The following is a 243793-nucleotide window of genomic DNA, read 5'->3' on the forward strand; positions in this document are numbered from 1 at the left end:
GGAATCTCTTTGTCTGACCAACATGTTATTGCATTTGTTACATTGATAGCTAGGAAGGCCATTTTGTTGTAGTGGCAGGATACATCGGCTCCCATTTTGTCACAATGGTTCTCTCAAGTGATGCTATGTCTTAGTTTGGAGAAAATTAAAAGTCGAACTTTTGAACCTGTGTTTGATTTTGAGAAAAGATGGAGTTCATTTGCTCGTTACTATCATTTGAGTTAATTGATAGATTTCCTCCACAATCTAATTGTAAATCTTTGGTATTTTTTTTCTTGCTGGCGGTTTGATGTTTATCTTTAGAAGCTTTTTGTATGACTCACGGCTCCGGGGTTGAACACCTAATGGGTTTTTCTTTTTCACTTTTTCTTGCTTAGTAGGGTTTTTTTCTGTCACCAAAATTTTTTCAATCTCTGAAACGATGTTTTTTTTCTTGAGACATTGTAAGTGTTGCCTACTTTGATGTACTCTTGTTAATTTTGGATAATAATAATAAAAGGATTTGAAAAGAAGAAAGAAGAAAAGTTTGGAGAAGTAATGGTTGGGAGGGGGATGAAGGAGTATTGTCCAGGTTTGGTTCAATGGGACTGGGCAGAATAACTTCAGTATGGACCCAATGCACCGAAGTGCCTGTTTCTGTGCTCGAGTGCTCTATGCCTCTATTACTCTATTAACTTTTTGAGATACTAACTGTGTGTGCTGGAGTAAATCCACTGGCTTATCTCATTACTGGAGGCATTGTTCTGACTTTCCTAGTACTCAGGGAGGGTCAGGGGCTTCAGACAACAGACAAAAATATGTCCATCAGCAAAGAGTCTGTCCCCCCCAACCACCCCCTAGGCCTTCACCTGAACAGCTATGATGAATAATGCACATGCAAGTATGAGGTTTTTTAGTGAGCTATGTGACTTTCTGCAGGAAGACACTTGATCAGGTCTACTCTCATTGTGTTCAAGGTTATGTTGATTTTCAAATATCTTGCCACACTATTTTTCTAAGCAGCCATTACAGTTTTCTGCCGTGCTTGCCAATCTGCTGTTACTGCCAAGGAGGTCATTCAGGCACAATCAGCAAAGGAAATACTTCATTTGCCTTAGTCTCATTGAGGAACAGGTGGCGTTTTAGACAGTGGGATTTTTCGGCTTTCTGTAAATGCAGAGAAACATTGGCCACATCGATATGCCTGAAAACTTTCCATAAAGAATCTAGACCTTTTCATCAATGGGACAGGCCTTGGTTCCATCAAAATTCAGTGTTTAGATCAGCACAGGTGTCCTGAAGGAAAACCTGCTTAATTAATTAAAATAGTGAAAACGTGAGCAACACACACACAATGCTGGAGGAACTCAGCAGGCCAGGCAGCATCTATGAAAAAAGTACAGTCGGCATTTTGGGCCAAAACTCTTGTTTGTAATAAAAAATATGGTAGCTTTCTCATAATATTGATTTTTAGGTAAGTGTTGACGTGTGGCCAAGTGGTTAAGGCGTTCATCTAGTGATTTGAATCTCGCTAGTTTGAGCCTTGGCTGAGGCAGCGTGTGTGTCCTTGAGCAAGGCACTGAACCACACATTGCTCTGTGACGACACTGGTGCCAAGCTGTATGGGTCTTAATGCCCTTCCCTTGGACAACATTGGTGGTGTGGAGCAGGGAGACTTGCAGCATGGGCAACTGCTAGTCTTCCATACAACCTTGCCTAGGCCTGCGCCCTGGAAACTTTCCAAGACACAAATCCACGGTCTCATGAGACTAACGATGCCTATAAAATTAAAGGTACTAAATAGACAATAGACAATAGGTGCAGGAGTAGGCCATTCGGCCCTTTGAGCCAACACCACCATTCACTGTGATCATGGCTGATCATCCACAATCAGTATCCAGTTCCTGCCTTATCCCCATAACCTTTGATTCCGCTATCTTTAAGAGTATCCATCTCTTTCTTGAAAGCATCCAGAGACTTGGCCTCCACAGCCTTCTGGGGCAGAGCATTCCATATATCCACCACTCTCTGGGTGAAAAAGTTTTTCCTCAACTCCATTCTAAAAGGCCTACCCCTTATTCTTAAACTGTGGCCTCTGGTTCCGGACTCACCCATCAGCGGGAACATGCTTCCTGCCTCCAGCGTGTCCAATCCCTTAATAATCTTATATGTTTCAATAAGATCCCCTCTCAGCCTTCTAAATTCCAGAGTATACAAGCCCAGTCGCTCCAATCTTTCAACATATGACAGTCCTGCCATCCCGGGAATTAACCTTGTGAACCTACGCTGCACTCCCTCAATAGCAAGAATGTCCTTCCTCAAATTTGGAGACCAAAACTGCACACAGTACTCCAGGTGTGGTCTCACCAGTGCCCTGTACAGCTGCAGAAGGACCTCTTTGCTCTTATACTCAATTCCCCTTGTTATGAAGGCCAACATGCCATTAGCTTTCTTCACTGCCTGCTGTACTTGCATGCCTGCTTTCTGTGACTATGTACAAGAACACCTAGATCTCGTTGTGCTTCCCCTTTTCTGAACTTGACTCCATTTAGATAATAATCTGCCTTCCCGTTCTTACCACCAAAGTGGATAACCTCACATTTATCCACATTAAACTGCATCTGCCATGCATCTGCCCACTCACCCAGCCTGTCCAAGTCACCCTGCATTCTCATAACATCCTCCTCACATTTCACACTGCCACCCAGCTTTGTGTCATCGGCAAATTTTCTAATGTTACTTCTAATTCCCTCATCTAAATCATTAATATATATTGTAAACAGCTGCGGTCCCAGCACCGAACCCTGCGGTACCCCACTGGTCACTGCCTGCCATTCCGAAAGGGACCCGTTAATCGCTACTCTTTGTTTTCTGTCAGCCAGCCAATTTTCAATCCATGTCGGTACTCTGCCCCCAATACCATATGCCCTAATTTTGCCCACTAATCTCCTATGTGGGAGTTTATCAAAGACTTTCTGAAAGTCCAGGTACACTACATCCACTGGCTCTCCCTTGTCCATTTTCATAGTTACATCCTCAAAAAATTCCAGAAGATGAGTCAAGCACGATTTTCCCTTCGTAAATCCATGCTGACTCGGACCGATCCTGTTACTGCTATCCAGATGTGTCGTAATTTCATCTTTTATAATAGACTCCAGCATCTTTCCCACCACTGACATCAGGCTAACCGGTCTATAATTCCCTGTTTTCTCTCCTCCTCCCTTCTTGAAGAGAGGGACAACATTAGCCACCCTCCAATCCACAGGAACTGATCCTGAATCTATAGAACACTGGAAAATGATTACCAATGTGTCGACGATTTCTAAAGCCACCTCTAAGTACCCTGGGATGCAGACCATCAGGTCCTGGGGACTTATCAGCCTTCAGACCCAACAGCCTATCCAACACCATTTCCTGCCTAATATAAATTTCCTTCAATTCATCCATTACCCTAGGTCTTTTGGCCACTATTACATCTGGGAGATTGTTTGCGCCTTCCCTAGTGAAGACAGATCCAAAGTACCTGTTCAACTCGTCTGCCATTTCCTTGTTCCCCATAATAAATTCATCCGCTTCTGTCTTCAAGGGCCCAATTTGGGTCTTAACTATTTTTTTCCTTTTCACATACCTAAAGAAGCTTTTACTATCCTCCTTTATATTCTCAGCTAGTTTACCTTCGTACCTCATTTCTTCTCCACGTATTGCCTTTTTAGTTACCTTTTGTTGCTCTTTAAAAGTTTCCCAATCCTCCGGCTTCCCACTCGTCTTTGATATGTTATACTTCTTCAGTCAAGCCTTTCAGTAAGAGGACAAAAATCTTCTCCCAAGTCAAGCGTTTGTGCTTTATACATTATTCTTCCCTCTTTAAATCCACTATCAAAAGTCACAGGTTGCCTTCTTTCAACAGTACAGATTTGGTGGGCTTTCCATTTGCTGATCAGTTTTCTCAGTTTGCCCCATTTCATTCAGCTCTATCAACTGATCATTACTGGAAGTAACAGGAAAGTCCTACATTGTAGGTTAATTCAGCAGGGCCATAATAAAGAGCCGCATATCAGAGAGAAGAACAGAGTCATAATTATGATGCAATATTTTTACTAGTATTTGGAAGAGCAAATAGCACATTTCAGTCGTTCATAGCACCTATCATATGCTTGTCCTACACTTATCAGTGCAAGCAGAAATTGATAACGTTAAAGTGAGCTATACAGGACATCTGAAACTGGAGTGAATAGAACAGCAATTCATTAAGGACTATATATAAAAAAAACAATGACAGGTCTAGGGAGGAAGTGTAACTTGCCAGTGATAAATTGGGTTAAGAAAATGAAATTGAGAGAAGACAAAAAATACTAAATTAAAGCACCTAAAGGACACAGGGCAAGGCAGTCAAAACCATTTCATATCCATTTATCTGTCAGTACCTCCAGTTGAACACTGTATTTTCGTTTGTTTCCCCCTAGGTGTCATTTTGTGTTTTCATATTGCTAGGTGGCTCTTGTTTCTTTTCATGCCCCATGTGCTCCTGTCCCCACCCCTGCTCTACTCCAGCCCCTGTATCATTGATTACTCCATCCCTCACCTGTTTCCCATTATTGCCTGTATTGCTGCCACCTGTGTCTCTTTGTGCTCCACCCATCATCTGCCTCTCTGTTTATTGTTCAGTGTATTTTAGTCCTGTGTTTTCACCTGGGTTTTGCCAGATTATACCAGTGAGTTTTCCTGATTCTGATTTTTGGATTTCTCTGGATGTTTAGATCTCTGCATGAACTTTGCTGACTTTGTTTGCACCTCTGGATTTGTTACTCAATAAATATCACAGTGTGCACAGTACTTGGTCCATGATTGAGTCCCTGCTCCAGTGCCCTGACATTATCACCAAGTCATATACATTCATGACATGGAAATATTTTCCACTTTCTTTGTTGTATTGGGTCAATATCATGGAAATTTCAACCTAAAAGTACAATAACAACTTCATCACACAAATTGCAGAGAATAACAAAGACAAATGAGTATCTTCTCAAAGGCGGTAGGGATGAGTGAACCTATATTGGAATAAGTTGAGTTCAAAGGAAGCAATATTCAATGTTAGAGAGCTCAATTTAGCAATAATTTGTTAAAAGACATTAAAACAGGGCATAAACATGAAGAGACATGTTGGAACTCTCCACAGCAAATCCAGTTCAAATCTATCATAAATATGTGGCAACTTAAGTCCCATGATGCCTATCAACTGTGTGTCAGTGAAGCTAACATTACAATTCAAACTGCAATTTGATATATTTGTTTAGTTTACATATTATACTGCATTTGTATAATTGGTGAATTATTTTATGTAAAAAATAGGGAATACAGTACTGTTAATCTCGGTGTTATTTTGAAAGCAAAGGGTTTTATCGAGGTTTTCTACAAAAGAATAATTTTTTGATCGAATAGAACTCAATCATTTGGAATTTTACTTACCCTAGGCAAATGTTATTCAACAATCTGAAAGAGATTATCAAACTCAATGCAAACAAACAGTTTGACTAAAGCTAAATCCAATTTTAGAATTTGGGAAACATTTTATTGTTGTATATTTAGAACCAGCATCTGGGTTTTGTATTTTCAGGTACTTATTTTTGACAGTTATTTAGCATCAATTGGATGTAACATTTTGAATTACAAAGTATAGCCCTCAGGCATCCCATATGTGGATTACATGCCAAAGCCAGAAGCTGGATGTGTGTTGTACAATTGACTTGACATAACAATAAGTAATCTCATGGAAAAATAATGCAGATCCATATAATACCATTGGTAACAATAAACATAATTTAATAAAATTTTACTTACTTGCCAAAGTAGTATTAAGGAGCTTATTCTCATCAAAGGTGATTATAAGCTAAACGACCATAACACCATAAGACATAGGAGCAGAATTAGGCCATTTGGCCCATCAAGTCTGCTCTGCCATTCAATCATGGCTGATCCTTTTTTCTCTCCTCCTCAATCCCATTTCCCTGCCTTCTCCCCGTTACCTCTGATGCCATATCCAATCAAGAACCTATCAATCTCTGCCTTAAATACACCCAACAACCTGGCCTCCACAGCTGCATGTGGCAACAAATTCCACAAGTTCACCACCCTCTGGCTAAAGAAATTTCTCCACATCTCTGTTTTGAATAGACGACCCTCTATCCTGAGGCTGTACCCTCTTGTCTTAGACTCTCCCACCATGGGAAACATCCTTTCCACATCTAGTCTGTCTAGGTCTTTTAACATTCAAAAGCTCTCAATTAGATCCCACCCCACGCCATCCTTCTAAATTCCAGCAAGTACAGACACAGAGCTACCAAACGTTCCTTGTATGATAACCCTTTCATTCTTGCAATCATCCTTGTGAACCTCCTCTGGACCTTCTCCAATGCCAGCACATCTCTTCTAAGATGAGGAGCCAAAAACTGTACACAATACTCAAGGTGAGGCCTCACCAGTGCCTTATCAAGCCTCAGTATCACAACCCTGCTCTTGTATTCTAGACCTCTTGAAATGAATGCTAACATTGCATTTGCCTTCCTCACCACTGACTCAACCTGCAAGCTAACCTTTAGGGTGCTCTGCACAGGGACTCCCAAGTCCCTTTGCATCTCAAATTTTTGGATTTTCTCCCCGTTTAGAAAACAGTCCGCACATTCATTTCTACTACCAAAGTGCATGACAAAGCATTTTCCAACATCATATTTCATTTGTCACTTTCTTGCCCATTCTCCTAATCTGTCTAAGCCCTTCTGCTTCCTACCTGTTTCCACAACACTACCCGCCCCTCGACAATCTTTGTATCACCTGCAAACTTGGCAACAAAACCATGTATTTCATCATCTAAATCATTTATATACAGCATAAAAAAAGAAGTGGTCCCAAAACTGACCCCTGTGGAACACCAGTAGTCACTGGCAGCCAACCAGACAAGGATCCTTTTATTCTCACTCACTGCTTTCTTCCAATCAGCCAATGCTCTAACCATGTTAGTAGCTTTCCTGTAATACCATGGGCTCTTAACTTGGTAAGCAGCCAAATATGTGGCACCTTGTCAGAGGCCTTCTGAAAGTCCAAAAATACAACATCCACTGTATCCCCTTTATCCATCCTACTTGTAATCTCCTCAAAGAATTCCAACAGTTTCGTCAGGCAGGCTTTTCCCTGAAGGAAACCATGCTGACTTTGTCCTATCTTGTCCAGTGTCACCAAGTACTCCATCACCCTCGTCCTTAACAATTGACTCTAACATCTTCTCAACCACTGAGCTCAGGCTAACTGATCTATAATTTCCTTTCTGCTGCCTTCCTCCTTTCTTAAAGAGTGGACTAACATTTGCAATTTTCCAGTCCTCTAGCACCATGATAATGTTTTCCATACTACACACTACAATATCTGGCACACTGCTAGTGTATTCTATAGTGAAGACTGATGCAAAATACTCATTTAATTCATCTGCTATCTCCTTTTCCTCCGCCATTATTTTTCCTGCCTCATTTTCTAGAGACCCTATATCCACTTTCATCTCTCTTTTATATTTTTACATACTTGCAAAAACCTTCACTATCCACTTTAATATTATTTGCTAGCTTGCTTTCATATTTCATCTTCTCCCTTCTAATGATTCTTTTAGTTGCTCGCTGTAGGTTTTTAAAAACTTCCCAATTCCAATCCCAATCACAAAACCATGCTCATTACCCCAATCAACCCCTGTCTTTACAAATGTACGTACATTATATCCCTCACAATAGTCTCCAGTAATTTACCTACCACAGATGTTAGACTTACTGATCTACAGCTCCCAGGTTTTTCTTTACTACCTTGTCCGTTCTGTTTAAATTTATTTATTTTGATAGGCTCAGGGATTCTATGCTACTTTGTATTATTTAAGCAGATGTCCAATTAACTCTCACCTTGAGGTCCTAGTTTTGAGAATGTTATGTGTCGAGGTATTGCTCGGCCAAGCCATCGGTTTTCTGTTGGAATTCTTATGAATAAACTCTGGCTGCTGTCTCAACATCGGAGTTTGTCTTTCCTCAGCACTTGGGATCTGACATCGCCAGCGCACATTGTGACAGAAGGACCCCACCACATAATGGACCCAGTGGAGGGCTGAACAGCAGTGTTTTGACATGGGTCGACTTTAGGTGAGAATGCCCTCTATTCTCATCTACGTTCCAAGTTTCTCAAGTCCGCGATCTGAGTCCACATTCTGAACTTCTCTACATTCAAGGCTTTTTTCTGGCTCTCAACATGCCCAGTCTAAGCGTCCCCGGTCTAAGCATCCATGGTTCTCAAGGTTTTCAATGTTGTCAAGGTCGTCAAGGTCATCAAGGTTGTTAAGATTCTCAAGGTCAACAGGTTTTTCTAGGTTTCTCATGGCCCTTCATGTTTTCCTGGTTTATCCAATGTTTTCAAGTTTTATTCAATGTTCTCCCAGACTTGAGGTTCCCAAGTCTCTCCTGACATTCCAAAGTCCTTCTCAAGGTTCCCCAGGTCCCTCTTGAGTTCCCCAGCTCTCTCCCACATACCCCAGCTCTCTCTGCATTCCCCAGGTCTCTCTCGCTTCATGTCTCTCTGGGGTGTCAGGTGCCAGCCAAAGGGGGGTGAGGTACTGTAATGAGCTCTCTGGAATCAGACAGAATTGGGCTCCAAGGCTTTTAGAGTACCTGAATTGGTTAATTGCTGTTTAACGAGAGTTATGAGTCATTTACGAGTTCCTTGTATTTCTTCTTGAGTGATTCACTCTTTATAATGCAGTTTCCTGGTGCTTTCTGCTTAAACTTGTTAAATTTATTTTGATAGGCTTGGGAATTCTGTGTTACTTGCATTATTTAAGTGGATGCCCAGTTATTGCTAATTGCTGGGTCCTTGGGCTTTGACATTGCCAGCACACATTGTGACATCCTGTCATACAACATTAAAATTCACCTTCTTCCAATTTTAAACTTGAACCTGTAGACCAGTTCTGTCCCTTTCCATAACTATTTTAAAACTAATAGAGCTATGGTCACTGCTCCCAAATTGCTTTCCATTGCACCCTCAACCCCTTGATCTGCCTGAGCACCCAAGTGTAGGTTGAGCTTTGCCCAGAGAAACTTCCCTGAATGCACTGAACAAATTCCATCTCACCTAAACCCTTAACAGTATAGAAATTTCAGCCTTTGTTCGGAAAGTTAAAATCCGCTAATATGACAACCATATTATACTTGCAAATCTCCACCAAATCCCTGCATATTTGTTCCTTTAATTCCTATTGTAACATAAAGTACTATAATTATTTAACCGCTCTAACAAACTATTTTATATTCTCTTTTCAAGCATGCTATTTCAAATTGTAAACCACAAACATTAAAGTCAGTTTCACAGAGGCATAACAGTGAGTACTGCTGTCTAGAATTTAGTTTAGGATTGAATAATCTAAAGTCAATCCTGCCTGTATGAAGTTTGCACATTCTCCCCATAAGCATATGGTTTTCTCCAGCCTCACCCCCACACTCTGAATATGTACTAATAGATTAATTGTCTATTGTAAATTACCTCTTAGTGTAAACAAATGGCAAAACAAAATGAAAATGGAATTTTGGGGGCATGTGAGAGAGAGTAAATTGCAGTGCTAAAGGAGAATTGGTCAGATGGAATTGATCTGCATCTGCCCAGCATAGGTTGAATGGGTCTGAGTGACTTTCACTATGTTACAATAAATGAAGTCATCAAGTTGCAAAGTGGAACAGAATTTTTTTAAAAAGTCCTTCAGCCCAATGCAGCCAAGCCATGATATCCATCTACATTAACCCCATTTGCCCAGACCAGGTGAGTACCTCTCCGCTTCTTTCCTAACCAACTATCCATTTAAATGCTTTTTCAAATCTGCAGTTGTATCTATCTGACCACCTCTTCTAATAACATATTCCATATAACCTTAACCTGCTACGTGAAAAACTTCACCCTCAGATCTCGCTTAAATGTGACCCCCTCATCTTAAACCTACACCGTTTCGTTATTGGCTTCTTCATTTAATAGAATGAGTGTAAATGTAAAGTTAAACTAACATAATAAGCAGAAAATTAGCCAACTAACAAATATTTTATGTGTTAAAAAAAGAAATACTCATCTGTGAAGTCAGAAACAGAGTTAAGGTTTCTGAACAATAGTCATTCATCAGAACCAAAAAGTTAAAGGTAAAAATGCAGACTGGAGATCTGTGATTAGTGATGAAACTTCTGTTGCTTGTAAAATGCATAAATAATTCGGGTGGAAAAGTAGATAGTCTAATTAATAAGATTATACATGACAAAATTGGTGGAGTTGTGGATAGTAAGGAAGGTTCTCAAAGAATGAGCAGGATATACACTCAGTAGCCAATCCATGAGGTACATCTGTACATCTATTTATTAATGCAAATATCGAATCAGCTAATCATGTGGCAGCATCTCAATGCATGCAGACCTGGTAAAGAGGTTCAGTTGTTGTTCTGACCAAACATCAGAATGGGGATGAAATGTGATCTAAGTGACTGACTGTGGAATGATTGTAGGTGCCAGACAGGGTGGTTTGAGTATCTCAGAAACAGCTAATCTGCTTGGATTTTCATGCACAGCAGTCTTTTGAGTTATATGAGAATGGTGCGAAAAAACAAAAAAAACACACCCAGAACGCAGCACTTCTGTGGGTGTAAATGGCTTGTTAATGAGAGAGGTCAGAGAAGAATGGCCAAGCTGATAGGAAGGAAACAGTAAATCGGGTAACCATGCTTTATAATAGTACTGTGCAGAAGAGATCGCTGGATGCACGACACATCAAACATTGAAGTGGGTGAGGTACAACTAAAGACCACAAATGTACACTCAATGGCCACTTAACTAGGAACATGAGCTACCTAATAAAGTGACCACTGAGTGTATAAAGTTATGACAGGCATAAAAACGGCATATACATCTACCTCAGTCCTTTCCCAAGGTAGGAATGTCACAAAATAGAGGGCATAAGTTTAAGACCACAAGATATAGGAGCAGAATTATGCTGTTTGGTCCATCAAATCTGCTTCACCATTCCATCATGACTGATCTATTGCCCCTCTCAGCCTCAGTTTCCTGCTTCTCCCTGTGTCCCTTCATGCCCTAACTAATCAAGAATCTATCCATCTCTGCCTTAAAAATACAAAATAACTTCACCTGTACAGCTGCCTGTGGCAGAAAATTCCACCTATTTACCACTCTCCAGTTAAAGAAATTCTTCCTCATCTCCATTCTAAAAGGAAACTCCTCTATTCTGAAATTGAGTTCTCTAGTCTTAGACTCTCCCACCACAGGACACATCCTCTCCATATTCAACATTCGATAGGTTTCAATGATGTCACCCCTCATCCTTCTGAATTCCAGTGAGTAGAGGCACAGAGCCATCAAGCACTTAATATGGTATGCCTTTCAATTCCAGAACCTCATTAAATCTTCTCCAATATCAGCACATCCTTTCTTCAACAGGAGGCCCAAAACTGTTCACAATACTCCAAGTGAGGCCTCTCTAGTGCTTTATAAAGCCTCAACATTACATCCTTGCTTTTACGTTCTAGTCCTTATGACATGAATGCTAACATTGCACTTGCCTTCCTCACCATTGACTCAACCTGCAAATTAACTTTTAGGAAATCCTGCACAAGGATTCCCAAATCCCTTTGCACCTCAGATTTTTAAAATGTTCTCCCAATTTAGTCTACCCTTTTATTTCTTCCACCAAAGTACATGACGATACATCTGCCACTTTGCCCGTTCTCCTAATTTGTCTAAGTCCTTCTGCAGCCTGTCTGCTTCCTCAAAACTACATGCCCCTCCAGCTATCTCCATAACATGTGCAAACTTGGCCACAAAGTCATCAATCCCATCATCCAAATCATTGACCTATAACATAAAAAGAATCCGTCCCAACACAGATCCCTGTGGAACATCAGTAGTCAACAGCAGCCAACCAGAAAAGGCCCCTTTTATTCCCATTCTTTGCCTCCTACTAATCAGCCAATGCTCTTTCCATGCTATTATCTTTCCTGTAATTCCATGAGCTCTTAACTGGTTAAGTAGCCTCATGTGCAGCACTTTGTCAAAGGCCTTCTGAAAATTCAAGTACACAACATCCATCAATTTTCCTTTGTCTATCCTGCTTGTTATTCCTTCAAAGAATTCCAACATATTTGTCAGGCAAGATTTTCCCTTAAGAAAACCATGCTGACTACAGCCTATTTTATCAAGTACCTCCAAAACCACATCCTTAACAATCGACTCCAACATCTTCCCAAACACTAAGGTTGGACTAGCTACCCTATAGTTTCCTGTCTTCTTCCTCTTTCCGTCCTTGAAGAGTGGAGTGACATTTGCAATTCTCCAGTCCTCCAGAACCATGCCAGAATCTATGAATTCTTGAAAATTTGTCACTAATGCCTCCACAATCTCTTCAGTTACCACTTTCAGAACACTGTGATGTAGACCATCTGGTCCAGGTGATTTATCTACCTTCAGACCTATCAGTTTCCCAAGATCTTTCTTCCTAGTAATGGTACACTGCTGCCCCCTGACACTCTTCAATTTCTGACTTACTACTTTATCAGGATAAAAACCTATGTCAGGATGCTGTTCATTGACTACAGCTCACCATTTAACACCATCATTCCCACAGTCCTGATCAATAAGCTACAGAACCTGGGCCTCTGTACCACCCTTTGCAATTGGATCTTCAACTTCCTAACCGAAAGACCACTGAATTAGTAATAATATCTCCCGCTCGCAAACAATCAACACTGGTGCACCTCAGGGATGTGTGCTTAGCTCACTGCTCTACCCTCTCTATACTCATGACTGTGAGCCTAGGGATAGCTCAAATGCCATCTATAAATTTGCTGATGATACAACCAACCATTGTTGGTGGAATCTCAGATGGAAATGAGAGAGTGTACAGGAGTGAGATATACCAGCAGGGTGAGAGGTGCCAAGGCACCTGGAAGGCTGGAGGTCTCCCTGAATTCCCACATTTTACACACAGAACAAAACATAGCCTCTGCAGATATTCTCACTACGCTAATTGTACCCTAACAGACAAGGAATGAGAAAATAAAGAGGAAGAAGAAACTTAACTCATACTTACCTTGCCCAAAGCCTGATGAGCCAAAGACTTTCCAACACTGAGCTACTCACAAAATGGCTGCTCTGCTTGCACCTGCCTTATTTTTATTTGCCCTTTTTGATGAATCTTGTTCACTGACTGGGTGCAGTCCATCTCCAAAGACTGGTGTGTATCACTGTGTTTTTTCAACTTAAGCGGCGGATCTAAATGAAATTGTTGCTCCTTCTCGTGCACGCAATCATAGGTTCGGCGCAATACAACGCTGAAAACTGCCATGAAGCGCTATCTTCTTTCAAATTCGGCTTAAAGAAGAATTGTGAGACAGGTTTTTATAATACTGGCTGTTATGAGAACCTGTGAAAAATGGTAGCACAAAAGAAATGATGATGCTGATATGTCCATGCTTATTCCTTCACTTATCACTCCCATGTCTATCTCCTACAATATTTTCTACGTAAATTAAAAGATTTTGATGGTGGAAGCTTGAACCTCTTCCCCCACATTCCCCTCACCACAATCATATCATAGTGCTTCTCATCTTTCAGATAAACAAATCCTACATGGCTGAGGAAATTATGGAAAAAGCACCCTTTATTCTATTAGGGACATTTTCAGATACTAACACCACGTATGATTTTAGAGGGTAGCTTTGAAATAGGATATACAGTTGGAAAAGGGGGAGAGAAGGGTTAGGCTGGCTGCCAGATCTGTTAAGGACAAAGTTCAAATGAGGATTTTAAACTGAGAGGAATTGTATGATAGGCCTGCAGAAGGAAATGGTGGGAATTGCAAACCTGCTTGAGAACTCTTTCAAAATGTTAAATCATGCATCAGCATAGTAAAGGGTCCAATATGATTAGCTGCAGGCTCATCAATAATGTTGTTGAACACAATAGCAGAACACAGATCAGTTACAGATATAGGCAGAGAAATGGCAAGTGAAGTTTAATCCAAGCAAGTGTGGGTTCCTCAAAAGTGCCCATGCAAGTGGATAGGGTGATTAAAAAAAAGCATATGTCATGCTTGTTTGGTTGTGGCATTGGTCAGGGCAATGTGTATAAGATAATGAAGTCACATTGCAACTATTGTATTCGTCCATCGTCATCGATGAAGACCTCGACACCATTAGTCAAATGATGATATTGTCGAGAACAGTGCTTGATTTGGATTTAAGTGAAGGAGAGTTGCGCAGCGTCGGCCTCACTCTCTCTTCCCAATTCCCATCTAGATCCAGTGGCAAGACAAGAGTCGAGATGGCTGGAGATGGGACTAGGCGCAGTGGATGACCAGGACGTCTTCTGTCTCTCGTCGTGCTCTCCACATTCCACGACACTTGCAGAGCCCGCCTTCTTGACCGTTGGACCTTCCATTGGTCTCGTCCACTCAACCCACCGGAGTCTGTTTTCACATGCTGGGATAGACAATTCCCTATCTCACTGAGGGTTTGAGACCCGTCGGCTACCCTCACCTGGTTTAGCCGGCTTGTTGAAGTCATTGCCCGGGGTGTTGCCCAGGGTGCAAACAGCTACGGGGAGCTACAGGTGAGAGCTAACTGCCAGGTGGGGACCAAAGGTGGACAAACCGCCTTGAAAAGGACGCGACATGCTACCCCTCCCTGACACCCCATACACCCAACGTTGCAACTATATAAAACTTTGGTTAGGCTACATTTGGAGTATTATATGCAATTATGGTCGCTCTATCAAGGAAGGATGTGAAGACTTTGGAAAGGGTTTACCAGGATGCTGGCTGGATTAGAGGGTATGAGTTACAAGGAGAATTTGGATAAACTTGAGATGTTTTCTCTGGAGCATTGGGGTCTGCAGGGAGACAGATAGAAACGTAAAATTATGAGAGGCATACAGTGAGAATTATATACTCTTAATTAAGACAGTCATTACCTGGCATGCATATGGTGTGAATGCCACTTATCAGCCCATGCCTGTCCATGTCTTGCTGCATACAATCATGGCCTGTTTCATTTGCAGTGCAGCAATAAAAAGGCTTAAAATTTGTTAAATTACAAGTGAACATTCCACTTTGGCCATTGTGATGGAAGGAACTGGAGAAAGATGAATGGGCCTCGGGCAGTGCTTTGAGGAAATCCTGCAGTGACATTGTGGGCCTAGGATAACTGACCTTCAACAAGCACGACCTTAGTGTTGGTATGACTCCAAAATCTACTGCATTTTCCCTTTGCTGCCCTTTAACTTCAATGTTACCAAGGTGAACTAATGCCACCCTCAGTCAAATACTATCTTGATGTCAAAGATACTCACTCTTATATCACCTCAAAAATTCTTTTGTTTCAGCCATTGCAATAAAGCCTGTATTAGACTGGTCTTGTCAAAACCCAAGTAGGACATTGGTGAGTAGGTTACTGGCAAGTGAGTGCTGTTGATTGCTCTGTCAATGACAGCTTCCCATCACTTTACTTATGAACGAGAGTCATTGACTCTCCTTGGTGCAGTCTGTTATATTATTTTAACCTCTTTCTGTATAAAGGCCCAATGTCGCCATATTAGTACTTTATTTGTAAACAGCTACTGCACATGCTTTGAATAGACCATAAGAACATGAGACCGTAAGACATAGCAGCAGAATTAGGTCATTCAGTCCATTGAGTCTGCTCCACTATTCCATCGTGGCTGATCCAAGATCCCACTCATCCCCATCCTTGCCCTATCCTTCGATGCCCTGACTGATCAGGAAACAATCAACTTCTGCCTTAAATATACGCACGGACTTGGCCTCCACCACAGTCGGTGGCAGAGCATTCCACAGATTTACTGCTCTCTGGCTAAAAAAATTCCTCCTTATCTCTGTTCTAAAGGGGCCCCCTGTGCCCTCTAGTTCTGGATACCCACACCATAGGAAACATCCTCTTCACATCCACCCTATCTAGTCCTTTCAACATTCAGTAGGTTTCAATGAGATCTCCCCCAACCCAAACCCATTCTTCAACATTCCAGTGGGTACAGGCCCAAAGTTACCTAACACTCCTTGTATGTTAACTCCTTCTTTCTCTGAATCACTCTCGTGAACCTCCTCTGGACTCTCTCCAATGACAACATATCCTTTCTGAGATACGGGGTCTAAAACTGTTGACAATACTCTCGTGTGGCCTGACTAGTGTCTTATAAAGGCTCAGTATTATCTCCTGGCCTTTATATTTTATTCCCTTTGAAATAAATGCCAACATTGCATTTGCCTTCTCTGCTACAGACTCAACCAGTAAGTTAACCTTCTGGGAGTCTTGCACGAGGACTCCTAATTCCCTCTGTACCTCTGATGTTTGAACTTTCTCCCCATTTAGATATTAGTCTGCACTATTGTTCCTTTTACGAAAATGCATTATCATACATTTCCTAACATGGTATTCCATCTGTCACTTTTTTGCCCATTCTTCCAATTTAACTAAGTCCAGCTGAAATCATATTGCTTCCTCAGCACTACCTAGCCCTCCACCTATCTTCATATCATCCGCAAACTTTGCCACAAAACCATCAATTCCATTATCTAAATCACTGACAAACAATGTGAAAAGCAGCGGTCCCAATGCTGACCCCTGAGGAACACCACGTCACTGACAGCCAAACAGAAAAGGCCCCTTTTATTCCAACTTACTGCCCCCTGCCTGTTAGCCATTCCATTATTCATGCCAGTATCTTTCCTGTAACATCATAGGATTTTATGTTGTTATGCAACCTTATGTGTGGCACCTTATCAAACACCTTCTGAAAGTCCAAGTAAGTGACATCCACTGCCTCTCCTTTGTCCACCCTTGTTACTTCCTCAAAGAACTCTAACAGATTTGTCAGGAAAGATTTCCCTTTACAGAAATCATGCTGACTTTGGCTTAATTTTTCTTTAGTCTCCAAGTACCTCGAAACATCATCCTTAATAATTGACTCCAATACTTTCCCATCCACTGAGGTTAGGCTAACTGGCCTATAATTTCCTTTCTTTTGCCTTTTTCCTTTCTTAAAGAGTGAAGTGACATTTGCAATCTTCCAGTCCTCCGGGACCATGCCAGAATCAAGTGATTCTTCAAAGATCATGATCAATGCATCTGTTATCTCTTCAGCAACCTCTCTCAGGACTCTGGGATGTAGTCCATCTGGCCCAGTTGACTTATCCACCTTAAGACCTTTGAGTTTGTCTCGCACTTTTTCCTTTGTACTCACAATGGCACTCACTCCTGCTCCCTGATACTCATGGACCTCTGGCACACTGCTAGTGTCTTCCACAGTGAAGACAGATGCAAACTACCTATTAGGTTCATCTGCCATTTCTTTGTCCCCCATTACTACCTCACCAGCATCATTTTCCAGTGGTCCAATATCAACTCTCACTTCCCTTTTATTTTTTATAACTAAAAAAAACTTTTGGTATCCTGCTTTATATTATTGGCCAGTCTGCCCTCATATTTCATCTTTTCCCTTCTTATAGACTTTTGAGTTGCCTTTTGATGGGTTTTGAAAGCTTCTCAATCATCCAACTTCCCACTCACTTTTTCTATCTTATATGCCCTTTCCTTGGCTTTTATGCAGTCCTTAACTTCCCTTGTTAGCCACGGTAGCCTACCCCTGCCATTTGAGAACTTCTTACTCTGTGGGACATATCTATCCTGTACCTTGTGAATAGAAGACTGATATGGTGTTGCGAAGGTACATAATGTTACAGTTCAATTTGTTTTTTTTTATATAAAGGAATACATGGTCTTACACAATGGAAATAACAAAGCCTTTTCCATAATGGCAGAAGAGAGTGGTGTAAGCAGATGTACAAATTACTGCAGTTGTTACTGTACTATGATTGCATTGACTCAGTTGCTATGGCAACACTTTAAGCTATGATTTTTGATCTACTTTCACTACCTGCCATCACTGACACTGCAAAGCCAACAGAAAATATATTGCTAGACAAAAGCATCACAGGGGCATATTTGTTGCAATTTCACAACTGGTATAACCACAGAACTGCATACTGAAGGATCCTTTATTACCCTTGTGATGACAAAAAGAAAAAAGCAGAACAAACATAATAAAATCAATCAGACAAAATTGCCAAAATTCAGTTCCCACCATTAAAGACTTTGGTTTGTTCTTTGAGATTATTCAGCTGATGAAAGGACCATTACTCTCCATATATTTTTATAATGACAAACAGTATATCAACAAGTTATTAAGCTCTACCTTCCCTGAGGAAAATCTGGATCATCATGCAGAGTTGACAAATAAATATAAATGACACCAACAAACAAGAACAAAGGATCAGAAATCGAACAGTGACAAGAATTTCAGTGGTGTAGGTGGCTCAGAAGATTATTTTTGGGATCCAGGCCAACGGTGACAGTAAAGTTTTAAAATCAGGCACATATTGGTTGTCAGCTCAATGGCAATGTACCCCTTCTGATGGAAAGTTCATGCCCCTCTTCAGTGACTCAAGCATATTACGCAGGCATGCTTTCCAGTAATGAAGAAGTTTGATCTGTTTGATGAGGTGTTAACCTGACTACTTGTGTGCTCTCTTGAACAGATGTAAATGGTTCTCTTAAAGTTCGATAAAGGAACAAGAATTATACAGATTCTGGGCAATATTTATCCCTACTTAACATTCTTAGAATAAATTATCTCATCATTTACTTATCATCATTTGTTAAACCTAAATATCCTCTGTACTTTCCTCTAGAATACTAAAATATTTGTATTATGAATTGCTCTAGGGTATCAAAAGGTTTTGAAAAAGGAATTGGACTAGACCCTTTCTATCTTACAAACTTTAAAACACTGTGCGAGGAAAAGGAGAGCAAGCAATTGTGATGGTCCATGCCCATTTAATGGGTGAAATAGACAGTGGACAAGCAATCGCAAAGATTAGTGTGGAATTAGCATTAATAATTATGAAATCATAAATTTAGATCCCAGTTTGAGAATTTGAATTCTACCTAAACAAAAACTGTCTTTACTAATATGATCAACTAGCTATTGAATTGTCAATTAAGAGCCGAAATACCGAGCACATGTAAGGAATAAGACCTTCTGATCTTATTCAGCTAAAAGCTTCTCTTTTACAAACCAATGCAATTTAATAACATATTTCAACTCATATAACTCACAATATTAGCTTATATTTCAATAAAAAGCACCACCTCTGCTTAAAAATACATAGAAAATGGAAATATAAGTGGACATACAAATAGTGCAGAAATCTGGAGATGGATATTTCAGAATGACTGAGTCCAGCAAAATAAAAATTAGGAGAATGAAAGAAAATCGAGGTTCTTTTAGTAGTGCTAAATGATCGCATTTTGCAATATTGTACTCAGTAACTTGACTTTGTTGAATTAAGTGGAGTCAATTTGACAATACTCGTACAAGGTGTAAAGTAAATTTCAAAGTAAATTTATTATCAAAGTACTTTTTCATTTTCTTGAGGACAAAGTCAATAAATCCATAATAGAATAATAACCATAATAGAATCAATGAAAGACCACACCAAAATTGGGTACTCAGTGTACAAAAGAGATCATATTGTGCAAATAAAAAAAATAGTAATAATAATAATAATAATAATAATAATAATAATAATAATAATAATAATAAGTAAGCAATAAATAACAAGAGCATGACATGAAAAGTCCTTGAAACTGAGTCCATAGGTTGTGGAAACATTTCGGTGAAGGGGCAAGTGAAGTTGAATACAATTATCCACTTTGGTTCAAGAGCCTGATGGTTGAGGAGTAATAACTGTTCCTGAATCCGATTCTGTAAGTACTGAGGCTCTTGTATCTTCTTCCTAATGGCGGTAATGAGAAGAGAGCATAATCTGGGTGGTAGGGGTCCTTGAAATTGGATGCTACTTTCCTGCGACAATGCTCCACGCAGATGTACTCAATACAGGGGAAGGCTTTACCTGTGATGGACTGGGCTATATCCACTACCTTTTGTACAATTTTGCATTCAAGTGCATTGGTGTTTCCATACCAGGCTGTGATGCAGACAGTCAGTATACTGTCCATCACACATTTATAGAAGTTTGTCAGTGTTTTAGAAGACATGCCAAACATTTGCAAACTCCTAAGGAGGTAAAGGCTCTGCCATGCTTTCTTCATATTTATACTTATGTGCTGGGCCCAGGACAGGTCCTCCAAAACAATAACACCGAAGAATTTAGAGTTACTGACACTCTCAACCTCTGATCCTCTGTTGAAGACAAGCTCATGGACCTCTGGTTTCCTGTGCTTAAAGTCAATAATTAGCTCTTTGGTCATGCTGACATTGAGTTGTTGCTGAGGTACCACTCAGGCAGATTTTCAATCTCCCTCCTATATGCTGAGTCATCAGCACACTTGATTCGGCCTGTGACAGAGAGTCATCAACAAACTTGAATATAGCATTGGAGTTGTGTTTAGTCACACAGCCATAAGTGTAAAGCAAGTAGACTAGGGGCTAAGCACATAGTCTTGCAGTGCACCTGTGCTGATGGAGATGTTGTTACCAATACAAACTGACTGGGCTCTGCAAGTACAGAAATTGAGAACCCAATTTACAGTGAGGTATTGAGGCACAGGTCTTGAAGCTTATTGATTAGTTTTGAGGGAATGATGCTATTGAATGCCGAGCTGTAGTCAATAAAGAGCATCCTGATGTACAAACATTTGTATGTATCTTTGCTGTCCAGATGCTACAGGGTTGAGAGAAGAGCCAATGAGATGGCATCTGCTGTGGCGCTGTTGCACTGGCAGGCTAATTGGAGAATATCCAAGTTGCTTCTCAGGCAAGAGTTAATATCACTAATCTCTCAAATTATGTCATCTCTGTGGATGGAAGTGCTACTGGACTATAGTCATTGAGGCAGGTTACCAAGTTCTTCTGAGGCACTACTTGAAGCAGATGACTGCTGAACCAAGAGGTTCACTCTCCTGAAGGTTGCTCTCATGCCACTTCGGAGACCCGGCCCTCTTGTAACTTCCTTGGTCATCAAACTTGAATGCCTCTGATCTGGCCCTCAGCAAACTGCGAATTTCATAGTTCAACTGAAGACTCTGATTGATTTTGTGGTGACACACTTGTCTACAACTGTTCTTATAAAGTCCATGATAACGATGGTGTATTCACTCAGATCCACAGATGAGTCCTTGAACACAACCCAGTCCACCGACTTAAAGCACTCCCGGAGCAGTTCCTCTGCCACCCGTGACCACTTCTATGTTGTCTTAACCTCTGGAGCATTTCACTTCAGCTTCAGCCTGTACACAGATACAAGAAGGACAGGCAAATGATCAGATTTCCCAAAATGTGGTCTGTGCATGGAACAGTAAACATTCCTTATCTTCGTATAACAATGGTCTGATGTGTTGGGACCTCTGGTGCTTCAAACAAGCTTGGGTGAACTTCCCGACACTGCGTGGCTCACTGTGGCAGGCAAGTAGGCCTCTTTACTCGTGTAGTATCCTTCTCTTTCAATGAATAACGATGATATCAGAGGATGGTATTTTGATTCTGCATTTTTGGATTGGCCAGTTTCATTGATAGGCTGTGGACTTTTTCAGACTTATGGTTTTATATTCTGTGTTCTTTTTAATCGCCCGTTCCTTTTCCATTTTGTTGTGCAAGGGTGGGGGTGTTGTTTAGGGTCAATGTCCTGTTGTGTTCTGTTAGTTATTTGAGTGGGACAGGGGTTATTTAGGGTAGATGTTCTTGTTCTGTTTTGTGCAGGAGGAAGGGGGTTTTGGGGGTTGATGATCAAGATGTCATTCTTTTTTGTGCAGGGGTGGATTTGATGTTTCTCTCTAAATGACTTTCATGTTCTTTGTTTCATGACTATCTGGAGAAGACAAATTTCAGAGATGTATATGGATACGTACTTTGATAGTAAATGAACCTTTGAACCTTTGATTTCAAAATGCATCAGGATGAACTTTTTCTCTGGAGGCAGCATCAAGCAGTGTCTCAAGTGCTTCAGATTATAGTCACCCTCTGGTGGTATGCAAACTCCAGTGAGGATCACAGATAAGAACTCCTGAGGTAAATAGAATGAATGGTATTTAAATTTTAGGCGATCAAAGGGCTGATAAAATGTCTAATTTGCAAATATATGAAGAAATGAGTGTTGGGTAGGTTAAACTTTTCAGACAGTAGTTCAAATGATGCAAAGTAGTTGTCTATAAAAAGATCTTTAAAGCACCTGATGCCCTTTCTGTACCTGTCTTGAAATGTTGGATCATATATAGAAGGCTGGAAGAGATGATTATATAGAAGAGGACTTGAAAGAGATAAGCCATGGAGACCACTGGGCTTTCTGAACTGAGCCCATACTTTCAGGGTGTGCCTGATAACAGGATTAACAATTGGTTTAGGTGTAAGAAAAGGGAGTGAGGATCCAAGAAGTGTAGAGATGGAGCAATTGTTAATAGAGTTCAGCTCCATTGCCACCCATATTGGGCAGTCAGATTGGTTGTAAAAATGAGACAAAAAGCTGAGACAGCGTATGTTAGCTGCCCAGTAATATAAGCGAAAATTGGGCAAAGCCATGCCCCCAACACTCATTTCTTCAGATATTTGCAAATTAGACATTTTATCAGCCGTCTGATATCAAACTTCCCTGAGGCATCCAACACAAACGTCATTGATATGTTTCTCTGCATGAATCCATTGTGCAAAGGTCTAATATCTACTAGTTGTGACAAGCTAGAGGTCCTGAGACGAGCCCCACCTTGACAAAATTAAAACTGCCTGGGAGCAAGATTTAAATTTCTCACAGTCAGACGGTGTATGGGGTTCAGTTCTTAAGTTAGTTAACTCAACCTCTTTATGTGCCTGCCACTGTTTGTTACAGTTCAAGGTCATACACAGGGCCCATATGTCTAAAAATAAATTATCTTGCATTTACCCAGATGTTAATCCCTTCTGCAACAAATGCAAAAGGGGAGAGGCTTCCCTTATTCACATGTACTGGACATGCCCTAGCTTGGAAAAATACTGGAAAGATGTTTTCCAAACTCTATCCCAAATACTTAATTATAATTTGGAACCTAACCCTTTGATTGCTCTTTTCGGCACCTCTGGAGAGGGGGACACACACCTAAGTCTGACCAAACATCACATACTGTCTTTTGCCTTTCACTTGGCCAGGCGCGCAGTCTTGCTCAGGTGGAGGGATGCTGCCCCGCCCACTCACGCTCAGTGGCTCAGGGACGTCATGTCCAGTCTAAACCTTGAGAAGATCCACTATTCAATCCTCAACTCAGACGTAAAGTTCCAAAAGGTGTGGGGACCCTTTCTTGAGTATTGTTAGAATTCCCAGCCAAACTGAAGGTCCATCCTTTCTCCCATCCCTCTGCACATAAATCCCTGACTTCCAGCATTTCCCGGCAAAATGCTACGGACCCTGTGAACATACAACAGTCTACGTATTAGGAAAATACACCTTCTCTATACCAATGCAGCTCTGTGGGGACAAAGGTTCTGTTTAACCCTTTTTGCTAATACAATGATGGCTTGGAGATGGGGATTGGGAGGGTTGAGTCAGGGAAGGAAGGTAATCAAAGCATGATTGTACTATGGTTGCATCTTTTTCATAGATGTGAATTGTACATTTGTTATGAACTGCATAAACCTCCTTTATACCAGGTTCTCTTTATTTAAAAAAAAACAATAAAAATATTTGAAAAAAATATATAGGTGATCAAGGTCGAGGGAACATGAGTTTGTCAAAACCGTCACATTAGAGCATCGCCAAGAGTTTTTCATGAATCACACATTTCCACCTTTTGCCTTTTCCGAATCATCAGTTTGGTCCATCCTGTGAATTGAAAAGCCTTCAGGTATGATTGCTGTATTTGGCATTCTGGGAGTAAGCCATGTCTTGGACAAACAGAGAACACAACAAATTTGCATTGAAACTCTTGCACGATTGCAAGTAACAAATTATTATACCTCTTTGAATATGTTTTGAAGTAGAATCTAATGATTAAAGCATCATAGTTACTTTTCACTACATGGAGCAGTTATAATTAAAGAGATATATGGCTGTAAGTATGATATCAGGAAGATGAAGTGCATTTTGGTGCAGGTTAACCACAAAGAAAACTTATATCTGAAGATGGTCATATTGGAAGATAGTGGCTGACATATTAAAAAAAAAGGATTAAAAGTGGAAGCATCAGAATCAGGTTTAATATCACTGGCATAATTTGTTGCTCTGCAGCAGCAGTACATTGCAATATACAATAATAAAAACCTATAAGTAACAAAAAGTGTGTGTGTATATATATATATCTGTGTGTGTGTGTGTGTGTGTGTGTGTGTGTGTGTGTGTGTGTGTGTGTGTGTGTGTGTGTGTGTGTGTGTATCACCTGCAGAACCAGAGAAGCCAACACACTTAATCTCTGTTATACCACCATCAAGAACACTTGCCCTGCCATCCCACGCCCACACTTTAGAAAGCCTGATCACCTGGCTGGCCAGGTAGTTCAGCCGTAGATGAGCCCAAAGCCTTTTCTGCACACATTGAAAGGGAGAATAAACCTTCACCTATGTGAAACCCTGCAGCATCTAGAGACCCTGCAAACTGTCTCAGAGGCTGACATCAGAACATCTTTTGAGAAGGTGAATCCTCACAAGGCATCAGGCACCAATGGATACCTGGTAGGGCCTTGAAAACCTGTGCCAACCAATTGGCAGGAGTGTTCAAGGACATCTTCAATCTTTCACTGCTGCATTCAGAGGTTCCCACCTGCCTCAAACGGACAACAATCATGCCAGTGCCCAAGAAGAGCAGGGTGAGCTGCCTCAACATCTATTGACCAGTTGTACTCATATCCACTGTGAAGGAGTGCTTTGAGAGATTAGTCATAGCAAAAATCAACTCCTGCCTAAGCAAGGAACTCGTGCCACCTTAATTGTCCTATCATCACACTAGGTCTACAGCAGATATAATCTCACTGGCTCTCTGCTCGGCCTTGGATCACCTGGACAATAGCAAAACCTAACACAAGATAGCAATTCCTCCCCATGTAAGCCTGCTGTTCATTGATACAACACAGCATTTAACACAATGATACTCTCAGTTATAATCAAGCAGCTACAAAAACCTGGGCCTCTATACCTCTCTCTGCAACTGGATCCTTGACTTCCTCACTGGAAGACCACGATCTGTATGGATGAGAAATAATGTCTCCTCGTCGCTGACAATCAACACCGGCGCACCTCAAGGATCCATGCTTAGCCTACTGCTCAACTCTCTCTACAACAATGACTGTGTGGCTCAGCACAGCTTAAATACCATCTATAAATTTGCCGAGAATACAACTATTGTTGGCAGAATTTCAGATGGTGACGAGGAGGTGTATAGGAACAGGATAGATCAACTGGTTGAGTGGCATTGCAATTTGCACACAATGTCACTGTAGGAGCCATGTATCTATTTTCTGTCTGTATTGTATTTTGTAGCACGTTTATTATGATAATCTGTCACGTGGGTTTGGGCGTGTTGGAAGCAATCAGTATAATTACGTATTCACGCTTGGTATTAGTTAGTTGTTTAATTTAGTCTAGTAGGGAGGGGGTGAGTCACGAGAAATTATATTTTTGTTGACTGCTAACTTTGTTATTTCGCTTATTTCACTATATCGTTAATTACGCATTATACCGCTTGGTATCAATAATATCACTATTAGACTGCTAATTAGACTGTTATATCACTAATTCAGTTTTATCATTTTTTACTGTTAAAAGATCATTCATCTTTGCTGGCTTCATAAAAAAGGATCAAATGTACATTTTTCCATTTGGAAATGTGTTATTTGGAAATGCATCATACAGTGTTGATTATGCCGGCTTAGTCTCTCAGCGGTTTTGGCTTGTTTTCAAAATGAGAATCAGGATCAGGTACATGTTGTGAAATTTATTGTCTTTGTGGCAGCAGTACAATGAAATAAATAATAACACAAAAATGTGAATTACAGTAAGTATATATATTAAATGGTTAAATTAAATAAGTAGTGCAAAAATATATATTTTTTTAAATAGTGAGGTAGTGTCTATGTAACATTCATTCAGAAATTGTATGGCAGAAGGGAAGGAGCTGTTCCTGAATCATTGAGTGTATGCCTTCAGGCTCATGTATCTCCTTCCCAATGGTAGCCATGAGAAGAGTGCATGTCCCTGGTGATGGGGGTCCTTAATGATAGATGCTACCTTTTTGAGGCATCGCTCTTTGAAGATGTCCTGGATACTGTGGAGGCTAGTGCCCATGCTGGAGCTGACTAAGATTACAAGTCTCTTCAGCTTATTTCAATTCTGTGTAGTGGCACCCCACCACCCCTCCCCCATACCAGACAGTGATGCAGCCAGTTAGAATGCTCTCCACAGTACATCTGCAGAAAGTATCTGCTACATTTTGTCAACAACAAAACTGATTATACCAAATGAACACCAGTCTATGGCAAAGGATTACCCCAGACATTGATTCATGCTGTGCATTTGTGGTTTGAACACAGTTCTGAGTAGTCAGCGGTGCTCATCCATTGGGGACAATTGCTCAATTGTGCGGTGTTTGCCTGAAGGTTCATTGCTTTGTTTATTGAAGTGCTGAAATATTCCAGTTGCCAACGTTTGAAGTGAAGGCTGTTTTCTTAGTCTGGTTTAAGTGCTGTGGGTGCACGGACAGTTGGTCTGTTAACCATATTTATTGAATCAAATATAACCAGTGCAGTGGGCAAGCAAAGAATTAATTGGGAGTTGCGCAGTTAAAGAAATAACATGAATGTAGCGAAGCATGGAACTGGCACCAACGACCCTGCCATTGGAGTTGCAAAAGAGAAATTAAAGCTAAAGCTAAGGCTAATCAATTCTTTGAAAGAAGTATAAAACAAATGTGAACAAAATTAAAGGTTTAATACCATCAGTTAATGATCTTATGAAAATTAAAGAAAATGCCTCACAACTTAATCTCGTCTTGGGGATTTGCTTAATCTCTGTGAAGCTGTTGCTAAATAACATCACATGCTAATACCATTACTTCCCAAGGTTGAGTGGGAAAGACAAATTAATAGTGTTCAAACATCAATGGCTACAGTAATAGAAACGTTTGTACATTGAAAGAGGACATGAAACAATGGTTGAACCAAACATGATCCATTGAAGGTCATGTTGCTGCAATAAGTGAACATGTGTCTCACCTTCCATCTGACAATATTTCTCAAATTCCAACCATGTTTTTACTACACATAGAGCAGGTGAACCACAGGATGACATAAAAGCGAGTGCCAGTGTGTCAAACGTCAGCAGTTAAAGTTCTGTTGCAGGAAGAAAATCTTCTGCCTCTACTAGATCCTCCGCACACAAGAAATCAGAACTCAATCACACATTAATTTAGCTGCATTCATTGCACATCAGTGATTATTGAAGGACAAATATATGCTGGAAGAGCAAGAGGAACAGCTGCAGAAAAGGAAGGAACGGCTTAAGTTGGAGGAAGGAATTGCAGCACAGATGGCCAAAGTTAATATGCTTTGGGCCTCACATGTGGCAGGTGCTGAAAGAGCTCCACCAGGACAGTCCTATGATGTGAGTTCCTATATAGATGGGACACAAAATAAAACAAAAACATTCAATGTTAATGTTGATTCATTTGTTCCTCAAGTGTCTGTGAAAAATGAGGTACACCCTTAAGAGGAAGTTCAGGGTGTCTACTCTCAGCTTGCACCAGTGAGGCACTCTGAAACTATATCAGATCCTACAGTTCAAAGGGCTCCTGGGGGCATTCATTTACAGCATGGAAAAACTTTTGTCTCAGAAAATAGATGTCAGAATAGTAATATAGATAGTATGAGGAAGGAAAATGAGATAACAGTCATATTGGTACATAGCAATGCATTTCATCTTTGCCTAAAAGAGGGATTCAAATCTTCGATGGAGGTCCATTGAGGAGGAGAAGATGGCGGCGTGATGCAGCACGCGCAGCCCCTCCGAAATGATATCGTATTTGTAAGTAGGTACCGTGCACAATCCTGATTTGATGGAGACGGACGTGAGAAGCACGGAGGAACATATGGAGCAACTTCTGAAATGCCCGCTTCGCTGCCGCTGTTACTGTGCGATCGAGAATCTCCGGAGGGGAAGGCCCCAAATCCTCGGCTTTGCTTATTGCTTGTTGCCGGGGCCAGGGTCGAAGCGCTGGGCAGAGATGGTGCTTGGTGCCGGAGGGCTGGTCGGAGGCTTGAAGTTTTCGAACGGACTCAAGAGTTGGCTGTGGTTGGGTGCTTCCAGGGTGCTGCGTCGGCAAGTTTGCGGCGCTGGAAGCTCATGGCAGGGAGAGTTTTTCTTCCTTCTACTGTCTGCGTGAGATGATGGGACTTTCGAGAGACTTTGAGACTTTTTTTTTTACCGTGCCCATGGTCTGTTCTTTATCAAATTACGGTATTGCTTTGCACTGTTGTAACTATATGTTATAATTATGTGTTTTTTTGTTAGTTTTTCAGTCTTAGTTTGTCTTGTGTTTTTGTGATATCATTCTGGAGGAACATTGTATCAATTCTTAATGCATGCATTACTAAATGACAATAAAAGAGGACTGCGTGTCCTCATAATCTAATCTAATAATCTAATTGTAGTATCATGCATTCATGAGGGCGTTTGAAAATAGTGTTGAAGGCAACTGACAAGTACAGTGACTGCCTCTATTTCCTTGAACAGTACACTAGGGGTGTATCCAGAGAGCGGTGCCTGTCACTGCTCAGCACTGCTCTCTACCTGTTCGGAAGGCACACCATATGCCAGTCAACATTTCACCCCTCCCAACTAATCAATACACACTTAACCATTGGCCACTTTAATTGGATTAACCCGTCTAGCACCAAGCCGCTGGCCCCCTGGTGAATCACCTGGGCTGGACCCTCCAGCCCCCTGACCTATAAAGGGTGCTACACGTGCTTGACCCACTCTCTTTTTTGCTATATCCAAGGGACCATCCTGCTGTTGGTGAGTTGTGCATTGAATAGGGTTTTGGGAGCATTTATTGTTGTCCCTGTAGCAGAGAGCCGTGCCTGCCCATAGTCAAGGGGTGGCAGGTATCGTAGTTGATTATTCCTTGCTTGTATATGTACCTGTACTCTGTTCCCACACCGCTTTCCCGTGTATTTTACTGTCGACCCGACTATTTTAAGCGCGTTTGTGTGAATATTGTATCCGCCTGTGTTGTTCCCAAGCTCTGCTTCCCTTGTAAATAAACTCCTTATTGTTAAAACTGTGTGTCCAGAATCCTTGCCTTGAGACCCAAAGAATCTGTCTCATTTCCATCACAACAAGGGTTCACCCTGGAGAATTTATCAGAAGTTGGCAGCATGTTGACCCTAAGAGAGGGTATGTAAAAGCTAAGGGTTTACTGCAGGAACACTTTGGTATTGAACAGAAAATTGCATCCTCCTATATGCAAAAAGCTCTTTTTTGGGTCCCTATGAAATCTGAAGAAGTGAAACCTCTTCAAGAATAGATTTTTTTTCTTTGAGGCTGCTGCAATGCCATGGAAGAAGTATAGTTCATGCGCGAGCTGGACTTGCCTGCTGATATGTCGATTGTCATAAAGAAGTTGCCCTATATCTTAGGGATAAATAGAGAATGGTGGTCTATGAAATGCAAGAAAAGTATAACCGTAAGATTATTTTCATTAACATTGGTGATTTTATTGAAAGGGAAGTAAAGATTGCTACACACCCCAGTGTTTGGGAATATACAGGATACTCCACCACGGCAATAAGCAAAGATGTAAACAAAACTAAGTCATAATTTCATTCTAAGGCTAAAGGAAGCAGCTTTGCCTCTACTGTGGCCATCGTGAGAAGAAAAGCTGAAACTGAGCATGGAACTAATGAAAGGGAAATTGTCCCATTAGCTAAAAGGTTTTGTCTGTTCTGCAAGGGTAAACATGCATTGGATTCATGCCCTCGGCTGGAAAAATTGGCTCATAGTGAGAAGATTGTCTTCCTAAAGGAAAATGGTGTCTGCTTTGGCTATTTTTGTACAGGACCAATCACCATGTATTGCAGGAAGCATCTTTCATGCAAGGTATGCAGTGGCAAGCATCCCAGCGGACTTCATATTCAGTCAAACGAAAAGGGTACAGAATCAAAACAAGCTGTGAAAGAATCAGAGACAATGATACAATGGCCATTACAGGGGCTGGCGATCATGACTGTAAACTTCCCATAATTCCCGGACAAGTGAAGTCTGAGAAGGCTAACAAGAGAAGGTCATGAGGAGCTATGTCATTTCACAATTGGAAGTGGCTGGCTTAGATGTGAAAACTATTGTGAACTACCTAACATCTATATGCAGGAAAGTATGCCTGTCCACAAGAGGAACGTTCCATGACAGAGGGACTTCCAGGGATGGTCTCACCTGAAACATGTATATTGATACAGAAATTGAGCTGCTGATAGGGACCATTGTGCCTAAAGTATTGGACCTGTTGCAAGTGATTTGCCCTATGCATTTTGAATGATGTTGGGTTGGTCTGTGAATGGACATCATTGTGATGAAAGAGCCTGTGCACAGCCAGAGCTGACAGTTAACAGGATCTCAGTCTTGAACTTGGATGAGCTTGGCAGCAGCAGTTTCAAGGCAGACTTCCCTGAACACAGTCAGGATAAACAACCTGGTTTGTCAAGACAGAACCACATGATCATGGAACTGGTCAGATTAGTTTACCTTTGAGGAAAAAGGAGATTAACATGTCATGGTTTTGGATAGGTACATGGATGACAGAGGTGTGAAGGGCTATAGTCCAGGTGTAGGTCGATGGGAGTAGGCAGCTTAAATGTTTGGCACGTACTAGATAGGCCAAAGGGCCTGTTTCTGTGCTGTATTTTTCTGTTGCTGTTCTATGACATCTTTCATGAAAACTGCATAGCCAGTGAGAAATGACAAATCCTCTTCCTTAGATTTAGTGCATGATGTTCAGCCCCCTTCCTACTATTTGGCATATTCTCCTCCTTTCTTAAAGGTAAACTAATCTGATAGCTTCGCAGAATTTGACACCAGCTACATGAACTTGTGGTCTTCTCTTGACAAAAAGGTCCTCAATTCCACCATGAGTGTACAAAATTTTGAAGAAGGGGATCTCCACAGAGTCCTTTGTGAAGTAGAAGCTGTTATCAATGGCCGTCCAATTACAAAAGCATCCTCCAATTCCAATGGTTTGTAAGCACAAACACCCAACCATCTGTTGTTTCTGAAGAGCTCACCATCCTTACCACCAGGAGAGATTCAAAAGCAAGACATCTATGTTTGTTGTAGATGGAAACGTGTCCAATACATGTCAAATGTGTTTTGAAAACGATGAGTTAAGGAGTGTTTATCACTGTCACATGGGTTGGGGCGTTGTAAAGCCATACTAGATCTAGTACTAGGTAATGAACCGGGTCAGGTCACAGATCTCTCAGTGGGTGAGCATCTGGGGGACAGTGACCACTGCTCCCTGGCCTTTAGCATTATCATGGAAAAGGACAGAATCAGAGAGGACAGGAAAATTTTTAATTGGGGAAAGGCAAATTATGAGGCTATAAGGCTAGAACTTGCGGGTGTGAATTGGGATGATGTTTTTGCAGGGAAATGTACTATGGACATGTGGTCGATGTTTAGAGATCTCTTGCGGGATGTAAGGGATAAATTTGTCCCAGTGAGGAAGATAAAGAATGGTAGGGTGAAGGAACCATGGGTGGCAAGTGAAGTGGAAAATCTAGTCAGGTGGAAGAAGGCAGCATACATGATGTTTAGGAACCAAGGATCAGATGGGTCTATTGAGGAATATAGGGAAGCAAGAAAGGAGCTTAAGAAGGAGCTGAGAAGAGCAGGAAAGGGGCATGAGAAGGCCTTGGCGAGTAGGGTAAAGGAAAACCCCAAGGCATTCTTCAATTATGTGAAGAAAAAAAGGATGACAGGAGTGAAGGTAGGACGGATTAGAGATAAAGGTGGGAAGATGTGCCTGGAGGCTGTGGAAGTGAGCGAGGTCCTCAATGAATACTTCTCTTCGGTATTCACCAATGAGAGGGAACTTGATGATGGTGAGGACAATATGAGTGAGGTTGATGTTCTGGAGCATGTTGATATTAAGGGAGAGGAGGTGTTGGAGTTGTTAAAATACATTAGGACAGATAAGTCCCTGGGGCCTGAAGGAATATTCCCTAGGCTGCTCCACGAGGTGAGAGAAGAGATTGCTGAGCCTCTGGCTAGGATCTTTATGTCCTCGTTGTCCACGGAAATGGTACCGGAGGATTGGAGGGAGGTGAATGTTGCCCCCTTGTTCAAAAAAGGTAGTAGGGATAGTCCGGGTAATTATAGACCGGTGAGCCTTACATCTGTGGTGGGAAAGCTGTTGGAAAAAATTCTTAGAGACAGGTTCTATAGGCATTTAGAGAATCATGGTCTGATCAGGAACAGCCAGCATGGCTTTGTGAAGGGCAGATCGTGTCTAACAAGCCTGACAGAGTTCTTTGAGGAGGTGACCAGGCATATAGATGAGGGTAGTGCAGTGGATGTGATCTACATGGATTTTAGTAAGGCATTTGACAAGGTTCCACACGGTAGGCTTATTCAGAAAGTTAGAAGGCATGGGATCCAGGGAAGTTTGGCCAGCTGGATTCAGAATTGGCTTGCCTGCAGAAGGCAGAGGGTGGTGCTGGAGGGAGTACATTCAGATTGGAGGATTGTGACTAGTGGTGTCCCACAAGGATCTGTTCTGGGACCTCTACTTTTCGTGATTTTTATTAACGACCTGGATATTCTAAAGGGGGAGGATGAGCAGCCAGTTGTCTTGGTACATGTTGGTACCAATGACATAGATAGGACAAAGGAGGAGGTCCTGAAGAGAGATTTCCAGGAGTTAGGAAGGAAGCTGAGAAGCAGGACCTCCAGGGTAGTAATCTCGGGATTGCTACCTGTGCCACGTGCTAGCGAGGGCAAGAATAGTCAGATCAGGCAGATGAATGCGTGGCTGAAAGACTGGTGTAGGAGGCAGGGCTTCAGATTCTTGGATAATTGGGATCTCTTCTGGGGGAAGTATGACCTGTTCAAAAAGGACAGGTTACACCTGAACCTGAAGGGGACCAATATCCTGGCGGGAAAGTTTAATAGAGCTGTTAGGGAGGGTTTAAACTAATTTGGCAGGGGGATGGGAACCGGAATGATAGAGTGGAGGAAGGGGAAAAGAGAAATAAATCTAAGATAGTGAGCAGTAAAGATGTCAGGAAAGACAGGCAGGTGATGGGGCAAATGTGTAGCCATTGGGATGAGTTGCAGTGCAATAAAGTTGCAGTGAAATCAAAGCAAAAAGTATCAAGTACTGGTCTTAAGGTGTTGTACTTAAATGCACGCAGCATAAGAAATAAGGTGGATGATCTTGTTGTACAGCTACAGATTGGCAGGTATGATATTGTGGCCATCACTGAGACCTGGCTAAAGGATGCATGTCTCTGGGAGCTGAACGTCCAAGGATACACGGTGTATCGGAAGGATAGGAAGGTAGGCAGAGGGGGAGGCGTGGCTTTATTGGTAAGAAATGATATTAAATCGTTAGAAAGAGGTGATATAGGATCGGAAGGTGCAGAATCTTTATGGGTTGAGCTAAGGAACAGCAGGGGTAAAAGGACCCTGATGGCAGTTATTTATAGGCCTCCAAACAGCTTCAGGGATGTGGACTACAAATTACAACTGGAAATAGAAAAGGCTTGTCAGAAGGGCAGCGTTATGATAATCGTGGGGGATTTTAACATGCCAGTAGATTGGAAAAATCAGGTCGGCACTGGATCACAAGAAAGAGAATTTGTAGAATGTCTGCGAGATGGCTTTTTAGAACAGCTTGTTATTGAGCCCACTAGGGGATCGGCTGTACTGGATTGGGTATTGTGTAATGCACCGGAGGTGATTGGAGAGATTGAGGTGAAGGAATCCTTAGGAGGCAGTGATCATAACATGATTGAGTTCACTGTGAAATTAGAAAAAGAGAAGCTGAAATCTGATGTGTCAGTGTTTCAGTGGAGTAAAGGAAACTACAGTGGCATGAGAGAGGAACTGGCCAAAGTTGACTGGAAAGAGACACTGGCGGGAAAGACGGCAGAGCAGCAGTGGCTGGAGGTTATGCGAGAAATGAGGAATGTGCAAGACAGGTATATTCCAAAAAAGAAGAAATTTTCGAGTGGAAAAAGGATGCAACCGTGGTTGACAAGAGAAGTCAAAGCCAAAGTTAAAGCTAAGGAGAGGGCATACAAGGAAGCAAAAATTAGTGGGAAGACAGAGGATTGGGAAGTCTTTAAAACCTTACAAAAGGAAACCAAGAAGGTCATTAAGAGAGAAAAGATTAACTATGAAAGGAAACTAGCAAATAATATCGAAGAGGATACTAAAAGCTTTTTCAAGTATATAAAGAGTAAAAGACAGGTGAGAGTAGATACAGGACCGATAGAAAATGATACTGGAGAAATTGTAATGGGAGATGAGGAGATGGCAGAGGAACTGAACAAGTATTTTGCATCAGTCTTCACTGAGGAAGACAGCAGGATACCGGACACTCAAGGGTGGCAGGGAAGAGAAGTGTGCGCAGTCACAATTACGACAGAGAAAGTACTCAGGAAGCTGAATAGGCTAAAGGTCGATAAATCTCCTGGACCAGATAGAATGCACCCGCGTGTTCTGAAGGAAGTAGCTGTGGAGATTGCGGAGGCATTAGCCATGATCTTTCAAAAGTCGATAGATTCTGGCATGGTTCCGGAGGACTGGAAGATTGCAAATGTCGCTCCGCTATTTAAGAAGGGGCAAGGAAGCAAAAAGGAAATTATAGACCTGTTAGCTTGACGTTGGTGGTTGGGAAGTTGTTGGAGTCGATTGTCAAGGATGAGGTTACAGAGTACCTGGAGGCATTTGACAAGATAGGCAGAACTCAGCATGGATTCCTTAAAGGAAAATCCTGCCTGACAAACCTATTACAATTTTTTGAGGAAATTACCAGTAGGCTAGACAAGGGAGATGCAGTGGATGTTGTATATTTGGATTTTCAGAAGGTCTTTGACAAGGTGCCACACATGAGGCTGCTTAACAAGAGAAGAGCCCATGGAATTACAGGAAAGTTACATACGTGGATAGAGTGTTGGCTGATTGGCAAGAAACAGAGAGTGGGAATAAATGGATCCTATTCTGATTGGCTGCCAGTTACCAGTGGTGTTCCGCAGGGATCAGTGTTGGGGCCCCTTCTTTTTACATTGTACATCAACAATTTGGATTATGGAATAGAGGGCTTTGTGGCTAAGTTTGCTGACGATACGAAGATAGGTGGAGGGGCCGGTAGTGCTGAGGAAACAGAGAGTCTGCAGAGAGACTTGGATAGATTGGAAGAATGGGCAGAGAAGTGGCAAATGAAGTACAATGTTGGAAAGTGTATGGTTATGCACTTTGGCAGAAAAAATAAACGGGCAGACTATTATTTAAATGGGGAAAGAATTCAAAGTTCTGAGATACAACGGGACTTGGGAGTCCTCGTACAGGATTCCCTTAAAGTTAACCTCCAGGTTGAGCCGGTAGTGAAGAAGGCGAATGCAATGTTGGCATTCATTTCTAGAGGAATAGAGTATAGGAGCAGGGATGTGATGTTGAGGCTCTATAAGGCGCTGGTGAGACCTCACTTGGAGTACTGTGGGCGGTTTTGGTCTCCTTATTTAAGAAAGGATGTGCTGACGTTGGAGAGGGTACAGAGAAGATTCACTAGAATGATTCCAGGAATGAGAGGGTTAACATATGAGGAACGTTTGTCCACTCTTGGACTGTATTCCTTGGAGTTTAGAAGAATGAGGGGAGACCTCATAGAAACATTTCGAATGTTAAAAGGTATGGACAGAGTGGATGTGGCAAAGTTGTTTCCCATGATGGGAGAGTCTAGTACGAGAGGGCATGACTTCAGGTTTGAAGGGCGCCCTTTCAGAACAGAAATGCGAAAAAAATTTTTTAGTCAGAGGGTGGTGAATCTACGGAATTTGTTGCCACGGGCAGCAGTGGAGGCCAAGTCATTGGGTGTCTTTAAGGCAGAGATTGATAGGTATCTGAGTAGCCAGGGCATCAAAGGTTATGGTGAGAAGGCGGGGCAGTGGGACTAAATAGGATAAAATGGATCAGCTCATGATAAAATGGCAGAGCAGACTCGATGGGCCGAATGGCCTACTTCTGCTCCTTTGTCTTATGGTCTTATGGGGGTAGAAGGGTGGGTTGGCAAGTTTGCAGATGACACAAAGGTTGGTGGTGTTGTAGATAGTGTAGAGGATTGTCAAAGATTGCAGAGAGACATTGATAGGATGCAGAAGTGGGCTGAGAAGTGGCAGATGGAGTTCAACCCAGAGAAGTGTGAGGTGGTACACTTTGGAAGGACAAACTCCAAGGCAGAGTACAAAGTAAATGGCAGGATACTTGGTAGTGTGGAGGAGCAGAGGGATCTGGGGGCACATGTCCACAGATCGCTGAAAGTTGCCTCACAGGTGGATAGGGTAGTTAAGAAAGCTTATGGAGTGTTAGTTTTCATAAGTCGAGGGATAGTTTAAGAGTCGTGATGTAATGATGCAGCTCTATAAAACTCTGTAAAAGTTGCTGGTGAATGCAGCAGGCCAGGCAGCACCTCTTCCTAGAGATGCTGCCTGGCCTGCTGTGTTCACCAGCAACTTTTATGTGTGCTACTTGAATTTCCAGCATCTGCAGAATTCCTGTTCTATAAAACTCTGGTTAGGCCACACTTGGAGTACTGTGTCCAGTTCTGGTCACCTCACTATAGGAAGGATGTGGAAGCATTGGAAAGGGTACAGAGGAGATTTACCAGGATGCTGCCTGGTTTAGAAAGTATGCATTATGATCAGAGATTAAGGGAGCTAGGGCTTTACTCTTTGGAGAGAAGGAGGATGAGAGGAGACATGATAGAGGTGTACAAGATAATAAGAGGAATAGATAGAGTGGATAGCCAGCGCCTCTTCCCCAGGGCACCACTGCTCAATACAAGAGGACATGGCTTTAAGATAAGGGGTGGGAAGTTCAAGGGGGATATTAGAGGAAGTTTTTTTACTCAGAGAGTGGTTGGTGCGTGGAATGCACTGCCTGAGTCAGTGGTGGAGGCAGATACACTAGTGAAGTTTAAGAGACTACTAGACAGGTATATGGAGGAATTTAAGGTGGGGGCTTATATGGGAGGCAGGGTTTGAGGGTAGGCACAACATTGTGGGCCGAAGGGCCTGTGCTGTGCTGTACTATTCTATGTTCTATGTTCTAAAGCAAGTGTGTATAGTTATGTATTCACACTTTGGTTTTAGTTAGTTATTTAGTTTAGTCTAGTTTTTTTGACTGTTAACTTTGTTATTTTGCTTATTTCACTATATTGCCCATTGTGCATTATACTGCTTAGTATCACTAATATCACCATTAGAGCGCTAATTAGACTGTTACATCGCTCATTTAGTTTTGTTGGTTTTTTTGTCGCTGTAAGATCATTTGTCTTCATTGATTTTACGACAAAGGACGGAATGTACCTTTTTTGATTTGGAAATTGGTTATTTGGAAGCATGTCCTGTCGTGTTGATTACCCTGGCTTAGTCTCTCAGTGGTTTAGGTTTGTTTTCAAGTAACCGGTATAGTCAGTAAGACCAAGGAATTAATTGTGGACTTCAGGAAGTGAAAGTTGAGGGAATACACACATGTCCTCATTGAGATCCCAGAAGTGGTAAGGGTGAGCAATTTCAAGTTTCTGGTTCTCAGCATGTCTGAAAATCTGTCCTAGGTCCAACATATTGATGCAATTACAAAGGAGGCATGGCAGCATCTATATTTCATTTGGAGTTTGAGGAGACTTGGTATGTCACCAAAAGCTCTCGCAAACTTCTACAGATTTACCGTGGAGACTATTGTAACTGGTTGCATCGCCATCTGGTATGGAAGGGCCACTGCACAGGATCAAAAAGGTTACAGAGGGTTGCAAACTCAGCCAGGTCCATCATGGGTACTAGGCTTCCCAGGATCAAGGACACCTTAAAAAGGCGGCATTCAGGATCAAGGACACCTCAAAACTGTGGCATTCATCTGTAAGGACCTCCATCACCCAGGACATGCCCTCTTCTCATTGCTACCATCGAGGGCGAGGTACAGAGCCTGAAGACACACTCAGTATCTTAGCTACAGCACTATCAGATGTCTGAATGAACAATGAACCCATCTACACTACCTCACTGCCTTTTTCTTTTGTTTCCTTCTTTTTGGACTTCTTACTGTATTTAATTTAATATTGATATATATATTTCTTATTGTAATTTATAGTTTTCATTATTATTATGGTTGCTGCGAGACAACAAAGTTCACAACATATGCCTATGATATTAAACCTGATTCTGATTTTGATTCTTCATATTTTCTTCCTCTTATCATATTTTTGGGAGCAACTGGAAAGAAATGAGTTGAATTAAATCGTCATTGAAGAGGGACTATATCCTCTGGAGAAAATTGATGTAGATAAAGAAGGGGTATAGAAAGAGCCTAAATGATTGGTGCACAAAGATTAAGATAAAAAGGTCTATAGCCCTACTAGGACTTTATCATAGACCTTCAATTTTGAGAAGGACATAGGGAATGAAAGCTTCTTTTAAGGAAGCTTTATTTTAGGAACAGCATGTTCCCCTCTGATATCATATTTCTGATCAGTCCTTGAACCCCTAAACCCTCCCTTACTATCTTTTTGCACTTAAAAGTATTTTTATGCATTTGCACTGTACTACTGCTGAAAAACAATAAATTTCATGACATTTGTCAGTGATAGTAAGCCTGATTCTCATTCTGAAAGCAATAGCTTGATTAAAGCATATGCGACAGGATGACAGATTTGTTGGTATTAGTTTGTTATTGTCACACAAATTAAGATACATTGAAAAGCTTGTCGTGCTGTTGTTCCGAAAGATCTTAATTATCATTGATTACATGAGGGAGTAAACCAAGAAATGAAACTGAAATTGTCAAAGAATTATTACATTCTCAGATAATGTCAAGTTGGACATAAGTACTGTATCGCTAAGTTTGTTTAAAGTAACAAAAAATAATTTGTTTGAGCTGCATTTAGGCATAGTGACAATTGTATGAAATGGATTATGTTCCAACTGGGCAGGAAGAAATCAGCACAAAAAATATATTACCAAGTGGAATTATGAAGGTTATAAAAATAACAAGTGACCCAAGGTGAGGTCAAAGGTGAAAGACACAGAAACACATGGTGGTGGAATGCTTTAAAGATATGATTGCAATTTTATTTAATTAATATTTTCCTCTGCAAAATGAAATTATTTAAAACTTGTGGTAATATAAATAAATAAAAAGGGTATAACCCAATTAAAACCAAACAAGTAAGTGAACAGATAAAAACTGAATTTTTATATGATATCGTAAAATCTAAATGAGTGTGTCAAATCTTAAAAGAAAATACAGTTGAAAGATACAAGCAAAGCTCAAGGAGAGTGTCGTAGAGACAAAAAAGCATCAATACATTATTTTACAAGTTACATAATTGAGCTGCTAAATATGAACTGGGACACAAAAGAGAAAATTGATTAAAAGGAGAATTGATTAAAAAAAACTATTAATATTTTACAGTTATCTTTACTATAAAGGATTTCAGAATGACAGACTATTATTATAATTGGGGCAAGGAAATTTTTAATGAGATATTACGTTAACATAAAGCAACATACCAAACCCTCGTTAAGTATATTTTAGATCCTCAGAGAGTTAGAGAAAAAAAACTAGTTACACTAGTTTATATGATATACTATAAACTAGGAAAATTATAAAAATAAGAGTGGATTAAAGGAATCTAAGAATGAGTGTAAGGAAATTTGCTGATATGCTTCAAATGGAATTTGGGAAAGGCTTTTGACAAGGTACCATGAGGTACATTATGCCAGAAGATTAACTGATAAGGATTTAGATTGGAAGGGGGAGAACATTTAATGCTATTTTTTTCCAAAATAATTTGGAATTTGATAATGATGTCAAATTTGAAACTGCATCTCAGTGTGGTATGGCAATTGTCCTGTATTGGACCGCAAAGCACTCCAGCAGGTGGTAAAAACTGCCCAGCAGATTATTGGCACCTAATTGCGCACCATTGAGAACATCTACCATAAACACTGCCTGGGCAGGGTGAAAAGCATTATCAATCACCCTAACCATGGACTTTTTACTCTCCTCTCATCCGGTAGGTGCTACAGGAGCCTCCGGTCCCACACCAGCAGGCACAGGAAGAGCTTCTTCCCTGAGGCTGTGACCCTGAAGAAGCTCACATCACAGCGCTAAGCAGTATTGCACCCATATTGTACTATCTCAGGACTTTTATATTTGTATGCTGTAGCACTTCCTTTTTATTTGCAGTTATTTTGTAAACAATACTATTCTTTTGCACTTCTGGTAGCTGCTAATTGCATTTCATTAGCTTTGTATCTGTACTTGGCACAATGACAATAAAGTTGAATCTAATCTAATCTAATTTCCCAACAATTTGCATTTCCAGGACCATATCAGTTCACTGTTCTTAACCGTTCAGGAACAGTTATTACCCCTCATCCATCTGGCTCTTGAACTAATGGGGATATCTTTACTCAACTTGTTCCATTATTGAACTGTTCCCACAACTTACAGATTCACTTTCAAGGACTCTTCATCTCATGTTTTCAATATTTATTGCTTACTTATTTATTTTTTCTGTTGTATATGCACAGTTTGTTGTCTTTTGTACTTTGGTTGTTTGTCTGCCCTATTGGGTGGAGTCTTTCACTGATTCTATTATGGTTCTTGAACTTACTGGGTATGCCCACAAGAAAACAAATCTCAGGGTTGTATATGATGACATTTATGCCATTTGGTAATAAATTTATTTTGAACTTTATCAATAATTTTGATATACCTGACAAGTTAACATTTAAAAAGAGTACTTAAACAAGTGGAAGTGTAATTATATTAAGCCTTTCGGGGTAGAACATCAATCATGACCTTAATCAATGGTAGAACAGGCTCCAGGGACAGAATGGTGTTCTCAGCTTCCATTTCATATGTTCATATGTGTAAAATTCCAGAGGAAAGCTGAAAAAGAATATTAATAAAGTGTGAGGGAGAAAAAATCTAAGAAGTGGTAGCTGGAATTTAACGTTGTTATATTTAAGTCAATATAAGCTTGTGTGAGTAATACCATCAGTTGTATCTACAGGAGGCACTACTTCAAAAAGGCATCGTACATCATCAAAGATCCCCACTATCCAGGCCATATCATCTTCTCTCAGCACCACTGGGCAGGAGGTATCACCATCAGCCTGAAGTCCTGCATCACCAGGTTCATGAACAGCTACTTATCTTCAACCATTCATTACTTCAACAACCCACACAACCCTAATCACTAGAGCTTAGCAATACAATGATCACTTTGATCACATTGCACTAAAGTAGACAATTTTTGTTATTATCATGTTCTTTCTAATAAAATAAAGTTTAACATATGTTTTCTTGTGAATGCTGCTAAAGTGCCCTGGAAAAGTATTCAGCCCCCAACTCTTTGTTCACATAAATGAGAATTACAACCAGGGATTTTGATCAATTTAACTAAGAATATTTATGTGTGAATCACATGCTCATTTTTCACAGTAGAGCCCATAAAACAGGGAAAATTGTAAACCATCAAAGCTAAAATTCCCAAAACTGAAATATCAGCAGTTCAAAAGTATTCATTCCCCCTTTGCCCAGTACCTAGTTGAACCATCTCTCACAGCTTTTACAGCCAGTAGTCTTTTTGGATATAAATAAGTCTCCATTAGCTTTGCACAACATGATGGAGCAAAATTTTGCTCATTCCACCTTGCAAAATGGCTCAGGCTGTGCTAGATTAGTTGGGGAACGGCAGTGGACAGCAACCCTGAGGTCTTGCCAGAGATGTTCGATTGGGTTAAGGTCAGGACTCTGACTGGGCCACTCAAGGACATAAATTTTCTTCATTTGAAACCACTCCATGGTTGTTCTGGGAGTGTGCTTTGAGTTGTTGTCCTTCTGAAAGACAAACTTCCTCTCCAGTTTAAGCTTTCTGGCAGAGTCTAGCAGGCTTTTATCCAGGATCTCTCTGTATTTTGCAGCATTCATCTTCCCATCAATCCTGACCAGATTTCCACTCCCTAACCATATTTCTAGTCCCACTGCTGAAAAACATCCCATAGCATAATGCTGCCTTCACCATACTTTACAGTAGGGATGGCGGACCTGGTAATGTGCAGTATGAGAGTTATGCCACACAGTGTTAGGGCTGAAAAGTTCCACTTTAATTTTATCCGAGCACAAGACCTTCTTCCACATCTTTACAGTATCTTCAGCTGTATGTAACACTTAAAGTCTTTACCAATAAGGATATACTTTTTTAAGCAGGGCAGAATACTTTTTCAAGGCACTGTATGTTCCTGTGATGCTGCTGCATGATTTTCATTGCAATTATTCCTCCCTGTACTGGCATGTGACAATATAGACAACTTTGACTTTGCTACTGTGAAATCACAGAAGTATTTCGAGGTATAAATCACAGGAAAATAAGGCAGTTCCTTGCACTGATAAGGCCATACTTTTATCTAATGGAATTCTAGATTAAAATACAATAGACAGAATATAAAAGTCAATAAATCCCATAATCCCACAAGAAGTTGCGGTATTAAGTTCCAGATGATTGGAAAAAAATATAAAACAGATTGTAGTAGCTAGTAACACACATAAAAGTTACTGGTGAACGCAGCAGGCCAGGCAGCATCTCTAGGAAGAGGTACAGTCGACGTTTTGGGCCGAGACCCTTCGTCAGGACTAACTGAAGGAAGAGCTAGTAAGAGATTTGAAAGTGGGAGGGGGAGGGGATATCCAAAATGATAGGAGAAGACAGGAGGGGGAGGGATGGAGCCAAGAGCTGGACAGGTGACTGGCAAAGGGGATATGAGAGGATCATGGGACAGGAGGCCTAGGGAGAAAGAAAAGGGGGAGGGGGGAAAAACCCAGAGGATGGGCAAGGGATATAGTCAGAGGGACAGAGGGAGAAAAAGGAGAGAGAGAAAAAAAAGAATGTGTGTATATAAATAAATAACGGATGGGGTACGAGGGGGAGGTGGGGCATTAGCAGAAGTTTGAGAAGTCAATGTTCATGCCATCAGATTGGAGGCTACCAAGACGGAATATAAGGTGTTGTTCCTCCAACCTGAGTGTGGCTTCATCTTTACAGTAGAGGAGGTCGTGGATAGACATATCAGAATGGGAATGGAACGTGGAATTAAAATGTGTAGCCACTGGGAGATCCTGCATTCTCTGGTGGACAGAGCGTAGGTGTTCAGCAAAATGATCTCCCAGTCTGCGTCGGGTCTCGCCAATGTATAGAAGGCCACATCGGGAGCACCAGACGCCAGAGAAAGCAGATCTCCCAGTGGCTACACATTTTAATTCCATGTCCCATTCCCATTCTGATATGTCTATCCACGACCTCCTCTACTGTAAAGATGAAGCCACACTCAGGTTGGAGGAACAACACCTTATATTCCGTCTGGGTAGCCTCCAACCTGATGGCATGAACATTGTCTTCTCAAACTTCCGCTAATGCCCCACCTCCCCCTCGTACCCCATCCGTTATTTATTTATATACACACATTCTTTTTCTCTCTCTCCTTTTTCTCCCTCTGTCCCTCTCACTATACCCCTTGCCCATCCTCTGGGCTTTTGCCCCCCTCCCTTTTCTTTCTCCCTCGGCCTCCTGTCCCTGTCATGGTTCAGTCTGGAAAGTCCGTATTCCGGTTCACGTTCTGGTCCATCGATACTTGCTCCAGGTTTTCCTGTCTACCCTGTTTCTGTTCTTGTTGAGCTCTAATTGAGCCAGCTGATGCTCATTGGGGCTGGCTGCATAAATACCTTCAGAGACCAGAGTGTGGCTGCTGGATTGTTTCTTGACCTTACTCCTTGCGTCCCTTCCTCTGCCTTCTGTTTCCTTGCCTGAAGCCCTGCCTTGTCTTGCCGGTAACTCTCGCCTCGCCTGAAGTCCTTGTCTCGCCTTGCTTTGCCTGAAGCCTTGCCTGGTCTTGCTGGTAACTCTTGCCTCATCTCGCCTGCAGTCTTGTCCTGGAGCCACCCTGTATCTAGCTCCCTTCCTGTCCCTTGTCTCCGCCCAAGTAAGCCGGGCCGTCTTGCAGTTACCTGTGGTTGGTTCTGTCCCTTCCTGTTCCATGCCTCCGTTGGGTGGTGATCTGTGCCCTGCCCAGGAGAACCACGCCCAGCCTCCTGCCTGGCCCCAAGCCTGAAGGCTCCAGCCTCCTGCCTGGCCCCGAGCCTCGAGCCTCCTGCCTGGCCCCGAGCCTCAAGCCTCCTGCCAGGCCCCTAGCCTCTGGCCTCGAGCCTCCTGCCAGGCCCCGAGCCTCTGGCCTCGAGCCTCCTGCCAGGCCTCGAGCCTCTAGCCTCCTGCCAGGTCTCTAGCCTCTAACCTCCAGCCTCTAGCCTCCTGCCAGGCCTCTAGCCTCTAGCCTCCAGCTTCTAGCCTCTAGCCTCCAGCTTCTAGCCTCCTGCCAGGCCTCTAGCCTCCAGCCTCTAGCCTCCTGCCAGGCCTCCAGCCTCTAGCCGCCTGCCAGGCCTCTAGCCTCTAGCTTCTAGCCTCCTGCCAGGCCTCCAGCCTCTAGCCTGAAGACCCCAGCCTCCTGTCTCCTGCCAAGCCTCACCTCAAGTCTCTAGCCTCTAGCCTGGACCCCAGCCTCCTGCCTAGCTTCGCCTCAAGTATCTAGCCTCTAGCCTGGACCCCAGCCTCCTGCCTAGCTTCGCCTCAGTATCTAGCCTCAAGCCTGAAGACTCCTGCCTCCTGCCAAGCCTTGCCTCTAGCCTCTAGCCTGAAGACTCCAGCCTCCTGCCAAACCTCGCCTCTAGCCTCTAGCCTGAAGACTCCAGCCTTGTCCTCCCTGCCTGCCAAGCCTCGTCCTTGCCTAGTTCTGGGGTCCGAGCCAGAAGCAAGACCCAGGTACTGGGTCCTTCTCCAGTCTCTGGCTCGGAGTCCAAGCCCGGGCTCCTAGCTCTCTTGTCCAGTCCTGTTCCAGGTTCCCAGTTTTCATGTCCATGTCCTTGCCCTCACTCTGTATCCTAGTCCTGTCCCTAGTACTTCAGTGTCTGTGTCTTGCACTTGGGTCCATTCCCAGCCACCGCCGTATGACAGTCCCATGATCTTCTCATATTCCTTTTGCCAATCCACTGTCCAGCTCTTGGCTCCACCCCTCCCCCTCCTGTCTTCTCCTATCATTTTGGATCTCCCCCTCCCTCTCCCACTTTCAAATCTCTTACTAGCTCTTCTTTCAGTTAGTCCTGACGAAGGGTCTCGGCCCGAAACGTCGACTGTACCTCTTCCTAAAGATGCTGCCTGGCCTGCTGCGTTCACCAGCAACTTTTATGTGTGTTGCTTGAAATTCCAGCATCTGCAGATTGCCTCGTGTTTGTGTAGCAGCTAGTGCCTTTCTAAAATGACAAAATACAAACATGGAAAGAAACTAAAAAATGATTCTTATTATAATTATGTAAATCATGGAACAATATACAAGAAACATTTAAATTATGAAGTTATAGTAAATGACAGAAGATTGTTTAGCAGTCTCACCAAGAATGAATATTCCATATTTACAAGATTAAGTATTGTGAAGTGAGCAGGTCAATAACTCTCTTGTACAAAGTGTTGTGATCCTGTGGAATTGAGTTACCGGATTAGTGGTTGAGGCAGAAACAATCAAGATTTGTGAAGTATTTTGGGAAAGTCACTAATTATGATTTGGACAATTTGTTCACAGGAGTATTGCCAAGACCAAATGATTGTTCAATATACTATGTCTTTTTAGTTGCTTCGTTTCTTCAAAAGAAAATGCTAAGCAAGTGGGTCCATGGAATTGAATCCATTAAATATTTGAAGCATTTTTTTTAAGAAATATGGATATTGTCTCTGCATTTTCTCAAACTGTGTACCTAACTTAATTGAAAGAGCAATGAAAGTTCCTTTTCATTTACAAATGGAATATTTTACAGTAATTCCAAGACTTCTAGTTTCACCGCCCATTAAGAATATTTCAGCTTTTTTTAAGTTCAGTATTGGTCTGTCATTTTTGTAGGAAACTCAGCAACTGATTTGGACACGGAGCCCACAGCAAGCTGTCTCACCTGATTTGTACACTGTCCTCTCTCATGGCAATGTTATGTTTTTTATTGGTCTGTTTGCTGAAACATACTGCCCAGTACGCCAGAGGTAACTTTCCTGCACTAATTTGAAACTGTGCCATGGACATGAACTAGCTCTTCATTCAAAAAGTGCTCCAGCCCTCTGTCAGTGGAATATTGGAATATCAGCTGGGATTTTTGGTGTCTAATGTCTGGAAAGTGAATTGAACCTACAATCTCCTAACTCTCAAGTAAAGGCATTACGAAGCTACCATAAATCTGCCACCATTTGAACTAAAGTATTGCTGATAATATTTTTAAGAACCTCTCCCCAGTCTCTTTCGCTGCCAATTATTCGAGCTCACATATTTTATAACAAAATAAAACGTAGAGCCGTACAACTTCAAATGATACGCCGAATTGCAGACTTCAGTTTATCGTTTTAGCAGTAACCAAAACAAAATCAGAAAATTCTCTCAAAGTACAAACAATTTTACCACATGCACATTACGTTTAAACTCGACGAATAGCCACCTACTGTTGGCATAGTAATGACGAGCTCTGATGCGTAACATCTTAAACAGAGGAATGAATGCCCGCCCGAGTCTGTGATGATTGGTGATATTCCCCTATACGTCAAGATTTGGATGTAATCCCTGTATTGGTTGGCTGTTCCTGCTGTTAATCAGCACTCTTCCAGCAAAGTGATGACCACAGCTGTGAAAGTAAACGGGCTTAAGAAAATGAAATCAACTGAAAAGGGTAAGGAAGAAACCCATCAAAAATATCTGATAATATTAATTATTTACCTCATTCTCTTTAGAAAAGAAAGTACAATAACTGATTTGTTATTAGTATTGGTGTTACATTTTTTTGCTAATAAAAGTTCAGACTTTCACACCTCAGGGACGTAGGAAAGGATTCAATCCCGTTTCCTAAAAGACTGACTTTCTTTGGTGGGCAGGCGTTGTTTGATTTAAACAAATTTGTTTCATGTTGTCATTATATTGTCTTCATGATTCGGTATTTTTATTATATTTTTGTCACTTTCATGCAATGATATATCAAGCACGTTCTGGTGACCTGCGGGTTCAAATGTATTCCCAAAACTGTGTTTACGTCAAATTTACATCAAAGCAAGTAAGAATTGTTTTCAGTGTTTTCAGGAGATTTGTTTTCAGTATTGTAAGTACTTATCAGCACGCTACCCATTTATTTGCTTGGTAACTTATTCTATGTTCGACTAAGACTAAACTTAAGAAAAAACTCTCCTGTTACTCTCGATCTATCATTGACCGTCATAAGGCGATGATCCTTCTCTGCAAATCCTTAGTTTTTTTTCCCTCAGGCCTGACCTATCTATGGCAACCTAAAGCGACGCAATCAGTTCCATTCCCCCTTAGCCCTGCAACTTAGAACGTAGAACCCAGCACAGTACAGGCCTTTCGGCCCACAATGTTGTACCAGCCTTTGGGCCTACTCCACAATCAGTCTCAACCCTCCTTCCTACATACCAACACTCAGAATCAGGTTTAATATTACAGTACTGGCATATGTAGTGAAATTTGTTGTTTTGTGGCAGCAGTACAGTGCAATACATGATGAAGAAAACTATACATTTCAGGAGTCTGGAGTCTTCAAGAGTTGAGTTACAGGGAAAGATTGAACAGGTTAGGACTTTATTCCTTGGAGCATAGAAGAATGAGGGGAGATTTGACAGAGGTTTACAAGATTGAGGGGTATAGACAGAGTAAATGTGAATAGGCCCTTTCCATTTAGATTAGGAGAGATAAATACAAGGGGACATAGCTTTAGGGTGAAAGGGGAAAGGTTTAGGGGAACATTAGGGGAAACTTCACTCAGAGAGTGGTAGGAGTGTGGAACGAGCTGCCATCTGACGTGGTAAATGCGGGCTCACTCTTGAGTTTTAAGAATAAATTGGTTAGGTACATGGATGGGAGAGGTCTGGAGGGTTATGGACTGGATGCAGCTCAATGGGACCAGCAGAATATTGTTTCGGCACAGACTAGAAGGGCCGAATAGCCTGTTTTCTGTGCTGTAGTGTTCTATGGTTCAATGAGAAATATATTTTTAAAATTAAATTTAATAAGTAGTGCAAAAAGAGGGAAAAAATTGAGGTAGTGCACATGGGTTCATTGTCCATCCAGAAATCAGATGGCGGTGAGGAAGAAGCTTACTCCTAAGGCATTGAGTGTATGTCTTCAGGCTCTTGTACATTGCATTTGGTGGTAGCAATGAGAAGGGGGCATGTCCTAGGTGATAGGTGAGGGCATGTTTGAAGTATCACCTTTTAAAGATGCTCATGATACTGGGGAGGCTAATGCCCATGATGGAGCTGGCTGAGTTTGCAACTTTATGCAGCTTTTTCCGATTTTTTTTTATATTAGAATGCAACCAATTAGAATGCTCTTCATGGTACATCTGAAGAAATTTGTGAGAATCTTTGGTGTCATACCAAATCTCCTCAAACTCTGAATGAAATATAGCCACTGTCATGCCTTCTTTGCAATTGCATCAATATTTTGAGCCCAGGATAGATCTTCAGAGATGTACACACACAGGAACTTGAAATTGCACACCCTTTCTACTACTAATCCCTCGATGAAGACTAGTATGTATTCCCTCAACTTCCCCTTCCTGACATCCACAATCAATCCTTTGGCCTGACTGACATTGATGGCAAGTTTGGTTTTACAACACCATTCAAACAGCTGTTCTGTCTAAATCCTGTATGCCTCCTTGTCACCATCTGAAATTCTGCCAGCAATAGTGTCATCAGGAAATTCATAGTTGGCATTTGAGCTATGCCTAGCCACACCATTGTGGGTGTAGAGAGAGTAGAGCAGAGAGCTGAGCAGACATCCTTGAGTTGCACCAGTGTTGATAATCAGTGAGGAGGAGATGGTATTTCCAATTTGCACTGACTGTGATCTGTTGGTGAGGAAGTCAGTGATCTAGTTACAGAAGCCCAAGGTTTGGAGCATACTGAGAATATGATTGTGTTGAATGCTGAGCTATAATCAACAAAACAGGCTGATGTAGGGTATGATCCACCCAAGGCCAAGAGGAGAGCTGGTGAGATTACATCACTGTAAAACTACTGTGGTGATAGATTTAATTGCAGTGGGTCCAGGTTCTTGCTTAGGCAGGAGTTGATTCTGGCCATGACCAACCTCACAAAGCACTTCAACACAGTAGATGTGAGTGCAGCTGGTCAATAGTCATTGAGGCAGCTCACCCCGCTCTTCTTTGGCACTGGTATGATTATGGGAACCTGTAACTGCAGCAGTGAGAGATTGATGCTGTCCTTGAACACACCCGCCAGTTGGTTGGCACAGGTTTTCAGTGCCCCACCAGTTACACCATTGAGGCCTGGTACATGGCGAGGCTTCATCCTCTCAAAAGATATTCTGACGTCAGCCTCTGTGACAAAGATCACAGGGTCCGTAGATACTGCAGGGATTTGCACAGGTGTAGTTTTACTCTCCCTTTCAAAGTGTGCATAAAAATCATTGTGTTTATCTGGGAGCACAACAACACAGTCATCCATGATGTTAGATTTTGCCTTGTAGGAAATAATGGCCAGCAAACCTTGCCAGAGCTGTTGTACATCTGATTCAGTCTCTAACTTCAATCAGAATTGAAATAGCCTTAAAATAGCCTTCTGTAGGATGCACCTGGACTACTTGTATAGGTCTGCCACAGATCAAGCCCTCAGCAAACCATGAGTCTCCTGGTTCATCCATGACTTCTGGTTTGTTTATGTCCAGTACATTCTCAAAAGCATACACTCATTCACACAGGTCCTGATGAAGTTAGTGATAACTGTGACGTATTCGTAAAGATTCAAAGATGTATCTCTGAATGTTAGCCTGTCCACCAACTCAAAGCAATCCTGTAAGTATTCCTCCGCCTCCCTTGATTATACCTTCGTGGTCCTCACCAGTGGTGAGGTCAGTAGTCTGCCTATATGTGAGGGAGTGGAAGTACAGCCAGATGATTGGACCTTTCAAAATGCGGGTGTGGAATGACACAGTAGGCATTCCTGATGGCAGGTGATTTGTTGGTGGTGTTTGTTCAGAGATTTCTTCAAGTTCGTCTGGTTGAAATCCCCTGCTGTGATTGCGACGGCTTCAGGATGTGATGTTTTGTAACTACTGATCAGCTCCTCTAGTGCCTGCCTGATGTTGGCCTGAGGTGGAATGTACACCCCTACAGGATGATGGCTGATAACTCCCTTGTCAAATAAAATGGACGGTACTTGACTGCTAGATGTTGCCATTTGGGGGAGCAGGATTCAGGCACCACAGTGAGTTATCATTGAAACATGCTCCTCCGGCTCTACCTTTAAAGTAGTCAGCTTTCCTTTCTTTTTGGTGGATGATGAAGCCTTCATGCTGCAGTGCTGCATCCAAAATAGTGGAGATGAAACACGTTTCCATGAAGCAGAGTACATAGCAATCCTCTGGAGCTGCAATCGTGCTCTGAGTTGTTCAGATTTATTTTCCAGAGACTGTACATTCAACAGCAAGTTTAGTTAGGAGTGGGATTCTAAGGCCTCTGTATTTCAATGGTAGTGTACTCCAGCATGCATTCTGTGCTTCCATTTTTTTAAAAGGGAAGCTGCACTTGTGACTAGTCTGCCATCTGGGGTCGGCAATTTTGAGAATAGATAGACTTATTTAAAAATATTTTAAATAATGTTGCTTACTGCAGTACTGATGGCTGTGACTGTGGATTTCAGCTGTAGTATCCAAAACAGGAATGTTTGATGATATCCTGTGGAGCTGTATGTAAAGTGGTGCCACTTATCAGTGCTATCTAACAGTATTATTGGCACCATCTTAAGTGAGTCCATTTTTCTTTCATCCATGTACCTCTGTAAAAGTCTCTAAAATGCCCATAATCACGCTTAACCACCATCCCAGGCAATGCATTCCAAGCATTTACCACTCTCTGTGTCATATAAAAACATCTACCTCTAATCTCTCCCATACACTTTCCTTAACTCACCATAAAAGAATGTCCTCTGGTATTAGCCATTGCCACCCTAAGAGAAAGCCCTGGCTGTCCACGTTATCTATGCGTCTCATAATCTAATACTCCACTATCAAGTTATCTTTCATCCTCCTTTGCTCCAACAAGAAAAGCCCTAGCTCATTCAAACTATCCTAACAAGATATGCTCTCCAATCCAGGCAGCATCCTGGTAAATCTCCTCTGCATCCTCTCTAAAACTTCCACATATTTCCTATAGTGAAGTGACCAGAACTGAATACAATGCTCCAAGTGTAGTCTCAACAACGTTTTATAGAACTGCAACATTTTACATTGCAACTCTTGAACTCAGTCCCTGACTGATGAAGGCTAGTACACCATACACCTTCATAAACACCTTATCAACCTGCATGGCAACTTTGAAGGATCTATGGACTTGCATCTAAGATCCCTGTTCCTTATTCTTTCTCACTTGCTCAGCATATCCTCTTTGATTCTATTGACACTTATCTCACTAAGGAATAATTTACATTAACCAAATAACTACCCAGCACATCTTTGGCATTTGGGAAGAAACCAGAGCACCCAATGGAAATCTTCACAGGGAGACCATGCAAACCCCACGCAGACACCATCTGAGGTCAGGTTTGATGTCTTATCCATGAAACTGTGAAGTAGCTGCTGTGTCACCACGCAATCTTCTGACTCTTGTATTCAGGTTTCATGCTACATGAATACGGGCAATATAGAAAAATATCACTGATAATTACACAACAGAGAATTTCCATTCATTTGCTCCTGATCATCCACCATTGGAAGAACTGTGGAAATCCCCAATAAACTGACCACACTTCCACATTTATAATCACTTTCTAAAAATCTACAGTATATATGCTCCTGTTGGGGGTTTTATCACAAAATAATAAATATAATTTTGTATGAAGCTTAATACACAAGACCAGCTCCCTACAGCAGTGCCTATTCATAGAATCAATCCTTTTTCATCTATATTTAAGTCCCCTAGAAGTTTGACTGAAAGTTACTATCATCTGACTAAACCACCTGTTCTTTCCTGTGTAGTTTGTTAGTCAATACTGAAATCATACAGAAATTTAACCTGTGGTTGGTTTCACCGTAATTTCTCTTGCAGTTTAATTTTTGGGGGATTTTTATCTCCAGTGCACTTCAAGTATTAATACAGCAGCCAGTTCTGTAATTATCTCATAAGATAGTGCATTTTATATTTTATTTTACACATGTACGTCTGATTGTGGTGAATAGGATTAGATATTGGCTTTGCAGGAGAAGCCAGGGAGTGGTAGTAGATGGTTTCCTCTCTAACTAGAGGCCTGTAACTAGTGGCTGCAGGGATTGGTGCTGGGTCTGTTGTTGTTTATCATGCAGATCGTTGATATCGATGACAATGCCATCACACCAAGACTGGGGGTGTAGTGGACAGCGTGGAAGGCTACCAAAGCTTGTAGCATGATCTGGACCAGATGGCATTTAATGCTGACATGTGTGAGTTGTGGCACTTTCAGAGGACAAGCCAGAGTTGGACTTGCATATGGTGAGGGGTGTGGTAGAATAGTGGGATCTGGGAATACAGGTTCATAATTCCTTGAAAGCAGGATCACAAGTAGTTAGGATTGTAAAGAAAGCTCTTTGCAAATTAGCCTACACATTAGCTTTCATAAATAAAAGTACTAAGTACAGGAGGTGGGATGTTATGTTGAAGCTGTATAAAACGTTGATGAGGCCTAATTGGGAGTATTTTTTGCCATTTCAGTCACCTACCTGCAGGAAAGATGTCAATAAGATTAGAAATGTTCAGAGAAAATTTACAAGGATGTTGCCAGGACTTGAGGTCCTGAGGTATCGGGCAAGGCTGAATAGGTTAGGACTTCATCCTCCAGAGCATAGAAGGGAGAGAGGAGGTTTGATAGAGATATACAAAATTATGAGGGGTACAGATATGGTAAATGCAAACAGGCATTTTCTGTTGAGGTTGGGTGAGACAAGAACTAGAGATCATGGATTAGGGATGAAAGGTGAAATGTTTAAGGGAGACACGAGGAGGAATTTTTTCACTCAGAGGGTGATGGAGAGTGTGGGATGAGCTGCCAGTGGATGCTGGTTCGATTTCAACATTTATGAGAACGTTGGATAGGTTAATGGATGGGAAGGATATGGAGGCCTATGGTCCGGGTGCAGATTGATGGGACTAGGGAGATTAACAGTTCAGCACGGACTAGATGGGCTGAAGAGCCTATTTCTGTGCTGTAGTATCCCGTGACTCTGTGACCCTATGAATGCTTTGTCAATATATTACACCGTCAGTCCTTTGCATAAAGCAGCTACTTTTCCCATTCACAAATGTTTCATCTCCATCATAGAAAACCTACAGCCGAATACAGGCCCTTCGGCCCACAAAGCTGTGCCGAACATGTACTTATTTTAGAAATTACCTGGGGTTACACATTGCCCTCTATTTTTCTGAGCTCCATGTACCTATCCAGGAGTCTCTTAAAAGACCCTATCGTATCTGCCTCCTTCATCGTCACCAGCAGCCCATTCCATGCTCTCACCACTCCCTGTGTGTATATAAAAAAAAACAACTTAGCATTGACATCTCCTCTGTACCTACTTCCAAGAACCTTAAAACTATGCCTTCTCGTGCCCTGGGAAAAAGCCTCTGACTATCCACACAATCAATGCCTGTCATCATCTTGTACACCTCTATCAGGTCACCTCTCATCCTCTGTCACTCCAAGGAAAAAAGGCCGAGTTCACTCAACCTAGTCTCATAAGGCATGCTTACCAATCCCCCAGGCAACATCCTTGTAAATCTTCTCTGCACCCTTTCTTTGGTTTCCACATCCTTCCTGTAGTGAGGTGACCAGAACTGAGCACAGTACCCCAAATGGGGTCTGACCAGGATCCTATACAGCTGCAACATTACCTCTCTGCTCCTAAATTCAATCCCACGATTGATGAAGGCCAATGTACCGTATGCTTTCCTAACCACAGTCAACCTGTGCAGCAGCTTTGAGTGTCCTATGGACTCAGACCCCAAGATCTCTCTGATCTTCCACACTGCCAAGAGTCTTACCATTAATACTATATTCTGCCATCATATTTGACCTACCAAAATGAACCACCTCACAGTTACCTAGGTTAAACTCCATCTGCCACATCTCAGCCCAGTTTTGCTCCCTATCAGTGTCCTGCTGTAACCTCTGGCAGCCCTCCACACTATCCACAACACCTCCAACCTTTGTGTCATCAGCAAATTTACTAACCCATCCCTCCACTTCCTCATCCAGGTCATTTATAAAAATCACAAAGAGTAGGGGTCCCAGAACAGATCTCTGAGGCACACAACTGGTGACCGACCTCCATGCAGAATTTGACCTATCTACAGCCACTCTTTACCTTCTGTAGGCAAGCCAGTTCTGGATCCACAAAGCAATGTCTCCTTGGATCCTATGCCTCCTTACTTTCTCAGTAAGCTTTGCATGGGGTATCCTTCTGACAAAAGAGTCATGGAATAGAAAATGGAAATGAAACATGTGAAAGTGAACAAGAAAGTTTATTTCAAACATCAGATTAGTCTCCAGTTGATTCAAATTTTGTTTTGGTATTCTCTTAATGTGATAATTTTGTATAGCATTTGGCAAGTTAGAGCAGCAATAAATAATGAAAAGAAAATAATGATGTTTGAGTGTTGAGACACTATTGGCAAATAATTATTAGTGATCTCTGCTGAATGTTTCAAGAGATTTGTAAATGAATAGTGCATTAAAACAAAATGACAGAAATTTGCTGAAATTAAAGCAAATACTGAATGTTTTCTCCTCATCCAAATATGATGCTCTTCTAGACCTAGTATCTGTGGTTGTGGCTGCACAATTGTTGCTCACATTCTCCTTTTCCCTCTCCCTCTACTTCACACTGATTCTGTCTTCTCTCATAACTGATGCAGCTATTTTTAGCCTCAAACTGGGATTACACTGGTCTGCTAATTTTGTTCATTCTTGCTTGTGTTCTTTAAGTATATAGTGTGACCGCAAGTAACTTTTGCCATCTTAATGGTGAAACTACAAAATGTGCATGCCCCAATATCTGTCTCAATTCACTTTTGAGATCTGGGCATCGCTGGGAAAACCAAAATTCATTATCCATCACTAATTGCTGTTGAGAAGCTGGTGGTGAGTCATTTTCTTGGATCACTGCATGTGTTTATGGTGATTAGGGGTAAGTTCAAAGGAGATGTGTGGGGCAGGTTTCTTTATAGAGAGGGATGATGGTGGATGCGAATAGGGTATAGGTGTTTAGAAAGGCACATAAATGTTCAGGGAAAAGAAAGATACTTATTTATAGAGAATAGGCACAGAATAGGCCCTTTCAGCCCTTCGAGCTGTGCCACAGAGCAACCCCCGATTTAACCCTAGGCTAATCATGTAACAATTTATAATGACCAATTAACTAACTGGTAACTTACTAACTGGTAGTCTTTGGACTGTGGGAGTAAACTGGAGCACCTGGGCCAAAAAAACACACATTCCATGGGGGAGGCTAACGGACTACTTACAGATGATGTTGGAATTGAACTCTGAACGCTGATGCTCTGAGTGGTGATAGTGTCGCCCTAACCGCTACCGACTTGTGTACACAGAAGGGATTAGTTTAGTTAAGCTTTTAATCACTAGTTTAATTAGTTTGGCACAACCTGGTGAGCAGAAGAGCCCATTCCTATGCTTTACAATTTTATGTTCAATAAATGAAGAGTATTCCATCATTCTGCAGACTCATGCCTTCTAGATGGTGGATAGGCTTTAGAATATCAGGAAGTAAGTTGCATATCATTCAATATCCAGTCACTGACACACCCTTGTAAGACTTCTAGGGTATTGCTGGTGGGAAACTTAGTGATGGCAACGCTATTGAACCTCAAACATATGTGATTAGATTTGCTTATTTAGGAGATATTTATTGCCTAACAGATGATAACCCATGATTGTGGCTGAGTGATAATTGCCACATACTATCTCATGGCTGACTGTTGCCCAGGTCTTGCTGTCAGCAGGTGTGGGTTGCCTCATTTACTGAGGCATTGCAAATGGAATTGGATGTTGTTGTAAGCATCTCCTCTTCTGAACTTAATGATGTAAAGAAGGTCATTAATGAAGTGGCAGAAGATGCCCTATGGAATTGCTACTTTTCCAGGACATTTTTACTTTTAACAGATATAATCATCTTCCTTTATGGAAGGTGTAACTTCGTCAAACTAGAATGTTTTCCATTGACTTCAGTTTTATCAGGTCACATAGTTCCACACTTAGTCAAGTGGTGCCTTGAGGTCAAAGCGGTTACTCCGTCCTCACCCCGGAATCTGTTTCTTTGTTTAGTGGACAAAGGATGCATTAAGGTCAGGAGAAACTCAGATTGGCCCTGATGAAACCCAAATTTGGTATTGATAAGAAAATGTTGCCTAACAACACTGTCAATGACAGCTTCCATCACTGTACTGAAGAATGAGAACAATAAACCAGACTTGTCCTCCTTTGAAAATGACAGTGTTCTGCATTGTTAGGTGAACATCAGTTTTGTAATTGTACTGGAACAGAATTCTCAAGGCACAGCTAGTTCTGGAATACGGATTTTCAATATCAAGCTGAAATGGTTGATCCTGTAGTTTTTGGTTGTTTCTTGTCATCATTTGAATTGGTTGGACACTGGCTTGTGAAGGAAGCAATATTGAGAGTAAACCAAAATGGAACATCTATTCAGAACTTTGTGAACACTTTAGACTTGTCTTTAGCACTCACACACTGGGCCCATGATTGTTGAGAACGGGAATGTTCTTGGAGCCTTCTTTTCCCATTAACTATTTAATTGTGCATTGCAATGTTGCAGAGTTGATCCGATCCATTGACTGATTTCATTCAGGTCTTGTTGTATGTTTAGTATTAACAGCCCGCCCTGGGGATACACTGGGTGTATGGGGAGAAGGAACAGGGCTTGAAATTCCAGCATCTGCAGATTTCCTCGTGTTTGCATTGTTTTGCTGTTGTTGCTTTGTTGCTTGTCTGTGTTCTGTTTTGTTGTGCTTTGTGTTGTTCTGCTGAACATCATGGGCATACTATTTTGGTACAGGAATGTGTGGCAATACTCGAGGGCTGCCCCGAGCACACCTTCAGGTGTGGTGGTTGTTAAAACAAACAATGCATTTCACTGTATGTTTTAATGTACACATAATAAGCTTGAATCTTGAAGCCGTTCTGTATTGCAGCTTTACCTGGCTGGATCCTCGTCATTTTCAGGTGTGCCTGCTGCTACTCCCAGCATGCCTTTCCGTACTCCTCGTTAAACTAAAGTTGATACCTAGCAGGACAGTACTATGAGAATGAGGGAAATGCCAGGTTATCAGCTCATAGATTGAGGTATGCTCCATTTCTGTTGCAGCTGACCATGCACAGGGCTACTTTGATGACCAGGTTTGAGCTAGCAGATCTATTCTGAATCTGTCTCATTTAGCATAGCTGTAATCTTAGATAACAGAATGGAAGTGTCTTTGGTATGAAGACAGAACTCTGTCTTCACAAGAGATATGTGGTGGTCACTTTTACCAAGGTTGGCATGGTTATATACAAGTACTAGTCAAAGGCATTCAACAGTAGATGCCATCATTTTGAAAGGTGCAACATAATGACTGGTTGTTACTAGGGGTCGCCAACTGTCCCGTATTAGCCAGGACATCCCATATATTGGGCTAAATTGGTTTGTCCCATACGGGACTGCCCTTGTCCCATATTTCTCCCGCTAAGGTAGAGCATTCCTATGAAACCTTTCATGCCGAAATGGTGTAAAGCGAAGAAGCAATTACCATTAATTTATATGGGAAAAATTTTTGGGCGTTCCCAGACCCAAAAAATAACCTACCAGATCATACCAAAGCACACATAAAACCTAAAATAACACTAACATATAGTAAAAGCAGGAATGATATGATAAATACACAGCCTATATAAAGTAGAAATAATGTATGTACAGTATAGTTTCACTGAACAGAATCGCCAAAACCAATTTGTAGAAAATAAAATCAGCACGTACATGCATGCACACGTCACGCATGCGCACACAGGTGCCCGTGCAAGCCTTCATGGTCATGGTTGTCTTTCTCGGGATAAACACAAGTGTCCCGTATTTGACTGCTACTTTTGTCCCTTATTTGGGAGTGAGAAAGTTGGCAACCCTAGTTGTTACTCTGCCTTATCATTCATGCAGTGGGATATAAAGCATGGAATATTGTGAATTAAATATTCGACTTGCTTCCTCAAAAAAATCATGGTTTTGAAAGGAATGCCAAATATTGATAGAAGTAAGTTACTATAGTTATAATACTTGTCCATGTATTTTCTGCAGGCCATTAGACAATTGTAGAAAAATAAAACAAAATGTCAACTTTTGAAGGCCACAGACAGTTAAATTAATAGTATGGATTTGTAAATCTTTCTGCTAGTAGTCCCTCATCTTTTATTACATTTTTATTTTGTCAATTTTAAAACTCTGAGGAACAGGTATGCACTGAATTCCTGGCCCAGCTATTCATCCATTCATTGATGTGGTAGTGAATTTAATCAGCACTGCTTGCAGTCCTAATTTTATTAACTTTATTTTTAAGTGTATGATCCTGATGTCAAGGTCTTAATCACCTTTGGCATTGTCCCTTTATTAATTTGTATGACAGCTTTTGGTCACACTATTGCTCAACATGTATGTTTGATTTTTGAGTATTTGTTTAGGCTCGCTACTGGGACCACAGCTGTTTACGATTTACGTCAATGATTTAGAGGAAGGCATTGTGAATAACCTCAGCAAGTTTGCTGATGATACTAAGCTGGGTGGCAGTGTGACATGTGATGAGGATGTTAGGAGAATTCAAGGTGACTTGGATAGACTGGGTGAGTGGGCAGAAACTTGGCAGATGGTGTTTAATGTGAATAAGTGTGAGGTTATTCAGTTTGGGAGCAAGAACAGGAAGGCAGATTATTATCTGAACGGTGTGGAGTTAGGTAAGGGAGAAATACAAAGAGATCTAGGAGTACTTGTTCATCAGTCTCTGAAGGTGAATGAGCAAGTGCAGCAGACAGTGAAGAAGGCTAATGGAATGTTGGCCTTTATTACAAAGGGAATTGAGTACAAGAGCAAGGGAATCCTTTTGCATTTGTACAGGGCCCTGGTGAGACCACACCTGGAGTATTGTGTGCAGTTTTGATCTCCAGGGTTAAGGAAGGACATCCTGGCTGTGGAGGAGGTGCAGTGTAGGTTCACTAGGTTAATTCCTGGGATGTCCGGACCGTCTTACACAGAGAGGTTGGAGAGACTGGGCTTGTACATGCTGGAATTAAGGAGATTGAGGGGGGATCTGATTGAGACATATAAGATTATTAAGGGATTGGACAAGATAGAGGCAGGAAATATATTCCAGATGCTGGGAGAGTCCAGTACCAGAGGGCATGGTTTAAGAATAAGGGGTAGGTCATTTAGGACAGAGTTGAGGAGGAACTTCTTCTCCCAGAGAGTTGTGGAGGTGTGGAACGCGCTGCCTCAGGAGGCAGTGGAGGCCAATTCTCTGGATGCTTTCAAGAAGGAGCTAGATAGGTATCTTATGGATAGGGGAATCAAGGGTTATGGGGACAAGGCAGGAACTGGGTATTGATAGTAGATGATCAGCCATGATCTCAGAATGGCGGTGCAGGCTCGAAGGGCCGAATGGTCTACTTCTGCACCTATTGTTTATTAACAATGAGTGTTAAATTGATTTGGCTTCATGAAACATTATGAACTAAGCACTGTGCTTGATAATGTTATTGAACTTCACAATAGTGATAGAGTAATTCCATAATGTTTCTCCTGATTTGATTGTTAGCCAAAACATCAATAAAAAAGATGGCGAAATCAAACATAGTCTCTTGAAATTATTCAGAATTCAGAATAATAATGCTTTTGAAACAGTTGAATAATTAATTGAAAAAGAAAGCTGACCCATATTTACATATTCATTATTAACACAACATTTCAACTAATTTCTGTCAACACATTTTAAAAATAGATTTTCAAAGTGTTAGTCATTGAACTGAAGAACATTGGGGGTAATTATAGAACTCTACAGCACAGGAGATGGCCATTTGACATCAAGGACATGCAGGCTCTTTGAAAGAGATTTCTAATTTGCTCCACCACCTGTTATTTCTTGCATTACGATTTCTTTAAAAATTATATTTCTGCTTCTCTTTTGTAAGTTCATTTTCTATATATTCAGTTTGCATTTTGAAAATCTTAACAAGTTGTGTATAAAAACAAATTCATTTACCCTCTGTCGATTACCTTAAATGTATATCTTGTTACAGATGCTAAGTAGTTTAAGAATGACTTATTAGAATATGTCGCAATTTTCTAAGTAATTAACAATGCTTGTGACACTGTCCAAAACCATGACCCTTGCAGTACAAAGAGCATTGCATCTTTCATTTGTGTTGCCATGTGAGCCATATTATTTCTTTTCAAATTCTATTTCACATGTTGTCATAACCAGCATGTTATTGCATTTTCCATTTGTCAGCAACTGGTGTTAACCTGATTGAGAACACCTATCAGAGGTGAATGAACTCACTACCGCCTAATGGCTAGCAATACCTTCAGAGAGAGAGTGTTTGTGCCAGGTCCTTCTGTATAAAGGATAACTCATAATGTGATATTATGTTAACACCAGCTGGATTGAGGTTGGGGGAGGGTTATTGGACCTTCTAAACTGCCCAAAAGTCATAGAGGCTTTGGAGCTGACAAGTTGAATTGTCAAGACTTAATAATCAATTAGGAAAAAATAAATGCATTATTCGCATAAATCTATCCTTATCAGTACCTTCCTTACCTCTACATTTGATTATTCCCACCTTTCTTAACCAATCTCCTGCTTTCAGCTCTCTATTAACTTATCCAAGTTTCAACTTCCACATCTTAATCTGCACCTATTCTCAACCACCTATGCACTCACCAGATTATGTTGGCTCTTTAAGATTATATTATAATAATTTTCACATGTCTCCATGATTTTATTGCCCCCTATATTTGTAAGCCCTAAATCACTCAAATGCTTTTGTGCACCTTCAGTTTTGATCCCTTGGTGCCCTGATTGTAATCACTATAACTTTAATAGCTGTACCTTAAATTTCCTGGGTTTTTAAGCTCTTTCCTTCCTTAAATCTATCTGACTTGGTGTGACTTGAAGTTTGATATCTCTTCATGTGAACTAATGTAAAATTTTCTTTGAATGTGCCCTTATAAAAATGTATTAGAATGATTTATTTTCTTTCAAAGTACTATATAAATACAAAATGTTTATATATTGTGACAAAATGTTATATATTGGGGGGATATTCGTTTCTAAATTTCATCATTTTATTGGTATAGCGATAATCGGGGCAGAACGTATTTATTTAGAGACATAACACAGATGGGCCCTTCTGGCCCTTCAAACCAACCAATTTAACTCTAGCATAATCATGAGGCAATTCATAATGACCAATTAACCTACTAACCAATACCTTTTAGGCTGGGGAAGAAACTGTAGCACCCAGAGGAAACCCACATGTTCACAGGGAGGATGTACAGACTCCCTACAGATGACATCAGAATTGAACTCTGAGCATCATGCTAACCACTACGCTATGTGAACTGTGGTGATCTTGAAGATGATGTGGACAGTTCCATATCTCACAAGGTCTCAGAAGCTGAAATTGTTGATGTGTTTTCCCTGGAGAGAAGGAGACAAAGAAATGACCTCATAAAGATTTATAAAATCATGAAGGGCATAGATAAGGTGGATAGTCACAGGCTTTTTCCTCAAGGTAGTAGTCTGAAACTAGAAGTTTAACAAGAGAATGGAAAGATTAAAATGTGATATGAAGAGAGCTTTTTTATAAGGGTGATTGGCATCTGGAATGACTGCCAAAGGAAATGGTAGAGTGTATAATTACAACACTTAAAGGACATTTGGATAGGTACTTGGATTATACCAATCTTTTTTTATGCCATGGACTAATACCATTAAGCAAGGGGTTTGTGGATATGGGCCAAATGCAGATAAATTAGACGAGCTCAGTTAGGCATCTTGGTTGGCAAGGATGAGTCACTATGACTCCCTGCTGGAGTGTACGTGTACTATTCCATGCACTTCCAGCACAGAGTATTTTATTCACAGAAAAGTCATCACTAGAAGGATCACAGAATCTTTATCCCAGCATTGTCAATATATTGTTATTGCATCAGAAAAGTTGCTTTGACAATAGAGAGTTCCTGATGAAGAAAATGGTTTTGAAGCCATAACATTGCCAAATGTAGTGAAATTTTTACTGATAACTTCATTGCCACAGCAAAGTGTCAGATAAATGACATGAAATGGATAAATCAAAGGAATATTTGTTGTCCATAAGTAATCAGTTAAAGCTTTGCATTCTTATGACAGACTTCATCCTGTGCTCTCTATTGGAAGAACTCTTTATTCCCAAAAGATGATGAGATGCTTCAGGTAACTTGACAGCTCAAGAATTTCCAATGTGAGGAATCCTGCTAATGACTCGTGAGTGATTTTAGCAGATGCTGGAAGTACTTAGCTTGAATGTAACGACGTTGCTTGGCACAGCTTGTACTTAATCGTCATTGCTTTCTCTACTCCTTAGGAATTCAATTAGCCATGATCCCAAAGTATTCCCTGATGGGCCCTTGCAAGGGACACATGTGCACAAAGAGCAGCCATAAGTATCTAAATAAATTATTTACAAGATATAAATCTTGATTTAGTAATGGAACCAGAAAACTAAGTTTACACATAGGTAGTTTACCTTTCTATAGGCCTTGTATGTCTGTATTTACATAAATCAGAAACGTAATTCATCCTCGTTATGCTTGTGTTGTGTGGAGTGATTTTTTTTTTTTTAGCCGTTTCTGCCGCTAACCAGTAACAATCAACAAAATAGTGAGTAACAATAGGGAAAAATCTGCTGGAGGAACACATCCCAAACATTGACAACACCTTTCTCACTTACGGATGATGCTTGTTTTGCTGAGCTCCTCCAGCACTTTATCTTCTTTTCAGATTCCAGCCTTGCAGCCTCTTGTGTATCTAGGAAGTAAAACATACTATTAAGCTAGATGTGGAGCAAAAAGATGCCCTTTACCTGGCTCTAGAGGATTTCAGAGGCTCCCACCAACCATAATTAACTTCATTTCATGTTCTCCTCACTCTTCATCACTCCACTGATTTACTCAAGGGCAGCTGCCAAGAAAGCAATTGACCTGAAATTCACACTCTGGAGCATTTGCAAGACATACTATTCCTTTCCCCTGTGGATTACCTGTTCTGCCAACTTCTCTAAATCCCTGTCAGTGGATCCTGGAGTACACGGACTCCTCTCTCCTACCACTGCTGCAGCCATTCACAGAGCACTGCTGTGTTTATGATGCAGTTGTGCTGCGTCTCCAAGATGACAGAACAGTACAACGCAGGAACAGGACCTTCAGCCCATAATGTTGTGCCAAACTAGTTAAATTAATAATCAAATGCCCAGCTAAACTAATCCCATCTTCCTTCACAATCTCCATATTCTTCCATTTGCTTCAGATTCATGTACCTATCTAAACATCTCTTAAAATGTGTCTAATGTATCTGCCTCTACCACCACTCTAGGTAGCATTCCACCCACCACTCTATCTGTTTTAAAAAAAACACACACCTGCTCTTCACATCTCCTTTGAAATTATCCCCTCGCACCTTAAATCCTATGGTATTAGACATTTCAACCCTGGGAAAAAGATAATGTCTGTCTACTCTATCTATGCCCTTCATAATCTTATAAACCTCTATCAGATCGCGCCTCAGCCTCTGCTGATCCAAAGAAAACAACGCATTAGTCCCACCTCTTGTTACAGCACATGCCCTCTAATCCAACAGCATCCCCCTTCTGTACTCTTTCCAAAGTGTCAACATCCTTCCTACAGTGGGGCAGCCAGGAATGCATGCAATACTCCAGAAACTGCCTAATTGAAGTTTTATAAAGCTGCAGCATAATGTCCTGACTATTGAAATCAATGCCTTGAAAAATAAAGTCCAGCAGGCCAAATGCATCTTTACCACCCTACCAACCTGTGCAACCACTTTCAGGGAGCTATGAACTTGCACGTCAAGATTCCTCTGCTCATCAACACTATTGAGGGGCTTGTGCTTAACAGTGTACTGTCTCTTTACATTTGACCTACCAAGGTGCAACACTTCACATTTAGCCAGATTAAACTCCATCTGCCATTTTTCTGCCCATATCTGCAACTGATCTTTGCTGTGTTCTTTGCTAATCATCTACACTGGCCATAACATCACCAATCTAAATATCATCTTCATACTTATTTTTCATCCGGGTTATTTATATACATCACAAACAGCAGAGGTCCCAGAACAGATCCCTGCGGAACATCAGAAATCACAGAGCTCCAGCTAGAATAAGTCTCTTCTACCATTACCCTCTGCTTTATATGGGCAAGCCAGTTGTTAACCCAAATGAAAAATTCACCATGGATCCCATGCAACTTAATGTCCTGGAGAAACACACAGAAGTACAGGAGGGACTCAGCGGATCAGGAAGCATCTATGGAAAAGAATAAACAGCTGACATTTATGTACAATGACGATTCCATTCCCTTTGCTCAGTTCCTTTGTCTCCATCGCATCTGTTCCCAGCCTCAGGCTTTCTTTCCAGGATATCAGTCATCCTCCTCCTTTAAAGAATGGGATTTCCCTTTCTTCACCATTGATACTGCCCTCTGTCGTATCACCTCCATTTCCCAGACATCTAGACTCATCCCATCAACTGCATGAGCCTCCACATCTAACACAGCATTCTCCACAACTTCTGCCATCTTCATCAGGATCCTACCACAATCACATCTTTAACTCCCCACCACCCCACTCTCTGCTTTCTGCAGGGATGCTTCCTCCGTGACTCCTGTGTATATTTCTCCCTCCACACTAATCTTCCTCCTGGCACATATCCCTGCAAGCGATAGAAATGCTATGTTTGTCCATTCACCTCCTCCCTTACCTTCATTCAAGGCCCCCAATAGTATTCCAGGTGAGGCATCACTTCACCTGTGAGTCTTTGGGGCCATCTATTGTATCCAGCGCTCCCAATGCGGCCTCCTCTACACTGATGAAACTTGATGTAAATTGGGAGACCGCTTTGTTGAGCACCTCCACTCCATTCACCTAAAGTGGAATTTCCCAGTGGCCAACAGGTTCAATTGCTATTCCCATTCCTATTCCGATGTGTCAGTCCATAGCCTCCACTTCTGCCATGATGAGGCCACTCTCAGATTAGAGGATCACATTCTATCTAAGTAACTCCAACCTGATGACATGAACATCGATTTCTCCTTCTGGTATTTTTTTATCTCCATTCCTCCTCCTCCTATTCCCCACTCTGGCCTCTTACCTCTTCTATTCACCTGCCTATCACCTTCTCCTGGTGCAACTCTTTCTTCCCTTTCGCCCATGGTTCACTCTCCTTTCAGATTCCTTCTTCTCCAGCCACCTGGCTTCGCCTATCACCTTCTATCTAGTGCTTCTTTCCCTCCTCCCAACTCTTTATTTTGGTGTCTTCCCCCTTCTCTTCCAGTCCTGAAGAAGTGTCTCAGCTGTAACATCAAATATTTATTCATTTCCATAGGAGCTGCCTGACCAGCTGAGTTCCTCCAGCATTTTGAGAGCATTGGTCTAGATTTCCAGCATCTTCAAAATCTCTTTTGTGTTTAATCTTCTGTATTAGCCTCCCATGAGGGACCTTGTCAAGTGCCTTACTAAAACCTATGTCAGCCACATCCGCAGGTCTATCTTCATTAATCACCTTTGTCAAAAAACTCAAATCAAGTTAGTGAGGCATGACTTGCCCCGCACAAAGCTGTGCTGGCTCTACCTAGTTATGCCATGGTCTTCCAAATGCTCATAAATCCTAAACCTAAGAATTACCTCCAGTAACTGATCTCCCCATCCTCCATGTCCTTCTGTTCCGTAAATACTGATGTAAAGTACTCATTAAGGACCTCACCCACATCTTCTGCATGAAGCAAATCCCCCCCCCCCCCACAACAATCCCTGAGTGGTCCTACCCTCTCTCTAGTTATCCTCTTGCTCTTGATGTACGATGCACTGTAATGTCATGAACTGTATGTCCTTAATAGGTATTTTTCTATTGAGACTCTAATTTTGAAGTTTTGATTTGCTTTACGTTCACTCCAAGAATTCCTTAAATGGAGGCAATCAGTTACAGAAGGAATTTTATTTATCGACTGATATTTACAAATTTTTCAAGCTATGTGGAGTTTTATGGAGATAAAGGGAGCTTAATTCAGAAATCAGATGTGTAAAGGGGGTTTGGATTCTAAGTGCAGAATTTCCTGCAGCAGGATTCTCTAAAGGTTAACTTGTAGGTTGAGTAGGTAGTAAGGAAGATAAATGCAATGTTAGCATTCATTTCAAGAGAAGTAGAATATAAAAGCAAGGATGTAATGTTGAGTCTTTATAAAGCATTGGTCACATGATATTTGGAGAATTGTGAGCAATTTTGGGCCCTATGTCTCAGGAAGGAAGTGTTGGCATTGGAGAGGGTCCAAAGGAGGTTAAGAAGAATGATACCCAGAATGAAAGGAGCACTTAATGGCTCTGGACCTGTACTCAAGGAAGTTTAGAAGAGTTGGGGTTGGTGGGGTGGGGGGAATCTCATGGAAACCTACCAAATATTGAAAGTCCAGAATAATGTGAACATGGAGAGGATGTTCTCAAGAGTGAGGGAGTCTGGGACCAGAAGCTCAGAATAGAAGGAGGTCCTTTCAGATCAGAGATGAGGAGAGGAATGTCTTTATCCAGAGGGTGGTGAATCTGTGGAATTCATTGCCACGGACAGCTTTGGAGGCCAAGTCTTTGCATAGTTAAAGCAGAGATTGACATGTTTATTGATTAGTAAGGACATCAAAGATGATAAGGAGAAGGCAGTAGATTGGGGCTGAGCGGGAAAATAAATGGCCCATGATTGAATTGTGGAGCAGAATTAATGGGCCGAATGTCCTAATTCTGCTCCTATGTTTATGGAATTATCTCCAGAGGGAGTTGATTTTGTTAGTTCATAGTTTTTTCCATTTTGGTGAAAAATTAAGTGATATTTATTTCTTTACATTCTGTCCACATCATCAGCAGTGAAATAAGAGCTTACTGAACTAAAAAGAAAATAAGAGTTTGCTTTAACTTTTGTGCAACACAGGTAGATCACTTTCAAAGAGTGAGTTTCAACTGTTGGATATTCAACAATTCTGGTTTACTTCCAGCACTTTGCTTGGGATCATCTTGCAAATTGTCCACCCAGTTTATCATCCAAGATCATATGGCAATACATTTCAACAACCTTCTTTCAACCAAAGGTAACCTATATTAAATATAGATTTCACCTTGCTGTTGAAAATGTCATACAATAAATAAAGCACAATTTTATGGCATAGCAAAGTTGTATTTTTAATCTTGCCAATACCGTGTACTGGTCATTTCAGAGAGAGTAAGTCTGAAATTTTTTAAAACATTAAAATGAGTTGCTGACATAAAGACATATTAACAAGAAAATAGGAGCAGAGGTGAAAATGAGCTGTCATTTTTAATGAATCATTTTATTTCACCGCACAGGAGACCATTCAACATCCCTGGACCAATTTTCAAAACCTTCAACTTAATTTAGTTCTTTCTTTCTTACTGACATGTCTTTATTTCCTTTTTAATAAACATTATGTATTTACAAGAAGTTGCCAATTCTATGATGAATACTTCCAACCACAAGTCATTCAGGTGTGATATACATGTAATTCTCACCAATTGCTTTAATGAGTATATTCTGATAGTCCTCAAAATGGATGACCTCAGAAGAAAGAATCTACTTGATTGACACAAATAATAAAAAAAAATGGTCTATCCACCAACAGTGTGCTATGACTACAGAGTTTACCAACTGCAATTTATTGCAGCAGCTTGCTGAGATTTTGGAAGCATATGCCAAATCCAGGGAGGATAAATGCAAGAAGCAGAATCAAAAAGAGCACCGTCACCTGCAGGATCACAACGGGCTGTGCACCACAATGAGGTAGGAACATATCTCCATCCATCCATCCATCCATCCCTCTATATTGAAACTCTAAAGCATTCAAACAACATTTTGGGGTACCTAATACAGTAGTCATCCCAAGAAGATTCCCACCAATCCCTCTAAATTGAAATTCTACAACTCTCAAACCACATTCTGGGGGTACCTAACACTGCAGTTGTTCCAGAAGGTTCTCAAAAACAATTAAGCATGGCCAGTGAATATTGGCTGACCAGCAATATCCATGCCTTTTAAATGAGTTTTTTAAAACTCAGTTTCAACAATGTAATTTCCATTATAAGCAATGGTACCATAAGTTAGGAATTATTTTTGAGTTTCATAACAGATGTCATCAAACGCAATGTTCCCAGGGAGGCTTCTGATATTCCCATTTGGAACTGCTACAGCTGAAATGTGCCATTATGTAGAGTGCTCTAAGTAACAACATTTCAAATCATTTAAAAGAAAAAAGACTTTCAGAATTGACAGATGAGGGAATCTAGATCAACCAGGGAGTGAATGCAGCAGTTGAAGGCGCAGCGGAGTTCTCATTGTCTCAGAAAACATGGCTGCTGGGGAGGGCTCCAGGTAAAACTGAAACACAGGGATCTAAAACCACCTCTCTTTACCATCCTCCTGGCTAATGAAATTTGTGGAAAATAAATTTGAAGACCTCATCAGAGCAAGACTGCAATATCAGAAGTAATGTGTATTCTGCTTTACAGGCACATCCCCTGCACTCTGAACATAGCATTCCATCACAAAGACTGGGTGACAGCATCAGGTAAAAGCATAAATGATGGTGTTGGCTTCATGATGTGGCAGTCTGTCTGGTTGATCTGGATCATCTGATAGACAACTGTCATCTGTTCTGAGTTCTCTGTTATCATCCTGGTAGTGATGTATATTCCACCCCTGGCAAATGTCGAGCTGGCATTGGAGGAGCTGAGCACTATAAACAACAGTCACCCTGATGACTTCCCAAATATTGTGGGGAACCTCAACCAGGCCAACTTGACAAGCTCTGAGAAACTACCACCCAGAATTTCACCTACGGAACCAAAGGATCCAACACACTTGATCATTATTATGTCAGCATCAAAAATGCTCACGTTGCCATTCTGCATCTGCAGATTGGCAAATCCAATCACCTGGCTGCACTTCTACTCCAAGTATATAAGCAGCACTAGTGGTGAGGGCTGCAAAGGTATGGTCAAGTGAAATAGACAAGCATTTAAAGGAGCACTTTGTATTGGTTGTCTGGATCATATCGAGAATCTGAATGAATAAGCCATGGCTATCACTGACATCATCAACACTGGTGTGGATGAGTGCATGGCTTCAAAAACATACTGAATCTTCCCAAACCTGAAGTCCTGGATGACCAGGAGATTTGCCATCTGCTGAGACCTAGATCTGAGGCATTCAAGACCGGCAATTCAGAATCCAAGAAGGAGTCCAGGTATGATCTATAGAAGGCAATGGTGGGAACGAAAAGGCAATTCCAGGTGAAATTCGAAACACGATTGGATGCACGACTGCTGTAACAGGATTTCCTACAAGGCAAAATGTAACAGCACAAATGGCAGCGATGTTTTACTCCCCAAGGAGCTCAATGCCTCCTATGCATACTTTGGAATGGATAATAATAATACTGCATCAAAGTGAATGTCACAACATTAGGCAACTCCATGATTCTGTCTCAGAGGGCAATGTCAGAACATCCTTAGAGAGAGTAAACACTCGCAAGGCGTCAGCCCCAGCAGTGTACCTGGCTAGGTACCCAAAACCACTGAGCTGGCTGAAGTGTTTAAGGAGACTGCCAGTCTCTCACTGCTGTGGCCTGAGGTTTCCACATGCTCCAAAAGGGCAGCAATCATGCAGCTGCCCAAGAAGAACAGGATGAGCTGATTCAATGAATATAAGGCCATAAGACCATAAGATATAGGAGCAGAATTAGGCCACTCAGCCCATCAAGTATACACCACCATTTCATCACGGCTGATCCAATTTTCCTCTTAGCCCCAGTCTCCTGCCTTCTCCCCGTATCCTTTTGTGCCCTGATCAGTCAAGAATCTATCAACCTCTGCCTTAAATATACATATAGACTTGGACTCCACAGCTGCCTGTGGCAACAAATTCCATAGATTCACCACTCTGTGGTGAAAGAAATTCTTCCTCATCTCCATTCTAAAAGGATGATCCTCTATCCTGAGGGTATGTCCTCTGGTCTTAGACTCTCCCACCAAAGGAAAAATATTGTCCACATCCACTCTATCAAGCCCTTTCACCATTCAATAGGTTTCAGAGAGATCACCTCTCATTCTTCTGAATTCCAGTGAATAAAGGTCCAGAGCTATCAAATGTTCTTCATATGTTAAAATCTGGAATAATTGTTGTGAACCTCCTTTGAACCTTCTCTAGTTTCAACATATCTTTTCCAAGATAAGGGTCCCAAAACTGCTCACAATACTCCGAGTGAGGCCAAACCAGTGGTTTTTAGTCTCAGCATTACTCCTTGCTTTTATATTCTAGTCCTCTTGAGATGAATGCTAATATTACATTTGTCGCCTTTACCACAGGTTCAACCTGTAAATTAACCTTCAGGGAATCCTGCAAAAGGTCTCCCAAGGAGTCTCGCAAAGTCCCTTTGCACCTCAGCTTTTCTTATATTTTCTCTCCGTTTAGAAAATAGTCAACCCTTTAATTTCTTCTACCGAAGTGCATGACCATACACTTCCAGACAGTGTATTCCATCTGCCACTTCTCTGCCCATTCTCCTAATCCATCATAGTCCTTCTGTAACCTCTCTACTTCCTCAAAACTACCTGCCCTTCCACCTATCTTCATATCGTCTGCAAACTTTGCAACAAAGCCGTTGATTCCCTCATCCATGTCATTAACACATAATGTAAAAAGAATCAGTAACAACACACACTCCTGTGGAAAACCAGTAGTCTCTGGAAACCAGTCAAAAAAGGCTTCCTTTGTTCCCACTCTTTGCCTCGTGCCAATTAGCCATTGCTTTATCCATGCTAATATCTTTCTTGTAGTAATACCGTGGGCTCGTAGCTTGTTAAGCAGTTTCATGTGTGGCACCTTGTCAAAGGCCTTCTGAAAATCCAAGTTGACAATATCAACCAATTCTCCTTTGTCTATCTTGCTTGTTATTTTTTAAAAGAGTTCCAACAGATTTAACAGGCAAGATTATCCCTTGAGGAAACCGTGCTGACTACGGCCTGTTTTATCATGTGCTTCCAAATACCCTTAATAATCAACTCCCAACATCTTCCCAGCCACTGAGGTCAGACTAACTGGCCTATAATTTCTTCTGCCGCTCTCCCTTCTTGAAGAGTGGAGTGACGTTTGCCATTTTCCAGTCTTCTGGAACCATTCCAGAATATAGTTATTCTTGAAAGATCATTACTAATGCCTCCCCGATCTCTTCAGCCACCTCTTTCAGATCCCTGGGGTATACACCATCTGGTCCAGGTGGCTTATCTACTTTCAGCCTTTCAGTTTCCTAAGAACATTCTCCCAAGTAATGGTAACTTCACACACTTCATGACCCCTAACATCTGGAATTTCCACCATACTGCTAGTGTCTACCACAGTGAAGGCTAATACAAAATACTTATTCAGTCTGTCTGCCATTTCCTTGTCCCCCGTTACTGCTTCTCCAGCGTTGTTTACCAGCAGTCTGATATCCAATCCCAAACAAGGGAAAATCTGCAGATGCTGGAAATCCAAGCCCCACACACAAAATGGTGAAGGAACTCAGCCAGCCAGGCAGCGTCTATGGAAAAGAGCACAGTCGATGTTTCAGGCCAGTCCTGCTCAAGGGTCTCAGCCCAAAACGTCGACTGTATTCTTTCTCATAGATGCTGCCTGGCCTGCTGATTTCCTCCAGTATTTTGTGTGTTTTGTTAGTCTGATATCCACCTCTCTTCTACAATTTATTTATCTGAAGAAACTTCTAGTATCCTCTTAATATGATTGACGAGCTTTCAATATAAATTAGTAGTACTCACATCTACTGTGATGGAAGTACTTTGAGAGGTTGGTAATAGCTAGAACTAATTCCTGACTGAGCAAGGACTTGAACCCACTTCAATTTGCCTACAACAGGTTTATAGCAAATGCAATCTCATTGGTTTACCTCTTTGCTTTGAAGAACCTGGACAATCAAGTATATATCTGACTGCTGTTTATCGAATTATAGCATGGCATTCAATACCATCATTCCTTCTGTTTTAATCACTAAGCTTCTAAATGTAGTCCTCGGTACCTGTCTCTGCAACCCTGATGTTCTCTTTGGGGCACCACAGTCAGTGCTGATCAGTGATAATTTCTCTTCCTCGCTGACGATCAATACCAGCACACCTCAAGGATGCATGCTTAGTCCACTGCTCTCCTGCCTCTATACTCTTGACCATGTGGCTAAGCACAGTTCAAATGCCATTTATAAATTCTCCAATAGCATTGCTGTTATTAGTAAAATCTCAGATGGCAGTAAGGAGCATACTGCAGTAACATAGATTGGCTAGTCAAGTGATGATGCAACAATAAGTTGCACTCAATGACAGCAAGACCAAGGAATTAGTTGTGGTCATAAGGAAGCAAAGTCAGGAGAACACGCACCTCTCCTCATTTGAGAAGCTAGTGATGGAAAGGGTAAGTAGCTTCAAGTTCCTGGGCAACAACACTTTAGAGGATCTGTTCTGGACCCAACAGACTGATGCAATCATGAAGAAGGCATGCCAGCAGTTATATTTCATTGAGTTTGAGGGAATTTTGTTTATCAGGAAAGGCTCTTGTAAGTTTCTATGGCTGTACAGTGGAGTGCACTGGCTATTTGTATCATTCCTCGGTATAGAGACTCCAATGCACAAGAGGCTGAGACTCAGGTGCTAGAATCAGCTGGCTCCATCATAAGCAAAATTCTTCCCATCATCAGGTGACATCTTCAAGAGGCAACCCCTCGAGAAAACACCATCCATCATTCAGAACCCTCAGCATTTGGGATATGCCACCTTCCTGTTACCAGTGTCAGGGAGGAGGTATAGATTGCCTGAAGACCCATAAGTGAATGAATCAGGAACAGCTTCTTCTCCTCCACCATCAGATTTCTGAATGGTCCATGAATTCATATCTCCTTATTTGCAGAACATTCAAGCCTAGTTATCTACAGCATGCTGTTACCATTGTGATGCTAATCCTATAATGCAATGTTCTTGAGCGCTTAATCAAACTTGAAATGATGGGGTGTCTTTTTCACTACTCCATTTTTGCTTAGCAGCAGCTATGTATTGTATATTTTAGTTAATTTTTCAGAATGTGGACATTGCTAACAAGGCTAGTACTTATTGTCCAGTTCCAATTATCCCTGAGAAGATGGTAGTGTGCTAGCTGAAGGCAGAATAGTACAAGAGTACATGACGGAATATGGAAACTACAGTTTGCACATCAGAACAGTATGTGCGCTGAGGGGAAGTGGAAGATGGAAAGGAGATTACGTTAAAATCAAAATTAGTTTTAATCATTTTACATTATTACATTTTCTATGATTGATACTCCAGTAATGGCCTGTACTAATGTGCAGTGAATTTGAACTGGGTTCATGCTGTCCTGTCATCTTACTGTATCTGACAGAATTTCTGCAATGTTAGTCAAGTTCTTTGAAATGATCTGAATGGAGGCAATAAAATTAGATGCAATGATTTATGCTTAGAATATTGAGGCATATGTTATTACTTAGAGATTGTGATAGTTATTCAGTTATAGGGATGCAAATCCTATCAGTGTACTATTACAATACCTCATTGTTGATGATGTACTCTTAGTTTCCTTTCTTCAAGGGCACCTTACATCCCACTGCTATAAGATCCTTGATCAGAAAACTTCTTATGATAATGATAAACTCTAGATCTCTCAATTTACTTTGTCATGGCCTTGCACCTTGTTTGTTTATTAGCACTGTATTTTCTCCGTGACTATAACACCATATTTTGCATTCTGTTATTGTTTTTGCCTTGATGTACTTATGTTGGATTGATCTGTCTAAATGACATGCAAAACAGATCTGTTCACGGTATTTCAGGTTGACAATAATTTGCCCGTGGTGGTGGCATCCGTTAGTCTCGCGAGACCATGGATCTGTGCCTGGAAAGTCTAGCTTCAGTCTGTGTTAGAGCAGCGTCTGTTGTGACTGTAGAGGCCTACACGGGAGTGACAGTCTCGGCTGCATCGACTGCACTTGAAGGCGCTGTCCTCCAGTGCTGTCTTGCTGCTGTTTTTCCGACGAGTGCGCTTTTCTTCAGCAGCAAGCCTCAGCTTCTCTTCTCCTCCTTTTAGACCTCTGCGTAGTTCCAGCCTCCAGTGAGAGTGATCGCTTGCGATGTCGTCCCACCTCTCGATGTTTATTTTCAATGACTTCATGTCTCTCTTGCAAATGTCTTTGAAACGAAGATGGGCCCGTCCTTGCGCTCTCTTGCCAGAGGCCAATTCCCCATACAGCAGGTGTTTCGGGATCCTGCCGTCTGACATGCGGTGTACGTGTCCCAGCCAGCGGAGACGGCGTTGTTGGAGCAGGATGAAGAGGCTGGGTATCTGGGTGCGGGCCAGGACCTCATTGTTGGTGACTCGATCAGTCCACATGCTGTTCAGGATGTGTCTCAGGCTGCAAAGGTGGAAGGCGTTGAGACGCCGCTCTTGTCTGTAGTAGAGGCACCAAGTCTCGCTGCTGTAAAGCAGTGTGCTGAGGACGCAGGCCCTGTAGATTGCAACTTCGGTGCGCATCGTCAGCTTTCTGTTCTCCCAAACTCTCTTTGTCAGCCTGGCAAATGTTGAAGCTGCTCGTCCGATCCGTCTGTTGATCTCGGGGTCTAGGGAGAGACTTTCCGTGATGGCGGAGCCAAGGTATGTAAACTCGTGGACTACCTCCAGCTCGTAGTTGTTGATGGTGATGGCAGGGGGATGCTTAACGCCTTGGCCCAACACGTTGGTCTTCTTCAGGCTGATGGTCAAGCTGAAGTCCTAGCAGGCTCTTGAGAAACTGTCCATGAGGCGTTGCAGTTGCTCTTCAGAGTGTGTTGCCAGTGCCACGTTGTCTGCAAACAACATGCCCCCGGTGAGTACTTCGCGAACCTTGGGTTTTCGCCCTTAGCCGGGGCAGACTGAACAGCCTCCCGTCCGATCTGGTGTGGAGGTAGACACCATCAGTTGATGTTCCAAAGGCGTGCTTCAGAATAACTGCGACGAAAATGCCGAACAGAGTGGGGGCAAGCACGTAGCCCGGCTTCACATCGCTGTGGATGTGGAAGGCCGCCGAAGAAGAGCCGTCGAACCGAACGATGCCCTTCATGCCTGTGTGGAATGACTGAACTATCCTGAGGAGCCTCGGGGGACAACCAATCCTGGCGAGGATCTTGAACAGGCCGTCTCTGCTCACAAGATCGAAGGCCTTTGTAAGGTCAATGAAAGCGACATAGAGTGGTTGTCTTTGCTCTCTGCATTTCTCTTGTAGCTGTCGAAGGGAGAAGATCATGTCGATTGTGGAGCGTTCTGACCTGAAACCGCACTGAGACTCGGGATATACCCTTTTGGCTATTTTCTGCAGTCTGTTCAGGACCACGTGGGCAAAGACCTTCCCAACGATGCTCAGCAAGGAGGTTCCCCTGTAGTTGTTACAGTCGTTTCTGTCCCCTTTGTTCTTATAGAGGGTGACAATGTTGCAGTCTCTCATGTCTTGCGGCACTGCTCCCTCTATCCAGCACTGACACAGCAGTTCGTGCAGGTGGTTTAGCAGGATGCCCTTTGCGCATCTGATGGCTTCTGGTGGAATGCCATCCAATCCTGGTGCCTTCCCAGTGGGCAGGCTGTCGATGGCTTTACTCAGCTCTTCGGCAGTCAGAAATGCATCAAGTTCCTCCATGACTGGCAGACGTTCCACAGCATCTAGCGTGCTATACGAGGTGCTGTTTTCTCTGGAGAAGAGTTCAGAGTAATGCTCCACCCATCTCTCCATCTGCTTGCCTTTGTCATTGATGGTCTCGCCTGTTATGGTTTTCAATGGTACTGTCTTGCTCTGGGTTGGCCCAATGGCTTTCTTGTCTTTCTTTGTCTTCTAGTTGTGCTTGGTGCAGCGTTTACAGTCCGCAGTTCAGGCTACTTGTATCCCTAAGCCCCACGCAGCCAGTGGAGCGGGCGGACTGTGGCGGGACAGCAGCTAATTGGCTGGGGGCTGCCCAGCTTGAGGTGGGCGGTAGCTGTCCAGTGAGACGCGATGGTCTCTCCCTCCGTCGAAAGCAACCCCTGGCGCCTTGCTCTACGCCAGTTGAGCGCAGGCTTATAACCGGTAGCCTGCTGGTTTCCCTGTTGTGCTGTCACGGTGAGGCAATGCTGGAGTGTCCTCTCCAGGGTGCAGGCCTGGGCAAGGTTGTATGGAAGATTGGCAGTTGCCCATGCTGCAGGTCTCCCCTCTCCACGACACCGATGTTGTCCAAGGAAAGGGCAAGGGCCGACACAGCTTGGCACCAGTGCTGTCGCAGGAGTTTCCAGAACGAGGTTGAAGACAATAATTTGCCCATTACCAATTAAAAATGTATGTTTTAGAGATATAGATAACTTGAAACTTCATTTCATAGAATGAAGAATCTCTCATGAGTCAATACTAAAGCATTTAGTGCTATATATAGGTTGAGGCAGTTATAACGGTTTGGACCAAGTAGAATATATGTGGGTGTTTTCTGTTTCTATAAATGTATATAATCATTGGATTGGTTGCCATCATAGACTAGATGCAATAATGTTCATTTTTTTCCTGTCTGTGTACATTTCAGCTGCTGTTGATACATCTATGCCAAAAACCTTGTCTACGAGCATTAAATGTAAGTACTTGTTTATTAGCTATCACAATCGAAATTTGATTGGTTTCAAAAGAGACTTCATCAGCCTTTGGGGGAGTAACAGCCCTTCTGCTTGATCCTGATGGTAATCACATGTTACGTGAGACCAGTCAGCCTGAGCTGGCGTCGGAGCTCTCCTTACAATACAATGAACGATTGGCATGAGACTCCCCTTCTTCAAGCCAGCATTGGCACATTCTCCTTGCTGTTTCTTCTTCTGCATTAACTTAGTTTATCTTAAAGCAATCTTTATGAACAAAATAGTTCATTCATCAAATAACAAGTACAGTAGAGAAAAGTGCAGAAGAAAATGCATAAAGACCATGAGCTACATTGACTACCTGTGAGAGCTCTCAGAGAGCCTCATTTAAACCATTTACCCATATTCAATAACTAGTGTTAATACTATATTTCGCACCACTGCCCATTCTATTTGTATCCCTTTAGTTTCCGTAAACCTACTCTCGTGGGCTTTGTCTTCATGGCCATAAATATAACTGCAGCACCAGGAGATACTGTGATGTAACCACTTAGTAATTACCTTGAATGCTTGTATATCTAGCAACACACATAAAAGTTGCTGGTGAACGCAGCAGGCCAGGCAGCATCTCTAGGAAGAGGTGCAGTCGACGTTTCAGGCCGAGATCCTTCGTCAGGACTAACTGAAGGAAGAGTGAGTAAGATGCTGCCTGGCCTGCTGTGTTCACCAGCAACTTTTATGTGTGTTGCTTGAATTTCCAGCATCTGCAGAATTCCTGTTTGCTTGTATATCTGTCTTGTTTTCCTCTGAGGTGGAAGTCCAATAACTCTAACATGGGAAATGTAAAGCCAATGAACTTCCATCAGAGATATTACATCCTGGTGACTCTGAACACCTGTGAGCCTTAATGACCCAGCTGCAAATTCTAGCGTCTTGGCAAGGATTGCCTAGTGTCATTTGGGACTAAGGCTCCGGTGGGACATGTGCTTGAAAGGGAATAGCAAATGGAACCAGGGGATTCCCTTTTGATTGCACCGCACTACTTCCAAGCTTCATAGAAAACCAGAGTGCAGGATCTCTTGAAAGCTCATGTCATTGCAGGGTTCCAGGACCAAATGCTGCCTTCCAATTTAAAGGTAACAGTGCAAACTGCTAAAACTACTGTCAGTAAAGGCATTCTCCATGAATCCACTACGCTAACACTTCTTCATATTTCTCCACTGCACTTGCTACTTAATTGGATGAACTGCATCTTTTTGATATTGTTAGGGATTTCATTACATTGTTTTTTCATTGGAGGATTTTCAGATGGCACTGTTATATGCTAATATCCTTTTGTGGTTGCTTGGGTCCTGAAAAGTTAGCTGCTGCTGAACAACTCTAGCATTTCATCCAATGGGATTTTCTTTGGTTTTCCCCAGACTACTACTTAGGGTGACCAGCCAGAGATCATGGTACATATTGGTACCAACAACATAGGAAGAAAAAGGGTGGAGGTCCTGAAAGCAGAATACAGGAAGTTAGGAAGGAAGCCGAGAAGCAGGACCTCAAAGGTAGTAATCTTGGGGTTGCTGCCTGTGTAACGTGACCGTGAGTATAGGAATAGAATGAGGTGGAGGATAAATACGTGGCTGAAGGATTGAAGCGGGGGCAGGGATTCAGAAATTTTTGGATCATTGGGACCTCTTCTGGGGCAAGGTGTGACCTGTACAAAAAGGATGGGTTGCACTTGAATCCGAGGAGGACCAATATCCTGGCGGGGAGGTTTGCTAATGCTGTTGTGGAGAGTTTAAACTAGATTTGCCGGGGAAGGGGGGTGGGAACCGAAGTCAAGAGGCATTGGATGGGGAGGTTGGAGCACAAGTAGAGACAGCTTATAGCTAGTTTGTGAGGAAGGATAGGCAGATGTCAGAGCAAAGATGCCCTCAGCCTGATAGTTTGGAATATGTCTATATTAATGCATGGAGTATCATAAACAAGGCGGATGAACTTAGAGCATGGATCAATGCGTGGAACTATGATGTTGTGGCCTTAACAGAGATTTGGATGACTCTGGCAGGAATGGCTGCTGAGTGTGCCAGGATTTAGATGTTTCAAAAAGTTCAGGGAGGGAGGCAAAAGAGGTGGGGGTGTGGCATTGCTAATTAGGGATAGTGTCACAATTGCAGAAAAGGAGGAGGTCATGGAGGGATTGCCTACTGAGTCAGTGTGGGTGGAAGTTGGAAAGAGGAAAAGGGCAATAATTCTACTGGGTGTTTTTATAGGACCCCCCCCCAATAATAACAGGGATATCGAGAAGCAGATAGGGAGGCAGATTCTGGGATGGTACTATAATAATAGGGTTGTTGCGATGGGAGAATTTAACTTTCCCAATATTGATCAGCATCTCTTTTGCGCAAGGTATTTACATGGGGTGGAATTTGTTAGGTGTGTTCAGGAAGGTTTCCTGATGCAATATATGTAGATAAGGCAACAGGAGGAGAGGCTGAACCTGATCTGGTATTGGGAAATGAACCTAGTCAGGTGTCAGATCTCTTGGTGGGAGAGTATTTTGGAGGTAGTGACCACAGCTCTATCTCCTTCAACATAGCATTGTCAGAGGTTACAGTGGGACATCAATCCCACTGAGAAGTGGCAGATAGAGTTCAACCCAGATAAGTGTGAAGTGGTTCAGTTTGGTAGGTCCAATTTGAAGACAGAATATAATATAAATGGGTAAGACTCTTGGCAGTGTGGAAGATCTGAGAGGTTTGGGGTGGTGTCAGTAGGACACTGAAAGCTGCTGCACAGATTGGCAGTGTTGTTAAGAAGGCATATGGTGTGTTGGCATTCATCACCTACGGGATCTTATCAAGAGCTGGGAGATAATGTTACAACTATATAAGACCTTGGTCAGACCCCATTTGGAAAACTGTGTTCAGTTCTGGTCACCTCACTATGGGAAGGATGTGGATACTATAGAGAGAGTGCAGAGGAGATTTACAAGGATGTTGCCTGGATTGAAGGGTGTACCCTATGAGAATAGGTTGAGTGTACATGGCCTTTTCTGCTTGGAGCGATGGAGGTGAGAGGGGACCTGACAGAGATGTATAAGATGATGAGGGCATTGATTGTATGGATAGTCAGAGGGTTTTTCCCTGGGCTGAAGTGGCTAACCTGAGGGGGCATAGTTTTACAATGCTTGGAAATGGGTACTGAGGGAATGTCAGGGGTAAGTTTTTCACACAGACAGTGGTGGGTGTGTGAAATGCACTGCCGGTGGCTGTGGTGGAAGGTAATACAATAGGGTCTTTTAAGAGCATCTAAGATAGGTACATGGAGCTTAGAAAAATAGAGGGCTATGCGCTAGGGAAATTCTAGGCAGTCTCTAGAGTTGGTTACATGGTCGGCACAACATTGTGGGCCGAAGGGCCTGTAATGTGCTGTAGACTTCTATATTCTATGTACTGCTAAGAGAAGTAATAGACTCAGTGACGTTTATCACCTCATAAGGAAATACAAGAAATATGAGATGAAAAATGCCTTCGGTAATTTGATTGTTCCCACAGAGTTTCCTTTCCTCAATCTCTAGATGGCCTTTCATCAGGTAAAGTCAGTATTTAGCTCTGCAGGGAGTCCTTGGTCTCTATGCTGCTGCTGTCATCCATTTCCCTATAAAATATGTTCTAAACCCATTCCTTCAATCTCTATTTTTGGTCACTCTTCCTAATATCCTTTTTAGCTTTGGAATATTAACCCACAGTTGCAGAATACATACCCTGATGCTCCATGATGTAAACTATTGCTAAAACATAGAAATACTAATCTCCTGCATTTCCATATCTCTGTTGTTGTTGTTGTTGTTGGCCTTATGCTTGTTGAAGTAATGATTGTTTCATGATGTATTTTTTTTGCACTCTTGAGTGGGGAAAAAAAATGTCTGGATTGCTCAGTAAAATGATTTCCAAATTGTCTGAAGTCTAATGGACATGAAAACCCATCTTTCTGGTATTAAAATGAAAGATCCAAACAATGTAGATGTTCAACTAAATAAATCTCTGAAAGAAAATTAAAAAGTCCAGAGCAACAATGTTAGCTTCAAATGTGAAATTGATGCATGCTGATTCTTATTCAGTGAGCAACACTTCCTGCAGGATTCAATTAGAAGGATAGTAAAGAGCATTGGTCACAATTAAATCTGCTCCTACCAACGTTACAGAGTAGAATATTATTGATATTTAATAAGAAACAGGAATGAGATTAATTAAACAAAAAAATCATGAAGTACATTTAATCAGAAAATCATTGAGTTGCAAAGGCAAATTATTCTGTTTTTATTGTTTATCACGGTTGTTAGCTGTTTAGTCATAGAGTTGCAAAATACATAAATGTGCCCTTCAGCCCTCCACATCTGTGCTGAAGGGCGTGTTCTAAGCTTCTGCAACCATCAATCTTCTGTCTGCTATGTAAAGCCCATAGGCTCTACAGTCAGAGCACACCTGTATATTAAAAAAAATCACTCTCAGCATCCACATTGAATTGGCTAAGATAATGCAACATTGGGTACAGGAGTCAAAAATGGAAATGACACTCATTTGCAGTAAGAGGCAAGAAATGTACGTCTTTGACAGATATGGTGCTTATTGGATTGCTGGGATTCTAGTCAATCATAAGGAAGGTAAGACTAAAATGGTACTCATCCATAGTCATGCTGTTATCCTATTGTGCCCTCACAAACTCTAAACTTAATTCACATAATACACCTAACCAAAACTATCTCTATTACAATAAATTAGAAATGACAAAACAGGGAAAATGTTTATTGGGCCTGATCTATTTTCCTGTATTCAACAGGAAAGTTTGCACTTTAACAAACCTAGCTGCAAAATTTATCAGGTCTGTTTTAGAAAACATTTAAATGTGTCTCCTTTTCCTTTATGTCCAGAGCATGACATTTCCAAAAATGCACAACCTAAGAGTGCAGAATTTTTTTTATCTTGTGTTGTATCAATAGGATTCTTCACAGACAGCTAGGATACAACATCCATGGTGGACCCTGACCGACGGAGGCCTCAGTCAGCCACACTGTATGAGTACATACAGTATAATACTATAACTACAGTCCATAAATAAGAGCAAAAGAAACTAACTTTCTAATAATTTAAATAGGGATTTTAAGCTCATCGCAGTATGGAAATTGGATAAGCAAGTAAGGGCACAGCCTCAGAAAAGAGGGGGCATACCTTTAGATCACAGATGAAGAGGAGTCTCTTTAGCCAGGGGGTGGTGAATCTGTGCAATTCATTGCCACAGGCGGCTGTGAAACCAAGTCATTGGGTATACTTAAAGCGGAGGTTGTTAGGTTCTTGATTGGTAAGGGCGTCGAAGGTAACAAGGAGAAGGATGGAGAATGGGGGTGAGGGGGATAATAGGCCAGTCATGGGGAATGACGGAGACCAGGCTCGATGGGCTGAATGGCCTAATTCTGCTCCTATGTCTGGTAGAGAAAGAGTATGTAATTTCTCTGAGAGGAAGTTTACTGCCTGTCCTCTGTGTTGCTCTCACTGGGAAGTGAGCTGCTTTTAGACGGGGGGGGGGGGGGGCGACAGAGACTGAGAAACAGCTGGTTATGACACTTTTACAAGCGAAGATGTAACAAATCTTGAAGATCAGCTGACTTGCTGAGTTCCTCCAGGATTTTGTGTGTGTGTTGCCATACAAAGCCAAGTAATGTCCACATCTACCAGAAATACCAAGGAGATTCAGAGTGCGATGTTGTTTGCACAACACAAACTGCAGTGGGACAAACAGACTAGAAGGAATGGAGATGTCTCTAATTAAACGATTTGCACACTAATAACAACTGCACCAAGCTGTGTTGCAAAAGGAGGAAGATTGGGCATGGGACTGGCAATCCAGAGCATTCTGTAAAAGCCCAGAGCTACAGAATTGCCAACAGAAGCTCCAAAGACTTCATCCCCAAGAGAGATCTTCACCTAAAAGACATATGAAGTCACTTGGTGAAAGCTGCAAGTCCGTGGATGGCACAGGACTGATCGACCTTCTCTCATCCAGTTGAAAACTGGCCCAGGACAGAAGGACTCTGGCGAGTTGCAGTTGGCAGCCTATGTCCCAGTAGGAGTGATGGGCTTAAGAAGAAGACCCATAACACTGAGTGTTGTGCGTGTGGCATAATTTCCTCTTAATATCGAGACATTTATATGCAACATCAGCTCATCAGATATATTTCTAAGGGGGAGAAAGTAGTGAAATTTCATCCTTTTTAGTCTGTTTCCTCTTCTGCCTATCACCTCAATGCGTGCAACAGAGATTATAGAAAGAACAGGCAGGAGATGATGCTTAATCGAAGCCAGTGGGATGAGTTACAGGGCAATACAGGCATGGTGCAGTTAAAACAGAAAGCAACAAATACTGGACTGAGAGTGTTGTATTTGAATGCACGCAACATAAGGAATAAAATGAACGATCTGGAAATTCAGCTACAGATTGGCAAATATGATGTTGTGGCCACCTTTGAAACTTGACTAAAAGGATGACTGCCGTTGGAAGCTGAACATCCAAGGATATATGGTATATCAGAAAGATAGATGAGTAGGCGAGGGGGTGGTGTGGCTCTGTGCAGAAGAAGTAATATTAAATCATTGGAAAGAGATGATATAGGATTGGAAGGTATAGAGCCTCTATGGGTTGAGTTAAGAAATGGCAAGGGTAAAAGGACTCTAATGGCAGTTGTATAGAGGCCTCCAAACAACAGCTGGGATGTGGATCACAAATTACAGCAGGAGATAGAAAAGGCATGTCAGAAAGGCAATGTCATGACAATCATTGGGGATTTTAACATGAAAGTGGATTGGGGAAACCAGATCAGCAGTGGACCTTGAGAGAGAATTTGTAGAATGTCTAAGGGGTGGCTTTTTTGAACAGGTTGTTGAGCCCACTAGGGGATCGGCTGTGCTGGATTAGGTGTTGTGCATTGATCCGGAGGTGATAAGAAAACTTAAGGTTAAGGAACCCTTAGGGAACAGTGATCACAATATGATCGAGATCACATTGAAATTTGAGAGGGAAAAAATAAAATCCAGTGTGTTGCTATTTCAATGAAATAAAGGAAATTACAATGGCACGAGAGGGGAACTGGCCAAAGTTGACTGGAAAGGGACATTTGCAGGAAAGAAAGCAGAGCAGCAATGGCTAGAGTTTCTGTGAAAAATGAGGGAAGTGCAAGACAAATATATTCCAAATAAGAAGAAATTTTCAAAGGGAAGGAGGACACTACCATGGCTGACAAGAAGTCAGAGCTAGTGGGAAGTTAGAGGATTGGGAAGCTTTTAAATCTTGCAGAAGGCAACTGAGAAGGTCATTCAGAAAGAAAAGATGAATTATGAGAAGAAGCTGGGGACTAATATCAAAGAAGATACTAAAAGCTTTTTTAAGTATATAAAGGGTAAAAGAGAGTAGAGGGTAGATATAGGACCAATACAAAATGATGCTGGAGTATTGTAATGAGAGATGGCAGAGGAACAGAATGCGTATTTTGCATCAGTCTTCACAGTGGAAGACATCTGCAGTATACCGGACATATACAAGAGTGCCAGGGAAGTGAAGTTTGTGCGGTGAAAATTATGACTGCGAAGGTGCTCAGGAAGCTTAATGGTCTGAAGGTGGATAAATCTCCTGGACCTGATGAAATGCACCCTTGGGTTCTGAAGGAAGTAACTGGAGAGATTGCAGAGGCATTGAAGATGATCTTTCAAGAAGCGATAGATTCTGGCATTGTACTGGATGACTGGAAAATTGCAAATGTAACTCTGCTATTTAAGAAGGGTGGGAGGCAGCAGAAAGGAAACTATAGACCTGTTAACCTGTTATCAGTAGTTGGGAAGTTGTTGCATTGATTGTTAGGGATGAGATTACAGAGTACCTGGAGGCACATGACAGGATAGGCCAAAGCCAGCATGGTTTCCTGAAAGGAAAATCCTGTCTGACAAACCTACTGCAATTCTTTGAGGAAATTACAAGCAGGGTAGACAAAGGAGATGCCGTAGACATGGTGTACTTGGATTTTCAGAAGGCCTTTGCCAAGATGCCACACATGAGGTGACTTAGCAAGATAAGAGCTCATGGAATTACAGGGAAGTTACTAGAGTGGGTGGAGCATTAGCTGGTCGGCCAAAAACCGAGAGTGGGAATAAAGGGATCCTATTCTGACTGGCTGCCGGTTACCAGTGGGGTTCCACCAGGGTCTGTGCTGGGACTGCTGCTTTTTATGATCTATGTCAATTACTTGGACTACGGGATTAATGGCTAATTTTGCTGATGATACAAAGATAGGTGGAGGAGTGTGTAGTGTTGAGGAAACAGAGACTTAGATAGTTTAGGGGAATGGGCAAAGAAGTGGCAAAAAAAATAAAATGTTGGAAAGTATATGGTCATGCACTTTGGTGGAAGAAATAAACAGGCAGACTATTATTTAGATGGGGAGAGAATTCAAAATGCAGAGATGCAAAGGTACTTGGGAATCTTTGTGCAAGATACCCTAAAGGTTAAATTCCATGTTAAGTCAGTTGTGAAAAAGGCAAATGCAATGTTGGCATTCATTTCTAGAGGTATAGAATATAAGAGCAGGGATGTGATGTTGGGTCTCTATAAGGCGCACGTGAGACCACACTTGGAGTATTGTGTGCAGTTTTGGGCTCCTTATTAGAAACCATAGAAAAACTACAGCACAGAAACAGGCCTTTTGGCCCTTCTTGGCTGTGCCGAACCATTTTCTGCCTAGTCCCACTGACCTGCACACGGACCATATCCCTCCATACACCTCCCATCCATGTATCTGTCCAATTTATTCTTAAATGTTAAAAAAGAACCCGCATTTACCACCTCGTCTGCCAGCTCATTCCATACTCCCACCACTCTCTGTGTGAAGAAGCCCCCCCCAATGTTCCCTTTAAACTTTTCCCCCCTCACCCTTAACCCATGTCCTCTGGTTTTTTTTTCTCTCCTTGCTTCAGTGGAAAAAGCCTGCTTGCATTCACTCTATCTATACCTATCATAATTTTATATACCTCTATCAAATCTTCCCTCATTCTTCTACGCTCCAGGGAATAAAGTCCTAACCTATTCAACCTTTCTCTGTAACTGAGTTTCTCAAGTCCTGGCGACATCTTTGTAAACCTTTTCTGTACTCTTTCAACCTTATTTATATCCTTCCTGTAATTTGGTGACCAAAACTGAACACAATACTCCAGATTTGGCCTCACCAATGCCTTATACAACCTCATCATAACATTCCAGCTCTTATACTCAATACTTCGATTAATAAAGGCCAATGTACCAAAAGCTCTCTTTACGACCCTATCTACCTGTGACGCCACTTTTAGGGAATTTTGTATCTGTATTCCCAGATCCCTCTGTTCTACTGCACTCCTCAGTGCCTTACCATTAACCCTGTATGTTCTACCTTGGTTTGTCCTTCCAACGTGCAATATCTCACACTTGTCTGTATTAAACTCCATCGGCCATTTTTAAGCCCATTTTTCCAGCTGGTCCAAGTCCCTCTGCAGGCTCTGAAAACCTTCCTCACTGTCTACTACACCTCCAATCTTTGTATCATCAGCAACTTTGCTGATCCAATTTACCACATTATCATCCAGATCATTGATATAGATGACAAATAACAATGGACCCAGCACTGATCCTTGTGGCACACCACTAGTCACAGACCTCCACTCGGAGAAGCAATTCTCTACTACCACTCTTTGGCTTCTTCCATTGAGCCAATGTCTAATCCAATCTACCACCTCGCCATGTATACCTAGCGACTGAATTTTCCTAACTAACCTCCTATGCAGGACCTTGTCAAAGGCCTTACTGAAGTCCATGTAGACAATATCTACTGCCTTCCCTTCATCCACTTTCCTGGTAACCTCGTTGAAAAACTCCAATAGATTGGTTAAAAATGACCTACCACGCACAAAGCCATGTTGACTCTCCCTAATAAGTCCCTGTCTATCCAAATGCTTGTAGATCCTGTCTCTTAGTACTCCCTCCAATAACTTACTTACTACCAATGTTAAACTTACCGGCCTATAATTTCCTGGATTACTTTTCAATCCTTTTTTAAACAACGGAACAACATGAGCCACTCTCCAATCCTCCGGCACCTCACCCGTAGACAGCGACATTTTAAATATTTCTGCCAGGGCCCCTGCAATTTCAACACTAGTCTCCTTCAAGGTCCGAGGGAACACCCTGTCAGGTCCCGGGGATTTATCCACTTTAATTTTCCTCAAGACAGCAAGCACCTCCTCCTTTTCAATCTGTTTTCATGATCTCACTACTTGTTTCCCTTAACTCCATAGACCTCATGCCAGTTTCCTTAGTAAATACAGAGCTAAAAACCTATTTAAGATCTCCCCCATTTTCTTTGGTTCCACACATAGCCGACCACTCTGATCTTCAAGAGGACCAGTTTTATCCCTTACAATCCTTTTGTTCTTAATATACCTGTAAAATCTCTTTGGATTATTCTTCACTTTGACTGCCAAGGCAACCTCATGTCTTCTTTTAGCCCTCCTGATTTCTTTCTTAAGTATTTTCTTGCACTTCTTATACTCCTCAAGCACCTTATTTACTCCCTGTTTCCTATACATGTCATACAACTCCCTCTTCTTCTTTGTCAGAGTTGCAATATCCCTTGAGAACCAAGGTTCCTTATTCCTATTCACTTTGCCTTTAATCCTGACAGGAACATATAAACTCTGCACTCTCAAAATTTCTCCTTTGAAGGCTTCCCACCTACCGATCACACCTTTGCCAGAGAACAACCTGTCCCAATCCACACTTTTTAGATCCTTTTTCATTTCTTCAAATCTGGCCTTCTTCCAGTTCAGAACCTCAACCCTAGGACCAGATCTATCCTTGTCCATGATCAAGTTGAAACTAATGGTGTTATGATCACTGGAACCAAAGTGCTCCCCTACACAGACTTCCGTCACTTGTCCTAACTCGTTTCCTAACAGGAGATCCAATATTGCATCCCCTCTAGTTGGTTCCTCTATATATTGATTTAGAAAACTTTCCTGAACACATTTTACAAACTCTAAACCATCTAGACCCCTAACAGTATGGGAGTCCCAATCAATATATGGAAAATTAAAATCCCCTACCACCACTACTTTATGTTTCCTGCAGTTGCCTGCTATCTCTCTGCAGATTTGCTCTTCCAATTCTCGTTGACTATTGGGTGGTCTGTAATACAATCCCACTAATGTGGCCATACCTTTCCTGTTTCTCAGCTCCACCCATAAGGACTCAGTAGACAAGCCCTCTAACCTGTCCTGCCTGAGCACTGCTGTAATATTTTCCCTAACAAGCAATGCTCATCCCCCACCTTTCATTCCTCTGCCTCGAACACATCTGAAACATCGGAACCCTGGAATATTAAGCTGCCAGTCCTGCCTCTCCTGTAGCCAAGTTTCACTAATTGCTATAACATCATAATTCCATGTGTCAATCCACGCCCTCAACTCATCCGCCTTCCCCGCAATACTCCTAGCATTGAAATATATATACACCTTAGAAGATTTTTACCACCACTCACAACCTTTCTATTAGCGGATTTGCTTGAACTTTTAACATCATTTATTTTCACCCCAGCCACGCTGTCAGCTCTGGCACTCTGGTTCCCATCCCCCTGCAAATCTAGTTTAAAGCCTCCCCAAAAGCACTAACAAACCTCCCTGAGAGGATATTGGTCCCTCTGTTGGTCCCCCTGTAGTTCAAGTGTAACCCGTCTCTCTTGTACAGGTCCCACCTGCCCCAGAAGAGGTCCCAATGATCCTGAAATCTGAAACCCTGCCCCCTACACCAGTTCCTCAGCCACTTGTTCATCCTCCAGAGCATCCTATTCCTACTCTCACTGACACGTAGCACAGGTAGCAATCCTGAGATTACCACCTTTGAGGTCCTGCTTTTCAACTTCCTACCAAGCTCTCCAGGACCTCCTCACTCTTCCTTGCTATGTCATTGGTACCGATGTGCACCACGACATCTGGCTGATCACCCTCCCACTTCAGGATGTCATGCAAGCGATCAGAGACATCCTTGACCCTGGCACCCGGGAGGCAACAAACCATCCTGGATTCTCTGTCACAACCACACAACCTCCTATCTGCACCTCTAACTATCGAGTCCCCCATCACTACCACTGTCCTCTTTTTCCACCCTCCTTTCTGCACTGCAGAGCCAGACTCAGTGCCAGAGATCCAGCTACTGCAGCTTGTCCCAGGTAAGTCCTTTTAGAAAAGGTATACTGACATTGGAGAGGGTTCAGAGGAGATTCATGAGAATGATTCCAGGAATGAAAGTGTTACCATATGAGGAACATCTGGCAGCTCTTAGACTGTGTTCCCTGGAGTTCAGGAGAATGAGGGGGGATCTCATAGAAACATTCCAAATGTTAAAAGGCCTGAACAGATTAGATATGGCAAAGATTTTTCCCATGGTAGAGGATTCTAGGGCAAGAGGGCCCGACTTCAGGATTAAAGGAACGTCCTTTTAGAACTGAGATGTGGAGAAATTGCTTTAATCAGAGGGTGGTAAATCGCTGGAATTTGTTGCCATGAGTGGCTGTGGAGGCACTGGGTGTATTCAAGGCAGAGATAGACAGGTTCTTGATTAGCCAGGGCATCAAAGAATATGGGGTAAAAACAGGGGAGTGGGGATGACTAGAAGAATTGGATCAACCCATGATTGAATGGTGGAGCAGACTCAATGGGCCAAATAGCCTACTTCTATTCCTATATCTTATGGTCTAAGTTGAGTTCCACTATTCCTCTGTCTCAGGGGTTGCCAACATTTTTTATGCCATGAACCGATACCATTAAGCAAGGTGTCCATGGACCCCAGGCTCAGAACCCCTGCTCTATATTGGCATCAAAAGTAAACACTTCTAACCTTTCTAATACTGCAATTAATCTGATAAGAATAGCCCATCAAAAAAATCTAAATGTTTATAATGTTAAACAGAAAAATTAATAAGTGCAAAAGAAATATAAATAGCTATAGTAGAATGGTATGGGACTAACTAGGGGTCTGAGTGAAATTGACATTGAAATAGATCTTTTGTTTTAATCAATTGAAAAACAACATCCAAAGCATTTTGATGAGAATTCCAAATATTTAGTATTCTTTGTATGAAATTCCTAATTTTAATCCTGAATGTATTGACTCTTGTGATTAAATGACATTACTATTGAAAATGATGGCAGAAGGTCAATGACACAGACTGAATTTGTTGATCTGGCTAAACCTTTTCCCTTTCTGCCAAATGTTTATTGTCATCTATTAAATCAGCTTACTGGGAAAGGCATAGACCATTCCTGTTCATACCACCTGTTTCTGACCTCCTTTAAGAAAAACGAAACCAATATTCCCAGGGCGATTCTCTTTCCCCTTTTGTGAACCACAGAAGGAAATAGTAGCTGCACAAAAGGAAGCCATTCGGTCTTTGATTCCAATCCTCCTGTCTGCAAGACGAAGCTTTTCTCTAGAGCACTAATTTTTTTTCAAGTTGGGAATGAGGATGAGCGGCTTTAACTGCTGTTGTCAAGAGAGCTCTCTTGTTCACTCCAATATGTTTACAGATTTCTGTTTGGGAGGTTCATCTAATATTTGAGAATTTTCCGAAGCTGCTGCAGCATCTGTGAGTTTAGGTGATGTTTTGAAACTTAAGTAATAACATAAATAAAGGGAATTTTAGCCATATTCAATGCACTAAAGCCCTGCTACAATTCCTGCTAATATTTTATACATTCCTGGCTATTTCCCAAGGAAATTCAAAATTCCTATTGGAAAATGTTGAGATTACACAAAACTCATTTCATAGATGTCATAGAATGCTTTATTGCTCTTTGTGCAGATGGGTGCAAGTCTGTATATGTTATCTTTCTTGCTGATATAACACAATTATCTACTTATATCTATGAAAAAAGGTAACAGAATGTCTTCCAGTGAGTCAGCAGCATCAGTTACAGGTGTCGCAGGTAGACAGTGGTGAAGAATAATTTTGGCATGCTGGCCTTTGTCAGTCAGAGCAGTGAATAGAGAAGCTGAGATGTATCTAGACAGCTAGGACACAATATCCACGACTGACAGAGGCTGTCGTATTCTATGCTGCACACTGACATGGAAGTCTTCAGGTGTCAGTCTCCTCATGTGGATTCCAAACTTACTTTCTCAAACCATATTAAGTTTAAATTTAGAAAAAATTAGAAGTGATATTTTTGACCCTTCGGTTAAATTTGAAGAAACTTGGAAACCTTTTATGCAACATTTTCATATGATGTAATCTGACCTTTCCGATTTTTTTTCTAAATTTGAATTATATGATGAGAGGAGCGGAGTTAACGACATTATTGAACATGTCCGATATAAGCTGTTGGTCTAGCCCTGTTTTGTTTTTTCTTTCTTGGGGTTTTTTTCTTTTTTTTTCTTTTGGGGTTTTTTTGTTTATATTTTTTTTCTTTTATTTCTTTTTTTAATGTTTAATCTCATTATGAGTTTGGAAGTCTTTTATATCTATGTTACTTAAAATTCATTTTATACATGTTGATGAACATTTTTCCAGTCTCTGTGTACCAACTTTGTTATTGAGTTTGTAATTTTGAAAAATTAATAAAAAGATTTAAAAAGAAAGAAAGGATTCCAAACTTACAACATTAAGAGGAAGTGATATGAAGTCTGTTATATTTGAAAATATCCCTTGTAACCTTTGAAGATGTTGCAGATGACTGTTCCAGATGATAAGAAAACTCTTATAGAGAGGGTGCAGAGGAGATCTACAAGGATGTTGCCTGGATTGGAGGAAGTAACTTATGAGAATAGGTTTAATGAACTTGGCTTTTTCTCCTTGGAACGACGGAGGATGAGAGGGGTATAAGATGATGAGGGGCATTGATTGTGTGGATAGCCAGAGGCTTTTTCCCAGGGCTGAAATGGCTAATACGGGTCGGGGGGGGGGCATAGTTCTAAGGTGCTTGGAAATAGGTACTGAGGGGATGTCATGGGTAAGTTTTTCCACACACACAGTGCTGGGTGTGTGGAATGCACTGGTGGCAGCAGTGGGGAAGCAGATACAATAGGGTCTTTTAAGAGCTTCTTAGATAGGTATATGGAGCATAGAAAAATAGAGGGCTCTGTGGTAGGGAAATTCTGGGCAGGCTCTGGAGTAGGTTACATGGTTGGCACAACATTGTGGGCTGAAGGGCCTGCAATGTGCTGTAGATTTCTATGTTCTATGTTATGTTGCAGTTGTATAAGATGTTAGCGAGGACTCATTTGGAATATTGTATTCAATTTTGTCAACCTACTGTTAGAAAGATAGAATTAAGCTGGAAAGAGTGCAGAGATTTGTAAGGTTGTTGCCAGGACTTGAGGAACTGAGTTATGGAGAGTGGTCGAGTAGGTTGGAACCATTTTCATTGGAGCATAAGAGAATGTGGGACAGTTTAATGGAAGTGTATAAAAGAATGAGGGACATAGAAAGGGTTAATGTGTAGTCTTTTTCCCAGGGTTGAGAAATCAAGAACTAGTGGACATAGGTTTAAAATGAGAGAGGAGAGCTTTATTAGGAATCTGAGGTGCCTTATTTTCACCTAGAGGGTGATAAGTATGTGAAATGAGCTGCCAGAACAAGTGGTTGAGGCAGAAACATTACAAAAATGTAAAAGGTACTTGGAGCAATACATGGATAGGGAAGTTTAAGAGTGTTATGGGCCAATCGTCCGTGACCACTCAGGATGTGCACAGCACAATTGGCAGGTATGTTTACAGACATATTTAATCTCTCCCTCTCCCATTGTAGAGTGCCCTCCTGCTTCAAATTATCCACCATTGTCCCTGTATCAAAAAAGACCAAGGTAACATGCCTGAATGACTGGTGTCCTGTTGCACTCAGCTCAATAATAAGCAAATGTATTGAGAGGCTGGTCAAGGACTACATCTGCTGCATGCTACCACCCAAACTGGATCTCCTACAGTTCACCTACCGATGCAACCAATCGACAGACGACGCAATAGCCACTGCTGTACATACTGTCCTTACACATCTAGAGAGGGATACTTAAGTGAGAATGCTGTTCTTGGACTACAGTTCATCATTCAACACCATAATTCCATCCAGGCTCGACAGGAAGCTCAGAGACCTCGACCCTGAGCCTGCTTCGTGCAGCTGGATCCTGGACTTTCTGTCAGATCTCCAGCACTCCCTCACCTCCACCCCTCTGACTCTCAATACAGGACCCCTTCAGGGCTGTATACTAAGTCCCCTCCTTTACTCCCTGTATACACATGACTGTGTTGCCGCCCACAGCTCTAATCTGCTAATTAAATTTGCTGACAACACTATAGTGATTGGCCTAATCTTAAACAATAACGAGGTGGCCTACAGGGAAGAAGTCATCTCTCTGACACTGTGGTGCCAAGAAAACAACCTCTCCCTCAATGTCGCAAAAACAAAGATGCTTGTTGTGGATTACAGGAGGAATAGAAATGGGCTAACCCCTATTGACATCAATGGATCTGGGGTTGAGAGGGTAAACAGCTTCAAGTTCCTCAGCATCCAAATCACTGAGGATCTCACATGGTCTGTACACATCAGCTGTGTGGTGAAAAAGGCACAACAGCACCTCTTTCACCTCAGACGGTTGAGGAAGTTTGGTATAGGTCCCAAATCCTAAGAACTTTCTACAGGAGCACAATTGAGAGCATCCTGACTGGCTGCATTACTGCCTGGTATGGGAATTGTACCTCCCTTAATCACAGGATTCTGCGGAGAGTGGTGTGGACAGCCCAGCGCATCTGTAGTTGTGAACTTCCCATGATTCAGGACATTTACAAAGACAGGTGTGAAAAAAGGGCCTGAAGGATCACTGGGGACCTGTCACCCCAATCACAATCTATTCCAGCTGCTACCATCTGGGAAACGTTACCACAGCATAAAAACCAAGGCCAACAGGCTCCGGGACAGCTTCTTCCACCGGGCCATCAGACTGATTAACTCACGCTGATTTGAGTGGATTTCTATGTTACATTGACTGTTCTATTTATGGCAGACAGAGTGTAGGTGTTCAGAGAAACGGTCTCCCAGCCTGCGTTGGGTCTCACCAATATATAGCAGGATTTCCCAGTGACCACACATTTTAATTCCATGGGGTTCGTGACAATACTCCTTGCTCATCCTCTGGGCTTTCCCCCTCCCCCTTTCTTCCTGCCTAAGCCTCCCGTTCCATGATCCTCTCATATCCTTTTTGCCAATCAACTTTCCAGCTCTTAGCTCCATCCCTCCCCCTCCTGTCTTCTCCCATCATTTCGGATCTCCCCCTCCCCCTCCCACTTTCAAATCTCTTACTATCTCTTCTTTCAGTTAGACCTGACAAAGGGTCTCGGCCCAAAATGTCAACTGTACCTCTTCCTATAGATGCTGCCTGGCCTGCTGCGTTCACCAGCAATTTTTATGTGTGTTGCTTGAAATTCCAGCATCTGCAGATTTCCTCATGTTTGCGTATTCCCTTTATTTGTATGTTCCAAGTATTTATAACTAAATGAAAAGTTACAAAGCATTGTTTAGCCAGCAAAAATACTACAGCAGTGTTGTAACAAATTGATATCTGGAAATGTTCAAAGGTATCATGGTTGAGTTCTGCTGTTGCAGAATGCTGAAACAGTTCCTTTCTGTTTATAAGTGCAAATTGTCGTGTAACCATAGTGCCTGTTAACAAGTTCATGTTGTTTATTCAGTTCCAGCCAGAACATTTGGTTCACTAACACAATCAACTTGCTTTTTCAATTATACATAAATCACAAATACTATATTTCCTTGCCACAAATTCTTCAGAGAATCTGTAATCAAGTTTTTTCATAATGGTTTAATGAAATATAGATTCTTTTTCATAAAAGGATTTTTAAAAAGTTGTTTTTCTCTGTTGCTGTTTGCAGCTATTATTTGTGACTTTTGTGCAACATGTTAACGTGGATGAAGTTCTAAAAGTAATTTTAATTAATGCTATAAACATAATAGTCAGAAATGTGGTCTCAGTAACTAGTGGTTCAGAAGGAATCCGATGATATTCTTAACTTCCCACACTAGCAGATGCTGGACATAATAAATGATAGATGACACTGCATCCATCACTTTGCTCAATCACTGAATTCCACATGGTGAGAAACAGCAAGGAACCTCAGATGCCATTCAGTTTAAAGGGAGTGATTCCACCTGAAGCAATGGGAAGTTAAGTGTATTTTTAAAAAAATATACAGATATTATCCTATAATCAGATTCTGATTTATCGATCACTTACACAATGTCAAAGCTATTGTTTTATAGCAGCAGCACAATGCAAGACATAAAATTCCAAACTGTTCAGAAATCTGTTGGTGGAGGGGATGAAACTGCCCTGAATCATTGTGTGTGTGTCTTCAGCCTCCTGTACCTTTACCCAAATATTACTAATGAGAAGAAGACATGTCCTGGATGATGATGGTCCTTAGTAATGGATGTTGCCTTATGGAGACACCACCTCTTGAAGGTGTCCTCAGTGGTGGGAGGGTTGTGTCTGTAATGTAATGGCTGAGTCCATAACCTTCGACAGCTTTCTGCGATCCTGTGCATATGGATCCTCCATATCAGGCTGTAATGAAACAGTCAGATGCTCTCCATTGTATGTCTATAGGAATTTATAAGAGTCTTTGGTGACATATCAAATCTCCTCAAACTCATGACAGCGAGCACTGCCATGCCTTCTTCTGGTTGCATTAATATGTTGTACATTTTTGTAATGTGTTGCATCAATGTGATCCCTTGAGATGCTGACACCCAGGTTTTGAAGCATGACGGTCAGTGTTGAGGGGATGATGGTTTTGAATGCTGGGTTGTAAGCAATAAACTGATGCTTGTTTGGTAGCTGTCTACGTGCTCCGAAGCAGAGTGTAGAACCAGTGAGGATGTCGCTGTTGTTGAACTGTTGTGATGGTAGGTGAATTGCAGTGGGTTCAGACCAGATCCTTACTCAGCCAGGCATTAATTGTGGTCACAACCAACCTCTTGAAGCACTTCATTATGTTAGATACTGTATGAGTGCTACCAGTTATTGAAGAAGCTCACCCTGCTCTTCTTGAGCTCTGCTATGATCAATAGCCTCAGAACTGAGAGGATGAAGATGTCTGCGAACATTTCAGCCAGTTGGCCGGCACAGGTTTTCGGTACCTCACCAGCTACACCTTCAGAGCCTGATGCCTTGTGAGGATTCACCCTCTTGAAAGGTGTTTTGAACATCTCCGGATACAAGACAGATTTTTAAACTTTAAGAACAAAAATTTTACAAGGTTTGATACCAAGAAGGTGGTCTGTCTTTAGCTTTGCTTTCTGTCAAAGCCTGTTGGACACAGCTTAATTCATACTGATCAGCAAGTTTGGGCCTCCACTTTGAGATCAGGTCAGTAAAGGCAGGCAGGCAGAGATTTGGGGCATCATTTCAGGGAGGTTTAGTTAAATCCATACCATTAGCTATCATTTCTAACTGTAATGGTTTGTTTGCTATGTGCTTAGATCTTTTTATTGAATGTTCATCCATTACTTTAACTCCCAATCGTTTGAGATTTTGTTCTGAATTCCACTTTGGGAAGACAAAACTGGACAGGACTTGAGCCAGATTTGTTGAGGAACAGAGACCAAGGTGTTCAGGTAGATGAAAGTGGTGATGTAGGTCAACAGGGTGATAAAGAAGGCATTTGGCATGCTTACATTCATTAAGAAGATACAAGAGATGGGACGTCATGTTACAGGTGTACAAGACATGGTAAGGCCGCATATGAAGTACTGTGAACAGCATTTTGTCTGTGTTGCCCAGCAAGCTGCTTTTCTTTTTGTACTCTCGAACCACTATCACGTCACATTAATCATACCAGTTCTCCATTTTGAAGGTGTGGTGGCAGTGGTTTTAAGAAGAGGCTTTAACCAAAAAGTTACATTATAGTCACAACTACAAACTTTGTTTCAAATCTATACTGAGAGATATCCTAAGGTCATGCAAGCAATTCTATCTATATATCTATCTCCCTCCCTCCCTTTCTTTCTACCTATCTATCTCCCTCCCTTTCTTTCTACCTATCTATCTCCCTCCCTTTGTCATGGTGTAACAATGCCAAATCAGAAGAGTACATGTTCATTTCATATCATGGTCACCATGATTTCAGTATATCCTATTCCTAAGGTTATTTTAATGCTATGGCTTTATGGACATATCAGTTTTTGAGAACTGGTATTCACTGCATAGGAAATTAGATGGATTGGATTGATTTCCAAAGTTTCAGTGCAGATTTTCTCTTTCCTCAGATTCTGCCTAGCCTGTTTAGAGTTGCTATCGTTTTCTGTTTTAACTTCAGATTTCCAGTATCTACAATTGAAACACCTTCAGTAAGTCCAAAAGACTGAGGTTGGGTAAAATACTGAAAGGCTTTTATTCGCTGTACAATACGACCTCCATGGTGAATGTCTGCCCCCCGGACTGAGGGGGAGGGGCAAGGTGAAACACCTTTATACAGGATTCTGTGGGAGGAGCCACAGGGGCAGTCAGCAGAGGAGTGTGTCCAGACAGTTAACCCAGTTACAACATATATACATGGTTTACCACAACCACTTATTAGATTTTCAGGATAGCGTCAAGTATAATCTGCACTTTGTAAAATGCAACAACTTATTTAATTTGTTCACTGAGCTGCTATCAATGTTTGGTGAGGAAGAATATTAGAATGAAACTATTCTGCTTTTATAGACAAAGATCAACTGAAAAGAGAGAGACTCAAGAAAGCAGGACAAAAGTATCAGAAGAAAATTCTGTACCTCCATCCATCACCTCAAATGAACACCGGGTCTGTCTCACCATCAGCATGCAGAGTAAGTACAATATAATGTAATTTGAATATGTTTATTATGGTTTATACATGTGTCTGTGTTTGTGTTCAGCCTTAAGAGAAAACCTGTAAATGCTGGAAATCCATGCAACACACACAAAATGCTGGAGGAACTCAGCAGGTCAGACAGCATCTATGGAAAAGAGTAAACAGTCGACATTTTGGGCCGAGGCCCTTCAGCAGAACTCCAACTTACCGGAAATGTCAACTACTGTATACTCTTTTCCATAGATGCTGCCTGGCTTGCTGAATTCCTCCAGCATTTTGCGTGTGGAGCTGTTACCATTGTTGCTTTGTATCTTTCCAAATTATCACATTATTAATACTTTGCTAGGATTACTCTGCACTTCGCAAAATGCAGTGATCCAGTATTTTCTTTCAGCTTAGAAGAAAATGAAAATGACCCCCCTATGCAAAGGATTGGTTACTTACTCAATCCTGGTTATACTTTCAACAGTCTCCATGCTAACCTGAAAGCAGATAGATAAGTTTTGAACCATATTCCCATACTATCATTAATTTTCTCCTCTAACATTACTTGACTCTGTCCCTCTCTCAGCTCATCTGCTTCTGAAAGCTGATTCATTTAATTTATTTATTTATTACCTCTACCCATAACAATTCCAAAGCATTCTCAACTGAACTCCCGAGCTGTGGAGTTATAACATTTAAAAGAGCTTTGCAGTAACTGAGAGTGCTAGAAAAAGAAGTTCAGCTGTCCTAGAGTTGACCGTAGATCATGTGTTCCCTATGTGATATTAAATAAAATACAGAAGAAAATTCTGCAGGCCAGGCAGCATCTTTAAAGGAGAAACAACTAATGTTTCAGGTCTGACATTCTTGACTTCTTTTTGTACCTTGCATATTGTGAATATAATATAAATCACCATTTGTCTAGATCAGGGATAGCTGATCAGACACATGCGCCAGAAGTGGTGCATTGGATGATTAGAAGTGGCACTTTGCACCCCAGTGATAATAATAAAAATGTAAGCCTACTTATGCAAAAAGTATTAACCAAAAACAGATTTGTAGAAAAAAAATCAGTTCGTGCTTTGTGAACATTTGCAGTTTTGTACTTTTTCGAAAATTAAGCCTTGTTTTTACATTCCGTTCCCCATCACGGTGCAAAAGAAAATGAGCAAAAGAAAAGCAGAATGTGCTAGTAAGCGTGAATTCAATGAACAGTGGGAAAATGAGTTCTTATTTATAGCGGGTCTGGCAGGAAAACCTGTGTGCATTGTTTGTGAAAACACTTTCTCACATAATAGAAGACATGATCTTAATAGACACTATAAAACAAAACATCAGACTGAAATAGAAGGAAAACTGAAGCTAGTGCTTGGGTCTGAGTTACGGAAAGAATATGTGATTAAGGAAAAAGAAGAAATCAAAAGAAGACAAAATATACAGTATTTGTTAAAAGCCTCATTAAGGTAAGTAATGTTTATCTTGTTTTTATATTGTCAATATATCATGTAAATGCTAAGTAAATCTATATTAACATATTTTTAAAAGAATTGAATGGGGGTACAAGAGTTGTATGGTGCATCTGAATTCATGCATGAAAAGATTGACGCACGGAATGTGAAAGGTTGGCCACCCCTGGTCTAGATCATTAAAATCTGTCTCATATCTGGCTCAAATTTGCCACAAGGCAATAATTTTTTTTTGCAATTGATATACTTTAACACATTTGATCAATCAACCAGAAGACATCCATCACCATCTATTTGCTTCCTCTTCACTCCCTCGCTCAGGAACATCTGCTGTATTTATCAACTCAGTGCCAGATGAGAACCATTAGGACTTGTCAAATGAAGTAATTTATAGTCCATATCAAAGAATGCTGAATCTGAGTATTTTCCAATGTTATGTACACATAACTTTTATGTATACATTGGTAAAGAGAAATGCATGCACTGTTAATAACCCCAAGAGATAACAAACTTCTTTGAAGACGTTATTCACTAAATAATGTCAATGTTGTAATGTAGGGAAGTATGGCAACCAACTTACAGACAGTACAGACAGTAAACAATGATGTGATGATGCCCAGATAATTTGTTTCATCAGTTATAATTGTTCACAAAGGCACTATAGAGTACTACCTTGCCTTTTAGAATAGTACCGTGAAATCTCTTTTTGTACTTACCCAAAAGCAAAACTTAATGGTCCATTCTTAAGATGGCATATCCAATACTGTTGTATCCCCTCAATCATCCATCATTCACCATAGTGAAAAATTGTACAAAATCTATTTTGTGAATTCCCTTCACAGTCATAAAATTGGTTGCCACATGTTGTCATAAAAGTTGAAGAGTAAAAATGTTTCTGTTCCACAAACTATCTGTGGCTGTATGTGGAATATAATAAAGATAAAAGTATGAAAACTTATTTTTTTGGCAATGATCAGCCATCTGCTTCATATCTGTTATCTCTGCTAAGCTAGTTCCATTTTTCAAACTTTCCATTGCCGGCTCCATCTTTGACCTGTAACAATCACACAGAATTTTTATATTTCTATAAAATCCCACCCTCAAAATTAACATTTTTCCCAATTACATCCCTATCTTAAATTTTTCTTTCCTCTTGAATGTTCTGTAATCACCATATATTTTGCCTCTCACTCCTTACTCCCTTTTCAAGTCTGTTTACGTTATCTTCTGTGTACCTGGTTGAACTATATGATACCACTGACAATGATGATCCACAATGAGACCCTAAAAAATGTACACTTAGTGCCCTCTTTATTGGGTGCTCCTATTGTTATTTGAGTTACTATCAGCTTCCTGTCAGCTTGAACCAGTTTGACCATTCTTCTCTGCCCTCACTCATTAACAAGGCACTTTCAGCCACAGAACTTACGCTCCCTGTTTTTTTTTGTCTTTTGCACCTTTCTCTGTAAACTCTAGAGAATGATGTGTTTGAAAATTCCAGATCAGTAGTTTCTGAGATACTCAAACCAACTCATCTATAACCAACAATCAATCCACAGTCAAATTCACTTAGATCCCATTTCTTCCCCATGTCTGTATACTTTTATGCACTGACTTGCTTGTCACATGATTGGCTAATTAGATATTTGTATTAATGAGCAGGTGTAGCTAATTAAATGGCCTCTGAGTGTAGACGGTCTCCCATATCTTAGTAGCCAGTTGTCATTTAAGGCAGACATTGATAATTCAATGCAGCAGTACAAGTGTTAGCCATTCAGAAATAGCATATTTGAAAATCAACTCTTCAAACTAAACTCAACTCAACATACACGGCCTCCCAGAGAGTAGTGCTCATTATATGCCTGAAACTTCTAAGTTGCAGACCTCAAAGCACTAGAGAGATACAACCAAAAGGGTGTTGCCAATTTCTGTAACATACAGCTGACTAAATTGTTCACAGGTCTAACACCAGACTCTGAAACATACAGTCACTCACCATGACTAAATAGATTACCAGGTGGACAGAGGAAAACTAACAAAGATTCTTCAAAGTTTCTGTTTGTGAAAACGTAACATACCTGGCTTATGACTGCTCAAAATATTGATGCTAAACATACAAATCTATAGCACATTACAGGCCCTTCGACGCACAATATTGTGCTGACCATGCAGCCTACTCTAGAAACAGCCGAGAATTTCCCAACCCCAGAGCCCTCTATTTTTCTAAGCTCCATGTACTAAGAGTCCCTCAAAAGATCTTATTGTATCCGCCTCCACCACTGGTGCCGGCAGTGCATTCCATACACCCACCATTCTCTGTGTGGAAAAACCTACCCCTGACATCCTCTCTGTACCTAATTCCAAATACCTTAAAACTGTGCCCCCTCATGTTAGCCATTTCTGCCCTGGGAAAAAGCCTCTGGCTTTCCACATGATCAATGCCTCTCATCATCTTATACACCTCTATCAGGTCACCTCTCATCCTCAGTCACTTCAAGGAGAAAAAGCCAAGTTCACTCCACGTATTCTCATACAGCATTCTCTCCAATCCAGGCAACATCCTTGTAGATCTCCTCTGCACTCTCTCTGTAGTACCCACATTCTTCCTGTGGTGAGAAGAACAGAAGTGAACACAGTTCTCCAAGTGGGGTCTAACTAAGGTCGTGTATACCATTAAAATTACCTCATGGCTCTTGAACTCAATCCCATGGTTAATGAAGACCGTCACACCATACACCTTCTTAACAACACTGTCAACCTGTGCAGCAGCTTTGAGTGTCCTATGGAAATGGAGCCCAAGATCTCGCTGATCCTCTACATTGCCAAGAGTCTTACCATTAATATTATATTCTGTCTTCAAATTTGAAATGAACCACTTCACACTTATCTGGGTTGAACACCATCTGCCACTTCTCAGCCCAGTTCTGCATCCTATCAATGTCCCTCTGTAACCACTGCATCCTGTCGCAAACTCTATGTTGTCAACACCATCCACATCAGAAACTAGAAAAGGAAATGTGATTGTGTATGATCTTGAAATTATACTTAACATGCCGACGAGGTTTAGGGTGTGCAGTTTAAATTCCTTTGTGCACTAGTAGCAAAAGATGTGTGCTCGCTCACCTTAGAGGAAACATTGCTCCTGTGTAAAGAACACATCCTAACCAACCTCTAGCAGAGTAAATGGTCCTCGCATTGATATATCAGCCATCGCAGAACTTACAGAGCTGCAATGAGAGCAAATTGTCCTTGATCCTAAGAGATAAAATATAATGTTAAAGAACAGATTATTGAGGGCAAAGATATCCTTTTCTGCAGCCACGAGCAAGAGTCCTAAAGACTGTTTACTGCTTAGGGCCAGGGTTAAGCTGGACAGGAACTTACTATCATGCTGTATATGAGAATTAGTCAATGACTTGGAAAAGTCAAAGATGTAAAAGTATGAGCAACTGCAATCTAAGTTTAAAAAGTTGTGTTGCTATGTGGATTGTTACTTTTGTGATACAACTTTTTGAACTTCAGATTGCAGTTGCTCATGGTTTTACAGCAGAAGTACCTGTAAAAGTATAAGCAATTGGACCATACGTATATGTGAATAAGGTTATTCAGATCAACATTGAATTATTGCCTCATAGGTTGATAAAGAAGAAGTGGGATTCACATAATCTCATGAGGCATTAGCACCAGACTGGTAACGGATCACTGAATCAGAGACAAACCAGTGCCCAAGCTAATTAAATAATTGGCATAATAAATAAGTAATGGGAAGGACAGTTCTGGATTAGGGAATTTAGAATGTTAAAGAGACAAGGCAAGGTAACAGTGCAACGTTAAAACAAATGGGTAGTAATAACTACACATTTCAGAAGGCACAGAACATGTAAGAGTGTACATTAATGTAAAGTCCAATCAGGAAGAAATAGTATAAAGGCAAAACTGAGGACTCTTTCTGGATGTATACATCATAACTAATAGCTGTTACAGAGATGTAGTAAGAAAGTAAATATCCCAATTTTGTTTAAAGACAGTCAAATTGTAAAGGAGGATAGATAATGGGAAATGGGGTAAAAGCATGAGAGAGGGAGGATCTCCATTCAGAAAATCAAAAGGTAAAATCAGTTTGGGAGGAGCCAAGAAACAATAGCTGGCAAAAAAACTGGTGTGGGTTATCCAGAGGCCCCCAAATATTAGTGGAAAGGTGGGGAGGGGAAAATAAAAAAAGCAAATGCACTTTCTGCAATGGTAATGCAGTAATCAGAGGATATTAATGTGCCTTAAAAGGATTTTAAACAAAGCATTTGAGAAACTTAGTGAAACATAATGAGTTTCTTGGTAATGTTTAACCTAATTTAAATGTTACTTAGATTAAGTGTTTTCTCTTCTAATTTATTTTCATTTGTGTTTCTTTGGTCAGATTCCTTCTGCAAAAGAATTGACTTCAATGAAAATAACAAAATGCAATCCAGAAAAATCTGCAAGTATCTTCCATAATAACGTGTTGTCAGAACAAATTAACACACAAGAAATAAATTTCTCAAATGTATTTCCTTTAAAAATCCCCAAGCCAGTTTCTCCTGTTAATACACAGCTAAAAGAACCCATTGAAGGTGTTATCACTTCTGGTTCATCACTTCCTATAGGCTACGGCAAGAATAATTTTGGAAAATTTGTAATTCCTTGCGACGGATCAGTCCAACTCAACAACAGACATTTGATGAACAGATCTTTCCAGGACCCTCAAAAGAAAACATTCAGTGGAGACATTCTTATTAAGCATTCCAATTGTTTTACAGAAGAAAATCAGTGTTTTACTCCAAGAATCTTGAAGAAAACTGCAAAGTCATTTCTTTCAAAGTATCGATATTACACAGCACCCAAAAAGAGGCAAGTTTATCAAAATATGACTACATGAGCACTACTAAAGTTGGCATAGAGAGCTGCTTTAACTTTTCAGATGGTATAAAAGAATCTGAAGCTAATCTACTGAATGTACAGTTTCTAAAAGCATTCCCTTAGGCCTGCAAACTGCCCACCACAACCAAAGGCATGATGTGAGCTAAACCTTGAACAATACTTAAATCTCAGTCAGCAAGAAATAATAAATTGGCTTATTTATTTTTTAAATTTGAATTTGTGTAGACGTTTGTATTGGTATCATTATTAATAATGGTGGAGTAATCTACCACAATGATATCCATTGTTAGCTTGCCACTGCTATCACTCAGAGATACTTATGTTATCAGTCAGCTTTTGGGGTTTTGTCCGCGATGCTTCACTACATCCAAAAATGTTTGAAGCATCAGGGGATGACACAGGTGATGCACGCTTGAAATAATTCTGTGCGTCCTCAGATAGAGGAAAAAAGATTTGAAGACAATGAATACTTTTGGCAAGTATTTTGGGGTGATTTTGTTGACTTGCCTTCTGTAAAGAAGTTAAGTGAATTTATTACACTAATGCCTTTCCCAATGAGGGTAATTTTATTTAAAACATGTAGAAATCCTTAAAACAGCAGATTCTTTTCAGTTCAGTAACAAGAAGCCTTCCAAATTTCTTGACATGTTATGTCTTAAAATAGTAAGTGTGTCTCATAAACAGTGGAGGGTATCCCACTTTTATACAAATTGTTCCTGGAAAATGACCTCAACTAAGGCTAGGGTTGGCCGGCCAGTGGAGCAAGTCAGGGTCAGGGAAGGGTGATGAAGCCAAGTTGAAACCAGGAAAAATTAGCAAGACCAATCTTGGCCCAAAAGCAGTGCACAAAGAATAGTGCAGCGTTGGACAGCTCATTCAGCCAATGTTATTCTTGATATGAACTGATCATAAGTGCCCTTTTGTTGTGTAGCTTCCATATCTTTAAATTCCCTTCAGAACCCATCTATTTAAAAGCCTCATACTCTTTTTTTTAAAAAAAAAACTACCTGCTTCCACTGCTATCCCTGGTAATCCATTCCAGACACCTGCAACTTTGTATGAAGTTTACACTGTAAACAAAAAACTTGCCCTTCACATCATCGTTAAGCTCCCTCATCTACTCCCCCCCCCCCCCCAATCTTAAAAGCATGTCCTCGGGCTTTTGATATTAATACCCTGGGGAAAAGATTCTAACTGTTTACCGTATCTGTGCCTCTCATTATTTAAAAAGCCTCAATCAGGTCTCCTCTCAGCTCCCAACACAATTGGGAGAACAACCCAAGTTTGTTCAACCTTTCCTTATAGTTTATAGTCTCTAACCCAGGCAAACCTCTTTCCACAAACTCCACATTCTTCCTATAATATGCAACCAGGACTGCATACAATACTCTGTGGTCTGACTAAAGTTTTGTATAGCTGCAGCATGACATCCTTATTCTTGTAGAAAACATCCAAAACAATAAAGGTAAGCTTGCCATACATTTTTTTATCATCTCGTACTCTTCAGTGAACTATGAACTTGAACCGCAAGTTATCTCTTTACCTCAAAGCTGTTAAGAATCTACCATTAGCTGTATACATTTTCCTTTTACTTGACCTTCTAAAGTGCAGTAACTCACACTTGCCCAGATTAAACATCATCTGCCACTTCCCTGTCTATAACTATAACTGATCTATATCCCACTTGCATTCTTTGATAGCCCTTTGCACTGCTCTACAACTCCATCAGTCTTGGCTTCATCAGTAACCTTACTAATCTGCCCATCTATATGACAATGATATACATCACAAGCGGCAGATGTCCCAACACCAAACCTTGCAGAACACTACTGGTCACATTACAGACTTCTAGTTCTACTCTTGTTTTCTATGGGTAAGCTATTTCCAAGTACAATCTTGCCATTCATCCTGGATATCATGCATCTTAATCTTCTGATACAACCTGCCATGAAGGACTTTATCAAATGCCATAACATCCACTGCCTTTATGTCATCAAGCTTGTTTCTTTTCCCCTCAAAAATTCAATCAAGTTTGTATGGCATGACTTGCTCTGCGCAAAGCTATGCTGATTGCCACTAGGTAGGCCATACCTTTCCAAATATGTATGAATCATAACCTTCAAGATCCTCTCCAGTAGCTTGTCTACCACTGACATGAGGCTCACCAGCTTATTGTTAAATGGATTATACCTATTTACTTCTTGAATAAAGGCATAACATTTGCTTTTCTCCAGTCCTCCAAGAACTCGTGTTTTGCTAGTGAAGATACAAAGATCTTTGTCAAAGCCCCTGCAATCTTCTCACGGCCAAATCAGAGCTACAAAAGACTAATGAGGTGAACTCAAGACCAGAGAAGGCTATTGGGATAACTAACAGCAGGAAAATGGTAGTGAGGCATCATGGCCAGCAAAGGCTGTTGGGCTAGAACAAGGGCCTAGGAAGACTGATAGGGCAGGTTGTTTCTAGGGAAGACGAGGGTGAGTGTCGGAGCCAAGAAAGTAAATAAAACTAATCGGGATCCAGGAAGGCCCTGATGGAGCCTGTGAAGTCTAATGAGGCAAAACCAGGACAAGGGAAGGCTCATGAGATCATGGTTAAGGAAGTTTTGTGGACCATGTCAAAGCAAGGAATCACTAGTAATCAAAGATAGGGTGAAAGAAATTTAGTGATCCTATGTTTGGGACTAGGAAAGACCGGTGGCCAGGTCATCAGTTTATTACATTGCTAGTACTGGAGCAAAGCTTCAAGAATTTTTGTTCTAATGTGCTAATTTGAAAATCCATCTTCTCAATTACTCACGTTTTGCTCCACAGGATAACAGATATACCTGTTGTTCAGGTAAATCTGGATGCAGATGATGCCGAGCAACATCCAACACAGGTACTGGTGTTCTAATTCTAATTGTTGCATGATTGTAAAATGCATTCTTGGTTGCATATATTCAATGTACTCAATTTCCAAAATTTGGTATTATTGAAGCCAATGAAGCCTACAGTGTTTATGTGTATAATGTCCACATAGCATCAAATTGTACATTTACCATGGGACAGATCACAAATTTCTGACTGATAAATAGCAATACCAATGCTTAAATTGCCATAATTTTATATGTCGTGTGGGGGGAAAAAAAAGAGTCAAAAAGCTGAAGGTTTACTGAAAAACTAATAAAAGATTCATGTTAGCTTTCAGCACAGTAGTGCAGCAGGTGGTGCTGCTGCATCAGAGCTTTGGCAATTCAAGCTTCGCCCCTGACCTCTGGTGCAGACTATGGGGAAAATACTCATTCTTTAGATTGAAAGAGTTTCACACACAAAATGCTGGAGGAACTCAGCAGGCCAGGCAGCATCTGTAGAAAAGAGTAAACAGTCAGTATTTCATGCCGAGACCCTTCATCATGGGTCTTAGCCTGAAACAATGGCTGTTTACTCTTTTTCCATAGATGCTGCCTGACCTGCTGATGAAGGGCCTCAGCCCAAGCTTCAACTGCGGAGCTCCTGGCCCGCTGAGTTCCTCCAGAATTTTGTGTGTGTTGCTTGGATTTCCCACATCGGCAGATCTTCTCGTGTCTGAAAGAGTTTCCCTTACTTCCCTTTCACATCCAAATTATTGTAAATTACCCCTAATGTAGATAGGAGGATCAGGATGCATTTAATGGGTATTTGTGTGTGTGTGTGTGTGTGTGTGTGTGTGTGTGTGTGTGTGTGTGAGAGAGAGAGAGAGAGAATGTGTTACAGGGAAGTAAGTGGGGAAAAGGATTGATGGGCTTTCTCTGATAGTTGGCATTGACTTAATGGTCTAATCACTTTGAGATGAGTACATTTAATGAAAGAATGGAGGCATTGGTAGATGACAAGGGAAAATTTGGTTAGTTAGCAACAAATAAGCTCTGAATTTATTGTTGTCTATTTAATGTTATGGCCTGTATTTTAATCTTATGTTAATATTGCAGCCCTGAGAATCTGTGAGAACTGATCCAAGAACATAAACCCCCTAAGAAAATTCTTCTCGTATGTCCATGGCATAAACTAATTTGGGCAATCTCCACAGTAATTCATTTCCCATGGTTACAATGATCTGCAGCAAATCAGTCAGCAACAAATAATCAAATGTATGGGTCATCGCATCTTGTACCACTGTAGAAAATGAAGGATTTACTTGAATTGCTATTTTAAGAGACATTTGACCTAGAAATAGTAACAGCTGAGAATGCAGTGAGGAAATACTTTTTAAGACAGAGCCTGAAGAAAAGCCACACACACAAAATATTGAAAGAAACCAACAGGTCAGGCAGCATCTGTGTAAGTGAACAAATGTTTTGGGCCAAGGACATTCTTCGGGACTGGAAAGGAAGGAGGAAAATGTGGGTGGAGGAGAAGGAAGACAAACTAAAGGTGATAGTTGAAGCCAGATAAGTGAGAAAGGTCAAGGGCTGGAGAGGACGGAATCTGATAGGAGAGGAGAGTAGACCATTGGAGAAAAGGAAGAAAGAGGAGCACAAGGGGGAGGTGGTATGCAGATAAAATGAGATAAAAGACCAGAGTGGGGAATTGAAGAAGAGGATGAGGTGAGAATTTTTTTTACTTGGAGGAGAAATTGATATTCATGCCATCATAATGGAGGCCACCCAGATGGAATATAAGGTGTTGCCTCATCTTAGGACAAGAGGAGGCCATGGTCTGACATGTAAGAATGGGAATGGGATTTGGAATTAAAATGTCTGCCACTGGGAAGTTCCGCTTTTGGCAGGTGGAGCGGAGGTGCTTGACAAAGCAGTTCACCAATTTACTATGTATCTCACCATTGTAGAGAAGGCCACATCGGGAGCACTGGATAAAATAGATGACCCCAGCAGATTCACAGGTGAAGTGTTGCCTCATCTGGAAGTACTGTTTAGGGCCCTGAATGGAGGTGAGGGAGGAAGTGAGGCAGATGGAAGTAGCACTTGGCTACCTGCAGAGACAAGTGCCGAGAGGGAGAATAGTAGGTAGGGGTGAATGGACAAGGTAATCATGGGGGGAGCAATCCCTACAGAAAGCTGAGAGTGGTGGGGGGAGGTAAAGATGCATTTGTTGGTAGGGTCCCTTTGGAGATGGCAGAAGTTGCACAGAATGATGTGTTGGACGCAAAGGCTCATGGGGTGGTAGGTTAGCACAAGAGGATCTCTAGCACTGTTAAGGCAGCAAGAGGGAAGATGGGTGAGTGTGGATGTCCGGGAAATGGAGGAGATGTGAGTGAGGGCAACATCAATGATGGAGGAAAGGAAACCACGTTCTTTGAAGAAAAAAGGCATCACTGACACCCTGGTAAGGAAAGCAGTCAGGAGTGCTGAAGTTGAGCTGGTTGGTTTCTCATTTGAATAGAATTCCATATACGAAGGACCCTTTTTACAGGGATCTGGACAAAGAACAGAGGACTGGGACTAAGGATATCATTCCCTGAAAAAGCCATCACATTCCTGATATGCAACTGTCCACTTTTCATGTCATACCATTCAGTGCTTTGAACCTAGAATTTAAAAAAACGACAAATGTTGCTTTAATTCTTTGAGTGCTTTTCTAAATCATTTTTAATTGTAACATCTGCAAGATTGGCATTCAGAACAATGCTCAGACATTTAACAAATTACTGTCTAGATTTAACTAAAGGACATCACAATGCCTTTGCTTTCCAATCGATAAGTGTTGTAACAGCTCTTAGAGAGGGCTTGACATTTCTTGTGTTACTGTGGCATCTTCTTTGCGGTGGGTGGAGATGTGAAATGTAGAATTCTACCTGGCAGTGTTTTTCATTATCAGTGGAGCAAGGAGTAGATGCAATGCTGAAGCAGGGGACTATATACACCATTATTATCTACAATGTATGAATGAAACTTTATTTAAATGATTGGCATGATTCTCCCATGAGGTAACTTTTAAAATTATTGAATTAGGCTCTTCTTAAACTGCTTACTGAAGAAATTCTTTAAATTTCTGCAGTGTGTTTGGATTTATGAAATGGATTGTATTTCTGATGATTTTTTGTTTCAATGCAGGAATTTAGATCTACAAGATTGGCTAAGAAAACGCAGAATATATATTCAGCAAAATCAAGATTGGCATGGTAAAACAGGTCTTTTGTCTGAAACTTGTACAACAAGTGCAATATGGATGAAATGGACTTCCAGTTGGCCATTTAAAATAATGGAGAAACCAGGCATGACAGCCCGATTATTTCTTAACCTATCTTCCCTGCAAGCTCTGCTAAGATTGAGGCATCACTTTAATCGTTTTAGTTCACCTTTTGGAAATAACGTTAACGTTTCTAAGTTAAATGACTTCATTTCAAAAGATCGCCAATCTGAAACTGTTAATTCTGTTTTGCTCTTCATAGGTGTTGGGTTTTTCCAACATTTTCTGATTCATTTCGAATTTTTGCCATCTGCAGCATTTTGCTTTTGGATTATTCCATATGGAAAGAATATTAGGAACAGTTCAGGAAAGTAATTATAAACTCATTTATAAACTAATTAAAATACAATTTTCTATTGTGTTTCACCATTGAATGTATGACAGGATATTATATGCTCCCCAGAAATATTCTACTTTGATTCTTCAATTTTTCTTGAGTCAGTTTCCTTTAACGTTCACTTAGCTTCTGAGTCCTATACAGGAAAGTGAAATCTGCTGCTATTAATATTTGTATAATAATGTTCCTGTTGTATTAAATAATTCAAACACAATTCATTCAAGATTGTGCCCTGTAAACTTAAAAGTCTATTCATATTTCTTTCCAATTTCTGCCAAAGAAATTTCTGCAATTTCAAAGACATGAATATTTGGAGTGTTTTTCATCATATAGACTGCAAACGTATAAGTATTTATATTCAAAGTAAATTTATTATCAAAATACATGTATGTCACCATATACTACCCTAAGATTCATTTTCTTGCAGGCTTCTACAGTAGATACAAAGAAACACAATAAAATCAATGAAAAATTACAAACGAAGATAGAAAATAGCCAATGTGAAAATACACAAGATAGTAGTACTAATAATAAATAAATAATACAGAGAACATGAGCTGTAGAATCCTTTAAAGTGAGTCCATAAAATTGGAATCAGTTCAGTGTTGAGCTGGTTCAGGAGCTTGATAATTGAAGGATAATAACTATTCCTGAATCTGGAGGTGAGGCTTCTGTTCCTCTTTCCTGATGACAGCAGAGAGAAGAAAGCATGGCCTGAATGGTGGGAGTCCTTGATGATTGATGTTGCTTTCTTGTGGCAGCATGCCTTGTAGATGTGCTCAGTGGTGGGGAGGCCTTTTCCTGTGATGGACTGGGTTGTATCCACTACTTTTTGTAGGCTTTTCCATTCATGGACATTGGTATTTCCATAGCGGGCCATGATGTAGTATAATCGCATATAAAACAACATAGAAATATTTATCTAATTGTATAATTTCATATGAACCATTGCATTTATTCAACATGGGTGGCAAGATGCTAGAAAGAGAACAAGATTCAGTTCTTCTCAACTTGCTTGAGTAAATGATTTAGTAACTTAACCACTCTCAACATTCGCCACCAGAGTGTTCACCATTCAATTTGATCATGACTAGTACATATCCCAACTTTCATGAGTAATTCTCAACTTTGAGTTTTACTTGGGTTCCTAACCTGTGCAGTATCGAAGCAAGCAGACCAACTGAATCAACCCTTAATCTTCTATACTTGAGGAATTTAAAACCATCGTCATATCTTGAGACTTTTAACCCTGGTAATACAGTTGGCAAATCTGCAAGTTGGTCCTGCTTAAGGTATAGCATTTAAACAGGATCTGACCAAAGTTTTATTGGTTTAATTAATTTTTGAACAGATTAATAATGTTTTTTATGTCATGCTTTTATTCAGGGATAATGAACTGAAATACTTGCAGTTTCTCAAAGATATAACCGATGATATTTTGTTCAGAGGTTATCATTCAAACAAGTAAGTAGATAGTATTTCACTCCAGTTACAATTTTACAGTTGTAGGTATTAGCTACAAGAGTAACTTGAAAAAGTTTTGTGCTAAAGGAATAGAATTGCACACATCAAATATGACAATGTTTGATCCAAACACACAAATGAATGTTTACTGTGCTCACAATATCCTTTGTGGGACAGCAAATTTTTTTGAAAAATATATTCCATTGGGTCAGGGAGCATCTATAGAAAGGAATAAACAGTTGATGCTTTGGGCCAAAATCCTTCATTAGATGCTGCCTGACTAGGTGAGTTCCTTCAGAGTTTTGTGTGTATTAATCAATATTTCCAGCATCAGCAGCATCACTTGTGTTTATAAAAAAATATTGACGATTGGTCTATTTTTGTCAATCTGTGCATTTCATGATGGGTACTAATTTTTGGTTTAGGTGAAAAACAACGTGATATAATGTGTAGTATATCTATTCAGTTTTAATTCCACTAATTTGAATGTAGGGGTAGGCACATCACAGACCCTTTAGTATTTCATAGTACTTATCATATAAACCAAGCTGTATCGTCCCTAGTGCCCTTCCCTTGGACAACATTGGTGACATGGAGAGGGGAGACTTGCAGCATGGGCAACCGTCGGTCTTCCATACAACCTTGCCCAGGCCTGCGCCCTGGAAAAACTTTCCAAGACGCAAATCCGTGGTCTCACGAGACTAACGGACGCCTATAAACCATTGACTATTAATAGAACTGGACTCGGTGCATGTCTTATTGTTTGACTTATTGTGTGATTTTATTGCCTTGAGAGAGTCCAGTATGTATTACCCATTCCTATACTTTCCTTGAGCCAACTCCTTTCTTCCTTGCCTGTAGTCACATCAGTGAAGGTAGTCAATGGTACTGCCGGGTAGAGAGTTTGAGAATCTAGATTGGAGTTTTATTCTTTTCCTATCATTACTTCCAGTTTGGAATAGTTTGTGGTGGGGAGTGCTAGTTGGAAGTAATGGTGTCTCAATGTGTCTTTTGTCTTTGACCTCATTCCCAACATGTAAATGTATCAGTATTACGGTGGAGTAAAGGGAATCACAGAGGCATGAAAGAGGAGCTGGCCAGAATTGATTGGAAAAGAGCACTGGCAGGGATGATGGAAGAGCAGCAATACAAACAGGATAGACAAAGGAGAATTGGTGGATATTGTGCTCTTGGATTTTCAGAGGCCTTTGACAAGGTGCCATACATGAGGCTTCTTAACGTGTTATGAGCCCATGGTATTACAGGAAGGATACCGGCATGGATAAAGCACTGGCTGATTGCCAAGAGACAGAGAGTGGGAATAAAGGGATTCTCTGGTTAGCTGTTGGTGACTAGTGGTGTTCCACAGGGGGCCTGTGTTGGGACCACTTCTTTTTACATGATATGTCAATGACTTGGATGACGGAATTGATGGCTTTGTGGCCAAGTTTGCGGATGATATGAAGATAGATGTTTTGAGGAAGTAGAAAGGCTGAGGAAGGACTTGGACAAATTAGGAGAATAGGCAAAGAAGTGGCAGATGGAATACAGCTTTGGGCAGTGTATGGTCATGCAGTTCGGTAGAAGAAATAAAAGGGTAGACTATTTTCTTTTGCTGGCTGGTGGTGCTGGTTTGAGCATTGAGTGAACAACTCAGCCTGTTTAAAAAAAAAAACAGACAAAAATGCTAAAGAAGGGACAAGGTTGCCCCCCCCCCCGATGCGCCACAAGGTGTGGAAAGGAATGGCTATTTTCTAAATGGAGAGAACATTCAAAAATCTGATGTGCAAATGCACTTGGGAGTCCTTGTGCAGGATTCCCGAAAGGTTAATTTGCAGGTTGGGTCGGTGATGAGGAAAGCAAATGCAATGTTAGCATTCATTTCAAGAGGACTAAAATATAAAAGCAAGGATGTAATCTTGAGGCTTTATAAAGCACTGGTGAGGCCTCATGGAATACTGGGAGCAGTTTTGGGCCCCTTATCTATGAAAGCCACCCCGAGCTACCTGCCTGCCTAGTCATCACACGGGAGCCTAAGCACGGGAGGATGAACGCTGGGTGCCCTCCCAAGACTATGGTCAACACGCTCCTAGAAGACAGTGGTGCGGCTAATGTAGATGAACTGAACACACTGATGAAGGAGAGGGAGAAGTGGAGAGTCCGTCATCGTGCCCGATGCCGGCCCCCTAGGCCTGAGTCGGCGTAGTAGTAGTAGTATCTATGAAAGCATATGTTGACATTGGAAAGGGTTCAAAGGAGGTTCAGAAGAATGATTCTGGGATTGAAAGGCTTGTCATATGAGGAGCATTTGATGATGCTGGGCCTGTATTGACTAGAATTCAGAAAAATGCAGAGTGACCTCATTGAAACCTATTAAATGCGAAACAACCTCAATAGAGTGGATATGGAGAAGATGTTTTATATGGTGAGGGAGTCTAGGACCAGAGAACACAGGCTCAGAATCAAGGAACATCCTTTTAGAACAGAAATGGGGAGGAATTTCTTTATGCAAAGAGTGGTGAATCTTTGGAATTTGTTGCCACAGGTGGCTTTGAAGGTCAAGCCATTTGGGTATATTTAAGACAGAGGCTGATAGATTCTTGAATAATCAGGGCATGAAGGGAAATGAAGAGAAGGCAGGAGATTGAGGTTGAGAGGAAAAATGGATCAGCCATGATGAAATTGCAGAGCAGACTCAAAGGGCTAAATGGCCTAATTCTGTTCCTATATCTTATGGTTTTATGGTCTTAATAGGAGTTTTAGGTTTGTGAAACCCTGCAAAGACATCAAGGTGAATAGCTACAGTTCATCCTGAGGATAGTAAGTACTGCAATTACAATGTACCAGTGCTGGAGGGGTAAATTGTCTGGAATGATATTGTGCTGCTTGTATTGCTGGAGCTACAACTATTCAAGTAAATGAATATTGCACCTACCTTGCACATTATGGACTGTGGAAAGGCTTTGGAGAATTTGAAAATAATACAGGGAACATGTTCTCCTTGCATTTACAGAACTATTAAGGTAAGTGAGTGTAGTCATAGTGATAAAGTCAGAGTGGAGCTGAAGGGAATGTGGGAAGAATAAAATACATATTGGTGCTAATGGTGCACGGGCTCAGTAGACCAAAGGGCCTGTTTATTTGCTTATGACTCTCTGACTCATTCAGTAATTGGACAAGTTACACTCAGTAATGGACACTGAAGATCAAGAGTACATTCTGTGCTCTTGGTATCCTTAGTGTTATTTTTTTAAGTAATGTGTTCAGCAGAAAGTATTACTTCATAGGTGCGGGATGATATGGGTAGATATCAGCATGGGAATTTCTATGTTCGTAATTAACCTGAAGTTCATTTAGTCTAAAATGAGTGTTGAGGATACCCAAAGCTAAATTCATACTGCAACTAAAGTGAGTAGTAGAACAGAACAAATGAACAAAAGCTGTGTGTTCTTTGTGATTAAGTGCTACTCAAGGCACTGAAGCTACTCTACAGATCTTTAGGGAAACTGGATATGCATAAGCTTATATGTACACATTATATAGAACTTTTTCAAACTTCTTTACCAATAAAATTGCCTCTATACATTTGTCTCATACCTAGAGCAATGTAGAGGATATAATTGTAATTAAAATTAATATTATTCTTCCACATTTTTTCAGGATCCTGGAAGATGTTTTCCAAAAACACATTGAAAGAAACAAGCATTATCTTAATGAGGTAAGCCGTAATTGAACTGCTTGTGTGTAATGCAATGTAAAAGATCTAGTATATTCACGATGCTATGATGTGAATTTGTGATGTGGACACCCACACCAACTGTTTTGGTTTGCTGATGTAAGTTACTCTTCAGTAAAGTAAAATTCAATCATTGAATTTTACTCAGCAAGTCTTCTAGGATAGCACTCAAACTTATTTCCAATAGGACAATGGTTCAGGGGTGAAATTATAAAGGAAATTGGGAAGACAGATGTGGTGTCTGATGCTGATATGTAAAATAAAAAAAATACACAAAGAACGAGATGTCTCTGTCCATTGAGAAAAGTAGCTGTCTAATAAAGATTGCAACAATATGAATACAGATCGATTCTCACTGAAAATATATGATAGCCTAGACCTGGTCATTCAGTGTTCCACAGGTCTACAGCAAAGTATTCAGTAACTTATTGCTGGTTGGCAAATGTGAGCCATCAGGGGGATGAAGTTTGATAACCTGTATTTGTTCAAAGAACCTCCATTTCATACCACTTGCCTTTCTTTATTCGCCTGTAACCTGCCAGTTGCCTCACGTCCTAGTAACTGAGTGCAAGTATGAAGTCACCTGGACTGTGGTATTGAAGAACATGGCCAACAACACCTTGGCTATCATCAGTGCTTTTAGTAGCCCACCTCAATATATGGTGAAGATGAAGAATTGCACGTGTAGATGTTATAAAAAATGAAACATCAAGATTTGTCATTGCACATATTAGATTTATACCATACGTACCGTTTAGTGTTGAGTCTAAAATGGTTCCACTTCAATCTCAACCGAGCACAAGACCTTCTTCCACATCTTTAGAGTATCTTCTACGTGACCCTTTGCAAAGTCTTTTACGGGCAGGAATATGGTTTTTTTTTTGGTATGTGGCGTAAATCTAAGACTGTGCATTAGCCAGGTAACGACATTCTGACTGTAAGGTATGGTGGAAGGAGCATCCTGGTGTAATGGGGATGTTTTTCAGCAGAAGGGACTGGAAATCTGGTCAGGATTGATCAGATGCTAAATGTTGCAAAATACAGATATATCCCAGATAAAAACCTGGTAGCCTCTGCCAGAGAACTTAAACTTGGGAGGAAGTTTATCTTTCAGCAGGACCACGACTCAAAACACGCTGCCAGAGCAGCCATGGAATGACTTCAAATGAAGAAAATTGATGTCCTTGACAGTCCCAGACAGAATCCTGCCCTTAATCCAATCGAACATCTCTGGCAAGACTTCAAAATTGCTGTCCACTGCTGCTTCCCAACTAACCTGACACAGCATGAGTAATTTTGCAAAGAGAAATGGGGAAATCTTATTCCATCATGTGTAAAACTAATAAAGACTTACCTGTATCCAAAAGGACTATTGGCTGTAACAGCTGTGAGAGGTGGTTCAACTAAGTGCTAGAAACGGGAGGATGAATAATTCTGAACAGCTGACATTTCAGATTTTGATTTTTTAGTTTTTCATGCTTTACAATTTTCCCTGTTTTTTGGGGATTCTACTGTGAAAAAAGAGCATGTGATTCACAAATAAAAATTCTCAATTAAATTGATCAAAATCCCTGGTTGTAATACTCATTTATGCAAACAAAGGATCAGGGGCTGAATACTTTCACAAGGCACTGTATATGCTTTAAACAGTTTGTTACATGTGTAACATCATTTATGTTTTTATTATACTTTATACTTTATTGTCGCCAAACAATTGGTACTAGAATGTACAATCATCAGAGCAATATTTGATTCTGTGCTTCACACTCCCTGGATTACAAATATTAAAGATATTAAAAATAGTTAAAATTAGTAAATATTAAAATTTTAAATTATAAATCATAAATAGAAAATAGAAAAATGGGAAGTAAGGTAGTGCAAAATAACCAAGAGGCAAGTCCGGATATTTGGAGGGTACGGCCCAGATCTGGGTCAGGATCCGTTCAGCAGTCTTATCACGGTTGGAAAGAAGCTGTTCCCAAATCTGGCCGTACGAGTCTTCAAGCTCCTGAACCTTCTCCCAGAGGGAAGAGGGACGAAAAGTCTGTTGGCTGGGTGGGTCGTGTCCTTGATTATCTTGGCAGCACTGCTCTGACAGCGTGCAGTGTAAAGTGAGTCCACGGACGGAAGATTGGTTTGTGTGATGTGCTGCGCCGTGTTCACGATCTTCTGCAGCTTCTTTCAGTCTTGGACAGGACAACTTCCATACCAGGTTGTGATGCACTCTAGAAGAATGCTTTCTATGGTGCATCTCTAAAAATTAGTAAGGGTTTTAGGGGATAGGCCAAATTTCTTTAGTTTTCTCAGGAAATAAAGGCATTGGTGGGCCTTCTTGGCAGTGAACTCTGCTTGGTTGGACCAAGTCAGGTCATTTGTGATATTGACCCCAAGGAACTTAAAGCTTTTGGCCTGTTCCACTTGCGCACCACCGATGTAAATTGGGTCGTGCGGTCCGCTATTCCTTCTGAAGTCAACAACCAATTCCTTCGTTTTGCTGACGTTGAGGGATAGGTTATTGTCTTCGCACCATGCCACCATGTTCTTAATTTCCTCTCTGTACTCAAACTCATCATTACCTGAGATACGGCCTATAATTGTTCTGTCATCAGCAAACTTGTATATTGAGTTTGATGGAAACTTGGCTACACAATCATGGGTGTACAGTGAGTACAGCAGGGGGCTGAGTACACAGCCTTGTGGGGCACCAGTGCTCAGAGTGATTGTAGAGGAGAGCTTGTCCCCTATTTTTACAGCATGGGTCCTGTCTGTGAGGAAGTTGAAGATCCAGCTGCAGATCTGAGTGCTAAGGCCCAGGTTCTGGAGCTTAGGAATCAGTTTATTTGGAACGATGGTATTAAAGGCTACAGCTCTATGAAAAGGAGCCTTGCGTATGCATCTTTATTCTCCAGGTGTTCTAAGGACTGCAAAGCGTCGAGGTTGACTGGTAGCCTGTGGTTGATGTGTGCCAAAACCAATCTCTCGAAGCACTTCATAGCAATTGATGTCAGAGCCACAGGTCGATAGTCATTCAGGCATGCCACCTTGCTCTTCTTCGGCACTGGGATTATCGTTGCCTTGTTAAAACACGAGGGGATCTTAGACTGAAGCAAGGAGCAGTTGAAGATGCCAGCAAACACTCCAGCTAGCTCGCTTGCATAGGCCCGGAGAACTCGTCCTGGGACGCCATCTGGGCCCGTCGCCTTCCTTGGATTTATCTTCAGAAAGGCCCTTCTAACGTCCTCCTCGTTGACGATGAATCTCGATGCCACCAGGTCCGGTTCATCCGGAGGGAGCAGAACGCTCCTCTTCTGTTCGAATCTTGCGTAGAATACGTTAAGTTCGTCAGGAAGAGAAGCGCCACAGTTATTGGTATTTCCAGCCTTTTCTTTGTGCCCAGTGATCTCACTTAGACCCTGCCATAGTCTACTGGCATCCCTTTGGTTAGCCTGGGCTTCCAACTTGGCTCGATATTTCCTCTTGGCACCCTTAATGGCTTTCTGGTGTTCACGCCTGAATTCTGTGTAGTGACTGGTATCCCCGGACCTAAAAGCCGCAGCTCTAGCCTTTAAAAGAGACTTGACCTCATAATTCATCCAAGGTTTCCGGTTAGGGAATACCTGGATCGTCTTGCGAGACACACAGTCCTCCGTGCATTTCCAAATAAAGTCCATGACAGCTAAGGCATACTCATCAAGGTTAGCTGCCAAGTCCTTGAATACTAACCCGTCCACCGATTCAAAGCCGTCATCGTGGACCTCATCCGTTTTCTCCATCCAACGTGACACTACTTTTGACACCGTGACCTCCCACTTCAGTTTCTGTTTGTAAGCCGGGAGGAGGAGTACGGCCTGATGGTCCGATTTTCCGAAGTGAGGTCGTGGGACGGAACAGTAGGCATCCTTGACTGCTGTGTAGCAGTGGTCAAGTATATTCGGGCCCCTAGTGGGGCAGGAGACATGTTGGTATAACTTTGGCAGCGCCTTTCTGAGGCTGGCCTGGTTAAAGTCTCTGGCTATAATGAGCAAAGCCTCCGAATACTTGGTCTCAAGCTCACTGATGTTGGCATACGGTATGTTCAGAGCACACTCCACGTCCGCCTGGGAGGGAATGTAGATCACTGTCAGTATGACCGAGGTGAATTCCCGTGGCAGATAGTAGGGACGACACTTCACCGACAGGTGTTCCAGGTCCGGGCTGCAGGAGCTTGTTAGTGCCACTGTGTTCGAGCACCACCCAGTGTTGATCAGTAGGCAGACACCTAAATCCGACGCTTAATCCCGGATGGCCGGGCTCCTTGCTGAAACAAGCCCTTAAGCCGAGTCACAGTTGCGGAGGCCTCCGCTCCAGTCGAGCCTCGGGCTCGATCTCCGAGGTCGGCGGCAGAGGCCTCACTTCTGGCAGCTGTGGATGGCCACCAGTGGGGCTTTACGGTATTTATTCTAGTAGTATAAATGCATACATTGCTGTATATCCACTTTCTGGTCTTGGTTAGTTCTGGTTAATGACTGGCAAGAGCTGCCCTAAGTTATATGCATAGACATACGCACAATGCAATAGGTGGGGAATGCATTCATTCCTGTTTACTGAACTGAACTGAGTCAGAAATTGGAAGGATAATATATTTGGACAACTGGATGTTACTTGGATGAAATGCACAATGCAGAAGTGAATCTTGTATGTAGTAATTTGTGATACTCCTTTTAAATGTCTATATTTTTTTCCTCTTCCCTCTCCTCTTTGTCCAAAGATTTTCTGTTCAATTTGGCTTATGCCCATAATATTATCTGTGCAGAATTTAAGAAAGGTGTAGGTTCTTGAGAGCCTGCTTGAAATGTTATGACCAACAGGTAGCCTTCAGTTGGGGCACATGTATTGACTTCAATAAATAGATTACTCTATCAGGTTAGTTGATGTGGATTTTGTTATACCTGCATAAAATGACAGAGAAGACGGTAATTTGTCCCATCAATGCATGCTGACTGTCATGGGACAATACTGTTATTCCCATTCCTCCTCTGTTTATTTCCTTTCATCTTGGAACTCGCTATATCTTGCAGATAACCAGAATTTTTTCTTTAATTCTATTTTTCATTATGCTACACTAAACAGTAATTTACAGTAGCCATTTAAACTATCAGTGTATTTGCGGGAAGAAACTAGAGCACTTGGGTAGGGAATGGGTAGGGGGAGCACCCACTGTCGCAGAGTAAATGTGCAAATTCCATGCAGACAGCACCTGAATTGAAGATCAATTCATGGAGCTGTAAGACAGTGGTGTTCACTCTGTGGGGCACCCTGACGTAAAGGTGTGCATCTCAGTTGATAAATGCTGTGTCCACTTGGCCATGACAGTGTTGACTGCCACACCATAGCAACACTATGGAAACCAGCAGCATAGCTGCAAAAATTGTGTATTAAGAGCCTTGGGACCAAGAATATTATTTCCACACAGCAACTACTCAGTTACTGGAAAAGCCAGCATTCCTTGCCCAACTTAATTGTATAGGTATCTTCCGAGTGTTCTGGTTTCCTCCCACATTCCAAAGATGTATGGTTAGGGCTTGTGAGTTGTGGGCGTGCTATTTTTGTGCAGGAAGCATTGCAACACCTACGGACTGCCCAGCACAATCCTTGCTGATTTGAGTTGACACAAATGATGCATTTCACTACGTTTCAATGTAGATGTGACAAATAGCACTAATCTTAAAATCTTCACTGATGGAGGATAAGTTCTTTTAGTGATGAATACATAGGTGATCTAGGGTGCTTTGATTGCTACATTCATGCAGTTGATGACAATTTACCTTGTGTGAGTCAATCAGAGCTGTATATCCAATTGCCCTCTCATTCCATTTAACCATATCAGTGGCAATTTTGTATAATTAGCTGCCCTGGAAATAGATATTTACTCTGTATCTAGTGAATTTGTGCAAAACCGACTGCAAATCCTTACCTTTACTTTTAGCAGAACCCATTTCTGTTTATGCATCTCTAAGACCAAATAATATTATCTTCAATTACAGTAGATTTCAGTTAATTAGGAGACATTGGGACTAGTATATTTTGGCCCAATTAAGTGGCTGTCCTAATTAGCTGAAGTTTCATGGAAATAGTTAAAAAGATGTAAAGAAGACAAACTACTTTTTAACTGAGTTAAAAAAGTATGTGTTTAAATGAAATACAGAACAAATTAGAACACTACCAATACCACAGCAGTTCTACATAATTGTGTATTAGTTCCTCATAGTTGAATTCATGCAGTGTATGCTGCTGTGTCAGTTTGATTGACCATAAATGAACAAGATCAGTACATACAGCTAGTGCAGATAACAGACTGCCTTCATACGCTGCTTTTGATGAGTGCATCCTCCAAATCTTCATTTTCATTGTAACATTCAAGATGATTGTCAATACCTTCAAATTATTCATAGTTCCTAACATGTTGACATAGCCAAATTGTTTTATTTTCCCTCCTGGCTATTTCTGGCATCTCTAAATCTGAATGCTTGAAACCACAGTGTGCAAAAGGGTTCTGTATTGCTGCTTACTCTCACCAAATATCCATGTCAAAAATTATTACTTTTTGAACGCAAATACACGCAACTGATGCTATTTAAAAACAGCTCACTCTAAGCATGGTGGAGTGTCTAATGGCCACACAAGTGCACGTGGCTAAAACTAGTTAGAAACTTTTTGGCAATAGTCTCTTGTCCCAGTTAGGCAACACGGTGCCCCAAATAAACAAAAGGAATCCGAGTATTTTCTGGATTAATTTTTGTTCTTTAAGAATTGTCCCAAATAAATGGCTGCCCTGATTGACTGATGACCCAATTAGCGAGAATCAACACAGTAAATACTATAGATGTTACTGGAAATGCCAGCATTCCTTGCCTCATACTTAATTGTCCTCGAGAATGTGATTGTAAATCACATACTCAGCTCTGTTGTTCCAGGATTTTGATCCAGTGTAGATATAGGAACTGGGTAAGCATGCGATTTGAAGCACGTAACCTCTCTCTACCTGTTGCACTTGTCATTCTGGGTGAAAGAAGTCATACGTTTTGGGAAGTATTCATGTAGGATAATTAATGTAAATGGATGCCTGTTTCTGTGCTGTCTGGGCCACCTCTAGGAAGGGCTGGAGTGGATTTTGTAGATGAAATAAACTGTGGTCATGATGTGCCAGGGCTGAAGGGAATGAATGTTCTAAGTTAGTGAGAGGTGCCATTCAAGCAGACTGCTTTGCCAGAAAGGAAGGTATGATCCTCTGTTCTTCTCCTCTTCCCCATTAATCTTCTTATTCAACAGAATTTTCAATGCCTCCAGTGTGATGTCCCTACCAGAAACATTGACCCCTCCATTTCTCTTTCAATATTCTGTGAGGACTATTCCCTCCATGAGGTTTTGTGTACTCTCCTGACTTCATCAACGCTGACTCATGTTCTCATGTTGACATATGAAACTGAAGATGCTGAAACCTGGAGCAAGTGACAATCTCTTGGAGGAATTCAGCGGGTTGTGTTCCTGCTGAAGGGAGAGGTGGGGGTGGGGGTTAGCCGATAGAAAGATGAGAGGTGAAATGGTAGAATAAGCACACAAGCATTTGGTAAGCAGAGGCAAGGTGAAGAAGGTGTAGAGCTTAGAAACAGAGGCAGGAAAATGATGCACCTAGGCAGAGAAAAAAGAGGCAGATGGAACCAGGTGGGGGTGAGGAGGAGGAGGTTAAAGTTGGAGATTGCTAGAAGGGTGAGACACAAGCACACGAAGATTACCAGTGCTGAATGTGATAAGTAAGGAAGGGTGCGGAGAGATGAATGGCAAATGAACCAGATGGAGGAGGTGGATGGGTGAAATTTTAGATCATGAGACATGAGTAGAATTAGGCCATTTAGCAATCGAGTCCGCTCCACAATTCAATCATGGCAAATTTATTTTCCCTCTCAACCCCATCCGCCTGCATTCTTCTTGTAACGTTTGATGCCCTTACTGATCAAGAACCTATCAACCTCCACTTTAAATATAACCAATCACTTGGCCTTCACAGCCATTTGTGATCTCACCACCCTCTGACAAAAGAGATTCCTCTTCATTTCTATTTTAAAGGGACATTCTTCTATTCTGAGCCTGCCCACTTACTGATGTAGCCGATGACAGATACGGCATATTCCTTAAGGTCTTTGTCTTCTCCGTTTCTGGCAGCGTCCTTGAACATCTGCCAGTTAGTCCAGTCAAAATAGTCATAGAGCATAGACATTGCCTCATTAGGTCATACAATGATGCTTTCTCCATGGATTGTCTGGTCTTTACCATGGGCTCTTGTTTAGCCGCCTCATGTGTGATATCTGGTCAAAGACCTTCTGAAAATCCAAGTAAGCATTGTCCACTGACTCTGCCTCATTGATCGTAGAAGAATTCCAATATAATTGCAGGCAAGATTTCCCTTTAAGGAAACCATGTTTACTTCATGTGCCTCTATGTACCCTAAAACTTCATCCTTAATAACAGACAAACATCTTACCATCCACTGCAGTCAGGTTAATTGGCCAATAATTTCCTTACTTTTGCCTTCTTCCCTTCTTAAAGAATGGAGTAGTATTTGTGAATTTTCTTTCCTCCAGAACCATTCCAGAAACTAATGATTCTTGAAAGAATCTCTTTATGCATCTGAAAAAAAAACCTTTGCTATCCTCTTTATTAGCTAGCTTAGCTTCATAATTCATCTTTTCTCTCCTTATTGCTTTTTTCACTTGGTCCATTTTTGACACCTCCCTCTTTTTTCTCGATCTCTCTCTGTCTCTATCTACTGATAGCATTTGTAAACCCACTGATTCTCTCAGCTACCTTGACTAAATCTCTTCCCAGCCTGTCACTTATAAAAATGTAATGCCCTTTTCTCAGTTCTGAATTTCCACTGCATCTACTCTCAGAATAAGGATTTTCATTACAGAACTACTGCTATGTCCTCCTTTTTCAAAGAAACGGGCTTCCCTTCCTTTACCATCATGCTGCCCTCACCTGCATCTCTTCCATTTTGCATACATTTGCCCTTATCTCATACCCCCACAGTCACACCAAGAATAGGGTTACTTGTGTCTTTACCTACCACCCCACTAGCTTCCACGTCCAGCACATGATTCTCTGTAACTTCCACTATCTCCAACGGAATCCCACCATCAAACACATCTTTCCCTCGCCCTCACTTTCCGATTTCTGCAGGTAACACTCCCTGCACAACTCCCTTGTCCACTTGTCCCTCCCCACTGATCTCCTTCCTGATACTTATCCTCGCAAGCAGAACAAGTGCCACCCCTGTCCTACACCTCCTCCTTCACTACTATTCAGGGCCCCAAACAGTCCTTCCAGGTGAGGCGACACTTTTCCTGCGAGTCTGTTGGGGTCATCTACTGTATCCGCTGCTCCCGGTGTGGCCTCCTGTATATCGGTGAGAACTGATATAGATTGGAAGACAGCTTTGCTGAGCACCTACACTCCATCTGCCAGAGAAATTGGGGTCTCCTGGTGGCCATCCATTTCAATTTGACTTCCCATTCTCATTTTGACATGTCAGTCCGTGGCCTCTATTGCTGCAACGAAGCCACACTCGGGTTGGAGGAGCAACACCTTATATTCCATCAGGGTAGCCTCCAACCTGATGGCATGAACATTGATTTCTCTAACTACCAGTAATTTCCTCCCCTTAAGATTCTCAATTCCCATTTCCCCCTCTCCCCTTATCACCTTACCTGACCATCACCTCCCTCCAGTGCTCCTCCTCCTTCCCTTTCTTCCATGGTCTTCTGCCCTCTCCTATCAGATTCCACCTTCTCTAGCCCTTTATCTATTTCACCAATCAACTTCCTAGCTCTTTACTTCACCCCTCCCCCTCCCAGTTTCACCTATCACCTACCACCTTGTACTGCTTCCTCCCTTCCCCCACCTTACTCTGATTTCTCCTCTTTCTTTCCAGTCCTGATGAAGCGTCTTGGCCTGAAACATCAACAGTTTACTCTTTTCCGTAGATGTTGCCTGGCCTGCTGAGTTCCTCCAGCATTTTGTGCATGTTGCATTTTTTTTTTAGTTACCCTCTGTTGGTTTATAAAAGCTTTCCAATCCTCTTGTTTTCCAATATTTTTTGCTATATTGTATGCCCTCTTTCTTGTCTTTAACCTCCCTTGTCAGTCATGGTTGCTTCATCCTTCCTTTAGAATGCTTTAGAATTTTTGTGGAATCTTCTTTTCCAACAGATACAACTCCTACCCTTTTACTTTCTCCTTTCCTATTATTCAAAACTTGTTATCAAGACAAAACAGCAAATTGTTGGTGTTCTTCCAACTTAGTATTCTGCCATTGATGTTAACCAAATGGCCTTTGGTGCATTGAGGAAGCCAAAGGCAGGTTGAGTGACCAATTTGGAAAAATCTCTTCAATATGCTGAGGTGACTTGTGGTCACCATTTAAGCACCATTCTACTCAATTTGTGACCTCAAATTTTGGTCTCAGCAATTATTGAATTATCTGAGAGGCCACATGCCCACTCCTGCTGCTAAGTTGCAAGCTTTTATGTTGTCAAGTTTGTGGTATTATATAATGCTTGTTGTTTTCAAAATTAATCAATGTTGAAAACAAATAAAATTGCCCGAGCCTAGAAATTTCAGGAGCACAGATGGTGAAGGAATTTCATGAAGAAGTCTAAAACACCTTTGGCCAGCATTTAGAGTAAGGGTAGCAGTGGAGAAGATTGGTACAGTGAGGTAGTGGTTTCCGAGCATCTGAAGCTCCACCAGAGAGTCAGCTCAGGGAGACCTTTTAGGCAGTAGTATTCCACAACTGCTATACATTTTTAATCAACTGTCCTTTCCATCCAGCCATCCCAGAAATGTTCAGTCAAACACAGGGAGGCAATGATAACAGTTAAGTGTTTACAGTAAGAAATTCATCCCTTGAAGGTAACATTAGATCTGCTATACAATATGGTCTGTGTTTTGTATTTTACCTCTGAATTTTGAGCAGAGTGACTTGAAAAGTATTTTTCGTTGGACATGAATTTATAGGCAATCAGATTAGAAAATCAGCTGCCATTATGAAGCAACACACATCAAAGTTGCTGGTGAACGCAGCAGGTCAGGCAGCATCTCTAGGAAGAGGTACAGTCGATGTTTCAGGCCAAGACCCTTCGTCAGGACTAACTGAAGAAAGAGCTAGTAAGAGATTTAAAAGTGGGAGGGGGAGGGGGGAGATCCAAAATGATAGGAGAAGACAGGAGGGGGAGGGATGGAGCCAAGAGCTGGACAGGTGATTGGCAAAAGGGATATGAGAGGATCATGGGACAGGAGGCCCAGGGAGAAGGAAAGCAGGAGGGAACCCAGAGGATGGGCAAGATAGTCAGAGGGGCAGAGGGAGAAAAAGGAGAGTGAGAGAAAGAATGTGTGTATATAAATAATGGATGGGGTACGAGGGGGAGATGGGGCATTAGCGGAAGTTAGAGAAGTCAATGTTCATGCCATCAGGTTGGAGGCTACCCAGACGGAATATAAGGTTTTGTTCCTCCAACCTGAGTGTGGCTTCATCTTTAGAGTAGAGGAGGCCGTGGATAGACATGTCAGAATGGGAATGGGATGTGGAATTAAAATGTGTGGCCACTGGGAGATCCTGCTTTCTCTGGCGGACAGAGCGTAGGTGTTCAGCAAAGCAGTCTCCCAGTCTGCATCGGGTCTCGCCAATATATAGAAGGCCACATCGGGAGCACCGGATGCAGTATATCACCCCAGCCGACTCACAGGTAAAGTGTCGCCTCACCTGGAAGGACTGTCTGGGGCCCTGAATGGTGGTAAGGGCATGTGTAGCACTCGTTCCGCTTACAAGGATAAGTGCCAGGAGGGAGATCAGTGGGGAGGGATGGGGGGGACATATAGACAAGGGAGTCGCGTAGGGAGCAATCCCTGTGGAAAGCGGTGGGGGGGGGGGAGGGAAAGATGTGCTTAGTGGTGGGATCCCGTTGGAGGTGGCAGAAGTTACAGAGAATAATATGTTGGACCCAGAGGCTGGTGGGGTGGTAGGTGAGGACCAGGGGAACCCTATTCCTAGTGGGGTGGCGGGAGGATGGAGTGAGAGCAGATGTGCGTGAAATAGGGGAGATGCGTTTGACAGCAGAGTTGATGGTGGAAGAAGGGAAGCCCCTTTCTTTAAAAAAGTAGGACATCTCCCTCGTCCTGGAATGAAAAGCCTCATCCCGAGAGCAGATGCGGCGGAGACGGAGGAATTGTCCACCAGAGAAAGCAGGATCTCCCAGTGGTCCGCCAGAGAAAGCAAAATCTCCCAGTGGCCACACATTTTAATTCCACGTCCCATTCCCATTCTGACATGTCTATCCATGGGCTCCTCTACTGTAAAGATGAAGCCACACTCAGGTTGGAGGAACAACACCTTATATTCCGTCTGGGTAGCCTCCAACCCGATGGCACGAACATTGACTTCTCTAACTTCCGCTAATGCCCCATCTCCCCCTCGTACCCCATCCATTATTTATATACACACATTCTTTCTCTCACTCTCCTTTTTCTCCCTCTGCCCCTCTGACTATCTTGCCCATCCTCTGGGTTCCCTCCTGCTTTCCTTCTCCCTGGGCCTCCTGTCCCATGATCCTCTCATATCCCTTTTGCCAATCACCTGTCCAGCTCTTGGCTCCATCCCTCCCCCTCCTGTCTTCTCCTATCATTTTGGATCTCCCCCTCCCCCTCCCACTTTTAAATCTCTTACTAGCTCTTCTTTCAGTTAGTCTTGACGAAGGGTCTTGGCCTGAAACGTCGACTGTACCTCTTCCTAGGGATGCTGCCTGACCTGCTGCGTTCACCAGCAACTTTGATGTGTGTTGCTTGAATTTCCAGCATCTGCAGAATTCCTCGTGTTTGTGCCATTATGAAGCATTTTCATTCATGTATTCCTTTAGAAATGCAGGTTGTAAGCAAACTACAAAGTATTTTCATACATTTTATTGTTACATATTTAAGTTTTAATAGACTCAGGTATGCAATGATCCAAATATTGTTGGTGTTCAGTGTCTAAGTTTTTAATTCAATTCTCCATTGCTGTGAACCTTGGGGTCAAGCTGTCTATATCATCAGTACTTGCTATGCACCTATTGTTCATTAGCACAAGATATTAAATTGCTTAGAGCTTTTAAACATCTGCTTTTCCATTGTGTGCTGTTCATTATCGCTTCCAAAAATTGTTAACCTAGAGTTTGTCTTGAAGTTCAGAGTCAGCACGCAGGCATTCGTAAACATGACCCTGCATGACTGACCCCTTCAGCAGCCTCATGTCTGTTGTTGGAGAGTTGTCATTAAGTGATGCATGTGGCTCAGAATATAATTTCTGAGTCCCTATTTCCTTTGTTCCTGGTTTCCGCTACTTCTTTACCTTCATTACCTTTTGAACTCCAACTACTCATTACCACCTCAAGATTGGCATGTGTGGCTATTAACCAAAGTGACTGTAACTTAAATAATGTCAATGGGTGCCTTGCTGGCTGTCCATTTTCTACCTCGTTGGTTCTGAGGAAGAATTACTTTAGAAGAGACGCTGAAAATTGTTTCAAGTACACTAAGGAAATATTACTAGGAAATGGGAAATATGCCTAGTGCATGGAGTTTGTCTTAATTTGCAGCCTTCATTTTCTTCTGTTGTTAGCTGCAATATATTTAAGTAGACATGTCCATAATTTTTACATATTAATATATGGATTAGGAGCTGGATTAGGTCATTGCATCCCTCAAGCCTGCTCTGCCATTTAATAATATTATTGCAACCTCAACTCTGCATGTTTATCTATACAGTAGCCTTTCACCCCCTTATCAATCATCTCTCTGCTTGTATAATACAAAAAACCTGGCTTTTTCCCTTCCTTCCCTTTTTAAAAAAAAAATGCTCCAGAAACCTGAGCGTAAACATTTTTCCGAATCTCTTTTTAACTGTGTGATTTCCTAGTTTTAAAGTGTTCCCTATTTTCAATTCCTCCAGAGGAGGAAACATACTTTTCATGTTCACCCTTGGGATCTTGTATGCTTCAATCAAGTCTCCTTTCACTCTTCTAAGCTTCAGCAGATACAAGCCTAACCTGTCAATTTTTCTTCACAAGACAACCTGCCCTTGTTAGATATTAGTTCTAGAGCACAGGTTCCCAACCTGGGGCTCACAGGCCCCTTGCTTAATGATATTGGTCCATGGCATAAACATGTTGGGAGCCTTAGTACTAGACTTTATGGGGAGAGGGCAGGAGAATGGGGTTGAGAGGAATAATATTAGTTCTAGATTTTATGGCAAGGTTTCCCAACCTGAGGTCCATGGGACAGCATAAAAAGAAGTAGTTTGGGAACACCTGTTTTACGGGGAGAAGGCAGGAGAATGGGGTTGAGAGGGATATTAAATCTGCCTTGATGGAATTGCATAGCATACTCATGTGCCAAATGACCTAATTCTGCTCCTATGTCTTATAGTCTTATGGACTAATACTGTAACTGCTTTCGTGAATGTCCGATCTCAAATAAGAAGACCAATTCTATGCACAGTAGTCAAAATATGACCTCATTAATGGCCTATATAAATGAATGTAATTCTCTATTTTTAATTCAGTTGCCCAGGCAGTGCATGATAGCATTCCATTAGATTTTCTAATAGCCTATAATCATACAGTGGTCTGTCAGTTGGGAAGTTAAAATAAACCTTCCTGTTTATTTCTGTAAATTAAGGATTTAGAGCACAGTACAGGGCTTTTGGCCCACGTTATTATGCCAAATTTTAACCTATTCTAAGTTCAACTTTATCCTTCCCTCATACATAGCCTTCCACTTTTTGTACCATCCATGTGCCTAGCTAAGAGTGCCTTAATGCCCCTGATATATTTGCCTTTACCACCACCCTGGCAGAGTGTTCCACACACTCAACACATTCTGTGTTTATAAAGAAACTTACCTCTGATATCCTCCCTGTACTTTCCCCCAATCACCTCAAAATTATGCTTCCCAGTATTAGTCATTTCCAGCCTGGGAATGTGTCTCTGACTATCCACTCGATCTATGCTTCTTATTATCGTGTACATCTCTCATTCTGCTTTCCAATCCTCTTGTTTTCCACTATTTTTCTGTTCTATTTTTATATTTTATATTTTTATATTTTTTATTTTTTCTATTTCTATTCCATTCTATTTTTCCACTATTCCGCATCTTTCTTCTAATTTCCCCACCAGAACTGTATAGATTATTCATGCTGTTTTAGTATAACCTCTCTGCTCCTGCTCTTGCATTCCATGCCTCTGCTCTTTGGAAAGATCCCATATTTTCAATTAACTTACTGCCACCTTTAAGGCTCTTTTGAATGTTCCCTTCTCATCCTGCACCTCTTCAAATGCATTTTCTGATGTCTCTGGATTACATTCATTTTGCTATGTTTCTGCCCTGACCACCTCCAACTTCTAACAAATACTTCCTCACTACCATCAACACAACTGATTTTCTTAACATATCATCTGCCAACTTCTTTATCATGTCCCTTACATTTAAATTAAATCATTAATATGTACTGTGGATTTGGTTAATTGGGCCATCGGTTAATCAGGACTGCTGCTTATTTGGAACAACTCTTAAGGAACAAAAACTAATCAAGAAAATAGTCAAAATAATCAAAAATAATTAAGAAAGGTGGTTCTTACCCTGTCTCCTCATCTTTTTTTTCTCCAGTCCTGGTGAAGGGTCTCAGCCCGAAACGTCAACTATACTCTTTTCCATAGATGCTGCCTGGCTTGCTGAGTTCCTCCAGCATCTTGTGTGTGTAAATAGAGTATATATTCTGCATTTAGAGTGCTTCAGAGCAGCGCTGAAAATCAAACTCCTAATGATTGAATTTCAAATGTTATATAATAAAAGCTGCAGACAGAAAAAAGAGGTGTGTCCCTACAAAATGCTGAAAAAGAGAAAGTTGAAGATTTACCAAAGAGATTTGTCTCAGGAGTTCCCATTTTAGCTTGTCCAAATGTCAGACTATAGAATAATACCTGTACCTTACAACATTAGTGACATGTTACACAAAGAAGCTGAACTTCCTTAGTGGCTCTGTTACTTAATCTGATCAGATGAAGTTCATTTACTTGGTATTCTCATCCATCTTCTCTACTACCAAGACTAACCTATTTGCTCTCTGCCTCTGTTCTGATAATGGGATTTTGACTTGAACTGTTAACTGTTACTCTTTCCACAAGATGCTGCCTGATCCAACTTTTACACCATTTATTTTTGCAGTTAAGGTAGTATAGACATACATTTTCATGAGGATTATGGGCCTTCATGTGGTGTAATGTAACATTGACTGGACTCACTTTGCTTTGAGGGTACCACTTGTTAATTCACTCCGGTAAAATTGCATAGGAATTTATTTGCTGAATATACAGATAATGTGTGAACCATTTCATCAAGAAAGACACTGCCTTTTGTCCAAGAACCAGTCATGATGCTGGGACGGCACAGTGGCCTAGTGGTCAGCACAACGCTTTACAGTACAGGCAACCTGGGTTCAGTTCCCACCGCTGTCTGCAAAGAGTTTGTACGTTCTCCCCTTGACAACATGGGTTTCCTCCATGTGCTCCAGTTTCCTCCCATGGTCCAAAGATGTACCAGTTGGTAGGTTAATTGGTCACTGTGAATCTTCCCATGGTTAGGCTCAGATTAAATCAGGAGAAGGCTGGGTGGAGCGGCTTGAAGGGCCGGAAGGTCTTATTCTGTGCTCTAACCCAATAAACAAATAAATATTAATAAATGATTCATCCATTTATTCTGTCGGTGTGCCAGATCTGCCAGACTCTCCATATTACAGGTATTCATGTCAAAATCGAGGGTTGTATAGAACTGAGAACTATGCTTTTGTTTCCTGCTTTTGACTGTGGTGGGAATTCGCATAAGGATAAGAACAATCTGTGAATGCTGGTGTATATAATGCAACTCACAGCAAGATAGCTGACAAGAATTCCTTAAGCAATAAGATCATAAGACAAAGGAGCAGAAGTCAACCATTTGGCCCATCGAGTCTGTTCTGCCATTTTATCATGAGCTAATCCATTCTCCCATTTAGTCCCACTCCCCCGCCTTCTCACTATAACCTTTGATGTCCTGGCTACTCAGATACCTATCAATCTCTGCCTTAAATACACCCAATGACTTGGCCTCCACTGTTGCCTGTGGCAACAAGTTCCATAGATTCACCACCCTCTGGCTGAAAAAATTTCTTCGCATCTCTGTTCTGAATGGGCGCCTTTCAATCATGCCCTCTCATACTAGACTCCCCCACCATGGGAAGCAACTTTGCCACATCCACTCTGTCCGTGCCTTTCAATATTCAAAATGTTTCTATGAGGTCCCCCCTCATCCTTCTAAACTCCAAGGAGTACAGTCGAAGAGCGGTCAAACATTCCTCATATGTTAACCCTCTCATTCCTGGAATCATTCTAGTGAATCTTCTCTGAACCCTCTCCAACGTCAGCACATCCTTTCTTAAATAAGGAGCCCAAAACTGCCTACAGTACTGCAAGCGAGGTCTCACCAGTGCCTTATAGAGCCTCAACATCACATCCCTGCTCCTATACTCTACTCCTCTAGAAATGAATGCCATCATTGCATTTGCCTTCTTCACCAATATTTCTGATGTTTGTGCAGAAGTGATGGGCCCTTGCAGTACACAGCAGAGTCTTTAAATATATAATATGATGTCCTTCATGCTGCAGACTCTCAGTCTTTTAGACTCAGACTCAGTCTTTGCAAAGCATGGAGGAGGAAGGGAGAAGGCAATAAATGGAACATCTCCATGAACAAACAGTAGGGAACAACTCAGCAGACCACACTTTCAGTGAACACTATTCCAATTTTGAAATTTACATGAATTCATGTTTTCTTTTGATTACTGAACACCACGGCATTTGCTTAACAATATTGCCTAACCAAAACCTACACCAAGCAGCACTCTAAACTACATTCAAGTTTCTCAGTTCTTCAGATTAAACTGAAGGAAAAGAGAGGAGAGGGGACTGATGATGCAGTTAATGTATGGTGGGTAGAGAGGAGGAACCCTTACCAGTGGTACTGAAGGAATTCCAGAAACTATAACACTTTTCTGCACCTAGTAGCCACTTAGTTAGATTCCTCCTGTACCTATTTAAATAGCTACTGCATATGAAAGTTCTGCTCTTCTGCTGCTGTAGCCCATCTACTTTAAGGTTCGATGTGTTGTGCTTTCAGAGATGCTCTTTCGCACACCGTTGTTGTAACGTGGTTATTTGAGTTACTGTCATCTTCATGTCAATATGAACCAGTCTGACCTCTCTCATTAACAAGGCATTTTCACCCACAGAACTGCTGCTCACTGGATTTTTTTTGTGTTTTGCACCATTCCCTATAAGCTCTATAGACTATTGTTTTGAGTTGCTGCCACATGTTTGGCTGATTAGATATTTGCATTAACAAGCAGGTGTAGAGGTGTACCTAATAAAGTGGCCACTAAGTGTATGTGCTTTCAGTGCAGTAGTAGACTATTGTAACATCATACATCTGAGAATTTACAAATTCCTGACATTACTGGAAATGAAAAATGCGAGAGACATACAGTTAGGTGACTGAGTGATGTCCTGGACTTGATTTTATATTTTTGGCTTAGTTAAGCTAAGTGTGGAGTATGAGTATACATTAGTTGAAAAAGTGCTTTTTGAATTTGCTCCTTAATGGCCCAGCTTTAATATGAAGGTTTTAAATCTTGATACCGTTCCCAGAAGAAATAGCTTCTCTGCTTCTACTCTATCACATAATATTATTTAAGATATTTCATAAGACCAACATCTACTTTGTAATTTGAAAGGAAAGCAAAGTAAATATTTTCAGCTTGCTTTTTTTAATTCATATCCTATAATCTCCTGAGTACAGTTTTGGTAAATCTGGACCATGCTATAATCTTCAGTTCCAGAATTGAGAATGTTGCTTCAGACAGGTTCCAAGCAGAACTCCTTACTACCTAAACGTAACTGACTCCTCTTTTTATTCCTGGTCTCTCAAGAAAATGCCCAAAATTTAATTAACCTTTGATTATTTCTGTGCAATGTTATTAGCTTCAAATATTTGTGTTTTGGACACAAATATTCCTTATTGGACACACACATTCTTTTGTTTCTCTGCCATCTGCAACCTATCAACAAATAGAAAATAAACCCATTCACTGAGATCCAAAATAGCTGACTTCACTTCTGCACACATTGAAATCTGTCCTGTCAATGCTTTTTTTTAACTTTCTTCTGTATGAAATGATATTTCTTGTATTTTAGTGTAATCTACACACTTGGATATACAGCTGAATATTCATTCACTAATTTGATTTGTTGACCTACGTAAATAAAAATTGAGTGCCAATATAAGTCATGTGGAAAACTGCTTGCTTTCCTACTCTATACATTCTACCTTCAAACTGTTCCCTAAAGCTGCTTCTAATTCCATCCACTCTCAGATTTGCTAATAATCACTGTACTTTATAAAGCATATGCTGAAAATAAATTTGGATTTTAAAGAATATTTTGACTAGATTAGTCAATGTGAATAACTTCTAAAATCCATATTGAATCTTCTTGATCAGTTTTGTTGTTGATGACAGACTCCACTGTTTTATTTGATTGACATTAAATCACTAGTACATGGCTTCCTAGTTAATACTGCCATCTTGTCTGAAATAAAAAAGTTATTATATTTTTCAAATAGAAGAGTAATTTCCAGATCTATAGTGTTTTGTGAAGTTATTATAAATGAATCTGTAATTTTCTCAGAACACTTTAAATAATTAATAGTGAAACCATAAATTCTAGAAGGTACATGTTATCATTTTCTCAAGGTTTTTTTTTGGTTAATTTAAAATTTATCAGGTTCATCCTTTTGATGCATCTAAATTCATTTGCAGCATTGGTGTTAGGTTTCTGCAACCCATCATACTATTTTAACCGAAAATATAGGTAACACTCCGAAAAATATGGGTAACTCTAGGTAATTTCTAAGGTAAGGACATGTTCTGCACAGCTTTGTGGGCTGAAGGGCCTGTAATGTGCTGTAGGTTTTCTATGTTTCTATCAGGAAGCATTTGTGTAGAAACATACAGAGTTATCGGAATTGATCGAAACTCCATCTTCTCTCACTAAACCAAGCTCCCATCACTGCAAGGAAAATGATGATTGACCACAAATGAGGGGAGATTTATACCTCAAATTACAGCTCCATCAGGTTGCATAAACACCTACGAACATCTTTAGGTTTGGATTGTCTAGTGTGTCTCTGCAACTTCAGAGAAGCATTGCATCATAATATTTGAATCAAGCTCCCACAGTGCAGTTGTGAGCCTGATTTAAATTCCTGCTGGTTAGTCACATGAACTGTGTCTTGGCAATAGCGATATCATAAAGGTAAGCCAAGGGAAGGAAAACTGCTCCAACAGCCTTCAGACAAACTTCGGCAATCAGTCTGTCCTGCAATCAGCTAAACATTCATTAACTTTCCTATTCAGCTGCTGGTCTGACCTTCAGTATGCTCGGTTTACAAAGTATATTGTGGCATTCATTGATGTTAGGAGCGCTGATCCTTTTGATGGATCATGATTTGGTTGTGTCTAGCAGTATAATATTTGCAGATCCTATATAAAACTTGAGGATGTAACAATGAAAAGTAATCTCTATTTTACAGCTTATTGGGGTGCAAAAATTCAACCTTACAGAATTCACAAACCACTATACAAAAAAAAAGATCACGATACTAGATTTATGTGGGGATAAAAAAAACAGAAGAAAATTTTTTTTATAACTTGCGTTGAAGTTCCAGGAGCACATAAAGAGGCCCGTAAAATGGACAGGCACACAGCAAATGAAGAAGTAATATGCTTTAATAGAAGAAATGAGGGAAGTAAAAGTAACATTTCAAATGATGTGCATGAATGGTGATAGATGAATGGTGAAAGTACACTAGTTTTTTGAAGGCAGGACAAATTGAAAAGGCAACAAAATAGATTACAGGATGATTGCCTTTATTTTTAGTAGAATAATTTACAAAATGAAGGAAATAATAATAAGCCTTTACAAAGTAACATTTAGCACTGAAATGGAAAGAAAGCCAGATCATCCTGTCATCAGTAAGCTGCCTGAGCTTGCCAGTTAATTGCCTTCAGACCCTGCTGTTATCTGAACCTGGTCCCTGGGCACAGCCACATCCTGGAAGCTTGCTGCCATCTGATCAGTGAGGCCCAATGCCCAATGCAGTGAAGATGATAAGCCGTCCCTCCACAAATGCATTGAGATCTGGCTCCAAAGTTTATTGGCTGTCAAGGATGTCAAAGCTGTCAAGATATTTGGATTTCTTGGAACTCATGAACATTCAGCATTATTGAACTAATTAAAAACAAAACAAAGCACTGGGAAATAATTATCTTTAATTCAGCTCAACTTAATACGATAATTAAATTACTTTGTTGTTATACTTTGGTCTAATTTGCTTCTTCCCAATAAAATCTCCTATTCTAAGTTCATAAGGATTCAAACAGTGGAGCACGATTGTTCTGGGAGCTGAGTGGGAGACCACAAATCCAACTTCAGTTGAGAGTCCCAACAGCTACACTGTGAAAGTGGGTGGCTTTGAGCAGAACTAATGGCTTTTTATTGAATGAGCTGAACCAGATAGTTATTTCTAAATGGTACAATTTAGGAAAATGTCAAGAACATAGTGAGGATGCAAGTAAGATTTTCTGAACAGAAGATAGTGGATTCAACCCAGTACATCACAGGAGAATCCCTCCCAACCACTGAGCACATCTACAAAAAACGCTGTTTAGGAAAGCAGCATCCATCATCAGAGATCCCCACCTCCTAGGCCATGTTCTTTCCTCGCTGCTGTCATCAGATAGAAGGTACAAGAGCCTCAGGACCCAAACCACTCATGTTCTCATTATTTATTGCTATTTATCTATATTTACATTTGCACAGTTTGTTGTCTTCTGCACTCTGGTTGATCTTTCACTGATCCTGTTATAGCTGCTACTATTCTATAAATTTGCTGAGTAAGCCCACAGGAAAATGATTTTCAGGGTTGTATACGCTGGCTGACAGAAAACAAAGAGTAGCGATTAACGGGTCCCTTTCGGAATAGCAGACGGTGACCAATGGGGTACCGCAGGGTTCAGTGCTGGGACCGCAGCTGTTTACAATATATATTAATGATTTAGATGAGGAAATTAAAAGTAACATTAGCAAATTTGCCAATGGCACAAAGCTGGGAGGCAGTGTGAAATGTGAGGAGGATGTTATGAGAATGCAGGGTGACTTGGACAGGCTGGGTGAGTGGGCAGATGCAGTTTAATGTGGATAAATGTGAGGTTATCCACTTTGGTGGTAAGAATGGGAAGGCAGATCATTATCTAAATGGAGTCAAGTTAGGAAAAGGGGAAGCACAACGAGATCAGTCACTGAAAGCAAGCATGCAAGTACAGCAGGCAGTGAAAAAAGCTAATGGCATGCTGGCCTTCATAACAAGGGGAATTGAGTATAAGAGCAAAGAGGTCCTTCTACAGCTGTACAGGGCCCTGGTGAGACCACACCTGGAGTACTGTGTGCAGTTTTGGTCTCCAAATTTGAGGAAGGACATTCTTGCTATTGAGGGAGTGCAGCGTAGGTTCACAAGGTTAATTCCCAGGATGGTGGGACTGTCATATGTCGAAAGATTGGAGCGACTGGGCTTGTATACTCTGGAATTTAGAAGGCTGAGAGGGGATCTTATTGAAACATATAAAATTATTAAGGGATTGGACACGCTGGAGGCAGGAAGCATGCTCCCGCCGATGGGTGAGTCCAGAACCAAAGGCCACAGTTTAAGAATTAGGGGTAGGCCATTTAGAACGGAGTTGAGGAAAAACTTTTTCACCCAGAGAGTGGTGGATATATGGAATGCTCTGCCCCAGAAGGATGTGGAGGCCAAGTCTCTGGATGCTTTCAAAAAAGAGATGGATAGTGCTCTTAAAGATAGTGGAATCAAAGGTTATGGGGATAAGGCAGGAACTGGATACTGATAGTGGATGATCAGCTATGATCACAGTGAATGGCGGTGCTGACTCGAAGGGCCGAATGGCCTACTCCTGCACCTATTGTCTATTGTCTATTAAAATACATGTACTTTGGTAATAACACTTCCTTTGAACTTTGGAACTGTGGATCAGAGATTGTAGGTCGTCATTTTGAAATGACACAATTTAGGAAAATGTCAAGAATGGAGTGAAGATGCAAATAGGATTTCCTAAACTGGAACTATGAATGGAGAATGAAGAAACTAAAGCAACTGGCAATCCTTGTATTGAGACAGCAAAGGTTAAAAATAATCAGTTTGATGTAGTCAAATACCTGATTTTTTTTTTAGTAGAGGTAAATGTGGAGAAACTGTTTCCAGCAGTAGAAGGATCTATAACCAGATGACACAAAGAAAGAATCAAAATTGATGTGGTTTTCCCTGGGTGTGCTCCAGTTTTCTTGTACATTCCAAAGGTGTGTGGGTTTGTAAGTTTATTGTCCACTGAAAATTGCCTTTAATGTGTAAGTGAGCAGTAGAATGTGACGGGTATTATAATGGGATTCGTATGGGATTTGTGTAAATGGGTGTTTGATGGTCAGAACAGACTCAAAAAAATACTTGAAGATTTGACAAGATTGTGGGGACAGAGTAAGCAACTAGAATTAATTAAATAGCAGAGTGAATAAGCTGGTCCAAGAACAATGTATTGAATTGTAACAATAAAATGCATGAGATATCAACAATAATTCTGCAGGGTTTGTGTGCTTTAGGTTTTGGGTATTTCCAGAAATTCTGATTCCTTCTCCCTCTTTCAAGCTGAAATGATTCAGCTCTAGTGATTGTCCCTATCACACTGTGGATATTGGCTTAAATTTTTCACATTGCTTTGGGAACAGAGGTTGTTGGAAAATCAACACAGATTTTAAGTATGTGCAGGATTAGGCTTAAAGAGGTAACAAAGACCAAAGAGGAAAAAATTCTGAAAGGATAGAGCGCAGAAGTGATGAAATATAAAAAGAAATTCTGATGCAAATCAAAAAAGGGTCTGAGTAGTAATAAGCACAGTCCATAAATATAGGGTGCACTGTAAATAGTTACAGTGAAAACATTACCAGTGGCTACACTTTAGTCTTGAAAGTAAATCCTGTGCTTCACACAGTGAAAAGTAAAATGAAAAAAGTAAAGAAAGTAAATAAATAAATGGTATATAATTTTATTTGAAGTAAAATAATCCATCTGTTTCCTTGAGCATTTTAAGTAATAATTACTCAGTGACTTCCACATAAATATCTGCATAAAATAATGTTTTTTTAAAAAATTATCATGTAGCGTGTTGTCTATGCTCAAAATACCTCAGGTAAATCATAGTCACAAAACCAGTTGAACTTCACAATAAACCAGTTTTGATTCCTGGAGACAAATTAGCAATTGCTGATGTAACTCCCAGATAGCATTTGTGATTCCTGAGCCAAATTAATTTTCTTTCCGAACTAAATTTGTTTTTTTTTAATGTAATAGATCTTCCTGACAACCACTTTACCCCGGAACTGAAACAAGCAGCATGGTTGGCATGTTATTTCTGAACTAGAAATAACCAGTCAGATATTATGTCCACATTCCCAGTTGACCTGGATCCTGTTATAGATTTCAACAACCTTCTTCACCATACCATAAGTACTGGTGTGACAAAATGCACCTGAACATAGATTAATAAAATTTTCTCCAAAAAAACTAATATTCACAGTATGATGGGGACAGAGCACTTGAGCTGAATAAATGAGGCAGACAGTCATTCATTTGAACACCTCTTAATGGATAGATATTCATTTGAACACTGGATGCCAATTAACAATGGAACAAGACTGCATTTCTGCAAAAGTGTTGAATTCATGTTAATATTTTCATTGTTATGCATTTTAACCACTTAACTAATTTTCCCACCCATTTTAAGACTTGGCCATCAGAAAACTGGACTGAACACTTACTATTACTATTTAATCCTTATGTAATTTGATAAATTAGTTTATTATTGTCTCATGTACTGAGGTGCAGTGAAAAACTTGACTTGCATACATTCATGCAGATCAATTCATTACAAAGGTGCATTCAGGTAGTCCAAGATAAAACAATATCAGTACAGAATAAAATGTTACAGAGAAAGTGCAGTGTAGGCAGTCATTAAAGTGAACAGTTATAACATGGTATATATTATCTTCCAAGGGAATAATTCAATAGTCTTATAACAGTTGAACTGAAGATGTCATTGAGCAGGATAGTACATACTTGCAGGTTTTTGTATCTTCTGCATGAGATGGGCCAGATGGCAGAATGATGAGAGTGGGTAGGATCTTTGATTATGCAGGCTGCCCTACCAACTCAAGTGGAGATGAGTCTGGCAAGTGGAGATGAGTCTGGTTTCCATGATGTGCTGAGCTGTGTCCACAGCTCTGCAGTTTTGGTACTCACAGGCAGAGCAGTTGCTATACCAAACCATAATGCATTAGGATAAAATGCTTTCTATGGTGCATCAATTAAAGACACAAGAAATTCGGCAGATGCTAGAGATCTTGAGCAGCGCACACAAAATGCTGGAGGAATCCAGCAGGCCAGGCAGCATTTTCGAAGGCAAGTAAACAATTGACATTTGTAGTTCAGAGTCACTCCCCTCTATTTCTGCCAGCACCCCCACTCTCTTTTTCCATTCACCATTCTGGTTACCCGCTCACCCCATTTCTTCTCCGCCACGTTTATGACCAGCCCATCACCGCCTTCTGATTCTCCACATCCTTCCCTTTATTCCTTGGTCAACAGACCTCTCCTATTAGATTCCTTCTTCTTTAGCCCTTTATCACTTCCACCTAAACCTTCCAGATTCTTACATTATGCCTACAACCCACCCACCTTCCCCCTCACCTAGTCTCACCCAGCACCTGCCAGCTTGTTCAGCCACCCCCTCTTCCATCTTATTCTGGCTTCTGTCCCCTTCCTTTCCAGTGCCCGTGAAGTATCTGGGCCTGTAAATTCAACTATTTCCCTCCGTAATTGCTGGCTGGCCTGCTGAGTTCCTCCAGCATTTTGTGTGCAGTGCATTGATTAAAAGTTATTAAGGGAACATGGCAGATTTGTTTAGCCTTCCAAGGAATTGGAGGTGCTAGTGAGCTTTCCTGACTGTAGTTGCACCAGGACAGGCGACAGGTGATGTTGACTCTGAGGAACTTGAAAGTTCTGAATCCTGCCACCCGCAACATGGTTCACACACACACACAAACGTGCACTATCCTACTTCTGTGAATCAATGACCAGCTCTTTTATTTTTCTGACATTAAAGGAAAGGTTGTTGCATTGAAATCATGTCTCTCAGCCCTCTACCTCCTTCCTGTACTCTGACTCATCATTTGAAATATGGCTGACAACAATGGTATCATCTGCAAACTAGATAGTTGTGAGAACGCACAGAGCTGATGAACACATCACTATTTGGATAGTGAATGGTTGGGCCAGTTGGTGTTGGCTTTGCTCTCCTTAAATTTTTTTCTTCTGTCATTTGTGAATTAACACTAGATATTCAGTAATAATAACAAATACTGTATATAGTTTAGCACTTCCATGAATATTTTTTGTAATAAACATACTATTGATAAGAGTAAAACTATGTTATTTAAGTTTATCAGTAAGACATTTTTAAATTGCAGGTGCTCTTTTCAGCTTGTTCAGAATGTCAGCAAAGAAACACGTACATTTAAATGAAGGGAGAAGCAGCAGAGAGATTTTCAAGAGCCCTGGAGTGAAAGATTTTCCATAATTAAAACGGGTGATAAAGCATTATGCATCTTATGTTCCAAAAGCAGTAGTGTGCAGGGCTTCCTCCGGAAAGCGGCATGACAAAGCTGTTCAATCCCTAAACAGTGGCTGTGTGATACAAGTGAGCAAGAACAAAAGGAACATATTCTGTGAGAAATCAGCAACCAAAAGATGCAGTCAAATATCTTGATGACATTTATTTCAGGTAGTTCCAACTTCAGGTTTCAAAGATTGTTGCTCAACACAGAAAACCACTTGTGACAGCGAATATGTTAAAGAATCATGAATAGCAAATTTTGACAGTGTTCCAGAAAAAGAAATAAAATATTCAGTGCATTAAGGATTTGCCAGTGAGCAGAAACACAGTAAAAGATATAATATTAATGACTGGGACAGGATTAGCAGAACAAACAATGAAGGATTAGTTTATGTAAATTTCTTTACGTGGTTTCCAACCTGATGGCATGAACATCAATTTCTCTAACTTCCAGTAATTTCTCCCTCCTCCCCCTGCCAAACTTTCTCATTCCCATTCTGGCTCTCCTCTTACCTTTTTCTCTTCTCCTCACCTGCCCAGCATTTCCCTCTGTTGCCCCTTCACCTTTTCTTTCTCCCAGAGTCACCTGTCCTCTCTTATCAGATTTCTTCTTTTTTCAGCCCTTTACATCTTCCACCTATCACCTCCCAGTTTCTCACTTCATCCCCCGCCCTCCCCCAACAACACACCCACCTTCCCCCTCAGCTGGTTTCACCAGTCACCTGCTACCTTTACTCCTTCCCTTCTCCCCATCTTCTTTTCTGACTTCTTCACCTTTCCTTTCCAATCCTGATGAAGGTCCTCAACCCAAAATAAATGTTTCTTCCTCTGCATAGATGCTGCCTGACCTTCTGAGTTCCTCCAGTACTTTTGTGTGTGTTGCTCTATAAGACCTAGGAGCAGAATTAGGCAATTTGGCCCATCAAGTCTGCTCCATTTCCCTCTCAGCCTCAGTCTCCTGCCTTCTCCCCGTTTCTATCTTCATGCCTTGACTAATCAAGAATCTACCAACCTCTGCTTTAAATATACCCAATGACCTGGCTTCCACAGTTGCCTGTGGCAATGCATTCCACAGAGTCACCACTCTCTGGTTAATTTCTCCTCATCTCCGTTCTAAGTGGACATCCCTCTATTCTGAGGCTGTGTCCTCCGGTCTTAGACTCTCCCACCATAGGGAGTCTAAATTTCTTTTAGTTTGTCTTGATGAGAGCACTGATGTTATATCATCAACTAGGCTATTCTTATAGCTCCATTTTGCAGGGGTGATGAAATATGCGAAGAACTGGTTAACTTGGTAATGTTACCTAAACACACTATATCGCTAGTCACGAGAAACAATCTTCCACCATACCCACTGCTTCCATCCAATTGGCCAGCTCTGCCTGGATTCCCTGCAGTCTACTCTTCCAGAGCAGCCTACCATGTGGAACCTGAAAGACATTACTGAAGTCCATATAAACCATGTCTTCCTTCCTGCATTCATCAACTTTTTTGATCACCTCAGCAATTAAGCTCATTAGACATGATCCCCGCCCCCCCACCATGCACAATGCCATGCTGACTACTCCTAATCATCTCCTGTCTTTTTCAGATCTATGTATATTTTATCCTTCATCGTCTTCTCCAGCAATAGATGTTTGACTGACTGGTCGACAATTTGCACGTATTTTTTGCCTCCTTTCTTAATTTGTAGAAACTGACATTAGAGGGAAACTCAATACAAATTGATCATTCCAATTTTTCTGAAAGCTTGATTGAGATGCTAAAGAAAAGTAATTTATTAGCAAGAATATATGGCTTTGATCTAAGGAGCATAAACACAAGTACTGTTTCTTCAATCTCCAATCTCACTTTTGATTGAAACACAATAATTGTTAATAAGGGAACTAGATAATCCTAAATATCCAATAATAGCTCAAGTTATTCCAAGGTTTCTAACTTCACCACTCTGTTAGTAAGTAAATTTTAAAAAAAAGCTGATCTGTCTGTGTGAAGTATACCTTCCTAATAACAATTTTTTAAAGTGTTCATTTATCTTTATCTGTTCACTGTTGCTGTACATTTCACCTAGTTTATTCCCGGGGGTGGTGGATGATACAGTATTTGAATGATTTCATAGACCCCAAAAATTTTCTAAGAAAGGATGGAGGATTCAAGTAGTTGCATTATTTATATAACGTACTTGATTTGCAATTTCCAAAAATAGGGTGCACACTTCTCATGAAGCTGCTCTAAGTTCTGACATCTCATCTCTATAACCAAGTTCCAGAGTTATCTAGCTGATGAGAATGAAGTCTTGTATGTGTGAGACTTCCAGCTCTGTTGTAGGTTGTATGTTTGGGGGGTGGGGGGGGACACAAAAGTGAGAATTAGTTATATAGTGAAATTATAGAAATTTCAGCTAGCCATAATTTGAAAAGAGTTTGCTATGTATACATGCAGGAGGCAGCCACATTACCTGGAACACGTACTCACTAAATGGAGTGTGAGTGATGAATGTGACCTGGTGAAAGTTAGAGGATGGGACATTGGAAAAGCTCCCAATTTCCTTATTGCCATTCATGATTATGGATTTAAAGGATGTGAATAATTGAGAAGATACGTGTAAGTACAGTGCATATTTGTGTGCTGCATGAATGGGTTTCCACATGGTTGGTTATTCCTAGTAAGATCTTTGCAAATCTTTAATGACTGTGGAAGGCTACAATTAACATTGTGGTGCCATAAGGCAGAAACGTACATTTTTATGGCATTCCTCCCAAAAAAGCAGGATCGAGGAAAAGAAAGGATGGAGTGTGGCTAGACTAAGTCATGGTGTTACAATAATTGCCCCTTGTAGTAACAATCAGTGAGGCACAGAAAATCTGTATTTACTGACAAGTAACTTCTATTATTTCAACTAAAAAGCACAGCTCTATCCACCTGTGTGTACCCTACTAGAACCCCTGACACTCCATGAACAGTCAATGAAGAGAAAAGGTATTACCCGGGAAAGGAGTCTACGCCGGCCTGGTGTTTCTCATGGTCCCGATCTCCATGTGTCAGTGGGGTCTTCCTTATCCGCGATGGTTGGTCTCTGGCTGTGGGAGAGTTATCATCCCTGCATGTATGGAGCTCTTGAGTCTTATACTGTTCCTCATCAATTGAACCATTGGATCTTCACCCCATTGGCTCAAGGTCATCTTCTTACTGGTCATTGTACAGGACTACAACCAACGTTGTTTCGTGGCTCTGCCCACCCCAGCTTAGTGTATTTGTGTTTTTACACTCTGACTGGGCCAAACCTGGTAAATGAGGCAACCCAGACAGAGTCTAATGAGATTACACATTGCTTTGGTAGGTCTGCCATTTTACATAACAAGCAGCTACTCCTCTGAAAATTGTCTCAGGTTTAGTAGATCATTATCTGAAGCTTCCTGTGTCCACATTCAGTTGCCGATTAGATTATCCAAAAGCAAGAATCAGTTTGGAGTCCACTAAAAGGGGGAAACAAAGACAACTGGCTTGTCTGCTTCCCCTGTCCTTGATCAGACTGTAGTTTCTTCTCAACAACAATGGCAACACACACAAAATGCTGGAGGAATTCAGCAGGCCAGGCAGCATCTATGGAAAAAAGTACAGTCAGGGTTTTGGCCCAAAACATCGATTACTTTTTCCCATAGATGCTGTCTGGCCTGCTGAGTTCCTACAGTATTTTGTGTGTATTGCTCGGATTTCCAGCACCTACAGGTTTTCTATTGTTTGTGACTAAAGTAAGTCATTAACATTTGATTAACGTAAACCTTCTTAATCTGTAGCTTGGGTTTTTGTTGACTATTGAAGCCAATATGGGATCCACAGACTCTTTCAGAGAAAAGGCAAGAGATGCCTCATGGTACAGTTTGGTGGTTAGATTGTGAGATGGTGCAATCCTTAAACAGGGCTCTTATTTGCACCCTACTCCAGAATTTCAATATCAATCAAAACCGTCCTTCCCCATTTTGAGCTGTAACGGGCTAGAGTTTCCCAGGCATCAGCAAGAACATTGCAAGTCAAGTATGAATTAAAATATATTAGCAAACATTTAAATGGAACAAAATTACAAACCAAATGTCTTTGTTGTTGCCATGCAGTGAAAGAAATGGAGGCTGTCTTTTGTGAGACTGTTGTACAACCTCAATTTTGTAAGCTGATTTTGCTCAGGAATAGCTGGATCAAAGTAGTTCAAAATGGACACAATAAAGCCCTTACTGTATAATCAGATGATTATTTACGGATGATTTCCAAACAAGAAGCTGGTTGTGAGAATTTTTTTTTAGAACATGCAACTTTATAAATAGGGCAGTCTATGTCATTGACCTGAAGTATGCTGGTTCTAGCAACTGGCTACTGTGGTTAAACTGGTTTGAGCTGGTCTGATCCTTGTTACTTGGGAGAAAGGCAATAAAGTGATTCTGCCTTGGACCAAAGCCAATGGAAAAACAAACATACGTTAGCCAGCGAAATCAAAACACACCAGTTTGAATTGATAAGGAAAGAGAATAAGAATGTTGGACCTCCAGATGCAAAGTGAAAATGCTGGAGTTTAAAGATGGCAATGAAGGCCCCCATCTCAGGAGCAGGGAGAAGAAGGATCAATTGCTTGGCCATATTTCAGTGTTATATGTTGGACTAGTGGTCTGAATGAGTATTAGTACAAAAAGAACACTTATCATTGATGACTTAAGTTGTTCACCTGGGGGGTGTCAACATAATTTAAATTTACATTTGTGTAGAGACAATGAAATGCAAGATTTGAATTAATTAAGATTTGTTGGTGAATTGTCTAACTTGGGTCAGTTTCCTAACAGTCAACAACCTCGCGCTTCTTTAAGAATCTCGTCCCATAACAATACTGCGAAATATTACCTGCTTCAAGAGCCTTGGGTGAGCATGTAAATAGTATAGCCAGCCCAACGTAACCAGCTGTGCTTTGGAGAGGATATGACAGATAACTATTCAGAAGAGCTACAAAAGTTAGTTTTATTCTCTTCTGGCCTTAACATTTATAGTCCATCACAGGAGAACTTACCTGAATAACAGTGTTCAACATAAAAAGTATACATGTTTAGAACACATCTGGACAATCCGCAGTTGAGTGGCAAACACTTATTAGGGAGTGAGAGAGCCTGTGGTATGTCGAATATTGGGTGAACAAGTAGTCTTTGGGGTGTACTGCAAGTCTGTGTCTTTGCTGTTGCCTTGCTGCATGCTTGAGTGCTCAATGGTGGATGCCAATACTTTTTTTTTGCTGTGGGGGGAGGGGGGATTGTTGCTTGCTGCCACTTAAGCGCGGGAGGGAGGGGAGCTGGGGGGACTTTGGGGTTAGAAACATAGAAAATACGTGCAGGAGTAGGCCTTTCAGCCCTTCGAGCCTGCACTGCCATTCATTACGATCATGTCTGATCATCCAGCTCAGACCCTATACCTGCCTTCTCTCCATACCCCCTAATCCCTTTAGCCACAAGGGCCTTATCTAACTCCCTCTTAAATATAGCCAATGAACTGGCCTCAACTGTTTCCTGTGGCAAAGAATTCCACAGATTCACCACTCTCTGTGTGAAGAAGTTTTTCCTCATCTTGGTCCTAAAAGGCTTTCCCGTAATCTTGCAGGAAAGTTTGCTAGTGCTGCTTGGGGGGGGTTTAAACTATATTTGCAGGGGGCAGGGACCCAGAATGTGAGGGAGGATAGCGAGATGAAGTATAAAGGACAGGTGGGCACTACACGGTTCCGGAATATTAAATGTGAAGTAGAGAAAGGTGAGGTGGAACGAGTGATAAGGAGGATACACGTGCAGAGGGATGGTCTGACGGAGCATGGAGTTAAATGTGCAGAAAGAGTAAGTAAATTTAAGAAGGACAACAAAATTAAAGGGGCGTATAGCCTGGTGAGAGTTCGGGGAGCTGGGTTATGCACAATAGGCAGCGATTTAAACAGAGAGAGGAGAAATGGGTTAAGAAGTCTATATCTGAATGCACGAAGTGTCAGAAATAAGGCGGATGAGCTTGAAGCTTAGGTGCGAATAGGTACCTATGATGTTGTTGGGATAACGGAGTCATTGCTGCAGGGGGATCAGACCTGGGAAATGAATGTACAAGGGTATACGTGCTATCGAAGGGACAGAAAGGTGGGCAGAGGGGGTGGAGTGGCCCTGTTGGTGAGGAATGAGATTCACTCCCTTGCAAGGGGGGACATAGAATCAGGAGAAGTAGAGTCAGTGTGGATAGAACTGAGGAACAGTAAGGGCAAAAAGACCCTAATAGGTGTTATCTACAGGTCCCCAAACAGTAGCATGGATATTGGGTGCAAGTTGAATAGGGAGTTAACAATGGCATGTGGCAAAGGAAATGTCGCAGTAGTTATGGGGGATTTCAACATGCAGGTGAACTGGGAAAATCAGGTTGGTACTGGACTCCAGGATAGGGAGTTTGTAGAGTACCTATGGGATGCATTTTTGGAGCAGCTTGTATGAGAGCCGACCAGGGATAAGGCTATTCAGGATTTAGTGTTGTGCAATGAACAAGATTTGATAAGTGATCTTGAAGCAAAGGAGCCATTAGGAGGTAGTGACCATAATATGATAAGTTTTTATCTGCAAGTTGAGAGAGATAAGGGCAGATCAGAAGTGTCAGTATTGCAGTTGAACAAAGGAGACTATGAAGCCATGAGGGAGGAGCTGGCCAAAGTTGACTGTTCGGATATCCTAGCAGAAAAGACAGTGGAACAGCAATGGCAGGTATTCTTGGGAATAATGCACAAGGTGCAAAATCAGTTCATCCCCCGGAGAAGGAAGGATTCAAAGGAGGGAAAGTGGCCACAGTGGTTGACAGAGGAAGTCAGAGATAGCATAGCATTAAATAAGAAGTATAACAGAGCTAAGGTGAGTGGGAAGACAGATGATTGGGAAATTTTTAAGGAGCAACAGAACTTAACTAAAAAGGCAATACGGGGAGAAAAAATGAGGTATGAACGCAAGCTAGCTAGGAATATAAAGGAGGATAGCAGAAGTTTTTTTATGTATGTGAAGAGAAGGAAGATAGTTAAGAACAATGTTGGGCCCTTGAAGAATGAATTGGGAGAAATTGTTATGGGCAGCAGAGAAATGGCAGACGAATTTACTAAGTACTTTGGATCTGTCTTCACTAGGGAAGACACAAGCAATCTCCCAGATGTATGGATGGGCCAAGGACATAGGGTAACAGAGGAACTGAAACAGATTGATATTAGGAAGAAAACGGTGATGAGTAGACTGATGGGACTGAAGGCTAACAAATCCCCAGGTCCAGATGGTCTGCATCCTAGAGTACTAAAGGAGGTGGCTCTGGAAATTGCAGATGCATTGGTGATCATTTTCCAATGTTCCTTAGATTCAGGATCAGTTCCCGAGGATTGGCGAATAGCTAATGTTATCTCACTTTTTAAGAAAGGAGGGAGGGAGAAAATAGAGAACTATCGCCCTGTTAGCCGAACATTAGTAGTGGGGAAGATGCTAGAGTCCATTACTAAAGATGAAATAGCGGCATATCTTGATAGCAGTGATAGGATTGGGCCGAGCCAGCATGGATTTATCAAGGACAAATCATGCTTGACTAATCTATTGTTTTTCGAGGATGTAACCAGGAAGATAGACGCGGGAGATCCAGTGGATGTGGTGTACCTTGACTTTCAGAAGGCATTTGATAAGGTACCACATAAGAGATTGGTGGGTAAAATCAGAGCTCGTGGCATTGGGGGGAGGATATTGACATGGATAGAAAACTGGTTGGCCGATAGAAAGCAAAGGGTAGCAGTGAATCGGTGTTTCTCGGAATGGCAGGTGGTGACTAGTGGGGTGCCACAGGGCTCGGTATTGGGACCACAGCTGTTTACGATTTACGTCAATGATTTAGATGAAGGCATTGTGAATAACATTAGCAAGTTTGCTGATGATACTAAGCTGGGTGGCAGTGTGACATGTGATGAGGATGTTAGGAGAATTCAAGGTGACTTGGATAGGCTGGGTGAGTGGGCAGAAACTTGGCAGATGGCGTCTAATGTGAATAAGTGTGAGGTTATTCACTTTGGGAGCAAGAACAGGAAGACAGATTATTATCTGAACGGTGTGGAGTTAGGTAAGGGAGAAATACAAAGAGACCTAGGAGTACTTGTTCATCAGTCTCTGAAGGTGAATGAGCAAGTGCAGCAGGCAGTGAAGAAGGCTAATGGAATATTGGCCTTTATTACAAAGGGAATTGAGTACAAGAGCAAGGAAATCCTTTTGCATTTGTACAGGGCCCTGGTGAGACCACATCTGGAGTATTGTGTGCAGTTTTGGTCTCCAGGGTTAAGGAAGGACATCCTGGCTGTGGAGGAGGTGCAGCGTAGGTTCACTAGGTTAATTCCTGGGATGTCCAGACCGTCTTACGCAGAGAGGTTAGAGAGACTGGGCTTGTACACGCTGGAATTAAGGAGATTGAGGGGGGGGGGGGGATCTGATTGAGACATATAAGATTATTAAGGGATTGGACAAGATAGAGGCAGGAAATATATTCCAGATGCTGGGAGAGTCCAGTACCAGAGGGCATGGTTTAAGAATAAGGGGTAGGTCATTTAGGACAGAGTTGAGGAGGAACAACTTCTCCCAGAGAGTTGTGGAGGTGTGGAACACGCTGCCTCAGAAGGCAGTGGAGGCCAATTCTCTGGATGCTTTCAAAAAGGAGCTAGATAGGTATCTTATGGATAGGGGAATCAAGGGTTATGGGGACAAGGCAGGAACCAGGTATTGATAGTAGATGATCAGCCATGATCTCAGAATGGTGGTGCAGGCTCGAAGGGCCAAATGGTCTACTTCTGCACCTATTGTCTATTGTCTATAATCCTCAAACTGTGACCCCTCGTTCTGCACTTCCCCAACATCGGGAACAATCTTCCTGCATCTAGCCTGTCCAACCCCTTTAGAATTTTATACGTTTCAATCAGATCCCCCCTCAATCTTCTAAATTCCAGAGAGTATAAGCCTAGTCAATCCAGTCTTTCATCATATGAAAGTCCTGCCATCCTAGGAATCAATCTGGTGAAACTTCTTTGTACCTCCTCTATGGCGAGAATGTCTTTCCTCAGATTAGGGGACCAAAACTGCACACAATACTTTAGGTATGGTCTCACCAAGGCCTTGTACAACTACAGTAGTACCTCCCTGCTCCTGTACTCGAATCCTCTCGCTATGAATGCCAGCATACCATTCGCCTTTTTCACTGCCTGCTGTACCTGCATGCCAACTTTCAATGACTGGTGTACAATGACACCCAGGTCTCGTTACAATTCCCCTTTTCCTAATTGGCCACCATTCAGATAATAATCTGTTTTCCTGTTCTTGCCACCAAAGTGGATAACCTCACATTTATCCACATTAAATTGCATCTGCCATGAATTTGCCCACTCACCTAACCTATCCAAGTCACCCTGCATCCTCTTAGCATCTTCCTCACAGCTAACACTGCCGCCCAGCTTCGTGTCATCCGCAAACTTGGAGATGCTGCATTTAGTTACCTTGTCTAAGTCATTAATATATTTTGTAAACAACTGGGGTCCCAGCACTGAGCCTTGCGGTACCCCACTAGTCACTGCCTGCCATTCTGAAAAGGTCCCGTTTATTCCCACTCTTTGCTTCTTGTCTGCCAACCAATTCTCTATCCACATCAATACTATACCCCCAATACCGTGTGCTTTAAGTTTGCACACTAATCTCCTGTGTGGGACCTTGTCAAAAGCCTTTTGAAAATCCAAATATACCACATCCATTGGTTCTCCCCTATCCACTCTACTAGTTACATCCTCAAAAAATTCGATGAGATTCGTCAGACATGACTTTCCTTTGACAAATCCATGCTGCCTTTGTTCGATGATTTCATCGCTTTCCAAATGTGCTGTTATCACATCTTTGATAACTGACTCTAGCATTTTCCCCACCACCAATGTCAGGCTCACCAGTCTATAATTCCCCAGTTTCTCTCTCCCTCCTTTTTTAAAAAGCAGGGTTACATTGGCCACCCTCCAATCCTCAGGAACTAATCCAGAATCTAAAGTGTTTTGAAAAATTATCAGTAATGCATCCACTATTTCTTGGGCTACTTCCTTAAGCACTCTGGGATGCAGACCATCTGGCCCTGGGGATTTATCTGCCTTCAATCCCTTCAATTTACCTAACACCACTTCCTTACTAACGTGTTTCTCTCAGTTCCTCCATCTCACCCGACCCTTGGTCCCTTACTATTTCTGGAAGATTATTTATGTCCTCCTTAGTGAAGACAGAACCAAAGTAGTTATTCAGTTGGTCTGCCATGTCCTTGTTCCCCATGATCAATTCACCTGTTTCTGTCTGTAAGGGACCTACATTTGTCTTAACCAATCTTTTTCTTTTCGCATATCTATAGAAGCTTTTACAGTCAGTTTTTATGTTCCCTGCCAGCTTTCTCTCATAATCTTTTTTCCCTTTCCTAATTAAGCCCTTTGTCCTCCTCTGCTGGTCTCTGAATTTCTCCCAGTCCTCAGGTGTGCCGCTTTTTCTGGCTAATTTGTATGTTTCTTCTTTGGAATTGATACTATCCCTAATTTCCCTTGTCAGCCATGGGTGCACTACCTTCCCTGGTTTATTTTGCAAACTGGGATGAACAATTGTTGTAGTTCATCCATGCGATCTTTAAATGCTTGCCATTGCATATCCACTGTCAACCCTTTAAGTATCATTTGCCAGTCTATCTTAGCTAATTCACGTCTCATACCTTCAAAGTTACCCTTCTTTAAGTTCAGAACCTTTGTTTCTGAATTAACTATATCACTCTCCATCTTAATGAAGAATTCCACCATATTATGGTCACTTTTACCCAAGGGGCCTCGCACGACAAGATTGCTAACTAACCCTTCCTCATTGCTCAATACCCAGTCGAGAATGGCCTGCTCTCTAGTTGGTTGTTCGACATATTGGTTCAGAAAACTATCCCGCGTACATTCCAAGAAATCCTCTTCCTCAGCACCCTTACCAATTTGGTTCACCCAATCTATATGTAGATTGAAGTGGCCCATTATAACTGCTGTTCCTTTATTGCACGCATTTCTAATTTCCTGTTTAATGCCATCCTCAACCTCGCTACTACTGTTAGGTGGCCTGTACACAACTCCCACCAGCGTTTTCTGCCCCTTAGTGTTATGCAGCTCTACCCATATCGATTTCACATCCTCCCGGCTAATGTCCTTCCTTTCTATTGCATTAATCTCCTCTCTAACCAGAAATGCCACCCCACCTCCTTTTCTTCCATGTCTATCCCTCCTGAATATTGAATATCCCTGAATGTTGAGCTCCCATCCTTGGTCACCCTGGAGCCGTGTCGCTGTGATCCTAACTATATCATATTCATTAATAACTATCTGGTCATTCAATTCATCCGCCTTGTTATGAATACTCCTTGCATTGACACACAAAGCCTTCAGGCTTGCTTTTACAACACTCTTAGCCTTTATACAATTATGTTGAAAAGTGTCCCTTTTTGATTTTTGCCCTGGATTTGCCTGCCTGCCACTTTTACTTTTCACCTTACTACTTTTTGCTTCTACCCTCATTTTACACCTCTCTCTCTCTCTGCACTTGTTCCCAGACCCCTGCCACATTAGTTTAAATCCTCCTGAGCAACAGTAGCAAACGCTCCCCCTAGGACATTGGTTCCAGTCCAGCCCAGGTGCAGACCGTCCTGTTTGTACCAGTCCCACCTCCTCCAGAACTGGTTCCAATGCCCCAGAAATTTGAATCCCTCCCCCTTGCACCATTTTTCAAGCCACGTATCCATCTGAAATATCCTCCTATTTCTACTCTGACTAGCACGTGGCACTGGTAGTAATCCAGAGATTATTACCTTTGTGGTCTTACTTTTTAGTTTATCTCCTAACTCCCTAAATTCACCTTGTAGGACCTCATCCCGTTTTTTACCTATATCGTTGGTACCTGTGTGCACCACGACCACTGGCTGTTCACCCTCCCGCTCCAGAATGTCCTGCAGCCGCTCAGAGACATCCTTGAGCCTTGCACCAGGGAGGCAACATACCCTCCTGGAGTCTCGTTTGTGGCCGCAGAAACGCCTATCTATTCTAACATTTAACTGTTGTTCATTCTTTGGGGGCACTCCTCTGTTTTCATGGATGGTTGCAAAAAAAAAAGCATTTCAGGATGTATATTGTATACATTTCTCTGACATTAAATGTACCTTTAAAACCTTGAACTCGTATTGATAGGAGTTTCTATACTAATTGTTGAACATTAGTCATAGCAAAGATCAGATTGTACAGTAGCAATATTTTAGGTAGTTAAATGTACATCTTGAAGTTTTTGTTATCTTATTCTCCTTGTTCAGTAATTTTAATTGGAGCTAAATATTCCAACACAATGATCTGTCCTTTGACAAACATTACTATTAGTAAATGAAATTACTCAATGTTATTTCTGTATTGGTATAAACAATAGTGGGTTCCTTCAAAGCAGACAAATTGCTTGCCCGTTGCCAAGACTGTTAATAAGATGATTTCCTTAGAAACTTTGGGTCGAGGGATTTTTTAAAGTTTTTTATTCAGTGCCCAATACAATGGTTGCTCAAAGTCTGAAACATTGGTATAAAATGCTAAAAATATGCAGCAAGTCAGGCAGTATTTATGGAGATAGAAATGTTTCAGGCTGAACTTTCATCAGAATTGGAGAGAATTGTACAGGTGTAAAAAATGTTGAGCGTGTCCAGAAAAAAGGCAGTGGTACTGGTGGAACTAAAAGATTGGGTGGTGCTTAGAAAGGATAGAGTGAGTTTAGGAATTTAAAAATAAAAGTTTGCAATATGATTGAAGTTATGATTGATTAAACCAACAAATTCACGCCAGCATCTCTTGTCAAAAAAAGGAAACATTGATTGTGAGCTGAATCTTACTATTGACTCCAGGAGGTGGTCAGATAACTAATCGAAATACAGACTCTGTTCTCCTGACAATGTTCATTGAATTAGTACGGGAAGCCACGGGCAGAGGTCAGAAAGGAAGTAATGTGAATTAAAATGCTAGGCAACCCCCTTGGAGAGTGGGGCTATGTGTTTTGGGTGTATGCCTCAGGAATGGTTGAGGGGAGATAAATGTCTGGTGGATATACTACTCGTGGCTGGTGGAGGGACCCTTGCTGGGAGGTGGTCGTCTCGGGAGAGCCTGGCTTTGGATGTGTGGATGGAGATTGCAGTGGACGTTTGCAGGCTGGAGCGGATGGCAGTGTCTGTTGGTCATGGGTTGGAACGGTTTTGTTCATGCTGGAGGGAATGGTTTGACTGCATGGTACCTTATGGGCCTGATTTTGTTCTCACAAGTCAATGAATATGTTCTGAGGAGGGGTCACTCCCTGCTTCTGTGCATGATTTTCTTCTTTCGGTTGTTCATTCTTTCCTCTCCTTTCTATAAGTGTATACCTCAGATAAATATTATGTGGAGATTTGTGACCGGTATGATTGTGTGATGTGTGTGTACAGCATCTGAGATACATCCTGTGGAAATGTTTGTTTGATGATGAAATTCAATAAAAAATAAATTACAAAAAAAAATGCCAGGCAACCAAAACTCGTGAAGGCTAAATTCAGGCAGCTTGCAAACAATTTCCCAGTTTTCTTAATTTAAAATAATGAACAATTATTTACTGTAAAACATTAAATAAAAATTATATTTCCTACAAAGATAGTTTGTGCCCAACTTTTGGGGAAATAAAGTAAAATGATAAAGTTTTGAAATAACTGGCTTTTTCCTCTGAGTCATTAATTGCTTTTAGAAACAAATAAATCATAAACCTCCACTAATTGAAGTTGCTGTCAGTTTCAGTGCTCCTCATAGAACTTTTTGGCACAAATATAAGAGAAATGAAAGCATTCTGGAGATTTATCTACTGACTGTTACACAGTAACTTGATTGGGTTTGTCAAATATTGACTTCTCAAAATATAAGGCTTTTGTGAATACCTGCTGAGGGCTATTGGAAAACTGTCAAAAATCATTTGTACCAGGATCATTGAAGTGACTGTGAAAGGCACCCTGTAGATCATGTAAAAAAAAGATTTTTAAAAACATGTGGAAACTAAATCAAACTTTACATACATCATTTCCCTTATTAAGAATCTATTTACAACAGATGTCAATGAATGTGAGGTCAGTTCTGCTGCTGTCTGTAAGAAGATTGTACATTCTCCCTGTGACCACATAGGTTTCCCCTGAGTGCTCTGGTTTTCTCCTAAATTCCCAAGATGTACGGATTAGAAGGTCAATAGGTCACATGGGTGTAATTGGGCGGTATGGGCTTGTTGGGCCAGAAGAACCTGTTACCATGCTGTATTGCTAAATAAAATTAAAATGGTATTAAGAAGTATTGCCTAACTGAAATGTCTCTCAAAATAACAGAAATAGACAGTTTATTCCATAAGTAGTGAATTATTTTTACCCAAAGATGACTAGTTATCTTCAGCAGGTGGTGTCACTGGGTTCCATACTGAATGGAATGGGAACTTTTACTCATTGTTCCCTTGCACCATGATTTTTACCAGGTTAACGTCAGCATCAGGACTGTGTATATTGATTCAGCTAGATTCATTAGCTCATTAAACTTGCCTTGTTATGTCTTAATTTCAACATTAAAGACAACTTAATTGTGCCAGTGAGATATTTTAACATTTGTCATGGCAGGTAACCTTTGTTTCCTTTTCGTATCATTCCATCCAAGTTATCTGCTGATGAATTGAGACTGTCCAAATATGACACATCCTTCCAATTAGCTTCAGGATTCAAAGCTTACATAAAATACAATAACTCTAACAAATGATCTCAACAATAGAGAACTCTACCTGTACCTTTCCTCTAACTCTATTACTACTGGACTTAGAATTTGCAATATTATATTTATTGGCTGAATCAGGGGATATCTTTCTGCCTAACCACCATGTCAAGAATTTTTTTTATAGAATAAGAGTGCTATACTATTAGTCACATGCAGTTGTATGGTATGAAAAATTAGAAATAGAAATAAATAGCCTACTGTAAAAATAGCTAATAAGACCATAAGACATCGAAGCAGAATTAGGCCATTCAGCCCATTGAGTCTGCTCTGGCATTCAATCATGGCTGATTTATTATCCCTCTCCATCCCATTCTCCTGCCTTCTCCCTGTAACCCTTGGACTGTTTGTCCCACTCCCAACGGGGTGGAGGCTACACAGAACCACCAGACTCAAAACAGTTACTTTTCCCAAGCATTAAAGTTGATCAACACCTCCAGCCACTAACCCATCCCTCCACACCCCCATCATCACTACTTTATTATTTTCTGTCAGTCACCTTATGTATAGACTCTGTACCTAGTATCACTTTACAGATGTACAGTCAATGGTTAAGAGGTTTGTTTTATTAGCGAAGTATGCATGCAGAATACAACTCTGAGATCTGTCTTGTCCAGATAACCTCGAAACAAAGAAAAACCATGGAGTTTGTTGAAAGAAAAGACGTCAACCCCCACGCGCACCCCCCCACACAAAAAAGAACTGAGCCACCCCGATTTAATCCTAGCCAAATCACAGGACACTTTACATTGACCAATTAACCTACTAACCAGTCTGTCTTTGGTCTGTGGGAGGAAACTGGAGTACCCACGCAGTTACAGGGGAACATACAAACTCATTATAGGCAGCAGTGGGAGCCGCACCCCGGTCACTGGTACTGTCAAGTGTGTGGCTAACCACTACGCTACCATGCCAAACATTATACTGTATTTTTTGTGTGTTTTTTTAGTTACTGTGTTCCACAGAATTGTGTAGGAAGTGTGGAAACTAAACCAAACATTTTTTTAAATTTTGTAGGATAAGCTGAAAAACATTCTTCAAAACCTGAGAGATGAACTACAAACAGATCCAATCATCAGTTCCTCAGAATAAGGTGCAGCAATACAGAAGCCTTGCCATCTTAAACAGAGATTCAATCCTCTAAGGACAATAGTAAAAAAAAATGTGATTAGAATGATAATGTGGACTTACTTGATAATGAAAGCAACGCATTTCAAGAAATTACTTCTGACATGAAAATACAATCAACGATGCACTCAACTAAACAATATTTATTCAAAGCAAATTACTTGCTATTTATTCTAATATCTTAACTATTCCTGCCCATGCAAATGGAGTTGCTGTATCTGTACTTATGTTCTTATGGTTGAAACCCAGTGTAGTTGCTGGAATTTATATTCTGCCACTGCACTGCAGCAACAACTTGCACAAAATGCAGGTTATTGTGTAGGTTTGAACAAATTCTTGCAAGCATGCCACAATTACCAAACTTAAAGTTGGCCAAATCTTTCTTTCTTTTTCAATCTTTTTATTAGTTTCATAAAATATAAATATAACATAGCAATAATACAAAATTGTTGGAAATACATTGTTATACTTAAGATGAGTAATTATAAAACCAAATAGTATAAATTGACAAAACTCCCAATCATGTAGGATAGCAATGAATAATACAGGACAAAAAAAAAATAACTGGAGAAAAATCATGAAAAAGAAAAAAAAATTTACAAAAACAAACCCCACCCCCCAAAAAAACTAATCTAAACAGAATTAGTCAACTAAACTAAAAAGACTTGGGCAATTTTAGCAACGTAAAGATGGAAGAAAAGAAAACCTTTGTGTCGACGACTCCATTCCTCTCAACCAACACTACAGAGAAGTAAAATAAGTTTGGAAATGGTCAAATTACATCATATGAAAATGCTGAATAAATGGCCTCCAAGTTTTTTTCAAATTTGATGGAAGAGTCATAAACCACACTTCTAATTTTTTCCAAATTTAAACACAACATAGTTTGTGAAAACCAGTGAAATACAGTAGGAAGGTTAATCTCTTTCCAATTCAGCAAAATGGGTCTTCTAGCCATTAAAGTAAGAAATGCAATCATCCGACGAGCTGAAGAGGTTAAATGATTTGGGTCTATCATTGGTAATCCAAAAATAGCAGTAATTGGGTGAGGTTGTAAGTCTGTATTCAAAACCGTTGAAATAATATCAAAAATATCTTTCCAATATTTTTCCAACAAAGGACATGACCAAAACATGTGAGTTAGAGAAGCTATCTTGGAATGACATCTATCACATATAGGATTAATATAAGAATAATAACGAGATAGTTTATCTTTGGACATATGAGCCCTGTGCACTACTTTAAACTGTATCAATACATGTTTAGCACATATAGAGGATGAATTAACCAATTGAAGAATTTTTTCCCATTTTTCAATCGATATAATAATCTTAAATTCTCTTTCCCAATCAGTTTTAATTTTATTAGAAACATCAGGACATAAATTCATAATTATGTTATAAATAATTGCTACAACACTTTTCTGAGAGAGATTTAGATCTAAAATTTTTTCCAGAGTATCCATTGGATATGAGTGTGGAAAATTAGGAGAAGCAGTAATTCAAAAGTTCCTAATCTGTAGGTATCTAAAAAAATGAGATTTGGGTAAATTATATTTATTAGAAAGTTGATCAAAAGACATGAAACAATTATCCAAAAATAGATCGCGAAAACATACTATACCTTTGGTTTTCCAATCAAAGTAAGCTTGATCCATAGTGGAAGGTTGAAAAAGGAAATTAGATATAATAGGACTTGCTAAAATAAATTGATTGAACCCAAAGAATCTTCGGAATTGAAACCATATACGTAAAGTATGCCTAACTATTGGATTATTCATTTGTTTATACAATTTAGAAGAAGTCTAAATCTCAAGCCCATCAATATTTTCTTTGTAACAGCAAAGGTAGTTGCAGTAGCAAGTGGTAATTTTGCTTGGCATTCATGCTTTTTATTCATTTACGAATGTGGGCATTGCCTGCTAAGCCAGCATTTACTACCCATCCCTAGTTGCCCTTGAGAAGGGGGTGGTGAAGCTACCTGTTGAATCAACTGCAGTCTCTGAGGTGTAGGTACACCACAGTGCTGTTAGGGAGGGCATTCCTTGATTTTGACCCAGTGACAATGAAGGAATGGTGATTTGTTTCCAAGTCAGGATGGTGAGTGACTTGGAGGGGTATCTGCTATTCTTGTCCTTCTAGATGGTAGTGGTCGTGGTCTGGAAGGTGCTGCCTTAGGAACTTTAGTGTGTTGTTGCAGTGCATCTTGTAGATAGTACACACTGTTGCGACTGTTCGTCAATGGTGGAGGAATTGGAAGCTTGTGGAAGGGGTACCAATCAAGTGGGCTGCCTTGTACTGGATGATGTCAAGCATCTTGAGTGTTGATGGAGTTTCACTCGTCCTGGCGAGTGACAAGTATTCCATTACACTCCTGACCTGAGCCTTGTAGATGGTGGATGGGCTTTGGGGAGTCAGGAGGTGAGTTCCTAGCCTTTGACCTGCTCTAGTAGCCACCATGTTTATATGGCTAGACAGTTCAGTCTCCTGTGAATGGTAACCCCCAGGATGTTGATAGTATGCTGCCTAGTATCTAAAGATATAACACTATGTAACTCATGAATTAAATGCAGAATCTGCTCAGAAGATAAAAACAAATATTGCCTTGAGTATGTTTTCATCCCCCATAGTAAAAAGAAACAAGGTCAAATACAAATTGGTAACCTGCAGTTTGCCTTTTAACATATAACTACCAAATAATCCCACCAGCATCCAGATGAACTATTGTTAGAAGTTTTTGTCCATATCAATTGTTTACCAAGAAGGTAAAAACATAATGCAAGATTTTGTAGTCAGCAACAAGGCAACCCATCCTCATTGCTGACTTCAATAAGATGGATTTACCTTAAGTAATCTTTGCTGAGGGAACTTATAAAGAAAAAACAGGTAGGATCATTGAGGCATTAGTCCTTAGGATGGAAATAGACTCTTACTTCAATACTTAATGTTAACCCTGTTCTAGAAAGGAAAAATCTAACAACAGTCTAAGTCAGGGGTCCCCAACCTTTTTTGCACTGCGGACCGGCGGACCCGTGGTGTGTATGTGTGGGGGGTGGAGGGGGGTGGGTACGGTTGCCAATGGCCAAGAGTAGCAGTCAAATATGTTGTGTTTACCCAGATAAGACTACAATGACCATGAAGCCTTGCGCGGCACCATTGCACATGCGTGTACCTGCCGATGGATTTTTTTTCCCCTCCGCAAATCATCTTTGGCGATTCTGTTTGGGGGGGCGCGGGGCTGCTGTTAATCACGACTAGAATATCAGTGATAAGTGGCTAATACACTCAATTTCGTTTCTAAAAGGGTTTATCTAACGAATTTAATATTAAGCACAGCGCATATTTTCCTTGCAAGTATATAGTGATAAGCCAATTATCAGGGGAGGTCGGGGCGCTTGAAGTAAGTGTTGAAGGAACTTCCAGTAGAAGTGGTAGAGGCAGGTTCGATATTATCATTTAAAGAAAAATTGGACAGGTATATGGACAGGAAAGGAATGGAGGGTTGTGGGCTGATGCAGGTCGGTGGGACTAGGTGAGAGTAGCGTTTTGCACGGAGTAGAAGGGCAGAGATGGCCCGTTTCCGTGCTGTAATTGTTACATGGTTATATAAGTCAATAGCATCATAACATTTTAAGTAACGTTTGAATACTAAACACACAGCACATATTTTCCCCCGTATGAACATGTAAAATCATTGCAACACACCAATATCGCTGAATCAGCGGGAGCCCTGGGCTTGTTTTCCTGCAACAAGACAGTGATCGGAGACAGCGATACTCAAAGGGGGTTCCTTATGTCCAGTCTATTCCGCAATTTTGTTTTCATTGCGTTCATTGCAGAAAACTCTGCTTCGCAGAGATATGATGTTGGAAATGGAAGCAACGTGTTTAGTGGGTTCGTGGCGATCTCAGGATATTCAGCCTTGACTTCGATCCAGAATGCCGGCAGAGATGTTATGTCAAACATACTTTTCAGCCCGCCATCATTTGCAAGCTTAAGGAGTTGATTTCCTTCCCGCGCTGACACGCGGGTCATGACCTCGCGTGCATTTAAACTCAACAGTGCGTGACAGGGAATGAGGAAAGATGCAGCTGACTCATATCGCCAAATCATATCGTTCCCTTGCTTGGGGACCACTGGTTTAAGTCATAGACCCAAATTTAGCATAAGTAGTTAAAAACTAGAAGTTTTGCACATCTTTTGATGGAATAGTTTGCCTTATGTTTTGCAAAAACAATCACAAATGTAAAAACACAAATCTTTTAAAACCATTTTGTACTCTTCACAATTCTGTCCTCAACCACTCAGAGTTGTGGTATGTCTGCCTAATTCTACATGTACCTATTTCTGTAATAGCTTTCAAAAACTACAACTAATTGAAAGAACATGTTATTTTTCTGAAATTTTGTCTATGTCATGTCAATAACTCAGCCATAATGTTTTGAAATTCATCCCATAATTTAGGTACAGCCTTAAATATATTTTAGCTGCCCTACAAAAAGAAATTCAAATTCCTCCATAAGCATACCCATCCAAAACAATGAATGTGCAATATCAGTGGCTCATCTGATGTGTCATGTGACTTTTGAGTGAAATAGGCAGTGAATGGTAGGGAATCACTGAAAATTAATACTTTTCCCCTGAACTTCAGTATCAAAACACTGTCCACTTTCACAGCAACTTCAAAATTTCCTCATTCACATGCATCAAAATTCCAAACCTCCTGTCAATTACAGTACTTGAGGTATTGAAGATGGATGCTGAGTTTGCTATCATTATCACACAAAATCTAGCCCATTATTTAGGCTGTTTGGACGAAAAAGTTTTTTTTTCCAGAGAAATTAGAACTCAGATGTATTCACGTATCTACAATACAACTATGTGCAAAAACCAGAATTGTCCCAATTGGTTTCCATAGATGAATTTCTGAACAATTTCTAAATCACTCCATAATTGTGTAGTACTGAGAGGGTTCAACTTAATCCCCACAATACCTGGAGTTCAAAAACTCACTGTCGCTTTGACACATGAGCAACCTCTTCTGTTAAAATTCTGGTGAATCGCACATCTGCTCCCACAGGCAGTCTAGACTTGACTTTTTTGGGAAGTTCCTCATTTACAGTGTGTACCTCCTCCCTTTCAACTGAACTGTCTAGCCATATAAACATGGTGGCTACTAGAGCAGGACAAAGGCTAGGAACTCACCTGATTCCCCAAACCCTGTCAACCATCTACAAGGCTCAGGTCAGGAGTGTAATGGAATACTCGCCACTCGCCAGGACGAGTGCAGCTCCATCAGCACTCAAGAAGCTTGACATCATCCAGTACAAGGCAGCCCACTTGATTGGTACCCCTTCCACAAGCTTCCAATCCCTCCACCATTGACGAACAGTTGCATCAGTGTGTACTATCTACAAGATGCACTGCAACAACACACCAAGGTTCCTAAGCCAGCACCTTCCAGACTACGACCACTACCATCTAGAAGGACAAGAATAGCAGATATCTGGGAATACCACCACTTGGAAGTCCCCCCTCCAAGTCACTCACCATCCTGACATGGAAACATATCACCATTCCTTCATCGTCACTGGGTCAAAATCATGGAATTCCCTCCCTAACAGCACTGTGGTGTACCTACACCTCAGAGACTGCAGCAGTTCAAGAGGCCACAAACTTATCAATCACCTATGCTGTGGACACTTTCTGGAGGTGCAAGATCCATATGCTCCACGACCGCTGGACTTAGTGTGTAAATTTAGGAGGGGACTATGTTGAAAAATAAATGTGCTAGGTTTTCTAAGATGGACTCCTTCTACCTTAGGCCATGAACTTATCAATCACCTCTCATGCAATGGACTGAAACACTTGAGCATATAGATATTAAGAAAGCTGGAGCTTTTGACAAGTCTCAAATTAGATAAGTCACCAGATCTGGCCGAGATATATCCTAAGCTAATGTGGGAAGCAAGGAAGGAGATTGCTGAGCCTCTGATGATAATCTTTGCTTCATCAATAGGGATGGGAAGAGGATTGGAGGGCTGCAAATGTTGTTCCCTTGTTCAAGAAAGGGAGTAGAGATAACACAGGAAATTATAGACCAGTGAGTCCTACTTCAGTGGTGGGCAAGTTGTTGGAGGTGATGGGCAAGATGATGAGAGGCATTGATCGTGTGAAGGGCCAGAAGCTTTTTCCCCCAGGGCTGAAATGGGTGATACAGGGGGCATAGTTTTAAGGTGTTTGGGAGTAGTTATGGCGAGATGTCAGAGGTAAGTTTCTCACAGAGAGCAGTGGATGCTTGGAATGCACTGGTGCTGGAGACTGTTAGATACAGTAGGTACATGTAGCTTAGAAAAATAGAGGGTTATGCATAGGGAAATTCTGGGCAGTTTCCAGAATAGGTTACATGGTCGGCACAACATTGTGGGTCGGATAACCATAATGTGCTGTAGATTTCTATGTGATTATTCCATATTTTCAAAAAAAAATTGTATTTCAAATCCTCTACTTCAAAAAAAACTGCCTTGAGATTGCAAACTGATTCGTTCCAAGGAACAGTTCCATTTTAAAGTCTTAAAATATGAGAGTAGCTTCTATAATCTATAATATAGTCCAATATATAGCCTAAATACGCTTTTAGGCAACTGCGTAACCTTTTGGGCAACCACACATCTTCTCTCCCACTTCTTTGTTGATTACCAATGATGTGTTTGACTTTATACAAAATAACATCTTAATAAATGAATGTATAACAACAATGAAATAATTTTTTGGCGGGGGGATTCTAACTCTAATTTACTTTCTAATTCAGAAGGTAAAAATTTGGATGGGATATGTGGTTAGTGGTAGGATCCCATTGAAGATGGTAAGTTGTGGAGGATGTTGTGCTGAATGCAGAGGTTTGTGGCATTGTAGGTTACGTCATGAGTTGCTCTATCCCTCTTATGGTGGCAGGAGGATGGGGTGAGAGAAGATATCTAAGAAATGGAGGATGTGCAAGTGAGAGCAGCATCAATGGCAGAGAAGTCTGTTCTTTGAAGAAGGAAGACATCTCAGATGTTCTGGAATGGAAAGCCTCATACTGAGTCCAGAAGCAAAGGATTTTTACAAGTGACAGGGTGGGAAGAGGTGTAGTCAAGACAGCTGTGAGAGTCACCAGGTTTATAAAATATATCAGTAGATAATCTGCTTCCAGAGACAGAGAGATCATGAAAGGGGAGAAAGGTATCAGAAAGGGACAAAGTGAATTTAAAGGCACGGTGGAAGTTAGAGGCAAAGTTGTTGAGCTCAGCATGGGTGCATGAAGTAACACCAATGCTGTGCAGAAAGAATTGAGGAGCATTAAAAGTGAAGGCTTGGAACGTGGATTGTTCCACATAGCCAGCAAAAAGGCAGGCATATTTGGAGCCCATGCCTACACCTTAGGTTTGGAGAAAGTGCGAGGAGCCAAAAGAAATCATTGAGTGTGATTTCCAGCTCTGCAAGGGGGAGGAGGATGGTGATGGAGGGGAAGTGGTTAGATCTGTTGCCTAGAAAGAAGCAGAGAACTTTAAGGCCTTTCTGATGGAAGATAGAAATGTGAGAACCAAAACATCCACAGTGAAAGTGAGGCGATCAGGGCCAGGGAACTAAAAGTTCTCTGAGGTTGCATAAGGCATTAGTGAGGCTGAATCTGGAGTATTGTGTTCAGTTTTGGTCACCAAATTACAGGAAGGATATAAATAAGGTTGAAAGAGTGCAGAAAAGGTTTACAAGAATGTTGCCGGGACTTGAGAAACTCAGTTACAGATAAAGGTTGAATAGGTTAGGACTTTATTCCCTGGAGTGTAGAAGAATGAGGGGAGATTTGATAGAGGTATATAAAATTATGATGGGTATAGATAGAGTGAATGCAAGCAGGCTTTTTCCACTGAGGCAAGGGGAGAAAAAAACCAGAGGACGTGGGTTAAGGGTGAGGGGGGAAAAGTTTAAAGGGAACATTGGAGGGGGGGGCTTCTTCACATAGAGAATGGTGGGAGTGTGGAATGAGCTGCCAAATAAGGTGGTAAATGCGGGTTATTTTTTAACACTTAAGAATAAATTGGACAGATACATGGATGGGAGGTGTATGGAGGGATACGGTCTGTGTGCAGGTCAGTGGGACTAGGCAGAAAATGGTTCGGCACAGCCAAGAAGGGCCAAAAGGCCTGTTTCTGTGCTGTAGTTTTTCTGTGGTTTCTAGTTCATCAAGAGCATATGAAGTGTCACAGATGTAGGTGGGAACTGGCTGAACCAGGGCTGATAAAATGGACTCGAGATATGCGGACACAAGTAGAGCGTGGCAGGAACAATGGGCCTATCTGGAAAGTCAGGTTTGTGGATCTTCGGTAGGAGACAAATGGGCAGCATGGGGTATAGGAACTCTGAAGTTGGCAGTGGATGGGAGATGTCCAGAGTGTCAATGAGGTTGGTGATGGTGCAGCAGACAATGGCCTGATGCTCTTGAGTGGGACCTTTTTAAGTACAAGGAGGTGTATGAGATGTGCCACCTGACCACAGCAAGGTAAAGGTCAGTCTGCTTCAGCAGGATAGAATCCTAAATGATCTTTTTCGAACAGCTTTCCTGTGAAAGGCTCCTATTTCCCCACCATCAGAAAAAAAAGGCAACAATAAATTTACAACATTTTATAAACAATTAACATACAAATATAGTTTCAAGAAGATGATATAAAAGTAGGATTAGAAGTACCATAGCAGCTAGTAAGGAACCAGACCACAAATGAATGGTGTACTGCAGGTTAATCAACGTTCTAATTGAGGTCTACATGATCAAAATTTTACTGTAGAATGCTCGAAGTCACACATTACAGATCAAGCGTTTTCACTCCGCATCGGTTCAAATTCCTTTTCTTTGTGCAATTTAGCAGTGAGGAATGGAGAAATGGAGTCCAGTTCACCATGGGTCAGGATAGATGGGTGTGCAGTCTGGAAGTTGGTGAGTGGAGGACTTAGCAGAATGAAGCTAATTGAGATCATGGAATTGATGCCTAGGCTGGCACTGCATGTCATCAGTTATGTCTTTTCTGGTCAATGCATCTTATGCATGGTGGTAACAAAAAGAGTTCTGCAGACTTCATAGAACTCACGAAAGAAACATGATTTTCTTTACAAATTTTTAAAATTGAACTTGCATAATATTGCATACAAAAACTATTGTGACAGGCAATCCAATTTCTATGTCATAATGTACAGAAATTTCATTCACCATATGCTAATCACTATTCTAATAGTTTTTTTGTAACCATTTTGATTAGTTAATGTACTGGATTGTTTCTTCAAAATAAAGTTGCAATATATACATGCTAGTTCCTGTGTAAGCCACGTGGCCTTACTCAGTGCACATTTTTTCAGTCAGTTTTGTCCCTCTAGAAAATGTACAGTCCTGCTGCTGAAACTTTATAACGCTTGGAAGTAGTATTCAAATTCTGCTCTACCATTCATTGCACTTTGCAGTTACCATTTCCTTCTGTCTCTGCAATTTGTTCCTTGTGTTGATTCTTTGACTGTATAGATTTGTTCACATTTGGTGAGCATCTACTTTGTAAATGTTTCCGATCAAGATTTACAAAGCTCTTCTTCTTTAGACTATTTGTTAAAGTTGACAGAGGAGACTGTGCTGCAGCTGGTACCAGACCAGGAAATAATGCTGGAGGAGAACAGCTGGATTCAGATGGATGCTGAAGAGAACAAAAATAATTAATATCAATGCATTGGTTTGACTCCTATTATGTAAAAAAAAGCATTTCAAAATATACTGGCTATTTGGCAAAAAATGGACAAAGAACAACATGTAGGTAAAGGGACTGAGCAATGACTAGAAAGTATACTGGGCCCACATTTGCAATTATAATTACAGGTTGTACTCCACTACAAAGAATTTAATAATTTACAAATTTACTTTTAGGAGAAACATATCCATCTGTCTCAAGTTATTAATGATATTCTTTTTGTAGGATATATAATAACTAATCCATGAATGATGACTAACTCATCATTTTTTGATGAAAAAATAAAAATACAACTAATAATTCATTTTGATTCCCAAACTTAACTGATAGAACTAGAATGCAACAAAATTAAAAGTAACACCATTTGACTTTGTTACATTCATATACACCAATGGATTAATTATTTCTTCATCAATCACACAATCATAAGGAAACATTATGGCCCAGTAACATAGTGGGATGCTATTACAGCTTGGGGTGTCGTCTTCCAGAGTTCATTTTTGGCATCATCTGTAAGAAGGTTGTAACACATGGGTTTCCTCAGTGCTTTGGTTTCTTCCTACATTCTAAAGACGTACCAGTTAGTGGGTTAATTAGTTCTGTGATTAGGCCAGGTGGGTTGCTGGGCAGTGAGCTCAAGGCCTGTTCCACACAGTATCTCTAAATAAAAGATAAATTACCCCTTGATTGATTATTATTGGATTGTCCCGGAGGCACTCATGGCGTGAGGTTCATTCTGGCTTTGCTCCATTCCCTTTACTACTCTTACCTGTAATCACCCTTATTTACTATATCTATACCTACACTAAAGGGTTTATGCTACAAATATATCTTTGAATTTCAATTTTAACTTACTGAAAATGCTGACCAGAGGACAAGAAGTTAAAATGGGAAAGATTCCGGCGGGAACGGGAAAAAAGATGACGATCCTAAAGCATCTAAGCACATTCCATTAACTTTTGAAACAATGTTTAAACTTCTGAAGGATACACTTAACCAAAGGTTTGTTGTGTTTGAAGAAGTTTTGAAGACGATTCAAGATGATGTTAAATTGTTTAGACATGAAATCAATTAACAACATATTAGAATTTCAGAAATGGATGAAGCCGATCAGAAGAGAGATCGAAAAATTGAAATTCTGGAGGAAAATATAGCTTCGACATCTCAGCAGTTGGAACGTTTTAAATCAAAGATTATGGATTTGAAAATCAATCCCGGCAACAGAATCTGCGAATAATTGGGCTTCCCGAAGATGTTGAGACAGGTGATCCTACTAAATATTTCTCTAAATTTGGAATGGATATGTTTGGCTCAGAAGTTTTGGAGACCCCCCCATTGCTTGATAATGTGCATCGTACCTTACACCCCAAATCTTCCAAAGATTTTAAACCGAGACCTATTATTGTTTGGTTCCACTATGCTCACATTAAGGATCAAGTGATACGAGCTGCTCAGCAGAAAGGTATGATTGAATTTCAAAGTTTCAGATTTCACATCGTTCAAGATTTCAGCCTGGAAGTTTTGAGGGAACGGATGGCTTTTAAACCGCAGATGTCAGAATTTTATCATAAGGGCTTCAAATTAGCGTTGCTGTACCCAGCGTGTCTGAGAGTTGTTCTGGCTGATAAATCTCATTGTTTGTTTATGACTTCGGATGAAGCTCAAAGTTTTCTCGACAACCTGCCTTCGTCTGTTAAGGACTAGTTAACGCACTGTTTTCTTTTTTTTTCCTTTTTTCTAACTTGCTTTTCGGTTTTTTTGGGGAAAAAAAGCTATATTTAGCTTACAGATTTAGACTTTTTATATTTTGAGGGTTCTTGCCTTGGTTTTCTAGTGTAGGTATTTTTCGTATTTTTGAATAAAAGTATTTTTGCATTCTTCACTTTTAATCTTTTTGCTTTTGAGAGTAATTACGTAGTAGATTCAGTCTTTGATTTTCCTTTTCTTTGAAATTTTATTGGAGAAGTATTACATCTTAAGATGGAGGATTGTTCTCCTCTTCTCCTAAGTATTTATTTTTTCTATTTTTATAGATCCTTCAATTTCATTTGTGCATCATGAGACTATTTCAGATCCAAATGGCAGATTTTTGCTAGTTACTGGTTATTTAACAAAAAAGTTGTTACGGTTAATGTTTACACTCCAAATGTTGATTGTCCTGAATTTTTTTTAAACATCTCTTTACATCCCTTAAACGATGATATGTTGATTATGGGTGGAGATTTTAACTGCTGTTTAAATCCTTTGATGGATAGATCTTTGTCTAATCTGGCACTTCCGAACAAATCGGTTATTCTTATTAACTCTTTTATGGTGGACTCTGGAACTTCAGAAATTTGGAGATTCTTACACCCCAACAATAAAGAGTTCTCATTCTTTTCGCATGTGCCAAGCACCAAGTAGAAAACCCCAAACGCCAAGCGCTGAGCAGAAAATTGAACCCAGGTCGCTGGAACGGTGATAACGTTACGCTAACCACTACGCTTCTGTGCTGGACATTAAATCAAATAAGTACATCATTTGAGCTGCACTCCTGAACGTCCACTCTCAGCACTTTCCTGTCTACCCAAGTACTTCAGCTGGACCACTGTGGACCATTGAGAAAGCAGAACTGGTTTGTGACATTAGAATCTGAAAAACAAACTAATGTACGTTAGACTTTCTAGCTATAAAATAGTTCCTCTAATAATGACAACAGCCTCTCACTCAATGTCAGCAAAACCAAGGAGCTGATTATTGACTTCAGGAGAGGAAACCAAAGCTTCATGAGCCAGTGCTCATCAGAGGTGGAGAGGATCAGCAACTTTTAATACCTGAATGTTATCATTTCAGAGGACCTGTCCTGACCCCAACACATAAGTTGGATTAGTAAGTATGCAGATGATACTAAGATGGGTGGCGTTGTGGATAATGAAGTAGCTTTTCAAAGCTTGCAGAGAGATTTAGGCCAGTTAGAAGAGTGGGCTGAAAGATGGCAGATAGAGTTTAATGCTGATAAATATGAGGTGCTACATTTTGGTAGGACTAATCAAAATAGGACATACATGGTAAATGGTAGGGCATTGAAGAATGCAGTAGAACAGAGGGATCTAGGAATAATGGTGCATAGTTCCCTGAAGGTGGAATCTCATGTGGATAGGGTGGTGAAGAAAGCTTTTGGTATGCTGGCCTTTATAAATCAGAGCATTGAGTACAGGAGTTGGGATGTAATGTTAAAATTGTACAAGGCACTGGTGAGGCCAAATTTGGAGTATTGTGTACAGCTCTGGTCACGGAATTATAGGAAAGATATCAACAAAATAGAGAGAGTACAGAGAAGATTTACTAGAATGTTACCTGGGTTTCAGCACCTAAGTTACAGATAAAGGTTGAACAAGTTGGGTCTTTATTCTTTGGAGCGTAGAAGGTTGAGGGGGGACTTGATAGAGGTATTGAAAAAAATTATGAGGGGAATAGATAGAGTTGACGTGGATAGGCTTTTTCCATTGAGAGTGGGGGAGATTCAAACAAGAGGACATGAGTTGAGAGTTAAGGGGCAAAAGTTTAGGGGTAACACGAGGGGGAACTTCTTTACTCAGAGAGTGGTAGCTGTGTGGAACGAGCTTCCAGTAGAAGTGGTAGAGGCAGGTTCGATATTGTCATTTAAAGAAAAATTGGATAGGTATATGGACAGGAAAGGAATGGAGGGTTTTGGGCTGAGTGCAGGTAGATGGGACTAGGTGAGAGTAAGCGTTCGGCACGGACTAGAAGGGCCGAGATGGCCTGTTTCCGTGCTGTAATTGTTATATGGTTATATGTTATATATGGTTATATCATCATTCTTCTAGAATTGATTACTTTCTTATTGACTGTCAATTAATTCCACTTGTCTGCAAATATGATTCCATTGGTTCTGATCATGTGCCATTGAAACTATTAAGTCAATGGATACATCTTCCAGTACTAGACAATAGCGATTTAATACCACTTTGCTTCAGAACTCAGGCTTTGTTAATTTTATTGAGGAACAGATTGATTTTTTTTCAAAAACGAATTTTATGGAGGAAATTTCCAGCGGGGTACTATGGGATACTTTTAAAGCGTATATTCGTGGACAAATTATTTCACATTCTGCTGGATTGAAAAAGCGAACTAATAATAAAATACTTAAACTGGTTGACAAGATTAAAGAAATTGACAAGAAATATTCTATTGCTCCTAATCAGGAACTGTATAAAGAGAGAGTCGAACTTCAAATGGAACATAGTCTATTACTATCATCTTCGATTGAAAATCAGTTAATTAAAACTAGGAGTCAATTCTATATACATGGTGATAAAACTCGGAAACTACTGGCTAATCAACTGAAATCGGCTTTGGTTAAACGCCAGTTGTTAAGATTCGTTAAAAAAAATGGTACTCTGATGGTTGACCATGATGAGATAAATAAATCCTTTCAAGAATTTTATACTTCTTTATACCAATCTGAATTTTCTGATGATTACACTATAATGCACGAATTTTTAAAGAAATTGAATATTCCAAAATTACCACCCAATGAATGTTTAAAATTAGATGTACCTGTTACAGTAGAAGTAAAGAATGCTATTTCCTTGATGAATTCAGGTAAAGTACCTGGTCTAGACTGTTATACAGTAGAATTTTTAAAATCCTTTTCTACTATACTTTCTCCTTGGTTATGTAGAATCTTTAAGGAGGCTACAGTATCTATAGGTAAATTACCACAATCTTTTTATCGAGCTTCTATTTCCCTAATTCTTAAAAAAGATAAGGATCCTACTGAATGTGCATCTTACAGGCCTATATCTTTGCTGAATGTGGATTCTAAGATTTTTTTTCTAAAATATTGGCAACGAGACTGGAGAATGTATTGCCTCAAATTACTTCTGTTGATCAGACTGGATTTATTAAAAATCATTACTCTTTCTTTAATATTAGGAGATTAATGAATATTGTTTGTACTTCTTCACCTAGAACTCCAGAATGGGTCATCTCACTGGACGCTGAGAAAGCTTTTGATCGAGTCGAATGGTCATATCTGTTTAATGCACTTGAGAAATTCAATTTTAGTCCGATATTTATATCTTGGATTAAATTGATATACCTTACTCCTTTGGCTTCGGTATTTACCATTAATCAACGATCTCCCTTTTTTCAGTTATTCCATGGTTGCCCTCTTAGTCCATTATTATTCGATACTGCCCTAGAACCATTAGCTATTGCTCTTCGTCACTCTCCTAATATATTTGGTATTACCCGTGGGAATGAGATACATAAATTATCTCTATATGCAGCTGATTTACTATTATATATTTCTAACCCTCAGAAATCCATTCTGGCAGTATTATCTTTGCTTGCTCAGTTTAGTAGTTTTTTGGTTATAAATTGAATCTTAGCAAGAGTGAACTTTTTCCATTAAATATGCAGGCTCCCATTTATAGATGTTCACCTTTTAGATTGATTACTGACTATTTTACTTATTTGGGGGTTAAAATTGCTAAGAGGCATAAGGACTTATTCAAGCTCAACTTTTTACCGTTAATTAGCCAGGTTAAACAATTGCTTACTAAATGGTCCCCATTGTCTCTATCACTGATTGGGCGAATCAATGCTTTTAAAATTATTATTCTACCTAAATTTTTCTATCTATTTCAAGCGGTACCAATTTTTATTCCTAAATTTTCTTTTGATACTATTGATTCTAAAATTTCCTCTTATATATGGCAGAATAAAAATCCTAGGTTTATTCCTAGGAGATGGTGGTTTCTCCATTGAAAGATGGTGGTTTAGCATCGCTGAATTTAAGATTCTATTATTGGGCAATTAATATTCAATATTTAATATTTTGTACACAAGATTGGGATATAATTCCAAGTCCACAATGGGTAAACCTCGAAAATTACTCTGTACAAGGGTTTTCATTAGTTTCTATTTTAGGATCTTCATTGCCCTTTGTTTTCTCTAAATTGAATAAACAAATGGTTAATCCAATAATTAAACACACATTACAAATATAGTTCCAATTTCGTAAATTTTTTGGTTTGAACAAATTTATATCATCAAGCCCTATTATATCTAACTTTTTTCTCCAACCCTCTGTTATGGATCAAGCCTTCCTGATATGGAAAATGAAGGGTATAACACGTTTCCGTGACTTATTTTTGAATAACTGTTTCATGTCTTTTGAACGGTTGTCTAATAAATATAACTTGCCCAGATCCCATTTTTTAGATATTTACAAATAAGAAACTTTTTAAATACCATGCTGTCTACATTTCCGATTTCATACCCAACTGATATCACAGAAAAAATCTTAGGCTTAAGTCCTTATCAGAAGGGATTAATAACAACTATTTAAGATATAATTATGAAAATACAGTCAGGTATATCTGATAAAATTAAATGGGAAAAGGAACTTCAACTACCTATAGAGAAATGGGAGAAAATTTTTCAATTAGTTCGCTCTTCCTCTGTATGTGCTAAACACACGCTGATACAATTTAAAGTAGTGCATAGGGCTCACATGTCTAAAGATAAACTAGCTCCTTATTACTCCCATATAAATCCTATTTGTGACAGATGTCACTCTGATGTGGCCTCTTTGACTCATATGTTCTGGTCCTGCTCTCCCTTGGAAAAATTTTGGAAAGATATCTTTGATACCATTTCAACAGTTTTGCGTTTCGATTTACAACCCCATCCTATTACGGCAATGTTTGGTTTACCAATGATGGAACATAGATCTTTATCCTCTTCAGCCTGTCGTATGATCGCATTTGCTACATTAATGGCCAGAAGATCCATCTTATTGAATTGGAAAGAGATCAGTCCTCCTACTACATTTCAATGGTTTTCTCAAACTATATCATGTTTAAATTTAGAAAAAAATCAGAAGTGTCGTCTTTGATCCTTCAGTTAAATTTGAAGAGACTTGGAAGCCATTTATTCAACATTTTCATATGATGTAGTTTGAGCTTTTCCAAATCCTTTTTATTAACTTAGAATATATGAATAGAGGAGCGGACTTGACGACATTAATGAATGTATTCGATCTAATATATTGGTTCAGCCCTGTTTTGCTCTGTTTTTTTTGGGGGGGGGATTTCTTTGTGATTTTCTCTTTCTTTTTTATTTTTTTCTCTTCATGATTAATTATATCAAGAATCTGGAAGTTTATTACACTTCTACTATTTGTAGTTTCTCTTGTATATGTTTATTATCAATAACGTAATTCCAATCTCTTTATATCACTATTGTTATTATGTTTATGAACTTGAAAACTAATAAAAAGATTAAAAAAGAAAAAGATTATTATTACCTGGTGTTTATGGCTGCCTTCTGCTGTTGTCTCTGACTTCTTGCTTGTTTGTGTAACTCCTTTACGTCCACTTGGAGATACTCTACTCTGAGCTGCAAGAATGGAATTAGCACTGTTGAATAAGGTAGTTCTACGCAATGTGTAAGGGCTAGTTGATGCAGCAGGAACTTCCACAAAACCTGAAAGAAGATATGACCATCAGCAAGGAGAATATTGATGCAAATAGAATATTGAGCTCCCATTATCCAGAAAAAGCTTTCCTTTGACTTCATTTGACCTCCCACATTGTTCCAAACAAATTTTACCTCAAAGAAAGACGACTTGTTGGATGAATAGTCACATTCTGTCATCTGTACTAAATGACAAATTCAGTAATTTCAGAAAATCTGAAATTCAATTCTGATATTCTCCTTTATTTCTCCTCTTGACCCAAACATTATATCCCATTGCCAATCCCCTTTTCCTTGCATCTTTTTTTCATTTATTCTCTCCTGTCCTCCATCCTTTCATGAACATGTTAATTTTATAGCTTTTTCCAGTTCCAATAGAAGATCACTGAATTGAAGCAATAACTTCCCCTCACTACTTGCTGAGTATTACCTATCTTTTCTGTTCTTCCACTGCCAATATTCATTAAAGTTGGACATAACTAACAACTCTAACTACACAAAAAGATCTTCTGGATGCATGTTTTGTTGGTTTTGTCCAGTCAGACTAATATGCACGATAACAGGGATCCAATGGTGTCCATCAGTATTCTGGACCGTCCAGGCTGAGACACTGAGTCACAAAAATTTCTTTGGGCCCAATTCTGTGAAAAACTATTATTATTTTTGAAATTTGCAGCCAATCCCTCCCTATTAAGATGATTGCTGAAAAATTCTAGTACACATACTGGATGTATTAAGTGGACAAATATTCACTCGAGACTGTTTTGCATACTTTCCGATTAAAATTTTGAATTGAAAGTCTGGATTCATGATGGCTATCGGTGATTGGCTGAGTGGACCTGTGCAGTGGCAAAGGCTGGGTGGAAGAAGAGAAGAATATTTTAAAGAGATAATGGTATTCATGATTGGGATGGAATCATTGCAACAAGGAGGATGGAGACTTAATTGGCGGGCATCCCAGTCTAACGTGCTGTCTTGTGAATGCCCAATAACGGATTGTACAAAATGAAAATGGTTCATGTCTTCGTGGAGTGTTCCAAAAGGAGAGTGGCATGTGGAACAACATGTCTCTCATTTTACTCAGATGGTGAAATTGAAATACAATTACATAGTGCTGAGAGAGAATTACAGTACAAGAAGCCTCTCAGGTGAGATTGGATAAAACTCAAGGGCATAGATAGTTACACTGGACTGGGATATTATAGGCATTACAGAAATATGGCTAAGGGGGACAGGACTGGCAGCTAAATGCTCCAGAGTACAAGTACTATAGGAGAGATTGAAGTGCAAGAAAGGGAAAAGAGTTGCATTTCTGATTAAGAAGAACACTACAGCAATGGACCGAGATTACATTACTGAGGGATAGTGCAATGCAGCTTTACAAGTTGAGCTGAGAAATAAAGGAATGACCAATTTGCTGGGATTGTTCCACAAGAGCCTTAATAGTTAATGGAAATTAAATGAACAAATATGCAGGGATATTGTAAAAAGTTGCAAGTATAATGGGGTTGTCATAGTAGGGGATTTAGCTTTCCTAATATAGACTGGCTCTGCAATAATGCTCAGGGCTTAGATAGGGTAAGATTTGTTAAGTGTATTCATCAATATTTCCTCATGTAATATACTGAAAGCTCTACTAAGGAAGGCAAACCATGACCTACCCTTGGGAAATGGGGTAGTCAATGAGGAAGCACTTTGGGACCAGTGACCACAAAACTATTAGTTTTAAATTATATAAAGGTGCAGAACTAGTCTGCAAGCTAAAGTTCTATTATCTAAAATGTGGCAAGTCAAATTTTTATATTAGACAGAACTTGTGAAAGTTGATTAGAGTAGTTCAATCAAAAATGGACATTTGCCAAGTGGAAGGTTTTTAAAAAGCAAGATTTCAAGAGTTCATTATCTGCATTTTCCTATTAGAGTGAAACAGGAGTAAGGAAACCTGGATGACCAAGGAAATTTGAGGCTTTCATCAGGAGAAAGGTGGCATGGATTAGGTACAGGCAACTGGGATCAAGTGAATCCCTGGAGGAGTATGGAGGTTTCAGGAATATACTCAAGGAAATCATAAAGGCAAAAGGGAGGCATGAGATAGTTTTGACAGAAATGTTTAAGGAAACTACAGAAGAGATTTATTAAGTATATTAATGGGAAAACTGTAACAAAGGGAGAGAATAGGGCCCTAAAACACCAAATTGGACATCTTTGTGTGGAGCTGCAGTAGATGGGCAGGACCTCATTGAGTATTTCTTCTGTTTTTTTTATCAAGGGTAAAAAAACATTTAAGACTTTGGACCTTGAATGGGAATCTTTTTTGGATAACTTATATTAGAGCTGAGGAGGCATTAGATGCCTTAAAATGTAAGGAGGTTGATGAGTGTCTAGGGCCTGATCAGGTTTATCCAAAAGCACTGTGGGAAGCTAGAGAAAAAATTGTGGAAACCCTTGCTGGGATATTTGAATCATTGTTAGCCATGGGTAAAGTGTCAGAAGACTGGAGGGTAGCTAATGTCATGCCTTTATTCAAGAGCGGCAAGGAAAACCCTGGGAACTATAGACCTATAAACCTAACATCTGTGAGAACTAATAACTAGGGTGATTCTGACGAATAAGACATATTTAGTTGGAAAGACAAGAGTTGATTAGAAACACAAAAGATACTGGAAATCCAGCGTAGCACACACAAAATGCTGAAGGAACTCAGCAGTTCAGGCAACATCTATGGAAGTGAATAAACAGTTGATGTTCTGGGCCAAGATCCTTCATCAGGAGCTGATTAGAGATGGTCCACATGGCTTCATGTGTGGGTGACAGTTTTCTTTTGTAGAAGTAACCAAAAAGGTTGATGAGAGCAGGGAGGTATATGTGGTCTATATGGACTCCAGTTAGACCTTAGATCACATTGGACCCAGGGAGACAGATACAGAATTGACCTTAAGATTATGGTTGAAGCTTGACTTTCAGACTGGGTGCCCATGACTAGTGGGGTTCTCCAGGGGTTGGTGCTAGGGGTGAAATGGTAGCACAGCAATTAGCGCAACACTTTACAGTGGCAGCTGTGAAACGAGGATTCAATTTCCACTGCTGTCTGTAAGGAGATTGTATTCTCTCCCCATGACTACATGGGTTTCCTCTGGATACAGCGGTTTCCTCCCATATTACAAAGACTTACAGTTAGGTTCATAGTTAGTGAGTTGTAGACATACTATGTTGGTGCCAGAAGCAAGGTGATACTTACAGCTGCCCCCAACATAATCCTGAGACTGTATTGGTCAATGAAGCAAACAATATATTTCACTGTAGGTTTCCATGAACATGTGACAAAACTAGTCTTTAACTTTTGGCCCATTGGTATTTGACATCCTCATCATAGTTAAGAATATACAAGGTGTGGTCAGTAAGTTTGCAGATGACATCAAAAAATAGATGGTGTCGTTGACAGTGAAGACAGTTACAGGGAAAAACAGATGGATCTTGATCAGCTGGGTAAGTGGGCTAAGAAAGGGCAAATGGCATTGCAGTCTGGAAAGACAATGAAGGTGAGTTTTCACAGTCAATGGTAGGTCTGTGGGGAGTGTCAACAAATAAAGGGACTTAGGAGTAGAAGTACATGGTTCCCTGAAAGTGGAGTCACAAGTGGGCTTGGCACGCTGGCCTTCAAGTCATGGCAATGAGTATAGTAGTTGAGATGTTATGTTGCAATCACACAAGGCACTGGTAAGGCTGCATGTGGAATATTGTGTTTAGTTTTGGTCACCCCAGTTTTGTACCCCTTAAGCTGGAAAGAATGAAGAGGAAAAGTAAGAGGAGAAATTTAATAGAAACCTGAAGGACAACATTTTCATCCAGAGAACGGTCAATATATTGAATTACCTGTCGAAGGAAGTGGTTGAGGCAATATCATTTATAACATGCTTCATCAGGTGCATGGATAGGAAAGGTTTAGAGGGATATGTGCCAAATGCAGGCAAATGGGACTAGCTTCGGTAGGAACCTTGATTAGCATGGATCAGTTGGGCTAAAGGACCTGTTTCTGTGCTGTATGAATATCTGGACACATGTTTCATCGATCCAGTTAAATTGTGTTCTTCAAGCATAAATAAATATTCTGATGCAAAAATAGTTAATTAAATAGTACAAAATTTTTTTAGCGTTCTAGAGAACCACAGTCCTAAATGTTGCCACTTTTAAGGCAGATTTTTTTTATTTTTATCCTTTGATATTAGTACACATTTATACATAAAAACTCACCCATTATAACTTTATCTGGGTCACATGAAATTGCATCTTGTGCTTCACCACATCTGCTCTTCTTTAAAATATTCTGAACAGTTTCTGGTTTCGTTTCATTTTCCTCTTTTTTGGACTCAGCTCCTCTAAATCTTTTAGTCGTGTGTTTAAATTGTCCATCTGGAGACCTTTTATGCCTTTTGCTCACACTCAATTTCATAGGGGCATCCCTGCCAAGTCCTGATATACTGCTTACATCTGGTGATTTTAGACGTGTTTGCTGATTGTTGGACTGAGCAGGGGACATCCTTTCAGGCTCTTTAGGAACAGCTGCTTCTGATGTAGCAGCCGCTGGCTGTTCTGCCACACTTTCCTCATTCTCAGAATATGGCTGTTGCAATTTATTGTTCAGCAAGGCAACCCTACCCTTCAACAATTCATTTTCTTCCTCCAATTTGTGTGTGCTTTTGATCAGGTTCCAATATTTCTCCATATTTTCATCAGCTTCTTTTGTTTTTTCCTCTAACGTGTCTTTTAATTCCTCCATCTCGGCATTTAATTCGTCTATCCGTGAATTTGTACCTAATAATATAGTAAAGATTAAGGCATTAAAATGAACCTGTGAAATCTTTGCATAGACTAGGCTAATTCAGCTTAATAACAAGTGATTTCGATTTTACTAATCCTTTTATGTTATTTTGTTGCATTTTACCATTCAGTAAGTAGTATAGGCACTATACACATTATGCTGAATAAAATTCTATTTATGATAATGCACAAATAAATACATATGGAAATCTGGCTTTAAGAATTGTTTGGGGAAGTGTACTGGCACAAGAATGACAGATCAAATGTGAATAAATAAGGGAAACATCTAAATGGTTTCTATGACTTATTTATAACTGGATCTTGGGAAATCACTTTGGAATTCTTTGTGCTGAAAAAATATTTTTATTCATATTAGTACTGATAAATTATTCTATGGAATTTGTAACAGTTCTTTGAAGGAACTGTAGTTTAAACTAATTTATCACTCCACTCTTTGCCCATATTCCATAATTTTCAATCTTGCCATCATGCATACATAACATACTTCTTTGTATATTAGGGTATACATGAGCAGCACATCTCTCATCCACTCTCTAAAACCTCATCTAAAAACAAATCAACTTAGTGGTAAGGTTGATCAAATGTGGCTTAGTTTTCAGTAAATCTAGTTTAACTATGACTCACTATTTCCCCACTGCCAATGTTAAACAGGTTAACTATAATTGTTACATCTACTTTGCTACCTATTATTGATGAAGGAAGTCCTAGGTTCTGCCCTCCTGTCCCCGATTAAAGGAAGCCTGGAGTATCACAATTCTGACCTTCCTCTCAGATCAGATAAATATTGCACTTCAGTTTTCTACCATGTCCTTTAACTACTATGACATTATCATTACATACCTGCTTCATCATTTACCATAAATTTGGCTCAGTTCTCTTCCTTGGGAAATACTGATGAGAAGTATTCAACTGTAGCTCAACCTTGCATTCAATGTTCATCACTGGAACTTTATTTTCAAAAATACTAATGGCATTGCTCACCAAACCAAAGGATTTAAATGCCAATGGGGACAAAATAAAAGATGGGGCTTGTAAATGCATCATTTAAAGAACATAGATGTGTTGAACTTGAATTACTTTTCCTCTCAAATTCAAATATAGGATCCAGCTGCACCCCTTTACCTGGTTTCTGGCTATTCTGGAGCTTGGTGAGCAGTTCTTCTTGTTGTTGAATGTGCTTCTTCAGTGATTCTTTCTCATGCTCAAGTTGTTTACAGCTTTTCATCCAGAGCAGTAGTTTACTCTGAGCACAATCCTTGTCTCTTTTCAGCTTTGCCACAGATTTTTGCAATTCCTCCACCTAAGGAAATTGCCATCAGTAAACTATAATATTAGTTTCAGAAACTTACATTTTTCCAAAAAAAATTTACTAACCATTTACACCACCTTAATAGATCACTTTAGAAAAGCTCCACTCCAGACCTCACAATGATACCCACAAAGATGACATAATATTTCAATATAACACGCCTGTTCTAAACTGTGTGCTCTAGGCAGAATTTAGTGCAGGTTAGGCAGTTAGTGTTCACATGCTCTCAGAACAAGACCAGGAGGAATTTGATCACTGAAAGATTTCTTTTGAAGAGGCCAGATCTATTGTTGATAGCCAGATGATAAAAATGGGAAGGTTGGAATGGGGAAAGTCTCATGGTCTTCAATCAGACATTAGCATTAAAATTAATAAGACTGAAGTAATTTTTATGTCTTATTTGCATGTAAAATTAACATTCCTATAAATTATATATGAAGAAATAGTGCAATCTGGAAATTACATTCTCAGCACAAAACTAATGAAAATAATGCATCTATCACTAGGGAAGAACATGCCTGGAACTGGCAATGCAAACAAAAAAAAGAGCAAGATGCTGTCTTGTGATTGTTAAAATTACCCTGTAAAGACAAATTCTACAATCAATACCTAAAGATACTTCACACAGGTGAATCAGGACAAAGAGAAGCCACATCATGAAAAAGATAGAGAGCAGATAACAAGATGAGATACACAGAGTTTTTCATTCACAGAATGATAGGAAGTTATGGCACGGAAGGTATTTCTTCAGCTCATTATGTCCATACTGGTCAGGACTGAAGTTAGGTTAATCCCAGTTTCCACCTTTTGGTTCATTGGTCTACAGATTACGACTTTGACTGGTTATCCAGGTGTCTTTTAAGTATGTAAGTATTTCTGTAACCAGCACCATTTTTAGGTAGTGGTTTCTAGATTTCCCAGCACTTGGAGTTAAATATTATTTTTCTCAACCCCCTTATCCTTCTATTAATCAACCGACACATAGACCCCAAAGGACTGCTTAATCCATCTATTGATCACGTCAAGGCCTCTCGTACATTTTATATACATTAATCGAATCACTGCTCTGTCTCCTTTGTTCCAAAACAAAGAACTTCAGCCTATACTAGAAAAGTGGAATATTTATTAAATGCTGAAAGACTAGGTAGTATTGATATTCAAACATCCAGATGTGATGTTACATGTCATTGAAGGCCAACATGCACACATGAATAAGAAGATATACAGTATGTTAGACTAATGACTGTAGGATTGGATACAGGAGTAAAGTCTTATTGCAACTGGGGAGACTGTACCTGAAGTACCATGAATAGTTTGATCTCCTTACCCAAGAAAGGAGGCACTGGTCACAGAGGGATTGCAATGAAAATTCACTTGATTGTTTCCTCTGATGGCCAATGTACCATCTGGGAGATGGAGTAGAATGGAACTGTATTCTCAGGGTCGATAGAATGAAAAGAGATCTCATTGTAGCTTAAAAAAATTCTCATGGGGTGAATGGCCTGTTTCTAAGCTGTGCAACTCTACGATTCTACAAACAGTGGAGTAAGCTTGGAGGTACAAATTGACTACTCTTGTTATTTCTTTTCTTCACCTGGACAGTCTCTCCTGTTAACTGTAATTCTCCAGCCCTGGCAACAACCTTACAACTCTCTTCTGCATCCTATCTCACACAAATCATGATCTTCCTTAATGTGGTGATTAGAATTGGACTCGAGCCATGGCCAAAACAAACTTATACAGCGCTAGAATGACTTCTCTGCTCTTACAACCCATGACTTGGTCTATAATCAGTGACTTGTAGGCTTGCACTCCTCAATCCCCAGTTCTCTGCCCTACATTTACTGTGCAATTCCCCTGCCTGGATTGGCTTTTATTAATCACAATATCTCAAAACTTATGGGGAAAAGACAGGGGATTGGGCTTAGGAGGGACAATAAATCAGCCATGATGGAATGGCAGAGCAGACTTGATGGTCCAATTGGTCTAATTCTGCTTCTTCTTATGGTCTAATATTCCGAGTTGAGTTCTGTTTCCCATTTTGTCTTGTCTCTTCTCATCACTATCTACTGGATGTGATGGAAGCTGTTTTGTGCCCATCTTTATTTGGCTGAGCAGTCCTCCCAGTCCACTTGCAGCCATTGAGCATATTACCACAGAAATTTCTAGACAGCATCAACACACCACCTAGGTGCAACATAAAATTTCTTGCCCATATGACACATCCAAACAGTCATTAAGTTATAGCCAGACAAGTGTTAACATGGGAATAAGCACAAAAGCCATTGTTGAGAAATTTTACCTTGCAGTTGTCATCCTTTAAGACAGTATTTGCTGCTTCTTTAGCACTCTTTAGATTGTTGATTTCCACCTCTTTCGCAGTAAGCTGTTGTTTCATTCCAACCATTTTCTCTTGGTACGTCTGCAACTCAGCTTCGTGCTAACAAAATAAAATGCAGTATTTATAAATGACAGGAAACTGATCAAAATTTTAGCTAGGTAAATATGTACAAAACGTTTTTCAGGAAACAAGTAACGTTTGATAAAAACAAAGCAAGAGCAGAATTTACGTTAGACCAGCACTTAGGGACAAAAAAAATGTTCGGTGAATTTCAAGACAGAATTTTTCAAATTGTAAAAGTAGATCAGATAAAAGAGCCGCCATGGGTTAACAGAAAGCACATTATTCATGAAAGTGCATTCATGAAACACAAGAACATGATGTGATGTTGAATTTATTTATATTTTGGATAGGAAGGAGTTGGGTCATTCTTCAGCTCATCTTATATACTGTATAAGTTAAAGTATGCATTATGATCAGAGATTAAGGGAGCTAGGGCTTTACTCTTTGGAGAGAAGGAGGATGAGAGGAGACATGATAGAGGTGTACAAGATAATAAGAGGAATAGATAGAGTGGATAGCCAGCGCCTCTTCCCCAGGGCACCACTGCTCAATACAAGAGGACATGGCTTTAAGGTAAGGGGTGGGAAGTTCAAGGGGTATATTAGAGGAAGGTTCTTTACTCAGAGAGTGGTTGGTGCGTGGAATGCACTGCCTGAGTCAGTGGTGGAGGCAGATACACCTGTGAAGTTTAAGAGACTACTAGACAGGTATATGGAGGAATCTAAGGTGGGGGCTTATATGGGAGGCAGGGTTTGAGGGTCGGCACAACATTGTGGGCTGAAGGGCCTGTACTGAGCTGTACTATTCTATGTTCTATAAGGTTATAAACTTGTTATATAAATATTCCAAATTTGAGAATGTTGGTAATACAGGATGGTTGTTAATGTTTATCTAAATATAAGTTAATTTTGTCTGAAAATTATTCATCCTCATGTGCTAATATAATGGGATTTGACTTTATGAGTATTTCCTGTATTCTATAAGCAAATCTTATCAGTTTGTGTTTTTATGTCCAGGTATAGTGGTCTCCGATTTGGTGAAATTACATACCTTTTCCTGTACATTTTTAAGCACAGCTTGGTGATTCTCTTGGATACAACTTATGCTTTGTTTGTAATCTTCCACTTGTTTCTTCAGAATATCAGTGACTTGCAATTCATTCTGTAAGTATCCAAGGTCCTTCTCCAACTTGCATTTTTCTGATTGAGAGAATTCTAGCTGCAACTAGAATATGAAATCAACTTTTAGAATGGGAATAATCATATCTGAAATATTAAACACAAGCGATTTGAAATATCTGAAATATTATTTCAATAACAATCGTTGGATGGTTTCCATTACTCAATTTGTATTCATTCAATATTTTTATTCCCATATCCATCATTGTTGCAAAAATTGCAACATTGCTTTTGTTCTTTTCAAAATAGTAGTCATAATTAATTTTATATTACTGTAAAAGATAACTTTGCTTACTACAAAAGTATTATATTTGAACTATCTACAATGGTGCTGGACAGTTTGTGAACCCTTTAGAACTTCCCTGTTTCTAATAATTATGACCTAAAATGTAATCAGATCTTCACCCATGTCCTAAAACTAGATAAAGAGAACCCAATTAAATAAATAAACAAAAAACATTATACTTGTTCATTCATTTATTGAGAAATTTGTTGGAAAAAGTACATGAGCTTCCAGGATTATCAGCTCAGTTAAAGGGGAAATTAGAGTCAGGTGTTTCAGTCAATGAGATGATAATCAGGTGTGAGTGTGGGAGACACTGCCCTACTTGAAGAACATAAACCTGGGTCTTCACTATCAAAGTCTGATCTTTACCACACAAGTTTTTGGAAGTTTGCCATCCCTCGATCAAAGGGGATTTCTGAGGACCTCAGGGGAAAAAAAAAAGTTGTTGGTGTTTACCAGGCTGGAAAAGGATACAAAACAATTTCTAAAGAGTTTGGGCTCCACCAATCCAGTCAGGCAGATGGTATAGTATAAATGGAGGAAACACAACACAGTTGTTCCTCTTCCCAGGAGTGGTCGACCAACAAAAATCACTCCAAGAGCAAGGCGTGTAATATTCCAGGAGGCCACAAAGAACCTGAGTAACATCAAAGGAACTACTGGCCTCTCTTACTGTCAGTGTCAGCGTTAATGTCAGTGTTCATGAGTCTACCATCAGGCAAACACTGAACAACAATGGTATGCATGGTAGGATTGGAAGGAGAAAGCCACTACTCTCCAAGAAGAACATTGCTGCCCATCTAAAGTTTGCTAAAGACCACATGGATAAGCCAGAAGGCGATTGGAACAATGTTCTATGGACGGATGAGTCCAAATCAGAACTTTTTGGCTTAAATGAGAAATGTTGTTTGGCAAAAATCAAACACTGTGTTCCAGCATAAGGCCCTCATCCATCTGTGAAACATGGCTGGGGGCAGTGTCATGGTCTGGGCCTGCATTGCTACCTTGGGACCAGGATGGCTTACCATCATTGATGGAAGTATGAATTTTGAATTGTTCCGGCAAATTCTACAGGAAAATATCACTGTATCTATCCATGAATTGAAGCTCAAGAGAAAGTGGCTCATGCAGCAAGGCAACAAACTTAAACACACAAGTCAGTCGACCAAAGAATAGTTAAAGCAGAAGAAATTCCACGTCTTGGAATGGCCGAGTCATAGTCCTGACCTTGCTCCTAGAGAAATGTTGTGGAAGGACCGGAAGCAAGCAATTCATGCAAGGAAGCCCACCAACATCCTAGAGTTGAAGCAGTTTCGTAAGGAGGGATGGCCTAAAATTCCTCCAAGCCAATGTGCAGGACTGATCAACAGTTACTGGAAATATCTGGCTGAATTGGCTGAAGTTAGTACTGTACGGGGGGGGGGGGGGGGGGGGTGGTCACACCAGTTGCTGAAATCAAAGGTTGACATACTTTTTCCAATACATGTCATTTTGGATCATTTTTCTCAATAAATAAATGAACATGTATAATTTTTTGTGCTTAATTATTTAATTGATTCTCTTTATCTAGTTTTGGGATTTCTGTGATGATCTGATCTCATTTTAATTCATATTTATGCAGAAAGAGAAAATTCTGAAGGATTCACAAACTTTCTAGCACCACTGCAAATCAATGACTATTTATCTCTTCCACTATAAATAGTATACTTATGTTTGTATTTTCACTCTTGTTTATTTTCTTCCCAGTCTAAGGAAGTTTTGTGTACATTTTTAAAGTATATCAAAATATATCAGTAAAATATATCAAGACTGTTCATATTGTTTTGTAGATTCAATTACAAAGTTAAAGATTTTATATCAAACAACAAAATTGTTGAAATTTTATTAAACCTGACCTTAAAACTTTCAGTCTGGCTTCTAAACTCTTTAAGTTGTGCTGAAATTAAATTCTTTTCGTTATCAAAGTCTTCTTGTATTTGCAGAATCTTTTCATTGGCAATGGTCAAATCACTCTGCAGTTTATTATTGTTCTCAGTCAGTTCATTTACCTAAGAGAGAACATTTATGGTTAATAATTAAAGTGAAATGCTACACTATCTGGTTGCTTCCCCACATATTCTCATATCACAAAAGATTCACTTGGAAGAGTCTGTACATGTATTTATACAAGTCCACTTAAGATGTAATACAACACATTTGTCCTCACATTTAAAAACTAGCATGCCAGTGGAAACAATTTCTTAATCTCATCCAAGTAATTTAGAAGAAGCTGCAAGATAAACAAGCAACAAAGTTAAGAGTATTACCCTCTGGTAACTAGCTTTTAAAAACAATTGATAACACTCATTTTATATTTATCTAAAAGTAAGATTCATTTTGTCAATTAAATTTAAAAATTCGAGGCTCAGCATTAACCTGAAAATATAAAGGATGGAATCTATGAATGTTTCATTGCATCCATCGCGCTAAAGCATTGACATTTTTATACTTTTGAAGGACGATGGTAATATTTTTCTTACAGTAAAATTATAATGCACTAATTATTAATATTGTAGCAATGTTAGAAATAGCATTTGTACAGTTAATGGGTAATTCCTTTCACGTGAACATGTAATTTCTTAATCTTTATAAAAGATCATTGTAACTACAGAATTAGTTAACCAATTCTCCAAATAAACAAGGAATAGTCCTATCTTCTGCAGTTCTATAAAATAAATACCAGTCAAAAGGAAAACAGAAAAATGTATTTGTGTTTCCACTCTCTATCATATCTTTACAGGATTCAACAAATCAATAATAAATAAAACTTTAACATTAAAAGATACACAGTGGCTTTCAATATTCTATTTTTTTTTAAGTTTAAAGGAGTAATGACTGGGTAAACCAACAGAAAACAATTATACTGAGCCATATCATCTACCTTTCAAAAACTCAATTACAAGAAATAGGGAAGACAAAAATATTTTAACTACTGTTAAAATAAACACAGGCCTTATTCTTCATCAAGTATTTTAAAATGAATTTAGTTAGAATTAAACATTAATTTTCTGACCAGGGAAAGTGAAATGGTCTTGGTGAAGTTCTTATACCTGATCGAGAAGTGCAGAAGCCTGCAACTGAGCAGCGTGTACTTCTTCCTTTAGTTGCTTTTCAGAAGCTTCCATAGTGATTAGCATTGTGTTATGCTTAGTTGATAGATCATGTGCTGCCTGCTGAGATTCAGCTGCTGTCTTTTGTAAGTTCTGGCATTCTTTCATTAACTTCTCCATTTCAGTCTGCAAATGATACAAATCTGTTAAGTCCTTTTGCCTCAGGTTCTCCAAATCTGTGACTTGTTGCTGAAGTTTCTCCTTCTCTTCCATGTGGTCATTTAACTTCTGCTGAAGTACTTGAAGATCCTTATTTAGCATTGTGTTTGCTGATTGGAGACTCACATTTAAGCCAGCAACTTCCTGAAGTTGATTGGATAGCTGCACCTTTTCACATTCCAAACATGAATTTTGATCAATATGATTCTTCTCATTTTCTTTAAGTACTTCCAATTCCTCATGACAGGTTTTCAACTTTTCATTTAAATGGCTAATTTGGGTCTGTAGCTCATTAATAGAACTTTCATAGATTTCTACCATTTTGAGTTTTTCATTTTCAGCTGCTTCTGAGTTTCTTAACAAACTTGAACAATGATCCTCTAACTTCTCTTGATTTTGCAGTAGTTGCTTTTCTAGATTTTGTTTGTCAGAGGACAAGGTATTGAGCTCTACAACCAAAAGCTCTAGTTTCTCAGCAATAGCCTTCTTCTCTTCCTCCAATACTTCAGCTTGTTCCTTTGCAGTTTCAGCTTGCATTACCAAATCCTCTGTATTTCCCTCTGAGGCCTGAAGCTCCCTTTCAAGAGCCTCAATCTTATCCTGAAGAGAGTCTGCTTTTCGGTCACTCGCTTTGAGTTTTGCAGCCACGTCCAGGCTTTTCTTCTGATCTGCTTCAATGCGAACTTTCAGCTTCTCAATAGCATGCCGCATTTCTGCTACCTCTGTTTTGGTGGAGGTCAATTTTGATACAACTTCATCTTTTTCCAACAAAGAGGATTCCAATGATTGGAGTAGTTTCAAATTTTCAAGCTCTATCACACTAATCTTGTTTTGCAAATCTTTGGTCTGCTCATGCATGGACAAGTTTTCCTCTTTCAATTGATTCAATTGCTTTTGAAATTCCTCCTTTTCTTTGATGCCAAGCTTAGCATTATTTTCAAGATATTGGAGTTGTTTGATCAAGTCTTCCTTTTCTTTCAAAGCTTGCTCCATTCGATCTGCGACTGTTTGTAGCTGGCTAGTTAGCTTTCTTATTTCAGCTTCAAGCAAGCTGTTTGTATTAGCATTGTATATCTTCTCAGCCTCAAACTCTTCTACCTTGATCTTCAAACTGTTATTGGCTTTCTCTAGTTTCTCATTTGTTTCAGTGAAGGTATCAAGATCCTGAAGAAACTTGATATTTTTTGCTTCAAGCTCAGTCAGCTTCTCTGCCTGCAGGTGAAACACTTGTTGAGCTGATTCAAGTTCCTTTTCCAAAGTATGCTTCTTGGTCTTAAGCTTATCCAGGTCATCTTCCAGGTCCAGGATATGATTTTCTAAATTAGCTTTATTTGACTTTGTACGTTTCAGTTCCATTTCAAGCTCAAGGAACTGTTCATTTTTGTCCCTTTTATCTTTCTCAAGGCTCTCCAAGATCTTGGCCATTTCAGAAATTTTACTTTCATCCACCTGCAACTGCGTTTTCATATCACCAAGTTCTTCTTCCAGATTTTTTGCTTTGTTAGAAAGATCCTGATTTTCAAGAGCAGAGGACTTCAGTTCATTAGATAAACAGCGGTTCTCATCCTCAAGAATCATCACTTTTGTTTTTAAGTCCGTATCAGCAGCTTTGAAAAATAGCTCTTTTTGATGATTGGAATGCAAACCCTCCATCTCGTTGAGTAACACTTCAGTAGTTTTTTTCTTTTCCTGCCCCATTTGTACTTGTGCATTAATTGGTGCCTCATGATGAAGGTTCCCTGGGTCATTCAATTTCTCTTCTTTTAAATATATCTGTTTAACAATGTACTGGTGGTTTGCACCATCTTCATTCAGTTCATTAGTAACCATGCTAAGGTTTCCATTGTCATCAAAAGATTTGGTATGGTCACAGGACAACTCATGCTTTTCTTCTGAGGAACTTTGTACTTTACTGTCAGGGGTCATAGTTAGCACGTTAACAACATCCAGTTTATCTGCAACTATAGTGCTTTCATTTTGTTTTTCTGAACTAGTATGGCTCAGCTGAAAAACAAAAGTAGTTGCAATTAGTAAAATACAAATAGTAAATCTCCATCTCTTCAGACCAGGTAAACATATACATAACTGGCTGCTTACATAAACTTAAATATCGTACTTGCACACCACAATATGTGGCAATGCGATAAAAGCACAAACCATATTCAAGATCATTTTGGTATTTTCTTAAATTACACTGGACAACAAAGATTTTGCTTCCTGAATACCTTTAGGTGTATCTTATGAATTTTGGGCTACTGATCATGAAAATCACCATGAAAATCACCATGAAATTTCCCTATAACGCACCATTTTTAATAATCTTATGTTTATTATTTCAATTCATAATTCAAGTCAATTAAAATGTTGCCTACAATGCAAGCTGGAAAATGTCCTATCTTGTCCAGGCATGTGTGGGCATGCTTAGGTGACGTGGCTGCTGCATAGCAGGACAGGTTTTAGTAATAGTTATTGGGTTCAGGACAGTAAGGATGGAATTTGCTATCACCAGGCACAAAAATTTCTATGAAGGATTTTGATATTTGAGACAGATGCTTCCCAGAATAACTGTTGCCAAGATTAAGGAAAGCATTTTTGTTGGTCCACAAATCAAACAGGTCATCAATGACAGGCAATTTGAAGAACTTCTAGTGGGACTGGAGAAAATCACATGAAAGGCATTCAAGGAAGTTGTTGAAATTTTTCTTGGCATCTACAGAGCACCAAACTACATGCAGCTGGTTGAAAGCATGCTTCAAGCAGATAAAACCATGAAATGCAACATGTCACTAAGGATTCATTTTCTGCATTCCCACTTAGACTTCTTCCCTGCAAATCTTGGTGCTGTTAGTAACGAGCATAGTGAAAGGTTTCACCAGGACATTGCGGTCATGGAGAAAAGATTACAGGGCAACTGGAATCCATCAATGCGGGCGAATTATTGTTGGACATTTAAGCGAGAAGCCTCAGACACTGAGTACAAATGAAAATCATTAACAAGATATTTTTAACTTAGTTGAACTATTGCAAAGCATCAGCACCATTATGCAATTAAACACATTATATTCAATGAAAGTTAATTTCTTGTTTCTCCAAATTCCTACGTGATACAAGTAGTCTGAAATTATATCTGTGTTCATCTTCAAGCCCTCTATCATAAACAAAAAAAAATTCTGAGGAAGCAACACTTTTGAAAAAAATTGTTGCCCAGTGTTATCAAATGGAGCTTCTATTCAGTTTAAGAAGACTCTGTAACACTTCAATTGTGAAAAGTGTCCATAAATACAAGTTTGATCTTTCTTTCACATACTTACCAGTGGTACTTTTAATACCAGAATTCATTGAGCACAAAAATCATTCATGCACAAACTAACTTCTCAAACTAATTTACCAACTGGAATGCAAAAACTATGAGCAGCAATATATGACCCTGTGTGCCCCAGTAAGAATGAGGCTAATCCAATCTTGGCCTCAACAACACTTGTCCACTCTTTCCTTTAATCCTTAACGCCACTTAAATGCCTCACATCTTCACCATGAATATATTACATTAGAAAGAAAGAGAAATTGCCTTTAAACTCACGAGAGAGCAAAGGCCATCAACTTTTTGCTGTTGATGTTTCTGTAGCGGGCAATTTCTTTTTTACGAGGTCGAGTTGCTAGCTCGACGCTCAACCCAGCATGGGTGGAAAGCGTGCATGGGAGCCGGCTGGATTTGAACTCAGGACCTTCCACCCCAAAGTCCAGCGCTGATGCCACTACGCCACCAGCTGGCCTTATATTACATTACCCTGCCTCCAAATATCTCGGGGTGAGGTCTTCACCCAAGAAGGAAATTTTCTTCCCTGTCTGAAATGGAAGAGCCATATTCTGAAACTGCCTTGTTCAAAATAATCCCACTTAAGAAAGCATTCAAGATCCAACTTGGCAATCCCTTACAGATACTTTTAGATTTCAATGGGATCACCTCTCATTCCTCTGCTGTGTTTAGGTCAAAGCTAATTAATATTTCTCCAGACGTTAATCCTATATTCCAGGAACCACTTTTCCTGTTCTACTTCCAATGTAAGCAAATCCTTCCTTAGATATGGAGACCAAAACAGCACATAGTACACCACAGCACAAGTGTGGTCACACTAGCAAACTGCAAATCAAAACTTCTTTGTAACCTCCATATCCCTAGCAAATAAAGATCTTTTGAATTGCTTGTACCTGAATTTTGTGTTTCATATACTAAGAACTTCAAATCCCTCAGCATCACAATTGTGTAGTCTCACGCATTTTTAACATTCCAAGTGGATAATATCTCATTTTCTTCATTCCATTTTAGCACATTTTTCCCCCACGTACAGACTTCTTGCCCATTCATGTAAAGTAGGTCTGTCCCTGAACAGTTTATTCGTGTTATCCTCAGAATTTGTAAAACCACTTAGTTTTGTATTGTCAGCAAGTTTAACTATCAGATTTGCAATTCCTTCTCAAGGTTCATTTCTTCCAGATGCACAATGTTGAGAGCGAATGTAAGCTGATAACACTTTTATTCCTGCCAATGTTCCCACAACATCCCGTAAATAAATACAATTTCAGCTTTCCTCATTGTTGGAGAGATCATAGGCTCAAATTCTTTCATTCTGGCGGAGCACTGCAATTGGCCCTGGTAGTTAATAGGGTTAGCTTTAAAAGTTTAATTGCTGTTTCTGACCATCACTCCAGGAAAGAAATGCTTTGTTCCCATGGTGAAATTCAGAACCAGACACAAAGATACCCTGCTTCCAAACATAACTGGGAAAAAATGCTTATCATGGCTTACTTACTTTATTATTCACCTTTTGTGGCAAATCCTCTTTTGAAAAGTAGCTAGCATTCAGCAGTGATTGGGAACTGAGGTCTAGAGACTGGAGCTGGATCCTTGCACCTTCTAGCTCTGCAGATAACAATTCTGTCTGTTGTTTCTGTGCAGCCAATTTATTTTCCATCTCTGTTGTTAGATTGTTTAACTTCAATTGCCATTCATCTCTTTCAGATGAATGCTGTTGCTTTAGAGATTCAAGTGCTTGTCTTGTTGTAGTTATTATATGTTGCAAAGCTTGAATTTTTGCATCTGCATCAGCTTGCTGCTTGAACAGTTGTTCCTGCAGCAGTGCAACAGACTGCTCGGTAGACTCAGAACAAATTTCCAGTTGCAAACTTTTCACCTTCAAGTCAGTATCTTCATCAGAAGCAGCAGCTTGGTCATTCAGGTTGGCCGATTTCTCCTTTAACTGCTGACGCAGTAAAATTAGTTCATTAGCTTGTTCCTGAATCATCTTCTCTGACTGCTGCAAATAATCTTTCTGTTCAGATACATGAAGGTGAGCACTTTCTAATGAGGATTCAAGCATTCTCAACTGAGCTTGGAGTGTTTCCTTCTCTATCTTTGCTCCAGATAAGGCACTTTGAGCTTCAATCAAGTTACTCTGTAACAAGGATAACTCTGCCTTCATTTCTTCCACAGCATCATTATGTTTCTCATTTATGCTCAAAGTGTTTTTGTTTCCACATAATGAATTATTCTTAGCAATATTGCAAGCCGCCTCCTCTTCCAGTATGTTTTGATGCCTTATTTCTTGGGGCATAATCATGTTTTCATTTAACTTGGTGAAATCTGAAGCATGTGCATCAGTACTCTGTTTGGTTAAATTCACTTTATTCAACAGGTCCGTATGCATATCTGCTGTCATATCCTCATTTTCATACTGAATATTGTTTTCACATCCACTTATTAATTTCTGTAGTGAACATTCAGTCAAATGCAAAATTTTGGGTGATAACTCAGACTGCACCTTACTCAAATTCTGTTGCACACAAATTCTTTGCTCCTCACTCTGTTGCAGTTCAGACTGTATCTTACTTAAGTCCTGTTGCAAAGAAATTCTATGCTCCTCACTCTGTTGGAGTGCAGATTGCATCTTATTCAGGTCCTGTTGCAAAAGAGCTCTTTGCTCCTCATTCTGTTGCAACTCAGACGCCACCTTACTTAAATCCTGTTGCAAACGAATTCTATGCTCCTCACTCTGCTGAAGCTCAAACTGTATCTTACTCAAATCCTGTTGCAAAGGAATTCTATGCTCCTCACTCTGTTGAAGCTCAAACTGTATCTTACTCAAATCCTGTTGCAAAAGAGCTCTTTGCTCCTCACTCTGTAGCAGTTCAGACTGTATCTTACTTAAATCCTGTTGCAAAGGAATTCTTTGCTCCTCAATCCGTTGGAGCTCAAACTGCATCTTACTCAGGTCCTGTTGCAAAAGAGCTCTTTGCTCCTCATTCTGTTGCAGTTCAGACTCCACCTTACTTAATTCCGATTGCAAAGAATTTCTTTGCTCCTCACTCTGTTGGAGTGCAGATTGCATCTTACTCAGGTCCTGTTGCAAAAGAACCCTTTGCTCCTCACTCTGTTGCAGCTCAGACTCCACCTTACTTAATTCCTGTTGCAAAGAATTTCTTTGCTCCTCACTCCCTTGGAGTGCAGACTGCATCTTACTCAAGTCCTGTTGCAAAAGAACTCTTTGCTCCTCACTTAGTTGCAATGTGTTCTTGACATTGTTCAAAGTAGATTGCATTTGTGCATTTAACTCCTGCTGTAATGAATCCAGTTGAAATTCCAAATTACTCTTTTGACTCCTTAATTCAATAATGTTGGTTTCAGACTTAGACAGTTTATCCTGAAGATCCAAAATCTCTGTTTCTTTTTGGTGATATTGCTTCTCTTTGGCCTGGCTTGCATTAAGCTGGTTTTCCAAGGAACAAAAATCCTTTTCTTTCTTTTCAAATTCACTTTTCAGTCGGTCAGTTGTTTGCTTCTGCCAAGATATTTCTTCCAGCAAAGATACTTCATTATTCTTGCTTTCTCTAATTTTTAAATGCATAGCTTCCATCTCTTCCTGCATTGTGCTCACTTTTTTTTCCAGAACAACCCTATTTTCCTCACTGTGCTGCAACTTGCTCTCCAAAATTCTATCATCAGTCTGTAATTGTTTTAATTGACATAAGCAAGATTCTAATGAGGCCTCTTTATCTTCAAGGTCCATCTGAAGAAGCTGAAGTTGGGCTTGAAGCCTCTGAAGTTCATTTTCTTTAGTTATAATTGTATCTCGTAACTGGTCTAAAATTATATTGTTTTCTGTAATTAGCTTACTGCTTTTAACATTTTCAGATTCTACTGTTGCCAAATCATTTTCAAGTTTTTCTATTTTTGCTTCAAAAATATTTTCTTTTACAGTTTGACTTTGTATCAGTTGTGTCAATTGTTCTTTGTCCTGAAGTAATTGATTGTAATCCTCTAGTATTTTGCTCTGTCTTGCATTGGACTCTGCAAGTTCTTTTTGTAAGTGATCGATTTCTGTTATTTTCTCCATTTGTCCCTGCAGGACTCCCATTTCTTCAACTAATGCTTTAACTTTTGCCTCATAATCTGCAATTTTGGAATTATATTCAACAGAAGCATCTGTGCACTTTCTTTCCAACTTCTCTACTTCTGCATTTTTCATTAATAATGCATTTGCTTGCTCACATAATTGTTGTTCCAAGAAATTGTTATTTTCTTTTACAGCAGTACATTTGTCTTGAAGATTCTTTATTTGTTCTTCTAGCACAGTACACTCATGCATCAGTTCACTTTGCCTACTTTCCCCCTCATTCATCTTTTCCATTAATTGTGTAATAGCATTTTCTTTGGCTTCTACAGTATTTTCCAGCAACCCATGTTTAGCCATTAGTTCTTCACACAGAGTTTTAAGATCATTAATTATGATGTCCTTACTTGCAGATTCTTCTTTATATTTTGCAAGCGCTTCGTGCATTTCTTCTTCTTTCTTCATCATATCAACAAAAGCAGAATTCTTTTTGTTCAGCTCTATCTTCTCCTGCATTAAATTATGAACAGAAGCCTTCAATTCCTCATTTTCCTCAGAAAGCTGACCTAATGTCTTTTCCTTCAAACTAATTAACTCTTCTTTTTCCTGAATGCACTTCTCTAATAGAAGTTGACCTTCCAGCTTTGTTTCCAACTCTTTGTTGGTCATTTGCAAACATTTCAAATTATTCATGTTGCTCTCAAGTTCTTGTGTAAAATTTTGGATAGATTTATCTTTCTCATCTACCGTAGCTTGCAATACTGCCTGCTGCATCTTTAGTTTATTAATTTCTTCCCCCAGCTCCACATTTAAGTTCTCATATTTCTCTCCAGCCTCCTCAATGTTTTCTTCCAATTCTTCCCTCTCCTTTAGTACTGTTTCATATTTACTCTGCAACTCAGATCGAAGATGCTTTTCAAGCTTCAGCAAGGAATCTTGTGAAGTTATCTCTCCCTTGAGGACAATAATATCATTTTCTAGTGCTGTTCTTGCCACCTCAACTTCAACTTTGTCAAGCATGCTCTTTTCATGTTCTTGCATTAAATTTTTTTTCTCAGTTTCAATCCGGGCAAGTTGCACTTCAAAATCCTGTGTGACCTGTGATATGCTGTCTTTTAAATTCAAAATTTCAGTTTCTTTTAGATTTATCAAGTCATCTTTTGATTTGGCCATATTACTGACATTTTCATATTCAGCACTAAATACACGTTGAGACTCTTCGAGTTTTAAAACCTTATTAGTTTCTTGTTTCAGACTTTTCTCCAGTTCAGCTACCTGCGATGTAAGTTGAGAGATAGTCAGGTTAAGGTTTTCTACATCATGTTTATCTTGCTTTGTTTTTATCATGAATTCTTCAAAGGCTTGTTTTTCTTTCTGTAATTCCAATGTTTTGTTGTCTAGCATTTGTTTGACATCGTCAAACTGTCTTTGCAAATTCTGCTTCTCATCTTCAAGTAACTTCAGTCTTTCAGATTGCTTTTCGGTCCTGTTTTGATAAACCTCCAGATTTGCCTCTTGCTCTTGATTTTTATTCTTGAAAAATTCAAGATTCTGATCCAATTCTTTAATTTTGTTCTGCAGCTCTTCTTTTTCATGCTGAAAGATACCTAAAGCTTGGACGTTTTCAGCTTTCCACTGAGCCAGGGAACTGTTCTCCTCCTTCAGTTTCTGACATGTCTCTTCCTTTAGCTGCACGTCGTTTTGCAGTCCTTCAGTCTTATTTTCCATTTTATCAATCTGGTCATTCAACTGCTCAATACTCCTTTCCTTCTCTTTCATGTCCTTTTGAACAACGTCTTGCTCCATTTTCATCTTTGAAATTTGCTGTTTAAGGTTTTCCACAGTTATACCTGATGATCTATTTTGATCATCCAGTTGTTGTTGAAGACTTTTTAATTCAAAGTCCAGAGCATTGATCTTACCTAGAAATATGAAAGAGATAATATAAAAATATGAATGGCACAGACCAGAGATCAAAAGGAAAGATATCTCTCTGCAAATTAAATTTAGAAAAGAATGAAGTTTGATTGGTCTTGCAAATGGCAAGTTAAACATTCAAAAACTTCAAAGAAGGAGGTATTCTTGCACGCATTCAATGTATACAAATTGCACTTTCTAAACTGCTTCGATGAAGGTATTCCTCCAAGTTAAAAATCTAATATATCCATTTAAAAAAGCACTTTTTTTTATACCTATCAATACCTGTTATTTCAGACATGCCTTATTTTGGGCTATTATTGACCAATAATAATACCTGCTCAATTGTTTATGGCATCCTGATGAATCAGCTTTGTAAAGCAATTTAATAGAATCATCAGAACCACCTGTAGCTAACATTTTGATTCAGATTTAGTTCAAATGACCGTAAATTCACCAATTTTGTTATCACCACACTAGGAAGCCAAAGCAATTTTGTAATTTCCGTGCACCCGCAATTTAACATTGATATCCCCAAGTAACTATTAGTGATTCAGTTCTCCTCAGGGTTGTACTATTTTACAGCCTTCTGTTCGGTAATCAAGGGAAATCAGTTGAATCAAAGAACTAAGGTATTAATAAACTGTAAAATACTCTGAAATATTAGAGTTTGTGGCACGAAATCCAATTAACTTAAAATTGCTCATGAAGCCATTTTACAGTCCAGTTCTCCAGAGGTCAAATAAAAAGTTAAGGGTAATCATCTTCTCAAATATTTTAAAAATATGAAGGAATTTTTTGTTTAATTTCAGTAAATTTCTAGTAAAAAGGATTTGAAAAACAAGTTCCTTCCCCCAAGAACCTCTGTTGTGAGGATAGTTTAATATGATTTGTTGCTCAGCCAGCGCCATGTCAACACATTTATTGGACAGAAGTGATATCTGACAGAAGTCAACATCATAAAAAGGGGATACAGGTGTGGATGGATCTTTGAGAGCACAGTTGTAAGCTTGTATCATTACATTTAAAATTTAAACACTTTCTATCGTTAAGAATTTAGAAAAATAATTCAATTATTAGAAATTATAGTGACAAATAGCTCAAGAACCAGCAATTTATTATTTGTTTGATATTATATAGCTCTGAAGACCAACTATCAAGTATCCCCCATTACTGTTCATTATCATGCCTTTTAGGAAATGAAGGATTCATTATATTAATTTTCCTCCCTTCGTTTTCAGGAAATGCTTGGCTTCCAATGTCATGAAGCTCAGCAAAGGATAACAGGATAAACTGCAGGCATTCTACTAAAGTTTGCAATGACATTCTTTAATAGTAGGAACTCTAGGAGATTCTTAGTTTAGGTACAAAAATAAGTGCTATTGACATAATGCTGCAATTATAAGGGTCAAGAATGTTGAACGTCGAATTTGTCGGGGTGAATGATTTGTTTTTGTTGTACTGCAGATTACGGTCTCTTTGTGGGCTTTGCTATTGCTTGCTTGGTGAGATTTTAACTCAATAAGGAGGTCCGGATAAAGCCCTAAGAAACACTTGGGCAGTCAAAATCACATCTGAATAATCTGTTTCTCAGCTGGTGATTTTTATTTTTAATTTTATTCCCACCATCAGAAGGAATCTACCATTTTAGATTTCCATATGTCAGAAGGTACAGATGTTGGCCATGAAATTATGACAGTCAACTCTATGGGGAATCACTGTAAAACATTCACTGTCATGGAAACCAATCAAATTCCAACAATGCAAGGAAAGACTGGTCATCATTTAAATAATTATGCAATCATAGTCCCTCAGCTGGACATCTTCTTTGTGGAATTTCACGGCAGTGGATTGAATGTTCTCTTACAAAAACAAGTTCTTAAAACATTTGTTCATAAAATAAACCAGAATTGGAATGGATTAAGTTAATATTTTTTCTTGACCTTGGTGAATATTACTGAGTTAGTATTTAAAAAGTAAAAGCTTTACTTTTCAAGTCTTCACCATAAGTGCTGGCACGGCTAAACTCCTGTTTGGTCTTCTGTAATTCATTTTCCAGTTTATGAACTTGTGTAAAATTCTGCTGAAGCTGATTTCTAAGACCATCTCTTTCTTCCTGAACATCCTGACAGAAGAAAATGGTTAAAGCTCATTTCTATATCAAATTTACAATTTTAAAAAAAACTGAAAATGGAATAGAATCATTTTGAATTGTACACCTCATTGCTGATACAAATTCTAAAAAAAATGGAAAATGAAAAATTCCAGATGCAACCAATCATTGCTCTGCATCTGTCCATTTCCCCCATTAAAAGCTTCACCCCTGCCACCTGGATGCTTGAGTAATTCATTTGAAGTACAAAGATACTGGAAATCCAAGCAAAAAGCAAAATGCCAGAAGCACTCAGCAGGCCAAGCAGCATCAATAAGGCAAAAAAGACAGTCAATGTTTCAAGTGAAGACCCAATTCATCAGAGCTGGGTAATTGTATGTATATTAAAACTGCCAAGTGTGTGTCTTGTCTGTATCCGTCCAGGAGACGGTGGTGGGAGGGGAAGATGCTTTACTTTTTTCCCTGCTCTGATGAAAGTCCCTTCACTGAAAGGTGGCTCTGTTTCTCTTCCCAGTGATGCTTCCAGCATTTTGCTTTTAGGAATGCATTCCTAAAGAACTTCCGATTACAGTGGATTCTGGCTAATTGGGCCATCGGTTAATCAGTGCAGCTGCTTATCTGGGGCAATCCTTAAAGAACAAAAACTAATCAAAAACATAGCCAGGATTCCCTTCATTTATCTGAGACACTATGCTGCTTAGCTGGGACAGGAGACTGCTGCCAAACAGTTTCTAACTAGTATCAGTCACGTGCACCTGTATGGTTATTGGACACTACACTGTGCTTAGAACAAAGTTTTTAAATTGCAACAGTTGCAAGCGTTTGTGTTCAAAAATTAATGATTTTTATTACTGCTACTTGACAAGAAATAAACTATTCAAACTGCTTTGTTCAATGCATGCTTCAAGCATTCAAGCTTGGAGATGCCAGAAACAGCTGGGAGTGAAAATGAAACAATTTTACTACTTCAACAAGTTAGGAAAACTACGAAAAATTTGAAGGTATCGCCAATCATCTTGAATGTTACAATGAAAATGAACATTTGGAAGACATAATCACCAAAAGCATTGTATGATATGAAGGCAGTCTATTATCTGCACTGGGCATTTGTGCTGATCTTGTCAATTTAGTCTATCAAAAGAATATAGCAGTGTTCACTAGATGAATTCCTCCATCAATAAATATTAGGAACTAATAGAGTTTCATCGTACTGTGGTAGTATTATTAATGATGTTCTAATTTATTTTGTATTTCATTTAACTACATAATTTATTACTCAGTTAAACAATAGTTTGACTTTTGTTTTATACCTTTTAACTATTTCCATAGAATGTCAGCTAATTAGAGCAGCAACTTAATTGGGCCAAAGTGTACTAATCCCCTTTTCCACAAAATTATTCATTGTTCATATTAAATTCAACTTTCAACTATGTGCCCTGTAACACCAACTGGCTGTCACCACCCCTTATACAAAATTTAAGAAGAATCTTTCAGAGTCACTTCCACTCTAAAATGGATCCCTTCTCCCTATCACTCCCAATTGTCTTCAGATGAGCTCTCAAGTGTCAGCCCTCTTGTCCTCCACTACTGATCTCTGCTACTTTAGAATTCCCTTCCTGAACCTGTCCAGCTTCCCGCCTTGTTTCAAGTTGCCTAAATCCATTGATGGCTTTGTCCTTCATAATCTGCTTTCACTCATTATTTTATCCTTTTATGCATTACTAAAGGATGTTGCCCACATTAAAAACTCTATTGAATTGCAAGTCATTGTTGGTATACAAGATTTATTAAGTGTCAGTGATTTGGTCTTCCTCGCTTTTCAAATGTGGTTTATATCTCTATGCAAATGGCCATTCAATCAGGGAAAACCATTTGATGCTTAGAGAATTTGAGTTTTTAAAAAAAAATTACAAAGCAGAACTTCCAAGATATATTTTAAATAATTTACTAAATCTCACTTCAAGCTTTTTCTTCAGATCATTTTCCTTCGACTGATTTGCCTTTTGAATTTGATCTGATTGGCGTAATTGCTGCTTGATTTCATCCATTTCTTTTTCCAGTTTCTGTTTGCCTGCTGTTAACTGTAATCAAAAAAACATCAAAGTAAACAAGAGACATATAGTATAGTTTTTCCAAATGGAAATAGGTGTGTTCAAATTAAAATGGTAAGTTGGTTTATCATTGTTGTATGTATTAACCTACAGTGAAAAACTGTTTTTCATGCCACCCATACCGATTATCTCATTACACAGTGCATTGAGGTAGAACAAGATCAAACAATAACATTGCAGAAAAGAGTGAGCAGCTACAGAGAAAGTACAGTGTAGGCAAACAAAGTGCATGCTCATATTGAGATGGATTGAGAGGCCAGGAGTCCATTTCATTGTAGTAGGGATCACTTAATGGTCTTATAACAGCAGTAGACAAGCTGTCGTTGATCCTAGTGGTATGTGCTTTTATGTTTTTGCATCTTATGCCCAGTGGAGGGGGATAAATGCCAGAGAGTCTGGGGTGGGTGGGGTCTTTAATTATGTTTGCTGCAGTGCTTTAACCGAGGCAGCAAGAAATGTTGACAAATTCTAGTGCATCGTGCCTTTTGGGTCCGAAGTTTATCTATTGTGTGAATAGGAGTAAACGTTGGCTTTATTGTGTAACGAGAATAATTTATCATACATGCTTAGTAGGTCACAATTGGGCTGGAGAGTTCAAATCAGTAATTAATTCAAAAATTGCAATTGTATCCATCAACAAGACTTGAACCAATAACTTTAAATCCAAAAGTACATACTTTATCAACATCTAACTGCAGAACATTGTAGTCTTTTTTAGCTTGTTGCAATTCCTGGTTCAGTTTATTTTTTGTCTGGATGAATTGTTGATCTAGGCTTCTTAGAGAGTGCTGATGATGAGAAATTTCCTGCAGAGTAAAAAATAACACTTGCAATTTCAAATACTAAATATCAAAGGGATGAACAGTGCTTGCATGCAGATAAACAAGCTGTAAATATTTACATTCAAAATTCCGAATTTTCCCACATTATACTGACTCAGTCTTCACAAAAGCTTCTTTTTCACATGTAGTGAGATACTGAGAGGTGCTCCACTCTACTTGTCGCAGACAGGAATTTAACATACACCAAAAGACTAAAGTAGGAACATAAATTCTGCACCACAATCAACAATAATGGCATGACAGTGGCTGAAAATGAAGTGGGAAGAGTTATCACCCATTCTGTTAATCAGATCATTTATGCAATGCTGCAGAACTATTTTTGCACCACACACACACACACCATCTTCACCTCTCTCCCCTTCAGATAGCTTTGAGGCTTCAATCATTTTATTTCAACAGTAGCATAAAACTCACATTCCACCACACCAAAAATCTGTATTTGCATAACCCTATGACAATGTAATCCAATGTTAACTACATTCACTGAGAATTTATTAATAATATTAATTTTTAAAAAATATTTAAATAAGTACATAGTCCTTCCGGCAAGATGTCAGCACGGTTGATCGCAGCTGTTTCTAGTTATTATTATCCTTTTAAACATATTTTTTATGATCACAAGATCTTGCTGGACATTGGGAACTTAAAATACCACAGGTCTACCCCATCAGCTGCTCGTTGCTCGTTGGCAGAGAAAGTGAACATAGAAATCTACAGCACATTACAGGCCCTTCAACCCACAATGTTGTGCCAACTATGTAACCTACTCTAGAAACTGCCTAGAATTTCCCTATTGCATTGCCCTCTATTTTTCTAAGCTCCATGTACCTATCCAAGAGTCTCTTAAAAGACCCTGTAGTATCCCCCCTCACCACCTTTGCTGGCAGTGCATCTGCGCACCCACCACTCTCTGCATGAAAAACTTACCTCTGACATTCCCCCTTGTACCTACTTCCAAGCACCTTAAAACTATGCCCCCTCATGTTAGCTATTTCAGCCTCTGGAAAAAGCCTCTTGACATGATCAATACCTGTGAAAGCTGGACGGTGTGGATCGTGCTGCTGCCTGCGTCAGAGAGGCAGTAGAGGAGTCGGTGTGCAAAGGTAGTGTGCAGTCTAATAGCCAGTGATCATCTTAGTCACTTTCCTTGTGATTGCAAGACCCTGACGGCATTGTTAATGAGGAATATTGCAAGTCAAATTCACTGATTTGGATAGTAGGGGCGGACAATGGGGGAGCTGCACGGCCTCGGTCATAGCAAGGACTGGACCTCATCCCACAGTGTCGCCTGTTTACAGCCACCAGGAGAAAAGCATCAGAGTGGATGCGCTCCAGCAGAGGTGGTGTGGCGTGGCGTCCAAGCTGCATTTGGTGCTGCCCTCCCCCAGTGTTCACTCTGCAGAAGACAAGCTGTATTGTGTTCGACGGTAGATTTCTTCAACATTCATGGACTCAAGGACTTGGACTATGTTTTTTGTGTGACACTATTTTACTGATATTTTATACGTGCTCAATGTGCCTGTGCTGTGTTTCACTGTTGGTACTGTGTTTTACACTTTGGCCCTGGAATAATGCTGTTCACTTGGCTGAACTCATGGATATATGTATGGTTGAATGACAATTAAACTCACAATTGAAAATACTAGACCCCACAGTTAGACATATTATCTGAACATTCACACTGTATAATCAATCATAGTGCAAGTTTTTTGTAGTAAAATTCATGTAAATAGCTAACATCACATCACTGCAGCCACATATGAACAGCACAAATGAAATGTCATTTATTAACACAGCCCAAACAGGACACGTTTACCAATACCACAGGAGTTTTGTTTTCTCTCAAGAAACCGAACAGGGATAATGATGTGTCATTAACTCATGCCTCCTAACCACACTGGAGGCAGAATGCCAATCAAGTTGATTCTCATTTCCATGCGTGCTAATTGCACCTTTCAAGCTCGGTGCTGACTGGTGGCGTGAGCCCAGTGATTTATGCAATCAACTCTGGCTCAAGAGGCATGCAATATTTGGAGGTTACATCACTTTAATATACATTGAGAGATCTCAAAACAGGCTACATTTGATCACTTTTATCATTTATGATCACTACTGGTAGATGGCATGACACATTGGCCTCTTTGCCATCCAAACTTTAACAGAAATAACACCATTATGATAGCACACAAGAAAGCTGAATGAAATTCATCACAAGGTCTGGTCCTAAGTCACGTGCCAGTATAACTCACTGAAGTTGCTCAGTCTATGGCAACAACCTTCATATCAAATAAGAACATGTTTTTATTTGTGCAGCTTTTGTCTGCAATTATATTAATGCAACAGTTTTATAACTATATTTTGATTACCTCTTGGAATTCCTTTTCCTTGTCTTTCAACTTCTGCTCAACATTGCGCCGTGTACTCTCAGCATTTTGCCTGCAGCAAGTCAGCTCGTCTGACACCTGCTTTAGTTTTTGCTCAACCATTGCACACTAGAAAGAGTAGAGAGACATAGATATTTATATTATTTTGTAATTTATTTTGTCATTAACATTGTTTGTAATGCAAGAGAGAGCAAACTACAAAGTAATCTAAATTCATAAAGGACATCCATTATGTTTCTTTTAAATTGCTTTAAAAATTTTTGATGCTGGTAGAAAATGTTGACATTAATATAATTTCACAACTCTGTTCTGTAACTACTTTCAAACTGTCTCAGTTTTAAATCACGGCTAACCAATTTGCTTCAGGATTATATTATTTGGCTGTGGTACCACAAGATGTGTAAACAATTTACTACTGATTTACAATTTATTTCACCCCATGGGAAGCAATGTGTTTGCCAATTAATTTATTTCATGTTCTTGGATGCTCAGCTAACATTTTAAAAAAACAACTGGAAAACTCAGAATTGCAAAGCTAGATCCCACCATAGTCTACAAAGACTGCGGTGAAATAGAAAACAATTACTAGCCTCTTTCACAAAGTAGATAAGAAGTGAAAATATTTTGCATCCCAATTTCCGTTTTTAAAATATCTAAAAGTTCATGAATATCCATGGTTGGATTAAATGTGTTAAGCTCAACATTCCGTCCCCATTCTCTGTCCCTCAAGGATTCAGAGTACTTCAAAGATGCAAAAGATGGGTCATAAAACAAAGCCAAGAGGTAACTGGTTAATGAGGCAATAAAGGATTTTTATAGGTAGAAAAGTGTTTTCATTTGGCAAAGGCTAGATGGACTTGGGCCAAGGATTTCAAATTAGAGACCAGGACTGGAGGGAGGCGAATGTTGTCTCCTTGTTCAAAAAAGCTAGTAGGGATATTCCGGGTAATTATAGACCAGTGAGCCTTACGTCTGTGGTGGGAAAGCTGTTGGAAAAGATTCTTAGAGATAGGATCTATGGGCATTTAGAGAATCATGGTCTGATCAAGGACAGTCAGCATGGCTTTGTGAAGGGCAGATCGTGTCTAACAAGCCTGATAGAGTTCTTTGAGGAGGTGAGCAGGCATATAGATGAGGGTAGTGCAGTGGATGTGATCTATATGGATTTTAGTAAGGCATTTGACAAGGTTCCACATGGTAGGCTTATTCAGAAAGTCAGAAGGCATGAGATCCAGGGAAGTTTGGCCAGGTGGATTCAGAATTGGCTTGCCTGCAGAAGGCAGAGAGTGGTGGTGGAGGGAGTACAATCAGATTGGAGGATTGTGACTAGTGGTGTCCCACAAGGATCTGTTCTGGGACCTCTACTTTTCATGATTTTTATTAATGACCTGGATGTGGGGGTAGAAGGGTGGGTTGGCAAGTTTGCAGACGGCACAAAGGTTGGTGGTGTTGGGGATAGTGTAGAGGATTGTTGAAGATTGTAGGGAGACATTGATAGGATGCAGAAGTGGACTGAGAAGAGGCAGATGGAGTTCCACCTGGAGAAGTGTGAGGTGGTACACTTTGGAAGGAGAAACGCCAAGGCAGAGTACAAAGTAAATGGCAGGATACTTGGTAGTGTGGAGGAGCAGAAGGATCTCGGGGTACATGTCCACAGATCCCTGAAAGTTGCCTCACAGGTAGATAGGGTAGTTAAGAAAGCTTATGGGGTGTTAACTTTCATAAGTCGAGGGATAGAGTTTAAGAGTCGCGATGTAATGCTGCAGCTCTATAAAAGTCTGGTTAGGCCACACTTGGAGTACTGTGTCCAGTTCTGGTCGCCTCACTATAGGAAGGATGTGGAAGCATTGGAAAGGGTACAGAGGAGAGGTACCAGAATGCTGCCTGGATTAGAGTATGCATTATGATCAGAGACTAAGGGAGCTAGGGCTTTACTCTTTGGAGAGAAGGAGGATGAGAGGAGACATGATAGAGGTGCACAAGATATTAAGAGGAATAGATAGAGTGGATAGCCAGCGCCTCTTCCCCAGGGCACCATTGCTCAATACAAGAGGACATGGCTTTAAGGTAAGGGGTGGGAAGTTCAAGGGGGATATTAGAGGAAGGTTTTTTACTCAGAGAGTGGTTGGTGCATGGAATGCACTGCCTGAGTCAGTGGTGGAGGCAGATACACTAGTGAAGTTTAAGATACTACTACACAGGTATATGGAGGAATTTAAGGTGGGGGCTTATATGGGAGGCAGGGTTTGAGGGTCGGCACAACATTGTGGGCCAAAGGGCCTGTACCGTGCTATACTATTCTATGTTCTATGTAAATACAAGATAGTTTCTAATACATCTGATGAAGATTTCAGGGAAAAAAACCATTTACACAATAAGTGGTAAGAACAGTCAAATGGAGTAGAGTCTGAGCTCAGAGTATCTGAGACAATTAGTATAGGTTCTGAATGACCCCGAGGCAGGTACAAGTTTATTTTAATGAAATGAAACGAAACATGTTTCTATCTGCCATTTGGATTGGATATAGATGTTACAAATATAAACCCAAGACATCAAAATTGTTTAACAATGTATATTACAGTAAAGCATAGTAAATCACTGGGGCAGTATGGTAGCGTAGTGGTTAGTACATTGTTTTACAATGCTAGCGACCAGGGTTCAACTTCCACTGTTGTCCAGTACATTCTTCCCATAACCATGTGGGTTTCCTACATATGCTCTGGGTTCCTCCCACATTCCAAAGATGTATGGGCAAAATTAAATTAAAATTAGTTATTTCAAAAATGTACATCGAAAGTAAACTTTAAAGATTGAATAAAAATATACCAACAAGAGACAGTCATGTCACAGAATAGAGAATATTTGTATCCAAGCCCAAAATGCTGACAAATTAGGAATTTAAGCAAATAATGTAAATTACTTTGCCCCATCATACCTTGGCATTGCTTTGTTCATACTGTGTAGTCACTTTGGTCAATTCTTCACGGCTCTTAGTCAGTTTGCGTTCTTTCTCTGAAAGCTCCGTTTTAGCTTTCTCAAACTGGAATTGAATTTCATGAAGCTTGCTCATATGATTTTTCACTTCTTTCTCCTGAGCTTCAAGTCGAAGTTCCAGATCCAAAACTTTGGTTTGCAGTTCTTCAATTAAAAATAAGACCCTCTCATCACAATTGTATATTAGATACTACCATACCAAAAAGAAGAAAATGGTTAACATTGTTAAGGCATGTGAAATATTTAACTGAAGAGAAAGTAACGCTATACTTCCACCTTAATCCATTAACAAGAATTCTTAATTTGCATTACTTTATGCCACGCTTAAGAGAAGCGCAGGAGAACAATTTTTATTACACTTATGTGCCCAAAAGTCTTTTAAGTGACCCTATTGTATCAGCCTCTACCATATGTCCAGCAGTGTGTTCCATGCACCCACCTCTGGGTAAAAACAAAAGCCTACCTTTGACATCACCCTTAAACTTACTCCATCCACCTTGAATGGATGTCCTGTAGTATTGGCTATTGCGGCCCTCGGAAAAAGATAATGGCTGTCCACTATCCACGCCTCATCCTCCAGTGCAACAAAGAGAAAATTTCTCGTCGCAGAAACCTTCCTCATAAGACACGATCAGTAATCACAGCATTATCCTGATAAACCTTCTCTGCACCACCTCTGAGGCTTCCACATCCTTCCTAGAATGAGGTGACCAGAACTGAAAACAATACTTTAAGTGTGGTCTTATAGAGCTGAACTATTACCCCATGGCTCTTGAACTCAATCCCCCAACTAATGAAGACCAGCGCACCACACAACTTCTTAACCAGCCTATCAACTTGTGGATCAACAAGTTCCTCCACCTCAATTCGTACCTCAAGGTCCTTCTGCTCATCCACACTGCTGGGAATCCTATTTTCAACTGACGTCCAAGAAGATATTTGGTTACTAGACAAAATTTACCAATTAGCAATTTATTAATAAAACAAATGCTAAAAATACTCTTATACAGTGTTTCTAATAAACTTGGACTCAGCATACATTGCTGCATCAGGATAAATCAATTCTAATTTTTAGCTGGCTATGTTACCAATGATTGAAGCAACAGAACTTGATGAATTTGGAAATTCTGCAAAATATCATCACAATTCCAATTTGCAAGAATTTTAAAAATAAGTCCATGTTCACTGTGCATAGTCTTCAAGCTACAGTAAAACTGAGAAACCAGCAACCTTTGGTGGTGCAGGATTAGATTTTCTTTACCATTGAATGTTACTCCTAATGAATTCCCCAGAGCATATACTTCGATTCTTTTCACATTCTACATTGTGATATAATATATTTATCACTTATCTGGTGTGTTTAAAAAAGATCAGGAAGTACCAGCTGAGTTTCAGCTTGTATGTTCAGTTTATCAAAGTAAACTGAAGCAAAAATAGGAAAACAGATTATTATCTGAATGGTGGCCGATTAGGAAAAGGGGAGGTGCAACGAGACCTGGGTGTCATTCTACACCAGTCATTGAAAGTGGGCATGCAGGTACAGCAGGCGGTGAAAAAGGCGAATGGTATGCTGGCATTTATAGCGAGAGGATTGGAGTACAGGAGCAGGGAGGTACTACTGCAGTTGTACAAGGCCTTGATGAGACCACATCTGGAGTATTGTGTGCAGTTTTGGTCCCCTAATCTGAGGGAAAGACATCCTTGCCATAGAGGGAGTACAAAGAAGGTTCACCAGATTGATTCCTGGGATGGCAGGACTTTCATATGAAGAGAGACTGAATGAACTGGGCTTGTACTCATTGGAATTTAGAAGATTGAGGGGGGATCTGATTGAAACGTATAAGATCCTAAAGGGATTGGACAGGCTAGATGCAGGAAGATTATTCCCGATGTTGGGGAAGTCCAGAACGAGGGGCCACAGTCTGAGGATAGAGGGGAAGCCTTTTAGGACCGAGATTAGGAAAAACTTCTTCACACAGAGAGTGGTGAATCTGTGGAATTCTCTGCCACAGGAAACAGTTGAGGCCAGTTCATTGGCTATATTTAAGAGGGAGTTAGATATGGCCCTTGTGGCTACGGGGGTCAGGGGGTATGGAGGGAAGGCTGGGGCGGGGTTCTGAGTTGGATGATCAGCCATGATCATAATAAATGGCGGTGCAGGCTCGAAGGGCCGAATGGCCTACTCCTGCACCTATTTTCTATGTTTCTATGTTTCATACAAGTACTCCCAACCCTTGCTGTGGCCGCAAACCTATCCATACCCTCAACTCCCCAGTGTTCCTGACATCCAACCCCAACTCTGGCTATACTCTGGATTAATGAGTATCAAGATTGCTTTGAGAATTCTGAAAAATGAATAGAATCTTGCTGTACTTTACTGTATATGCATAAAGATCCAGGAAGCAGTTCCCCTTTCATAATAGGAATTTCCTAATGATTCATTGTGAGAAATTTTTATTCTGCGATCACTACACTACCTTGATTTTGTAGTTTCAGCTGTTCCTCCTGCTTGGAGCTATCCGTGTTGTTATTAAGCCATCCTATGGAACGGTTTCCCCTTTGCAAAGACTTGGGATAGTGCTTGAAGGGAGTTTCTTCCTGTTCCCATTGAAGATTCATGGCAACACCCTTTAATGGGGTCTCCAGTGAATGCGAGGCATGCTGACTTGGAGTTTGATCTTGTTGCCATGGAAACACAGATGAAGCCGATCGCTGCCGTGCAATATTCCGCTGGCTAATAGTATTCTGATGTTGCGTTTGATTGAACTACAAAATTCAAGAAAAGATTTTAAAAACTAAGGAGTTTTCTTTTTAATGTTTCAAAACAACTTAGTGCATTAAGCCTAAATTGAGAATGCCCTTTCCATATAGGAACTTTTGTTTCTACAACATAATGGTTATCAGTTCCATAACTTATCTGTTAAGGATGTGAAATAGGGCTTCATTTGGAAACTTATAGTATGTGGAGGCATCTATGGTCCAATGGTGATACAAACATAGCTCCCATGAGCAGGATAACCGGATAACCATTGCCAAATCTTGGTTATCAGAAGTATGAAACCATGTATGAGATACTACCTTATACAAGTCTGTAGTGTGACTTATGGTGATCTAAAAACATCTTTAGAAAAAAAAATGGGAGATTATGCAAAGGCAGAATAGGAACTGAAGGACACAAGTTGCGCAAGATCAAGCCATGAACAAACATTTCTCACTTTCAAACAATTTGATTCTAAAAAATTGTCAACCACCAGCTCTAACCCTTTAAAGAAAAACTTCCATATTTCATTTCACTTGATGAATATTCATCTCCAATTCCTTTAAATCGTTTAATCCACTGTGTGGCAGGATTCTGCTCTAATTCCATTGACAAATTCACAGATGACACCACCATTGTGGGCCAGATCTCAAACAATGACAAGACAAGAGTGAACAAAGGCGATAGAGAGCCTAGTGTTAAGACAACAAACTGTCCCTCAAATGTCAACAAATAAAAGAGCTGGCCATTGACTTCAGGAAGTGGGGTGAAGCACAGGCCCCCGTACATATCAATGATGCAGGTTTATAGCTTCAAATTCTTCGCTATAAATATTACAAATAGCTTATCCTAGTCAACCACACAGACACTCGGGTCAAGCAAGCACACCAATACCCCTAATTCCTCAGAGGGCTAATGAAATATGGCATGTCCCTGATAATCCTCATTAATTTTTATAGATATACCATGGACAACATTCAATCTGGATACAGAGGTTGGTATAGCAACTGCTCAGCCCAAAACATGAAGAAATTGCAGAGTTGTGATTGCAGCCCACTCTACCATGAAAACAGAAAAGCAGCATCCATCATCAAGGATCCTTACCACCCAGGACATGCTCTCTTCTCACTGCTGCCATCAAGAAGGTGGTACAGGAGCCTTGGGACTCATGCCACCAGGTTCAGAAGTAGTTATTACGCCTCAACCAATAGACTCTTGAATCAAAGGGGATCATTTCACCCGACTTCACTTGGCCCATCATTGAAATGTTCCCACAACCAAAGGACTCGGACTCTTCATCTCATGCTCTTGATATTTATTACTTATTTATTTATTTATTATGATTATTATTTCTTCCTTTTTGAATTTGCACAGTGTGTTGTCCTCTGCACTCCGGCTGAACATCCAAGTCGGGTGGTCTTTCGTTGATTCTGTTATGGTTATTAATCTATGGATTTACTGAGTATGCTCGCAAGAAAATGAACCTCGGAGTTGTATATGATGACATATACGCATGTACTTTGATAATAAATTTACTTTGAACATTGAAACCAGCCTGCTCTCAGTTGAATCCTGTCTACACCAATTTCCTAAAGAAGCCAATATATTCAAAAGCCCATCTCTTTTTTCCCCCCTTCCATGAGTCAGAAGATACAAAAGCTTGTAAACACTCACCATCAGGCTTAAGGACAACATCTATCCTGCCACTGAGAGACTCTTGAATGGACCTCTTTTATGATAAAGATAAACTCTTGCACCTTACACCTTATTTGCCTACCTGCACTGCACTTTTCTGCAACTTTAACACTATATTCTGTTTTGTTTTTCCCCCTCTGTATTAGCTCAATATACTGATGTTTGGAAAGTATGTAAAACGCAGTGTTTCTATTGTTCCTTGGTATATGTGCCAATAAAGCTTCAATTTCCGATTCTCTTAAAAACTAAATTTTACCCTCTACATAAATTCTGACTTACTGACAACCCCATTATCACCCCCGATCTCTCTATTCCTACACTATCAATCAGGTGAAGACACGACTCATTATTTCCTCTTATCCCTCACCAACCATATTCCTCCCCATCACCGCAAGCCTCACTCCTTTAATTATCTGTACATGGTGCACCTCAAATCTAAAGAGCATACAACTGCCTGAATGCCTAACATTTGACATTCCATTTTCCATAATACATCTGCAGCCATTCACTTACTTAGCTATTACTGTTTAGGAAAAGGTAATATCAGTTTTTTAAAATGTACCTGACCTTGTGTCTGTAGATGATGTCAACAGGATGCACAAAACAGATAAGCAAAAGTAGCTATGAAGATCAATTTGCATTCTATGTGCTGATTCATCACCACCTTTGATTCATTCAACAACAGTGGCGTCATCTGCAAACTTGAATATGGCATTCGAGCTGTGTCTAGCCACACAATCATAATTGTAAAGCGAGTAGAGCAGGGCTAAGCACAGAGCCTGGTGGTGCTGACAGTATGTGTGGAGCAGATATTACCAATCCATGCTAGCTAGAGTCTACCAGTGAGGAAATAGAGTGCCCAGCTGCATAGACAAGAAGCAAAGCCCAAGTGTCGGGGCTTTGTGATAAGTTGAGGGAATGAAAATGTTGAATGCTGAGCTGTAGTCAATGAACAACATCCTGATTTATACAATTTCTTTATCCAGGTGTCTAAGAGCTGAGTGGAGAACCAATGAAATAGCATCTGCTGTTGACAGCTTATGATGTCAGGCAAATTGGAATGGATCCAGGATGTTCCTCATGCAGGAGTTGATAGACTTCCTGTCTAACCTCGCAAAGCACCTCATCACAGTGGATCTAATTGCTTCTGATTCCAGCACTGATGGCTGTTTCTTAACCCTGATCATCTCTCTAAACCTGTCAATCTTATAAAGCTGCTCCTTCAAACCTAGTCCAGCAAGGTTGGTGATCAATTCTGACAATGCCTTGTGTGGGTCAATTATAAAAGTAGAAAATATTGAAAATACTGTTTGGCTGCTGCATCACATTGGAAACTGCAGCAGACAATCATCTGATTACAAATGTTGGCTGAGTGTGAAAAGAGAAAACCATCCTAATTCTGGGCAAGGAGTTGTGGGTTTTCTGTAGTGAATGGAGCAAATGCCGTTGAGAGCCATGTCAACAGTGGTAGGTGGGAAACCACATCCAATGGAGCAATAAGACACATCATACCGCTGGGGAGGAAGGGTTGCATTGTCAGAACCGATCTGACAGAGGTGGAGAAACTCAGAGTCCTTTATAGGAATTAGGTTGGAAGAAAGTATAGAAAAGGTACTTAAGAGTGTATGTTGACTTGGAATGGACACTGATTGTTAACCTGTCCTCTGAGGAGATAGAAAAGGGAAGAGTCAAAGTGAAACAGGTGAAGCTGAGAGCAAGTGTAACCTGGTACCAAGCGCAATCAAACTCTGGCATTCTTAATAATGTTGTTCATAATAAGCATGTTGGGACAATTTGCTATGTTAAAGCAACTCCATAAATGCAAATTGTTATTGTTGCAATTTGCCTTTAAGAGCAGCTTGAACTACACATATTTGACAAATCATCTAGAATGCACTGTCTGTCAGGGTAGTGAAGGCAGATTCAATTGTGGCTTTCGTGGAGGAAATTCTTTTTCACTTTTCCGCTTAAGTGAACAGGAAAAGAAAATTAGAGTGTGTAATGTGGAAAGATTCATGTTACGTGTAGAGCCTCCCCACCACTTACTAGAGCTGCACTGCCAGCATATTGTCTTTAGAGGCCAAAGACTCATCTCACCTTGGCCTGAATTATTTTTAATTCTGTTTCCAGTCGACTTCTTTCTTCCACTTCTTTGTTATATTTTTCCTGCATTTCCTCTAGTTTAGAGTCTGGAAAATAATTAACAAATTAATTAATGTCAAACAGTCTGTTCCAACTTTCCTTCTCAAATGCAGAGGAAAGTATTAAAGCCTTTTGGTGCAATGTGCAAGATAAGCAACCATCAACTTATTGTGGATTTTTTTGTTTAAAAATGTACAACTCACTTTCCCAATAAAACACAGAACAGGAGATATTACCCAGAGCAACACTGGTATTACAATTATCTTGCAATCAGCAGAATGGAACACATGTTCAATAACTATCAGAAGCCAATGTGCTTCTTATAACCCAATACAAACACTTATATTTAAACACAGGAAAATCTGCAGATGCTGGAAATCCAAAGCAACGCACACAAATGCTGGAGCAACTCAGCAGGCCAGGCAGCATCTATAGAAAAGAGTAAACTGTCGATATTTCAGGTCAAGACCCTTCATCAGAACTGAAGAACTCTTAATGAAGGGGTCAAAACATTGACTGTTTACTCTTTTCCATAGATGTTGCCTGGCCTGCTGAGTTCCTTCAGCATTTTGTGCATGTTGATTATATTTAAAGATAGGTAATACTTGACTCTTCATGTTTATACCTGTAATCTGCATTTTATACTCTTTAATTATAATCTACATACATTGCCTCTCCTTATGATTTCTACTAAAATGTACTAATTCACACTTCTCTGTATTACGTTTCATCTGAAGAGTATATGCCTATTTTTGTTTACAGTCTTGTGTCCTTCTGAAGTCTGATACAGGTCAACTTTCACTAATCCAGCACCATTGGGACCTGAGGAGTGCCGGATTATCAAAGGAACCGGCTGACAGGTAATTGGATTAGTGAAGGTCGACCTGTACTATTTTCCTCATTTCACTCCACTTTCTAGTTTTGTGTAGTCTGTAGATCTTCAATATTTCCTCCTAAAAGTTTCAAACAGCCATTTATTAACTGCATTCCAGCACTAAGCCCCAGAGAGAGCTTCGGTGTACGATGCCGTTTTTCACCAAAAATCTCCGTTGTGTCTCATATTTGTCTCATGAATTGCTCTTTACACACTCCTTTCACTGTAATTTTTTTCCTAAATTAGTGTTTTCAAAAGCTTCCCCACCAAATGGCCTACAGATTTATTACCTTACTGGCTTTATTCTATTCTCCATTTCAGCCAGTGACTCAATATAATTTTCTGTATTAAAATCTTTACAATACTAAGATGTAAACAAGCTTACCAACAACATTTTTATTTGGTGTTATGGACCTTGAGCAATTCGTTTTCGGCGTTCCAGATGAACAATCTGCAGGCATTCCAGTTGCTTGGCATCGCTCAAGTTCAGACTTGCATCTATAAGCAGAAAAATACAGGTGTTCAATGACCATGTGCATTGTCTTTCCATTCGCAGAACCAGTAATGGTTAGCTTCATTTCAAAGGTAACAATAGGAGAAAACTTCAAATACCGCTCAACTTCAGTATGTATTGTTACGTACCCCGTAACTGGGTTGTCAAACCAGCAGAAATGGAACACTCGTTGGAGTCTGTGATTACTAGAAACTAATAAAGTTTTATTAACAAAAATAATACAGTACACTAACCGCAAGGATATAAATATAACAGATTAGCAATGATAATACACACATATACACAGAAATGGGGTAATAGGAATCAACCAAGCTCTGTCGCAGTCTAGGGGTAAAATGATCAGTCTTAAGGTGAAGCAGAGTTCAGTTCAGTCTAGTGCAGTTCGAAGTAATCGCTGTTGTTGTACCGTTGGGGGGAGAGAGAGGGGAGGGGGGAGAGACAGAGAGAGAGACACACACAAAACTTTCAATGCTTTCTGACCCCAATGTGGTCACCGACTGTGACACTTCTGTTCCGGATGCGACCGTTCTTCCGTGGTGAACCCGGCACCCAGGCAAGGGCGAACACACAACAGGTTCCCACCGGTCGTACCTTTACACCCTGTAAACCTCTGGCCGATTCCCACGAATTGGTCCTCCAACTCCCACCAACTTGTGGGGCACAATGCTCTTTTCAGGGTCTCATGGCATGTGTCCTGTGCCTTAGCAAACCCGCTATTTTTATCCTCTTGATGTGGTATCACCTGTCCATCAAACTTCACACTTCCTATTGTCTCAGCAGGATTGTTAATGAACAGTTCAGGTTCAAAGCAAACTGTCTGTGGCAGACGCCAACATCTGAATTATATGTCTCGCTTTCGTTATCTCTCTCTTCTCTCTTATTAGCATTTTGAATGGCTCTCCGTTGTCTCTCGTTATCTCTCTCACTAACATCATCCATTCTGCAGCTCTGCTTGGCTTCACACATGACAGTATGTAAGGGTTTCTCGTTTATGTTAACTGCTAAGGCTAATAAAATGGCTTCTCTGTAATGTTAACTGCTGAGGTAATGGGTTCTCTGTAGCAGCATAGGTACAGACATAGGTAGGTTATAGGTAGAGATAACGGGACTTTGGAATTCAGTTGCTAACCAATGGGCGAGATGTTATTCTTTCTTGTTTGAGTGAAAGCTGTTGGTTCTCGCGGGCTTTGAGCAGAAGACGTGAGGGGAATGAAGAGAGGAGACACGACTTGACAAGTCGGTGGGCTGCCTGACTCTCCAGGCTCCAGTGGAGGCCAAGGGTCGACGACGATCGAAGGAGGAATCAGCGAAGGAAAACAGTGAGCTCCAACGAATTGTGCACAAACTGGTTAAATAAATTCTTTATATTTTGCTCTCTACTAGTCTCATAGTCCAAGTAAGAGTTGTAAAATCTTACTTGTTTAACCGCATATTGTGTACTGTTTGTTATTTTGGGGTACTAATTTGACACAGGGGACACTTCACGCAGCATCCACCCAAACGGGTGATGGCCGGGCAGGGGGGGGTTACCACCCCTGAGATCATGCCACTAGGCAAAGCGAGTGTTACATGTGTAATCGCAATTTACATAAAGATGAGCCCTTTTTTGCTTAATGTTATTATTCACTTCCTGCACCTCTATTCCCTTGCGCTCAAAGTGAATGTAAAATATGTGGCTACTAATTTTATTTTAAGGCTAATGTAGCATCTCATTATTTAGAAGTTGCTCCTAAAGATGGCCTACATCGCCCTTACATTGGGATTCTATCACAACAGCAGAATAAATGAATGAAGAAACAACAAAAGGTCATCATGAATGGCCATTTCCTTCTTCCAACTTATTTTTGAGCTGAATACATCAACTTCTTCCTGTGATACAACTCCAATCTATCAGAGTAGGTTTCTTTGCCACATACATCATTGCAGCGGAGTTCATTGAAGCATTCACATGATGTGCTTTGGATGTGCCTCCACAGCTATCTGTGGCGGTGAGTTCTGCAGTCTGCCTTTGGGGTGGGGGTGGCAGGGGTGTCTGTTCTAGGAGGCATCCTTCTGTGCTGAGGCTGTGACCTCCAGTCCTAGACTTTCCCCACAGTGGAAACATCCTCATCACACCATCTCTGTCCAAGCCTTTCAATATTCAATAGGCTTCAACGAGATCTCCTTTGATCAAGTAATATAGGTGACAACAGGGCTTCACTTCCAGATGAGCTCGATGTCTTCTATGCTGGCTTTGTCCATAAAAACTTGAAGGAACCGTCACAAACTCCCACAGTCTCTGAGGCTGACGTGCGAGCATCCTTCAGTAAGGTGAACCCACGAGAAGCATCCGACCCAGACAAAGTACCTGGCCGAGTACTAATGACCTGTGCTGATCAAATGGCTGGACCATTCACTGAGATCTTTCGCCTCTAGCATCGGAGGTCTAAGGTACTCACCTGCGTCACGCAGGCTTCAATTATACTAGTACCGAAGAAGAACAGTGACCTGCCTCAGTGACTCATCCAGTAGCACTTACATCCACAGTGATGAACTGCTTTGAAAGGTTAGTGATGAAACATATCAACTCCTGCCTGAGAAGTGACTTGAATCTGCTCCAGTTTGCCTACTGAAGCAACAGGTCCACAGCAGATGCTGTCTCATTAGCTCTTCACTCAACCCTGGAACATCTGGACAACAGAGATGCATAAATCAGGTTGCTCCTTATCGACTATAGCTTGGCATTCAATACCATCATCTTCTCAAAACTAATCAATAAATTCCAAGACCTTGACCTCAATATCTCCTTGTGCAATTGGATCCTCAATTTCCTTCACTTTCAGAGCCCAGTCGGTTTGGATTGGCAACATCTCCTCCATGATTTCCATCAGCACAGGTGAACCACAACCTGTGTGCTTAACGCTTGCTCTATTCACTTTACATATACGACTGTGTGACTAAGCACAATGCCAATGCCACATTCAAGTTTGCTGACAACACCACCGTCATAGGCCGAATCAAAGGTAGTGATGAATCAGCATATAGGAGGGAGATTGAACACCTGCTGAGTAGTACCATAACAATAACCTCTTATTCAATGCCAGCAAAACCAAGGAACTGATTATTGACTTCAGGAGAAGGAAACCAGAGATCCATGAGTTAGTCCTCATCAGAGGATCAGTGGTAGAAAGGATCAGCATCTTTAAGTTCCTAGGTGTTATAATTTTGGAAGGATTTGTCCTCGGCCCAGCACGCAAGTACAATTATGAAGAAAGCCTCTGCTTACTCGGAGTTTACAAAGATTCACCATTGCATCTAAAACTTCAACAATCCTACAAGAAGTATCACCCCACTCCACTTTCTGTAGGAATCACTCTCTCCGAGATTCCCTTGTCCATTCATCCCTCCCTGCTGATCTCCTTCTAGGCACTCATCCCTGCAAGCAGGCTAAGTGCTACATCTACTCATACACCTCCTCTCTCTTCTTCAGTCAGGGCCCCAAACAGCCACCTTCCAGGTGTGGCAACTTTTCACCTGTGAACCTGCTGGGACCATCTGTTGTTGCCAGTGCTCCCTCATCTGCATTGCTGAGACCTCTAGTGGATTGGAGGATCACTTTGTCAAGCAGCTCTGCACCATCTGCCACAAGCAAGACTTTCCAATGGCCAAACATTTTAACTCCCATTACGACGTGTCGATCCATGGCACTCCTCTTGTGTAAGATGAGTCCACCCTCAGGGTGGAGGAGCAACACCTTAATTTCCGTCTGGGTAGCCTCCAACCCGATGCATGAATATTGATTTCTTCTTCCAGCAAACAAATTACATTCCCCCTACCCCAGTTCCTCTATTCCCCACTCTGATGTTTTCTTCTCACCTGCCTATTACATCCCCCGGGTCACTTCCTCCTATGATTCACTCTGCTCTCCTATCAGATTCTTTCTTCTCCAGCCCTAGACTTTTCCCACCCACCTGGCTTCATCTATCACCTTCTACCAGCCTCTTTTCCCTCCCCCCCCCCCATCGTTTTATTCTGACATCTTCCCCCTTCCTACTAAGTCCTGAAGAAGGTTCTTGGCCCGAAAGATTGATTATTTATCCAGTTCCATGGATGCTGTCTGACCCGCTGAGCTCCTCCAGCATTTTGTGTGTGTTGCTTTAGTAACGGATACAACCCAGTCCAACACAGGTAAAGTCCTCCCCACCACTGACAAAATCTTGACAACATGCTGTCACAGGAAAGCAGCATGCAGCATCAAAGACCCCCATCACCAAGGGCATGCTCTCTTCTTGCTGCTGTCATGAGGAAGGTGGTAGAAGAGCCTCAGGACTCACACCACCAGTTCAAGAACAGTTATTACACCTCTACCATCAGGCTCTTGAACCAAAGGGGATAACTTCACTTGCCCCATCATTGAAATGTTCCCACAATCTATGGACTCACTCTTAAGGACTCTTAGACCATAAGACCATAAGACAAAGGAGCAGAAGTAGGCCATTCGGCCCATTGAGTCTGCTCCACCATTTTATCATGAGCTGATCCATTCTCCTATTTAGTCCCACTCCCCTGCCTTCTCACCATAACCTTTGATGCCCTGGCTACTCAGATACCTATCAATCTCTGCCTTAAATACACCCAATGACTTGGCCTCCATTGCTGGCCGTGGCAACAAATTCCATAGATTCACCACCCTCTGACTAAAAAAATTTCTTCGCATTTCTGTTTTGAATGGACGCCCTTCAATCCTTAAGTCATGCCCTCTTGTACTAGACTCCCCCATCATGGGAAACAACTTTGCCACATCCACTCTATCCATGCCTTTCAACATTCGAAATGTTTCTATGAGGTCTCCCCTCATTCTTCTAAACTCTTCATCTCAGGTTCTCGATATTAATTTCTTATTTATTCATTAATATTATTATTTCTTTTGTTTTGTTTCTGCACAAGGTTGTTGCCTTTTGCACGCTGGTTGAATGCCCAAGTTGGTGCAGGCTTTCATTGATTCTGTTATGGTTATTATTCTGTTAATTGAGTATGCCCGCAAGGCATGAATCTCAGGGTTGTATACGTTGAGATATATGTACTTTGATAATAAATTTACTTTGAACTTTTGTTCGTCTAAACTCCAGTGAGTGCAAGCCCGGAGACATCAAAGGCTCCTCATACATTAACACTCGCACTCCCAGGATCAGTTTGCTGTATGACTATTACTCTAATGCCAGTACAGACTATGTTGAATTATCATTGACATAGAGATTCATAGAGCACAGAAGAGTCCAGTTGGTCCCTTATGCTCAAGATTTTTTATAAAATGGATTGCATTTCTTTATTTTCCTGTAAATAACTGCAACAAAATGAATCTCAAGGTCATATATGGTGACATATACATACTTCGATAATAAATGTACATTAAGCATAAATTCCATGTGATACTGATTAGCAATGAAAACCTGATGAATTTTCCTCTTATTACAGATGAACTGAAGCTTTTTGTGATACCCTCCCATTATTTATTTAAACAGATCACTAACTGAACCACCTCAGCTTTTATGCTACTTCACATTCAAATTATAAAATGTGACCATAACTGTTCAAACATACAGAATAGAGTCATGTTCCTTCGCGTGGAAGACATAGAGGGGTAGTGACAAGAACCTTTTCCCAATAATAGATGAGTGTTAAAAGATTTAGAAGAGATCTGAAAAAAATTTCTTTCGCCCAAAGGGCGGCTGCAATATTGCCTCAAGGCAGTTTCTCTCACATCACAACATTTAAAAAGCAACTGGATGAGTTTTTGAATTACCAAAACACTGTAGGCTATGAACAAAGTACTCGTAAACAAGATTAATATAAATATGTAACAGATAGTCAGCAGGGACTTGAGGAGCAAAAGGCACTTTCCACTGCTGTACAATTCAATGACTGCAGTAAAATAATTTACTATCAATCCAAGAAAAGATTCAAGTGGCAATGATATTGTAACATTCTGAGTGAATCCAAATAGCACCATCTGGTGGTAGGCTGAGATTCTTCTTCATTTTTTATGTCAAGTACTTCAGTTAACGGCAAACAGATCTTCTGAATTGTTGGGTATTACACCATCCCAACACCTCTCTTCCTCACATTAGTACAATGCATTTTCCAACGAATTCATTGAGTTAATGGGTGCAGGAAGCAGGGCTCATGTCTGTAAACTTCTGCTTGTGTTTCTGACTCAAATGTGTTCCCAACCATAACCCCATCTCCAGTAGCCCACAGTCCCAGTAATACCATCATACTCCTGGGTGGGTTGTGTAAGTCTACAAACAATAAAAAGTCAGTCCACTAACAAGTGAGTACTTCTTGCTGGTGGACGTCAAGGGTTTCATTGGTGCTGTCATATAGTAGGTTAGGGTCACTGCAACCTTGTATGTTTAAAAGAGGTATCAAATAAATAAGATGGACAGTGTTGAAGTTCTTGTGAGGAGTTGGATGTGCACTTACTAGGGAAGTGGAAAACATTCCATCACATTACTGACATACCTAGTAGCTGGTAGAAAGACTTTGAGGTGTCAAATCGAAGACACTCACTCAGGATGCAGTGTCTAATATGCCCTTGTAACTGTAGTATGTATATGACTGCTTTAACTGAGTCCGTGGTCACTGGTAATCCCCAGAATGTTTGTGATGGGCACTTAGTTTTTTTCTCTCTCTCATCAGAGGTGGACATTACCTGGAAATTTTGTGCTGTGAAAGCTACTTGCTACTTATCACAAATAACTGACTCCTATAACGCTTAGGAGTTGTAAATAGAATTGAACACCAGTCATTGCTAAACTTACAATGACAGAGCACACTGCTATCCTCCAATTAATTCTTGAACCTTCTTAACCAAACAAATGGTGTCCTTGTTGAAGGATACGTTCATGATACCAAGCAGTTCTACCACGACGTTTTTTACTTTTCTGCCAAAGGGCACAATGTGCCCAAATCAAATTTAATTTGCACAGCTTTACCTTTTGTTCTCTTGTTCAAGCTTCTCAACAAGTTTCTTGCTTGATGCAAGTTGTCCCTCTAGGTAATTAACTTGTGATTCCTTCACCTGCAGATCATGAGAAATCTTCTGCCTGGTTTTCTCAAGGTTTTCACATGAGTCAATTAGAGTCTGATGCTCCCGCTTTAGTGCGCTGCTTTCAGTTTTTTCATTTTCTACCTGTTTTTCAGGAGTTGGAAAAAAAGTTAATAATCATAAACTTGCTGCCATTAAAATGCTATATAACTTGCTACTACACAATCCCCTTTCTTAAAGGTCTTTAATTCCATGATCACTTTTAAAGTGACATGATTTATTTTTACTTAGGGAATGTGAATTGGCTCTTTTACAAAGGAGAGCTAAAACGAACTTTGAAATTGTTGTTCCTAGAAAGTCAATTCCTAGCTTTCTACCTTGAATTTCTAGGTTAATGTTTGATGGCACTCACATTTGAATAAGTAAACTTCAAAACTTAAATAATACTGGTGCTCTTTGGAGGATGCATTGTGGAAATTGCGGGAAAAGCAGTTATATTCAACAAGTTGAGAGAAGCTCTGTTGTGATTATTCTCCTTGGAGTAACACAAGCATTATTGAGATACCATTCCATTGCAAGTGATCTATCCTTTATATTTTTCTATTAAGTTTTAGGTAAATGTACAAAATTTTATGGGACAAAAAAGGAGTAAAAAGTTCCAGAAGGCAATATTACTTCTTCAGTCAACAAAACTAATCTTTAATTCTTTAAATTATTTTTTGTGGATTCACGCATAAACCAACCAATTCTGGTACTTATAAATTAGTCATTCTAAGCAAAGTTTAATCATGCAATACAATAATTGAGCAGATTACCAAAAGCTTTCATAGATACAGTACATTTTAAGAAACAACTAAAAGCATGAGGGGTTGAGATTAATACTGAGAATTCCAGAACTAATACTGAGAATTCCAGAACTAATAGGCTAATGCATAGCTGTCCAAGGCTATTCAATTCGTATTTGATCTACAGGTCATAATTGATATCCCAAAGAGCTTAAGCAGATTACAAGGATTAAAAGCAAAAATAAAACTCAAGTTTAACCAGAAACCAATGTTGACCGTAAGTAAGAGTTATGAAAACTTATAAGTGGTCATGAAAATTACAAGGGGATATTGATAAACTAATTAAATGGGCAGAGGACTGGCAAATGACTAGCAAGTCAGACAGGTATGAAGCAGTATTAGGCACTTGACAACGACCAATAAAAAGTAGCTAGGTTTAAGTAGAGTGGCTATTGTGGGAGCGGGCCAGTGTTACAGAGTGGGGAGTTAAGGCTTTGACTCATAGAGGAGAAGCATAGGCCATAGGCAATTTTTTTTTCATTATTTATACTTTCTTTCTTATTGCACATCTAGAGCAGCAGGGATGCCAGGCAGGATGGTAGAATGCTCCTCCTGTGGGATACAGGAGGGCAGGAAGACCTTCAGTATCCCTAATGACAACACCTGCAAGAAATGCATTCGGCTGCAGCTTCTAAAAGACCATGAGCTGGAACTGGATGAATTCCGGATCATTCGGGTGGCTGAGACATTGATAGACACAACATACAAAGAAGTAGCTATTCCCAAGGTGTAGGACACAGAAAACTAGGTAACTGTCAGGAGAGGGAAAAGGGTTAGGTAGCCAATGCAGTGTAGCCTTGTAGCTGTTCTGCTCAACAACAGGTATACCACGTTGAATACTGTTGGTGGTTGTGGTGGTGGTGGGGGTGGGGGGGGGAGCAGGGGTGGTGGTGGAATGACATAGCAGAGGAAAGCCACAGTGGTCAGGTCTCTGGCATTGTGGTTCAGAGGTAAGAGGGGAGAAGAGGAAAGCTGTAGTGATAGAGATTCATTGGTTAGGAGAACAGAAAGGAAGTTCCGTGGACGAGAAAGAGATTCTCAAGATTCTCAGATGCCTCCCGGATGCTGGGGTCAAGGACATCTTGATCAAGTCCACGGCAGGGTGAGCAGCCAGAGTTGTGATCCACATCAGTACTAATAATATAGGTAGGATGGGTGACGAGGTCCTGCAAAGTGAGTTCAGGGAGTTAGATGCTAAGTTAAAGGACAGGACCTTCAGGTCTGCAATCTCAGGATTACTACCTGTGCCACGTACTAGTGAGGCCAGAAATAGGAAGATCATACAGTTGAACATGTGGCTAAGGAGATGGTGCAGGAGGAAGGGCTTCAGATTTTTGGATCACTGGGCTCTCTTCCAGGGAAGATGGTTCCAGTATAAATGGCAACACACATCAAGGTTGCTGGTGAACGCAGCAGGCCAGGTTCCAGTATAAATGGGACGGTTTACACCCGAACTGGAAGGGACTAATAACCTTTCGGAAAGGTTTGCTAGTGCTGCGCAGGGAAGTCTAAACTAGAGTTGCAGGGCGATAGAAACCAATGCACCAGAACAGACTGTGGAGTGGTTGTGGAGAAAGATGTTGTTAAACCTACATACAAAGTCAGGAATCAGAAGATCAAGCACGGCGGGACAAATGTTCTGCAGTATATATTTCAATGCAAGGAGTAATGTAGGAAAAGCTGATGAACTTAGGGCACAGATCAGCATGTGGAATTACGACACTGTGACATTGTAGCCGTTAGTGAGGCTTAGTTGCAGGAGGGGCAGGACTGGCTGTTCAATGTTCTGGGATTCCATTGTTTTAGATGAGATAAAAGGAGGAGGGATGGCATTATTTGACAGGGAAAATGTCATGGCAGAGTCCAGACTGGAGAGCTTGTCTACTGAGACTATATGGGTGGAAGTGAGGAATAAGGTAGGGATGACCATGTTAAACATAGAATAGTACAGCACAGTTCAGACCCTTCGGCCCACAATGTTGTGCCAACCCTCAAACCCTGCCTCCCATATAACCTCCCACCTTAAACTCCTCCATATACCTGTCTAGTAGTCTCTTAAATTTCATTAGTGTATCTGCTTCCACCACTGACTCAGGCAGTGCATTCCACGCACCAACCACTCTCTGAGTGAAAAACCTTCCTCTAATATCCCCCCTTGAACTTCCCACCCCTTACCTTAAAGCCATGTCCTCTTGTATTGAGCAGTGGTGCCCTGGGGAAGAGGCGCTGGCTGTCCACTCTATCTATTCCTCTTAATATTTTGTATACCTCTATCATGTCTCCTCTCATCCTCCTTCTCTCCAAAGAGCAAAGCCCGAGCTCCCTTAATCTCTGATCATAATCCATACTCTCTAAACCAGGCAGCATCTTGGTAAATCTCCTCTGTACCCTTTCCAATGCTTCCACATCCTTCCTATAGTGAGGCGACCGGAACTGGACACAGTACTCCAAGTGTGGCCTAACCAGACTTTTACAGAGCTGCATCGTTACCTCGCGACTCTTAAACTCTATCCCTTGACTTATGAAAGCAAACACCCCATAAGCTTTCTTAACTACCCTATCTACCTGTGAGGCAACTTGCAGGGATCTGTGGACATGTACCCCCAGATCCCTCTGCTCCTCCACACTACCAAGTATCCTGCCATTTACTTTGTACTCTGCCTTGGAGTTTGTCCTTCAAAAGTGTACCACCTCACACTTCTCCGATTGAACTCCATCTGCCACTTCTCAGCCCACTTCTGCAACCTATCAATGTCTCTCTGCAATCTTCAACAATCCTCTACACTACCTACAACACCACCAACCTTTGTGTCGTCTGCAAACTTGCCAACCCACCCTTCTACCCCCACATGGGATTATATTATAGACCATCCAATAGTAAGTGCTGAATGGGATACAGATTGTTAAATATGTTAAGGAAAGTTTCCTGAATCAGTACGTAGAAGTCCCATTCGATAGAGTACATGGAGTATGATACTAGATCTCATATTAGGGAATAAGATACAGCAGGTAATGAAAGATGAATCTGGTGATTATAATGCCATTAGTTGCAAGGTAATTATAGAAAAGCACAGGTCTGAGGTCATAAATTGGAGAAAGGCCAATTTTGATTGTATCAGAAAGGATCTGACAAGTGTGGATTGGAACAGATTGTTTTCTGGCAAATGTATAATTGGTAAGTGGGAAGCCTTCAAAAGGTGAAATTTTGAAAGTACGGAGTTTGTATGTTCCTGTCGGAATAAAAGGCAGGGATAACAGGTTTAAGGATCGTTGGTTATCAGGAGATATGGAAGGCCTGGTTAAGAAAAGGAAGGAGGTACATAGCAGGTATAGGCAGGAACAACTGAGGTACTTGATGATAATAAGAAATGCAAACGAACACCAAAGAAGGCTAAGGTAAGAGATGAGGCTGGTTTAGCAGACAAGGTGAAGGACTTCTACAGATATATTATGAGCAAAAGGATAGCAAGGGACAAAATTGGTCCTCTAGAAGATCAGAGTGGTAATCTATGCATGGAGCCAAAAGAGATCTTAAATGGATTTTTTTGTATCTGTATTTACTCGGAAGACAGACAGAGTCTTATAGAAGCGAAGCAAAGCAATATAGACTCTATACCAAACACAGAGGAGATGTTTACCTGTCAAGGTGTTTCTTTGGACGATGTGAGGTTAGTGCAGAGATTGCAGGGCCCCTAGTAGATATTTAAAATATCCTTAGCTAGGGGTGAGATGCCAGAGGACTGGAAGATAGCTAATGTTTAAGAAAGCCTCCAAGAATAAGCCAAAATATTATAGACTGGTGAGCCTGACATCATAGTGGGAAAGTTATTGGAAGGTATTCTAAGGGACCAGATATATAAACATTTGGATAGACAGACGCTGATTAGGGTTAGGCAACATAGCTTTGTGTGTAATAGGTCATGTTTAACCAATTTTATAGGGTTTTTTTTTGAGGAAGTTACCAGAAATATTCATGAAGGCAAGGCAATGGGTTGTGTCTACAGGGCAGTGGGTGGTGTCTACAGGGCAGTGGGTTGTGTCTACAGGGCAGTGGGTTGTGTCTACAGGGCAGTGGGTGGTGTCTACATGGACCTTAGCAAGGCTTTTGAAAAAGTCCCATATGGAAGGTTAGTCAAGATTCAGTCGCTTGGCATTCAAGACAAGGTAGTAAATTGGATTAGATAATAGCTTCGCAGAAAAAGCCGGAGAGTGGTTGTAGATAGTGGCCTCTGACTAGAGGTTGTGACTAGTGGTGCACCACAAGGATTGGTGCTGGATCTATTGCTGTTCGTCATCTATATCAACGATCTACGTGTGGTAAACTGGATTCACAAATTTACAGATGACATCAAGTTTGGAGGTGTAGTGGACAGCAAGGAAGACTATCAAAGCTTGCAGTGGGATCTGGATCAGCTGGTAAAATGGGCTGCAAAATGGCAGATGGAATTTAATGCAAGTGTGAGGTGTTGCACTTCGGTAGGACCAACCAGGATAGGTCTTACCTGGTGAGCAGGAGGGCACTGAGGAGTGTGGTGGAACAAAGGGATCTGGAAATAGAGATCCATAATTCCTTTAAAGTGGCGTCACAGGTAGACAGGGTTGTAAAGAGATTGTTTGCCATATTGGCCTTCATAAATCAATGTATTCAGTACAGGAATTGGGATGTCACGTTGAAACTGTACAAGATGTTACTGAAGCCTAATTTGGAGTATTGTATCCAGTTTTGGTCACCTACCTACTGAAAAGACACAAGTAAGATTGAAAGAATGCAGTGAAAATTTGCAAGGATTTTTCTGGGGTTTGAGGACCTGAGTTATAGGAAAAGGTTGAATAGATTAGGACTTTATTTCCTGTATTTTAGGAGAATGAAGGGAGATTTGATAGAGGTATACAAAGTTATGAGAGATATAGATGGGGTAAATGCAAGCAGGCTTTTTTCCCCATAGGTTGGCAAAGACTAGAACCAGAGGTTATGGGTTAAGGGTGAAAGGAGAAATGTTTAAGGGGATCATAAAGGATCCTTCTTCACTGTGACTGCGGAGAGCATATGGAATGAGCTGCCATCGGAAGTGGTGGATGTGGGTTTGATTTCAACATTTATGAGAAGTTTGGATAGGTACATGGACGAAAGGGGTATGGAGGGCTATTGTCCGGGTGCAGGTCGATAAGACTAGGCAGGTTAACAGATCAGCATGGAGTAGATGAGCCAAAGGGCTTGTTTCTATGCTGTAGTGTTCTGACTCCATGGCGCATTTTGGGAAGTCAAATCGGGATAGGATTTACACAGTGAATGGTTGGAACAGAAGTACAAGTATATTGTTTGCTGAAAGAGGTCTCATAGGCAAAGTGATGAATGCATTTAGCATGTTGGCCTTCAATCAGGGCACTGTGTATAGGAAGTGGGACACTATATTGCAGTTGTACAAGACATTGGTGAGACAATGGAATTTCATTTACTTAGAGATACAGGTTTCCCTCGCCATCAGAAGGTAGAGCATTCCTATGAAACGGTTCATAAGTCGAAATGCCGTAAAGCAAAGAAGCAATTACCATTTATTTATATGGAAAAATTTTGTGAGCGTTCGCAGATCCAAAAATAACCTACCAAATCATGCCAAATAACACATAAAACCTAAAATAACAGTGACATATAATAAAAGCAGGAATGATATGATAAATACACAGCCTATATGAAGTAGAAATACTTTTCCACAATCATTACTGAACTGTTCTCCGTAGCGAAAATCTCACGCAAGCACTGTTGGCAAGAACACTCTCTCCAGTAACCTTTAAGCTATGAAGCTGCCAAATCATACCAAATAACACCTAAAAATACACAGCCTATATAAATTAGAAATAATGTATGTACAGTGTGGTATCACTTACGGGAATCGGGAAGACAGCGCCGAGCACACTGATGATGGTGTGTTAGACTGAGTCGTTGCAGGTTGGGGTAGTGCAGTGGCCCCCACCCTCCAGGCCGCCGACCAATACATTGTCGCGAAGCACGCAGGGGTTCAGCGGTAGCCGGGAGGCACACAGCACATCTTGAAAAAGGCCGAAACAAACATGCTAATTAATTAGGTGCCACCCGGCACGTAACTGTCGGCCCAGATCAGTGCCGATTTCCAATTGCATCGTCTCTGATCTGGGCCGACAACTACGTGTTGGCGGCACCTAATTAAGTAGCATGTTTATTTCGGCTTTTTTCTTAAAGATGTGCTGTGTGCCTCCCGGCTACCGTTGCATTCTCCGCGAATCGGTATCTGTCCATGGCCTGGGGGTTGGGGTTGTGGGACACTGGGGTGTCATCTCGTCGTCTGTTTCCATTAGAGCAGGCAGCTCATCTTCTTCTATCTCTGCCGGCCTCGATGTCGAAGGTCGAGGTTCGTCGTCTGCTGTGGAAGGCTTGCTTGACTGCTGAGCCTCGTGCATTTTTCTATCACACAGTTCTTTGTAAGCACTCAAACTATCCTGCAAATATCCCCTAAACCGATGTACCCTTTCAAAATTAAAGTCGTACTTTATCGTTACTCATTCGGTTTCGATTGTTATCCTTTTTTCTTCCAATTGCATCAGCTCTTCATCTATCAGTTCTTGGTCATGGGATGCCAAAACCTCTTCAACATCATGTTCATCAGCTTCTACAAGCCAAACTCACATAGTCCTTACTTCGTTCACCATGATCACAACACTTAATTATGTCTAGTTTTACGGTAAGTGTAACACCCTTACGAGCTCTTTTAGGCTTTTCTGATACCTTAGAACTCATCTTGCAAACGGCTGCTCACAGGCATGTGTTTAAGCAATGCCGTTCCGAATCCAGGGAGAGCGGCTGCTCGGGGCGTGCTCAGGGCGCCTTTTATCGTGCGCTGATTTTTTTTCGTAACAGTGAAAACACCTTCTGAAAGCGAAAACAGGGTACTAATGTAGGTAACACACATCAAGGTTGCTGGTGAACGCAGCAGGCCAGGCAGCATCTGTAGGAAGAGATGCAGTCGACGTTTCAGGCCGAGACTCTTCGTCAGGACATGTAGGTCTTTCGTAACAATGAGGTTTCGTAAAGTGAACATTCGAAAAGCCGGGGACACCTGTACATCACAGTAAAGGCCCCTCTGCATCCACAAGCCCACACCACCCAATTACATCCATATGACCACAACGAAGTGCACAAAGATTTTGTACTGTAACGGGTAAACATACTTCATAAAATTCAAAACCACTTTCGAGATAAAACGCTGCTGTCACTGTTGCTATGCAGGAAAGTGTTACTTTTAAAAATAAAAGGTGGATGTCAATAAATGGACAAAAACTTAATTTATATTGATGCTTATCATCATATAATCAGATAAAATGAATATCAAAATATTAATACACATTCTCTTTGAAGAGCAATTTTAACAATGTTCAGCTTGCACTTTTATTCAAAGTCACTATCCAGTTTCTTAGGACTCATTTCAGCAAACTATCATCTGATGAACAATCCCGTACCTCAAAAACAACTACAATACTGATAAGTGAAAAAACAGTCACCTTTTGTTTTTGTTTCAGCAGTGCAGCTTCCAAGGTTTCAACCTGGAATTGTCGCTGTTGACGTTCTTTTTTGAGTTTATCTAGCTGAATTTCAATTTCCTGGATTTTCTGAAGTGCCTTTGTTGGAAGCCCTTCTTTCCACTCTTCCATAGCCCAACTCATTTTCCTTAAAATTTATCTTAAAAAATATCACAACCTTCAGGAAAGAATGGAGAAAGTTCTAAATGACAGTGCATTATGTATAGTGGAATCAGTGACATATCAATTCATTTCATAAAGCCAAAAACGTTCGTAATTGTTTCAGTTTTGACTGAAAATAGTGTCCGACACGTGCACTGCCCACTAAATCGGTGGATCTTGCTGTAAGTAGGTACAGCCTACTTAGACCAATGGGATGCAGCTAACACCAGGTTATTGATAGAAGATCTAATGTTTAACAAGATAAATTATCCACTCACCTAACTACCGTATTTAAAACGATCGCCCGTTATTTGTATCTATGGAGTTTTGGTTGTTCTAGCCTCTTTTATTCCACGGGAATTACACACTGATCAATGCCGACTGTGACCACAGCAGTCTGCATTGCATTCAGTACTCTTCAGTATATTTGGTTTGCAGTAAATGAGCCCAAGATTAATCCATTTAACCCTGACTCCACTGCACGTTCATCACAAATACAGTATCGCAAGCGTATTCCTGATCACTGATCCCTGGAGGAAAACATCGGCAGGTTTATCCGTAATCACTGAAGAAATGTTCAATCAATACACCCGCAGGTTTACTGATCAGGGGGAACTTGCAATAGACCTGCAGGTTTACCCACTATCCCTGACCCCTGGTCCCGAGAGGAGTCTGTGCCGCGATCCCTGGAAAATCCACAGTAACCCGCGAAAACCCACCCGCCGCTGACACCACCCTCAAACCAGGTCCCGTTTACCCTCAGAGGCAAAGACGAGCGCACACCTGAGCCGCAGCTCCGTCAGCACCAACAGCCCGATTTTCAAATTCCTGCGCTTCTAGTTTAAAACCGTGCGTCACCAACCGCAAAAGACGCCAACCCATCAAGGATTTCCATTGGTGAACTTCAGAACACGCCCACTGCACATGAACCGCCCTGATCTTTAATTGGTCCGTTTCAAAAGTCTCGGGCGGAAAGGAAATGCTTGATTCGTCGATCTCTAAATTCAAACATTCCCCCTCCAGCGATTGGTTGCTTCGATAGAAGCCTTGTCCATAGCCCTGGGGCGGCCCTCTGATTGGACGGCATCGTACACAGCACACAGCTCACTGCAGGGGAGTGCAAGGGTTTTATTGCAGTTGAGGCAAAATCCAGTACTGTGATTTTGAAGGTAAAGCAAAATGTTGTAATTACAGCAATTGTAAGGAAATGTTAATATTTTGGAAATCACGAAGCTAAGAAACTGAGCCAATATTTTGGTAATACTTTCCTGCAGATATAGCGAGAAGACTATGTGGGAGTAAAAACAAGAGCAATGATGAAAGATCGCTCTGTGCTAATCGCCCCATCCTCACAAAAATGTAGTGTGGTCTATTATTCGCTTCATATACCTGATCAGAATCAGGTTTATTATCACCATCTTGTGTTTTGTGGCAGCACTACTGTGCAAAGACATGAAGTTGCACACACAAGTAAATAGTACAAATAAAATGAATAATAGAGACAGTCTATCTATTGATACATTTTATGAATCCACTGATTCTCACAGCTTTCCGGAAGCTATCTCTTCCTACCCTATCACTTGTAAAAATGGTCCTCTGTCTCCATCGCATCTGCTCTCAGGATGAGGCTTTTCATTCCAGAATAACTGAGACGTCCTCTTTCAAAGAAAGGGGCTTCTCTTCCTCCAGCATCAACGCTGCCCTCACTCACATCTCTTCCATTTGATGCACATCCGCCCTCACCCTATCCTCCTGCCACAACAGCAGGGATAGGGTTCCTCTTGTCCTCACCTACCACCAAACAAGCCTCCGTATCCAGCATAAACAGTAATTCTCTGTAACTACAGCCATCTCCAATGGGATCCCACCACCAAGCATATCTTCCCTTCCCAGCTTCCCACTTTCGACAGGAATTACTCCCTACACAACTCCCTTGTCCACTCATCCGTCCCCACCGATCTCCCTCCTGGCACTTACCCTTGCAAGTGGAACAACTGCCACACCTTCCCCTGCACCTCCTCCCTCACTACTACTCCGGGCCTTATACAGTCCTTCCAGGTGAGGTGAGACTTCACCTGCAAGTCTGTTGGGATCATCTACTGTATCCGTTGTGGCCTTCTGTGTATCGGTGAGACCTAGCATAGATAGGGAGACCACTTCACCAAGGTCCTTCGCTCCATCTGCCACAAAAAGCGGGATTTCCTGATGGCTACCGATTTCAATTCTACTTCCCATTCCCATTCCAACATGTCAGTCCATGGCTTCTTCTACTGCCACAATGAGGCCACAAGTGTTGCTTGAGGAGCAACACTTTATATTCCTGATGAATATATGTCCTGACGAAGGGTCTCGGCCTGAAACGTTGACTGCACCTCTTCCTAGAGATGCTGCCTGGCCTGCTGCGTTCACCAGCAACTTTTATGTGTTACTTTATATTCCATCTAGGTTACCTCCAACTGTCACAAGTGTGGAGCATGGGTGGACCCAAATGCAAGACACAAACACGTTGTGTAGCGTTAACAAGAATAGAGTTTATTAATAATTACTAGGAAAGCAGGGAAGCAAGGATTGTTCAGTGGGAGATCAAGGAGTGAGCAAAACAGAAGCGGAAATAAGCGTGGCTAGACTCGGACTTGGACTTGGAACTTGGAACACGGAGCTCGGGACCCGGACTTGGAACTCGGAATTCAGGACCCGGACTTGGAACTCGGAACACAGAATTTGGGACCCGGACTTGGAACTCGGAACACCAGAGCCTGCACTTGGAACTCGGAACCCCAGAGCCTGGACTTGGAACTCGGAACATCAGAAACCCGGACTTGGAACATCGAAGCCTGGATCTTTCTTAGACACAGGACATGGAACACTGAGCCGGAGCTCCTCCTTGGGTACAGGACATAGAGCCGGGACTCTTCTTTAGACACAGGACATGGACCTCTGAGCTGGGACTCCTCCTTGGTTACAGGACATAGAGTCAGAACTCTTCTTTAGACATAGGACATGGAGCTCTGAGCTGGGACTCCTCCTTGGACATAAGACGTAGAGCCCGGACTCTTCTTTTAGATACAGGACGCAGAACATTGAGAGACAGGATTCCCCAACTCAGAGTAGCGGCAAACGGCTGGACCTACTCAGTGGAGAAGAGGACATGAAGAAATGGTCCCACACAATGATAGACAGTTCGTACCTTGACACGAAATGGCTCCAAGTAGTGACAGTGGCTCTAGTCTCACCCCGGCGGGTTAACTTGATGGACCTGCTCCGGCAAGGTAGCTTAGTGGCTCGATCAGGCAAGGTAAATTAACAGACTTGCTCCAGCAAGGAGAGGCAACTTACTGGCACTGGCTTCGGGGAGAAGACTTGAGTCGCTCCGGCGATGTAACTTGGCTCGTTATGGCAGGGTGACTTGCTCACACTTGCTTCGGTGATGTCCGATGACCATCTAATGCCAAGTAGCTGTAAGCTCGACACTAAAATCTGCTCGTTCAGCTGAAACTCAAGTGCCTTTAATTACAGAGCCCAAGAAACATGGGGATACAATGAATTAAGGAAAACAAGGAATCAACAGTCCTGATTATAGCACAAAGTAAATTTAAAGGGACACAGGGAATAACCAATCAGGACCGTGACACCAACCTGATGGCATGAACATCAATTTCTCGAACTTCCAGTATTTGCCCTGCACTCCTCTCCTTCACTATTCCCCATTCTTGGTTCCCTCTCGCACCTTCTCTTCCTACCTGTCCATCATCTCCCTCTGGTGTTCCTCCCCTTCCCTTTCTTCCATAGTTTTCTGTCCTCCCCATCAGATTTCTCCTTCTCAGCCCTTTACCTCTTGCAGCAATCAACTTCCCAGTTCTTTACTTCACCGCCTCTCCCTTTTCCAGTTTTACCTATCACCTATCACCTTGTACTTATTCCTCCACTCCTGCTACCTACTTAATTCTGACTTCTCCCCTTCCTTTCCAGTCCTGATGAGGGGCCTTGGTCCAAAACATCAACTGTTTACTCATTTCCATAGATGCTGAGTTCCTCCAACATTTTGTGCGTGTTGTTTTGAATTTCCAGCATCTGCAGAATTTCTCATGTTTATGATTAAGGGGGTACTGTTTATGGGTTCATAGACAATTCAGAAATATGATGTCAGAGGGTAGAAGCTGAATCGTTGCATGGGGAACTTGAGGCTCCTGTATCAGCTTTGTGATCTAACAGGACTTGTTGATAAATTGAACTCCAGTAAGGAAACTGTCAGATGGAATCGACAGTGACTCAACACTACTCTCCCGATTTCTCCCCATAACCTTTGACTCTTCAATGTCTGCTTTAAATATACCTAATGTTTTGCTCTCCACGGCCATCTGTGACAATCAGATTTTGGGGTACTTGAAGGCACATGACAAAAAAGCCGAAGTCTTGGTTTCCATAAGAGGAATCTTGCCTGACAAATCTGTTGAAATTCTTTGATGAAAGAATAGGTAAGATAGAGCCAGTGAATGTTGTTAACTTGGATTTTCAGAAGACCTTTGACAAGGTGTCACACATGAGGCTGCTTAACAAGATAAGAGCCCATGAAAAGATACCAGCACGGATATATTATGTTTTGTAACTCTGAAACATAAAGCTAATTGAAAGGAAAATGAAGCCAGAAATAACTTGAGTACATTTAGTTTTGTTATTTTCACTTTAAGTGAGATGCACACAGATGACATGGTGGCACGGTGACATATGCAATTTGCATACTTTTAAGTAGAGACCAAGTTAGTGATGTAAGCAACAAGGAATGCTTAATTAAACAATACATTTATAATATTACTCCAATATTACTGAAACATTAAATACACAACACCCCTCCCTGCTTAGCTATAAACTCCAATTCAATATAGAATGCATCTCAACTTGTATACAGTCTACTATATAAAACAACTACTATATAGACATCCATAGCATGATAAATTTTAAATTGTTACATTCAGGCCTAAATATTTTATCTCTGTGGGAGATTTCTTACCGTTGTGGGATAAGGTTTTTCCTGACAAGAGGGGTTCGCTCTGCTTGGCAGGAGAGCCATGTGACTGTGAAACAATATCAAGTTGTGGGACCTCATCCGTCGTAGTTGTAGGAGTTGACTCTGGGACTTCAGGAAGTGGTTTGGCAGCTCTAGTCACCTTGTGAGCTGTTGGAATCCTGAACAGTGCATGACAACTTTCATTGGATGGTGTGGATCATAATGTGTGAGTACGGTGTCTGACATCACCATTTCCTTTGCCTTTTGGAAAACCACCTCACACTGCCTTGTCCATTGCCATTTATTCCTGATCTGTAGTAATGAGTTCACGGGTTGAACACAGTAGACAGGTTTGGCAAATTCATGAATTTACAAGATTTACAAATCCTTAAAAGGACCTCAACTGTGACACCATCCTGTGGCCTTGGAGCGTCCACCACTGCTTGAACTTTCTCAGCACACCTAGGTATTCCTTGTGTGTCAAGGAATATTTGTACTCTGTGACTACAGTAAGTGATGCTTGGTTTGAAGAATTCAGACTTGTTGCATCATGTCCTGAGCCCATAATCATCTAATCTTTTAACACTGTTTTCAGATTTTGGAGATGTTCCTTATCATTCTTACCAGTAACAATGTTGTCATGCAGATAGCAGTGAATGCCTGGGCAGCCTTGCAGCATCATTGCTTTCTACTGGAGTGCAAGTGCAGATCCTACTCCAAAAACAAGCCTATTACAGTGATAAAGCCCTTTGCAAGTGTTTATGGTGGGAAACACTTTGGACTCTTCCATCTCCATCTGTAGGTAGGCCTCAGCTAAGTCCACTTTGCTGAAGTGTTTCCCTCCAGAAAGCTTTGTAAAAATATCCTCTATCCTGGGCAGAGGGTATGGATCTACTTTCAGTACTGGGCCGATGGTGAGATTAAAATCACCACAGATCATGACAGACCTTTTGTTTTGGCTACTGGGACCAGTGGTGTTCCCATGGGCTCCACTCAGCCTTGGAAAGAATTCCTTCCATCTAGCTCACTGACTACTTTCACATAGGTAGTACAAGAACCAGACAGGCTTTGTAAAACTTGGTTGTGGCATTTTAATTAAACACTATTTCATCCTTGATATGTTTAAGTTTTCTAATGCCATCTTTGAACATTGCTGTAGCATCATCTGGTACCTTTCTTAATTTGCTTTCAGTTGACTCCATTGCAGGAGGTGTGGAATACAAATGGTGAATGGATCTCCAATCAAGTTGTGGTTGTCTCAGCCAATCATGACCCCAAAATGATGACCCTCCTGTTTTTCCTACATATAAGTCCAATGTGGTTTGTTGGTTTAAAAATGCAAACACAAGGAAATCTGCGGATGCTGGAATTTCAAGCAACACACATAAAAGTTGCTGGTGAACACCGCAGTCCAGGCAGCATCTATAGGAAGAGGTACAGTCGACGTTTTGGGCCAAGACGTTGACTGTACCTCTTCCTATAGATACTGCCTGGCCTGCTGCGTTCACCAGCAATTTTTATGTGTGTGGTTTGTTGGTTGATGTATTATAAGTGTCATTCCCACAGGAATGATCTCTTCTCCAGGATAAGTTCTTAGTTGGATATCAGGGGGCTTTAGTTCAGTATCTATTAAATGCTGTTCAAACTCATTTTGTGCAATGACTGAAACAGCTGAGCCAGTGTTGATTCCATTTTAATTAATTTGCCGTCCACTTCTGGTGTAAGCCATGTTGCTTGTCTTGTGTTAGTTTTCACTTTGTAAATCTCAAGGCTACTTTGTCCTGTGGCACGCTTATCATTATCAGAATTTCCAAAAACTGCTTGCAGATCTTTTTGAAATTGCAATTTGACATTTTATCTTTTACTCTTCCCTGTACAGTCCATTTATTTTTGTCTGCCCAACATGCTTACAAGAGTGAAAAAAACCATTCAGGTTTTTATAGGCCTCCAAATAGTAGCCAAGATGTAGGGTTGAGATTGCAAAGATAGCTGGAAAAGGCATGTAATAAGGGTAATAATGCAATTGTAATCGGGACTTCAATTTGCAAGGGGATTGGGAAAATCAGGTTGGTGTTGGATTGCAAGCAGGGGAATTTGTTGAATGCCTATGAGATGGCTTTTTAGAGTAGCTTGTGCTTGAGCCTACTTGAGGAAAGGCGATCTCAGATTGGGTGTTGTGTAGTCTTATTAGGGAGCTTAATGTAAAGGAACCCTGAGGAGGCTGTGATCATAATATGATTGAATTCATACTGCAGTTTGAGAGGGAGGAGCATAAGTCACAGTATAAAAAGAGTGAAAGGCAGGCAGGAGTGGACATTGGGCTGCTGGAAAATAACACTGGAAAAGTAGTAATAGGGAATAAAAAATAACACATGAATTAAAAATGTGGAAGACACTGTGACCATAAAATTGGGTGTGGCATTTTCATTTAGCACTATTTTCCACTTGCTATGTTTGAGTTTTCCAGTGCTGTCCTAGAACACTGCTGTGGCATCATCCAGTATATTTCTTAATTCATTTTCAGTTGACTCTATTGCAGGGGATGTGGCATTCAAATGGTGTATGGATCTCCAATCAAGTTGTAGTTGTCTCAGCTACTCATGATCCCACAATGCTGGCTGTTTTGTTTGTACCACACACAAGCCCAATGTAGCTTGTTGGTTGTTTTGTACTTTTACAAATATCATTTCCACAAGAGTTATCTTTTCTCCATGATAAGTTCTTAGTTGGATATCTGCAGGCTTCAGTTCAGTATCTTTGAAAGGTTGTTCACACTCATTTTCTAGAATGACTGAAGCTGCTGAGCCAGTGTCTAATTCCATTTTAATTAATTTGTTGTTCATTTCTGGTATAACCCATATTGCTTGACTCACGTTAGTTTTCACATTGTAAATCTCAAGCTCTCAATCCTTTGTCATTCTCATCATTATCAGATTTTCATCAACAGCATGCAGATTAGTGGTCTTTTTGAAACTGCAACTTGACTTTTTATCTTTTTCTCTTCCCTGTGCAGACCATTTATTTTTGTCTGCCCAGTAGGCAAAAAAATAAATAGTGTTCTACTTTGTTGCATTTTCTACAAGTTTTGCCTTTAAACCTTCGTTGGTCTGGTGTATGTGAGCCCCTGCCATAATGGTAGCACAATTTGTTCACGCAGACAAGTTTCTGTTTAGATGTTGCAAATTTGTTCATGCTCACCTTCATTTCTGACTGCAATTCAATTGTGTCTCTGTCTGCTGTTTCCATTGATACAGTGGTTTCAAATGCTCTTTTAAATGTAAGTTGTACTTCAATTAGGAGCCATTTTTGAATGCTTTTTTGCAAGATTCCACAAACTTTGTTCTCTCACTGCATCATTTAGCCTGTAACCAAACTGCCAATGCTCAATCTCTTCAATTCTGCTTATGAAACCTAAAGTGTTTTGCGATCAACAATGGTTTCTGTTCTAAATATTCCTTCATTACTTTCACAATATCAGCAAAGCTCATTTCAGCTGGTACGGTTGGATCAGTTAAACTTCTAAGCAAATTGTATGCCTTTAAATACAATGCATTCAGCAAAGTCAGTGATTGTTTTCATTGGGTATTTTATTTGTGTGAAAAATTCACTCAATTCACTCAGTGTACCAAATCCAGTTACCTGTTGTGCAATTGAACACATCAATCTTTCTAATGTAGCCAGCCATATCTATTTTTTAAAAATTATTTATAATTATTATCACCCAATATTCACTGTTTATGAACCCAGGAATTTGTCCATTTTCTGCCTTTTTTTGACTCAAATGTCTTTCTCCTCTTGCGAAGAAAAAAAAGTGCACCATTTTTTTTAAACTGGAATGTCTCACTGTGCTTCAGCCAGTAGGTAGTCATCTCAGGTTTATTTTAAAACTTCCTCATCACCACTGTTATGTTTTGTAACTCCAAAACATAAAACTAATTGAAAGGTAAACATGGAGCTGGGAATAACTCATGTACATTTTGTTATTTTTACATTAAGCAAGATAACTAGTGGTGTTTTGCAGGGATGAGGAAGAATTTCTTTAGCCAGAGGATGGTGAATCTGTGGAATTCTTTGCCACAGACGGCTTGAAGGACATGTCACTGGGTATATTTAAAGTGGAGATAGATAGGTTCTGGGTTAGTCAGGGCATCAAAGGTTATGGGGAGAAGACATGAGAATGAGGTTGTGAGGCATAATAAATCAGCGATGATGGAATAGTGGAGCAAACTCGATGAGCCAAATGGCTTCATTCTGCTCCTCTGTCTGATGGTCTTATGGTTTTATCTTTATTTTTGCATGCTTCTGCCTAATTAAATTGCTTTGGGGATGAGACAGTTGCCTGTATCCTGGAATGTGCAAGAGTAATGTCAGGGAAAAGATCCAGTTAATTTTCCTTACCTTAAGTGAGTGCTAGAATTTAGGAGGAGTTGTTTGATGCAGATGAAATATGGGATTGATACATGGTCAGAGTAAATAAGGTGTTGATAGTCTGTCAGATCATAAGACTTAAAAGCTGAATTGGGTCATTCGGCCCGTTGTGACTGCTCCACCATTCATGTTGGCTGATTTATTATTCTTTCTCAACCCCATTCTCCTGCCTTCTCCCTTAACTTTTGACAGCCTTTCAAACCAAGAACCTATCAACTTCCATTTTAAATAAACCCAATCACTTGGCCTTCACAGCAGCTGTCTGTGGCAATGAATTCCACCAATTCTTCAAAAATCCCTTCGCATCTCTGTTTAAAGGAATGTCCTTTTATTATGAGGCTGTGCTCTCTGGTATTCTCCCAGTAATGGACACATCCTCTCCACATCCATAACACAAAATAATCTGCAGATGCTGTTGTCAAAGGAACACTCACAATGCGCTGGAGGAACTCAGCAGGTCAGTCAGCATCAGTTGAAAAGATTAGTTGACGTTTCGGGCCAAAACCCTTCGTCAGGACTGAAGGAAGAACTTTGGGGAGTGTTAGAAGAATGCTGGTAGTTGAAAAAAACAGTAATTTTAAGACAAAGAGGTGGGGGAGGGGAAGCAGGGAGGTGATTGGCAGGAGAACAATGTGAAGTAGTGGAAGGAGGCGGAACTATGAGGGAGGTGATGTGAAATAGGGATAGAGGAAGGGAGAGGGAGGGAATTACCGGAAGTTGGAGAATTCTATGTTCATACCAAGGGGCTGGAGACTACCTAGACGGTATATGAGGTGTTGCTCCTCCAACCTGAGTTCAGCCTCATCATGGCAGTAGAGGAGGCCATGTATGGACATATCTGAATGGGAATGGGAAGCAGAGTTGAAGTGGGTGGCTACCGGGAGATCCTGGCTGTTGTGGCGGACGGAGTGGAGGTGCTCGACGAAGCCATCCCCCAATCTGCGTCGGGTTTCACTGATGTAGAGGAGGCCACACCGGGAGCACGGATGCAAT

General features: G+C 40.6%; 2 protein-coding genes across 15 annotated transcripts; one reads left to right on the plus strand and one right to left on the minus strand.

Moving 5' to 3' along the window:
- Positions 1 to 47041: 47041 nt before the first annotated feature.
- On the plus strand, positions 47042 to 176470 carry LOC140201286 (spermatogenesis-associated protein 7 homolog). Of its 14 annotated transcripts, XR_011886822.1 has the most exons (13): positions 47042 to 47111; positions 63112 to 63186; positions 67799 to 67891; positions 77439 to 77486; positions 98316 to 98437; positions 104308 to 104777; positions 107621 to 107687; positions 110839 to 110906; positions 112698 to 112775; positions 116436 to 116493; positions 170325 to 170502; positions 171632 to 172106; positions 174213 to 176470. XR_011886822.1 is itself a non-coding variant. In XM_072265129.1 (12 exons), exons 1-11 carry the CDS (start codon positions 47057 to 47059, stop codon positions 159434 to 159436), a joined length of 1209 nt encoding a protein of 402 aa, XP_072121230.1. In that variant the 5' UTR covers positions 47042 to 47056; the 3' UTR covers position 159437; positions 174213 to 176470. The 14 variants fall into 14 exon arrangements, 11 of the variants coding, with proteins under 11 accessions (XP_072121230.1, XP_072121231.1, XP_072121233.1 ...); XR_011886821.1 differs by lacking the exon at positions 174213 to 176470 and having other exon boundaries at positions 171632 to 172769; XR_011886820.1 differs by lacking the exons at positions 170325 to 170502; positions 171632 to 172106; positions 174213 to 176470 and adding exons at positions 145900 to 146061; positions 159362 to 159441.
- On the minus strand, positions 168121 to 233773 carry cenpf (centromere protein F). Its single transcript, XM_072265125.1, has 20 exons — positions 233646 to 233773; positions 233188 to 233383; positions 224757 to 224953; positions 217654 to 217766; positions 216350 to 216441; positions 212277 to 212565; positions 209741 to 209943; positions 206788 to 206913; positions 204257 to 204385; positions 203427 to 203549; positions 201345 to 201480; positions 194862 to 199360; positions 189832 to 192054; positions 188638 to 188790; positions 186329 to 186502; positions 185177 to 185314; positions 182688 to 182865; positions 180978 to 181538; positions 176557 to 176735; positions 168121 to 169187 (listed from the first exon to the last, which is right to left on the minus strand). Exons 2-20 carry the CDS (start codon positions 233347 to 233349, stop codon positions 168948 to 168950), a joined length of 9915 nt encoding a protein of 3304 aa, XP_072121226.1. The 5' UTR covers positions 233350 to 233383; positions 233646 to 233773; the 3' UTR covers positions 168121 to 168947.
- Positions 233774 to 243793: the final 10020 nt, after the last annotated feature.

The sequence above is a fragment of the Mobula birostris genome, chromosome 8 (genome assembly GCF_030028105.1).
Source record: "Mobula birostris isolate sMobBir1 chromosome 8, sMobBir1.hap1, whole genome shotgun sequence".
In the NCBI taxonomy this organism is placed as follows: Eukaryota; Metazoa; Chordata; class Chondrichthyes; order Myliobatiformes; family Myliobatidae; genus Mobula; species Mobula birostris.

Excerpts from the sequence above, each read along its gene's own strand:
- LOC140201286 (XM_072265129.1), top strand. The coding sequence starts at position 47,057 with ATGACCACAGCTGTGAAAGTAAACGGGCTTAAGAAAATGAAATCAACT. Across the intron at positions 63,187-67,798 it reads CATGTGCACAAAGAGCAGCC|CACTTTGCTTGGGATCATCT; the intron begins ATAAGTATCTAA and ends GTTTACTTCCAG. Across the intron at positions 107,688-110,838 it reads CCGAGCAACATCCAACACAG|GAATTTAGATCTACAAGATT; the intron begins GTACTGGTGTTC and ends GTTTCAATGCAG.
- cenpf (XM_072265125.1), bottom strand. The coding sequence starts at position 233,349 with ATGAGTTGGGCTATGGAAGAGTGGAAAGAAGGGCTTCCAACAAAGGCA. Across the intron at positions 212,566-216,349 it reads TAAAAATAATTCAGGCCAAG|TTCAATCAAACGCAACATCA; the intron begins GTGAGATGAGTC and ends TGAATTTTGTAG. Across the intron at positions 188,791-189,831 it reads CTTCTGCACTTCTCGATCAG|GTAAATGAACTGACTGAGAA; the intron begins GTATAAGAACTT and ends GTTCTCTCTTAG.